General features: G+C 40.9%; 8 protein-coding genes, 2 long non-coding RNA genes and 1 pseudogene across 20 annotated transcripts in view; 6 read left to right on the top strand and 5 right to left on the bottom strand.

Annotated features, from left to right (window-relative positions):
* pnpla7b (patatin-like phospholipase domain containing 7b) overlaps positions 1 to 39779 on the top strand; it is a 46049-nt gene extending 6270 nt beyond the window's left edge. The window contains exons 5-35 of the mRNA XM_086030336.1: positions 792 to 871; positions 2150 to 2241; positions 3234 to 3374; positions 5536 to 5695; positions 5796 to 5876; positions 8785 to 8913; positions 9025 to 9105; positions 11764 to 11884; positions 11967 to 12044; positions 14202 to 14284; positions 15365 to 15514; positions 15929 to 16006; positions 16588 to 16793; positions 16907 to 17038; positions 18821 to 18944; positions 19369 to 19558; positions 20054 to 20200; positions 20905 to 20968; positions 21775 to 21943; positions 23388 to 23570; positions 23780 to 23898; positions 28852 to 29008; positions 29145 to 29261; positions 29431 to 29500; positions 30078 to 30194; positions 31245 to 31393; positions 31589 to 31741; positions 31825 to 31941; positions 33440 to 33524; positions 33617 to 33747; positions 38293 to 39779. Of these exons, the coding sequence (XP_085886462.1) occupies positions 792 to 871; positions 2150 to 2241; positions 3234 to 3374; positions 5536 to 5695; positions 5796 to 5876; positions 8785 to 8913; positions 9025 to 9105; positions 11764 to 11884; positions 11967 to 12044; positions 14202 to 14284; positions 15365 to 15514; positions 15929 to 16006; positions 16588 to 16793; positions 16907 to 17038; positions 18821 to 18944; positions 19369 to 19558; positions 20054 to 20200; positions 20905 to 20968; positions 21775 to 21943; positions 23388 to 23570; positions 23780 to 23898; positions 28852 to 29008; positions 29145 to 29261; positions 29431 to 29500; positions 30078 to 30194; positions 31245 to 31393; positions 31589 to 31741; positions 31825 to 31941; positions 33440 to 33524; positions 33617 to 33747; positions 38293 to 38340 (3752 nt within the window). The 3' untranslated portion in view covers positions 38341 to 39779. The remainder of the gene's footprint in view (positions 1 to 791; positions 872 to 2149; positions 2242 to 3233; positions 3375 to 5535; positions 5696 to 5795; positions 5877 to 8784; positions 8914 to 9024; positions 9106 to 11763; positions 11885 to 11966; positions 12045 to 14201; positions 14285 to 15364; positions 15515 to 15928; positions 16007 to 16587; positions 16794 to 16906; positions 17039 to 18820; positions 18945 to 19368; positions 19559 to 20053; positions 20201 to 20904; positions 20969 to 21774; positions 21944 to 23387; positions 23571 to 23779; positions 23899 to 28851; positions 29009 to 29144; positions 29262 to 29430; positions 29501 to 30077; positions 30195 to 31244; positions 31394 to 31588; positions 31742 to 31824; positions 31942 to 33439; positions 33525 to 33616; positions 33748 to 38292) is intronic.
* On the bottom strand, positions 27821 to 30161 carry LOC147147969 (uncharacterized). The gene is made up of 3 exons (XR_015086770.1): positions 30125 to 30161; positions 28786 to 28955; positions 27821 to 28547 (listed from the first exon to the last, which is right to left on the bottom strand). It is a non-coding gene; the product is annotated as an uncharacterized LOC147147969 (long non-coding RNA).
* Positions 39780 to 45354: 5575 nt separating the features above from the next.
* Positions 45355 to 93209, top strand: sh3glb2a (SH3-domain GRB2-like endophilin B2a). 2 transcript variants are annotated; one of them, XM_086031184.1, is made up of 11 exons: positions 45355 to 45510; positions 45890 to 46031; positions 54960 to 55088; positions 58126 to 58259; positions 59187 to 59279; positions 62341 to 62403; positions 63878 to 63901; positions 71772 to 71861; positions 76141 to 76241; positions 84693 to 84894; positions 90833 to 93209. In XM_086031184.1, exons 1-11 carry the CDS (start codon positions 45448 to 45450, stop codon positions 90938 to 90940), a joined length of 1149 nt encoding a protein of 382 aa, XP_085887310.1. In that variant the 5' UTR covers positions 45355 to 45447; the 3' UTR covers positions 90941 to 93209. The 2 variants fall into 2 exon arrangements, with proteins under 2 accessions (XP_085887310.1, XP_085887311.1); XM_086031185.1 differs by lacking the exon at positions 63878 to 63901.
* On the bottom strand, positions 67998 to 70035 carry LOC147147967 (uncharacterized; annotated as a pseudogene).
* Positions 93210 to 105081: 11872 nt separating the features above from the next.
* LOC147147965 (lymphotoxin-alpha-like) lies at positions 105082 to 110787 on the bottom strand. The gene is made up of 4 exons (XM_086030894.1): positions 110460 to 110787; positions 110011 to 110041; positions 109880 to 109930; positions 105082 to 107155 (listed from the first exon to the last, which is right to left on the bottom strand). Exons 1-4 carry the CDS (start codon positions 110664 to 110666, stop codon positions 106743 to 106745), a joined length of 702 nt encoding a protein of 233 aa, XP_085887020.1. The 5' UTR covers positions 110667 to 110787; the 3' UTR covers positions 105082 to 106742.
* A 6184-nt stretch (positions 110788 to 116971) lies between these two features.
* Positions 116972 to 176195, bottom strand: LOC147147964 (multiple epidermal growth factor-like domains protein 9). Its single transcript, XM_086032194.1, has 6 exons — positions 175569 to 176195; positions 169393 to 169597; positions 145686 to 145825; positions 142757 to 142906; positions 124135 to 124404; positions 116972 to 118916 (listed from the first exon to the last, which is right to left on the bottom strand). Exons 1-6 carry the CDS (start codon positions 176074 to 176076, stop codon positions 118399 to 118401), a joined length of 1791 nt encoding a protein of 596 aa, XP_085888320.1. The 5' UTR covers positions 176077 to 176195; the 3' UTR covers positions 116972 to 118398.
* ppp6c (protein phosphatase 6, catalytic subunit) lies at positions 158109 to 185121 on the top strand. 3 transcript variants are annotated; one of them, XM_086032195.1, is made up of 8 exons: positions 158109 to 158158; positions 169027 to 169201; positions 178301 to 178396; positions 178518 to 178583; positions 178674 to 178815; positions 178932 to 179011; positions 180357 to 180566; positions 184077 to 185121. In XM_086032195.1, the coding sequence occupies exons 1-8, from the start codon at positions 158124 to 158126 to the stop codon at positions 184323 to 184325; spliced, it is 1053 nt and encodes a 350-aa protein (XP_085888321.1). In that variant the 5' UTR covers positions 158109 to 158123; the 3' UTR covers positions 184326 to 185121. The 3 variants fall into 3 exon arrangements, with proteins under 3 accessions (XP_085888321.1, XP_085888322.1, XP_085888323.1); XM_086032196.1 differs by lacking the exon at positions 158109 to 158158 and having other exon boundaries at positions 165528 to 169201; XM_086032197.1 differs by lacking the exons at positions 158109 to 158158; positions 169027 to 169201 and adding an exon at positions 176874 to 177043.
* A 3198-nt stretch (positions 185122 to 188319) lies between these two features.
* Positions 188320 to 234660, top strand: golga1 (golgin A1). 7 transcript variants are annotated; one of them, XM_086030861.1, is made up of 24 exons: positions 188320 to 188484; positions 190727 to 191013; positions 193766 to 193856; positions 205628 to 205702; positions 207898 to 207995; positions 215420 to 215452; positions 215560 to 215688; positions 216405 to 216574; positions 221219 to 221330; positions 221423 to 221506; positions 221664 to 221789; positions 221894 to 221989; positions 223646 to 223741; positions 224080 to 224175; positions 224618 to 224758; positions 226796 to 226870; positions 226977 to 227066; positions 227146 to 227248; positions 228424 to 228584; positions 229064 to 229222; positions 230172 to 230231; positions 232682 to 232906; positions 232993 to 233079; positions 233350 to 234660. In XM_086030861.1, exons 2-24 carry the CDS (start codon positions 190885 to 190887, stop codon positions 233428 to 233430), a joined length of 2517 nt encoding a protein of 838 aa, XP_085886987.1. In that variant the 5' UTR covers positions 188320 to 188484; positions 190727 to 190884; the 3' UTR covers positions 233431 to 234660. The 7 variants fall into 7 exon arrangements, with proteins under 7 accessions (XP_085886987.1, XP_085886986.1, XP_085886988.1 ...); XM_086030860.1 differs by having other exon boundaries at positions 205628 to 205735; XM_086030862.1 differs by lacking the exon at positions 205628 to 205702.
* Positions 234661 to 236646: 1986 nt separating this feature from the next.
* Positions 236647 to 241925, top strand: rpl35 (ribosomal protein L35). Its single transcript, XM_086031827.1, has 4 exons — positions 236647 to 236791; positions 237434 to 237570; positions 240303 to 240384; positions 241738 to 241925. Exons 1-4 carry the CDS (start codon positions 236789 to 236791, stop codon positions 241885 to 241887), a joined length of 372 nt encoding a protein of 123 aa, XP_085887953.1. The 5' UTR covers positions 236647 to 236788; the 3' UTR covers positions 241888 to 241925.
* Positions 241926 to 246383: 4458 nt separating this feature from the next.
* On the bottom strand, positions 246384 to 250744 carry LOC147147960 (uncharacterized). Its single transcript, XR_015086852.1, has 3 exons — positions 250597 to 250744; positions 248218 to 249731; positions 246384 to 246744 (listed from the first exon to the last, which is right to left on the bottom strand). It is a non-coding gene; the product is annotated as an uncharacterized LOC147147960 (long non-coding RNA).
* Positions 246414 to 253881, top strand: LOC147147959 (uncharacterized). 2 transcript variants are annotated; one of them, XM_086031099.1, is made up of 4 exons: positions 246414 to 246733; positions 251694 to 251803; positions 251893 to 252111; positions 253637 to 253881. In XM_086031099.1, exons 1-4 carry the CDS (start codon positions 246414 to 246416, stop codon positions 253804 to 253806), a joined length of 819 nt encoding a protein of 272 aa, XP_085887225.1. In that variant the 3' UTR covers positions 253807 to 253881. The 2 variants fall into 2 exon arrangements, 1 of the variants encoding a protein (XP_085887225.1); XR_015086851.1 differs by lacking the exons at positions 246414 to 246733; positions 253637 to 253881 and adding an exon at positions 248664 to 248828 and having other exon boundaries at positions 251893 to 251930.
* The last annotated feature ends 34477 nt before the right edge of the window (positions 253882 to 288358 follow it).

The raw sequence follows: 288358 nt of genomic DNA, 5'->3' as shown, positions 1-288358 counted from the left end.
CTGCTCTTGATCATCAGGGTAGCGCAAAGCAGGGTGAGCTAATACCAGACAAGACACCCCCCCAAACCCTCTGCAAGCTGTTGCAATAAATAAATAAATGAGGGTGTGTGCTGTGATTCTTCTAGCTTCGATCAGAGCAGCAACAATTCCTGATGTGTGCGTGGCATGTGTTGCAGACCTGTCGCCAACAGCACAATGCGTCGGTCATGTGAATCAATGTGGCAGGGAATATAAAGAAGCCTAAAAAGAAGCCTTTCACCGAGTAGGCTGAGATTAAATTTGGCCGCCTTGCGACTACGTCATACGCATGAGGGCCGATTAGTGGGCCGGACTAAAATCCACTTCCGGCCATGCTTAGTCCAGCCTTTTTTAAAAATTTGTCATCCCCCACCACCCGCCCCAAAAATGGGCATCCGGCCGGGCCGGAGGGTCAGACCGGTCCGGCCCGGGACGGACTGCCCATCTCTGTAAACTTGACTTTTTAATACAGTGGTGTGGGCTTAGCAGAAGTTTATTTGTATTACGCAGGACTGCCCCCTCACAACAACTGCTTTAAATTGTGAAAAAAAAATGCATTATTTCTCATTTAAGTTCTCAGAAGGGGCTGATGTGAGTTTGATTCCTTTTTGAATGTGAGAATACGTGTTGTTGAAGATGGTGATGATTTAATTTTTTGTGATGGAGAGCCTCATGATGTGTTGCATGTCTATAGCACAAATATCAGTACCAGTGGACGTCAGAAAACAAAAGAAAATGTTAAGGTCTTAACAAAGATTGTTGGTGTGTTTCAGAGGAGGAGGCAGGCATACCAAATTATCGCTTTCGAAAAAGAGATAAGGTTATGTTCTACGGCCGAAAGATAATGAGAAAGGTGAGTATATTTATTGATGCCTATTTCTGGACACACCCCTGTTGCTATGGAGTCACTTGTAGTCATCCCAAACTTTTCCCAACCAAATAGTCAGGGAATGTTCAGTTCGTTTTTCTTTTCTTGTTTTTGGACGTGGTAGAGGAATTAACAATAAAACATAGCCTAATTTTTAATCCATCTATATGTAAAAACCAATAATTTCACGACAGTTGTACAGTAAAAAAAATAATGGTTTGACAACTTGTTGCCTCTTGAATGCATCTCTGCAGGCTCTTCACCTTAGCATAGAAAACAATAATACTGCACTTTGCTGCCGTTGTTGTTGCACATTGAAAAGCATTTTAGCCATAACGAGAGCTTCACATTTATATACTTTTTGGCCAGGAAGTATATCACTCACATCTACAGTATGAGACTACTTATGATTGGCCCTATGGCTTCATATCAAATTCAGCTTTGAAAGTAAAAGTATAGTATAAATGTCATTGCATCTATATATTAGTGCTTAAAAATTTTTTGTCGCTTGACAGCATTAGTTTATATATATATATATATATATATATATATATATATATATATATATATATATATATATATATATATATATTAGTGCTGTCAAGCGCTTAGAATTTTTAAACTAATTAATCGCACAATTTTCCATAATTGATCGAGATTAATCGTATTCTTCAACTACAATTTTTTCCGGAACCGATATTCACTTGAGTAAAACGTTGGAATTAATGTGGAAAAAAGTAAAAGTCTATTTTGATTCAAAGACTGTTCTAATAGCTTGCTTTGATCCTTATTTTTTCCGGAACCGATATTCACTTGAGTAAAACGTTGGAATTAATGTGGAAAAAAGTAAAAGTCTATTTTGATTCAAAGACTGTTCTAATAGCTTGCTTTGATCCTTGAATAAAATTTGTTTTCCTTTGAAATACAACCGTTGAACGATACACCAAAGACTCACCACTAATAGGGTATTTGAATTTGGCTTTGCAAAGTGCGCAAATTAATTTGGAACGCTCCAATGAGCCGTCAAGCAACTTTTTCTGTCTTTGCGACAGTAACTCTCCTCTAAGTTTGGCTGCAAAGTGAGCAGAGGTCAGCTGCCACAGGAAGTAAATAAAACGGAGTTGTTGTTTTTCTTAATACGTTATAAAATTTTAATTACACGCTTTACATTTGACAGTCCTAATATATATATATATATATATATATATATATATATATATATATATACATATATATATAATTTTTTTTTTTTTGCTTATAAAGGTCCAAACGTTGTCTTCTCCCACCACATCCTCCAACTCCACTTCCCGGCAGAGGGTGCGGAAAAGGACCAAAGTCCTGTCTATAGCTCGCAAGTGAGTCACATGCTTCTTTTTTTTTTTTTTTTCTTGAAGAAGTCACTTTATCTACAACGCAATAGCCGGGTTTACATGGAGCCATGTATTCCGATTAGAAAGGATCCATGACCAATCGGAATGAAAATGCCCAATATAAACACCCCAATCGGAATAAAACGGCACAATGTGAATGGAATTTCATTCGGATTCACAGGGGCAGTATATTCCTTTTGCCAATCCGAACGAGCGTCATGTAAACGGTTCAATTTGAATGGCCAGGCTGCGTCCGATCTGCCCATGCTCTGTCTTGACGTCAATGCGTAGTGACGTCGCCGTATACGCACTTTAAAATGGCAGCGTCTTACCAGAGCTCGTCTGCCACGCGAGAACTTGTTTTAAAGTACTGCTCACTTGTTTTTATCAAGATGCTTCTTTAATAAAAGTGTTAAAACAAACACGAATACTGTGCTAAACAGATGAATGAACTCCATCTTGATAGATCACGTGATGTTTACTTCGATCTCCGCGTGTCACACGGCTGATCTGATTAACAGGGTGGAGCAAGGAATCGGCCGATCGGAATAGATCACGTCACATGTAAACAGGTGACCAGAGAGCTTGACAAAAAGTCTCCCGGCTAATGAGAACAGACAAAGTGATCCAATCCACATACATACACATGCATGAATGGTGGATTGGATGATTGAATTTGAAGTGTAGAAAATATATTAAAAAGAAGCACTGATACAGATAAACACATGAATTACTTTTTTGTTTATTGATTACTTATGAAAGACACCACTCAAGAGGAATACATTTCTGGAATAATTACTGCCCATCAGGGTTTGGCTGGAGCTTTATTATTTCTGGGCAATGAAATTTAAATTCAAAGTTGTTCAAGCTAAAGTTGTTTTGCATTGCATTTGCATTTGCATAGTTGAGGTGACAGCAGTGTGTGTGTACGCTGCAAGCCTGTCTGTTCATGATGCGCATGTACCTAAATGTTTTAGGATCCTCCGTATCCGAAGGGAGCCCCCCTCCTTGCAGCCTAAAGAGCCCCCTCCCTGTTTGCTGGAGGCAGACTTGACAGAATTTGATGTGCAGAACTCCCATCTACCATCTGAGGTGCTGTACATGCTTAAAAACGTCAGGTAAGTAGAATGTTAACTATTTGTATTGCATATTTCTTAATGAGTTACAAAGTATTGTGCAGTCCACAATAAAACAGCAACAATTTGACAGTAGCGAAACAGTGAAATAATTCAAAAAAAAAAAATGTGTATACCGTTTAAACAGATGTGGTAAAACAAAAGTTAATAAATGTCTGCTTTATTCACTTTTCATGAACATAATACAGTAAAACATACAAAGCCTATTCCACATTTTGTCATGTTATAATCACATTTTATTTTATTGGGATTTAATGTGTTAGAACAACAAAAAGTGACGTGTAAAATATATATACACACACGCACACACAGTGTTGGGCAAGTTACTTCAAAAATGTAATATGTTACTTATTACTGGTTACCTGCATTTGAAAGTAATACGTTTCTTTACAATATTACTGTCTGTATAGAGTAATGCGATACATTACTTTAAAGTTACTTTTTTCCCCAATTAATTGTCATTCCTCATATGGTTGGGCTTGGTGCACAAAGTTAAGTCTAATGAGGTCAATATTGCATCTGCAAATATGGTTACGATGAATAGATGAATTACAATGATATAATTATATAGAATGAATTAAAACAACCGAAACCTTTACACGACATGACACAAACTCTTTTTCTATGCCTCATTTACTCAACTACTGAGTAACAAAGTGCAGCCACACAAAGGCTTAACAAAAAGGCACATCTTATTGAAATTAAACATGTTGATAGCTTATGTTAGTTCAATAATAAAAACACAAGTGCACTTCAAGAATCAGGTATTAAAATGACAAAATATGCCATCTGGTTGCTAAGTATTTTGGAAACTGTGCATACAACCTGCCCAGAAATAATAGAATAAAAAGAGCATGAGGACAGTAGAAGTGCACCGTACAGTTAGATTCTTGTCCTTTTTGGCGAGAAATTGAAAATAGTGCGAATAAATCCACTTCGAAAACGTTGAACGACACACTTTGTCCATCTCCAAACCAAAGTGTCTTATATTATTTTAAAGCGGTCTTCTCCTCGTACATCTGATGCGCTTGCAGTATTTATTCAACATTTACGCCATCGTGACAGCCCGGATTGTAACGTGTTCCTGGACTCAGTAACTGTAATATTATTACAAAAATAGAATGAGTAACGCGTTATATTACCCAATTGCTGACAAAACGTAATATATAATACCGTAACGCGCTACTTTTGCTGATCTGATATCCATCTATCCATCTATCCATCTCTCTCTCTCTCTCTCTCTCTCTCTCTATATATATATATATATTATTTACAGGGAGTCCTCAAATTACGACGTACGTGACCTATGACGTTTCGACTTTACGACGCCCGTGCCTCCTCCTCCATTTTGTCCCCAGCACCATAGTGATTACGTTTACATGCAGTCAATATCCGGGTTAAGGTCAAAATTCCAATTTCTGAAACATTCTCAATATCCCGTTTACAGGATTGAGCGGACAGAGTTGCTCCGGCATTTGAATAACGCACTGTGTACAGCGACACACGGCGTCGTGACTCAAATGGACGTCATTTCCGCTACTTCCGTTACTTTCAACTGTCAATATAACACTAGATATTCATGTCACTCACCACAGGAATGAAGCAGCCGATTTCCTCCTCGCTCCCAAAGTGTGCTTTGGTGCTGCGTCTCTGAGTTTGTTTACCTCTGCTTGTGTATTTGCGATGGGTTTGGCGCCAATCGCCGCACATCCGCATACAAGCACTTCCTGTACTACAAAGCCCAGCATTCCTTGCGGTTGAGTTTTGATGCGCAGAGTCCCTCGATCGTGTCTGCGCGCCGGCAGTATCTTTGCCTTTTTCGCCCTCCACTCCTCCTTCTCCATCCACTTCTCAGCAGTAATGCTAAGTACAGCATCTTATGCTTTTTATTCTAATATATTTTAGTTTTTTTATACAAAGTATTTTGACATAAATTTCGATTTTAACGGTGAAAACCGACATACGCAGAAATTTGTGTTATATCGCCAGTGTAAGAACGGAACTCGTTCGTAAAATGAGGACTCCCTGTGTATACACACACACGCGCACTCCCCCCCCCACACACACTCGCATAGTTGCATAATGTATCTATAACTATTACTATATAATCACTACAATAACAGTTAAAGCACATTTTTTATAGGGTGCTTGGACACTTTGAGAAGCCACTCTTCCTCGAGCTATGCCGTCACATGGTCCTGATCCAGCTGCATCAGGGAGAGGCTCTATTCCGCCCAGGCGACACAGACGACAGTATATATGTTGTTCAAGATGGCCACCTAGAGCTGTGCATCCGCGAGAGTGTAAGACCACAGGAGAGTCGATTGTTTTCTTTGCTTGGCTCAATACAGTTTTTGTGAATCGGTGAGATGTGCTCATATGATATGTGTGCTTTTGCTGCAGGATGGTACAGATGCTGTGGTGAAGGAAGTTTTACAAGGAGACAGTGTCCACAGTTTGCTCAGTATCTTAGATATCATCACTGTAAGTCTCAGTCCATCTAATTCTTATCTATAGTTGCTTTGGTGTATTTTACGTATAGATAATGCAACCTTATTTGTTTTGTATATTATTTTCAAGAGCACTTTCAAAAACTAAACTGATTACCTGTAGAGAAACGCACAGTTTCCATGAAAATGCTGCCAAAATCATTTCAAGTAAGGTTCCCAAGTACCTGCAACATTATTTTTCCCCTGTGAGTAAAACTCACCAGGATCATTTATCAAGCTTCTTCAGAACTTGCTGATGAGCTGATCATTTGAATCAGGTGTGTTGCAGCAGGGACAGATGGAAAACATGCAGGAAAGCGGCCATCGAGGACGGGGGTTTGACACCCCTGATCTACTGTATCGGACACTGTTCTGTTCTAGTGCATTTGTGATTTCTTCTATTGCGTCAATTATTGCCATAGAGTTTGTTCTTTTGGTTCTAAAAACATATTGTCCTTAAAAAGTCGGGAGTTGAAAAGCTATTCCAGAATTTTTGAGAAATGAAGCAGTAGACATCAAATAATGTTTGCACTCATTTTTATATTACTTTTGCAATTTTCATCTTATTAGGAAAACAACTAGATTCAAATAATTGAAGATGGATGGATAAGTTAATGGTTTTACAATATTTGAAATTACATTTTTCAGCAGAAACATCAATATCATGACAGTCGGTGGCTGTTTTACTTTTACACTTCTAGACAATATTGTCATTTCCTTCCTTAGTTGCTGAGAGGAAAAGTGAGAAGGGATTCTTGTTGTATTTTGGTTATTTGCTCCGTGGTGTGGAATACCAGCAGTCAACTCTAGGCCAACATTTCCAAAAAAAATAATGGATGGATGGACGGATGGTTAAAGCTATTCACTGCATCATTCATATCATGGTGTTGGTCATTTTTATCCATTTCTATCCATTCAGTGTAAATTGTTTTTGTGGATTGTTGGTTAATTAAACCATCGAGAACATCCCTAGTTCTTTTTATCCATCCATCCATTATCGATACCGCTTAGCCTCACAAGGGTCGCGGGGCGTGCCGGAGCCTATCCCAGCTGTCTTTGGGCAGTAGGCGGGGGACACCCTGAATTGGTCGCCAGCCAATCGCAGGGCACACAGAGACAAACATCCGCACTCGCAATTACACCTAGGGGCAATTTAGAGAGTCCAATCAACTTACCATGCATGTTTTTGGAATGTGGGAGGAAACCGGAGAACCCGGAGAAAACCCACGCAGGCACGGGGAGAACATGCAATATCCACACAGGGAGGCCGTAGCCGGGATCGAACCCACGACCTCTGAACTGTGAGGTGGACGTGCTAACCAGTCGACCACCGTGAGTTCTTAGTTCTTTTTGTATTGCTTTTATTTTCATTTTGAAACAGAGGGAAAATTGAACCCTTCGGTAGCTGGACTGACAAACTCTATCAACGTTAATTAACTGTGAGACAATGCCGTATGCACAACAAAGCCACATCTGCATCTGGCGTGTTGTCAAATGCATAAGGTAGCCTATTGAAACTAACATTCAACTATTTTTGCTTGTTTTTAACCTCTTTGAGCAATTTGAACAATGATTTCTCGTTTTTAAATGTTTGGAACAATATGTGATATGGGCATAACGACATAAGAGGTCTGGAGCTGCCATTTAGGAAAGAAAAAAAAATGGACATTGTTCATTACAGTGTGCACCAAACCGTGACGACCGTATCGAACGATTTGATACAAATACACGTATCATTGCACCTTTAAAAGAGAGGGATACGCGACACGTTAAAGAGAGAGAATCTCTGCAGACATACTTAATAACATTGATGCCCGGCATCCAGAAAGTTGTGTGGGTTCTTGAATGTAACCATATTAGTCTTACAACATGTAGAAACAAAGCTGGATGTTTGTATATGTGACATTTACAGTATATCTATAATTTTGTCTTTAGTATGTTGGCATAATTGTTGCTTAAAGCGGAAGTCAACCCAAACATATTTTCTTCAAGAATACGTTCCCAGCCGGCCCACAAGTTGAAACATGGTGTAGGCGACTATCAAAAAAGCAATTATTAGTCGCCAAGAGGCTGAGTAGAGGGAGTCTTTACCTTGCCAGAGGCGCCGTTTGTCCATGCGTCCACAGCAATCCTCGTTCCAAAGGTTGCTTGACTTATTTTTAATATGTCCACTATGTTCCATTAGTGGCCTCCACATGCGTTCCAAAGTGATCAGTCATGCATTTAATTATTCGTGCAAACGTGCAGTCAGCAAAAAGTAGGGCCCCCCCGTTCACCCTCTGACAAGTGAACAGATGATTTTTACAGCTGTTCTGACGTACCATACCCACACCACTTGACAAGCACCTCATATACCAATTAATCAGAAACACCTTCAATACAATTATATCCACCTATTTACAATATGTGACACAATGCTGGCACCTACACATGGCATTCTGATTAATTTGGAGTTTGTGGAATATAAGTTAAGCAGCAAAATGCACTCGTTTTCAGCCATCTCTGGGGGCGGCCATTTTGTCTTCTGTCGACTGAAAATGACATCACAACTGCTCACAACGACCAATCACTGCTGACTTGTTTTCTGAATCAAAGCCGTGATTGGTCGTTGTGAGCAGTTGTGATGTCATTTTCAGTCGACAGAAGACAAAATGGCCGCCCCCAGAGATGGCTAAAAACGAGTGGATTAACTCTGATAAAACACAATATTTATCAGAATGCCCTGTTTCAACTAGTGGGCCCGCTGGGAACATATTCTTAAAAAAAATATGTTTGGGTTGACTTCAACTTTAATAAACACATGAGCCCAAAAGCATTACATATTTACAAATGAGTCTGTATAATTGAACTAATATTCAAAGCATCCAATCTTTCCCAACACAATTGTTTCATTGTAATTGAAGGGCTACCCAGCTCCATACAAGACGGTATCTGCGAGGGCTGCTGTCCCCTCCACTGTCCTGCGGCTTCCGGCAGCAGCATTTCAATCAGTCTTTGACAAATATCCTGAAACTCTGGTTCGTGTTATCCAGGTAAAGAGAGCAGTGTTACAAAAAGTATTGAAATCATTCAGCGATTGACAAGCAAGTACATTGACAGACATAGGCAACAGATGTTTCACATGCTCCTCTGTCATGTGTTAGATCATCATGGTGCGTCTCCAGAGAGTGACCTTCCTTGCCTTACACAACTATCTTGGCCTCACCACTGAGCTCTTCAACACGGTACTTTCCCCACTGCTCACCACACTCTTTTCACAATGGCCTTATTTTCACATCCATAAAGTTTGTTTGTTTCTTTATTTGTTTGCAACCTTGTGTTTACATTTTGTTGATGTACAGTGTAATCAAGTCTTTTTTAACTGCTTAATTTAGGTTTGGATAACAAGCCACACAATGATTTGTATTGAATGAATGTTTTCCCTTTTACTGTTCGGCTGTAAATTTTGCATTTAGGGCTGTATATTCGTAGACATCGTAGCTGCGCTTCAGTGGGAATACTCGTGAATCCTGATTTTTGTGCGGACGCAAGCCTCGATGCGCTTGTATGGGAGATTGGTTCATCCCTCTGCGCCATCTCCTTTTTAGGGATCTAACGACTCACTCAAGCCCCGATTCGGTTTTCGATGTTCAGTTCCCGATTTTCGATTCAATGTGATTTTTAGAAAAATTGCTACCATGCTTGTCTCTGTGCGCTGGTGTGGTGCTGCATCCATCCACAAACGCAATACGCAATGATGTTTGGTGCAAGCGTGTCAAGTAGGGCTGCCATAAACTATTATTTTACTGGTCGCCTAATCACCAACAGTAGTCGCGATTAGTCGACTAATCGGATCATATGTAAATCACAGCATAATCGCACCAGGCTCTTACATCACAATTGGTAGCTTACAGCTTCAATTCTGTACAAAAGAGTAAAAAAGACAATTAAGATGAAAGTACATTAACTTGTATTAAACTTTGCAGCTTGTACCAGCATTCCTGACATGTTTAGAAATGATGGAGCACTGTAGTTGAAACTGAAGGCGATACTGTGGCCTTCATTTTTTTAGTGGTAAATGTTTAGTGCATTTTAAAATGGAACCAAAAATGTAACACTATGCTGAGTTGCACTACTATGAAACTACCTATAAATACAAAAAAGTAATACTTGTAAACATATTTCAGTTTTCTTGGGTACCAAGCCTTTTTTGTGTAGCATGTAGAAGAGAGTGAAATCATATGAGTAAAGTGTAGGAGCCAGTTTAATATTAGTCAATTTTTTGTAGTGTGTTACATAATTAAATTATGCAATGTTGACATATTCATACAGTATTTGCATTTTAGATAATTTTGTTAAAAAGGGTTGTTTTGATTGTTTTATGAATATATTAGACTTCATTTGTTTAACATATACAGATTGTGTTAAAACTTTATTATTGTAACCATTTGCTAGAGTGTCACGTGACTGGCGAAAGTGTACAGTACAGTTAAGTGGGAGTGAGCTGGACGCTAGACGGATGAAGTCAGCTCATGATAGAAGGGGCAGTTTTTTGACCAAACAAAGAAACAAGCAAACAGATTTTTTTTGTACAACCTTTTGTTTATTACATAGTAAAGACCAAGTCTTTGAACTGTCATTTGCGTTCAAAACTCCTCGTTACTCTAACCTCAAAGATGTTCCGTTTTGTGGAATAACACCAACACTTTGGGAAAAGCACTGTGCAAAATATAACTAAACTAAACTAAACACTTGTATTGGTTTTAATCGTGATTGTATTTAACCTTAATCCAAAGCGTTTTGTTTTGCTTCTTTAATATGCATAATTTGATCTACACATTGGAAACGTGGTATGCACCCAAAATGGAAAAAAAAGTTTAAAGGTTAGGAGGAGCATAAATTGTAGCCCTCTAAATTAGTATATTCTAACGACCTAGTTAATGTTATTTTTTGGTGTTGCCATTAAGGATTTGTGGAAAATAGGTCATGTTATGTTAACTGAGTGGTGAGGTGTCCGACTTCATAAACGCAACACTCAGTACGTGGTCATAGTGACTGTGAGGCAGCATGTCCTCTCTTGCTGTTTGATGGCAACCGCGGGACCGCGGGTACTGTATTCAAAAACTGTGTTTTGGTTTTTAGTAAACGTCAGTTTGCTGACTAATGCCCCCATAATCCGTAGTAGACGCTACAATGTTAGCGTACCACAGCAGGACAGTGCGTGCTGTGTTCCATCAGACGCACACGAGAGTCTGTGTGTGCTAACTACAGTTACCTTGCAGAAACAACTTTCCCTATGTCATGAATGAAATCGGGCACCAGCCACAACGTGCTTCCTTTTTAGATGCTTGTTTATCACCGCCGTGCTGCTATGAAAGGGAGATTTACATCGTTTTAAGTCATTTTGTGAAATGCGCCCGGACTTTTGGACTCTGTTGTTATCGCTCACTCGGGTAGCCATGACATCATTACCCACAATGCTTCTGTTTACATCACGGATCACCCAGATTACCACTACTACTGCACATGTGCGTTGCAGACAGGCATGACATGAGAGAGCATATATATAATGCATATGTACATATAATATATATATATATATATAATATATATATATATATATATATGTATATATATATATATATATATATATATATATATATATATATGTATATATATATATATATATATATATATATATATATATATATATATGTATATATATATATATATATATATATATATATATATATATATATATATATATATATATATATATATATATATATATATGTATATATATATATATATATATATATATATATATATATATATATATATTTACTGTAGGTGACAAACGTTTACAGGACAGGGCTGTTTTGACTGAATTTGACATGTTTCAGGATAGTCAAGCCATCTCCTTGGTGTCAGTGGCGCATGTTTTAGGAGAGGTTCATCCACATAGAGGTCTCCGCAGGCAGCCTTCCCACTCTGATGAGTTAGGATCTGAAAAAGCAGACCCAGGTCAGGGAACACAACATGCAATTTTGTTTATGATGGGACATTTTATGACCTTATGTTTTTTTTTTATCAAATGTTGAAACAGAAAAGACCAACATTTCTGAAAATTCAAGTTCAAAATACAAGAAATCTCGCTCACTGTCCACCCCAGTCGCTGTTACAGGTAATAGTGTACATCATTCATTCTTTTCTACGGTAGTAACATGCAGTTCAGTCTTTAGTTGGTTCAAATAAATTCATGGAAAACAGATCCACTGGATTCTAGAGTTTTCATTAGGCCTCCAGTACAATGTCATTTAAAGGTTGAAAAGCGTATTTGTGTATGTTTCATCTTTTTATTATTATTTGAAAACAGGAAAACTTTGCCTTAAGCTTCAGAACAAGAAAACTTCTATGTGGAAAAAAATCATCAGTCATTGAACAGAAACATGATGATAGAGATGTGCAGAACTGTGAAAATGTCTTTGGCACCATACAATATTTTTCTTTAGCATTTTTTTAAATAACCTGATACACTTTCCTCCACTGAACACTAGGAACAATTCCTTTATTTCTTTTTTTAATTTAAACTGAAAACTCATGTTTGACATCAGAAGATGTATAATAGAAAGGAAAAACATTTCAAATTTTATTTCCAGTAATCTGAATCTGATACACAACTTTAAGGACATCACCTTTTGTTTGAATGCACTCATTTTCCATGTTCATGTTCCAAATGATTGGAACATGGACTGACAGATGTGTTTTTCTCTTTAGATGTGCCATATTTAGGGCTGTCAAAGTTAAAGCATTAACTTTGGAGATCAATAAAAATGTTATAAAGTGGTAAAAAAAATTAACTCACTTAACTCAGTTTTATTTACTTTTTGTGGCAGCTGACCTCTGCTCACTTTGCAGCCAAACTTAGAGGAGAGTCACTGTCGCAAAGGCAGACTTTACGTCGTTTTACTTTCAAAAGTTCCTCGACGGCTCATTGGAGAAATCCCAAATAATTTATGCACTTTGGTATTTTCGTATACCATATTAGTTATACATCTGGCGTATTGTTCAACAGTTGTATTTTACAGGAAAATAATCATATTCAAAGGTCTTTTTAAGAGAAGATTTTACTCAAGTAAATATCTGTTCCAATCTACATAAAAAATTGTAGTTAAAAAATCCAATTAATCGCGATCATTTGCAATTAACTAGTTTAAAAAAAAAAATCACTTGACAGCACTAACATTGATTAGTCAAACAAGCTATGCTCCCTTTCAGATTTGGATTTTGCCTGATAACAATACAGTAATACTAGTTAGGAGCTGTAACCAGCAGGAAAACCACAGCGCTGTCTTTGGACAGAAAAATAAGCATTTGTACAGCTGAAGGATGATGGAAAATTACTCAGAACCATCGCAAAAACATTGGCGAATACAACCTTTTAGAAAGACAAGGAGATGACAGAAATCACTGGCGCACTAAGTAACAGACGTCCATCGGCTAGATCAAAGAAAACAGCTGCAGTTGAGGGCAGAAACATTTCTAGACATGTACAGCGGGCCCAAACAACAACTATTAGTGAAATTAGCAACAAAGAAGTTTTATTCACATGAATGGGTGTTACGCTATCCGTTTCTTTTGCTCTTGGCAAATAATGTTGTCTTCTAAGATGTGTATCTGATGCAGTTATTAATACCTGGAAATCTGAAAAAAAAAAAACCTCAATAAAAATCTGTAATCTTGATACAGAATGTCCCATTCTCTTGTTAATTTATTATCTTTCAAACTCAAATGTTTTCAGTCTCCAACAAAAATAAAGGAACTGTTCAAGTTATTTTGGAGTGGATAGCTACTGTGTCAGTCAGTTGAGCACCTTTACCAAAGCCAACTGTTTACGAAGGTGAAAGAAATAATAGATATGGATGGCAATGAGATGGGTTGTGCCGTGATTATTTTAGCGGGGGGACTGTTCCATTGGTGCCATAGCAATTCAATTGGTGAAAATAAATGACTCTCTGCACCTTTATCCAGACCCTCACAAAATGTACTTGGTTCTTTCTTGGCCATTGCCTCTTGTTGATAACTTTATCTGTCAATGTCACTCTATGAAAGGTCATTAAAACAAAACTGCCTGTCGTGGCCCAAGGCTTTTCCATGTTACAGTGAATTTTTCCAGGAAAAACAACTAGCAACCAACACAAACAACGGCATGTCTTTTTGTATAATTCTAGACGGCTTTTCACTGTAGAAAATATTTGTCATCATGTGTGCTGGAGAAATGTGAGCAATTGGTTTTCTGATAGAACATGTTTGTACCAATACATTGTCTGTTTGTCTGCAGATGAAATGTCAGTGGATCTCAACAGAGTTTCTGAACGGGCTAGAGTTGCTGCCGAGGAGGCTGTGCCCTCCGGTCCGGTAAAGGTAATGTACTGTGTGCCTTTCTTCTTCTTCTTCCGAACACGTTGCATGCTCTGTTGGCAACAAGTTTAAAGAAGATTGAGGACCGCCATATTTAAAAGAGAATTTGGGGCTTTAGATGTGTGTTACTCATGATGGTTTTCACCATTTACCTTTTTCTTGACTGCTGCAAACTCAAAATCAAGTTTGATGTGATGGAATTGGAAGTGGAAAAAAAAAAGTCCCAGTACACGGAAAATTGACTACGTAGCAATTTTGCATCCTGGCATCCTGGATGCACCCGGTTACTTAATCAACCAAGTTCCTTTCATAAATCAGGCCCAAAGAGTACCTTTATCTTATGAGCTTCTGTGTTGGAGGGTATATGTAAATACACTATCTTCTTCAGATTAATCAATTTAAACAGTAGCAACCTGGTAATCAGTCAAAAAGTTAGCAAATCCAGCCATCCACTGATTTTCAATACAATATCTCCTTAAAAGGCGGCACGGTGGTCGACTGGTTAGCACGTCCGCCTCACAGTTCAGAGGTCGTGGGTTCGATCCCGGCTCCGGCCTCCCTGTGTGGAGTTTGCATGTTCTCCCCGTGCCTGCGTGGGTTTTCTCCGGGCACTCCGGTTTCCTCCCACATTCCAAAAACATGCATGGTAAGTTGATTGGACTCTCTAAATTGCCCCTAGGTGTGATTGTGAGTGCAGATGTTTGTTTGTCTCTGTGTGCCCTGCGATTGGCTGGCAACCAGTTCAGGGTGTCCCCCGCCTACTGCCCAAAGACGGCTGGGATAGGCTCCAGCACGCCCCGCGACCCTTGTGAGGAGAAGCGGTACAAATAATGGATGGATGGATGGATGGATATCTCCTTAAAAGTGTCACAGGTGAGCTGGAGCCTGCCCAATTGACTTTGGGCGAGAGGCAGGTTATGCCAGTCACAGAGCATTTGTATACCAAAAAAAAAAAAACATTCATTCTCTCATTCACACCTATGGGCAAAGTCTTCACTTAACTGAAGAGGAGTGCTTTTGGAATATGGGAATGAAATTAAATGTCATACTTTTTAATTCATTCAGAGTGTCTGTTTTTTGCAGTCTATTTTAAAGAAGACTGTGACAATGCAGCGGAGTCCTTCGGCAGTTTACCATTACAGTGACGCTGGAACAGGAAATGACCACCATAACAAAGTCGGTGCCATTTTTCAAGCTGCCAAAAAGGACCTGCTGCAGGTCATCCAGCTCCAGGTAGCCTACAAAATAACCTTTGTTTTAATTTACTCTCAGGATTGCAAGTGTTTGCGGTTTGCAACTAAAAATGGATTTTGAGAATGATAAAACGTGTTATAATGCGGTTGCCCTCTACTAAGCAAATACCCAAAAAGTGGCTTTCAAATCATATTAATGTAGGATGTGTCAATGTCAGATCACACTTGAACAGACACACGTGTGCGTGTGCACCAGAGCAAAAGTTGTATTCCTTTAAGAGAATTGTTGAAACACCAAGATATATAACTGACTCATTTCCACCCACCGACTACGTAGTTGACCGACACAGGCCTCTCTGCAAGGCATCTTAATGATGGTCATTTGGCATCCCAAAACAATGATACCAATCATACTATCATAGTATTTATTGTAATGTTTCTTCAATGTTCTCAGGATCCTGGTCTGCTGGAGGGTAGGGTGACTTTTCGCCAGGTCAAAGCCAATTCAGTCGTGGCCCACCAAGGAGACCAGGTTTACAGATCAAGGCTGTAGTATAGAAAATAATTCATACCCTTTTTTTTTTAAAGAGGAAGTCAACACAAACACATTTTTTTTCCAGAACATGTTCTATGCAGGCCCACTAGTTGAAATAAGGCATTCTGATTTGATTGATTGATGAATATTGCGGTTGTGGAAAATAAGTTAAGCGGCAAAATGCACCCACTTTTAGCCATCTCAGGGGGCGACCATTTTGTCACTTCTGTCGACTGAAAATGACATCACAACTGCTCAAGGCTCAGATAACCACCAATCACGGCTCACCTGTTTTCTGAGGCTGAGCCATTGGTCGTTATCTTCAGTCGACAGAAGTGACAAAATGGCCGCCCGCTATGCTAGCTAAAGACGGGTGGATTGCTCATATTCCACAAACGCAATATTAATCAGAATGCCGTGCTTAGACTAGTGGACCTGCATAGAACATATTCTAGAAAAAAATATGTTTGGGTTGACTTCCACTTTAAATACTGTTTTATCAATTTTCCAACATACCAAACTGGTCTAATTGTAGACATAATACTTTTTTTATTTGATTTCCTTTCCCTTACTTACAGGATGTGAGTGTGGCATTTGTCATCTCAGGTTTACTCCATGTGTACCAGCGTATGATTGACCGTGAGGAGGAGACGCTGCTTTTTGTGACCCACCCAGGAGAGATGGTGGGACACCTGGCTGTCCTCACAGGGGAGCCTCTTATCTTCACCACACGTGCTCACAAAGACTGCACATTCCTCTCCATATCAAAGGCTCACTTTTACGAGTAAGGCCATGCAAACAACTTTCTTGTCATATTCATATCAAGCGTGTTATTTTCCCTGAAGCTAAGCTGTATGTTGCAAACAAGCTTTTTTTCCTTTTTTCTTTGCTTTACAGGATAATGCGTGAGGAGCCCAGAGTGGTGTTGAATGTAGCTCACACTGTAGTGAGGAGGGTGTCACCCTTTGTCAGGCAGATTGACTTCGCCTTGGACTGGATGGCTTTGGAAGCTGGCCGTGCAGTTTACAGGTGCTCTTTGAGGACAGTGATGGTCGCATTAAGCATTTGGGCCATTTATGTAGCCTTTGGTGTATGATTTATTGCTATATCTTTCGTGTTCACAAGTCTGTGTCTCTGAACACTGGCTGCAACATCTGGCTGCTGTCTGTAAAAATAGATGTAGACAGAGGAGCACTGATTATCTGGAAATGGACAGAACCTGCATGCTTTATGAAATTCCACCCATCACTAGTTTGCTCATGTTGAAGTAAGACTTGCAGCCTTCCGCCATCACAATTTGCAAAAGCTGTCATTCAAACTTGAAGAGCACCTTAAAGTTACGATGGCTGGGAAGTGCAAAACAAAATACCAAGCTGTGAAACACTTTAACATTGCATGAAACAAATGTACATGTCAGAAAACGAATTCAGAAAAGTGGAAACAAATTTACATTGAAGAAAACAAATTTACAAAAGCGGAAACAAATTACAATCACCACAAACCGTAAAGGGAATGTAGAAAGCAGATTGACAGGAAGAGACAGGACGTGATAGTGGAACTGAGCGTGATGATTTCTGTTGTGCAGGTGATGTTTTGTCCGTTTTCTGGTCAAAAATCAAGTGATTTTACGTGGTTTTGTTTGTCATGCAGTCGCTTTTTAGAGTGTTTAAGTGGCAATGAACATCATTATGTATTATTTTGTTCGCTTAACATTCAGTCCTTGCACGCTTGTTCTCTGCCTCACAGCTACATTTGCAACTGTATGATACTTGTAGCATTGTATGACAATTTCAATACAATACAATACAATTTTATTTATACAGCGCATTTCATAACAGCTAGAGCTGTAACAAAGCACTTTACAAACAATACAATAAATAAAAAACAATAAAAGGCTGTGATACACGTATTAATAAATATAGATATATATTTATATATATATATATATATATATATATATTATATATATATATATATATTATAAATAATATGAAATATAAATAAAAAATATACATAAATAAAGCCAATAAATTAACATAAAACACTATATACAATTGACCCCTAAAAGAGCCGAAAATTTCAGGTATGATCAAAAGCCAGAGAAAAATAATGTGTCTTCAACCGGATTTTAAAAATGGACATAGAGGGGGCTTGGCTAACAACCAATGGGAGGTCATTCCAGAGGGAAGGACCAGCAACAGAAAAGGCTCGATCTCCTCTGAGGGTCCGCTTGGTCCTCGGCACCTCGAGCAGCGCCTGGTCCGCAGACCTGAGGCTGCGGGAAGGTGCGGAGGAGCTCGGAGAGGTACGCCGGGGCGAGGCCATTTAACGATTTAAAGACAAATAGGAGAATCTTAAATTGAACCCTGAAATGCACTGGGAGCCAGTGAAGGGAGGCCAGAATTGGTGTTATGTGCTCCATCTTCCGAGCTCCAGTTAGTAGGCGGGCAGCAGCATTTTGGACCAACTGGAGACGTTTGAGGAAGGACTGGCTGACTCCAAATAAAGTACATTAGGGGTGTCAGTTTCGAGTGTTATTATCGCCGTTAACCCAACCCACTTTTGACGCCGTCAATTTTTTTGTGCTTTCGAGCCTCACGATGCTGTCACAAATATAAACGTTTTCTAAAGCCCAATGCTTAAACACATTTAAGAAAATATCAATGAATGGTGATGAATGATATACTGTATGACCAAACTATAGCATTAGTTCCTCACATTATCATATTGATGCTTAAGAATACAAATGCCATTATAATTATGAATATGGCTGGAAGAACTGTAATTGATGTCTTTTGTGATTGAATGTAGACAGGAAGACAAGTCCGACAGCACCTTCATTGTCCTCAGTGGCCGTTTGCGCTCTGTAATTGCAAAGGATAATGGGAAGAAGGAGCTTGCGGGAGAGTATGGCCGCGGGGACCTAATTGGCGTGGTGAGTGTTCAAAAATGTTTCGTCCTAGGATTGTTTAGGGATTGAGGTCCTGAGGGTGCTATTTGGGTCCGGGTTACTGGGGGCCGGGGTTCTCTGTGATGATGGCGCTGTGGGCTGTCATTCCTCTCAGTGTGGATGAGCTCCCCTTGGGTACCCTTTCCTCAAATGGTTTCTCTGTATCTTGCCATATCTTTATAACACAGTTTATCAGGTTGTGTGTTTGTGTGTGTTTTGTGCGTGTGTATGTGAGTGCTGATGCGGATATATGTGTTTGTGTATGTTGGGATCGAGCGGGTCTTCTTTTTATGTTGTATTTTGGATGTTTTTATTGCACAGCACTTTGAGCTGCATTTTCATAAAAGTGCTACATGCGATTGATTGACAATGACAAGTTGCCGTTAATAAAAATAATAAATAAATCTAGGTTGAGGCCCTGACCCACATGAACCGAGCCACTACGGTCCACGCTGTGAGGGACTCTGAGCTGGCTAAGCTGCCTGAAGGAGCTCTCAACTCCATTAAGAGGAGGTATCCTCAGGTCGTCACTCGGCTCATTCATTTGCTGGGACAGAAGATCTTGGGCAATATGCAGCAAGTCAACGGACCCCTGGCTGGTATGTACTGCAAATGTTGTATCACGTTTAAAACGTAACAAAATAAAAAGTATAGATAGTCGGATAAGTAATGTGGCTGTGATAGTGTATGCAATAACTTACAATATCGGGGGGTATGCTAATTTACAGTACTAGAATAATTAATTAGTTGAAAATTAATAGCCCTTATGTAGAGGTCCTTGAAGAGAAATTAAAGTTGCACACTGGTGTAATGAATATGTTCACACAGAGAACCGAAGTACACTCATGCATCGGATTCCATGCACATTAGCTAATCAAGTAATTCCAAAAGAATTGTTGTTTTTTTCAAACAAAAACAACAACAACAGCACCAACAGTTGGTGTTGTGGTGCATTGCTCAAAGATTCTATGTCAGTGCTCAGAAAACAAACCGATTATGTGTGACCTAGATTAAAATACGTCATAGAGTAATATACCGAAGATGTTTTTTTTTTTTTTTGCTTTTGATAAGAGAAATCCTCTTTTGACTTTTAGCGAGTCTCCCCCTCCACAGCCCAAACAGTAAGTGGGATGCTGGGAATCCTGCCTCCAACCTGTCCACTGTGGCCATTCTGCCTGTGTCTGATGAGATTCCTCTCATGGCCTTCACCTTGGAGCTGCAGCATGCACTTAGTGCTATCGGTATGATCATCCATGATAAGTCACTGTTAAACGTCTCTGTGCACACTCTTACACAAACAATGTTAAACAAAATTCAGTGATTATATACACATTTGGCTTTTCCCCATTTTGTAATGAGTATAATAAAAACATCAATACAGTAAATCCAAAATATAAACTAACTTACTGCAGTGGATTTTTAGGTTTTTGTCTCCGATGACATTTTCCCGCTGACAGCACAAAGATAATTAGAGATCCAACAGAGGATGGATCAACAACAATGGTCGTAATGAGGTTTAGAGCCATTGCAATTGTGCTTTTTGCATTGCTAACTCAAATTACACCGTTTTTCCACTCGGGCCACCTCTCTGTAGATAATTTTGACAATTTATTGATACATATCAATGTTTTCCACATCCCCATAGTCTATAAAACCTAGAAAGGTACAGCAATCGTACAAGTCCAAGAATTTGAAAATATATGGTATGAAAACCTAAAAAATAATTTCAACATGTAAGAAAATGAGGCAAAGGAAACAATTTATCTCTATCATATTTCAAGTATAGTTCCGCAACAAAATGTATTTGATTAAAGTTCAATTTTAATGAACAAACAATGAACAAACAAAACAAAATACAGCATATTAACTGATCCTGAAATCTGGGCCTCCCTGCTCAGACTGCCGCAGCTGCCGTTTTATCTATCTATCCTTGTTTTTTCCATAGGGCCTACATTACTCCTGACAAGTGACATTATTAAACAGCGCCTGGGCTCTGCTGCTTTGGACAGGTACAACAGCCAAGTGTAACAATTGACAGAGAAGTAATGGCAGTTGGTGAACATGCATAAGCAGGAAAGGGGATTGTTAAGAGCCTGTGAGGGGGTGAGGGAAGCCTGCCACCAGTTTAGTCCTGTCGCAGCCTAACTAAGGAAGGGCATACGTACACTAGGCAGCACGAACCGTGCCAGACTTGACCAAGATTCCCTCTCCTTCTTCTTTTGGTCCATGCTCACACAACGCTTTATACATTCAAGTTTCAGCCTGCTTAGGTTTAACATCACCCAATTAAGCCATGTCGCTTTCTGTTTATTTCAATTGTGCAAGGTGGCTGTAATGAGAGTTCAATGGCCAGAAAAACGATTGCATTACTACCCGTGACGTACATTGTGCTCGTGCACAACCAAAAGATCTGAGGTTGTTGTTTTCTTTCCCCGGTTTATTTCTCTTGTGCTAGATAGAGGTTATCATGAATTAATAACTGGCTCGAGGAGTGATCTCTTCTCTGGCCAGCTATTCATAATAAAGCAGAATAGAAAAAATTAACAAAGTGCAGAGTTAAAAAAAATATCCAGTCATGTCATGATTATTGTGATCGCTCCTCTGGACAGTTATTTATGATGACGGGAACCTTCCACAGTAGACACTGTATAAAAAATGCAGCATTGTACAGGGTCAGGCAAAATGATCTGAACTAAATGTAGAAATGCAATAAACCTGCGTTTGTGCCAAAAAAACAACTCTAAATCTCATAGAAGACAAGAGATTCCATCACGTTGCAAGCAGTAAACTTGAATTTTGTTCCTTTCCTTTAAAGTGTCCATGAGTACCGTCTGTCCAGTTGGCTCGGGCAGCAGGAAGACATCCACCGCATTGTCCTTTATCAATCTGACCCCGGCCTTACTCCTTGGACGCAGCGCTGCATCCGCCAGGCAGATTGCATCATTATTGTGGGACTGGGTGAACAGGAGCCAACAGTGGGAGAGGTCTGTTATACCGTACATACTGTACCTCAGGCTTGTTGAAACTTTTTGCAAAGAGGGCCTGATGTGCTGAGGTGAAAATGTGCGGGGGCCGACCATTCGGCTTCCACTTGCTTTCATTTTTCACGGTATTCGTTCTCAGTCACCTTGTGGTTTTGCGTCTGGTAGTGCCTCTTGATATCGAATTACTTGAGCTGGCACTGGAAAATCGTTGAACAGCTACAGTCTCTTGGCAAAATAGGCAGTCGGGTTTTTTTTGTATTATTGTCAATTGCATAACTCAGGCTGGCATTAGTTATAAATAACCAGAATTATTTTCATATTTGGGAGGTGGACGGACCTTTCTCGAAGTAAATACCCGCTCTATCCGAGCAGGATGCCCCTTAAACATGCACAAACCTATTATTAATCAGTCAACGGGCACCTAATACATCGACATCGAGCCGGGTAATTGGGGGGCGCGGGCGGCATCAATGCCGCCTCCCAGGTGGATGCCTGCTCAGTTGGCCCCGCCCTCTGTATGAACTCCGCATGATGAATAAAGAAATAGTGCGTGCAACTAGTGTGAAAAAAAATGATTGATCTATTTTATTGAACATGCATGAGCAAGAAAAAGAACCCCACACTTGACATGGAGCTTACGTCTTTGCCATAGAATTAAAAAAAAAAAAAAAAAAGTTGTTAACATCGTATTTTGCATCAAATTCAATGGAACCTCTGGTTCAACTTACTAAAGTCATTCCGGTGGAAATACAATACAGTACAGTAGTAGATCATGAGTGTCACTTTGTGGAAACGAGGTAACAAACCTAAACCATTGTTTTTTCTAGCAACGTATTATCACATTATTGCGAGTGTGGGACTCGATTAAACGGTATTATTGCACTGACCTTCTGCCAGTTTATTGGTAACAGCAGTTTTTGAAGCTAATGCATTTTAAGGGTATAAAGGACCCCCTAATTACATGGATGTTTTGGCATGTCACAAAGAGGAAGTGGCCGCGACAGCTATTTTTCACCACTCAAAAATACATTCACGCACTAACAGCACAAATCTCAGTTAAGTTGTGTATCTTATCCCTGCAGTATGTCTGCAATATTGGAAGCAGTGAAATCTGGTGATTGATTGTAAAGGGAAGAAAATAATGACTCGACGTGGGTTGGGTCAGTCAGTGTTTGACCGTCCTGTTGGACCACACTTTGTGAGAACCACCTATATATACAATATACAGTAGTTATGTGTATATGCGTTTTGTGTATTGTGTACATTTTATTATTTTTAAACCCCAGAAATTCTTGAATAAGCAGGATATACTGTTGTTTTCCATAAAAAAAGCAGAGGCTGCCGCCCCCCCCCCCAAAAAAAAAAAAATCAAAGAAAATATTCCAAAAATGAATGAATTACATACCTACATGAGAATATATTTCCATTGCTTGTCTCGCTGTAGTTGGAGCAAATGTTGGAGAGCAGCGCCGTCAGGGCCCAGAAGCAATTGGTATTGCTGCACAGGGAGGATGGTCCGCCACCCAAAGGGACCGCTGAGTGGCTGAACATGAGGAGCTGGATCTCCAGACACCATCACTTGTCTTGTCCTCGCAGAGTTTTCTCCAGGAGGAGTTTGGCTAAATTGGTACTTCAAGTACACACCAACACTGGCACAAGTCAAGTCACATTTATTTATACAAGGACTTAGATATTAACACTTCTGTTCAATAGATTAGTTGACACTTTTCTAATTGATCTTTTTAGAGAAATGGATTTGCCGCACTTCCAGTGTTTTGTCTTTCTGTGTGTGCGTATGAATTGTTTGAGTCTTGTCTGTTTTCTTTGTGAACATAGAGAGAGCTGTACCAACGTGTGTTTGAAAAGTGTCCGGATCGTCACTCTGACTTCTCCCGCCTGGCCAGGATTCTAACAGGAAACAGCATCGCTGTTGTGCTAGGTGGAGGAGGTGCCAGGTACTGTGGCTTTTAGATAATCCAAATGCAAACACTCCATTATAGCATAGGCATAGTTGGATACCCTCACAAATATATACAGCACAACATTTCATGTGACGGATGATTTGAAATTGATAAGTTGTTTAAGTGAATTTGTTTCTCCTTCTAACCATCCATTGTCGATACAGTTTTTCCCTGCACAGACTCGTGGATGGGCAACCCGGACGGGGGTGGGGATAGATACATGAGGTAGCCACGTATTTAAGTTCAAGTATATAACTAGGAAACCCGCTTACTTTGTGCAAGAGCAGTGACAATGCCCCATGTCATGCACGGATCGCTTTCCCGCACAGCGATGTCTCCATGCGAATCTGTCATTGCGCCTCATTTCAAGGGCCGCTTTCATTGACGGCCAATCAAGCCGTGTGTTCATGCCCACAACGGCGCAAACCGCTCTTTTGTTAAATACGCTGGCTTGCTCGCATCTGCAAAGTTACCAACACTCGGCCAAACCGTCCTCTACAGAGCTTTACTGTATGTCGCTTGCCACCCCGGACTTGCACCAGTCAGGAAAATTAACTGTCCTTAGGTATGAATGTCAGTGTGAATAGTTGTTTGTCTATACCAGGGGTGGACAACCACCCAAAGGCAAAGAGCCACAATTTTGACTGTGTTACCGCAAAGAGCCATTGCATACACATATACAATTGGTACCTAGATTGTCGATTGTAATCCTTCCATCACCACGTTCAAATGAGCCCTCCACACACACCGTATTGCTCACTTTGTGTAAAACAGAACATTTTCTTCACAATCCTGTTGCGGGCCAAAATTACATTTCATCAGACAATCCTGCTGTAACAATATCAAGTAACAATATCAAGTTTTATCACGGTATTGACATCTCAGTATGATATTTCTTGCAATCTTGTGGGAAAGCTCACACACCCTAAAACAGCTGGGTTAAAAATAACACAATTATGGGTCAAAAATGGACCGATCCACTAATTGGATCAATTTGATCCAATTTGATCCAATCCTTCTTGCGTTGTTTTGTACAAAACACCCCAAGTTTTTGGGGTTGTTTTGTACAAAAATCCCAACTTTTCAAGTATGGTCAAATTGACTCAAGTCGTGGATCGGTCCATTTTCGACCCAAAATTGTGTTATTTTTAACCCAACTGTTTTTAGAGTGCCACACTGCAACAAGCCTCACTGTTTTGCTGGAAAGTTCACGGTACACAGTCTAGTCACTAATTTTACAGTCTCATATTTCAGATTTTTTGCATTTGAAATGTGATACTGTCTAGCAGAGCTGGGCATTTTGTCCCAGGTAGGCAACGGTCCGTCTGTCCCGGACGGACGCAGATTTTATGGACGGCCGGATGGAGGATGAGAACTCTTTTAAAAAAGAAGGACTAAGCAAGGACATAGATAGGTTTTCGTCTGTCCCTCTTATCGTCACTAACCGGGTCAAGTCCTGGCTGAAGTGTTGTTGGGGTTGTTTAAAAAGCAAGACTGCCTTGGAACACTGGAGTGCTCTTTCTTATGTGCATTCCCTCCTGCATTATTGTTCTCACAGACATAGTCCGCCCTCTAGTGGATGCCCATTTCACTGCCGAGGGAGGAAAAAAAACATTGAAAGCTATGACCCGGAAGTGGAAGATGTTCGTTCTCCTCCTAAGATAACATTGCCTTATTTTGCGCAAATTTTTTGTTTTTTGCGAAATAACGCAATCAAAGTTGAAAGCGTGCACCAAAACCTATTAGTATTGTGTTATTACACAATCTTGAATATTCTCATGATGTCCCCTGGCTTGCGCCACGTCATCATCATCATCTTCATCATCACATCGGACGGTGGTTGCTGGCAGCTAAAACGCTGTCTTAATTAAACAGTTGTAAGCAATTCAATCCACTCGCGATACTCCCAGCCGCTAAGTGGATGTGCATAGGAAATTAGCCAGCTAATGAGCTTCAAATAATGTCCTGCACGGACGCTTTTTTGGGGGGGGCGGCAGGGGGGCAGAATGTAAGGACGGAAGCGCTTTAAAAGTACGAGGATGGATGGGGTCAGAGGATGATCATTTTTATGTATAAGGACGAGGATGGAAGGATACCCAGGTCGCGGACAGAGGAAAAAAGGGTCAGGTGCCTAGCTCTGCTGTCTACTGACACTGATTTCTTTGCTTATCAAGTCAGAAACGTAGGAACACTGAATAAAGGCAACAGGTAAAGAAAAAGCCAAGTAAAAAAAAATAAAATAACCGCCTTGTTTGTTTCTTTTTCTGTGCTTACATTTGGAAGGCAACTTATGTCTGATGTGTTGTCCAAAGCAAGGGGTGGAAGTCGGCCGAAGTGGAAGTCTTAAACATGGACATTGCACCCCACCAGGAGACAGCACGCCACGTGACATATCTGTTTTTCTTTAATCGGAAGATCATGTACTCTAGCTCCGAGCGTACGCGGCTGGCTCTTATTTACATAGCTCTGCGGGAGAAATGTCACATGTCAGCCAATCCGTGCATTTTTTCAGACGTGTCAAATTATCAATGCGCCCGATTGGCCGTGTAACACCGGAAGTGAGGTGCTGAAAGGCCACACTGGCAAGTAAAATTACGTTTTAAGAAGAACACAGACGAACTATTATTTTGCAGCGAAACAAGACCAGGACTATAGCATATTATTTGCCCTACGATTGGCTGGCAGCCAGTCCAGAATATACCTCGTCTCTCTCACGTGAAGTCAGATGGGGTGGGCTCCAGCACATCTGTAACCCTAATAAGGATAAGCGGTACTAAAAAATGGATGAATGGATGTATGTCTACCGCAATTTCAGACTTGGGCTTTGCCTCTGAAGACGACATTCATACAGAGGTGGGCATTCATCAGACGGTTCATTACTGATGGACGCCCGTTTTGCTGACGATTGACGAATGATGGCACTTCTTTAAAAAATGACGGACTGACGAATGACGGAAGAGCTGGAAGATGTTGTTGGGGAGAGGGAAGTCTGGGCTTCCCTGCTGAAACTGCTGCCTCCGCGACCCGACTTCGGATAAGCGGGAGATAATGGATGGATGGATGGACTGACAAATGACGGAAGGGGGTTGTCATCCATCAGTGTAATCTTCACTAACCGCGTCGCTCACTGACGGACCGCACGTCCGTCACTGGCCGACGCCCATTTTTCTGACGATTTTTAGGGGGACCAACTGACGGACCAACGGACTAACTGCCGAACTGACGATTACAATTCAGTTTGTCACAAAAACTAATGACGGACCACCAATATTACTAAAATGACCACCTCTGCATTTATACTAGTTATAAATATATACTTGTATGTATTTGTGCTAGTTTATAAATGTCGCCAGTGCAAAAAACAAAAAGCTGTGTATGGGTGAAAACCAAGCAGTTGTGAAGCTGAGAGATGAAAAAAATGAATCAGAGCCATTGCACGAATGTTGGACATAGCCAGTGTAGCAATTGGAATGTCCTGAAGAAGAACGAAACCACAGTTGTCGTAAGTAACTAGCATCGAACAGGTACTTGTAATGAGGCATAAATGCCAAATCTTGGATCCTATAGCAGACTCATCAAATGTTGTAATTTGACAAGAGTTTATTAAACCAAGGACGTGAATACACCAAGGAAGACGCAAACTAAAGCAATTGCAAGATTTTGACCCAAAACACACATACAGTACATAGGAGTTCATCAGGGGAAATAAGTGGAAGGTTTTAAACTGGCTAAGTCAGTCTTCAGACTTAAACCCTCTAGAGCAGGGGTGCTCAAGTCCGGTCCTCAAGGGCCAGTATCCAGCCTGTTTTCCATCCCTCCTTGCCTGCAACACACCTGATTCAAATGATCCGCTCATCACCAAGCTTTGCACAAGCCTGATAACGATTGTGATTATTTGTATCAAACGTGTTCAGGTAGGGAGAGATGCAAAACAGGCTGGATACTGGCCAAAACACCCCACACTTTTGATCATGAAAAAGAAAAGTTGTTGATTGATGATATTCAGAATCACATAGATTGATTTTGGTACCACTATGATAATCTTCAGGACTTGGCTTTCATTTCACCAGGTAGTCAATGCATGATGGTTTATATAGCCCAAGAAAACCTTCATATAGTGAAAAAGCTATTATTACATGTTTTATATTTCATTTTGATGCAAATAAATGCTTGTGCGGGTTCAGTTGTTTCTACTCTAACTGATCTATTTCTTTTCTTTACTCCGGCATGCCCTGAAGCTTTAACAAGGTATGGACTGCATACCTCTCAGCACTCACCAGAGACATGCACCATAACATTAAAACCAAAACATCGTGTGTTTAGTTGCCTTTTTATCATTGTTTGAAAGTTGTTTTGTGTGCGGTTTCCAGTACAAGGGATATAAATGTGTCGTTAAGTATTACATTCTATTTGGTACCACCAACCAGAACGTTATTTTTTAACTGCTTGTGTATATCCTCGTCCTCGAGCCGCTCCCTTAGGGTGGGGAGCGTTTCGTATTCTAGTGATCTTAGGAGCTAAGGTGGAGCGGGATCCCGGGCTGGGTGCGGGGCTGGATGATGAGCACCTGGTGGTTGGTCCCGCATCCATGGGGCCAGCCAGGCACAGCCTCAAGAGGCAACATGGATCCTCCTTCCTGTGGGCTTGTGCCGAAACACCGAATAGTAGCTCAGAGTAGCTCACATTTTTGAAGCCCTTGAGGCCTTTGTCCTGTTTGGACAGGTTGTGATTGGGAATAATGTCTCTGTCTAATATCCGTACAGGTTTTAATTAGTTGCATTTTTATTGGCTGTAATTAAATTTTCATGCAGATCTGGAATTTCTTTCAAACTTCTAACTTCTTTTCAGATATCTGGCAAATAGATCGTAGATTAGTTCTACCCTGGTGGGGATCTGTGCCCTCGATGTGAGTGAGTACTCTTGCTTCACTTGTGGTGTCCTTTTCAGGGGTTGCTCCCAGGTTGGTATTATTCGGGCACTGAATGAGGCTGGGATCCCCGTGGACATTGTCGGTGGTACCTCCATCGGGTCCTTCATGGGGGCATTGTATGCTGAGGAGAAAAGCAACAGTCGAATGAGGGTTAGGGCTCGTGAATGGGCCATGGTAGGTTCTCGAACATTCAAACAAATACAGTATCTCAGAATAACTTTTTTGTAGTTGTTGGTCTTGTTGCTCACTAATCTTCTACTAGTCAATGCAAATGTTTTCATTTTTGCTGCATTTTCATTCTTTTTTTCAGGATATGACATCTCTCTTTAAGAAGATTGTGGATCTAACCTACCCTGTGACTTCCATGTTTTCTGGGGCTTCCTTTAACTCTGGCATTAGCTCCGTTTTCAAAGGCAAACAAATAGAGGTATGGTTGCAATGATGCAATACAGCAAAAATATTGCAAACTCTTGAATCTGCACACAAAGCTTTGCATTGAGATCCTGACTCATCAAAACATAGGTTACAACATTTGTAGCCTGCTAAAATATGTAACAATTTAACAAATACTGCTGTTATCACTCCTCACCTTCCAGGACTTGTGGCTACCGTACTTCAACATTACAACAGATATCACAGCTTCCTCAATGAGAGTTCACACTGATGGTAAATCTAAATCTAAAATCCCCCTCAACCCTCGCCCCCACCCCACTTGCTCCGTAAAACAAATATGGTGTGAAGTGACAATATTGATGTGGCATGCACTAAAAATTGAAATTCTTGACTTAAAGCAGAAGTCAACGCAAACATATTTTTTTCAAGAATATGTTCTATGCAAGCCCACTAGTTGAAACAGGTCGTTCTGATAGATATTGCATTTGTGGAATAAGTGTTAATCCACTTGTTTTTAGCCATCTCTGGGGGGGCGGCCATTTTGTCACGTCTGTCGACTGAAAATAACGTCACAACTGCTCACAACGACCAATCACGGCTCAGATTCGGTAAACAGGACAGCCGTGATTGGTCGTTGTTGATGTCATTTTCAGTTGACAGAAGACAAAATGGCCGCCCGCAGAGATGGCTAAAAGCAAGTGCATTTTGCTGCTTAACTTATATTATATTCCACAAACGAAAAATTAATCAGACTGCCGTGTTTCAACTAGTGGGCCTGCTGGGAACATATTCTTGAAACAAATATGTTTGGGTTGACTTCCACTTTAATAAACTCTGCATTTCCTGCCAGGTTCACTGTGGCGTTATGTCCGTGCCAGTATGTCACTGTCTGGTTACCTTCCCCCTCTTTGTGATCCCAAAGATGGACACCTACTGATGGATGGGGGTTACATCAATAATCTGCCTGGTAAGACCAATCATAAATAGGATAACAACATCACACTGTTGAATTGTCTCACACCCAACAACATTTTGGCATTAGTTCATCATATAAGTCTTAACATGCAAAATGACTGAACAAGTTGTCATAATATGTGAGACCAGGGGTCTTCAAACCTATTCCTCGGGGGCCGCTGTCCTGCCTGTTTTCTTATCTCTCCCTGCTACAACACGTCAGATTCAACTGATTAGATATCAGCAAAGTCTACAGAAGCTGGATAACGATCCTGATCATTTGAATCAGGTGTTTGGTGTAGCAGGGAGAGAGAGGAAAACAGGCAAGACGCCGGCCCTCAAGGAGCAGGATTGAAGACCCTTGTGTTAGACCAACCAGTTTTCTTTAATAGCTTGTAGAAAGTGAAGATAATTGGTGTGATGTGGATGAGAATGTGATCCCCAAAGGAATCAGAAAGACTACACTGGAATTCTTACAGTGTTGCCTGTACAATTTTCCTGGAGAAAAAAAGGTCCCATGTTCACATTTCTACTTTTTGTGATTCTTTTTTCGTGTCTTTGTGCTATGCAGTGTTGTGTTTTCCTTTCTGTATTACAATGAGATGGTTTGTCAGCATATTACAGTGTATACAGTAAAACGCCGGCGTCATTCGGAATCCCCGTGCCTCCAAAATCATCACTTTTCAGGAGACCCCGAAAACCTCATGTTTGTTCAACCATTAACCTTGCATCAACAAAGAGAGCAAGTTTTCATCACTTTAGATTGATCATTAATTTGTAAAAATAACACCCACATATATGGACTGACCAATAGTATAGATTTGTGAGAAAAAAAAAAAAGACATTTACCAAATTTTGACATGGAAGGTTGAAAAAATGAAATTTGTATCTTGCCCAGACTCTTGCAATTAATCTTCTCCATACATGAAGGTCTAACTTTCAGTTTAGAATACTGAATTTGTCATCAAAACTTAAAGCGGAAGTCAACCCAAACATTTTTTTTTTCTGTCCATCCACAATCAGTTAAAGTCGAAAAGTATCCTTGTCTTATATTTGTTTCCAGCTGATGTGGCTCGCTCCATGGGTGCCAAAGTTGTGATTGCTGTGGATGTTGGAAGTCGAGATGAAACAAACTTGACCAACTATGGTGATTCTCTGAATGGGTGGTGGCTTCTGTGGAAACGATTCAACCCTCTAGCTGAGAAAGTTAAGGTAGTATATTATTCCAATGCCGTTCATTTTGGTGCTTTGTGTCAAATCCATTGAGGTGGTGTGTAGATGCAAAACATTACCGTGCGACTTCTGTCACATAATGTTTATACTGGCCACTCCATATGCTCTATATTATTAGTTCTCAACCTTTTTTTTATGTATGAGATTTGCTTACCTCTTAACCTCTTCTTCCAGGTCCTGAATATGGCAGAGATCCAAACCCGGCTTGCTTATGTTTGTTGCGTCCGGCAACTGGAGTTGGTTAAGGACAGTGAGTACTGCGAGTACATCCGTCCTCCCATCGACCGCTATGGCACACTGGAGTTTGGCAAGTTTGATGAAATTGCTGTAAGTATTATTGTCCTCCATTGCTCCTGGCTCTTTCATTGATGGACTGAAAAATCACACGCTCATCTTCTATCATGCTACAGGAAGTGGGATACCAGCATGGGAAGACACTGTTTGACGTTTGGCGGCGGAGTAGTGTGGTGGACAGCATGCTTAAAGACAGACATCAGGAGGAGTTCCATAAGACCAAAAGTAGTCATGTGAGCACCGTTTGTATGTGTGTGTGTTTATGCTAAGATACAGTGTACAAGCTACAGTACAATAAGATGGCATACAACAATATAAGCAGGGGTTTACATAACTGGTACGCATGCGCAACAGAAATCACTGATGCGTACCGTCATTTGCGTCACGACGCGCATTTGCGTACCTGTACACGCTTGTGGTGCAGTTGAACGAATCATCTTTGATCCGTGATCGGTCAGGATCAAGCATCGCGGTTCGGGACGGGCACGATCTGCAGAATGGTTGGTGAAAAAAACTGCGCATTCACATTAAAGTGGAAGTCAACCCAAACATTTTTTTCAGGAATATGTTCCCAGCAGGCCCACTAGTTGAACCACGGCATTCTGATTCATTTTGCGTTTGTGGAATATAAGTCAGGCACCAAAATGCCATCATTTTTGGCGTTCTCTGGGGGCGGTCATTCTGTCTTCCGTCGACTGAAAATGACACCACAACTGCTCACACCGACCAATCAAGTCTGACCTGTTTTCTGAATCTGGGCCGTGATTGGTCGTTGTGAGCAGTTGTGATGTCATTTTCAGTCGACAGAAGACAAAATGGCCGCCCCCAGAGATGGCTTAAAACGAGTGGATTCCACAAACGCAATATTTATTAGAATGTTCTGTTTCAACAAGTGGGCTTGCATAGAACATATTCTTTAAGAAAATATGTTTGCGTAGACTTCCCCCTTAAGGCAACAGGATAAGTCCGCATTCAGCAGTGGAAGTTGAAAACCCTCAAGATGACGTAAATCACGTGTACAAGAGCATTTTGCAAACATACTCAACGAACACTCCGCCTCCGGAAAGGCTAACTTGAAGATAAAGTTTACCAAATAATACGTTGAGTCATTGATGCCAATGCAATAGCCTTAGTGGACTTTTACTTTGAAGTTGGCCCACATGGTGGCGTAACGGCTAACTTAACTTCCGTTTTCGACGTTACGGCAGTTTTATTTTTTATTTTAACTGATCCAAAAAAACGATCCGATCTGTGACTTAAAATCCGTGACCTATCCAAACTGTGATTTATGTGGTCCGTTTGACCATTAGTCACATCAATCAATCACATCAATCAATCAATCACATTTTATTTATATAGCACTTTTCATACATAAAAATGCAACTCAAAGTGGTGTAAAACATTCAAAGCAAAACATTAAAAAATATATATATATAATAAAAAATAAATAGATAATTAGAAAAAGAAAAAAAAAAAAAAGAAAAGGAAGACATCAGGAAGAGTCCTTCCAGGAGTGCATGAGGGCATGGCAGAGAATTTTGGAAAAGTGTGTTAGGCTTCACGGGGGTTACTTTGCACATAATAATAAAACTTGTTTGTCAGCTGCAATAGTCTCCGGGTCACCTGCGGCCCAGATGAGCACCAATTGTATAGAAAAGAGATAGGTGGGTGGGTTTCTATTGACAAAGAAATGAAATGAGAACAGAAGCTGATCTAGTTTTTGTCTGCTAGGTGGTCACATGTCCAAATGCCTCCTTCACTGACCTGGCCGAGATTGTGTCACGAATCGAGCCTGTCAAGACTGCATTAATTGAAGGTCTGATTTTTCAATTCTTCTTTTAAATACATTTAGTAATCTTGGAAGACCACAATTTAAATGAACTGTGAAACAAATTTGTTGTCTTTCAGAGGAGCTATCAGAAGATTACCAGACTGACTATGATGAGGAGGCAGTAGAAAGTCCTCTTTCCGACTTTGAGACGTTCATGCCTGGCGGCGAATACACAGAGGGAGAGGAGACAGTCGACACTGCTGAAACGGTATGTCGTACTACACGAGTCAACTCACATTGCCAGTGAAATTCAAATGTCATTTTTGCCGTTTGCATACAGTTAGGATTTTCTTTCTCCTTGGTTACAAGTTTGGCTTTTAAACTGATGTCAAACTTGATTAACTCATGAAATGCCAGCCACTCGTAGCGCAGCTAAGCTCGAGTGTCAGCCATTTTCGAGGATTTTGACCCATCTTTGAAGGCCCACAGAATATTATGTTTTATGGCTATATAGACATGGGACCTACCAAAAGACAGATAAGGCTCCCTTCTTTCACCAGAAAAAAATGTTTATTTCTAGCATTCTTCAGTAATCTGCAGTAGAACATCGGCATGTTTCACTGAAAATCCTGTTTCTGGAAAAAAACAGAAAAAGGAGGGTTTTGTGAAAAGACTTATTTCAAGTAAAACTTCAACTTTGACACCAATATTTTGGGCTTTTATGACACCTCAAATATATAAACAGTACTTTTCTTATTAAAAATGAAATTCTAAAAAAAAAAGCAATTTTGATGGCAAAAAACAATGTATATTCTATTTACTATTTACAAAAAATGTATGAACATTGTGCTATATACAGGCGCATTAATGTCTGTGCGTACCTGTGCGCTTCTGACTGTGCTTTAACTTCGATCCCTAGAAGCATATTTTTTGGGGGGTATGGGAGATTGGAAGCCCACAAAACGATACACACCATATTGTTTAACAGAGAGTAGAACCTCTGGTTTGGCCCAGTCAATCCAAAGGGGGAAATACTCCTCAAAGAATCGCGTAATTCTTTGGATCGACAGTATCGCCCCGCCCCCCACCCCTCATGTGTCAGAGAGCCACAGGAGAAAAGAAGTAGATATAAGCATGCTCTGAGAGTCATTGTTATTTTGATCAGCTGATGGCAAATTCTTTGTAGCTTTTAACTCTGAAAAGAAGTCTTCCATTGTCAGCTGCCTGTATATATCCATTTTTCGATCGGAGGCATTGTTCCTCTGTCCACCCGCCCCCCTTCGCGAAATCCTGGAGGGACTGTAGGGCAGGACTGTTTTGAGGCTAGAAAAAGCCTCAAATCCTGAGGGACTGTGTTGGAACATGTCATCAGGTCACTCACTTGGGATGTAAGCTCAATTGTTAGTTCACAAACCACAACCATTTTCCAACGCGTGTTCGTTTAATCTTTCAAGAAAGCATCCAATGTAAATCAAGACTCACACAAGTTGATTGAATTTGCTCGTCCATTTCTTTCAATCTCTGAAATACAGGAAACAGACAAAGTCAGATCTGGGCTTCTTTTCTTACCTCACGAAAACTCACACCCATGGGGGCGAAGTGAGAAAAGGGCGCTGTCTAAGACGCAACCCCCACATATATAGTGTTTGTGCTTGTCAGATACGTCTAATCAAAAACGTTGGTTCTGATCTTCTCCATCTATGGTTAATCACTTCAAGGACCAGGTCGTCTGGCCTGGAGACATCCTTGGTCACAAGGACTTCTAGCTCCGTCAGATATCTCTCAAAGCCACATTCCATTACATTAGACAAAGCTGTATGCGTGCAGTGATGTGAAGGCCCGTTAGTGTGTGTGTGTGTTATACAAGACACAAATTGTTTTATTTCTTCCCTTTCTATTGATTATGACTGCTTTTAGAGGACATTTAGAGGTTTGTGTGTGATGTGATGGTTTGTGTGTGATGTCGAAAAATGTGTAACGCAATTACCGTCTGATCAATATATGGATAATATTCAGCCATCCATCTAGAGTCAGTAATTACCAGCCTGATGCTAATATTGAACAAATCCTTCAACTGACTGGCTATGATCTGATAAACTTTTTTTATAAACGTCTTTTTTTGTGATTAGATTTACGTCAAATTTCCCCGTCCCCTTTTGGGGCGTGGCTTATGTTATGTTTTCGGTCTCAGTGGTCTACGTCACACGAAGAAGGCATGCGTGGTAATATTGCTCGCTTTGACAGATCTGTTGTCTAAAACGGCGACCGATCGCCACCAAAATGCACATTACAACTCTTGTCCACTTCAACCTGTGAAAGTATAAAAGTGTTCTTCACAATAGTTTGGATTTATTGACATAAAACGTGATCTCATCATGATCACCTCCACAAAATCAAAAATGCTGTGGCGATTGCTCATCCACTTTCACAAGCTGAAGCGGACAAGAGCATGAATGCGCACACGAACCCCGACTGGTTATATTTCGGACATTTAGCTACGCTAAACTCGTGTCAACTGTCAGGAGTGAGACCGAGGCTTGCAGCAGCAGCAGCAAGCAGATTGGAGCTTTACGCCCCCCTCTTCCCTCCCCGGCTAAAGGTAGGATTGGGACGGCTAATAGCAACAACTAGCATCAGTCCATTAAAACAAAAGGCGTTAGCACAGCAACTTTAGCTCCTTACTGTCCGCCCAGCGTGTGGAGGTGAAGGTGAGCCTGTGTCTTCATGTCGCCTCGCAAGCAGTCGCGTGCGGTGTCCCTGCTTGCTTGCTTGCAGCCGCCACCTTTTGCCTAAGTGAAGCGGCTTGAGAGTGACGAAAGCCCTCATCGAACAGCGAACAAAAAGTTCCAGCCAGGCTGACTGCACAGCCGAGTGTGGCCGCATTGGAACGTGCCATTTCGGCTGTTACCTTCCAAATTGGACGGCGCGTTGTAAGTCGAAAAACTGGGCACATTCCTCATCCAAATAAATGTGCACGTTTACTCATTCCCACTTTAGTCTCTGTAAATATCCTAACTGGTGTTCAATGCCTTGCCCGTCCTAGGATCAGCAAAGAAGCAGTTTTTTTTTAAAAGCAAAGAAGCAGTGTTTTTTTTTTTATTTTTTAAGCAAAGAAGCAGTGTGGGCTCGTCCCAGCCTAAATCTATGTAGCTCTGCTGACTTCCACATTTCCTCATTCTCATATACAGTAAATCAGCCACAGAAAGGTTCATCCTTTTGATATGTTGAAGTGGGCATTAGTAGAGATGTCCACATAAATTCTGGTGCTAATTGATCGCCATTTTTGGAAGTTACAAGCAATAAAAGTAGAATGATTTCCAATGAAGAGTTTGGAATCGGTTCCTCACGTGACTCCGGCCGAACAAGGATAGAATGCGTTATTCATGGAGTTACTTATTTCCTAATGTCTCCAAAATGAATGGATAAAATAGAAAATGGCATTTTCATTTTCCTGATCAATAAATATATAAAATGAACTTGTTAGTGAAAACATGGCCATCCCGGCACCACCATCCCTTTAAGCATTAGAGCCTTGAACATCAAATGCACACAAAAAAAAAGCATTTCCAAAGTTAACCCGTGGATGGCACTATACGATTGGATTATAAAAAAAATGAGTTAACACGCATCAAATTAGTTAAAGGGGAGTCATCCCAAAAATGTTCTTCACAATAATATGTTCCATGCACCCCCAATAGTCTAAACACGGCATTCTGATTACAATTGCGTTTGTAGAATATGACTTATGCAGCAAAATCCACCCGTTTTTCTCTATCTCGGGGGTGGCCATTTTGTCACTTGCTATCGACTGAAAATGACATCACAGTTGGTCAGGGCTCAGGTCACGACCAATCATGGCTCACCCGTTTTCTGAAACTAAGTTGTGGGTGCAAGAGTGAGTATTAGGATTGGGCCAGAAACAGTTGGCTTTTGTTGTTTCATTTGTATTCTTCAAACAAAATATCAATCAGAATGCCATGTTTAGAGTAATGGCCGTGCATAGAACATATTCTTGTAAAGAAACTGTTGGGGTTGACTTCCTCTTTCAAACTAATGATTTTATTTGCATGATGACTTGTGATGCCATGGAAATTATGTCAAACTGAGGAGTGTGATATTTTAAAGGATAGGCAAGAATAAATCTTTGGCCTATCCCTTCTTTGCTTGAAGACATGTTTGAATTGTATTTTGTGAAAGGGTTTAGATATGTTTGGGATGTTTTGATATGTTTCTACTGTATTTTCACAGAATTTTAATATTTTGTCATGGTTCATCAAGTCTGACTTATTTAGGACCACGGAACACTCGGGTAGTATCTCAAACCACTGTACTTGCCAGTGTAGGCTATGGTTAATTTTCCAAGTGCAGTATTCAAAAAAGAAATATGATTGTTGTACGTTGCGCCAGATGGAGGCAGGAATCCATTGTTTCACAAAATTTTACTTCACTATTCTGTTAATTCTTCTCTGCTCCTGAAATGCTTAACTGTGTTTCTGCTGTAGGTCTAAGACTGAAATTGATTAAATTGTACCAAAAACGGTAAAGGTATCAATCTGTGAACACATACTGTACATTATTGTGCAAGTCACGCAAACACAAGTTGTTCTTAGAATGTTTAAATACCGAAAGCAGAAGAATTAGAATGTTTGTTTCCTCATTAAATCTCAATAACATTTAGTTTTGACCAATTTTAGCACTGACTGTTAAATCTTTACATATCATGATATCAATTGTCTGCATAAAGGGAAACAGAAGACTTCACAAACGGAGAAGCAGCATTATTCAAATTTGTATTATTTTTTTTAATCCCCAGGATGAAGAAATTCAAGTCAGAATGCGTCACCGGGCGAATCATTCATAAGAAAGTCTTCGGCTGTAATTTCCATCAATCATCAGAAGTGTCTGTCAGGATTCGTGTCCATGATCCACAGTTACATTTAGAGTATTTCTTTGGGGAAATTCACCATACTTTCAATACTGATACACTGATGGTCTTCAAATGACTGTCCTAAGTAACTGTGGAAAAATATATTGACTGAATGGCACATTCGGTGACTTGAAAATCATCATCTGTCCAGTTTTCATTGTGAAGAAAAGAGACTGTTTGCTGCTATATGTTTATTTCTGTGGTAAAATGTCAGTAGGCATCCATGATTTCAATTACCGGTAATGCCGTCCATCTGATATGGCAAGCATTGTCACAATATGATATTATGTATGGACTATTGAGTATGATAGATTAGTGTCACTTTTTGGAACAGTATCATGCATATACCTCTGACTCATGAAGTGCATTTGACAGTGATAGGGAAGAAAACGTGTGTGTGTATATACTGTATGTTGATACCCACAGTACAGTATACTCAGAGCTGGGCATTCCGCCTATGTGACGAATCGGTCCGCCTGTGGCGGACGCCCATTTTGTAGGCGATATACGATAGAAAGGTTAACTTAAATTAAAATACCGGTAGTCGGACTAAGCATAGTCGGAAGCCCAATTTTGTCCATCTATGTAATCGTCTATTTTTGCGGCGAGGCCTTTATTTTTTCTCTATAGACTGAGAACATTTGGGTTTGCGATCAAAAGATGAATATGATGAGACAAAAGATCAAGAATAAATAACTGCATTACGTTTCTTGTCATAGTCTTTTGAGTTTGGTTTTTGACTTAAGTGTCATATTTTTTCTTGTGTTCCTTTGTCTGTATCTCGTTAGGTTATTGAGTCCACCTGTGCTTGTCATCCCAGTCCCCGGTTTTCAGCTCCCTCCTACCCTCTGTGTCTTGTCCAGGTGTTCCTCATTGTCTTGTCAACTTGTCTGTATTTAGTTCCCCACGTTCTTGTTGTGATTTTTTTATGTTGTCAGGTCACTGTCAAGTCCGAGCCCTTTTTCCGAGTGTTTTAGTTTCTTCGATCTTTGTTGTTGTGATGCCATCACAACAATGGGTTGATGGGTTGATGATACCTCATGGAATGTACTGACACAGTACGTACACAAACTGTGTTGACACTGTATTGATACTGTGTTGGTCAGTCAACACTGACCTCTGCTGTACATCAAAAATCATTGCAGGTCACATTATGTAAAAAAGGATAAACTTGCATGCTGACCCAACATTAGTTTGTGAAATAATATTAAATCTTTATTCAATTTCTTGTTTTGTACTTAAAATGTGATCTTTGTATAATGTATTTGCTCCATTTGTTTGCTGAGTTCAAAATCTGCCTGTTTGTGTAAAGGCTCAAATGAGCATGTAATATATAACAAATGTATCTCATAAAATTTAGAGATAACGTGTAATTTATGTATGGGATTTTGTTAACCAAAGTGTTCAATCTCCATCCAACAAACCCACAACATGTCGATACAGTTTGTTTCCTTATAAACACAGTTTGACACTGCACAGCCAAACGACACACTTCCTGTATTGATCACATGATTTTTTGTTAAAGCGATACCCACACCAATACGGGGTTTCACACTTGAGATCTCGGCGTTCACAGGCGCAGAGCATGCTCTGGCTCTGTCACGTGCGCAAAGCGTGCTCTGGCTCTGCGGCTCCTGTTTAGTAGTTAAATAGCAATTACCTTACAGCGCCTTCTCTGTTTTATCCAAATTATTTATTTTATAACAAGTATTCCTTAGTTTAGTATCCACACATCGTTTTAGTATACATTTTTATAAAAATATATATTCATTAAAAAAAAAAGTCAGTGAGAGAAGCCTGCCCCGACCCGACCTGACCCGAACGTAATGATTGACATTTTAGGCTTAAGATCTTACCTCTAATGCAAGCCCACTAGTTGAAACAGGGCATTCTGATAAATCGTGCGTTTGTGGAATAAGTGTTAATCCACTCGTTTTTAGCCATCTCTGGGGGCGGCCATTTTTTCTTCTGTTGACTGCAAATGACATCACAACTACTCACAACGACCAATCACGGGTTAGATTCAGGAAACAGGTCAGCCGTGATTGGTCGTTGTGAGCACTTATGATGTCATTTTCAGTCGACAGAAGACAAAATGGCCAACCCCAGAGATGGCTAAAAACGAGTGCATTTTGCTGCCTGACTTATATGACACAAACGCAAAATTAATCAGAAAGCCGTGGTTCAACTAGTGGGCCTGCTGGGAACATATTTTTGAAAAAAATGTTTGGGTTGACTTCCGCTTTAATATTGCACTTTTTGCCTCCTGCGTTTGGGTCCTCCATGCCTAATACGTACATCTCTGACATTTTATCACCAAACTTTCGCATTCTTTTGTGATGCTTTTCCAGGCTTTCATCACAAGCCTCTGTTATTTGAAGGGGTCACTCCAGTCAGTAGCCATTTCTGCAACTACAATGAAGTCTCAATTCTAAAATTGCCCGATGCTGATTGGCTGTCGCTAGGCGAAATGGCAAAAAGGTTACATTTTTTTTTTTTTTTTTTTCATAATTGCGATGAATGGGTGGATTTTTGGTGCTTCACTCCGCGTCCCACCGCTCCAAACGCATCATTCGCCCCGCACGCAATTGTGCCTGTCCGCGCAAACTACATTGACTCCAATTGAAACGCGCCGCCAGAAACGCTCCCAACGGAGTTGGTATGAATGCAGCATCAGATTTTAAAAAATTCTGGCCAGCACTGATGTACACTTATGCCGATGTCAGACAGTTGTGTCGCAGACAAACGTGTCTTGTAGCCCATTTTGACTGCTGCCAAGGTGGGTTACCGCTTGCCGGTGTAGGTACCTGATGTGATCGGGTGTCCAGATTGTATCGGGTCCTTCGCGCCTGCTGATGAAGTCACGCTTTGATACATTTCTGTAATGTATTTCTTTGCCTCTGTTTGCCACCCCTGTGGCTGTTGTGTTTGTTCTGAGTTACTAAATGAAACAAAAGTACATTACTGCTACATTGCTTTTGTATTGTGGTTCAGCAGGTTCATCTTTCAAAAAATAACTCATGAAACAGGCTTGGACAAAAATGAGGGAGGTTAAAGACTATGGTGACACAAATAAGACTGCATTTTCTTTTAGGCTGGTAACAAGCTACAAAAGCAATGTGGAAAAGCTGCCATTGCAGGCTAAAGATGAGAACAGACTACTCAAAGTAGAGGTAAGATCGGGCCTAAAAAATCCAGCCCAACCCAGGCCCACGGGTATTAAAACCCGACCCAGCCCGAGCCCGACCAATTAACTTGATTTGCAGGCCCGAGCCCGAAGCAAACCCGAAATGTCATATTTTATCTGCAGAGCTGGGCAGCGACATTTCTGTCCCCGGTTTCCGTCCTGCATATTCAATCGACCCAGGTGGTCCCTGCAGTCGGTCGGAGTCAGCCAACCGGCATTGAGAACGGACTTTACCGATACCGCGTCACATGCAGGTGCCACACTCCTGACACGCGGTCGAGTAAGGAAACAATAAAAAATAAAAGGGTGTGGTGTACCTTGTAGTCCCACAGACACAGTGACATGTGCCCCGTTTTTTAAAATTTCACCGATCAGCACGCTGTGCGTGTGTGTGTCAGTTGTTTTTCTTTGATATTTTTTCTTTGTTTGGCAGCGTGTCTGCTAGTGCGGCACCTGCGTGTGACCTAAAGATTATGTAATCGACGCTGAATGGCTGTCGCCGGCGAAGGGCGGGTCGGGACCACTGGGGTCTGTTAAATATGCAGGACGAAAACCGGGGACGGAGGGTCGCTGCCCAGCTCTGTTTATTTGTGAGGAGGAGGGAGGAGGAGGGGTGATTTATGATAACAAAGGGTGATAATGGTTATAAATTATATTATTATTATTACGTAATGATTGACATTTTAGGCCCGTCCCGGCCCGAAATTCGGGTCGGGCTCAGACTCGGGCTTGGGGCTTAAGCTCTTACCTCTAACTCAAAGACACTTGTCTTTCAGGACACCACACACCGAGGTCGCCAGCAGAGATGGGTGGCATTTGCTAACCCAGATGTCAAAGTTGGTCATGTCAATCTAATTCACAAATTGGTATTTTGTGCACCCATTATATGTGACTATTTTATGGTCACACATTAACATTTTCTGTCCATGGTATCTTAATAATGTGGGCACAAATTTAAAGAAAAATCTAATGTAATGTTTGGATCTCCATTGATGTTAGTGGATCTATTGCTGTTTTTATTGCTGTTTTCGGAGCTGTTTTTATTTTATTTTAAATGAAACAATTGAGAAAATCCTGATGTAAGAAGGTGGTCCATCTTACATTCTCCATCCACAGCATAGCATTGCTTCTTAGAGCAAAGTGACATACCTAAGATTGAAGCTTATTCATATGTACAAACATTAAAAAAAAAAGAAAATCTCATCAATGTATTCAGAACACTCCTGATCTCGACTGATCTTACTTAAAGAGATACATGGGTCGGGATGGCCATGATTTCACTAACAAGTTCATTTTATATATTTTCCGATCAGGAAAATGAAAAGAGTTGTCATTTTCTATTTTATCAATTCATTCTGAAGAAATTAGGAAATAAGTGACTCCATGAATAACGCCTCCTTTTAACGAGGAAAATGGCGCCGCCCCTACCGTTCTCTCCATGTTCGGTCGGAGTCACTGGAGGGACCGCTTACAAACTCTCCATTGATGTCCAAAAACGGGGATCAATTGGCACCAAAATTCATGTGGACTACCCTACCTATGACCATTTCAACATATCAAAATGATTAACCTCTTCGTTGCTGATTTATATGAGAATGAGGAAATGTGGAAGTGAGCAGAGCTACATAGATTTATACTGGGACAAGCATACACTGCTTCTTTTCTGATCATGGTTAGGACAGGCGAGGCATTAAACACCAGTCAGGATATTTACAGAGACTGAAGTGTGAATGAGTAGACCTGCACATTTATTTGGATAAGAAATGGGCCCAGTTTTTCGACCTACAACACTCCGTCCAATTTGGAACCTTCAAGCCCGCCTGCTTCTGCCTGCTGCCCGCTGCCAACAGCCATCTGCCTCCTGAGAGTTGACACGAGTTTAGCGTAGCTAAATGTCCGGAATATAACCAGTCGGGGTTCGTGTGCGCATTCATGCTCTTGTCCGCTTCAACATATAAGTGGAGAAGCCATCGCCACGGTATTTTTGATTTTGTGGGGGTAATATTGATGAGGTCACGTTTGATGTTGATAAATCCAAAGTATTATGCAGAACACTTTCACACGTTGAAGTGGACAAGAGTAGTAATGTGCATTTTGGTGGCGATCGTTCGCCGTTTTAGACAACAGAACTGACAAAGCGAGCAATATTACCACACTTGCCTCCCTCCTGTGACGTAGACCGCTGAGACCGAAAAAATAAAAAGCCGAGCTCCAAAAGGGGGCGTGCCAATTTGTTGTAAATCTAATCACAAAAAAAGCCCTTAAATCACTCCAGAGACTTTGCGGGTGAGGGGGGGCATTTTAGTACTGATTTCATTTTTATACACTATTATATAAGTGCCAATGTTAAGCTCATCCAAGTGTCCCTTTTAACCATTCCCTTAAAGGGAAAAAAACATGCATTTAAAGTGCACAACGGCCATGAGGTTTAACAGTGAAGCACAACTCTCAAAATAATGTATTGCAGAATGGGTACAACAACAAAAAAAGTAAAGCATCATTGTTGCCAACAAGCTTTGTGCACACAAAACAGAAAGGGGGGCGGGGGGCTTATAGTGGTTGGCATTTTTATTAAAAAAACAAACAAAAAAAAAACAAGAGTCAAAGTCCTCTGATTTACAGTCAAATGTGAATGAATACATTATGATTTCCATAGTCCTCCATGAAAACATACATAAATACATAAAGTAGGACATACTTATTTATACAAATGTGTTTATTTATTTATTTGAGTAGTGGAGCATACGTGTACGTTGTCACTGTTGGATCCTTCACCAGAGAATGTTGGTCTTCCCCCATCGTTGTTGTGGAGTATGTATGCCTGAAAATGTTGGCCAACTGACCTAAGTTGGAAGACATATGTGATGATAATTCGACAACACATTGGTTGAACATGTCCATATGGTCAAATTATTTTCAGTCTTTCTCTGAGTACCACCATTTTTGTACAGGCCTACCACCCAGCACCAGACGTCTTCCGGACGTTGGATTTTGGGCTAAATCTAAATAAAGCTGTTCGACCATAATGCAAAAGCTATTTCTGATTTTCATTAGTTAGTTTTCATTAAAGTTTAATTTTGTTTTGATTACTTTTCTTATATTGCTATTATTTAACAGGATACCAACAATTTTCTCCAGGTTACAATACAGGTCACGATATCGCCTTCAGGCGCTACGCTGTCGCCATCTCCTGGTCACTATGAGAAAAGTTTTCGGTGACAACTTCCGGGTATCTAAAACCAATACAGTACACCTATATGAGCCGTATTTCGATTTTTGTCTCATTATATATTCTATTTTCGTTTTAGAATTAAAAATTGAACATCAAACTGTTTTTAGACATGTTCTTACTCGTTCCAGACACCAAACAAGAAAATCAAGCTGTATTTCAATTTTGGTATTTTGATATTAAAACGAAAATCAAATAACGAATCGTTTTTCAATTTTTAATATCTTATTTCAAACGTAACATCCAATGATCAAAAGAGATACGGACCCATTTTACTGGTGCCAAAAAAAATAAAGATATATTTTAACTGTTGTTAGCAAGATAATGCATCGAGTACCCCGTTCAGTATCCTTTTCAAAAATTACAATTATTAATATATGCAGGAAATAATTTGCAACGTGTGAACGAAAAACAGTGGTTCTCTTTTGCATCTCTAACCAAGAACATGTTTTGAAATGGGAGTCATAAAAAAAATAGAAATCAAATAAACATGGGTGTTGTTGTCGTGACGTGTGACTTGGCAGAGGTTCAAAACTCTCGAGCGGTGACATCGCCTATCCTCTGGTCCTGTCCGGTGTGGAACACACCCCTCGACTCGAACAACCTCTTGGCGGAGATCCACGCAATGGATTTTAACGTGAAAAAGCTTGCCACGGGTGCTGGATTGCTATTTACACGGGCCGTGCAGGTATGAAATGTCCCCATTAAAAGCTCATGCACTGCACTAGTTTGGTATTCTACCATATGTTTCGAACCTACAGTCGCTGTTTAATGCTGCTCTTGGAGATAGCATGGCTAACGCTACCATAAATTGGCATACTAATACTGAAGATTATACCACAACTGCGTTGGTTCACGTTGGGCTTACAATGTTTTTAATGTTAGCGTTGTTTTTAGCCTGTTTACAGTATGCTGTATTGCAGAAATGTTGATTGTGACAGTCGGACAGAAGAGTGACATATGCTTCCCCAGTGTTTTATTAAACCAAGTTTCTGTTTTGAAGATACAGATCATACAGAGGTTATGGAAAAACCGTGTTGCACTAGTTCAACTGCGTGTTGCTTCAGTTTACAGGAGAGAAGCTGGGCCAGGCGGAGAAAACTGAGTTGGATGCTCACTATGAAAGCCTAATGATCCGCGCAGACTGCACCAAAAACTGGACTGAGAAGATCTACAGACAAACCGTGGTCTTGCTGCAGCCCAACCCAAGTAAGACATCAATATATAATGAAATCTCAAGATATAAAGTGAAATAGTATTATGACTAACCAAGTGTGGACATAGCCAAATAAGAGGAAGTGACAGCTCGTTTTGATATGATTTGAGTGAATTTCACTGTTACACTAAAACGCCACATAATTTAGTGCAAGTTCTTACCATACCACACAAAATTGATAAATATGATTGATTTGGTGATACCTAGATACTCTCGTTTTGTTACAATACATTTATGTTTAGTTCGGCACATACTGTACCTTATGTTGATCAGCTAGCTGTCATTAACTGAACATGTTTTTTTTCTCCCTGTTTTTTTTTTAAAAAATGCTGTATTCAACAAATTGCACATACAACATCAGTAAATAACACAGAAGTCATATCAACATAGTGCAAATTCAGAACAAACAAAAAATGCCAGGGCGATACAACACATTAAAAAAAAAAAATTAAATGATAATAATAATAATAATAACAATAATAGCTTAAAGGAGATAAAACATTACTTTTTTAACCCATACAATTTATATTTCACATATGCAGCCAAAGTCTTCTCTGCCTTCTTGTTCTGACAGGCACTAATTAATTCAAAGTCCTTATAAAATACTGCAAAAAGCATTTAGTGATTTCCAAAGTTACGTTTATGTATGTAAAACTTCGCTTATATAATTAGCAGATTTATCACAAAGACGTTCTGTCATCTTTTTTAGCCTTTACAAAATAAGCAAAAATAACATGCTCATAAAACAGTTCGAAATTTGCAGCAAGTGTACCACGAATAAATCTTGCTACATCCTTCCATAGTTTCATTGTAGGCTCAAAATGCCAGAAAAGATGAGATACAGTTTCAGGAGAAGCTGAGCAAAATGAACAACTGGTCTCAATATCAACTTTAAATGTTATCATAAAATGTTTTACTGGATGCGTTTTATGTAGAATTTTAGGAACTTTAACTCTAACTTTGTTGGTGATCAAAAACCTATGAAGCAACAACCAAACTTTGGACCAGGGTGTATTTTCATGAAGAGTTCCAGTTAAGAACTTATAGTTGAAAAGTCTGAAACAATGTAGGGATGGCTCGATTATCTTTCTTGTGATACAGCGAAAAACACATTTTCCTACAAAGGGTATAACAGAACGAGCAAGAATAGAATATATAACCTGAGTAAATTCTCTGTATGACACGGGGAAGTTAAATTTATGACAAAATTCCTCATGACTGATGAAGTGACTTTCATGAGTAAGTAACTGACCTACTAAATAAATATCTTTATCAAACCGACTCTTAATGAAAACACTCTTATTCTTGGGCAATATATTACAGCTACTGTATTCCATAGATAATACCTTTGGCGTGAAAAGTTATGCTTATAAAACTAGATCCAAGCCAATGATCAAGCTTGAACTTCCACCACCAATAGCACTTCCTTTTTTTCGGCATCATCTTGAGAGTGTACCATCCTTGCTTACGCCAACATCAACCCCACAAGGAGTCTTGCATGCCCGTCTGACCTCAGTGCAATCTTCCATCACGCTGCTATCAGCTATCAGCCGGTGGCTAAGGCTAGCAACTCTTCTGCTTTTATGGAGCCCTAGAAGAAGAACATATTCCCTGTCAAAAGCAAAGCGAGCTCGAGGGAAGCAAATTGTGTTTGTATTTTGTTTCGTGACTTGTGTTGAATGAACACATAGTAGAAAATCTGAAAGGCTTGTTTTCCATTTTTCAGCTTCCTAATTTTAAACGGGGAATGACTCATTCCTATTCAAAGTAGGAAGCAACACTGCCTCCTAGTGGACGGAGGAGTGATGGGCCTTTTGAAATGCCTGATACCTGTGTTAATATCTTGAACCTGTGTGACATTTGTCTCAAAATTAAATGTGCATGTGAACGCACATTTAACAAATCACAAGCAGAATTGAATATTTACAAATGATACAGTAAATTATGATAGTCACACAACATTAAAAAAAAACTTGAAAATTATGGATATATTGGAGATCTGAAAAACATGTGTAAAACGCAGATATATTTGTGTGAATAATTTTGAGACAAATATTTTCCCATAGGTTTCGAGTGATACAGCCACAAATACACACAGTCGCAGCCGCGAGGTTGCGTGGCATCAGCACGGAGTTTGATGTAGAAAAAAAGGAGGACAAATGTCGGGCCATCGTGCTGTTGCGACTGCCTCAAGGGTTCACCGTGGCCAGCCACAATTCCGCTAACAGACTGTTGAATTTCAATGGAATCAACTTTAACCAATCAGAGGAAAGTTGTTTTCCATATCAAATTATGGAGAGCAACATACTAATCACAGCAAAGCTTTTTTTTTTTAAATAAATAAATAAAATTGAATGTTCATGAGAAAATGACCTGTTCAAAATGAAAGGCATTTAAAGTGGAAGTCAACCCAAAAATGTTCTTTACAATAATATGTTCTGTGCAGGCCCACTAGCCGAAATATGGCATTTTGATTAATATTGCGTTTGTGGAATATGAGTTAAGCAGTAAAATCCACCTGAGTCCTGAGCAATTTGGATGTCATTTTCAGTCGGCAGAAGTGACAAAATGGCAGCCACCCGAGAAGGCTAAAACCAGGTGGATTTTGCTGCTTACCTCATATTCCACAAATGTAGCATTAATTAGAATGCCATGTTTAGACTAGTGAAGGTGCATAGGACATATTATTTCAAAGAATCTTGGGCGGTTGACTTCCACTTTAAAGCAAACTTGAAAAAAGGCTTTGTTGGCAAATCCAATCCAAATTATGTCAAACACACGATAAAAGGACATGGAAGATAAAAAAAAAAAAAGATATGGGATCTTTAACTATTGTTTTTAAAGTCTGAATGTTACTGTATAAACTCCCATTTCAATTTTGCAAAATAAAGGAGTTGTACCATAGCATGAATGTAGCTTGACCTCCCATAGCTGTCGTAGTGTTGAAAACTAGAGATACCTGAATTGCTTCGAGACATAATAATGTATGTAACTCGCACAATTCATAGTGATGAATTAATCACGGAATCAAATGTCATGCCCAAATCACGTTTTTGGGCACTCAGAACATTCAAAGAGCTGAATGTAAAACAGCAGTCATACAATATCACAGAATTATTCTGCACAATGTTGAAAATCTGGCATTCGTCAGTGTTTAATTTTTATGTATCACATATGGCACATACTGTATTGTAAAACTGATGATACAATAATGTTTTGTTTTGCGTATAGGAGCACATTGCAGGGGTTACGTGGAAACATCTAATAATTGATTTCCCTGATCAATAACCTGTGGAATAGCCGCACCAAAATCACAACAGCTTCTTAGTTGTCAAATCAAGTGTTTCTTTAACGATCAGATTACTGATACAAATAAAGTTTAAAAAATGCCTGTGTAAAGGTGACTTATCCAAAGCAGCTCCAATTTTTTGTGGTAAATGTTATATAAAACAAAGGCAGGATTATCTTTGTTTTGGTTAATATTTTTTTGATTTTATGTTACTTGTTTGTTTTCAAGGCAACATGTTGAGTTTGAGTTCAAAAGCAGACAATGCCAATGCAAGAATTAATGTTTAAATTAAGGAAACCAAATCCAATGATTTTCATTTAATAATCAGTTGCGTTCTACTTTTGGTGAATCAACACCAAGAGTGAGGGTACTTGTGGTATGACAAAAATGTTCAGGGGTACACTGGCCATAAAAAGGTTGGGAATGCTACATATTTTTCACACACTACCATCAGCGGTTGATGAACAGTATAATGAAAAACTGAAAGAAAATTCACCCTTCAGCCAAAGCATTTTTTGAATTTTAGATTTAAACTGTAATGCAAATCCTAATCATGTTTGGAAAAGTCATAAAATGTTGTATGGGGAATATTGATCGTCAGATTAATACTAATACTTAGTATTAGCAAAACTAGAATATTACAGATATGGTGATTTGCATTTTAAAAAAAGTTATTAGCTGACGTGCATACACTCAAAAATATTGTAGCGTTTTAACTTTTGGTTTGTTTGATTCTCCATGCTACAGTTGACCACACTGGTGAGTATTTTGCCTCTTTACTCTAACCCTGTTGTGGGAACCTTCTTTTCACCTTAGTCAATTGTACAGAGGAGTTTTTTTTTTTTTTTTGTATTAAGCTCAGACTTTGCTAGCTGATAGTGAGTCAGAATAGGTCAATGATCAGCCTTTCCAAAATGAAACCCAGAAGGGTGCAACATAAAGACCTCCTTATTAGTCTTGCACTTTTCCACTTTCCTTATTAACACGATGTACAGGTACAGTATTTTATAGTTTTTAATATCATTATCATTATCATACATTCTATTATGATAGTAGTAAAAGTCAACCTGATCTTAAAGTGATAATTACATCAATTAGAGGAACAATTAATGTTTAATTTGCAGTTAATCCTATATTAGAAAATAAAACAGCCATTAAATTGTTGCTCAGGGATTATTGCGGATATTGGTATTTGAGGAGAAGAACATTCAAAACTTTATTACTGAAGGAAAAATTACACATTGAGCAGGAAAGGCAGTTGGGACAGAAAGCTAGGACAGGTTTTATCTTGCACCTCTGGGAATTTTACTGTATTTACCCACTTCCCACACATCGTTTTTTTTTTTTTTTTCTCATATCATTGGCGGAGCTATGTGGTGGCCTTGTCACCCTCTGGCCACCACAACACCTATGGGAAAATTTTGAATTTTTTTTCTGCCATTTTCACATGAATGCAGTATTCTTAGATCCATTGATACTCTGCCGCAAGTTATTTATATTAACTGCATATTTAAATAATTAATATACAATTGATCTGAATGCAAACTTTAAAAGAATCTGTATGAAGTAAAAAATAATACAATTCTTAGTCAGCGGCAATCAAAAGCATTACTTTCAACCATAGCAAGCATAGGACATGGCTGAGAAGTCATTCTTTATCATACACACATCCATAGCAATGTTTTCATGAAATAAAATGCACACATATACCAATTTGGCACACACACTCATAATACAAGCAGGAACAAACCTGAGTAAAAAGCTATGTTTAGAATTACTAAGAATTAAGAGATTTTTGTGTCATTTTGCTCTTTACTTAGACTTGATCCTGCTCCATTATGTGTTTGCTGGACATTTTTCTGGATAGGTGTTAAATTGTGAATTTTATTTCATGGAACCCTGTGTAGGAGCCCCATGTTTTGCTTTGCATATTTTTGTTATTCCTCCAACCACTAAAGGGTAGGGCTGAACAATTTTAGGAAAAAATTGTATTGCGATTTTTCTGACTGATATTGCGATTTCGATTTAATTTGCGATTTTCTTGAAATCAAGCTTCAGTAACATTTGCAAACATAACACAAAATGCCATTATAACATCAAAAACATTAAATGCTATTACTCTAATAATGCAAGTACACTATATTTGAGGGTGCGTTATGTGAGGGTAGGCAGTCCTTTTTCTAATGTACATGCTCTTTGTACATAAATCAATATGTTCCCATATTTTTGCTACAGACTTAACTGCCTCAAACAGAGACTGAGGGCTAAGCGGTATGACTTGAAATACATATCATGGTATTATTTGAATCTTTTGGTCCTAACAGTAATGGTGAGTGTAAAAATCACAATGAGAATATTTGTGATTGGGTTATTTAAGCCGTTGGCGAGTTCCGGCCAGTGTTAGAGCGTGTGCTAAATTGCTAATATAGCCCTATCACCTTATTTTTTTGGCTAGATGCGTGTTAATTGTAATACAGTACAACATTTCTGTTCATAACTGTTGGCTCTCCACCCTTACGCGGTTCTAGTCAGGCTTCAGTAAAAAGTCTACTGTACACCTAAGCACTTGTTTTGCTATTCTAGACTCACTTTCACTGTAGCAATCAGCACACTTAGCGACCCGATTGCTGGTTCTTAAACAGTGATAGCACATTACAGCGCTCCTAATGGAGACTCTCGGTACTACACATGACAGATCCTAGATCAGTCAAAGAGTCTCAGAACAAGCGGCAATCACTCCACCTGTCATGTAAGAGCTTCTCTCTGGCTGCGCAAAATGACAGAAGACTACTTAAGCCAGTCAAAAGCAGCCAGAAATATCCATGGAAAAAATAAATTTGGTGGGTCACACTCCTCTTTTACATTTCAGATTTCTTACACCTGTTTTTTGATGAAAAGAGCCAAATTGTGGTTTCATATGAGGTTTCATATGAGGTAACATATCGTCGCTGTCCTGTGAAAAACAATTTTTTCTTATTTTTACGTGAATGTGGTTTCAGCATTAACGTGAAAATTAGAAAAAAAATCTAAAATTCATACGTCATGCTCACACCACCGTGCACCTGTCCCTTATTTAGGAGTAAGAAAGTTGGCAACACTAGTGCTGCAACAGGACACGCTAGCGTAGCGCCTAGCATTCAAGCAGCCGCGACTGTGTGGAGTAGGACAGCGCTTTTTTTTTTTTTTTAAGCAGTTCAGCGCTGGACCTGCCCACAGTAGCATGCCATTAATGGTGAGCGTGGGGGATAAGTGCCCTTTAAAGAAACGATCTCGAAATCGCGTTGTCTGAGATCGCGAAACGATAAATCGTTCAGCCCTACTAAGGGTCGATGTTTTTGTTTGACCTGTGCCGAATTGGGGTTGAATTTGGGGTTTCCTGAGGTGACAGGTGTCACTGATTAGGAGGAAGCAAACAATTTTCCAGCAATCATATCTTGTACTTTGGCGGTTTTTGTTGTGTATTTTGGTTTAAACAAGTATGAATCAAGAGATTAAATATCAATTGTTACTTTATTCTGATGAGCATCCCGTTTTTTTGCCATTTTCACTGAGTACAAGAAGTCAAAATTGAACTCAAATCAGTGATCAAAAGTGTTGTGGACGAAGTGGTCGTGGACAAGTCCCTACACCCTGACAGTGGATGGTATGATAAAGAATGACGCATACACGCGTGCATGCATGGCCACCCCTCACTGAGGTTTTATAATGTCACTCTTACCACCCCATTTTTTCTTTCTTTAGAAAGAAAATATATATATACACGACAAACACAACGCTGCATTTTAAGGGCAAGCAAGGAAAGTCTATCTAATCCAAGCAGTCTATGTAACCATATGCTGTATGCGTATATGTTCAGTATGCTGCAGCTGTGTATGCTATAAGCTAAATATTAGCTTGATATGTGCATTTGTGTGTTGAACTTGTTGGCTCAAGACGTACAGTAGTTAGGCGATTCTGACTTTGGGTTATGAGCCTCATCGCGTCAGTTCTATGGCTTTGCCGTCGGCCGAATGAGCCAGCCGGGCCGGCCTGCGAAAGGCGACCGCTGCCACCGCGGAAGGGCCCGGTGCACGCTCAAGAGTCGCTGCCGCCCCGGCCCAATTGGAGGGACTGACATAAAGGAGCACAGCAGCTCGAGTGGGGGCGAGCTACTATGCTATTGGTACGCAACTTCGGCGGGAGGAGGGGCTGTGCGCCGTGTGCTACTTTTTGTGCTTCTTCCGCGCGGCTAACTAGGAATCGAAACTTAGCACCGACCAAAATCTGAACAGTTCCGGGTGAACCGGAATGATGGTGCCGGTTCCACTCGATTCCCGGTTCTCGGTGCCCAACCCTAGTTAGGGGGTGCAGCAATACCACACACGATAACAAAGATGTAAGATGAAACCATTTCACCATAAACAACCTTCCGTCTTGGGCCAGAGTATACTCCGTACATTTTCATAGCAGTAAGTTAAAAATAAAATTTAGAATCCTCTTGCTTTCTCTTTTAATCACATGCGTGCATGCACTCGAGTGGGGTAAAAGGAAATGATCAACGATCACATACACTGTTAAAAAGGAAATAAGTACATTCATTTGTGTAGCTTAAGTGGACGGTTCATAAGCAAACACACAGCACTTACCTTAGTCCGAATGACTGATGGTGTTGTTATTGTTCGCCACCTTCATCATCTGTAGGTCCTGCACCTACCCGTTCGTAAATTGCACGAGAGGCTAAAGATTCATAATGTTTAAATTGCTCCGAAGTGTAGGTACTCACACTACACACAAGGTATGCGAAAACAGCATAATACTAACCATTTATAATGTCTATTTTTGCAAATATTGGTCTCTGGCTTCACTGTCTAATGTATCCTCGTGAAACCCCGCCAATTTCTTGCATTTTAACATGTTTTTGAATCGACAAATACACAGCCTTTAACGTGCCGCTACCACTCCAGTTTGTGAGATCTACTTCCACATACTACTTAATTCATAACGTAGTGCATAGCGCCCTCGCCTGTTGAACTCCTCCACCTGTAGTTACATCCTGTTAATGGCAATTGTATTATTCTAATTCCGGTTAGACCGCTCCTACAGTTGGCAGAAAATCCACATACTAGCCGCACCGGTCTATAAGCCGCATGGTTCAAAACCTAGGAAAAAAATTGCAGTTTATTGTCCGGAAAATACGATATGCACAGATATGTGTACAATATCGGCCAATAGTGTCCAATACACATGTGGACGGCTTTGGAGATTGGTCGCCAATGACATGTTAATCTGCATTATCAGCGTCTGTCCTTTCCTCTCATTATCAGCATGTGTTCATTGGAAATGTATACAGTTGTGTTGAATGAAAGGGAGAAGGGTGTCCTGTTTCTTGCTCCCCGGAGTGAAGCTGGGTGTAGTTGTGCTCACAGACTCCCATGAGCGTGTGGTATTGCCAAGTCCAGTATCTGTATCCTGTGTTTAATTTTATTTTTTTTAATTGGTGGGGGAGGCAACGGAGTTTGCTTGCTGTGTATTGTTGGAGTCTCATCTGTTACGTCATGATAATGTAATATTTGAGGGGGTAACTCCACTGAAGTTTCAAACAGCATCTATAAATGTCTTTATTGCCATAAATTAACCCTTTACCCTTTTGCAGGTGCTAGAATTGAAGAGTTTCTCTACGAAAAGTTGGACAGGAAGGTACCATCCAGAGTTACCAATGGGGAACTTCTAGGTCATTACATGCAGGATGCTGCGAACGAATTTGGTCCTGACACTCCTTATGGTAAGTGTTCAGCAAAAAAGTGTTAAGACACGTTAAATCCATTTGAATAATTAACTTAGTGAGATTTCTGTTTGACTGCCTTTCTGGGTCTGAAAATGTGTCTTAAATGAATTGTTAAGAGGTTCTGACTGAAATTTCTCTATGTACTGTCACATTTGGTCAGAACATAGCAGCAACTGACCAAAAATGGCATAAAGGCATGTTCCATTGGGAACATCCATTCATCCATCCATCCACCCATTTTCTTCCGCTTATTTGGGGTTGGGTTGCGAGTGCAGCAGCTTTATCAGAGAAGGTCAGACTTCCCTCTCCCTAGCCACTTCATACACCTCCTCTCGGGTGATCCCGGGCCAGGCGGGAGACATGGATTCGCAAATCCATTTTTTTTTCCCCCCATCAATATTGAATGACTTTTTCGCCTTAGAGAGCCACCAAGTATGATGCTCTCAAGGCACTTGCATTTGTGACAAATCAGTTTTGAAGTCTGCATTGTCTGCACAAATTCTTGTGCAGAGTGGGCTTCCTTCCTGCGTGGGAATCACTTGTCGCCGTAAATCCATATTTCATGTACCGGTAGGTTTTCTGGTATTGTCTGTGAAATGTACCTTTCTTTAACTTCTTGGGTATAGGCTCTCATGTTGAATTCTCACTAGGCCTTTTCCCCATTGCAAAGAAACTTTCCAAATACATCTGTATATTTTACTCATTTGCTAGCTTGTGAATTTAATATTAGCGTTACGCGATGGAGACAACTTGACATGCGTTAAGGGGCTGTCATGGATGTAACCGAGAGAATCCGGTCACTTTACAAAATAAAATATTGTTCAACCTCGGATAATAAATAAACCGGAAGTACTGTGCGGTTTTTTTTTTCCTTTTCTTCCATCTGTGCGGCCTGCTGCGGCCCGGTGGTTGGGGACCCCTGGTCTATATGATAAGTTGAGTGAGTGATAGAAGAAGTGCAGTCCACGATTACATATTATGTTTCATGAAATGAAGTGACGTGTAGGAAGTGGTAGGGCCACTGGATTATTGTTTATTGGTCAATATAAGACGTTGAGTGATTAAGAAATGCAGTCCACGTTTCCTTACTGTATCATGTTTCATGAAACAAATAATGTATTTTAATGTGCACAAATAAAAAGTGGCAATTTTTTTTCTCCAAAACTTACTTCACGCCGCTGTAATTAAAAACTCCGTAGGAGCTGTCAGTGAAGTCATGTATTTATTTAATTTATTTAAAGCAGCACTGGGCAAGAAATTGACCTTAATAAAACATTTTCACAACTCTTTTGATGAAACATTGACTTACAAGTACAGTAGTTGAACGAGACTTCATGCCCTGATTGGGTCTGTATCGTTTTTACTGTCACAAAGCAACTTTGAGGAGGATAGGATCAACCCTAGCACACATAAAAATACAAATGTCCTGAATTGCTAAACGGCATACTCACTTCCTCCTTTCGCTATAAGGACGGCTCAGGATTTCACGACACTACGCGCCGGCACACATGGGAAATGTGGTTGATTTTTGTCAAAACACTACCGCCTTTGTCCACATGGCGCCGCCATAATCAACAAAAACTGACATATGACACAGTGTTGCTTTAAATTTTTACTTATCCAAGTAAGATATTTGCAATGCTGGCCAAGCTGCAGACAGCAGGGTAAAACATGACAAATTAAAAGCAAATACATATGCTCATATACAAACAATGTGATGTACTCAAAGCTACATATTACGTACATATTCATTTCCGCGACAGGCTACAAATAGTTCAAAAAATATATATAAAATTAAGGCCTCAAAGACTGTTTGCAGTTTGGACGACATTGCAAATGAGAATCTGTTTTCAAATGCCTAATCGAGATAAAGGGTAAATAAAAAGATAAGTCTACATAAGCATTAAGCAACAACAGTTTCTTAGGGCTCTTTCCCTGCCAGAGAGGTGAAAGTCCCCGTCTTTGGCCACCGCCAATCTCACACTCCTCTCGACCCCTTGCACCCTCCCACAGGTGGCTCACGCCCATGAGAAGGGGGACTCACGTTGTCCTTTTGGACTGAGCCCCATGGGTGCAGGCCCGGCGCTTGCCATCGAGCCCACCTCCGGTCTTGGGTCCAGAGGGGGGCCCTGGAGACCCATGGCCGTAAGAGGGAAAACGCTGTCCATATCTTAGTCATCATAGCGGTCTATGAACCGTACTTTGTCTGGTCCCTCACCTAGGACCCGCCTTGGGTGACCTGCCTGTAAATCCAGACTCATTGCCGTACCAGCAAGTCTTGTGTGTCATGGTTGCAGGGTAGGGCACCCAAATGCAGGGATGCAGGAGAAGCAGGGCATACTGAACAAAACTATTTATTAACAACAAACCAGCATTAACCAAGTCCTAAAAAAAATTCAAAACTTAAAGTAACGAAACACCAGGGAACAAAACAACATGACAGTGACAGCGATCTGACAATGACTGACAGAAACCAGGGAACTAAATACAAGGGAACTGATGAGACAACAAGGAACACCTGGAAAAGGCACAAAGGGTTGACCCTGCCAGGGCATAAATTTCAGGGCAACTTGGCTGTTAGGATCAATGGGACACACAAACCCCTCCAGCATGTTAATGGTTCAGCGAGGGGCCATTGGGAACAAATGTTGAAAGTTGAAAAGAACTTTATTATACCCACATCATTTTTGATTCTACATTTCATCAAAATGTAATGCTATTGCTTGGAACACACTTAGGCCAATTTTTTTATTTCAACAAACAAACATTTTTTATTTCAACTAACAAACCAACTTGTGATGATAAGGTGAATGTAAAATAAAAGTCAAAATAAAATAATAATGTTAAAAAAGGTTTACCAGTCCTTCATAAGTCCTTGAATGCTCATCACTGTGTTAATGAGATTCCATTCCCGTCATGTCGGTATACTATTATTCTGTGATAACGGCAAGACAAGAGTGTAAAAGCGCTTTCACTATCTTGAAAGTAACCAAGTGCAACATCTGTAGACATAACTCATTTCTATTTCCTGCAGGAAGCAGTTTAATCAAGGTGGGAGAGTGTGAGAGAAGATTAGGAGCAACTGAGAGAGAGTTCCTTCATACGTCAGCCATCAGTTTTCTGACACCCCTCAGGAACTTTCTGGAAGGAGACTGGAGGACTATTACAGTTAGTGTGCAATACCTCATTGCAGTGCTTATGCAACTATTTACTTTACTTATTGTCTTGGTTCACTATTCCTGTGTAAAGCATTAAGAAGTATGTCTATTTCTAGCAATGAAAGTGAGTAACCATGTTGAACTAGCCACAGGGTATTATTATTCTCCTGATTTGAATTAGTAGGGACCAAATTATGGCATAGGCTTATCATATGACAGTATTTTTACAACAGCTGTCAAACTCTACAGTATCAAGTGTGTTCAGGTAGGGGGAGATGGAAAACAGGCTGGATAGGGGCTCTTGAGCACCCCTGATGTATACACTTTTTGTGATGAAAAAAATACATACAATAACCGTTACAATTATTGCTAACTATATTAAAACTCTTTATAATAAAAAAAAAAATACAGTAACTTTAAAACGCCTTTATGAAATTATATACACTTTTTAGGCATTGAAATCTTTTAATGTTCAACAGCAGATGATAAATGTCACTATTTTAAGTTTGAAGTTTTTGGCTAAAAAGACTGCTTTCTGCCTCGTCGAAGAAACATTCACAGTCGGATGATGCCGTTTTAAGTGCGTTATTATGTTAGACGTGCTACCTGCAACATAGCCACCGATCTCCATGTTGCAATGTCAGCACACAACTTCGGAACTTATCCACGTACCTTTCTCCATTGGCAATTTTAATAATAATGCCATTTATCCCTGCATTTATGATTTATCACGGCTTCTGGCGTACTGGCTCCTCTTCTGTGCCCCCACTCTCCTACGCGTGCAACACTCAATAGTGTGAAGACTCGGCTACTCGCTAGCTAGCGTTAATAATAAAAACTGATCAGAAACGGTATGCAATTGGACCGATCCGAACATGCTGTACCGAAATATATATGGGGACTTTTAATTAAACTCTGACCATGTTGCTATGTGCAGAAAGAGCGACGTCAATTAGAGAATCTTCGTCTTGATTTGGATGCAGCCAAAGCACGTTTGAAGAAAGCCAAAGCGGCGGAGTCAAAGGCTTCTGTGAGTAAACTACAATGTATTCTCTATAATCACTGATGTATAATCATGATTTATAATGAATGTTCATGCTAGCATTCATATTTCACTTGCTGTATCTTCATAAATTGGCAGTGCAAGAGTGTATTTTACACATTCTTAAGAATACAGTGTATTTTTAACAATTTGTCTTTCTGTCCCATTTGCTTCCTTGATATTTTGGTTAATGATCATTAACACAATGTAGTAAGTCAAAGCAAAAGCAAAGATTGCACAAAAAATACTTTTGACCTGAAGTTGAAATCTTGAACATAATGATTTTAAATTTTTACATTTTCGGCTTTTACCTATAGTATTCATGTTTGTTAGTTTTTAAGCCTCAGCTCAAAAACAAATCACTGCTAGTGTGATTGCGTTTATAATTTTTATTTTGTCTTTACAATATTTAAACGTCTCTATCATTTGTAATACTACCGTGCATTATACTATATATGAAATGTAAAAACAAAAGAATTTGTTTGTATTTTCAAATGAATACCAGTACAACTTACAAATCAAAGTTTCATTATCTTGGAAAACTCAATTAATTTCAGTAGTTCAATTCCAAAAGGGTAGCTCATGTCTTCTATAGGTTGAGTGCTGGGTGATATGGAAAAAAGGTTCTATCACGATGTAAACCATTTTATTTCACAAACGATATACCATTATATATTTTCAGTTATTCAAAAAAAAAAAAAAAAATATATATATATATATATATATATATATATATATATATATATATATATATATATATATATAACACACTCTCATTGCTTACCTTTTCTTACTTTATTTGGAAGTGACATCAAACAGACCTGTATCAAATGAGAAATGCATTTTAAATGCATCCAACTGCTCCTATATGAAATTATCAAATGTAAACAGAGGCAAAGTAGCACACATTTTTGCACAAATGTAAATATCAATCTAAATAAGAGGAATATACCTGTTTCTGACAGAAATTGATTTAAAAGAAAATAATAATAAAAAGATGAGCTCAACTATAATTTAACTTTGACAATATTTATTGTGATGTGGGCGCAAAGATGGAAGCTGATTTACTAACCATGCACAGTTGCACACCCGGAATTGCTGTCGACCAAACAGGCAAAATTTCTGCTCAGTTTATTTTGCACGTTGCTACCTATATGTGCAACATACTGGGAGGAATAGACACAAATAGATTATAGATTATTAATAGATGAGTTATGAAACCTGAGACAAATTACAGTGGGTGATATTGCGTTTTTAAGTACTGCGACTGAAAGGCAGGTACAAAACGGCACCGCCATGTGCAACAATAACTGGTTATTGTGCCACTAGGAGTCAGCAGGGAGAGCATACCTGCGCATGTAAACATTTCTGTCATGCCAGAAAAAGAAATTATTGCAAGATACCGTGAGTTCAACAATGCAATTTCAGCACCTCTGAATGATCTTGAGGCACGATGGGCAATTTAAATGAGGGAGGAGGACACAATTTTATGCCAGCGCTACTGTGGGGCCACATAGGACTTGGCACTTCCTTACCTCATAGAAGACAAAAATGTCATTTTAGGCCCCATTCACACGTAAACCGTTTCACTGTATCCGGCCAAGTTATTTACCATTTGGGCATTCCGTCAACACATAGGCGGCGTTTAGGAGCCTGAAAACGATAACTTTTACAACAGGTCCCCAGAGTGGATGGGTCTCTAAACAAGCTCCTTGCCTTTTGGTGTGTATGGCACATATATATATATTTTTTTTTAATTTAATTTAATTTAATTTTCAAACATTTTTATTATTGAACAACACATTACAACATACAAAAATGGCAACAATTAAACTTGTTTTCAACATAAATCAACATAATCGCCAAGGGAGCAGTAGTGAGATGATATAAATATATATGTAAACAAAACAATTCAAAAGACAAAAAACAAGTGCATATGTATAAGTATAAATTATATGTACATCCATCCATCCACCCATTATCTATACCGCTTCTCCTCACAAGGGTCGCGGGTTATATGTACTTAAGTCTTAAATAAACAAAACAAAGATAAAAAGGACATAGTAATAAAAACATTCAACTCAACACAAGGGGGGGGATTCCTTCAAGATGTTGATGTATTATTTGTATCTTTGGTCTTTTAATTAACTTTAATGACTTAATGTAAATACCAAATTTGTTTATGAAATTTAGAAAAACGGTTTGATTTTTGATATTTTTCTTGTGGATGAAGAATTTTGCTATACATAAAATTATATTTGTCGAGATTTCCTCATTCTTGTTTGGAAGAGTGAGGCGAAATGTAATATGATTTCTTGATAATGAGGTTGGAAACGATGGGATTCTAGGAGTGATTCAAAGTTGTACATCCCTCCAGAATTCTTGCAGTATATTGCCATCAATAGGAAAAAAGAATCACCATCATTGACAGCAACAATGGCGGATAACTAAGGGTCAAATAATACCGAAACTTCTAAGCTTGTGTCCAACTTCATGAATCGCGTTGCTTCTAAGTACAGTAGTGCCTCGGAGCTTCTATTGTTCTGCTACTATCACGTGACTGGATTACTTTACGTCATGCGTGACAGCACGCACTGACGGCTCGACTCGTGTCTACATTGATCATGAAAGTGCACGTTTTGTTCGTTCTGGTGACCACTGTGCTACAGCGCCACGTCAGAATTGGCATATATATTACATCTTAACAGCTTCTTCAGTGTCTTCTTGTGGATGCAAGCATTTCTTGACGCGCTTTTGTGTTTGCAGGATTATTTTAGGGAACGAAGTCTGTTGCTGTGTGGCCTTAGATAAGACCAACATATATGTCTGTTCTTTCATTCTATATCACAGTATGCATAAAACTAACCAATGGTGTAAAGCAAACAAAAAATTACCACATACTGTGATTCCTCCCCCCAGTGCAAAAGGCACTTTTGCATAAAAATCCACATTCAAAGATGGCACAAAACTGCTGAACTGCAAACCATCATTATGTGCAAAAACTCATAAAATGAAAATAAAATCAAATCTGTTTGTTTGTCTTCTAAAGGTGGCTCCAGATTTTCAGGAGACCAGACCACGGAACTATGTGCTCTCTGCCAGTGCCTCTGCTGTAAGAAGATTCTCCTTTTCTAAAACTAACTGCACATTCATAACCGTACCATCAACACTCGTGAATTCTGCGACTGCCTCAGTTTACGAAAATAGAAGAATAACATTTTACCTCCTTACAATAAGCTTCTTGCATAAAAGTGCACACCCTAAAACTACTATGTACATAGGATGCTTGGAAGCTGCATCCTTGGAAGTTTTAAATTCTAAACTCTACTGGTATTTGGAACTGCAAAATTCACTCCTCCTTGAGTGAGGTTCTAGTTCCAGCTAAACGCCACTTGACTATGACTCTGTTCCATGGTATGCCATGCAAATGATTTTCTACCCTTCTGATCGATACATTTTAATAATGAGATCCTTTTGAAGCTAAAGAAGCTCTCTTTGGCACTGCACCAGAAAGGGCGCCAACGTGATGGGAAGAAACTTATTTCGAGTAGGTATTTTATGTATTTAACAGCTGTTTGTTCATGTTATCAATAACTGAGGCATGTCACTGATTAGGCACCCCTCTGCTCCGCGGTGTGCGCGCCCCCTCAAGCATGCGCTGGAGTACGTGCATTTGTAACATCTGATGACAGGGAGTTAAAGATGGAGAGGAAAAAGAGAAGGCTCTCAAGGGCACAAAATCGCAAAAGAAAGCTGGTTTGACTTTTGTATTTTTTAAACCTGACCACTACAGAAAATGTTTTGAGCACTGGGTGCTGTTGCATGTTAATATAATTTTTTTTTTTTTGATTAAGCTGATGACCTGCTGTAAGATGTAACTTAAAATAAAAGTTTGTGATAAGTTTGATGTTCCATGAAAATAGGATACATATAAACAAAAAAAAGGGAAGAAAAAAATGTTGAGGTAGGGGGGGTCAGGGTGTCCTGTTATGTGTCTGCATACCCCTCAGAAAGTAGGTAATTGCGCCCCTCATCTCATACTGTCTTGACACATTCAGATTGTGCCACTTGAATGTAAATAATCTCTTTTGTTTCACATGCACATGTGGCGTAAATCCAGCCTATGTAAATGCCAGGACAGTTTTACTGGACAACCTGAACATCAAAAAAACGTTTTAATCTTTTTGGTCAATTTTGTTTCAATGAAATTAGAAGAGGAAGTGGAACTGCCGCCATCACAAAATCTTTTTGCATCCCCATACACTGAAAAAAAAAATCCTTTAGATTTACTTAATTCGAACATGTACATCGGTTGCACATGATTAAAATTTGTTAAACCTGTCATTTTTCCATGTTTTCCTCAAAAAATAACAAATTATATATATTAGTTTAACACATTTAATCATGTGCAACCAAAAATCAAGTACTTTTTTTTTCGTGTACCAACTGGCCAGTCCCCATGTGCCCCGCCCCTCTATAATGTAAACATACATGGAACATTTTTTTTAAATTGACAGATTTCTATCATTTAAATGTAATTATTTCTAAATTCCATTTTTCTTCTGTCATATTCTTGTACCTTTCAGCTTTGGAGTGAGGAAGTTGAAAAAGTAAGTATGACTATTTTATTTTAATTGTGTTCTGCAATGATAGAGCAATACTCCATACTCTACTATATCGTTGCAGAACATAGATAGATAGATAGATGTAAGGGATGGGAAACTGTTGGCTATATATAGGGGTGAGTAATGGCAAGGATGTTGCAATACAATACGTATCACGATACTTGGGTCACGATACGATATTATCATATTGCGATATCATGATATTGTGATGTTCTACCCAGTTAATATCAAAATTACATGTAGAGATGAGAAATGACGTTGCTGTGTACAGTATGTTAATCAGAAGGTATAGATCAGGGGACATATTGCGTCAAAACTATATGTTTCAAAACATCCTATTTATTATTTGTGTTTTTGCACTTTTCCTCTGAAAAAAAAGAAAGAAAATGGAGTGTTACACCGTTGGGAAGGCGATAGGGCTAGTTCGTTTAAGGGGCTAACTGTAAACAAGATGGTGTGCCGGTCAGAGCACAGGCAGAAGAGACAGGACTCCAAGGTGTGATTTAGTATCCTTTACTGGACTGATGTCTTGCGAGCAAAATACATTGATGCACAAAATGGTATAAATTGAGATTGATTCATGGATTGATTATTGATAGATTGAATTGAATTGAATGTTTGATTGAGTCTGCAAAGGGAAAATACGAATTAGCACCAACATTCAATTTTACAAAATAATAATGTTCATAATATTTAAATCGAGATATACTGTCCAAATGCTGCTGTTCCAAATATATATATGAAATGAAGGTAACTTAAACAATCACAGAGAACTGACAGTGTAATGGCGCCATCTAGGGGCCACACAAAATAACTACACTTAGTGACGTACCTATGTGAAAGCGGCAGAGCTGGGCACTTGACCATTTTTTGCCGGTCCGGCCGCAACTCTCCACCCTTGACTTGGGTACCCTTCAGGCAGCGACCCTCCGGGCATATTCATAAAGATTGTCGGCCCCCGCCCCGTTCCGCCCCCCAACCCAAAAAAAAAAAAAAAAGCGTCCGTGTTTGATGTCGCTGCAGGAGAGACGCTAATGGCAGAGGCTTTTCAAAGATCATTAGCTGGCTAATTTACTATTCGAACCCACTGTGGACACACTTCAAATGCGTCAGTAATACTTACATGCGTGTGCTTGCTTTCATTGCTCGCCCCGGGGTTGGATTTGTCATATTGTATAATTATTTGTGTCCAACAGACGGCCAGAAGTCGCTGTCCAGTTATTTCTTTTCCACACTTCCCCTCCTTCCCGGCCTTCATAATAAAAGCATACCGGCAAACCACTATACACGGCAGGGTTTGCTATAGCGTATTTCCGGAAGTAGGGAACGCCAGAAAAAGTGCATGAACTCCACCTTGATGTGCTAGCGTCATGCTGGAGGGCTGCGCGAAGCTTGAATATACCCGTGGACACAAGTTGTTGTTTTGAAACAAGTCGGGGGGCGTCGCTTCAAGTCGCTTCAAAAAGACAGCAACAACAATGCATAGCGTGTCTGCGACAGCCATAAAGAGACCGAGATGACTAGACGATGCATTTAATTTTATTGCAAAAACGATCTGGAAGGTGGCGGCGAAGGGGGAACGTGGGTAGGTAAATTCTTTACACACACAACGCTGCCAAACTAGTTTAGCTTTGCAGCAGCTTTGCACCGAGCTGCGTGCAGCATTCTCTCCTCCGTGTGGGAAACTGTATGTCATCGCAACATAATGGACTGATCAGAGCAGCAACAAATCCTGATGTGTGCGTGGCATGCGTTGCAAACCTGTCACCAACAGCACAATGCGTCAATCATGTGAATCAATGTGCCAGTTGTTTGTGTAAGAAGAGACATGAGACAGCAACGTGCGTTCAAGCGTGTTTGTATTTCCTTATTGTCACATCACGTAACCCGCGCCTCCCACCTGCAACTGGGGCATACCATTACAAGAGGGGCCGGGGGGGCAATACCACAATCCCTATTACAGTAGTAATCGTTCGCGCCGATGCGGGAGTAGAAAGAAGCCTAAAAAGAAGCCTTTCACCAAGTAGGCTGAGATGAAATTTGGCCGCCTCGCGAACACGTCACACGCATGAAGGCCGATTAGTGGGCCGGACTAAAATCAACTTTCGGCCATGCTTAGTCCAGCCGTTTTTAAAAAAATTTGTCACCCCCCACCCCTCCGCCCCAAAAGGAGGGTCCGACCGGTCCCTCCCAGGGACGGACTGCCCAGCTCTGGACAGCGGACACATATTCAATACAAATTCCAACTCCTACGTCAACACAGTAATGAGTTACGATCGTCACAACATTGGAATACACGTCAGCATAAAAGTAAGGCACAAACCATGGCCTTATGGTCACATATTAATGGCTGTGAACGGTGGGGGCCCGATGCTAGGTGGCTAATGTGGCTAACTGGCTCACGAGCATACAGGCAAGCATTAACTAAAAGACACAAGTAAACGAAGACAGACTTACGTTTCTGTCATTAACTCAAGGCTTAAGGAGCATCAATGAAATAAGAAAAAATAAGGACTCATCAGAAACTAGGCTGATCTTCTTTTCCTTTCGGCTTTTCCCTTCAGGGGTCGCCGCAGCGAAACAATTGCCTCCATCTAACCCTGTCCTCTGCATCCTCTTCTCTCACACCAACTACCTTCATGTCCTCTCTCATTACATCCATAAACCTCCTCTTTGGTCTTCCTCTAGGCCTCCTGCCTGGCAATTCGAAAATCAGCATCCTTCTGCCAATATATTCACTATCTCTTCTCTGGACATGTCCAAACCATCTCAGTCTGGCCTCGCTCTCCAAAACCTCTAACATGTGCTGTCCCTCTGATGTACTCATTCCTGATCCTATCCTTCCTGGTCACTCCCAGAGAGAACCTCAGCATCTTCATCTCTGCCACCTCCAGCTCTGCCTCCTGTCTTTTCCTCAGTGACACTGTCTCAAGACCAAACAACATCACAGTTTTGTACACCTTTCCTTTCATTTTAGCTGAAACTCTTCTATCACACATCACACCTGACACTTTTCTCCACCCGTTCCAACCTGCCTGTACACGCTTCTTCACCTCTTTTCCACACTCTCCATTGCTCTGGACTGTTGACCGCAAGTACTTAAAATCCTCTACCTTCTTGATCTCTTCTCCCTGTAACCTCACCCTTCCACTTGGGTCCCTCTCATTCACACACATGTATTCTGTCTTACTGCGGCTAACCTTCATTCCTCTCCTTTCCAGGACAAACCTCCACCTCTCTAGCTTCTCCTCTACCTGTTCCCTGCTCTCACTGCAGATCACAATGTCATCTGCAAACATCATAGTCCATGGAGATTCCTGTCTGACCTCGTCTGTCAGCCTGTCCATCACCATAGCAAACAAGAAGGGGCTCAGAGCTGGCTCATCAGCTTTATTCCTCTGTAGTTGCCACAGCTCTGTACGTATCCCTTGTTGTTAAAAATGGGAACCAGCACACCTCTCCTCCACTCCTCAGGCATCTTCTCACTATCTAATAGGCTTGTCAAAAATATCGATACTTCAGTAATTACTCGATACTAAACATTTTGAACGGATACAATACTAGTTTGCTGTGGTATCGATATTACCGATACCAAACCACTGACTTCGACGCCAAACAGCGCTTTGCCAAGGTCTGCTCCTAATGGTCTGCTGCTCCCGCACACACTGCCAAAGCCTGCCCCGTGCGCCCCTCCCTGCTCTGCCGAGTGCAGACTGCTCGACGACTCCCTAGTTAGCCGCGCGGAAAAGCTATGAACGAAGTACGACCAATTTAAAAAAAAAAAAAAAAAAAAAAGTGTGCGCGCACGGCACGGTGCGCAGCCCCGGGCTCCTGCCGCCGAAGCTGCGTCGCAATAGCACGGAAGCTCGCCCCACTCGAGCTGCCGTGGTCCTCTCGGTCAGCCCATAGCACCCCTCCCCCCACCCGCTCGCTTCGAACCGGCCGGCAAGCGCGGGCCGCGGTGCCGTCGACTCTGGCCGTGCGCCCGGCACTGCCCACGGATCTCCCCAGCAGCTGCCGCGGTGGCAGTGGTCGCTCTTTGCGGGGTCGCTGATCCTCCCCGGGCGGCGGCTTGGCTCGCTCATTTGGCCGGCGGCACGCCATGGAACTGACGCGATTCAGTTTATGACCCAAAAGTCAGAATCGGCTAAGTACGTCTAATGGCAACATTGAGCCAACAAGTTCAACACACTATTGCACCTATCCAGCTAATATTTAGCGTGTAGCATACGCAGCTGCAGCCTTTACATAAACACTGTACATACATATGCATCATATGTTTACATAGACTGAGATTAGATAGCCTTTCCTTGCTTGTCCATAAAATGCAGCGTTGTGTTTGTCATATATATTTTCTTTCTAAAGCAAGACAAGGTTAGCCAATCAATTGGTGTTCAGTAGCATGTTTTCAGTGACAGCTGCATTATTGTATTGTCTTGAACTTCTCAAAAATAAAGCTCTTGTGAAAAACAATATGAGATAATAATGCAAAAAAAATGTATTAAAATAAATACTGGTTAAAAACAGCCCTTTGAGTAATCCATGGTAAAGTTCACAAATAGTAAAAAGTTCATGAAATTGAAGAACAGAGAAGTTCATGTGAATTGTCCAAAAATAACTCCTATTTTTTTTTTTTTTGTTAAGAATCGGGATTGCGAATCGTTAGGAACCAGAATCGAATCAAAACATCGGAACCGGAATCGTCCAAATTCAAACGATGCCCAACCCTACCTGCTACTGTTCTGGATAGCCAATAACTGAAAGTATTTTAAATATTTTTTTCTTTATTTTTTTTTATTATTACTATTGTTATTATTATCTGTGACTTGTTGGCTTGCCTTAATAGATAAACGTGGGTCTAGATACTCAGGCAATTTACAGATTTATGTTACTGTAAGTGGTGGGTGGTATTCTCTTTCACAACAACTTGAAAATGATGTGCCATTGGTGTTGCACAGTATGGTTATTTCTTAGTTTAGACAATTTACAGATTCATAATTATTTTTTTCTTTGTTTTGTTCTTTGCACTACTTCTTTCTTTATTTTGCACTACCCCAGGCTCAGACAACTTAAAATGTGTTCCAGGTATTGACTGTACAGAGGGTTGTCGAAATTAAATACTGAAGTTGTTCTATTTCTTTGCACTACCTCTTAAAAAAACTATTGCATTAATGATCATTCAAGTTTTGGGCGATAAAAAAAAGTTTTACAGTTTAAAAAAAAAAAAAGCCTGTGCTTTAATTTGTTCCGTGTGGTATCGAAATGGTATCGAGTATAGATACTGAACTGTGTATCGGTATCGAAGTTGAAATTCTAGTATCATGACAAGCCTACTATCGAAGATCCTGTTAAATAACCCATTCAGAAACTCTACTGCCACCTCTCCTAGACACTTCCAAACCTCTACAGGTATATCATCAGCACCGACTGCCTTTCCACTCTTCATCCTCTTCAGTACCCTCCTCACTCCATCTTGACTAATCTTTGCTAGTTCCTGGTCCACAGCAGTCACCTCTTCTAGTCTTTATTCTCTCTCATTTTTCACATTCATCAGCTCTTCAAAGTACTCTTTCCATCTTCCCATCACACTACTGGCACCTGTCAATAGACTTCCGTCCCTATCCTTAATCACCCTAACCTGCTGCACGTCCTTCTCATCTTGCCAACCGGTATAGATCAGTCTCCCCTTCCTTACTGTCCAACCTAGCATACAAGTCATCATAAGATCCTTGTTTGGCTTTTGCTACTTCTACCTTCACCTTGCGCTGCATCTCCCTGTACTCCTGTCTACTCTCCTCAGTCCTCTCAGTGTCCCACTTGTTCTTAGTTAACCTCTTTCTCTGTATACACTCCTGTACCTCCTCATTCCACCACCAAGTCTCCTTATCGACTTTCCTTCCAGATGACACACCAAGTACTCTCCTACCTGTCCCCCCGATCACATTAGGTGTAGTTTTCCAGTCATCTGGAATCACCTCCTGGCCACCCAGAGCCTGTTTTAACTCATTTCTAAAAGTCATGCAACACTCTTCCTTTTTCAGCTTCCACCATTTTGTCTTCTCCTCTGCCTTTGCCCTCTTCATCTTCCTCACCACCAGAGTCACCCTACACACCACCATCCTATGCTGTTTGGCTACACTCTCGCCTACCGCTACTTTGCAGTCACTGATCTCCTTCAGGTTACACCGTCCACATAAGATGTAGTCTACCTGTGTGCTCCTACAACCACTCTTATAGGTCACCCTATGTTCCTACCTCTTCTGGAAGAAAGTATTCACTATAGGCAATTCCATCCTTTTTGCAAAGTCAACTACCATCTGTCCTTCTGCGTTCCTCTCCTGGATACCAAACCTGCCCATCACCTCCTCATCCCCTCTGTTTCCTGCACCAACATGCCCATTGAAGTCCGCACCAATGACAACTCTCTCACTTCTAGGTATGCTCTGCATCACTTCATCAAAGTCCAGCCAGAATTTCTCCTTCTCCTCCAGCTCACATCCTACCTGGGGAGCACATCCACGAACAACATTGAACATCACACCTTCGATTTCTAGCTTCAGACTCATCGCTCTATCTGACACTCTTTTTACCTCCAGGACATTCCTAGCAAACTCCTCCTTCAAGATAACTCCTACTCCATTTCTCTTCCCATCTACACCATGATAGAACAACTTGAACCCTGCTCCTAAACTTCTAGCCTTGCTACCTTTCCACCTGGTCTCCTGGACACACAGTATGTCTACCTTCCTCCTCTGCATCATGTCCACCAATTCTCTACCTTTTCCTGTCATAGTTCCAACATTCAATGTCCCTACTCTCAGTCCGATACTCTTAGCGCTCCTCTTCTCTCTCTTCCTACGAACACACTTTCCTCCTCTCCTTCTTCGACCAGCAGTAGTCCAATTTTTAATATTAGAAGCTGAAAAACCGATATTATATTTGGCGGCCGAAAATTGCGATATATTAGCAAATCGATTTTTTTTCCATACCCCTAGATATATTCGGATATTCAGACAAATTATTCTGGAAGTGGATTTTTCTGTTGGTTGCTTTGCTGTGGGATTTTCTCATCCTTTTCACTTTTTAAAAAAAAAAACTTTGTTTACATTTGTGAACCTCAGTGTGTGTTTTTTCTTCTGTCTAAAAATGGGCATTGATGCACAATTTGCAGTGGTTCAGAATCAACTGTTTGCAAACACTCTGTGCTGTTTAAAACTTTATAGAAAAAACCCTTTTGCAATTAAAAAGTCAACATTTGAAAAAGTATCTATACGTGACACTAAAGTATTGAATAGAATCAAACCATTTTGTGTATCGTTGCACCCCTAATCTACAGGTATGTATGAATGTATATGTATGTATGTATGTATGTATATGTATACTGTATACTGTTTGTATATATGTTCAGAGCTGGGCATTTTACTAAAAATTGAGCATCCGTTATTCATCATCTGTCTGCAGCGTGGGTACCCTTCCGTCGTCCATCATTCGCCTTTTTTTCCGGGGGTGAAAAAAGTAGTACCCATCTATAGGTCGGTCCGTCTCTAATTTTAAACGGCCCTACGTCGGCAAGTCCGACTAAACATTCGTTAACACGCAGTAATAGCGTAATAACGCAATACTTTTGTGTTTTAAACGCACAACTTTTGCGTTTTAACTTAAGGCACTAAACGTATTCATCTCACACCACAAATCCACAAATGGCTTCAGCTGTGACTGTGTTGGTGGGTTTAATCTTATCAGAGTTTTACAAGAAAATAAAATGATGTGTAGTCTCATTCTCAACCAGGGTTCTTGGGTGAAGTCTTGACTTGTTTCAAAATTCAGTGCCATCAATGTCCTTTTTTTGTTTCAGGCTGAACATGAGCTCAGAGTTGCCCAAACTGAGTTTGACCGACAGGCAGAGGTTACACGGCTTCTGTTGGAGGGTATCAGCAGTACACATGTATGTGAGCCACAACACTTTTCATTTCATAGATATTACCGACACATACTCAATGATCTATTTTGACTTTACCTTGGGGAAAGTATCTCAGGTTGTTGAAATATGCCAGAAACCATGGTGACAAAGTGCCATTGTGCAAAATATTGGACTTTAGTATTGAGACATGGGTAGCGCACTAACGTCTTGATTTTGTTGATTTTAGCAAGTGATGCAAGGTGTAAAAGATGCAAAATTCAATATATGTATATATATCGATATCGACCAATATGAAACACTTATATATCGTGATGTACTTTTCAGTCATATCGCTCAGCCCTACCGTAAAGTGTCCTTTAACCGCTATGCAGACGACACTCATATAAAACCTTCCTCTGAGACCCTTGCTGTTGTAAATGGAAGCCTCTCTGTCATCAGTAGCTGGATGGGACATTTCCTACAACTTCATACCTCGAAATCTGAACTACATGCAGACATACAATATTCAACTTGAAAAATGCCACCCACATCATTAAATCTAACCTTGGTTCCTTTTCAAACAATGAGGCGGCATGGCTAAGTGGAGGTTGTGGGCTCGATCCTCGGCCCTTGAGACCATGTCGAAGTGTCCTTGAGCAAGATACTGAAGCCACGGATGCTGTGTCATCAGTGGGTGAATGAGAAGTCAGTGGTGCTTTGAGTGCCTCATAGGTGGAAAAGCGCTTTACAAGTGAAATACCATTTACCCTAAAAAGTGACACATAGCCAGAAACTTAAAGGAGTCCATTTCTATTTGGATTTCTCTCTCTTGCTTCCAGCCGGTTCAGAATGCAGCAGCTAGGACTTGTCACTGAATTGAATGCAATACGATGCAAAGAATCTTTATTGATATTGCATTTTCACAACATAGATGGAACCACAACACTCCAATTTTAGCATCAGTTCACTGGCTTCCAATGTGTTTTACAATTGATTTTACGATTTTCCTGATTACTTCTAAAGCATGGATGGTCCTGGCTCCGAGCTACAAAACTTCACTTTAAACCACGTACAGTATGAGCCAGGCCAGGGCCTGAAGTCCTCAGGTGAGGGCCTTCCAGTTGTTTCACAGTCGAAGGTTTAAATCTAAATGTGATAAAAGTTTTCCATCAGAGGGCCTCGTCTTTGGAACGACCTGCCTGAAGAGCTGAGATCTGCACAATCTGTGGCATCGTTTAAATCATTTCTTAAAACACTTTTACAGACTGGCTTTTATGTGACGGCATCTTTTCCTCCCCTTTTTATTTATCAATGTATTTCTTATATTTACGGACTTTATTTTATCTTTTGGAGTTTGTGTTTTTTTTAATGTATTTATCCATAAGTGGGTAGAGTAGCCAAAAACTGTAATCAAGAAAGAGTACTTTTAGTATTCTAGAATAATAGGACTCAGGTGAAAGTAAAAAATAGTCCCTCGGCTCAAATAATACACTTGAGTAGGAATAAATACGTATTCAGTGGAAAGACTACTCAACTCAAATACTGGGTAACTGGTGAGTAACTTTTTATTTGTTTCATCATAGCAAAAAAAAAAACACAAAAAAATCTTCAAGGAGGATCATCCAAGAAGGAGTTCTTACGCTTTATAATGTATGTGATTCTATTAGTCAGTGTACTCCTTCAGCTTGTTGGGGGGATCCTCTGTTGACAGAACAAATATCAGTGTGGCTACAGGGAATTTATTCATCAAAATAGTCATAACCACACCGGGATAGTGGAATATTCTGTGCCCTTGACACTTAAAACAACTACAGCAATACACGCATAGTGACTGAATGAAGTAGCTTCCTATTGACCAAGCTTATTGATAAAAGTATAGGCTTTCAGTGTTTCCCACAGATTTGAAATCTACTTGGGTGGGTGGACGCCGGCGGAGGTGGGGCCAATTTTGTTGTTGTTATTTTACGCTTCATATCGTGCATTCTAGTGAATTCTCAGAGTAACAATTGTTACCACATTACTCAGTGACACCACTGCTGAGTAAAACGATTAGCTGGGGAGTTTGCCTTGTTTTTTCCAATTCACTTCGCATTTAGTATGTCATATGGTACATTAAATAATTCTGTTTTTTAAAATATGGCTAGTTATAATGTCAGCTCAATTTTGCAGTGCTCCTTGCAGAAAAAGACGTTCACGAGATAGCTTCGTGTCTTACAAATCTGCGCCGGTGAAACAACGTGATTGGGTTTCTTCAGTGGTTCTGCTGTGCTGCAGGTGATTGGCTGTCTCAACTTCATTTCACACATGACGTGCTTGTTTGGTTGGAGTCAGTCCTGTTGCTGCGCCTCCTCTTGCCTGGTTTGCGGCACGTAGCCGCCTGAGCTACACAAGGGGCGGGCTTATGATTATTTTGCGAAGGGTTTAAAGCAGCACTGGGCAAGAATTCGGGCATAATACATTTTTTTCTTAATACTCTTTCGACGTAATATTGACTTACAAGTAGTTGAATGGGACTTTTGTCATGCCCTGGGAAGGTCTGTATCGTTTTTACCGGCTTTTGTAACCCAGCTGGTGTAAGCACGCGGACTCAGAATTGCACTTCGTAACGTTAGAGTTTATTCAAAACATCTGCCCTGTCATAATGGGGGCTGCTACAGTCCGCCAATGCAGTAGTATATTAAAAAAAAAACAGGAGGGTGAAGCGTTCCTGCCCAAAACCCGGACCGGGAGGAAAACAAAACAACTGAACAATGGTTCCTACTTCCTAACCTAGTTGTAGGTTCTACAACACCGGCACTAAGCAACTTTGAGGAGGATGGGGGCAACCCTGGAACACACAAAAGAAAAATACAAATGTCCTGAATTGCTTTACGGCATACTCACTTCCTCCTTTCGCTACATAGACGGAGGTCGATTCGAACGTCTACGCGCTATTACTGGTGTCATGGCAGAAGCTCAGAAACAAACAAAAAAAACAAAAGTATTGTTTGAACAAAATTTGATTCATTACCTCCTCGCTATTCATCTTTCACACAGCCACTGGAAATTGAAATGTAATTCAGCCCAACTCAGGATTTCACGACATTACTTGCTGGCGCGCATGGGAAATGGTGAATGACTTTTGTCAAAACACTACCGCTTTTGAGGTCCGCTGATAGTGTAGTGGTACACACGCCTGAGTTGTGTGCGGGCAGCGTGGGATCGATTCCCGCTCAGTGACAGTGTCTATGTGTGCCCTGCGACTGGCTGGCGACCAGTTCGGGTGTTGTCTGCCTTCGCCCATTGACGGCTGGGATAGGCTCCAGCAATTCCCCGCGACCCTGTATAGGATAAGCGGTTTGGAAAATGACATGACATGACTACCGCTTTTGTCCACATGGCGCCGCCATAATCAACAAAAACTGACATCTGACACAGTGTTGCTTTAAAGCCGTGCAGCAGGTGGGGTGATGAGAGGGTGTCTTGTTCAGTTGAATAGCTGAATATTATTTGGCAGCAAACTGTTGTACTCCAAAGCTGCGAATTAAAACTACCGAGGTGTATTTTCATACCAATGTAAAGGTATTCCGTCGATTCCTTGCAAAGACGACAAAACGCACACCGTACGCTGCAGCTTTGGATTTTAGAGAGGTGCGCGGCAAAGCAGCTGCGTAGGTGAGGAGCGCTCTGCGAGAGCGACGAATTGGCCAACTCATTAAGATTACATGCGGTATCTCCAGTTTTGTTTTTTTTGTTGTTTTTTTTGAGGGGATTTTTTTGTTTTTCCCTTGGCCAGCCGTCTGTTTACTTGGGCGGCCATCCAAGTATTAACATAGTGTGGGAAACACTGGATTTTTTATAGCTATGGTTATGGCTCTGCAGCTGTGTGTTGGTGTGTGTGTGGGTGTGTGTGCGTGGGTGCCGTGCGTGTGTGTGCATGTGATTCATCTGTCTCAAACAATGAAAGAGTAGTCAGGAAGCAAGAGTCATCTTTTACACACGTGGATTAGCTTCCACAGTCCTGATCAAAATACAATTCAGAATCTCTGAATGTTCAGGGTCCTTAACACTGGAGAGCGATAAAAGGTGTGGCTTGCATAAACTTAGCAAAAACCAAGCCACGGGAAATGCATGGCATAATCAAAGCTAAATGCAGTTCATTTAAGATTGTGCTCTCTGTGGCTTTTTGGCATGTTGAAATTTTGTTTAAAAAGTATATTTGTGTATGACTAAATTATTACTAACCTAATTTTGTGCTCTAAATAAATTAGTTTGAACGGCAACAACAATGGGGTGAACACATTTTTAAACTGGATCGTGTGTGACTTTTGTAATTTCACTTCAGGTCAATCACCTCCGCTGCCTGCATGAGTTTGTCGAGGCCCAAGCAACTTATTACAAGCAGTGTCACCTCCACATGCAAGAAATACAGAAAGAACTTGGAAGGTGAGAGCCAGCTAGCAAATTGTGTGGATGGATGTGGAATTTATTTAATATTATATTGTACAAGTACAATTAATCACAATGTCAACAGGAAAAAAAACAACAACAAAAAAAAAAACATAATGTATTTTCCGGACTATAAGCGTTTTTTTTCCCGTACTTTGGCCGGGTGTGCGACTAATGTGTTAAAATATTAACACATTATTAGTGTCATGTCTTGTTAGTGCTGACGTGTATTTCTGATGTTTTGCAGACCCTCCGGCCCGGCCGGATGCCCATTTTTGGGGTGGGAGGTGGGCGGCCGACAAATTTTTTAAAAATGGCTGGACTAAGCATGGCCGGAAGTCGATTTTAGTCCGGCCCACTAATCGGCCCTCATGCGTGTGACGTGTTCGCGAGGCGGCGAAATTTCATCTCAGCCTACTCGGTGAAAGGCTTCTTTTTAGGCTTCTTTCTACTCCCGCATCGACGCGAGCGACAATTGATGTTATAGGGATTGTGGTATTGACCCCCAGCCCCCACTTGTAATGGTATGTCCCAGTTGCAGGTGGGAGGCGCGGGTTACGTGATGTGACAATGAGGAAATACACACACGCTTGAACGCATGTTGCTGTCTCACGTCTCTTCTTACACAAACAACTGGCACATTGATTCACATGACTGACGCATTGTGCTGTGACAGGTCTGCAACTCATGCCACACACACGTAAGGATTTGTTGCTGCTCTGATCGGTCCATTATATCACATTTTGCGATGACATACAGTTTCCCACACATAGAGGATGCCCCACGCAGCTCGTTGCTGCTGCAAAGCAACTAGTTCAGTAGCATTGTGTGTGGAAAGAATTTACTCACCCACGTTCCCCCTTCGCCGCCACCTTCCAGATCGTTTTTGCAATAAAATTAAATTCATCGTCTAGTCATCTCGGTCCCTTTATGGTTGTAGCAGGCACGATATCCATTGTGGCCCTCGACTTTTTGAAGCGACGCCCCCTGACTTGTTTCAAAACAACTTGTTTTCCACGAGTACATATATTCTTCTTATTATTATTATTATTTTTATTTTTTACTTTTTTTGGGGGGGGAGTATATTCAAGCTGCGCGCAGCACTGACTCAAGGAAGACGCAGCCACATCAAGGTGGAGTTCATGCACTTCTCTGGCGTCTTCCCTATTTCCGGAAATACACCATAGCAAACCAGCTGTGTATAGTGGTTTGCTAGTATGCTTTTATTTTGAAGGGCGGGACGGAGGGGAAGTGTGGAAAATAAATAAGTAACTTGACTACGACTTCTGGCTGTCTGTTGGACCCAAATAATTATACAATACGACAAATCCAACCCCGGGGCGAGCAATGCAAGTAAGCACGCAGTTGGGTAAGGACTACTGGCGCATTTGAAGCGTGTCCACAGCGGGTTCCAATTGTAAATTAGCCAGATAATGATCTTTAAAAAGACTCTGCCGTTATGGCATTTCTCCCGCGGCAACATCAATGGATGCTTTATTTTTGTTTTGTTTTTTGGTCGGATGGCGGAATGGGGCGGGGGCCGACAATGTTTATGAATATGGCCAGGGATCGCGGCCGGAAGGGTACCCAAGTCAAGGGTGGAGGGTCGCGGCCGGACGGCCAAAAAATGGTCAAGTGCCCAGCTCTGGTCATTACACACAATTAGTTAGTTTCAGACGATGGTTGAACAAGAATGAACCACAAACAGGCAGACATGCTAACGATTAGCGATCGCGGTTAGCATTAGCGATTAGTGTGTTCAGTCAACAACACAGTACAATCATCCACAATTTAGCCCCTATATAAATGTTGCATGCTCATTACACACAATTGTCTAAGTTACTTACAGACGATGGTTGAACAAGAATGAACCACACAGGCACTGGCCTGCCTCTGGTATTGCATCATGCAGCCACACACGTAATAAGCCGAGCACAGAGGAGCTAGACGAAGACATGATTACCACCGAATACATAAATACTTTTGGAGACTTGGAAAAATTCTACATGGTCGGGGATAAATAAAAGACTTAATAAATAATAAATAAGATTGAATCGATCTACAACCGTTTTGGTGAGTTTAAAGTTATCTTACAGTAACTTTCATGTATGCTACATGTGTGAATGTTAGCTAAATGTGACCATCGTCGCTTGGTGGAAATGATGTGTACTAAGCGCACAATTTCCTCCCAAAATGCGACTTATATTCCAGTGCGACTTCTATGTTTTTTTCCTCTTTATAATGCAATTTATGGCTGGTGCGACTTGTACTCCGGTTTGACTTATAGTCCGGAAAATACGGTAGTCATGGACCCAAATCACAGCTATTAAATTACATATATACTGTATACAGTACGTACATATTGTACACGCATACATGTACGAAAAAATAGACAGTGACACAGAAACAACTGTACTGGCATGAAAAATTCTACCATTAAAAAAATACATTATATGTGGATTTTATTGCCATTGTCAGTAAAAGGTACATTCACAAGAAGAATTTATTTTTCCTTCCGATGGTGCAACATGAAACATATAAGGTCATAATAAACACGTATACTGTATTTTCTGGACTATAAGCCGCACCTTTATATAAGTCGCATCCACTCTGTTTTTAAAAATAGTGAAAATACGATATAAAAGCCGCACATATGTTGAAAAATTAGATATTTACTGCATTTACTGAACAATTTTGAACTGTAAATGAACCTGAATAGATTCTTCCACCAAAATACACATAACTACTCTTGTCCTCTTCAACCTATGAAAGTATAAAAGTGTTCTTCACAATAGTGTGGATTTATTGACATAAAACGTGATCTCATCATGATCACCTCCACAAAATCAAAAATACTGTGGTGATTGCTCCTCCACTTTCACAAGCTGAAGCGGACAAGAGCATGAATGCGCACACGAACCCCGACTGGTTATATTTCAGACATTTAGCTACGCTAAACTCGTGTCAACTGTCAGGAGGGAGATTGCGGCTTACAGCAGCAGGCAGATTGGAACTTTACGCCCCTCCTCTTGCCTCTCCGGCTAAAGATAGGATAATAGGACGGCTAACAGCAACAACTAGCTTCAGGTCGTTAAAATAAAAGGTGTTAGCACAACAACATTAGCTCCTTACTCTGCGTCCAGCCTGCGTCAATCTTCAAGTCAAGGGGTTGCCTCCACAGCAGTCGCGTGCGTTGTCCGCCAGAGAGTGAGTTAAACACTAGAACGCCCAAGAGGTTTTAACAACTTTTTTTGCAACAACTGTTGAACGACAAATCTGGCTGTTATTTGACAAACAACTCTGCTGGCTACAAGTAGATGACTTTAATTTGTAAATTGCCAAAATAGCAGGTGATATGGCGATGTGACATCGTCAAATGTAAAGCATAAGTAGTCAAATGACCGCCTTCTGGGCGTTCTAGAGTGTGGCCGCATTGGAACGTACATTTTCGGCTGTTTATGTTCCAAATTGGATGACTTGTTGTCGGTTGAGAAAATGGGGCCATTCCTCATCCAAATAAATGTGCATGTCTCATTCCCACTTCAGTTTCTGTAAATATCCTGACTGGTGTTAAATGCCTAACCGCGATCAGCAAAGAAGCAGTGTTTTTTTTGTTTTTCTTTTCTTTTTTTTAAGCAAAGAAGCAGTGTGCGCTGGTCCCAGCCTATGTAGCTCTGCTCACTTCCACATTTCCTCATTCTCATATACCGTAAATCAGCCACGGAGAGGTTAATCCTTTTGATATGTTGAAGTGGGCATTAGTAGAGATGTCCACATAAATTTTGGTGCCAATTGATCGCCGTTTTTGGACGTTATAAGTAGGCTTGTCAAAAATATCGATACTTCGGTACTTACTCGATACTAAACATTTTGAACAGATACAATACTAGTTTGCTGTGGCATCGATATTACCGATACCAAACCACTGACTTCGATACCAACAGCGCTTTGCCAACGAATGGTCCTAATGGTCTGCTGCTCCCGCACACACTGCCGAAGCCTGCCCCATGCGCCCGCCCCTCCCTCCATGCTCTGCCGAGTGCAGACTGCTCACCTACTCCCTAGTTAGCCGCACGCATGAGCTACAAACGAAGTACTACCAATTGGGAAAAAAAAAGTGTGCGCCCCGGGCTCCTGCAGCCGAAGCTGTGTCGCAATAGCACGGAAGCTTGTCCCGACTCGAGCTGCCGTGGTCCTTTCGGTCAGTGACTCTGAGCGTGCAACCCGGCCTTTCCCACGGATCTCCCCAGCAGCCGCCGCGGTGGCAGCGGTCGCCCTTCGCGGGGATGCTGATCCTGCTCGGGCCGGCCCGGCCCGGCTGGCTCATTCGGCCGACGCCGAGCCATAGAACTGACGCGATTTGGCTCATGACCCAAAGTCAGAATCGGCTAAGTATGTCTAATGACAACATTGAAACAACAAGTTCAAAACTCAAATGCACATATCCAGCTAATATTTAGTTTATAGCATACGCAGCTGCAGCATATACAGAAACACTGTACATACATATGCATCATATGTTTACATAGACTGCTTGGATTAGATAGACTTCCTTGCTTGCCCATAAAATGCAGCGTTGTGTTTGTCATATATATTTTCTTTCTAAAGCAAGACAAGGTTAGCCAAGGGTTCAGTAACATGTTTTCAGTAACAGCTGCATTATTGTATTGTTTTGAACTTCTCAAAAATAAAGCTCTTGTGAAAAGTAATTCTAGACAAAAAAAAATTATTAAAATAAATGCTAGTTTAAAACAGCCCTTTGAGTAATCCATGATAAAGTTCACAAATAGTAAAAAAAATCATGAAATTGAAGAACAGAGAAGTTTGTGATTTGTCCAAAAATAAATCCTTCTATTTTTTTTGTTAAGAATCGGAATTGCGAATCGTTAGGAACCAGAATTGAATCAAAACGAATCGTCCAAATTCAAACGATGCCCAACCCTACCTGCTACTGTCCTGGATGGCCAATAACTGAAAGTATTTTAATGTATTTTATATTTTTATCATTACTATTATTATTATCTGTGACTTGTTGGTTTGCCTTAATAGATAAACATGTGGGTCTAGATCAGGGGTCTTCAATCCTGTTTCCAGAGGGCTGGTGTCCTACCTGTTTTCCATCCGTACCTGCTGCAACACACACCTGGTTCAAATGATCAGGATCGTTTTGCAGCTTCTGCAGACCTTTGGTGAATATCTGTAGCAGGGAGGGATGAAAACAGGCAGGACACCGGCCCTCAAGGAACAGGATTGAAGACTCCTGGTCTAGATACTCAGACAATTTACAGATTTTGTTGTCAATTTATGTTACTGTAAGTGGTGGGTGGTATTCTTTTTCACTACCTCAAACAACTTGAAAATGATGTGCCATTGGTGTTGCACAGTATGGTTATTTCTTTGCACTAGTTCAGACAATTTACAGATGAATGATTGTTTTTTTTCTTTGTTTTGTTCTTTGCACTACTTCTTCCTTTATTTTGCACTACCCCAGGCTCAGACAACTTAAAATGTGTTCCAGGCATTGACTGTACAGAGAGTTGTCGAAATTAAATACTGAAGTTGTACTATTTCTTTGCACTACCTCTTAAAAAACGATTGTATTAATGATCATTTAAGTTTTTGGCGGTAAAAAACTTTTACAGTTAAAAAATAAATAAATGAATAAAAAGCCTGTGCTTTCATTTGTTCCGTGTGGTATTGAAATGGTATCGAGTATCGATACTGAACTGGGTATCGGTATCGAAGTTGAAATTCTAGTATCGTGACAAGCCTAGTTATAAGCAATGAAAGTACAATTATTTCCAATGGAGAGTTTGGAATCAGGTGTCCACTGATAGTGTAGTGGTACACACGCCTGAGTTGTGTGCGGGCAGCGTGGGATCAATTCCCGCTCAGTGACAGTGTCTATGTGTGCCCTGCGACTGGCTGGCGACCAGTTCAGGGTGTAGTCTGCCTTCGCCCATTGACAGCTGGGATAGGCTCCAGCAACTCCCCGCGACCCTGTATAGGATAAGCGGTTTGGAAGATGACATGACATGAGTTTGGAATCAGTTACTCCCGTGACACCGGCCAAACAGGGATAGAACGCAAGGGGGCGCGGCCATTCTCCTGATTTCTTCGAACAGCACAAGGTCAAGATAAACTTTAATTTCCCCGAGGGGCAATTTGCTTTGCAGTCAACTCAAGGACACATCAACAATCCACTCACACACAACCGTATACAAGGAATACAATGTTATGCCATGTTATTTAAAAGAGCAATGGAAAGCGGTATGACTGCGTTCCTAAACCTGTTTGTCCTACACTTGGACATGCGGTATCTGCATTAGGCAACAGTTTCTATTCAGCAGACAGAGGATGACGGCCGTTTGCGATGATGCAATGGGCCTTTGCTGCTACTCTTGCTCGGTAGAGCGAGGAAAGTTCTTGCACAGTCAGGCCTCCGATCTTGCGGCACACCTTAACAATATGTTGCAAACACTTTTTGTTTTTACAAGTCGGATCCAAACCAGCATATAAAAGTAAATGTTAAAACTGACCCAAATGTTAAAACATGTAACAAATACATGTTACAATGAGATTATTGCACAATAAATGAGAGTTGTGCATAATGTAAAAAACAAATAATAGAGTAAAGAATAAAAATGATGGTCGTTTACCTTTTAATCGCTGTCCTCAACGCTTTTTGCCCTCTTTAGTTCATGTTCTCTCTCAGAAGTGTTTTTTGCCTGGCGTTTTGTAAACAACTGATTTAATAACATGGCGACTGTCGATACATTACGGTCATATTCTTTGGTGAGATCAACCAAACACATCCTCTTTTCATACTTTTCTATTATATCTTGCTTTGTTTGTATGGACAAAAAAAACGATTTTCTTCTTTTTTTCTTTTCCTCGTTTCTAATTCACGTAAAACTATCGGAACACCTCATGGCCCGAGGGGCGAATGACGAGGATGCGCCATAGACATATCTATCTATCTATCTATCTACCTGTCTGTCTATCTACACACAGAGACACAGGTCCCTCTTAGCCAATGGGATGCCAGGAAGATGCTAGGTAAGCCAATGGCAGAGCAGCTATAAGTATGTTGCGTTCAGGAAACTCCGGAGCTGCCACTAGCCCATACTTTACCTTTCGTATCTTGATATTTCTTTCGTAACAAGAGGCAATATTTTCCTGTTCTAGCGTTTCGTAACTTGAAAATTTCGTATGACGAGACGTTCGTAAGTAGAGGCACCGCTGTAAATAAAAGAGCAGGCCATTGAAGTAAATAAAAATACAACAACCACAAATTTCCTTCCCCACTACTGTATTTCTCTATAATGCTGTGTAGGAACAAAAGTGTCTACATTTTCCGGATTGAGGCTGCAATGCCTCTCCTCAATCAGTCAGTTCCCCAGCAATTCTGTAAGGCTAATTGACGGATCATTATTCCAAATTCTGCGCTGCAAAGTATTTTTGAAAATATCCAAGCAATCGCTGCTGCCCGATGCCGCCACGTCTGCTTCAAAATCAGCGCAACCGGCCGAAAGGACAACTGCCTTGTGGGTCGTCTAGTTCTTTTGGCTCACGTGAGTGTGTACGCTTATGGAAAGAAAACTACAAATGGCTGCGCATCTGTTTGAGGTTTTTTTTTTCCCCGTTCCTACTGCATAATGCTGATCCCGTTTGCTCCCATCAACAGTTTGTCCAGTACCGTCCCAATCCCATGATAAAAATGAAGTTCCCTGGGACCCACGGGACTCCATCTGGTATGTGGTTAGGGGAGGGACCTCACTTCCGGACTACAACATGATGTCATCAAAAAGGGCAGGGCTTTAACCGGATGTGATGCCACTAAGGGGCGTGGTTAGGGCGGGACATATGGACTGCAAAGTGACGCCACTTCCGGTTTACTTCCGGACTACAAACGTGTCAAAAAAGTTTGACGAAAGCATTATGCTCCAGAGCCGCCCAGCACCCACATTTTGTTGATAGGAAGACATTGACAGAATGTGAGAAACGTAAAGGACTCCATCATAAGGTGAAGCATTATGCTCCAGAGCCGCCCAGCCCCCACATTTTGTTGATAGGAAGACATTGACAGAATGTGAGAAACGTAAAGGACTCCATCATAAGGTGAAGCATTATGCTCCAGAGCCGCCCAGCCCCCACATTTTGTTGATAGGAAGACATTGACAGAATGTGAGAAACGTAAAGGACTCCATCATAAGGTGACTGGCCAAGAGAAAACATCCTGGAAACAATCAACCAATCAATATGTTATTTACAGAGTGCTTTTCATACAGAAATTGTAATTCAAACTGCTTTACAGATTCAAATATCAATCACTGATTTGTTATTCCTGTCTGCATGGAGTATGTTAAATGTATATTTGGCCATGCCCTCTATTTCCTTTTTGAATGTAGTGAACATTTGAGCCATATTTTACCTGCTCTCCCCCAGACTTCCAAATGCTTTTGCACTGAGCTCCACGGGCTTCGTGACTTCTGCAGACTTGACATCAGAAGGCTTCAGCGACACTGTGGAGATGGATACACTGAAGATTGAGGAAGTACAAGCACCTGCTGCAGGGACTCGCAAGGCCAAAGTCCTTTATGATTACGATGCTGTTGACTCCAGTGAGCTTTTCCTCAGAGCAGATGAGGTGAGGTTTGACAAAGGTGTAATATGTAACTTTGGAGCATTGTCAGAAAACATCTTGCTTTACTTTTAAACTTGAAGGAATCACTTTACATGGGTGTCAATCTTGAGGCCTGCGGGCCAAATCTTCTCTCTACATATGTGGCCCCGTGAAAGCTTGCCACCATTTTTTTTTTTTACTTTCGTCCAAAACTAGTTATTCATCATAAAAACGATAATAACTAGGCACACATTCATCATAAAAATGATAATAACTAGGGGCAATTATTTGGCTTCCCAGATAAAACGTATCAGGTAAGGGACAACCAATATAACTAGAGAATGCAATTTCTGGAGAAATTGCGTGTGAAGGTGAAGGAAGCTCAATGGAATCCGTGCAATGCGTTGGAATGAAGTAGAATGAATTTGAATGAAGTTGAATGACCTTGAAAAAAAATCAGAAGGGGAACAAGAAAAGAGGAAGTAAGGAAACAATGAAAGAAGGAAGTCATGGAAAAAAAGAAGGAAAACAAAGAATGATGGACTCAAAGGAAGGGAGGATGCAAGGAACCAAGATAGCAAGGAAAACAAGCAAGAAAGAAAACAAAGTAAGAATACAAAATAGTAGGAAGGAAAGGATGAGGCATAGAAATGAGGAACAAAGGACACTAGTTAGCAAGGAAGGAAGGAAACAAGGAATCTCGGTAAGGAAGCAACATGGGGATGAGAAATCTGGGTGTCCAAATACTTTTGAACAACATGCCCAAGATGGCCCCCACTCTGGGGAGACCTCGGGGTGAGTATCCCCAGTCTACCTAATCTCCCTGCCCAAGATTGCCGCCGCACTGGGGAGACCTCTGGTTGAGTATCCCCAGTCTAGCTATTGTCCCTGAACAAGATGGCCGCCGCACTGGGGATACCTCGGGGTGAGTATCCCCAGTCTAGCTAATGTCCCTTTCCAAGATGGCCGCTGCACTGGAGAGACCTCGCGGTGAGTATCCCCAGTCTAGCTAATGTCCCTGTCCAAGATGGCTGCCGCACTGGGGCAATAACACTCATCCATTGGAAATGAATGGTGAAATTGTGTTGGTTTTTTAAGTGTGAATGAGTTGAATGTGTGGGAAGTAGGAATTTTGGGGGTGTTGAAAAGCTGATTGTGAGTTGAATGACTTGAATTAGTGGAAATTGGAATGGTGTAAATGCTAAACATTAAATCTGCCAATGGAAATGAATGGGGAATAGTTGAATTTTTGTGGTTTTTTAAGTGTGCATAAGTTGAATGTGTGGGAAATAGGAATTTTGGGGTGTTGAAAAGCTGAATGTGGGTTAAATGAGTTGAATGACTTGAATTTGTGGAAATTGGAATGGTGTAAATGCTAAAAGTTAAATCTGCCAATGGAAATGAATGGTGAATAGTTGAATTTTTGTGGGTTTTTTTAAGTGTGCATGAGTTGAATGTGTGGGAAGTAGGAATTTTGGGGTGTTGAAAAGCTGAATGTGAGTTGAATGACTTGAATTTGTGGAAGTTGGGAAGGTGTAAACGTGAAGTGTTGAATGTTCCAATGGAAATGAATGTTTAATAGTTGAATGTTTGTTGGTTTGTTAAGGGTGAATGACTTGAATGTGTGGGAAGTAGGAATTTTGGGGGTGTTGAAAAGTTGAATGTGAGCTGAATGAGTTGAATGACTTGAATTTGTGGAAATTGGAATGGTGTAAATGTGAAAAGTTGAATTTGTGTAAATGAATGGTGAAATTGTGTGGCTTTTTTAAGGGTGAATGAGTTGAATGTGTGGGAAATAGGAATTTGGGGTGTGTTGAAAAGCTTGACCAATATCAGTCGAATGAGATGAATGTTGTGAATTTCAAATTGTAATGATATAAATGTGATTTGTTGAATATGGCAATGGGAATGAATGGAGGAATTTTGTGTTTTTTTTACGGGTGAATAAGTTGAATTTTTGGGAAGTAGGAATTGTGGGTGTTTTGAAAAGCTTTTCCAATGTGAGTTGAATCTTGTGAATTTGAAATTGGAATGGTGGAAATGGGGAAATGTTGAAAGTGCCATTGGAAATCAATGTTTTTTTTGGGGATGAAAAATGGGAAATATTGGGGAAATGGTCAATTTGGGGAACGTAAAAAAATACTACCCCGGAAGGCGTGAATTTTCTGAATGTTTTGAAACTTGAAGTGAATCGGGTGAAAAATGTGGAAGGATTCGCACGCCAAAAAAGTGGAGTGGAATAATAATAATAAACTGTAGGAATAACATATGTTCACACAATTATAATAATAAAGAATACGAATAACATATGTGTGAAGGCCTTTGCCTTCACACAACTACGGATCACTTACCCATGCATGTAATTTGAAAGCAAACATAGTGAAGCTCACTTTGACTTGCGGATGTCATCCATAGTTTGGAAAAAGACACAACTTCCAGTGGCATTTACACAACCTCTCCTGTGTACTTCAGATTGAGCCAAAAACATGCCATTAGTGTTTATTTAGCATAATTATTCACGTGGTTCAACCTGTTACTTTTGCACTTGGTTGCATCCTGTTTCTGAAAAAGAAGACAACTATGTTGCACTTTGTTTACACTTGATAGCAAGTTGACGTGGAAAAGTCATACATATCACATGGATTTCCTCCAAGGCGACTGCGGCACTAATGCAATGCGGACAAATTGTTGGTAAAACGCGGGCAATAAAACCGCACATGATGAAATGGATGTACACAGCCATGTGTGTCATATTCATTTGTCATAATTGATTTTGTTGTTTTTTTAACAGTATCAAGTTCTACGCAGCCTCACTAGTCTGAACACGGCATTCTGATTAATATTGCATTTGCGGAATGATGAACAATCACGGCTTAGCTTCAGAAAACTGGTGAGCCATGATTGGCCGTTGGCTGGATGGTACCACCTCTGCCTCAATCACAGCCAGGAAAAACCGTGTTTAGGCTAGTGGGGCATACATCATATTAGTGGGGGGAAAAAAGAGTTGCGGTTGACTTCCCATATAAGTACATTTTGAGTTGACTCCTGCTTTAAAAAAACAAAAAGAAGACAATTTAGTACTTACTTGTCATTTCAATGGGCAGCAATTATATGCAGATTTTTGCTATTCGTGGGCCGTCCCGTTCCCTACTCCACAGTGGGGATAGTGGAGGACTACAAATTATATTTGTGACTCTGTTTTTGGGTACCTCAGGTGGTTCACTACATATTCCTGTAGACTCACGATCCTGTAGACTCACGATCCTGGTGCTTGTGGGGACATTATTTATCCATCCATTAATTACTGCTTATCCGGGGTCGGGTCGTGGAGGCAGCAGCTTCAGCAGGGAAGCCCAGACTTCCCTCTCCCAGTCACGTCAACCAACTCTTTGGGAGGGATCCCCAGGTGTTACCATGCCAGCTGGAAGACATAGTTTCTCCAGCGTGTCCTGGGTCGTACTCGGGGCCTCCTGCTGGTGAGATATGCCCGGAACAACACCTCACTAGGGAGACATCCAGGAGGCATCCTAATCAGATGGCCGAGCCACTTCATCTGGCTCCTGTCAACATGGAGGAGCAGCGGCTCAACTCTGAGTCCCCCCCAGATGACCGAGCGTCTCACCCTATCTCTAAGGGAGAGCTCGGACACCCTGCGGAGGAAACTCATTGTATCTTGTTCTTTCGGTCACAGCCCACAGCTCGTGACCATAGGGGAGGATAGGAACTCAGAGTTGGAGGTGCTGGTTTTCATCCCAACCGCTTCACACTCGGCTGCGATTCGTTCCAGTGAGAGTTGGAGATTGTGGAGATTGGTTTGAAGAAGCCAACAGTACCACATCGTCTCCAAAAAAGCAGAAATGCAATACTGAGACCACCAAGCAGGACAATGCCTCGGCTGCGCCTAGAAATTTAGTCCATAAAAGTTATGAACAGAATCGTGACAAAGGGCAGCCGTGGCGGATTCCAATGCTCACTGGAAACGAATCCGACTAACTGTGTGTACCAAATTTCTGACAACGGTGGTATAGGGACCGAACCGTATTAGGGGGCTCAGTATCCCGTACTCCCGAAGCACCCCCCACAGAACTCCCTGAGGGACAGAGATAGAGAAGCCCACCTCATAGTCTCTGGACTCTACTTCCTCAGAGGAAGGTGTGTCAGTGGAATTGAGCTCTTCAAAGTATTCTCCCCGCAGACTCACAACACCCACAGTCGAGGTCAGCAGCACCCCACCTCCACTGTACACAAGTGCACATATGGACACCCTTATGTTTTGAATATGTTGTTCAGATCGGGGTGTGTGGTTGGGGTACTCTGAGCTGCTTTTTTGTGCATAGGCACAAACAACAGTCAGGGCCCGTCCCCCCACCCGAAGGCGGTGGCAGGCTACCCTTTCATCCACCGGGGTGAACCCCAATGTACAGGCACCAAGCCGGGAGGCAACTCCAGAGTGGAAAAGTGTCCAACCCCTCTAGTACCAGAGCCCAAGTTGTGTGTGGAGGTGAGCCTGACTATATCTAGTCAGAACTTCTTTGCCTCGCACACCAGCACAGGCTCCTTTTCTGCCAGAGAGGTGACATTCCATGTCCCAAGACATAGTTACTGTTGCCGGGGATCGGACCGCCAAGGTCTCTGCCTTCTGCCGCCGCCCAGTTCCCTTTGGCCCCTCCCACAGGTGGTGAGCCCATGGGAAGGCGGAGTGCTCTCGTTTAAATTCTTATTATAAACACATACTGTAGTATTAGTGCTGTCAAATTTACCACGTTAACGGGCGGTAATTAAATTTTGTAATTGATCGCGTCAAAATATTTGACGCATTTAACGCATACGCAGAATGACCGCCGATGCATAATCCCACTCAGAAGTGCACAGTGAGCAGCAGAGCGGACGCGTGTCGCCCGCGCGAGCATAAAGAAGCATTTCGAAACAACGGGGCAGCTCATTCACAACGCTGCAGCTCAGGTTCTTACCAGAACAAAGAGAGCGGAACATATTACTCTAGCTCCCAATTAACTGTAGAAATGATTTTAAAATTTTGCTACTGGTCTATAAATCACTGAATGGTTTGGGTCCTGAATACATAAATGAAATGCTGATTGAATATGAACCCTGTATGGCTCTGAGATCTGCAGAATTGCGTCAGTTAGTGGGGCTCAGAGTTCAAGGTAAACATGGTGAAGCTGCATTTAGCTGTTACGCTGCACACAAATGGAATAAGCTGCCAACAGAAGTGAAGTCAGCCCCGAGTTGATTTAAATGCTTTTAAATCCAGGTTAAAAACGTTGCTTTTTTCTCATACCTTTTATTGAAGTCCTCTAAACAATTCAAATGTTTTCTTTTATATATTTTAGAAACCCACTTTTATTTCTGTTTAAATGTTGTATTTTTGTTAGCTACTTTTGGTTTTTTTTGCTTTGCTTTTGAATGTTGTCAACTGTTGTATTTTTAAATGCTTGTAGCTGTTGCTTTATTGTGTGAAGCACATTGAGTTGGCTTGTGTATGAAATGTGCTATGTAATTCAAACTGCCTTGCTTCTCCCTGGTCACAAACATTAATTAATCAATTAATTAATTCTATTGCTAACCAGAACAGCAGAAGCACAAAAACAGCGTCCCACATCAATTATAGTGTCTCGGATATTGTTAAGTTCCTTGCGTAGTATTAAAGCTGATCTTATTTCATGTATCAGTTACATATTTTCTAGAAGTTAGTGTTTCAGTTGCCTCTATGCAACGGGGAGCCTTGAACTGAGTTCCGATATATAGATATACCGGTAGAGATAGATAGATAGATTTATATATATATTGATATATATATTGATATATATAGTGATATATATATCTATCTGAGAGAGAGAGAGAGAGAGAGAGAGAGAGAGAGAATGTATATGTGTATATATATATATATATAAATATACTGTATATATGTGTATACACACAGACTATGTGTTTTGTTTTGCAGATAATTACTGTTTACACAGTCCCAAGAATGGACTCTGACTGGCTGGTTGGCGAAAAGGGGGACCAAAAAGGAAAAGTGCCTGTCACATACTTGGAGCTTCTCAGCTGAAGAACACACTGACACTGAAGTTTATGAATGAGTACTACTGAAGCCATGGGCATACTCCAGTAACCTTGATTCTTCCAGTTACTCTAACTCTACTTTCACTGGCATTACACTACAACAGCTGTTTGATCTCATTTACAAGCTTCACATAGTTTTGATGCATGATGTTGAGCCGCAATGTGTTATAAATGCAGTGATACCTGTTTGATCACAATCCGGTCTGTGACGCAATGAATATGAATGACTTTCAAAACTATAGTTCCCATTGAGATACTGTAAATTACTTTTACAATTAAGTGGTACTTCCTGTGTGCACATTTGGAATTATTTATTCCAGCTACCATCATCATAAAACCAAAGTCAATGTTTCCGATAACATATGAACAATATTAATAATTACCATGCAACTATAAGCAGAAGTCAACCAGTAATCACTAATACAACAACAACAGAGCATCAATAAAACACTGTTTAAACACTCTCTTAAACTTGATGAATAATGATAATGATGAATCAGGCTCTAAAGGGACTACGGAAGGTGGTTCATTTTTCACTAACAAACTCACGTCATGTATTTTTTACTCAGGAAAACTAAATTAAATCCATTTTTGTAATATCAATCCGTTTTGGAGCGATCTGTAAATAAGTGCCTCTGGAACGCCCCTTTTCCATCTGCAAAATTGATATGTCATGCCTTGGTTCTTGGTGTGATGTCAGTGAAGGAACTGGCGACAATTAGTACATTCTAAAATGCTTAGCTTATTCGCTTATGTCCCAAAATTGCAATCACTTGTCACCAATATTTACATGGACAACTGTACTTCTGCCCATTTAAACCTCTGAATAAAATCACAATGGGCTATCTGCTGAGGGACAGTCAAAACTGCTTAATATAAAGAAAAAAGTAACAAAAAAAGCTAAAGTCGCTAAATGTCCCAAAAAACGCAATCAATCATCACTAAAATGTCTATGTACACATCTCTACTCATGTCCACTTTAACCTCAACAATATTAAAACTATTGGCCCAATATTTTGGATTTTATGGACGCTAAGCCTTTTCCCTATAGCCGCTCACCAAAGAGAAAAAGCTTAACGTCCGTAGCATCCAAAATATTGGCGGGCTTGTTTTATTTTCAGAGATTGAGGTGGCATGAGTAGTGGTATGCACATGAATTTTGGTCTGAAAATAAAACAATCGCCACAATTGGACATGAAGCCTTTTCGTCATAGGAGCTCACTATAAAGAAAAAGCTTCACAGCCATAAAATCCCAAAAATATTGGGGCAGTCGTTATGATATTGTAAGAGGTTGAAAGTGGGCACGAGTAGAGATGTGCACATGAATTTCCGTGATGATTGGTCTTAGTTTTTTGACAAAGTGACAAACTTGTTTCTGTATAGTCAGTGCCTATGTAGAAGTAAAGTAATGTCCATAAAATCGTAAATATTGCGGTGATCATTCTAATTTCTTTAGCGGTTGAAGAGTCCATAGACCTCGTACCGAAACGACCATCTCCGTGGAAGGAGGTATCCTGAAGCCGAGCCCGAAAAGCTGCTCAGATGTTTAAGGTAGCACCACAACCGAAGCCGTTGCTCCAGAGGGGACCGCCATGGATGCTGGTTAAAGTAATCCATATCATTCCAAACTCTGACCAAAACCCTTCATCTTCCAACTCACAATTATTGAAATGATCGCTACAAAATAGACTCCTGTTTTTCTTAATTCTTCAACTTTCCAGCGAAACTCACAACAGCAACCAAGGAAACAATAAGAAATCAGCTGGCATAGTTCTCATGTTGATATCATCAGGTTCATGCGTACTAAGGTCTGCTAAAAACACCCAAAAATTATCCTAAAATCATTGCTGAGTATTTTGAGGGTTGGTGTGGGTATGTGGGGGGGGTGGGGATTTTTAATGCACATATATTTAAATCCAGAACTATAAAATAAGTGCCAATATTCGCCCCATTACAGTCTCTTTAAGTTCATGTGCCTTATACACCAAGTGTAACACATGATTTAGTTGCCAAATTATATTTTCCTTTTTTTTTTTTTAATTTAAATTTTTGGGATTGCATATGTTATTTTGTATTTATTGTTTCACTAACATGCTACAATGTGTTCTAGTATATGTATCTATTTTTATTTTGCTTGAGTGTTTGTTCCTTTTTGAGTTGCTTTGGCACGGCACATTTTCACGAGCGAAGAAGAAAAGAGAGAGAGGGGGTATTAGAGCGAGACTGTTGAAATAAAGAAAGAGACGTATTGAAACATTGTCCTGTCGTGTCGGTTGTTTTGTCAAGGAAGACACCAGAAGTGCACAAACTCGATTTTATCTTGTAGTTCGCCATACCACGGCCTCCGATAAGGTAGAACAACTTATTAGGGTTACACAAGTATAAAATGAAAGGAAGTGATGTCAAAAACACTCTTGCATACATTTTGATCCCTAGTGACAAACAGTAGCTAACCAGTCAGTAGCCTGTGAGCTAACAGCTAGCGTGAGATGCTAACAGCAGTCTTCAGCTTCACTTGTTGCCCCTTCTTCTCAAACAACAAAAACAGAATGCGCAATAACAAAAACATAAGATCCAAAGGAATGATAATTATTTTCTCCAAACAAAGAGAGTCTTACCAAGAAAGTGGCAATGAACAGCAGCAGCAAAAAGAAACTTAATAAAACAGCTAGAAGCGCTAAACTTTGCTTAACCAAACCAAAACAGCTCCTCAGTCATCCACTTGGCTACAAGTGATCATCTCAAACTATCACTGAAACACTCGTTAACATGGAACAAAAGTACTCAGCCAATTTTCTGCTTCAAGTGTGAGTCCCCCTAACTTATTTATTGTAAATTGCAGTTTCCTACTGTACCATTTTTTTTTAACCACAAAAAGGCAAATGAAAGGCAAAAACACATGCAGAATTTGAGGCTGAAGTCAACTGAGGTGTGCTGACTTCTCGTGTGATAAGCTGACAACATATGAGGACCAAATATTGTTTGAACTTCGGGGCATATCTTTCACCAAAATGTCGCTCTCCACCACCAAATTGTAACACATATGGCCTGGTTGACCTTCAAGCTACCACTTCATATTAAACACCTCACACTGTACGCAGAACATGCATGTTTATTTGCTAATGTATTGTTGCTCTTGTTTAATTTTTTTGTGTTTTTGAAGTTTGATGTCACGTGATGTTTAAATTCCCAAAATGCTAAAAGGCCTGCACTGAACTTAGACGAAAACTAATGTTAATTGTGGGGTTTCTTTTCGAGACTTCAGCCATAATATTAGAGAATACAATCCAGCATTCTGAGTGATGTTGCAGACACATATTAACAAGTTTATATCTGAAGAATTTAAACAAAATATGAAGAACATGATTGTGGTCAGATTTGCTCTAAAAGATGGACAACACTAGATGTCTGATTGTTGATCAGTTGACATGGACTGTATGGTTAAGCCCGGAAGTATTCCTACAATGATATAGTTTGAATAATTTTGCCTCTTTACCACCACTACAGATTTTTAATAAAACACGGTGTGTTTAAGGTGGGCGATATGACGATATTAGATCGTTAAGCGATTCAACTTGTTCACGATGTCATAAAGCCGGAAGATCGTTTGATCGTCTACATGGCACGTTCTATACAGTTTAGCTCGATGGCGGCACAAAGCCGCTGACGCGTATACCCGACCAACCAATTACAGCACGCACACTGCACCATACGTGACACTCCCCGCCTCCCTGTTTGTTTGCATACAGTGGGGACCTATAGCAAAAAGTCACCACGAAGCAGAGTTGGTCCCGAAAAGAAACTCCACATCCACAGTGTCGATTTGGTTTGGCTTTTCCTCGGAGGAGAAAGCTCAAACCAGTTGTTTTCAAAGTTTGCAGGGTTTCGATTTTGACATCAGCGCCGACAGCCAAAGCAAACAGAGATCAGACCATTGGTAGCCGGAGGCAACCCACAGTAACACAGCCATTTAACAAGAGCCCTCCATATGAAAAAAACAAGCAAGCAGTGTAAAGAAGTAACTGAGGCAGTGACTTATTACCTTGCTGAAGACATGATTCCCATTAAAACAGTGGAAAACAAAGACTCTTCAAAGTACTAGACCTGCGTTACGAGCTGTGTTTTTATGTTAACATTATATGACATAACATTTTACGTTTACATTCACTGCACATCTCGATAAAAATTGTCACTATTCAAATTAAAACCTGTTCAGAAAGCTTAGCTGACTTAAAATGTATATATTTTTTTCTTTTAGAGTTTCATACACATTTTAAATGTTTTATTTTGTTTACCTTGAGGAAAATGGTCCGAAATGTGCAAATGAGTATTAAAAAAAACGATGTAAAAAAAGAATCGTGATAAAATCGTGATCGTGATTTTATTTTTAAAAAATCGTGATCTGATATTTTTACCAGATCGCCCACCCCTAATTTAAAGTGTACACTTTCAACTTTGATTTGCTTTAAGAACAATACATGCAATTACCTTTTAGGAATTCCAGAAATGTAATTCCTAAAAATGCAAAAATACATTTTTGGGACTAAATAGTATTTGGACAAGGTGATTCAGTTATAAATATAACCATACTTTTTATTGCTCGAAAAATGCATTCACAGTCAGCGGTAGACTGAATTATGGAGCCCATGGATATCAGTCACCCAATTCCTAACAGTCTGCATTCACTTTATGGGTCTCGCCACCTTCAATTTCCATCAATCCTTCCATTTAATTTGTTTTGTCTTTTGTGGGGAAACAATCTTTATTGGGTTGAGATCAGGCTCTACAGTATGGTTAGAGCCATTATTTGTCTGCACTATAAAGTCCCTTCCTCTCCGTTTTTCAGCATTTGGCCAAATGTGTCCTGGACACTCAGGGCCGTTACTACCTCTTTGGGTGCCTTAAAATGAAAAGTCAGATGATGCCCCCCACCCCAACCCGATACCACAATTTTTTCGTGGCCAGAAAATTTTTCGTTGCATGTTTGGAGGTGCGGCTGACGGGTAAGTGGACCCATACAGTTAACTGTTAAAAATGTAGTTAGTAATGTGTAATCCATGTGCCATAATACTAAAGTAATATAACTTGACTATATTTAATTACGTTTGGATTATTCCAATACCAGATATGTTGAAAAAATTCAATAAAACAAAACAAAAAAACTCAATACAATGTTTATTTTTATATATTTCTCTGGTCTTCACTGCTTTTGGAATGCTGGAGGAAGCCTGAGCACCCACAATTCAAATCCAAAGCACAAAAAATGTGAGAGAGAGACAGACTAACCACTCGTGCACCGTGACAGATGGACAGATGGATAGATAGATCTTCATCTGGTGAGGTAAAGTAGATTTGGTAGTGGAAAAAGACAGAAAAGGGAAGTTCGCTTCAACCCCCGTCTCATGCAAAAATGCACATACGCATGTTCTGTGACTGATGCATGACAGTAACCGCAACAAAACATTTGTATTTTTTTTTTTTTATTCTCTGTGACAAATTCAGCAGAGGATATTGGTAATATGGTGTTTAAATAGGGCGTTATTCAATGTGTTAGTTGTTTATTGATTTCTCCTAAACAAATGAACATAATTGAAAATGCAAAATAATATCATTTTCCTGACACAGTGAAGACAGTCATCAAGAGGGGGAAAAAAACTGACATTACCAAGAACTTCACAGTCCTCCAAAACGAATTAAAAGACAAGTACGATTCTGCATTTAGTTTAGTTTGTTTTGGCCTCTTTACTGCCGCTTCTATTCTTTTCCTGCCCCCTTTTCCCAGGTTTGGGAATTAGGTGATGACGACCGAATTTGAGGTTGCTGTTTCGATCCAACAGCAACTGACTGCTACAAGATTGGAGGCTGACCACATCCTCGGAGGCGCTGTTATGGAGATGTCTACATTGACGACCATTGGGCCCCTGCTCACTTCATCGATGTCATCTTCCTGCAGCACTTCATTTGATTAACTTTCACATCACTTTAACAAACACTGTATAGTACTATAATGTGTGTTCAATGTTGCCCACTCGGCATCCATTGCAGCCTGATCATCCTGGAAGGGGGATTCCCCCATCTGTGGTCCCTTCTCAAGGTTTCTCACTTTTCCCCAGATGGGTTTTTTTGAGTTTTTCCTTGCCCTACTGGGGGTTAAGATCGGGGGTGTCGTGTATATGATCTGGTGCATATGTGAAGCCCTTTGAGACTTTCCTGTGATTAAGGGCTATATAAATAAATTAGACTTTTGACTTGACAAGAAAAGCGTCTGGCAAGAGGCCAACAGCAACATTAACTCATTCTATCCCAATGACATTTATGTCATTTCATAGTGGGTCTGAAAAAGTCTGGTACTGAATGAGTTAAAGGAGCCACGTTTTACTATTTATTTATGTTGTGAACTTGTCCATAATTGTGCTGCTCTATGGTACCTTACTTATTTTCAGGGTTAAAGTTTTCTGTATCAGTTTGACAGACCATTTTGACATTATTCCTCATCCTGCTCAAATTCATTTGCAGTCTACGAGTTTATGGATTTCAACTTGTGAACTGCAAGAAAGAGTCGAATGTAGCCTCACTTCACTACCCCCCATCCCACTCCCACCCCGAGTCTCTGAGCAAAGCCACGCCCCTCAACAATGTGAATGTGCACAAGACGTACACACATACACTGTAAACAAGCCGACATTGGCCACGGTTGCTAGGTTGGTAGCATGACTCTTTCGTGATGGACAGTTAAATGTTAATGTTATGGCTTTCAAGTTTTATTTTTTGAAGTGTACAATTGTTTAATCGTGAAAAAAGAAGTGCAGCTCTAGCTGTTATCAAATGCGTTGTATAAATAAAATTGTATTGTATTTGGGCCGGATCTGGCATGAAGCTGGCACAGGTGGCATTCAGTCGGCACTGGCATATGGCACGTGAACCGAACATGGCCCAGGACTGGCAAAGGAGGCACTGTCTTGATGCTAGCAAACAAGATGTTGGCCAGTTGTTGAGTAATCAACTTACCGGTAAAACTCTGGGCCATTTATGTATAGCGAGTCTTCTCCCACCCTTCAAGTGGAAGTCAACGCAAAGATTTTTTTTTCAAGAATATGTTCTATGCAAGCCCACTTGTTGAAACGGGGCATTTGATAAATATTGCGTTTGGGGAATAAGTGTTAATCCACTCGTTTTTAGCCATATCTGGGGGCGGCCATTTTGTCTTCTGTCGACTGAAAATGACATCAATCACAAATGCTCACAATGACCAATCATGGCTAAGATTTAAAAAACAGGTTGTCGCAGTTGTTGAGACTTTTTTTTTTTAATCTGGGCCAAATATGGCTCATGAATGAAGTGGCTTGGTTAAGATTGAATGAAGGCCGATATCACGAACCAGTTCTGGTCCATTGTAGGGCCAGCTATGGTTATACGATTTGGCTGAGATAAGGGCCTTGTGTGGCCCATGTTATGGATACCATCACTGGCCCACATCAATTTTTCTATCCAGGTATTCTGTGATAATTTCAGCAAAGTTCCTGAAGCCCAAGTATGCAAGACAGAGAGAGGCTGCAGGGCCCGTGAGTGCACGGCAAATGATTGATGCCACTTTGGTCACAGCTTGTGCCTCTGGTTGGTTGGGCGCGGTGGTTAAGTTGAATTAGAGGTACTAACTGCGGACAGATAGAAGGGGGTAAGTTCATATTCAAACTCACATGGCCCGAAAAAGATAATTCAGCATCAAGAATAATGGGATTCATGATCATTTGTTCCACTTTTCTAATGTGAGTCAAGACATGATTTATGAAACAATGATCTTTCAGGTAAACACTCCTTCAAAGACTGTAAGATTGGTCCAGTTTGCCTGTTGGGGACAATATAATCCGGCACCCAGTTACTGTAACTACTGCTCTTGCACCTAATCACCATTTAAACCTGACATTAAAAAAAAAACATCTGCAAAGGCCTTCAGGGGCTTATGATCAGGCTGGCTGGTTCAGCAGCCTCGCCAATCATAAAGAGACTTGACAGACACAGTTGACACCCTCCACAAGGAAGGAAAGCCACAAAACGATATTGCTCAAGAAGGTGGCTGTTCATGAGGACCACCTTTGTTTCAGGAGGTGGAGGGCAGACCTCCACGGAATGCGTGAAGCCGCACATATGGCAAATTCCCCGAACCATTACAGAGCACCTCCCCTGCCAAACATCCAAAAGGTGGTTTGGGTAAATAGCCATGATATGCCTCTGATTGATTGGATTGATTTTTAACTAATTAATCGCAAAATGTTCCATAATTAATCGCGATTACTCATATTTTTCAACTACATTTTTTTACAAAACATGGAACCAATATTTACTTCAGTAAAATCTTGTAATTAATATGGGAAAAAAATAAAAGTATATTTTGATTCAAAGACTGTTCTAATATTTTTCTTTGATCCTTGAATACAATTCTTTTCCAGCTTTTGATTCAACGTGAGACTGACGGTTTTCTGCTGTTTTCCAGTGTCTATTGTATATAGTTTTTTGTGTTTTAATTTATTGCTTTCACTTGTTATATTATTGCTGTTTTGTTGTTGTAATGTAAAGTGCATTGTTACAGCTGTAGCTGTTATGAAATACGCTATAAAATATAGTTGTATTGTATTGTATAAAACACAACACTTGAAGAATACACCAAAGACGTACAACTAATATGGTATTTGAACTTGGTGTGCAAATTATTTTGGATTTCTCCAATGAGCCTTCAAGCAACTTTTTAAAGTCAAACTATGTAAAAGTCCGTCTTTGCGACAGTGACTCTCCTCGAAGTTGGGCTGCACAGCGAGCAGAGGTCAGCTGCTACAGGAAGTAAATAAAACTGAGTTAACAGAGTTAAAAAATTTTTACTGCGTTTTGAAATTTAAATTAATCTCAATAGTTAATGCTTTATCTCCTTGCCACTCCCCTGGTATTTTTACCTGAACGCCTAAAAAGGTGCACCCAAAGTATTTACGCATGGAATATGTTCATTGGCTGTTGTTGAACTCTGACAGGGGAAACATTCATTTATTGGATCAAGTAAGCAGTCAATCAAACTAAGGTCCAGCCTATGTTTTGAAAGCTCGTGTTGCTAAATCCGTCGAAAGTAACTGACTGTTGAGTGATTTGCTTTCATTATGTGTTTGTTAGTTTTTCCACCTATGATTTGTTTGTTGTTATGGCAACCTGGTGACGTGACCTCTTCAATCACGTGACCTAATCAAATGGAATGAATGACACCTGTGGAAATGAAAACCCGTGTACCCGTGAAAGCGGATGTTCACGCAAAGAGAAGCAACTTGTGTTTTGTTATCACGTTGAACGTTGTGCTAAAAGACTCTGCTAACAGTAACTCAATCTACGATGGAAAATATGTACATATGCAATATGTATATGTATCTGATAGCAACCTGTAACGGTTGCAGCTGCTAACAACGTGGCTTTATGGATGTCATGCTTGTTGTGGACTAACTATATTACTGGAATATTTTACTGGACACTTGTCGACGTAATATCAATCAATCCGTCACATTTTTATTTATATAGCACTTTTCATACATAAAAATGCAACTCAAAGTGCTGTAAAACATCCAAAGCAAAACATTTAAAAATCCGTTCACATCCCTCCCTCCCAACAAACGCAAGACAGATATCCACTAGTACATCAGCACTCACTCACACACACCCGCTCAAAGTGCACAACCTGGTGCAATCACAAGGGCCAGGTGCAGTATCACTGGATGCTTGTTTTAGTCCTGCTCACAGCTTGGATGATTGCAAACTCTAATGACTTTAAACTGTCTTGCCGGTAACTTTTACATCTTCTACCCGTCTAACGCCTCTATTAACTGTTAACTGACTGACTAATGCCTCAGACATGCTACATTCAAATCAAATTTATTTATAGAGCACTTTTCATACAAAAAGAATGCAACTCAAAGTGCTGTCCAGTAAAAATGTCCAAAACACAACATAAAAAGGAAGACCTCCCTCCCAACAAACCCAAAGATATATATCCGCCAGTACATCAGCACTCGCACCTACACACGCACCCCACATATACACACAAGCACACGACCGTATAAACGTTGTTAAAAAGACATGACAAGGCACAGAGAAACCATATGAGGAAAGGGTACCCAAGGGGAGCTCATTCCCGAGGGGAATGACAGTCCACGGCCACAGGGGCGCCACCACCACAGAGACCCCCAGCCTATTCTCGACGCCGGTGGACCGGGACCACGTGGTCGATTAAATATGCAGGACGGAACGCGGTGGCGGTTAGGCGATGCCCAGCTTTTTTTACACTATTTGTTGCCCCCCCCCTATTTATTTTTAATGAATGGTCTGTTGCGAGTATTGTGACAAGCTTGTGTGGGTGTGTCGTGTGGGTGTGTTGTGCGCATGCGTAAGGAAGAGGGCTGTAGAGAATGCAGGGGGCGCGTATGCTGGTGAGATGGAGAGAGATGTGAGAGACGGGCGCGGGCGTGCTGGAGCCTATCCCAGCTGTCTTCGGGCAGTAGGCGGGGGACACCCTGAATCGGTTGCCAGCCAATTGCAGGGCACAGAAACAACTAACACAAACAAACATCCGCACTCACAATCACACCTAGGGGCAATTTAGGGTGTCCAATCAACCTACCAAGCATGTTTTTGAAATGTGGAAGGAAACCGGAGTACCTGGAGAAAACCCACGCAGGCACGGGGAGAACATGCAAACTCCACACAAGGAGGCCGGAGCCGGGATCGAACCCCTGAACTGTGAGGCGGACGTGCTAACCAGTCGACCACCGTGCCGCCAGGAGAAAAATGTGTATGCTGATAAAGCGAGGCTGCAGTACAACCCTCGTCTCCCTGTAGCGTGTTGTTGATCTACTGAGCTCCCCCACCCTTTTACCGGCGACGTGCAACAGCCGCGACCGTGAGGCAACTCCGCGGCCTTGGAGAGGGGCTCTCTCCTGCGTCTCCCGACTACGGTCATGCGACCGAAACAGGAACGGACAACAGGTCATTTTTGACCTGTACACAAAAGTGTACAAAAGTTGAATACAACTCATAAAATTGTATGCCGATTTTGGCAATTCATTTATTTTTTGTGTAAAAACACACGCAAGCTCAGCAGCAAATATCTGATCCCACTGAGTTTCCTCAGCTTGTGTGGAAGTCGGCAGACAGGTTGAGTAGGAGATTGTGAGGAGGGAATTCCCCGAAGATGTTGCTGATGTGACACATCCCCACAGTGACGCATGTGCACGTTCAGTGGTACATGCTAGAGACGAATGCTTCCTCCCCCTGATGTCTTGGCAGGATGAAGGATCCTCGGAAAAGCGCCTCTGGTGTGGAATCTGCACAGACTTGTGACTTTTTTTTTTTTTTTTTAAGTAACAAGTATTGCTTATTAAACACTCCCCCCAAAAATCGAAAAAAGTATTAACGTTGTGCCATATCAAGGCAAGGATTCCTGCCCCTCCTCCTCAGTGCTGAGCCAGGCTTCCGCCTCAGCTAGCACAGGTGGAGAGGATTCCAATCAGCCCAGCTACAGCCACCTTCAATCAAGGCGGCTGCCTTCAAAAGCAGCTGAGGGGCGATTTTAGGTTCAGAGCTTTGGGGATGCTGAGCAGCCATAAAAAATAAGAATATACCGCTTTCGTCAAACGTTTTTGACAGGTTTGTAGTCCGGAAGTAAAGGGAAGTGACGCCATTTTGTAGGCCATAAGTCCTGCCCCTCTATTCCATCATTTCCGGTTTAAAGTCCACCCCTTTGACGACTTCATTTTGTAGTCCACGATTTCAACCCTAACCACGCCCTTTGTAGTCCATAAGTCCTGCCTCTAACCACGCCCAATACCTACTCTAACCACGCCCCTTTGTAGTCCAGAAACATTTGATGTTACCATGCGTCGTTTCCTGTCTGCCGTTTTACGTTGCCATGCATCGTTTCCTGTCCTCCATTTTGTTGTCAATCAATCAATCAATCAATCAATCACATTTTATTTTTATAGCACTTTTCAGACATAAAAATGCAACTCAAAGTGCTGTAAAACATCCAAAGCAAAACATAGAAAAATCCGTTCACGCCCTCCCTCCCAACAAACCCAAGACAGATATCCACTAGTACATCAGCACTCACTCACTCACACACACACACACAAAGTGCACAACCTGGTAAAATGTGTTAAAAAGACATGACAAGGCACAGAGAAACCATATGAGGAAAGGGTACCCAAGGGGAGCTCATCCGCGCTGAGGGGAATGACAGTCCACGGCCACAGGGGCGCCACCACCACAGACAGGACCCCACACAAAGTGTAGAGGCCGCCGGCCACCCGGACCCAAGGAGTCCCTGCGATGACAGCCCCCGTGGGAAGGGCAGCCACCCCTCCCTCAAAGCGGAAGCCCCCACATGTGGAAACACTGGAGCTAAACACTGACAACAGCAGAGAGCAACAAAATTGATCATGGATTATGAAATTGTGTCGGACATTTGAGGATGAAATGGTGAGTTGCACATTTTTTGTGTGTTAGCATTGTTTTTACTTAAATGCTCGCCGAGCCTGCAGATATAATTGTATCTTAGAATTTTTGGTATCATTCGAATCTGCAGAAACTCCGTTTTCTAACCATATATCACATGCCCAGGAATACTTTGAATTTGTTTAGTATGTAGTGAATGTCCCGCATGCACGATCCGCTAAACCACATGTGGGTGGTTGGAATGGCAACGGGTTTCACCACGTACAAAACTAAACTTGTACACTCCAAATTATGTAGTTCTTGGGCATTACCAAGAGGAAGGTGATAGACACCTGGTCCAATAATACAGACGAGCTGAATGCAATTTGGGCGTCCTTAGCATCTTAGCAGTGTCACAGGCTGATCACCTCCATGCAACACAGCATCTAACCTAACCAATTATTCAGCTGCATAAGAATAATTGCATGCTATCTTTTAATTTATCTCGGCTGGTTTTAATCAATTTTATTTTGTTGTGATTTGTGTAACGTCTTACCAGAGCTGGGCACTTGACCCTTTTTGGTCCGTCCGGCCGCAACCCTCCACCCTTGACCTGGGTACCCTTCCGGCCGCGACCCCCCTGCCATATTCGTAAATATTGTCGTCCCCGCCCCGTTCCGACCTCCTAATTTCAAGTGTTATCAGTGATTCAACTCGTCTGCCAATGAATGCCGTTTATGCAAAAAAAGAAGCTGAGCTCCGAGACTTCTCCAAGTTATTAAATTGTGAAAGACACAACAACACAGCTGCCTGTACTTACTTCCATTGCGAGCCAAGGGGTTGGTTTTGTCGTATTGTATAATTTATTTGTCCAACAGATGACAAGTCTGCAAGCAACAAGTTACCTACTTTCCACACTCCCCTCCTTCACACTTGACTTGCTTGATGTGCCAGTGTCATACTTGAGTGCTGCACGTAGCTTGATTTTCCTCCCGGACACAATTTGTTTTGAAAGAAGCCTAAAAAGAAGCCTTTCACCGAGTAGGCTGAGATAAAATTTGGACGCCTCGCGAGCACATCACACGCATGAGGGCCGATTAGTGGGCCGGACTAAAATCCACTTCCGGGAATGCTTAGTCCAGCCATTTTTTAAAATTTGTCAACCCCCCACACCCCTCCGCCCCAAAAATGGGCATCCGGCCGGGCCGGAGGTTCCGACCGGTCCGGCCCAGGGACGGACTGCCCATCTCTGTGTCTTACTATATTGTTTCGCTTAATGCTTTACGTAAAGCACTTTGAATTGTCTTTTACATGAAATGTGTACTCCAAATAAACTTGCTTTGCCTTTTTAGAGGTCTTAACTTCCTATGTCAAAATACTTTTTATGGTTAAAGTTGGGGTTTTCATTAGCTGTACAACATTTTAACACTTTCACTCTTCAGGGTGTGAAGCTGCATAACAAGAGCTACGCTTCATGAAACAACTGAATCTAAGCTTTACGCATTGATATTTATTGAGATGCACATGTGTGTCAAAGAAAATCCTTGGAATAGGATTAGGCAACCCTGTTCTAGACATACTCCTAATGTTTCGTTAAGGTGTGGTCATGCAATAGAACACAATACAACATTCTACATATTACAATAAGTATTTATTGTCCACCGCAATGGAAATGTCTTTGTTTCCCTCATGAGGACCACAGCAGTTTAACAAAACAAGAAGCTAGCGAGAAGCTAAGAAGAACACAAGTAGGAAAAGGTCATCAGGTGAAGAAGATTGTCACGTGTAATTAAAACGCTCTTTTTGAAAAGAAAACAAATGACATGGTTTGTGTAATAAATGACATCACTTTGACAGGCAGGAAGGCACATCCCGGAGCCAGCCAGGATCAGAGGAGTTACAAACACTTTTGAAGAGCAGCGCTTCATTCTGTTGTGTTACAGAGTTCAAGACGTGAACATCGGTCGTCCATTTTGGTCTGAGCTCCTCCACATTGCCACTCGAGCTCGCACCCTCACGTCCTCCTCGTCCATCCATCTGACTGCACCCTTTGCTTGTCCGAGCTTTCTCGTCAGCCACCTGACCTCCGTAGCTCTGACTTTCTCCTTACATTCAAATCGAAACTCAAACCACATCAGCTCAGTTCACATACTTATCCTATGGCTTAGTGGCCACATACGTGGACAGCACTTTTGTGCGTGGACAACACGTGGACAGTGTGAAATGTGGAATCGTGGGTGTTTTGGACACATAGGTGGGCACTTACACTGCCATCTTGTGGTATCAAAGAGTATTACATACTACAGTCAAAATACAGTATGCAAAATACAGTACAATGAAAAAAACTAAAAGTCTCCAACACTTTTGTTTAGTGTCGTCATTTGTAATCAAAGTTATGCATGCTAAACGGTTTTATTTTAAAAGAGGACAACTGCTTTTTACATAACACATTACATTCAGGGTGTCAGATTCATTTTTGAGATGGGCCACATCGTAGTTCGGGTTTCCCTTGGAGGCTGTGAACCCGTAGCATAACAAATTGATGGATAATTAGTTTTGAAATCAGAAGCCAGTATATAAAAAAAAAAGAATTTAAAAAAGTAGGCTTGTAACAAAAATGCTTGCAATGTCTCTGTGACTAAAAGTCACAAATATATACACTAACAGCGGATCCAGTTCAAAATCCTTCCCATCACCTTCAAGACCCTTCACAACCTTGCCCCCTCCTACCTCACTGACCTCCTTCACCACCACACCCCACCTGCAATCTAACATCTGCCCATGGTAACTTCCTCACCCCTCCCATCAGACCTCAGCGGACCTGGGGCGATAGAGCGTTCTCCATTGCCGCCCCCTCCCTCTAGAACTCACTCCCTCATCACCTCAGACACATTCACACTCCCCCCCTTTTAAAACGGCACTAAAAACCCACCTTCTTAAATCTGCTTGTAACCTCTAACACACTATCGTCTGTTTATCATAAACTTTTCTACACTATTGCACCCACATATTTCTTTTTTTTTTTTTCTCTTTAATTTTATGATTGTCTTACTCTGTTTTCGTATGTTTCGGCTGTTATTTATTTGTCACTATGTAAAGTGCCTTTGAGTGTTTTTAAAATTACAGTGTTACAAATAAAATGTATTATTATTATATAAAGTAAATATTTTGGGTGTTTTAGCAGCCTGAAGCCGACGCCCATGATTTACCGTGGCGGGCCACGTAAAATGACGTCGCGAGGCGGAATTGGCCCCCGGGCCTTGTGTTTGAGACTTATACGTCACATGCAATATTGTGTACCACAGAACATTTGACATTCTTTACCACGTTACTGAGAAAGAAGTTCAGCCCCAAAGAACACCAGATGTTCTTCCGAAGAAATGAGGGTGGCATATGACGATTTCACTCGCAGTTTGCTGTTGGCTTTCAAGTCAAAGATGCCACATGTATAAAGTGATTTACTCCACTGTTTTGTGCTGTGGCTTACTGTGTCGACGGATGACAAGAGAGTGACATCGCTGCGATAAGAATCCAGGAAAACGACTACCGCGTTGGAGAGTTTCAGATCAGATTTAGATTCAGTGTTACTCTCGTACGTGATCTGCAGAAAAACTCTGTACTGGCCTGCAGTGGGAATCAGCAGGCTTCCATTGGAGTAGAGCAAGCCTCCATTACAGTGGGCATTACCATTCACACTCTCCCATAGAAGGTATTCTCCACTTGTCTTCTCACCACTAGGAGCTAAAAGGACGACAGTGGAAAAGCAATATTTAGCCTCTCAAATGAGCAAGCATTCATACATGAAGCTACTGTACACTCCCCTTCAAAAGTATTGGAACCTTTGAGGCCAATTCCGCAAAGAATGTAAAATTTTGCATTTCTTACCTCTGAACTCCTGCATGGTGGAGGATCTCCAAATCGCTTTGGCTGCTTTTTCTTTAAATTGACAAATATTTCTGTCGACTTCTGACCTAATTTTGTGATATAGTCTATGAATTTGAATGTGAGGTAGAAGTCGTACAAGCTCGCCATGTATTTTTATTAGGGGTGTAACGGTACACTAAATCACATTTCGGTTCGGTTCGGTTTTTTGGAAAATTCGTTTCGGTATATTTTCGGTACAAAAAAACAGATTTTTAAAAATATATATGTTTATTTTGAAAAGATAACAAGTAAATGGTACATTTTTTAGAAAAATAAATAAAAGCGAACCATTCGGGTGATATTCTAAGACATTACACCAGAATAAAAAATACACTAACAATAAAGATCTCTTAATTTTGTAAATTATTAAGACATTGAAATCTTTAAACACTCAGCAGCAATAGTCTATGACACACCTAAGTATTCAAGTTAAAGACAAGTTGTCATTACAGTACATATACACTTTTTGTGATGGAAAAAAATACATACAGTTACAATGATTGCTAACTATATTTAAACTATTTTTATAATGAAAAATCTTTATGAAATTGTATACACTTTTTAGGCGTTGAAATCTTTGAATGTTCAACAGCATATTGTAACGAATTGGGTTATCTGTGTTGTGGTCGGACTTGTGTGTTGCTGAGTTGTGATGCTTCCGAGGTTCATGAGTGCATCGTACGGCAAGCGAGTGGGGCAGCGGAGAAAGAAGAGCGCGAGCAGTTGTACTTGGATTAAATAAAACGTGATAATTAAACTACCGGCGGCACGGTGGTTGACTGGTTAGCACGTCCGCCTCACAGTTCAGAGGTCGTGGGTTCGATCCCGGCTCCGGCCTCCCTGTGTGGAGTTTGCATGTTCTCCCCGTGCCTGCGTGGGTTTTCTCCGGGTACTCCGGTTTCCTCCCACATTCCAAAAACATGCATGGTAAGTTGATTGGACTATCTAAATTGCCCCTAGGTGTGATTGTGAGTGCGGATGTTTGTCTCTGCGTGCCCTGCGATTGGCTGGCAACCAATTCAGGGTGTCCCCTGCCTCCTGCCCAAAGACAGCTGGGATAGGCTCCAGCACGCCCCGCAACCCTTGTGAGGATAAGCGGTACAGATAATGGATGGATGGAATTAAACTACGTTTGACGGCGTGTTTATGGAAGACGCTACAATATGATAAATCTCGCTATTTAAGTTTGACGTTTTGGGCTAAAAAGACTGCTTGCTTCCTCGTCTAAGAAACATTCACTGTCGGATGATGCCGTGCATGTTAGACGTGCTAGCCGCTAGCCGCAACATAGCCGCCGATTTCATGTCGTAATGTCGGCACACAACTTTCGGCCTAATCGACGCACCTTTCCCCATCGGCGATGGGGGGCAGGAAAGCCAGAATGTTCCCAAACAGGAGACCGCAGTGTACGCGGGCACCTTCGAGTTCTGGCTCTCTCTTTTGTGCCACCACTCTCGTCTCCCGCATGCAAACAGTAGCGTCCGTGCGTAAGCTAATAAGTGGACCGAACCGAACATGCCATACCGAAACGTATCAATACACCCGAGTGTACCGTTACACCCCTAATTTTTATGTACCTTTGGGATCATGAGGACACCTTTCTTTCTCCTACCCTTTAGAAGTTGTTTGTGGATGTCACAAACTTTTACATTTGTCAAAATATACTAATTATGGTCAATATTTGTGTAACACATGATTTAGTTGCTGAATTATATTTTAATTTTTCGGATTGCATATATTATTTGGTATTTTTAGTTTTTCTAACATGCTACAGTGTTGTGTTTTAGTATATGTATCTATTTTTATTTTGCTTGAGTGTTTGTTCCTTTTTGGGTCGCATTGGCACGTCACATTTTCACGACCGAAGAAGAAAAGAGAGAGAGGGGGTATTAGAGCGAGACTGTTGAAATAAAGAAAGAGACGTATTGAAACATTGTCCTGTCGTGTCGGTTGTTTTGTCAAGGAAGACACCAGAAGTGCACAAACTCGATTTTATCTTGTAGTTCGCCATACCACGGCCTCCGATAAGGTAGAACAACTTATTAGGGTTACACAAGTATAAAATGAAAGGAAGTGGTGTCAAAAACACCTTTGCATAGAGAGAGAGAGAGTGTGCCATCATGTGCCGGACCCAAATCCCCTCGCTGCACAAATGTCCAAAAATGTAATTAATTTTAACTGTTGTGTCCGAGCAGTTTGCAGGCGGTGCACGGAGTATCAAACGACACGGTTTTAAATTGATTAAATAAAATATATAATTTCACAGATAGCCACGAGAGGGCACTCTAAACTTACGCACTAATATTTCTTACTCCATTTAAAAAGTAAACATTGGCTTACAAAGATAACTGAGAACGACTGAACACAAACGTCCCCAAAAGAAAATCAAATTCTGCAGACTACAAGCTGCAAGCAGTGAAATGTTTTTTTTAATATGAAATGTTATTAACATCAAATGAACATCATTCAACTATTATGATAAGATGAGCGTGTTGGAAGGGGTGGGGGGATGCAATGGTTAATTCATTTGAGGGACATTACCTGTTAGCATAGCACTTTTGACTCTATCCTTGTGTTGATGGTTTCTGAGGGCTGCATGAGAAATACACACAGTGATATTTTACATCAGAAATGTGCAGTTTACGAGACTAAAAGACAAGACACAACATTACCTGATGAAAGGCTGTCTCCATATGCCACAGACTGAAAAGAAAACCACCATTTTTATTATTTTATTTTATTTTCATTCATTTAGTATTGAGGACATGTCATGGGATGTTAACTCTTTTTTAGGCATACAGCAGCACAGTCAATTGAATTAAAGCAACAACCAAAAAAAGTGGCTTTTTTAAAAAAAAATTTACATTCTTGTTGTCATTACGGTGTGTTTTTATAAGTTATTTTAGACTGTAATAGAATTCTAATTTGGGGAGTCTAGAACGGATGAATAGCAGCCGCATTTGATTTCCACTCATTTCAATGAAAAACAAAAGAGACGCAAACGTGGTCGCTTCACGAATTCAACTCGTAGCGGGATGTTTTATTTCTTAATTCCAGAGTACTTCCGAGGACTTAACCATGTCGGCCAGTAGCTAAGAGCATTATGAAGCGGACCTCTTACCTGAGAGTCATGTGATTGGGGACAACCTCCTCGAAGCACAACCAACACTAACAAAAGCACCACAATGCTCAACAGACATAACGCCAGATGCACGGCGCAATCGGTCCGCAGTGGTCCGAGTAGAGAGGTTCTCCTCATGTTTCGATGAGACAATTGCTCCATGAAAACTGTCCTTGTGTATCTGATCTGCGCCCTTCCGTCCCCCATCTCAAATAATGAGGCCAGAACGCTCAAATTGGCCCCACCTTCTACCCTGAAAGACAGCAATTGTTGCGCCTGTAGATGGCAGTTTTGCACGGGTAAAGGTAAAGACGCTGGTTTCCTTCGTGCCACTGATTGAACTTTCTCTCATTGCCACAAAATTCAAATGGGGTGGAGTTTCTCACATGTGTCACACTCTCTATACTAGCCCAGATTTCAAATGACATACATTATGAAAATCCGGTTGGCAAAAAATTGAATCATTTGGGTTTAAAATGTCCAACACTGTCACTTTTGTTGCCATGATTCAGTGGCGGAGCCAGAACGTGGCTAATGGATACGGGCCTGGAAAAATCAGGGCGGGCCTGAATATTTTTCTCACTGAGCACAATCCTCCTGTCCTGACACATCGTATATTCAAATAAAACGACAAACTGAATAATATGAAGTTCAAATCCTTAGACAACCACAATTATTCAATTCTTAATATTCAATAAAATAAAGGACACAACAAAACGCAAATTACAAAATAAATGTATAATGACTTTTTCTTTTTTTTATTTCATGAACATCACTGGGTGGGCAGTCTGTCAATCTGGGTGGGCCTGCGCACATCCAGGCCCACCCATGGCTGCACCCCTGCCATGACTGCCTTCACTTAAGAGGAGGAAATGATTGATTTTGACGGGCTCCTATTGCTACAAAAGCAAAACAGCACAAAGTTTTACTTCACTTTTTGGTGTAGTTCACATTCGTACACCACGTCTTTCAAATGTGACCCTTTATGAATAATCCAATTGGCAAAAAATGAAATGAATTAAGTTGAAAGTGCATGGCCAACACTGGCATTTTAATTGCCACGTCTACCTTCACTTGGGATATACATTGCTTTTTATAAAAGCAATGATTTTGATGGGCACCTAATGCCACAAAAACTAGAAAGCCTGTTTCACACTCTAACCCAAGAGTGCTCAGGTCTGGGGGCACAACGGCAGGAATAGCAACCCTGTGTGTCGACCAGAGCTGAGCATCGCCTATTTCCCGTCTGCATATTTAATCGACCCACGTGGTCCCAGTCGGCCCAAGTCAGCCAAACGACGTCGAGAACGGACTTAACCTGTACTGCGTCACACGCAGGTGCCGCACTCCTGACACGCGGCCGAGTAAGAAAAAAATAAAACAGTGATGTGTACCTTGGGATTCCACAGACGCAAAGACATGTGCCCCGTATTGTTTTTATTACAACAATCACTAACTTGTGCGTGTGTGTCTGTTGTTTTTGTTTGATATTTTTTCTTTGTTTGGCGGCGTGTCTGCTCGTGCGGCGCCTGCTTGTGACGTGAAAATTACATTCTCGACGCCGGTGGACCGGGACCACGTGGTCGATTAAATATGCAGGACGGAACGCGGTGGCGATGAGGCGTCTCCCTGTAGCGTGTTGTTGATCTACTGAGCTCCTCCACCCTTTTACCTGCGACGGCCGCGACCGTGAGGCAACTCCGCGGCCTTGGAGAGGGGCTCTCCCCTGCGTCTCCCGACTACGGTCATGCGACCGAAACAGGAACGGACAACAGGTCATTTTTGACCTATACACAAAAGTGTACAAAAGTTGAATACAACTCATAAAATTGTATGCCGATTTTGGCAATTCATTTATTTTTTGTGTAAAAACACACGCAAGCTCAGCAGCAAATATCTGATCCCACTGAGTTTCCTCAGCTTGTGTGGAAGTCGGCAGACAGGTTGAGTAGGAGATTGTGAGGAGGGAATTCTCCGAAGATGTTGCTGATGTGACACATCCCCACAGTGACGCATGTGCACGTTCAGTGGTACATGCTAGAGACGAATGCTTCCTCCCCCTGATGTCTTGGCAGGATGAAGGATCCTCGGAAAAGCGCCTCTGGTGTGGAATCTGCACAGACTTGTGACTTTTTTTTTTTTTTTTAAGTAACAAGTATTTCTTATTAAACACTCCCCCCAAAAATCGAAAAAAGTATTAACGTTGTGCCATATCAAGGCAAGGATTCCTGCCCCTCCTCCTCAGTGCTGAGCCAGGCTTCCGCCTCAGCTAGCACAGGTGGAGAGGATTCCAATCAGCCCAGCTACAGCCACCTTCAATCAAGGCGGCTGCCTTCAAAAGCAGCTGAGGGGCGATTTTAGGTTCAAAGCTTTGGGGATGCTGAGCAGCCATAAAAAATAAGAATATACCGCTTTCGTCAAACGTTTTTGACGGGTTTGTAGTCCGGAAGTAAAGGGAAGTGACGCCATTTTGTAGGCCATAAGTCCCGCCCCCCCATGGCACCCCTTTGACGACGTCATTTTGTAGTCCACGATTTCAGCCCTAACCACGCCCCTTTGTAGTCCATAAATCCCTCCCCTAACCACGCCCTTTGTAGTCCATAAGTCCTGCCCCTAACCACGCCCAATACCTACTCTAACCACGCCCCTTTGTAGTCCAGAAACATTTGATGTTGCCATGCGTCGTTCCCTGTCTGCCATTTTACGTTGCCATGCATCGTTTCCTGTCCTCCATTTTGTTGTCAATCAATCACATTTTATTTATATAGCACTTTTCAGACATAAAAATGCAACTCAAAGTGCTGTAAAACATCCAAAGCAAAACATTAAAAAATCCGTTCACGCCCTCCCTCCCAACAAACCCAAGACAGATATCCACTAGTACATCAGCACTCACTCACACACACCCACACAAAGTGCACAACCTGATAAAATGTGTTGAAAAGACATGACAAGGCACAGAGAAACCATATGAGGAAAGGGTACCCAAGGGGAACTCATTCCCGAGGGGAATGACAGTCCACGGCCACAGGGGCGCCACCACCACAGAGACCCCCAGCCCGGATTAGACAGGCGGACCCCACACAAAGTGTAGAGGCAACCGGCCACCCGAACCCAAGGAGTCCCTGCGATGACAGCCCCCGTGGGAAGGGCAGCCACCCCTCCCCCAACGCGGAGGCCCCCCCATGAGGAAACACTGGAGCTAAAAGCTGACAACAGCAGAGAGCAACAGAACTAAAAGACAGAACAGTAGTATAGTCCAAGAACTAAAATCAGTAAAATAAGATTAAAATAATCTTCAATCAAAAGAAAAGATAAATTGTTTAAAAGTTGTTAAAAGCCAAACTAAAAAGGTGTGTCTTGAGCTTCCTCTTGTGGCCTCACTTCTTAGTCCCCGCCCCTTTAATACGTCATTTATGATTAACGCCCCCTTCTGGTATGACCAAATATGGGTATGCATGAGATCATGCTTCTGCCTCAGCGGAGTTCACGAAGAACATGCCAGGCAAAACATGCATGTTTTGAACGGTGATGCCACCCTGGGGAAGTACAGACATGTTTTTAGGCAAGTCCTGACTGCCGCCATCTTTTCCGGTATGACCAAATATGGGTATAGATGAGATCATGCTTTCGCCTCGTCTTACAAAGAGGTTCTTTGTTCATCAGTGGCTATGCTTTCGCATCCAGGTTGGTAATTACGAAGTTAGCCTTGAAAAAATGTGGGGGCATAGATCAAGTGATAATAAATCAATAAAAACATGCACAGAGGTATGAACGATATGAACGAAGTGGCACTAGAAGATTTTGAGCAGAAGAATCGCGGTTGAGCACCATCTCAAAGAACTCAGAGACAAACAGACCACAAAAAAATGGACAATAGGTACATACTTTAAAATACTTCTGTTCTATCCCTACCTAGCTTAATGAATAACACGAGTTTATGTCATCAACACGTTTCTCTTGACTTAACGTGCATGAATAACACTAGTATATGTTGTCATTATCTATTGTTTTAGGATTTTAGCTATCCATGCATTCCTGAATAACAATCTATGAAATCAATATATCTGTTTCAGATGTAACTACGGTATGTCTTCATGAATAACACTAAATTATGCCATCTATATATCTATATTTTTTTATATATAATACTTTGTGATGATGTGTGTTGTTATGATGTTTTTAATAAATATCCAAGTTCTCCAAGTTAGATCATCTGCACATAGCACGTTTTGTAACTAGATGATGTGTAAATGTTTGACCAAGGTTCTTCAATGGGAGTGATTTCAATCCATGTAGAGTTCAACAAGCAAATACGGTACAGCTCAACCTCTGGCTAACAGCACAGCTAACAATAAGCTTTTGAGGGCATGTGTGTGTGTGTGTGGGTATGTTATATGTGGGGGGTATATCTTCCCCCACCATCGGAGCCAACTCACCACCAGATGGTGATCAGTTGACAGCTACGCCCCTCTCTTCACACGAGTGTCCAAAACATGCGGCCGCAAGTCCGATGATACGACTACAAAGTCGATCATCGAACTGCGGCCTAGGGTATCCTGGTGCCAAGTGCACATATGGACACCCTTATGTCTGAACATGGTGTTCGTTATGGACAATCCGTGATAGGCCTCACACACCAGCTCGGGCTCCTTCCCTGCCAGAGAGGTGACATTCCATGTCCCAAGAGCTAGTTTTTGTTGCCGGGGATCGGACTGCCAAGGTCCCTGTCTTTTGCCACCGCCCAGCTCACACGGCACCCGACCCCTTTGGCCCCTCCCACCAGTGGTGAGCCCATGGGAAGGGGGACCCACGTGTCCTTTTCGGGCTGAGCCCGGCCGGGCCCCATGGGTGCAGGCCCGGCCACCAGGCGCTCGCCATTGAGCCCCACCTCCAGGACTGGCTCCAGAAGGGGGCCCCGGTGACCCGCGCATACATGATATTCTGCTGCAAAAAAGAATTAAATGGATTTTCAATACCCTAGCTGCATCACACCATGGAGGAGCTTGGGAAAGGTTGATACGCTCAGTTCGCAAAGTATTGAACTCAGTTTTGACGACTCAATCTTTGGATGACGAAGGCTTGGTGACTGTGCTTTTGCACACAATAATTAGGGGCCGGATTGTTGGAGCCATTAGTTCTCATGGGTGTTTTTTCCTCATTGGGATGATGGTGCTCACCAGTAGGAAGGGAGGTATTGGTGAGCCGAATCACTTTCCCTTCCTCCTCCCAAACACGTGTACCGGGAATGATTCACAATGCTCATTGCCGGTCCAGGTGCTGATCGACTCAGGGGCCCATGACAATTTGATAGACATTGACTATGTTCAAAATAACAACCTCTCACTGACACCGCTATCTTCGCCAAGAAGGTGGTTGCAGATGGGAGCCTCCTAAAAGAGGTAACACGCCGTACCACGCCCCTTAACCTGTTTCTCTCCAGTAACCACCATGAAATAGTTGAATTTTATGTAATAACTTCCCCACTCACGGATATCCTGGTTAAAGTTACACAATCCTCACATAGACTGGTCCACAGGTACTGGTTGGAACTGGAGCAACCATTGCCACTTGCTGTCTATAGTCAGCAGTAAAAACGCCCCGTTTTGTTTTTAGATTTGCGCTCCAAAATCGTAAACAGAAAGAACGGAAGGTACATGGACCCCTGAATAATGTAGATTTGAATTTGAATAGCTAAACTTGAATAATTGAATTGAAAAACTGAATCTGAATGACATAAATTGAATATGCATTGTTTGATTTAAATCTTTCATTTAAAAAATGGAATCTGAATGATACAATTTGACTTCCTCACTAAAAATTCAATTCTGTATATTTTTTGACATTCAGATTTACAATTACAGTACAAATTCAAATCTTTTCCACACTGATTCCGTTCGCTTGACTTTTCATTCAGTTTCACAAGTAAAAATTTCAGTTCGTGTGAGGCGGGCATTTGAGGATGAGCAATGGATTGCAGAACTCAGATCTCCTCTTTGTCCAATCAGCATCTTCGTTTTAAGCACATGACACAAGCTCTCCGGAAAATGTGTTATCTCCTAATAGCTCCTAACATTTATAACACCTTTCTTTAATCTTTGTGGTAAAAGCCATTGGGTCACGCAGGGATGAAAAGGTGCTTCTTTTCAAATTTAGGAACGGATAGTGTACATTCAGCAACGTATCAAAACGAAGCCCCATAGTCAGTACGTGTCAGTTTCCCTTTTTGGCCCTCGGCAATGGCAACCCACTCCTGACATACAGTGTCCAAAGTGCTTTACAAAACCTCATATTCACTTATTTGAAAATGCATCAACAGTGTAAACTGGTACTGCAAGTTGACAGCAGCCGTGACAACCTACGGAAAAGTTTTCCTTCTTAGTTTAGAATCATTTTGTGCATCATTTCTGCATGCAGTCACAATTAAATGCTGCGCAAAAGCTACATGAACACGGTGGGCCAAATAATTGAATAAACAAAACTATTTGAAGAACCTAAGACAAAAACACAAAGACCGTTAAATCCTTTTTATTTACAAGTTGGAGCTCTGACTTTGTGGTATTATTCACATTCCGTCTTTTATTACGAGTTGGCGGTGCATTTGAGACCTCCATCTGCATATATGACAGTGACAATAAGAAAAAGAAACTATATAAAAAGCTGTGGGCTGACTTGCAACATGGCGCCCTCGTGAGTAAGAGGTTGGGAGCCCGCTGAGTGGGTGCACACGCAATATTCTACCTGTACAACTATTCACATTCATTCACTGTACACATTTACAGAGATCACGTTAGGGAAAGAGCCAGTACCTGAGGAATTAAGTCTCACAATTAGCATTACTCATTCTCTGTGGTAAAAATTTGCACAGCCAAACAACGGATGCCGTAGCAACGCAGACCAAGATGACTATTTCACACCGGTGCAAATTTAATGGGTCGGTGCTTAGTGATCCCGGGCAGGTTCAGAAAAGTTTACTACATGCAAGCTGGTCTCACATCATAACCAAAATTAGATTGGAATATTACTTTTGTACAGATAACAATTACCTGAGGCTTTGTCATCAAGCCCCACCTCCACATTGAACTGAACCCTTTTTTTCTAATGGGTGCTGCCAGTGCCAACCTCAGCAAAAGAGCAGATAAGATTGTGTAGGGTGGCATTTTCCACTGTCACTGGCCTGCAGTTGTCATAGTGTGTCTTCATAAATGGTTGATGCCTCTGAAAAAAAAAAACACGCCTCTAGGATACATCAGGTGTACTGGCATGCTTTCAGGGGGAAAAAAAAGAAGCTATAAACAACTGATGCATATGCCAGCAGCCTTCATTGTCCCCTCTGTGGAAAACAAAAACTATACGTGAAAAAACAAATTGGCCAATTAAACCTACCATTCACCAACACACAAGATAAAACACCATGAACAAACACGTCATACATGTGCATCATTTCGCTCAAGAATGAAATGTCAACCAAATAAATAATACATAAGAGAATAAAAATGAATTAAATAACAATCATTGTCTCCGTTTCAGATCACAGTAAAGCGTGATCAACTCAAAACAGTCAAAAGTCCATTTTACAAATATGTGAAAATGCTTGGCTCATTTCAGTCCTCTAACCGGTGCGCAGCAGATCGTTAGTGTATTTCAGCAAGCTCCAATTAGCAAACAACTCAGCACACTGTGCTCTGAAAACACGACATCAATAAAAGCCTTTTCTTTGGACACCGCTCACTCAATCCCCGTATGAATCATATCAAAAAAGGGGACGCGTATTCTGTCACTTGTGGCTTGATGTCGCTGTCAGTTTGAGGAGCTGTGAAGTGGCGCAGACAGCAGTCAGTCATACAGTACATGAGGGGGCTTTGGATTTGGTACTTTGCAGCAGCTTTGTGTGATCTGTAAATGGAAGGAGTCCAGTCCTGGGATGGGTGGAGGGGCGCTAAGCCTTGTAGCAGTTGCCCTGTGTGGTGAGTGCTAGCTGACCATTGGGTGCCACCTCGTTGGCCTCATCCTCCAGGAGCCCTGACACGTCGGCGTTGGGAATGCTGTCGTGGTAGCTGCTGAAGCTGATGTTGTCCTCTTTCAGTTCGATGGTCCAGAAAGGCGCGTTGAGTTTCCGGTTCTGGTATTCTCTGTACGTGTACACGCCTCCGACGAAGCCCAAGAGCACGACCACCACCAGGATGATGACGGCCAGAATGATGATGTTGAACTGCGTCCAGGAGACGTCGGTCAGAGCGGCCGTGGTGTTGTCAGTGGGGCTGCTCAGACTAGTCACCAGGGCCTGAGTGGTGGCGGCGGTGCTCAGTGTCGTGCTCCAGTTGCCGCTGGATGTGGAGGCGGCGGGGATGCCTCTTGATCTGCTGGAGGTCAGACTGCTGCTGGAGGACGAAGCCGTACTGGAAGTGGGGGCCTCTGTTGTGGGCCCACCTACTGGTGTGGGAATGTGATGAGGCGCTGAGGAGAGAAAAGTGAACTGACTCAATAAAACAAGTATCAAACATTTTCATGAAAACAGAATCGGCATTAAAACCTCTCAGCTTCCTATAAACAGCAACATGATCAAGGTCATCATCGTTTAAAAGTGACACAATTACAGAATTGTCTGCAAATTTGATGATGACTTTGATGACTCTGGCACTCATTTGTATATAAAACAAATAAAAGCGATGAAAGAACACATCCTTGTCGGGATCCAGTAGACGATAAAAGAACATCTGATAAAACACCATTAACTCTCACTTTCTGAGGTCTATCTGTTAAAAAGTCCATCAACCAGCAAATTAGCCTGTGGTCAACATTGTGGGTGCTGGTCAGACGGTCAGCTAAAATGTGTGGCTGTATGCAATTAAAAGCTGAGGAAAAATCAATAAAAAGTCATCGTGCAAAATTCCTCACCCCGTCCAGATGAGCCTTGCACAGTGTTCAAGAGGGTGCACACAGCATGCTCAACACCCCTACTAGTCCTATCGGCAAATTGGAAAGGATCCAATTTGTCCTGTATCAAATCCATAATCTCATTTTTGATGATTTTTTCAAAGACCTGTAATCGTGAAGAGATTTGGGTCGTAGAGTCTTTGGCACCGGAACAATGATTGAGTCCTTTCAGAGGACCTTTGTGAAGATGAAGAGACTTCTGAAAAATGGAGGAAAAGATTCCGGCCAGTTTTTCAAAAGACGACCACTAATGTTGTCCGGACCAGGACTTTTCCTTTTCCACGTCTGCAGTGTGGGTACCTTTCCGTTGTCCGTCATTCGCCATTTTTCTGGATGGGGGGGAGGAGATGGGTGTATTGTACCCGTTTGTAGGCCGGCCCGCCTCTATTTTTAAACAGGCGTCCGTCGGCGAGTCCGACTAAACTTCCACTCGCACCACTGATTCAACAATTCCAACTTCATTCAACAGTAATGGCCTGTTTCAAGAAACTGTCCGGACAGGTTTCTCATAATGAAGCATGCCACTGCCCTGTCTACAGTCCATGTGGTGTATGCCTGGTAAAAGCTGACACCTTGTGGTTAAAAGGCCTAACTACCAAACTAAATACTGTATGGCCACAGAGATGAGAAATGCGCTTTGCCAATATTATATAAAACGCTTCATTTCAGTTGTTGCTGCAGAAGGTGGCCCAACCGATTGTTAGGTTTAGGGGGCAATTACTGTATTGGCCCGAATACAAGACGGTGTTTTTTGCATTGAAATAAGACTGAAAAATTGGGGGGCGTGACACTATACCCATTCACGACGCTTGATGGCGCCAGATATCATTGAAGCGAATGCTGAACTTGACTCCGCAGGCCAAAGCAACCCCTGTCACGTGAGGATGACGTGCTACGGGAGGAGCCAGAGGAAGGGATTAAGGACAGCGACACTGAGCACAGCGAGGCAGATGATTGTTTGTGAGGAGTAATGTTCTGTCATGATAGATCTCAGCTACTCTCAAGTTAAACCAGTTTGCATTATTTTATTGCAATGTTTTTCCTTATTCAGATTTGTTTCAAGACTACAGTTACAGTTAGACTTCACTTTGATGGTTAATGCAGTTATTGCAATTTTGTTCTTTGATCACAATAGATTGGTTTATTTACATTTCAAAAACCAGAAGCCATTCATTTACGAATGTGATTGCACTTTAGTTTAGTTTACATATTTAAATGTTCAGATATTAAAATTTGAATGTATGTATATATATATATAAATGTATGTATATATATATAAATATATATATCTATATCTATATATATGTATATATATATATATATATGTGTGTATATATATATATATATGTATGTGTATATATATATATGTATATGTATATATATATGTATATGTATATGTATATATATATATATATATATGTATATATATATATATATATATATATATATATATATATATATATATATATATATATATATATATATATATATATATATATATATATATATATATATATATATGTGTATACAGCCACTGGATGTAGGAGTGGGACGCCCCATATCCCTGAAAACTGGACAAATAATCAGATATCGTGACGAAGACACTGGTGTTTCTCATACAGCTAAAGTGATGGGGCGAGCTGGAACGTCCACTGGACAATACAGGGACTGGTACAACCTGCAATCCACAGAACTTGATAACATAGCAGGGACCACGTTGTCAGATGATCTAAGTCTGGTAGAGAATCCTCATGTTGAACCTCCTCTGTACAGTAATGAAGTATGTTCTGATATGCATGATAATGATGTGTTAGTCACAGAAGATGTTTCATTTGACAGTGCTAAACAAGCTGAAATTCATAACTGGAATAGAAATGGGGTGTTTGAGGAGGTAGAAGATGTTGGTCAAAAAAAGGTATCCACCAGATGGGTGTGTACACTAAAGGTAACACCTGATGGCATTGTACCAAAAGCACGTGTAGTAGCGAGGGGTTTTGAAGAGTATAACAATTCAGATCTTCCTAAGGACTCCCCTACATGCTCATCAGAGTCATTAAAGTTACTGGTGTCAGTGATATGTCAGAGACATTGGACGCTACACACCGTGGACATTAAATCAGCTTTTCTTCAGGGAGCAGAGCTGTCTCGGGACATTCACTTTCGCCCTCCTCCTGAATTCAAATGTGAAGGCAAAATATGGAAGCTAAATAAATGTGTCTATTGACTAGCTGATGCTTCCCTCTACTGGTACAATAAGGTAAAAGCCACACTGCTGGAAACAGGAGCCACAATGTCACAAGTAGATCTAGCTGTTTTCTACTGGTTGGATTGAACACGGCTGTGTAATTGGCGTCCTCGCTTGTCATGTGGATGACTTCATGTGGGCTGGTTCCCCCATTTCTTCCACAACGATCATTCCCCACCTTAAGACTGCTTTTCAAGTAGGACGGGAGGAACATAATTGCTTTCGTTTTGTGGGGATGGACTTTACTACTGTGAAAGGAGGAGTGGAAATGCACACACAGGTTGTTTACATACAGAATCTTGAGCCTATTGTCATGGACTCATCAAGAGCTATGGAGCGTAATTCTCCTATCACACACTGTGAGACTGACAACCTGAGTTCAAAGATAGGTCAGCTGCTCTGGGTGGCCAGACAAAGCAGGCCAGATATCATGTTCGATACATCCATCCTTGCATCCACGCGGCACCGTGCAAACCTTGCATGAAGCTAATAAAGTGATAAAGAAACTTAAATCAGAACGTGTCACCCTAAAATATCCGAATTTAAGAGATGATGATTCCCTGAAGCTTGTTGTTTTCAGCGATGCGTCAATGGGAACTCTACCTGATGGTGGAACTCAAGGAACTCAATTCTCACCTGTCTGCTGGCAATCAAAGAGGATCAGGAGAGTGGTTCGAGGCACAGTTATATCTGTCTTCCCTCTACTCTGAACTAACTACAGGAAAAGTCACACATGGCATCTTACCCGTGATATGTGTCCCAGACAACCAATCGCTTGTGGATGCCATTGAGTCGACAAAATCCGTAACGGAAAAACGACTGAGACTAGAAATAAGTGGCATCAAGGAACGACTCCAAAGCAAAAAGATGTACCTTAAAGAATCATCTGGGCGGGATGGTCCATTTGTCACTAACAAGCTCAATTTATGCGTTTTTATGAATCAGGAAAATATTAGCTTGCATGTTAATTTGTTTTGGAGAAATCAATAAAAAGAAACGTGCTGAATAACACCCTTTGTTAATGAGCAATATGGCCACGCCGTTCCCTCCATGTCTTGGTGGGAGTCACGCGAAGGACCGGAGACTAACTGTCTACATGTCCATTCAAATCACTGTTGCTAATATTGTCAAAATAACGGAGATCAATCAGCCCCAAAATGTCTACGGACAGCTCTACTTAGGCCCACTGCAAACTCTGAAAGCATCACAAAATGATTAGCCTTTCCATGGCTGACTTATAAGAGCAAGAGATGAGCAGCCGTCATGCAGTTTAGTGACAGTTTCCGTCACGTCTGTCGTTTTCTTTCCTAAGCCACCAAGAGCAAATAATGCGTTCTGATAGGCGCAATATTTTTGATTTTGTGGAGGTGATTTCCTCATTTCCTTTTCCTCATTGGAACTCACATTTAATGTCAATAAATCCAAAATATTGTGCAGACCGATTTTATATTTTCACAGGTTGAAGTGGACCACTGTAGGAATGTTCATATTAATTTTGGTGGCTGCTGGGCACCATTTCAAACACTAGATGACAACAGAAGGTGACAAACCAAGACAGGAAACAATACGTATTACAATGCTTGCCTCCCTACTATGACGTGGACAGGCTGAGATGGAAAAAAAAAAACAAAGAACAAGCCAAGCTCCAAAAGGGGGCGGACCAATTTCTGGTGAATTTCATCCCCAAAATGCCCTTAAATCACTCCAGATTCTTTTAGGGGGGTGAATTTTAATGCTGACATCACTTTTACATGCAGACTATTACATAAGTGTCAATATTCAGCCCACCCAAATGTCCCTTTAAACAATTCCTGGTGTCCGACCAACCTACTAGAGCGTTTCGCTCCCAAAACAAAAATTCACTTGTAGTCCTCAGAATTTACAAACATAGACTAGGAGGTAGTACTTGCTCTTATCAGAAGCTAGTCCTCTAGAACCAGCTCCCTGATTTGGTCCACAAGTCTGACACTCAGTTGGGGTTGAAGTGCAAACTTAAATCATTCCTCTTTTATCAAGCATATGGTCAAAGATGATCCATAGTTCTATTCATTTTGTGCTTGAAAAAGCATTTTATTTTTCTGCCTGTCACTATATGTCGCTGGCGTAGATGATCAAAAATACATATCTGAAATATTATTTAAATAGTAATAATAAAACAATTACAAGGAAAGTAATAATAATAAAAATAATGAACTTACTTCCTGTGTTTCTGGACTATTAAAAAGCAGATGAAGGAATACTACAAATCTAATGGTGGCTTAAAACCTTTACAGTGTTGTATCTTTGTTAAACCCAGAAAACAGGTGAACACGTTTGCAACCTGAGCCCTGAGGTACTGTGACGTCATTTTCAGTCGACAGCAAATGGCAGTACAAGGCAAAATGGCAGACGCCTGAGACGGATAAGAACAGGTGGATTTTTCTGCTTAACTCGTACGCCACAATCACAATACTAATCAGAATACCACATTTTAAATTGATGTTTGACACTTACTTTGACGGCTACAGTTATGAGCTCGGGCGTCCCCCGCAAATCCAGGAGCGCAGAGCTGGCACTGGGGCCCAATGGTGTTGTTAACACAGCTGAGGCAGTGGCCGGTGTCGGGGTGACAAAGCTCGGCGGGACCCTGAGGATCTGCATTGCCACTACAGTCACATGGCACGCAAGCCTCGGAAGATTTGTAGAAGCCAGCGCTGCACTGGTCACACAGCGGGCCAGAGTACGGGTGAAGGCACTGGTCACACACTGGGGAGCCACTGGGATCTGAACAAAACACACAGTAGTACCTATCAGGAGACTGATGATCCAGCAAAGGAAAAAAAAAAAACATCACAAGACCAGCTGGCACATATGCAATACTGAAATGCATCTTCATTGGGGATGCATAACCAATGGAGAAACAAACAAATGTCATCAGACAAACAGTTTTGCCTCGTTAGTTCATTTTTTGATCATGAATGAAAGCGATGCTCCAGGCAAGCTTTTTATTAGATGACTTGGGTGAACCAACAGGTGACAACAAAGTATACGGTACATACAGCAGTGATGGATGACAGCGCAGAGCAATGTACAACTCAAGGGTTTCTAAACAGTCAATGCAGAATCATTTAAGGATGTAAAATAAAAAAATGTATCTCCAAATTTGGAGTTGTGTTTGTCCTTTGTATCTGTTCATAAAACCTATTTGTATAATTATTACATTGAACATGTGAAACAAGCAAAGTCATAGATGACACAGTGTACAGCTATAACTGATAGAAAATCAGATCAAATGCAACTTCTCTCTCATCCCTGATTTTTAAAAAATAGATTCATGAGGATAAGTGGTATAGAGATGGATGCATGAATAGTGTCTGCCTTTTATTTTGCGAGGTGCACTTCAATCATGCTTTTCTTCGGACATCCGGTTCATTCGGACTTTTATTTTGCTAGGTGCACTTCAGTCACGCTTCTATTTTGATATCCAGTATGACAGCAATGATTTGACTGTAGGTGCTTTGCAGTGGCGGCTTGTCAACAGAGGGCGCTAGGGGCCGCCCTACCAGCACAATGGTCACCATATGACTTTCCTTGAAGACATGAACATATTAATGGAAAAATAAATCTATTTGCAAATATATGTAAAATGTATCTCTTTTTAGATGAGCAGGATAAATGGTACACAGTAAATGAGTAAATTTGCTTCATTCATCTCTGTTGTCTGTTTTAGTGATGTTACATCCGCTCTGGGGCGCAGATTTGTTCCACCATTGACTGTTATTAAAAGTTCCAAAATGCGCAATAGGCTGCAGTGCAACGCAAGACATTGGACACACAATTTTACAGTCATAAAACAATCCACTTCTTTTTAAACATGTTGTTACAATCATTTTCGAGCTACTGTTGAATGCATCGGTCACATACTGCGGCGCACACACGAGTGTCACACCAATGGCAGAGCTCATACCTGTCAACTTGTACGTTTTCCCCCAATTGTATACGTTTTTTGATCATTTCAAATTGTGTACGCCGTATAACAATTTTTGTACAGGAAAAAAAAAATTGTTTTCTGTTAGACTGGTCTCGTCTTGCACATTTCGGCTCTAATCAGAACGATTCCGACTGCAAACCTCGGCCGACTTTCACAAGCGAAACTTTCACCCCACAGACCCCCCTCCCCACTGTGTGAGATTCTATATAGAAATGTCCGTTCCGTTTCCATCACCTCTCCCGTTGAGCGATAAATAGTGTGTAAGATTATATATAGATACTGTGTAAGATTATATACAGAAATGTACAGGCAAATTTCAACTTTTGTAAGATTCAGCACAGCCCGGGGTTGACAGGTAAGAGAGCTCATCACATATTTAACAAACAAGCCGTGTAAATTGAGTAAGATGGTTACATGATTCAAATATAGACAATTTATGATGAGTTAAACATTTAGGGTTAATGTGGTGTGAGTTTGTCTTAATACAATACAGTACAATACATTTTTATTTATACTGTATAGCGCATTTCATAACTATAGCTGCAACAAAGCACGTTACGTACAAACAACAAAATAGACATAATACAGCAAAATGGAATCAATAACTTAACATAAAACACTATATACAATAGACACCGGAAAAGAGCCGAAAATTTCAGGTCGGATCAAAAGCCAGAGAATAGAAATGTGTCTTCAACCGGTTTTTAAAAGTGGACAGAGAGGGGGCTTGCCTAACATCCAATGGGAGGTCATTCAAAAGGCTCGAATCTGCAAAGTTGTTAATGAGTAACACTATTGACTTTATATTTGACTTTAATTTAATCCCACTTGAAACATGAAGCATAAAGTGGACATTTATGGTCATAGTAATTCAGCCGCAGTAGAGGTAAGATCTTAAACCCAAGCCCGTGTCCGAACCCGACCCGGCCCGAAATAAAATATCAATCATTACGTTCGGGGCGGGCCGGGCTTCTCTCTCGCTGACTTTTAAAAAAATATATATATATATGTTTATCACCATTTGTTATCATAAATCACCCCTCCTCCTCCCGAGTGCTCACACATAAACAGAGCTGGGCAGCGAACGTCCGTCCCCGGTTTACGTCCTGCATATTTAACAGACCCACGTGGCCCCAACCCGTCCTTGGCCGGCAACAGCCAATCGGCGTCGATTACATAATCTTTACGTCACACGTAGGTGCCGCACGAGCAGACACAACGCCAAACAAAGGAAAAATATCAAACAAAAACAACTGACACACACACGCACAGCGTGGTGATCGGTGAAATTAAAAAAAAACAAAAAAAACGGGGCACACGTCATTGTGTCTGTGGGACTGCAAGGTACACCACACCCTTTTATTTTTTATTGTTTCCTTACTCGATCGCGTGTCAGGAGTGCGGCACCTGCATGTGACGCGGGACCGGCAAAGTCCGTTCTCGATGCCGGTTGGCTGACTCCGACCGACTGGGACCACCTGGGTCGATTGAATATGCAAGACGGAAACAGGGGATGGAGGGTCGCTGCCCAGCTATGCAGATAAAATATGACGTTTCGGGTTTGCTTCGGGCTCAGGCCTGCAAATCAAGTTAATTTGTCGGGCTCGGGCTGGATCGGGCTTTAATACCCGCGGGCCTGGGTTGGGCTGGATTTTTTTAGGCCCGATCTTACCACAGCCACAGTTCAGATCGATTCATTTTTTACGCACAGTTATGGCGTCACCGTTAGTGATGTCTCCATGAAGTTAGATATTAAAGCCTCACCTCGCAATTTCCCCCAAATACTGTATTTATTTCTACCTCCTACATAATCGCTTCACTGTATAAATGCCCTGACATCCTGGATCACATTTACTTCCGCAAACACAACGTCGGGAGTGATGTCGTCTCTTCTTCTGTGCATGCGGGTCTCTTTGGCGACGCATGTGTTCATACAGCAGACAAGACAGAGGTCGCATTTATAATGTGATATAAACGCTTACACAAAAAAATGTGATTTTTACAAAAAATCCAAATTGAGCATTAAGACCTGCAGTGTGAACCTAGCCATAAAGTAAAATCGCAGCTCTGATGATAAGACTGACATTGTTAGCTGCAGTATGTACGCTTCCTTGATAACTATTGTAATGCAATAACAGAAATTTACTTCCAAAACAATTGGTCTGAAATAACTTATTTTTAAAATCATGACAAAAACATTAGCGTGCGACAGTTATTGCAGTATATTACTGTATGTACTCGGATACATCCGATACATCCTTTTTGTTGAGATCTGATTGGCCCAAGCTCAAAGTCAATTTCATTTCACTTTTGAGCAATTTGCTAGTATACTGTCGCAAGGTGGAAAGGTGAGAATATCATAACAAAAAGAATGCAGGTGAGAATAAAAAGATGAGGAAAAATTAAAAATGTTAGTGCTCTGCTGAGATCTTTTCAGTGGGTGGTGGGGGTCTGTCTAAGATGCTGCTGAAGCAGGATCTAGCAGTGCGACATGGAAAAATTGCAAAATATTAGACCTAGCAGGTCATGCATTTCTTATGCAATGTTTTTTTTAAGACTTTTCTATTAATGATAACATTGTCAAGTAATTTAATTCTTATCTATTGCATAATATATTGCACTTGTTGCTCACCATCAGAAAAGGATCAGGTCTCTGTGACCTGACTTTAATTGTGATTAGGTAACATTTCATTTTCAGCAGTAAAGGGATATTTACATTTAGTTGATACTGCATGTCAAACTCATGTTTATCTCTGAACTAAAGTATGCGGGGATGAGCAGCTCTTGCATTGATGAAGTAGGTAGGTAGTAGCTGCGAGAACTCATTTGAAATGCACGATACATTGACCATCGACACTTGATAAGTATGTTGCGTAATAATATGCTTCAATTTGGAGCCCGCAAGCCCAAATATGTGGCCCACGGCAATGAGTTTGACACCCCTGCTGTACAGGATAAATGGTGTTGAAGATGACGAAAGTAGCTGCAATGCAACCCCCCCCCCCCCCAAAAAAAAAAAAAAAAAAAATATATATATATATATATACACATATATATATATACACACACATATATATATACACACACATATATATATATACATATATATATATATATATATATATATACATACATAAAATCACATGACTATGTTGTATTGCAGAACATGCTGCTCATGATCAATTTCTGGAGGTTCAAAGGCAGGTGACCTGCTGGCTTTTATAACCTGAAGGAAACACAAGCAGCATGCACTGGGCTAGAGGAATTGACCTGCTTCTTCCTCCTTTTTTCCGTGTTAAGTGAGGAGATCACAAGTGACTTAAGTAGGCACCGTCAGACACACTATTTAGAAAAACTCAAGTACAGGAAACATTAAAAATGAAGGCCAGTCTACAAGCACTAGGTGCACATACAATCATACATGAGTGATTTAATGTGTGACCCAGATCCTGATCTGGAACAGTGCTCCACTTCACCTCTCAGGGAGTCACAATAAAGATTTTCGTTTACAACAACCAAATTCTTCCACATATTTCAAAATCATTTATCCTACAAAATGAAGCTATGATACTGCTTGTTCTGAGGTGTCATTGCCAAGACAAGCCAAGTTTTGGGCCTGCTTTCTCTTCTCGCTCTGGTGGTCAGTATGAAATCATCCACAGCCACAGCACTGTTAACATGGTCTCAGGACACAAAACAATGCATTTTCTCTGATCATTTCCTTCTTCCTACAGTGATGCTGTCTGAAAGCATAATGCGGCCCATCCCCCCCGAGTCTGTCACTGCCTGAGTGGCGCTGAAATGGCCCAACTGTGCTCATGCTGTCCCAGCTCAGCTCAACCTTGTTCATGTCCCTTCCCCTCCCTGACACATTGCAGCACCTCTAGTGTGGTCCCCAGTAGGCGGACACATAACATAACAGCCGGCACGTATCTTACTGCATGGCAACAGCCATGCAGGAGGAAGCTTGCAGGACATGGTTGGTTGGAGAAGATTGGCCTAAGAAGGAGAAAATGTGATAATACTGAGGCAAAGTTAGAACATACAAAAAGTAAGCACCATATTTTCCGCACAGTAAGACGCATCTTTATACTGTATAAGCCGCACCCATTCCATAATAAATAAAAATATAAATAAATATATATATATATATATATATAAAGTCCGCTGATAGTGTAGTGGTACACACGCCTGAGTTGTGTGCGGGCAGCGTGGGATCGATTCCCGCTCAGTGACAGTGTCTATGTGTGCCCTGCGACTGGCTGGCGACCAGTTCGGGGTGTAGTCTGCCTTCGCCCATTGACGGCTGGGATAGGCTCCAGCAACTCCCCGCGACCCTATATAGGATAAGCGGTTTGGAAGATGACATGACATGACATGACATATATATATATATATTGTGCCCTGCGACTGGCTGGCGACCAGTCCGGGGTGTAGTCTGCCTTCGCCCATTGACGGCTGGGATAGGCTCCAGCAACTCCCCGCGACCCTGTATAGGATAAGCGGTTTGGAAAATGACATGACATCACATATATATATATATATATATACACACCTCTGGCCGTGAAATTGTGCTTTATTTGAGTATTTGCACCACTTTAAATTGGCTAGAATTGCACAGAAGTTACAGACGAAGTAGGGATGGACCATTAGAATCAATTTGTGATAAAAAAAATTTTTTTAGCATATTTGGACTTCCGAGATTTTCCGTGGACAGTGACAATATAATTTTATTTTAATATTTCGAGGTCAAAATAATCTTACAATTTACAACTACAATTAAACAAATGAACAAACACAAATAAAATATTTTTTCAGATATTGTGCAGTTTTGGTGTCGCTGGGCTTTCCGAGCACACCGGCTGCCTTTTAACACGTCACGACAGTGCTGTCAAACATCTCTGAAGAAGGCGAATGCTGATCAGCGACATTGTACAAGGTCTGAAGAAAGAAGTTAAAAACTTTGACTTACTAAGAAGACATGATGCATGTTTTTGAGACAAATAACATATGCTTCAATCGGACAATTTATTTTCCCAAGCCGCACAGAGCTGCAGCATAAGGATGAAAGAGCCACATGCGTCTCCGGAGCCAACCCTTGATCGAGATCAAATAAAACAATATATCACACATAATTCAAAACAATTTGAACCTACATTTTCATACATGAAAAAGCCTAAATGGAGTCCCAAGCTAAAAAAGTTTGGAACCACTGCTCTAGGAGTTTGCATTAGAGATAGGCCGATATCTTATTTTCAAGGCCGATACCGATTATTAGTAGTCAAGAAGGCCGATAGCCGATATTAGGGGCCGATATTCATTTTCACTAATAAGGAAAATATTGGTGTCAAAATAAAAATAAAAAAAACTATATCTTTCTTTGTTTAATAGTCTTTGACCATATGTTTATTGAACAATTTTTCAGATTTGCATAACGTCGATTTAAAAAAAAAAGTCATTATTATAAATGTTTGTCAATGTGGCCAACTTTGTTGTAAAAGTCTAACAAAAACAGATATTGTATTGTATTGACTTCAAATAAAAACAAAAGGTGCATAGTTTACCCAGGGTCAGTAGAATCTCTATAAAGTTCACAGAATATTGAAATTAATACTTCCTTGAAGTTAACACTGTTTTAAATTGATTTATTATCGGCCATCAGATTAAAAAAATAAGGCAGATACTGATATTCGTCAAAATACTGAATGAATATCGGTGCCGATAATCTGCCTGGCCGATAATCGGTCTATCCCTAGGTTGCATCCCAATGTATTGATTTGGTGACATAAAATGCTAGTCTTCACAGAACCATCACAAGGATATTTGATTTGAATTGGCATCAATATTAATATAGAGAAGTGCAAGCATAAAAAATACCTGCAATTGTTTCGACATAAAACGGTTATGTCTTTAGTGTCAGTTTGATATGGATTGTACAATGTAGTTTTTACAGGTACAGATAAATTGTTGACAGTTTTTTGCTGATGAAAACTAGGTGAATAAAATTATGTTTTCTTGGACTAAAACAAAGACTAAAATTCTTTACTTATAGTCAACTAAACCTCTACCAAATAAAAACGAGATGAGGTTAACTAAATGTGATAAAAACTAACAAGCGCAATTGAAACTGGACTAAAACTGAGGCTAAATTTAAAAACGGCTGGTAAAATTAGCACAAACCAGAACTTTGATCACCCTCATCACATGAGAACTTTGGCCTAAAAAACGCGGTCTTGTGTAGACGCACTGTGACTCAATTAAAACCACAGTGTTATTACCAAATAACTTGTAGTTGTCTTCAGCCAAAGCCAAACAACACTTGAGTAGAGCTGCTGTGTTGTGCGGAAGGGTTTTCACACCAAGACACTAGAACCTTAAAGACAGTGGAGAGTGGAGTGGGTTTTCCCAACAAAGACTTATTAATTAGACCACAAACATACTGCCTACCACGCTGTCAACTATTTTCGCGACGACGACCGGTGTGAATGACATTAATTGGTATCGCTTATCAGGACATGACAGTAACAGTCAATCAACCCAAATGCTGCTTAGAAACAATACACATAGGTGCAGTGTAAAACTGGGGCAGACAATGCCTGGAGCAGAAAGGTCACTCAATCCCAATTTATGCAACTTTGCTCATTGACAAATGAAAGCATTATGTCAAGAAGCACAAATCTGATGCAATATTCTCAACTCCACAAACAACGATGAATGTTTCAGTAAGATGCATGAAAAGCATGTAAAGTTGAGTTAAGATGAGTTGAGATGTAACCACAAAGGCAGATGCACCTACAGTGTGTTTGCGGACCATCGATTTGGAGCCCTTAGTTAAATCCCACTTTAAAAGAATGGAAGTTTGCAGTGGCAATATGGGGCTGTGCTCTGCAAGCGTGTCCTGGTTACAATTAGATCCAGACTCAGCCGAGTGCTAAACAATTGGAGATTGAAATGATCAAAGTTATATTGCTGCTGTGGCAAAAAAAAAACATCTACGTACTCTTGGTGGGAGACTTACTCTTCAATTATCTTATCTTATCAAAATCTTCCCAATAAAAACATAAATCCCATCTCTACAGTACGGTCCTTCCATCTATGTGCACATTTACAATGAGGTGTATGGAATGTCAGTGGTGCACATAACTGGTACGCAGGTACGCATGCGCAACAGAAATCACTGATGCGTACCGTCATTTGCGTCATGACGCGCATTTGCGTAACTGTCCACACTAGTGGTGCAGTGTAACAAATCATCTTTGATTGATAAGGATCAAGCATCAGTTCAGGATGGGCACGATCCGCAGAATGGTTGATGAAAAAAACTGCACGTTCACAATAAGGCAACATATTTAGTCTGCATTCAGCAGAGGAAGTTGAATACCCTCAAAATCACATAAGTTGCATGTACGAGAGCGTTTTGCAAACATACTCAACGAACACACCGCCTCCACAAAGGATAACTTCAAAATAAAGCTTACCAAATAATACATTGAGTCATTAATGCCAATGCAATAGCCTTTGTAAACTTTTACTTGGAAATTGGCCCGCGTGGAGGCGTAACTGCTAACTTGACTTCTGTTTTCGAGTATTGGCAGTTTTAATGCTTGCTACCAACACCAACACCAACACAACGCTGTCTCGAAATCACATTCAGTCGCTAATTTAGGACACGAACAAACCGCTGGTTACTTACGCTGTCATTGTATGATACGGCACAAGTCTCCTGCGTTAGTGGCTAGCAGCTGTTATCATTAACTAGTAGTTCAACAGCTGCTCCTTGGCTTACTTTTGTTTTTTTAAACTTCTTTTTCTATATTGTGGACTTAGATTACTTTGCAATGTGCAGTCCATGTTTTAAGAAAGGTGCCCTAAATTGCACTTTAAGTCTTTTTCATTATGAAAAAAAATAAAATAAAAATAAAACTTTGTCTTCATTTAATTTATACACGTTTTCCTAATACCGTACTGGCCCGAATATAAGACGGTGTTTTTTACATTGAAATAAGACTGAAAAAGTGGGGGCCGTCTTATATTCGGGGTCTAGACATTATACCCATTCACGACGCTTGATGGCGCCAGATATCATTGAAGCGAATGCTGAACTTGACTCCGCAGGCCAAAGCAACCCCTGTCACGTGAGGATGACGTGCTACGGGAGGAGCCAGAGGATGGGATTAAGGACAGCGACACTGAGCACAGCGAGGCACATAATTGTTTGTGAGGAGTAATGTTCTGCCATTTACGAATGTGATTGCACTTTAATTTACATTTTTAAATGTTCAGATATTAAGATTTGAATGAGGAAAAATAACATGTCTTTTCTCTCAAATATATTGTTATAATCATTTGTTTCAGATGTACTGTAATTATTTTCTGTATAAAAATTAATTTGGTGTACAAAAAAACTTTTTCAAACTTGAGTCTTGAAATAGAGGGGGTCATCTTGTAATCAGGGCGGTCTTATATTCGGGCCAATACGGTAATTGTAATAAAACATTCAGCTCAAAATGTCTGGCAGGATACCTTGAAATGTATACACTGTACCACTTAATTGTGTTAAATCGTGTTCTTAAATCCTAAATGGCAATATTAGACATTAGGAGTTGATTTTTTTTTTTTATGGGCAAAAGTGTTTTATAAAATAAATGAAGACAAAGTTCTATTTATTTCTTTATTTATTTTTGCCCATACAAAAAATGATCCGATCCGTGACTCAAAATCCATCACCGATCCGAACCGTGACTTATGTGATCTGTTGGAGCACTAGTGAGTGCCAAAGACAATCTCCTGAGTACCGTGTGAAAAAAATTATGTGCACCCCTATGGAATGTGTTTTTCAGCTATGAATGGGGACAAATACATTTGCTGGTCAAAATGGCAAAGGTTCACTGCAGAGCTCTAATCATGCAGTGCAGTAGCTGTGTACTTGTCCACCAATCCTCCAGTGAAGCTTAAATGCAGATGTATGTGTGTTTGTGTGTGTGCACGTGTGTGTGAACGCGTGCGTGCTTGCATGCGTGCGTGAGGGAGAAAGCTGTTCTTGTCTGTACTATGATGTGCTTGTATATTAAAAAAAAAATCTGCAGCTGGAGCGGAAACAGTGCATGTCAGTATCAGAACAAAGCTAGACCTTAATCGACTATGTAAACTTTTTTTTCCGACATTAAAATAATTCCTGTGTTGAATCACTGTTTAAATAATTAAATTCAACATCCTTGACAACTTTTAACTAACAAAATCCAACACAAACCGTAGAAAAAAATTCTGCCTTATACAGATAACAGTGTTCAGTTCACTTGACGCTGTCAGGAAGGATGGGTGGATCATTGGGATAATGGGTACATTTATATCATATTATTTATTATTACACTTCACACAAAAGAATTGTTCGTATCCATCCATTAAAGCGGAAGTCAACCCAAACATTTTTTTAAAGAATATGTCTATGCATGCAGGTCCACTAGTTGAAACACGGCATTCTGATGAATATTGCGTTTGTGTGATATGAGGGTAAGCAGCAAAATCCACCCGTTTTTAGCCATCTCAGCGGGTGGCCCTTTTTTTTCGTCACCTCTGTCTACTAAAAATGACACCACACACCATCAGGGCTCAGATAACGACCAATCATGGCTCAGCTTCAGAAAACAGGTGAGCTGTCAAAGTAATTTTGATAAGTAATTTCCATTTTCATTTTTCCCAATTTTGGGGGGGAAAATGGAAAGATATTGACGTTTTCAAAAAACATTTTAATGTATCATTTGTTTCTTCTTATTTTATTTAAAGGGACACTTGGGTGAGCTTAACATTGGCACTTATATAATAAGTTTGCATGTAAAAATGACATCAGTACTAAGTGCCTCCCAAAGACTGTAGTGATTTAAGGTCTTTTTTGTGATTAGATTTATGACAAATTCCCCTCCCCCTTTGTGGGGCGTGGCTTATGTTATGTTTTCAGTCTCAGCTGTCACGTCACGGGAGGGAGCCAAGCGTGGTAATATTGCTCGCTTTGTCAGTTCTGTTGTCTAAAACTGTTACAGATCGCCACCAAAATGCAAATGCACATTGCTACTCTTGTCCACTTCAACCTGTGAAAGTATAAAAGTGTTCTGCACAATAGCTTGGATTTATTGACATAAAACGTGATCTCATCATGATAAAAAATAAAATAAAAAATAAATAAAATAAAAAATACCGTGGCGATTGCTCCTCCACTTTCACAAGCTGAAGCGGACAAGAGCATGAATGCGCACACGAACCCCGCCTGGGTATATTTCGGACATTAAGCGACGCTAAACTCGTGTCAACTCTCGGGAGGCAGACGGTGGCTTGCAGCAGCAGCAGGCAGATTGGAGCTTTACGCACCCCCCTCTTGACTCCCCGGCTAAAGGTGGGATCATAGGACGGCTAATGGCAACAACTAGCCTCAGGTCGTTAAAACAAAAGGTGTTAGCACAACAACATTAGCTCCTTACTCTGCATCCAGCCTGCGTCGATCTTCAAGTCGCGCGGTTGCCTCCCAAGCAGTCATGTGCGTTGTCCGACAGAGATGAGGTAAGCCCTCATCGAACAAGCGGCAATGTTCAGCGAACAAAAAGGTCCAGCGAGGATGACTCCACAACTGAGTGTGGCCGCATTGGAACGTACATTTTCGGCTGTATATGTTCCTGTTGGGTCTCCGGGCTCTGTGCCTAGAGATCCTCCCTGTGTGTGTGTGTGTGTGTGTGTGTGTGTGCGTGTATATGGGCGTGTCTCATGTCAGGAGCAAGGAGACGAATGGTGCTGGGGCCAGGTGAAACCAATCTCCATCAGTGTGGTATTTAAGCTGATCCCTGACTCCACCTCGTCGCCAGATCAACTCACTCATTCACGAGTTTGTGCATCCAGCCGTTTTTCTAGTTGCTACCAAGTGTTTTTTGCAAATCCTGACTCTGCCTTGTTCCCTGCTTGCTCCAGATTGATTGTTGCCCTGCTCCTTGCCTGCCAGACCTGTGCCCTGTCAACTACTGGATTCCATTCCATTCCCTAACCAGAGCCTGCCAACCTTTGGACCACTGCTCCCTGCTACACCTTTTATTCAATAAAACTATTGCCTTTTCTGCCAGCCTGTCTCCCTTTCTCCCTCCACACACCCAGCGCCCTAACACCTTGATCTGGCCATTATGGACCCAGCAGAGACCGACCCTGTTCATGAGACACTTGCTGGACAAGGAGCGCTCTTGGACCAGCATAACCAAGCACTCAACATGATGATGGGTAAAGTACGTGAATTTTCCCAAGCCCTTACTACTCTCCAAAAAGAACTTTCCGCCTTAAAAATCCGTGGGCACACTGTGCCCACGCCGACACCCCCCACATTCTCTGCCCATGCTTCTAGGGAGCCATTTGTGCCAGACCCAGCCCCCTATGATGGCGACCCAGGTGCTTGCCGTGCCTTTTTGGTACAGTGCTCGCTGGTTTTTGGCCAGCAGCCCCTGTCTTACTCCACTGAGGTAGCTAAGATCTCTTATCTCATTGGCTGTCTCTGGGGCTCTGCTTTGTCTTGGGCCACAGCTGAATGGGAGAGGCAGTCTCCTGTTTGTACGTCATATTCGGCATTCACAGAGGAGATGAGGAAAGTTTTTGATCACCCTGTCCATGGTAGGGAGGCTGCCAAGCGGCTAATGTCATTACGGCAGGGTCCTCGCAGTGTGGCTGAATTTTCAATTTGCTTCAGAACACTCGCAGCTGAGAGCAATTTTAATGACGCGGCCCTCCAGGAAATCTTTCGGAGGGCGTTAAACGAGACTCTAAAAGATGAGCTAGCTTCCAGAGATGAGCCACCTAGCATTGACCAACTTATTAGTCTTGCCATCAAGCTCGATTGTCGCGCCCGCGAGCGCCAGAGGGAACGTTCCAGGCTACGGTCACCGGCAACTACGTCTTCACGTCAGTGTGCTTCTGCCTTCCCTGAACCACAGATCTTGTCTACAGCACCGCCCTCCAGCGGTGTCTGTGAGCCCATGCAGCTGGGACGTGCCCGGCTCACAGAATGAGAGGACTCGCAGACGCAGTGCCAATTCATGCCTGTGGAGGAAAAGGGCACTTTATTGCTGATTGTCCTCTGCGGCCCGGAAGAAGGGTAGGTTCGTCTATTGGTAAGGAGAAATTGATTAATCTAACCTCCAACGCCGCCAGCTCAGTGCATTTCAAGCTCTCTGCTACTCTCGTTTGGAAGGACCTGTCAGTGCAGATGACAACCTCATAGACAGCAGCCTGGTGCAGCAGATGGGCATTGATCTATGACTGCTGTTGACCCCGATTAGAGCCCGAGCTCTCAATGGACGTCTTCTTTACAACATAACTCAGGAGACTGTGCCAGTTTCCTTTAGACTGTCAGGGAACCATCAGGAGGTAATACGTTTCTACCTGTTTGACAACTTACAAGTCCCATTAGTTCTTGGTTTATCATGGTTGAAGATCCACCCACAACTCTCACATAGATTGGACAGGGGGCAAGATTACCTCCTGGAGCAACTTCTGTCACGAAACATGTTTGAGGTCAGCTGTGGGGTCTGCCAGTACACCTCAACTGCCCGAACAACCAGATCTATCTCTCATTCCTGCCTGTTATCATGACCTTGCTCCCGTTTTTAGTAAACATCGTGCCATGTCCTTACCTCTGCACAGACCATATGATTGCGCCATTGACCTCAAACCGGGTGCCCCCTCCCTAGTGGTCGGCTGTATAACATCTCGCAACGAGAACGAGAAGTAATGGAGGACTACATTACTGAGTCGCTTGCTGCTGGAATCATCCAACCCTCCTCTTCCCCTGTGGGGGCAGGATTCTTTTTTGTGGACAAGAAAGACAAGACCCTGCGTCAGTGTGTAGACTACAGAGGACTTAACAGCATTGCTGTAAGGAACGGGTACCCATTGCCACTCATAGACTCTGCTTTCACCCCACTCCATGGTGCCACCATTTTTACTAAACTAGACCTTCGTCAGGCTTACCACCTGGTCCGCATTAAAGCAGGGGACGAATGGAAGACAGCTTTCAATACTCAGAGGGGCCACTTCAAGTACCTTGTCATGCCATTCGGTCTCACCAATGCTCCTGCAGTCTTCCAGGCTTTGGTCAATGACGTTTTACGAGACATGATTGGGGTGTTTGCCTTTGTGTATCTGGATGACATCCTGATATTTTCCAGTTCCCAGTCACAACATGAGTACCATGTGCGCCAAGTTCTTCAAAGGCTTCTTGAGAACCAGCTCTACATAAAGCCAGAGAAGTGTGAGTTCCATGTCACCAAAACCACTTTTCTAGGATACTTCATTGCCGAGGGGGAGATCCAAATGGACCCAGCGAAGGTGAGCGCTGTAGCTAATTGGCCTAAACCCTGCTCCGGGAAGCAATTGCAGCGCTTTCTTGGGTTCGCAAATTTTTACCGGAGATTCATTAGGAATTACAGCCGCGTTGCAGCCCCTCTAACCGCCCACACATCATCATTGAAGTCCTTCCGGTGGTCCCACAAAGCGGACCTGGCCTTCAACGACCCGAAGAAGCGTTTTGTTTCTGCTCCAGTTCTCATTCATCCTGACTCAACTCAACAATTTATCGTCGAAGTTGATGCTTCAGATGTGGGCATGGGCGCCTTGTTGTTGCAACGGTCCACGGATGGGAAGGTGCATCCTTGTGCTTTCTTTTCGTGCAGACTTTCCACAACTGAACGCAACTACAGCATCGGGGACAAGGAACCTTTGGCGATGAAACTGGCCCTGGAGGAGTGGCGACACTTGTTGGAGGGAGCGAGCCATCCATTCATCGTTTCGACAGACCATCGCAATTTGGAGTACATCCGCTCAGCCAAGTGTCTTAACTTCAGGCAGGCAAGGTGGGCATTGTTCTTTGACTGTTTTGTGTTTTCCTTATCGTATCGCCCAGGGTCCCAGAACATTAAACCTGATGCTCTGTCTCGTCAATTCACCCCTGTGTGCGATGAGTCTGAACCTGAACCCATCTTGTCTCCGACCTGTTTTCTGGCATCCCTTACTTGGGAGATTAAGTCTGTCGTAAAAAGGGCCCAGCAAGGGCAGCCTGACCCTGGTGGAGGTCCCAGGGATTGCTTGTTTGTCCCTCCCTCCGTCCATTCCCAGGTGCTCGAATGGGGACATTCCTCGCCTTTGACGTGTCATCCTGGAATCCGCCGGACATTGGCATTTCTCCGTCGACACTTCTGGTGGCCATCCATGGAGGAGGACACAAGAGCATTCGTCTCTGCTTGTACAGTATGTGCACGGAGTAAGAACTCGAACAAACCCAGCTCTGGCCTGCTACGACCGCTCCCAGTATCTGGACGCCCCTGGTCACACATAGCAGTGGATTTCGTCGCCGGCCTCCCTCCTTCGAGTGGCAACACAGTTATCCTTACCATTGTAGATAGATTTTTGAAAGCTGCCCACTTTGTGGCATTGCCAAAACTTCCGTTGGCCAAGGAGACTGCTGAGTTGTTCAAGAATGTTTTTCGTTTCCATGGTATTCCCTCTGATATTGTGTCTGACAGTGGCCCCCAGTTCACTTCACAAGTCTGGAGATCCTTCTGTGCTTGGCTGGTCATCGGAGTCAGCCTGTCCTTGGGTTACCACCCACAAACTAACGGGCAAGCGGAGCGCGTCAACCAGCAAATGGAGTCTGCTCTACGCTGTATGACCCACTCGAACCCGACTTCTTGGAGCTCCCAACTGGCCTGGGTTTGAATATGCTCACAATACGTTGCCAAGTGCCTCCCTGGGTATGTCTCCATTCCAATGTTCCTTGGGCTATCAACCCCCTCTGTTTCCATCATAGGAGGATGACTGCACTGTCCCTTCGGTCAAGAGCCACCTGCTTAAGTGTGCCAAGGTCTGGAAGGTCGTTCTGCCCTGCTCCGTGCCACGTCAGGGTGCAGGCCAATCGCCGGCACACCCTTGCCCCTAACTACAGCGTTGGTCAAATGGTTTAGCTAAGTTCACGTCACCTTCCCCTTAAGGTCGAGTCCAGGAAACTGGCACCCCGGTTCATTGGTCCCTACATGATCATCGCCTTGGTGAACCAGTGTGCCGTTCGCCTTGAACTCCTTGCTTCTCTTCGGGTCCATCCTACTTTCCACGTCTCTCCTGTCATCCGGGACTTCCGCTGTCTGCATCCTGGGCGCCTGCATCATGCGCCATTTGGCGCCCGTGGGAGGAGCGTACTGTTGGGTCTACGGGCTCTGTGCCTTGAGCTCCTCCCTGTATGGGCGTGTCTCTTGTCAGGAGCAAGGAGACGAGTGGTGCTGGGGCCAGGTGAAACCAATCTCCATCAATGTGGTATTTAAGCTGGTCCCTGACTCCACTTCGTCGCCAGATCAACTCACTCATTCACGAGTTTGTGCATCCAGCCGTTTTTCTAGTTGCTACCAAGTGTTTTTTGCAAGTCCATACTCTGCCTTGTTCCCTGCTTGCTCCAGATTGATTTTTGCCCTGCTCCGTGCCTGCCAGACCTGTGCCCTGCCAACTACTGGACTCAATTCTATTCCCTGACCTGAGCCTGCCGACTTTTGGACCACTGCTCCGTGCTACACCTTTATTCAATAAAACTATCGCCTTTTCTGCCAACCTGTCTACCTCTCTGCAATTGGGCCCTCCACACACCCAGCACCCTAACAGTTCCAAATTGGACTGCGTGTTGTCAGTCGAAAAACTGCGGCCATTCCTCATCCAAATAAATGTACACGTCTCATTTCCACTTCAGTCTCTGTAAATATCCTGACTGGTGTTTAATGCCTCGCCCGTCCTAACTGTGATCAGCAAAGAAGCAGTTTTTTTGTTTTGTTTTTTAAGCAAAGAAGCAGTGTGCGCTGGTCCCAGCCTAAATCTATGTAGCTCTGCTCACTTCCACATTTCCTCATTCTCATAAATCAGCCACGGAGAGGTTAATCCTTTTCATATGTTGAAGCGGGCATTAGTAGAGATGTCCACATAAATTTTGGTGCCAATTGGTCGCCGTTTTTGAACGTTATAAGCAATGAAAGTACAATGATTTCCAATGGAGAGTTTGGAATCGGTTACTCCCATGACTCCGGCCGAACAAGGATAGAACGGTAGGGGGCGCGGCCATTCTCCTTATCAACAAGGGGCGTTATTCATGGAGTCACTTATTTCCTAATTCCTCGAAAATTTATTGATAAAATAGAAAATGACAACTCTTCATTTTCCTGATCAAAAAAATAGATAAAATGAACTTGTTAGTGAAAACATGGCCATCCCCACCATCCCTTTAATTCAAAAATCTAAAATATTTGAATAGCTAATTCTTTAAACAAAGTTGCAGGCCCTCAGGTAGCATTTTCAGCAGGTTTAACAAGATTTTATGGATTCTGCATATTCTTGATGAGTCATGCACTGTACTTCTGAATTCATGCTATTCGAGGTAAATGATGCTGTTTCAAAATGACATCTAAATTTTGAATGAAATGCATTAACATCTGCATTTCATGTCTGAAACTTACATCAAATTGTTCCTAGGTATGGGCTGAGCTTCTGAGCAAACTTTGGTGGTTGACTGGCTACTCTAACATGTTGGTTGCTAAGGACAAGTGAAGGGTTGTTGTGAAAATGTTAGTGTCGTTTTCCGAGTCCATTCTCTCCTAATTTTGAAAATCCAAGATGCCGAAGCCACCCAACTTCAAACGGTGCTATCTCGGAGATGAAAGGCCATAGCGCAAAGACTGATATATCATTGGAATGCTGAGATCTTTCTCTTTTTGATGCCAAAACCTCATATTTTAAATTTGGGTCACTGTGACATTTTGCTATGGCAGGTCACATAATGTATTACTTTGACCGACTGATTCACTCTTCATAAAGCAGTCATTTACATACTTGGAGATTATTATTGTTGCTGGTTTTTATTGAATGACAAGCTTTCGAGTTAAGGGTGTTACATCCATTACAATTTAATGACCAAATATGGTACCTTGCACTATGGACATTTATGTGACTTTACTCACATACAACTGAGGTAGGATGCACAACACCTGTGAAGTCCAGCTTGCTTTGTAAATGTGACAAGGACGATCCAAATGTGTGTGTGTGTGTGTGTGTGTGCGTGTGTGTGTGTGTGTGTGTGTGAGGTCAGGAACTCACCGGTGTGACAGGTGCCAGTGGAGGAAGAGTTGGAACAGGGGCACGGGACACAGGCTTCAGTCAGGGCAGTGCTACGGCTGCGGTAATGATCTGGTTTGCACCCCTCGCAATTAGACCCTTGGGTGTTGCCCTCACAGTTCAGACACACACCTGAAGAAAAAATATATATTTTTGAACATCTCTGCTTCGCCCTTGGTCTATTTTTTTTAACAGGGGGAAGTGAAACAAGAAGCAATTGTACTTACAGAGATGTCTTAGCCCAACAAAAAATATATACATTATAAACCAACAACAATTAATGTACTGTATATTGTGGTCAGAAGTGTACAATATACATACATTCATCACGCTCATGCAGGTCATATTCATTTGGGATTTTAATGAATTATTTGAATTGTTCTTTTTCCATAGTGGAATAATTACACAACATACATTTTTTCCTCAATTTTGGGTGCATAAGTGTTCACGTTTTTTTTTACTTGAGCTCATCTAGAAATATATAAAATATATACCTAAAGGCTGAAATATACACATAATAAGTAATAAGAGTAATAAGTGGTGTTGAGGATTTTAGAATGTCTTTTCACATGTCATCTGTTCCAGCATGACTGTACTGCATCCCAGTGCACAAAACAAGGTTAGACGAGTTTGTTGCAACGCAAATTGACTAGCCAAAAAAGCGCCCTAAGCTCAGGTCATTAAACACCGGTGCCTGGGATAAACTAGAACTCAGTCTGTTTACAACGGAGTGCAATAGAACAAACAACAGGTAAACCCCCCCACATATCAGTGTTTATTTAAAGAATTATGGATAAATCATCATCGGATTGGTGCATATGGCTCAGAAAGAAAACAACAGGATGACAAACAGCTTGCCCCAATCCTTTTATTGAAATGACCCAGTTTTTTGTGAGTGTTCTGCCGTGTTTGGATACAGAGAAATGTGAATTTGCGTATTGTGTTCTTGTTTGAGTGTACTGTTTCCCCGAAGAAAGGCCAGGATCAGCCCTGAGAGAGAACTGTAGTTAATCCACAGCACTGTGAACACTGAGCTCAAGTGAGACCTTAGTAGTCCATCTGTTCATGCATAATAGCAGCAAGACATATGGCTTCTAAAACTCCCCCTCACCACCATACTATCACAGCCATCACTATGAACCCCTTCACCTTCCGTCCTTCAAGTGACACAGGCGACTAAAAGCCTGGCTGCTAGGGGGTGAGACGAGATCCTCCTCTTAACTCTCTAGTCTCCAGTCCACTTTGTGCTTCTTGGTCAGACCACCCTTGAAAATGAGACCAAGGTCTCCATGGGTTTTTATTTTCTGGTTAAATAAATTTCCAGTCTCACACAAAGCAAACTGATGGTTTCACGACCTGTGAGATTTCTTAGACAAGAGTGCTCTGTTTAATCCGCTTCCTGCTTGCTATGTGAATGTTGCAATTTTGTAGAGGCTCCACAGTTACTTCGGTGGAAAAAGGAAAGTCCTTCTTCCATGCGTTGTGTGTAGAGCAGTCACGACACAAACACAGCCGATACACATCTTTCTATGGAACTAAGGTGTCAAGGCAAAAAGCCAAAACGTGCACAGCACTAATTCTATTGCTCAGACTCTAGGGCTGGATGATTATGGAAAAGAGAATAATCATGATTATTTTGGTTGATTATTCATTGATAGCAAACTTTTCAGGTCTACCGCGCCTGCTGCCCGTAGACAGCTGGGATAGGTTCCAGCGTGCCCGCGCCCCTCGGGAAGATAAAGTGGTTTGGATAATGGCTGGATGGATGGGTTTATTCAACTACTAAAACTCACCTACCCAAAACCATCATCATTAACTTGTGCCCATTCATCCCTGCACGTTAAACACTATTCTTGAACACTCTATTCTTTTTGTCAAAATGAAAATGTGAAAATGTACAAAATGACCTTTTAACTATATGGTGGAATTCAAGCCTCTTGCAATTTCATTCTGCTACATCCACCTTTAATTTATTTTTATCTTATGTTATTTTCACACATATAGGGACTTACTGGGCTAACCTGGGATCTCAGGGATTGTATTTCGTGCCATGTCTGGGGGAGGTTTCTAAGTTAATGAAAATATCTGGCTTTAATTGTTTTTCACGGGACCAATCAGCATGTTTAATTTGACTGGCATTTTGCGTGACATGAGATGTGGAGTGTTTTTGTTATTTGTTTTACGAGAGGCTGAGTGCAAGTGTGACATAGAGACTAGTGGGGGGATAACCACAGAGAAGACAGCGGCAGTTAGGACCAGTGTGTGAAGTAGGTGAGCTCAGTATCAAGAGTGAGTGTCTTAGAAAACTCTTTGCTGCAGACACTGGGTGGAATAAAGCCTCAGTTCAATAAGCAAGCAATATGACATCCCGTTCATTTGTTTGTGTTTCACCGCTGTGGATGAAGTCACTGGACCGAGAGGTCCGTTACGATTACGGTTCGGAGCCGAGTACAGTGACGACACATGTAAAAGTTTAAAGTGTGCAAAGCTCGCACGTACAGTACATCTTTCAATGTCTAATAAAGGGGGCGGTTGGAGATCTCAAAGCTCATATGGAGACAGAAAAACAAAAAAAAACTATGCAGTATCTGCAAAGTTGACTGAGTTCCTACTCTTTTATTATTTACAGTATTACATTGAAAATATAGTATGAAATATTTAGTTAAAGCTTGATTTTCTACATAAGAGGTATTACTTAGAACAGTAAATAATATAATATGAGAATTATGTCTATCTCAATAATTTAATTGCTGTATGTATATATATTAGACCAGGAATGGGCAACTCAAATGCTTTTTCATCAGTGCTACTCAGGGGGCACAGAGGACCATGCACTTTTGGGTCCCGGCCAACCAGTTGAGAATCACCGTTCAAAATGACAAATTGCAATGTGTGTTATCAGCAGACTCACCTGACTGTGGGTGGCAGTAGTTAGTGTGATTGTGACACTGGCAGGGCTGGCATCCAGTGCTGCTGAAGTGGAAGAAGCCAGGGTGGCACTCGTCACACTTGGGACCATACACTCCTGCCTTGCACACACATATCCCTGAGCTGGAAGGGCAGCACAGAAGAAAAAGTTTTTCTTAACACAGTGCAAGTTTTGATAAGGAAAGTAAGATATACAGTACAAAAACAGTATAACAGTATATACAATAATAGAATACCATGAAAAGTTCTGTGAGAACCCTTCATCCGGCCCTTTATCTTTAATGCTCATTATATCATACTAACACTAACTAACAGAAGACTGCGCATTCTCGGTTAAGTTCTTTCATGGATACCAGGAAGATCGAGAGACAGCTGTGGAGCTTTATTGTGCCCATTTCGGAAAAAGGTCTAATTGGTCCAAAATGGTTCCTATTCTTCATACTCCCTTGAGCCACCCCCTCACAGGAGGGCAGCTCTGCCTAGCCCATGTAACAATGTGTGACTTCCACGGTCTTAATGGGTTCCAACTAGATATGTGTGCCAGAGTCCAGATAGATAGGAAGATGCGGAGCCTGGTGAAAAGGTCAAGGAGAATGGTTCTCTTAAGTCAAAAATTCAAAAGTTTAAGGACCCTGTAGAATTTAAAACAAATAAATTTCTGTTCAAAATACACTAAAATTTGCTTCCAGTAAATATCCCAAAAATGTTCAGCAGAAGAGAAGGAATCTACAATCTGAGGGAATAAATGAATTAAAAAAAAAACATATTCCCGAACCGCTCTAAAAAATTATGTGTGTTACATGTGGTGTAAATTTATGGAATTGTCTTTATGGAGAAATCAAAGCCGCCAAAAACTTGGTGCAATTTAAAAAGGTTGGAAAAAATCACTTTCAGTGTAAATACGCATAAGTAAAAAAAATAATAATTGAAAAAACAACAGCTTGTAGCAACCTGATTTTCACTTTGTCTTATTTCATCATCAATATTATTTGTATGACCATAAATGAAAAAAAAAGAAAAAGAGATGTTGCATAAGCTTTTATTTTGTTTAATCATTAATAATTGTACGACCATAAATGACAGATGTATGTAGCAAGCTGCTTCTCAGTTTTATTCAGGAAATGTATGAACAAGATGGAAAATCAACATGACGGACGTAAACACTGATTGTGTTATTATTCTTGTAAACCACTTTTGGTATACATGCAACACAGCATAGTCCTTAATTTGGTGAACGAGGGGTAGGATATTCATAAATTCTTTAAACTTCAACCTACCCCTTTTGAGATAAATTAGACCCCATGGAGAGGGTAATTTTGAAATGATACCAACAAAAAAGGGATTGTTATTTAAGCGTGGACACGACATCTAAAGTATACAGAGAGTCCACTTTAAGTATTTTTCTTGTCGTAAGCAAGTCCGCCATATTTGATGTGGCAGGGCCCCTGTAAACGAATGCACGTCAACTTCAATGAACGTCACAAAGTGACAACCTACAAAGTGCAAATGCATCTCATTCACCTATTTACACACACTTATAAATTTGGGAAACAGATTGTCACCAAAAACAGCATACTGTATGTGTTTTTTAAATCTTATGGTTGTACATGTTACTCTCACATTCATTATAATTATTATTTTATATTAAATTTCAATATTTAAGATCACAGTAACAGTGTGGCACTCAAACATCCATCCATAAATCCATCCATCCATTAACCACTCCACTTATCCTCACAAGGGTCGCGGGAGTGCCTATCCCAGCTGTCTTTGGGCAGTAGGTGGGGTACACCCTGAACTGGTTGCCAGTAGGGCACACAGAGACAAATAGGGCTGTCCCAAACGATTATTTTTCTCCCGATTAATCTATCGACTATTTTTATGATCGGTCGATTAGTCTAACAATTAATTTTTTTGGCTTATCTAGCAATTATTTTTGACTTGACGATTATTAATTCCAAAAAATACTTCTGAAAGCTTATTTAAATTCTTTGTTTATTAAAGTAAAAAAAAAAAAAAAGAAAGTGAAATTGAATGAACAGTGACATCTCTTTAAGGAAGGCATCATGATGTGTGAACATGAATGAGGTATTTATCTATACATAACGATAAAACAATGTGTGCGTGCATGTGTGAACAGCCCAAGTAAAAGAACAAAAATAAATTACTAAGAAATAAATAACATCAGTTACCTTTAATCTGAAACAGATAAAGCAGTGCATACTTAAGTATTATAACAATGAAAAAGCACACATTATATATTAGTACAGTCACGGACTATGGTTAGCAGGCCAGTGTTTCCTCTAGGTTTTTTTTTGCAGCGAGAGCAGGACATCATCCTAAATATACGATCTGCATGCAGTGCTGCTCCCAGTGCACAGAGAGCTTTTACCTAACTTTCCGGAGCAGATAACTGATGTCGCGTGTTACTGTTTATAGGTACATAGAGCAAGTGGAACCAATATAACATTATTTACAAGCACCAACACAATTTGACTGGAGTGAAATAGCTCCACGAACGTTAGCTACATAATGCACAAAGTTGAAACACAACACGGTGGAACTTTGACTGCCACCCGCTGCTTCGAGAAATCAAACTTAACGATGCACGTTAATACGTCGGACACAACAGCAATGTCAGTAAAACCGGGGGATATTAGTTAGTTAGCTGGACTTAGGATGCTCCAGCTTTCTACTTTCTCTCGTCTTCCAGTAGTACTCCTGAGTGACGTCGCTTAATGTTCGTTCATGGCTGATGTGCTGCTGTGGTACGCCAACTCAGCTTTACAGAGGGTGCAGACGACCAACTCGCTCGACCTTTCTTTGAAGTATGTCCATACTTTGGACGTTTTTGTCCGCTTTTTTAGCGGTATCCGGCGCTTCCGCCATTTCTACTTCCACACAGGAAGGCTGGAGCTGAATTCGAACCCACGACCTCTGCACCGTGAGGCGGACGTGCTAAGCAGTGGACCTCGTGGCGCCGGCACTCAAACAAAAACTAACAGGCCTTGATAGTCGAGGAAGCCAGCTTATTCAAACAGCTAAACATTCACAAATTCACAAAACTCCACTGACTCCAGGTGTGCAGCGAAGTTGCCTGTTTATATTGTGAAACTGCACAAGAAACAGAAAATACTATCAATCTATGCATTACATACACATGCGTTTATATAGACATGAACAAGATGAACCTATGCTAACGATTAGCAATCGCGATTAGCATTAGCGATAGCGATTAGTATGTTGAGTCAACAACCTACAATCATCCACAACTCAGATCGTATATAAATGTCATTACACACAATTGTCTAAGTTAGTTTCAGACTATGGTTGAACAAGAATAAACCACAAACAGGCAGACATGCTAACGATTAGCAATCGCGATTAGCATTAGCGATAGCAATTGTATGTTCAGTCAACAACATAAAGATCCATGCTTGCCTGATTGCTTGCCCGCTGCCAGTCGCTGTCTGCCTCCTGAGAGTTGACACGAGTTTAGCATCGCTAAATGTCCAAAATATAACCAGTTGGGTTTGTGCGCGCAGACCACTACAGAAGTAAAATCAATAACATAAGATCCAGTTTTTTAGCCCGTCAAACCATAAGTTTCAGTAAACCTGGACAATCACATTTACCTGAGGAAACACTGGAAAGTTTTGCCCTGGTTGACGGAAGGACACTTGGTCAAGTTTTCTCCCAGGTAAATCCAACAACCTGCCTTTTGGATCCAATTCCCACATTTCATTTTAAGACATTTTATAGATTCTTTGAGGAACAAATTTTAAACATAGTCAATTGCTCTGTCCAGACGGGTGTCTTCCCCGCCGGGTGTCTTCCCCGCCGCCATTTTTAAGGTGAAGCCCCTTCTGAAGAAGAGGAACTCTGAACCCAGCGTTTTTAATAATTACAGACCTGTATCCAACTTACCATTTTTAAGTAAGATTTTAGAAAAACTGGTGTTTCTCCAGTTAAATCACTTTTTAAACACAAATAATATTTTAGAGAAATATCAATCTGGTTTTAGGATGAACCACAGTACTGAGACTGCTCTTTTAAGGATTTTAAATGATATTAGGTATACTGCAAACGTAAGAAAACTCACAGTCTTGGTGCTACTGGATCTAAGCGCTGCTTTTGATACAGTAGTAGTTCCTCGAGAACCCATGAAATTAAATGTGGGGTTCCCCAAGGTTCAATTTTAGGACCAATACTTTTTAATCTTTATATGCTTCCCCTTGGGGGTGTCATCACGAGACACGGCGTCAGCTCCCAAAGCTATGCTGATGACACACAGCTGTATATTGCCGTGTCTCCTGATGAAACAGGACCCATTGATACCCTTTTAAATTGCATTTTAAATATTAAGTCATGGATGGCAGAGGTTTTAGTTATCGGCCCTGAAGGTCAGAGAGAGATACTTTTACCCAAACTACAAGATTTTAAACCCTCAGTATGTGTGAAGAATCTGGGCGTCATCTTTGACTCTGAGCTCAGTTTTATTGCTCATATTAGAAATGTAACCAAGATAGGTTTCTATCACCTTAAGAACATCGCCAGAGTCCGCCCGTTTCTCTCTCAGGCTAACACGGAAGTGCTGATGCAGGCTTTTATTTCCTGTCGTTTAGATTATTGTAACGCCCTGCTCTCTGGCCTCCCCAAAAAGAGCATCTTTTCTTTACAACTACTCCAGAATTCAGCAGCTCGGGTGCTGACGAGAACCAGAGGGCGGGAGCACATTACACCAGTTTTAAAATCGCTGCATTGGCTACCCGTGTGTTTCAGGATCGATTTTAAGGTACTTTTATTAGTTTATAAATGTCGTAATGGTCTTGGGCCATCTTATTTATCTGATTTGCTTTTATCATACCAGCCCTCGCGGATCCTGAAGTCCTCTGGCGCCGGTCTTTTAATTATTCAAAGGGTGAGGACCAAAACGCATGGCGAGGCAGCATTCAGCCATTTTGGTCCTCAACTTTGGAATAGCCTGCCAGAGGACGTCAGGTCCGCAGAGACTGTTGATGTCTTTAAGAGGAAGCTCAAGACACACCTTTTTAGTTTGGCTTTTACCTAATTTTAAGTAATTTATCTTTTCTTTTGACTCAGGATTCTTCTTCTCTTAGTTTACTGATTTTAGTTCTTCAATTATATTACTGTTGTTGTTAACTTTTAGCTCCAGTGTTTCCTCATGGGGGGCCCTCCGCGTTGGGGGGGGGGGGGTGGCTGCCCTTCCCGCAGGGGCAGTCATCGCAGGGGCTCCTTGGGTCCGGGTGGCCGGGGGCCTCTACACTTTGTGTGGGGTCCACCCGGCTGATCCGGGCCGGGGGTCTCTGTGATGGCGGCACTCCCTGTGGCCCGTGGACTGTCATTCCCCCCTGCGTGAACGAGCCCCCCTTGGGTACCCTTTCCCATATGGTTCCTCTATGACTTGTCATGTCTTTTTTAACAAAGTTTATACGGTTGTCTGCTTTGTGTGTATATGTGGGGTGTGTGTGTGTGTGTGTAGGTGCGAGTGCTGATGTACTGGCGGATATATATCTTTGGGTTTGTTGGGAGGGAGGGCGGGAGCGGGTCTTCCTTTTTATGTTGTGTTTTGGACATTTTTACTGGACAGCACTTTGAGTTGTCTTTTTGTATGAAAAGTGCTATATAAATAAATTTGATTTGATTTGAATGTAGTATGTCTGAGGCATTAGTCAGTCAGTTAACAGTTAACAGAGGCATTAGACGGGTAGAAGATGTATAAGTTACCGGCAAGACAGTTTAAAGTCATTAGAGTTCACAATCATCCAAGCTGTGAGCAGGACTAAAACAAGCATCCAGTGATACTGCACATGGCGGCCCTGGTGACTGTTCAAAAGAGAATTGGAATTGGATCAGAAAAAAAACACTGCACACTTTCCTGTATAAATAAACAGCCATATGCTAAGAAGTGATACCCGGAATTCTAGCTGCTACTGTTGCCCATTTTTTCATTGTGACAGCTCCACTTTCACATTATTATCCAGGCTATATCATTGCTTTTCAGAGAAATTGGCATATTACACTGTGTGAGCTGCATGATAAACTATTTATGACGTATTTACCACTTCCCTTTTTACAAACCTTGTAGTTGAAACACAATGTATCACTGGCAGTGTCAAAAAGCTTAAAAGCTTGTTTTTTTAAGAATATATTCCATGCAGTTCCCACTAGTTGAAACACAGCATTCTGATTAATATTGTGTTTGTGGAATATGAGTTAAGCAGCAAAATGTAATGCAAAATGACATCACAACTGCTCAGGGCTCAGGTAACGACCAATCACGGCTCAGCTTCAGAAAACATGTCAGCCGTGATTGGTAGTTATCTGAGCCCTGACGGTCTGTGATATCATTTTCAGTCGACAGAAGTGACTAAATGGCCGCCTGCTGAGATGGCTAAAAGCGGGTATATTTTGCTGCTTAACTAATTTCATATTAATCATATTGCCTTGTTTCAACTAGTTTAAAGTGGAAGTCAACTCAAGCATATTTTTTTCAGGAATATGTTCCCAGCAGGCCCACTAGTCGAAAGATGGCATTCTGATTAATATTGCGTTTGTGGAATATGAGTTAAGCAGCAAAATGCACCCACTCAAAAATAAATGGTAATTTGAATAATTGTCATTTCAATTATGATCCAAGTAATCATGATTAATATTTCTTTCATAATCGAGCAGCCCTATCACACGCTATTCCTTTTGTTTTCCTGATCTAAAACAACATAGCCTCTGCCATAATTCTTCGGACCTGTCTTTAATTATATGGAACCTGCAGGCTATTTCATTTCCTTGACAGGCTGAATAGTATTCATCCATCAACCTACCATTATTTATACCAACATCACCATGGCTACAATGTGAGATTCCTGTCTGCAGCTTGCCGCCCAGGTTACACTGAGATAGCGTACGTTTGGGCATAATAGTGAAAAGTCTGTGCAAGACCGAGCACGCCGTGGACTGTGTCACTTCTTATGGTTGTTAGTCAGTATTGGATCAGTGTCCTGTTGCAAACATCCCGTTTCCATGGTGAGGAAACGTAATGTTTCCTGGGGATGGCCCAAAATGAACAGAAAATACTGTACACTGAGCAGGTTTAGTTGCATCACTGGGTGTCAAGTCAAATCTGAACGAGCACATTAAGCACGAGAGCAGTGAGATATGAGCAGGATTACCTCCACTAGTGTATTTTGCATTTGATTTGGGTTTTTCTATATGATGCTGCCATTGAATTGTATCCGCAATGGCAAAGACAAGGAGAAATATGTTTAAGAAGAGGCTTCACACTAGGGCTGCCACAAACTATTATTTTGGTAGTCGACTAATCATCAACAGTAGTCGCCATTAGTCGACTAATCGGATCATATGTAAATTGTGGCGTGTCGCACCAGCAAGCATCTGCTCTTATATGAACATACCGTATTTTCCGGATAATAAGCCGCGACTTTTTTCCTAGATTTTGAGCCCTGCGACTTATAGTCCGGTGCGGCTATTCTGTGGATTTTTCTTCCACCGCTCGGGGTGCTCTAACCGGAATGACAGTACAATTCAATACAATAAATTTCCCATTGACTGGATGTGACTGCAGGTGGAGGAGTTTAACAGGAGAGGGCGCCATGCACTAGGTTATTGCATAAGGTGCTGTAATGCTTTGATTTTATGTTTTCCTAGAAGTCAGTGAAGTGCACATGAATGCGATTGGCTGATGTTACGTCTGTTCTGTTGTTTCCATGTGTAATGCTATTGTTGATTTAGCACGTCGTGTGTTAGATTGGCTGACTTTATTAACATAAAACAAGAAAGGTGCAAATGTAGAATGTAGTAGAACAATAGATGGTGGAGTCTGGTGGACATTAGCTGATAAACTGGAAGGGCAGTCGGCAGTGAAATGAAGATAAGTATTGTTTATTTTCTCTTGGTTCTCTTCTGTTTTAATCAGCAACGTTGCTGCAGTGTTAAAAGGCACTGTTAGGAAAGAATCTGTTCAGGTACATACATGGACATTTACAGTTCATAATCGTTCTGTAAATGCAGTAAATATAAAGGTTTTCAACATATACAGGTCCGGCTTATATAAAAGTGCGGCTTATTCAAGGTTTTTTCCAAAATGTCCTAAAAATAGAGTGGGTGCGGCTTATATAACGGTGCGGCTTGTAGCCCAGAAAATACTGTCTTTATGTATGTGCAAATTAATGAGATGATACTGCCATTCAACTTGGATTAAACTTTGCAGGTTTTACCAGCAGTTCTGAGATGTTCATAAATGATGGTGCAGCTTAAATTGAAGTCAATATTGTCACCTTAAAGGTTTTGGCTGCAATTGTTTAGTGCATTTTAAAATGAAACCAAAACTATACACTATGGAGGGTTGCACTAATCCTATGAAACTATCTATAAATACAAAAGAAATACAAATGTCACTCTTCGTTGGCACCAAGCATTTTTTTATGTAGAAGGTAGTGAAATCAGAAGACTAAATTAGGAAAAAGCTCTGTGCTAAAGAAATCTAAAACAAACACTTGTATTGGTTTTAAATTTTGTTTTCATTTAACCTTTATCCCAAACGTTTTGTTTTTCTTCACTAATATGGGTAATTTAATAGTAGTAAATTGGTCTGCACAATCAATGCAACAGGGAAAAAATCTTTAACTATTAGGAGGAACATATTTATTTAACTTTTTTGTTAGTACTATAGCATAGTCTATTGCAACAAACTTAATTATGCGTTTTATTGTTTTGTGATGCCAATGAGAGCTGGTGGCAAATATGTGATGTTTTGTTACTTTGAGTACTGGAATTTCCCAGATCACTCCGTTCGCGAGAGATCTTTCTGCTTCGATGTCAAACACGGCATACACACACTGTTTTGGTTGTTAAAAACGCGAGTTCACTGACTAATGCCTCCTTAATCCATGTTAGACGTTACAATATGTTAGCATAGCAAAAAGGACACCGTGTCCGTGTACATAAAACACACACCGTAACCAGTGTGGGTGTGTGCTTGCGTGTGTGTGGGTGTGTGCGTGCAGCTAGCTTTCAGACATGACTGAACGTGTCAGAAATGAAAAAAGGCATCAGCCACAACGTGCTTTCTTTCACAATTATCGAGAATCCCCGTCATGCTGCCATGAAAGGGAGGTTTGCATCGTAAGTATTTGTGGGTGAAATGTGCCGTAACTTTAGGTCTCTGTTGCTAACACCTGGTAGCCATGACACCCCGTGTCACTACCCACAATGCTTCTGTAGATCACAAGACCCGGATGACCGCGACTGCGCATGTGCGCCCTAGGCAGGCAACCAGCCAGCGGGGAAAAGCACGAGACCAGGCTGTTTCAAGAGAAAAGCAATGCGCAAAATAAATAAATATATAAATAAACGACTCGTCGACGACTTAAATTAATTGTCGACGATTTCGATCGGCAACATCATCGTGATTAGTCGACTAATCTTGGCAGCCCTACTTCACACCATCAGGATTTTGTGGGGGTGGGATCAGCGAGTTTGGACAAAAAAGAAAAGAAAAAGAAAACGATACTCCATTCGATCAGAAGATGGGAGCACTATATCCATTTAAACAACTTGCATATTTACTCTATGGACGACCCCCCTCCATTCAAGGCCGACGATGACCGGCCCGGCCCACGAAGAGCGAAAATCCACATATGATTGACGCTCGTTGAAATGCATTGGGTAAAAATTATAATTTATCCCCCCCATCCCAAATTCTTCAAGAAACACTGATAAATATTAAATATTACATGTAATGTTTACAACATCTCCTTCTCTGGCATGAATGGAAAAAAACACATAAACATCGCCAGTCATTCAGGTGGTTTTTGCTCCTACTATCTTGGTTCAACAGCTGTAACCAAGACCAAACACTTAGGCTACGTTCACACTGCAGCTCAATTCCGATTTTTTTTTTGCCCATAAACGACACGTACCTGATTTTCTTCATGCAGTGTGAACAGTACAATTCAGATTTTTTTTCAAATCCGACCTGGATCTCGTGGATATAAATCAGATATGTATGCCATGTGTCTGCAGTATGAACGCTCATCCGCACATGTTTGACTTAGCGCTGGCGTTGGGCCAAAGCCTTGTACCTCCAAAATAGTTACTTTTCAGGAGACTCCAAAAATGTCACGTCCGTTCCATCATTAGCATAGCCTCTTGAAAAAGAGAAAGCGATTTTCAACGTTTTACATTGGTCAAAAAGTAACACCCACGCATGTGGATTGACCAATAGTATAGTAGATTTTTAGTAGTAGTATATAGATTTCTGAAAAAATATGAAAATCACCAAAAAGTGACTTAGGAGGTTTTGGCCCGACGTCGGCGATATTAGTCATCAAAAGCCCAATATTTCCTTTATAAGACATCTCCATTAAATGAGGTTGAAGAGCGTCATCTCAGATCCCCAAAATATTTCTACCTCCTCCCTCCTCGATACTCTGGCGATATGAGATATGAGCCACTACACGCGGGACCACATTTACTTCCGCCACATTTACTGCACCACGTGACGTCATTTTTTGGAGGGGCACGCCACTTGATGTTGTGCTTTTTGCACATGCGTGTCACATCACGGATGTATTGCGTTCACATTAGAAGTCACATTTGCTTTTGTGAGGTGAACGAGCACATTAAAAAACAATCGGATTGAACAAAAAAATCTGCCTGCTGGTTGCATCTGTGATTGGCTGAATGTGCGTGGACTGAGGTTACGGTAACAAACCCCTAGTATTGAAAGCTACTTTGAGTTAAAGGGAGCGAAAAAATTGATAAATAACACACATATTGTAGCAACTTGTTCTTTTTTTTTGGGCTCACATTGCAGTACAGAACATCCTCGAAGTGGACGAGCTTGTATTTGCTGTAATGTCTTATTTCGCGAACCCAATCAATGATGTCATCTATGCATCGGGCAAATTATGACATCACGATCACAGAGTCCATCGCTGATTTTGCACCAAAAGGAAAATATCGGCCGTTCTCAATCCAGTCGATCAAATCGGTGTAAAGTCTATTGACCTAAGACCATGAGCCTCTTTAGACGTGTCCGTCCTGGCTAGTCAGTACAAAATTGCTGATGATAAAAGGATGGCATGAATGTACACTGGAAAGTCAGCTGCTTTTCATCTTACGGCAACCTTATGAATTTTAAATAACCCGAATCTTGCCATCCGACCTGCAGATAACCAAGACAAGGGGTACGTCAGCTTGGTTTCTTGTGCAAATTAGCTTGGTCAGTTGTTTGGTACATGCATCTCGGTTCATGCACCTCAACAAAATATGGCTGATATAAACAAAAGAGAATGGAATGTATGCAATGCGGCCATCATCGTACTGTATATCGTTTTCAAGAGCAAGAAACACCCATCCATCCATCCATTATCCAATCCGCTTATCCTGACCAGGGTCTCGGGCGTGCAGGAGCCTATCTTAGCCATCTTCAGGCAGCAGGCGGGGCACACCGTGAACTGGTTGCCAGCCAATCGCGGGGCCCACAGAGACAAACAAGCATTCGCACTCACACTCACACCTAAGGGCAATTTAGAGTGTCCAATTAACCTACCATGCACGTTTTTGGAATGTGGGAATGAACCGGAGTACCTGGAGAAAACTGAGCAAGAAACATAAAAAAAACCAAATAAAGAATAAAAAAGGCTCACCATGCTAACAAGTCGCAGTCTTGAAGAGGTAACAGAATACACAAATATGTAGGCATTAGGTAAGAACAAACATATACATTTAAAACTCATATCGATACATGCATAAAGAGGATATTTATACCAATACAAAAGCAATTTCCCTATGCCATGTTGGAAACAGCTAGACAAAACAGTCTTTTTCCTCAGCAGAACTGCCAACCTACAATTTGTCCAAATTTACACAATTACATTTTGTCAGGAACATTACCGCGGGACACTTACTGCTGTATATTATATATTAGGATAAAAAGAATTATGCATACTGTTCAGCTGAACAACATAATAATCACCCTATAACCGTAATCGTAGATTAATTATGGCGTCAATGTTGGTTACTGACTGACTATAATATATTTATCACATCAACCTCGTAATGGTAGACACTAGGGATCTAACTATTCACTCGAGCCCCTATTCGAATCGACTTTCAGTTCCCGATTTCTGATTCAATTCGATTTTTAAAAAAAATTGCTACCATGCTTCTCTCTGTGCGCTAGTGTGGTGCTGCAGCCATACACAAACGAAGTTACGCAATGATGTTTGGTGCAAGCGCATCTACACATTCAAAGTGTGGTATGCATCTGGAATGAAAAAAATGTAAAGACATTTTTTAGTACTCTAAATTAGTATATTCTAATGACCTAGGTATGTTATGTCTTTTTTTAGGTGTTGCTGCATCGGGCTTGAGAGTGATGAGATGTCCAAGTTCGATCGAATCGATTATTTGGTTTGAATCCATTTTTAAATCGATTACCAATTAATCGTTACATCCCTAGTACACACAGCTGCAGCCTGAATCAAAATATTTGAGATTTCAACATGCCATTATTGTCAACTAGAAGTGACTGTATCTATGGATATATAAAGGTTATCATATATCATATGATCAATATTTCTTATATTAATATACTTTTAAGCTCATAGGCCCATCCTCTCGGTTTATGTACTGTATGTTCCTCACCAGACACTTAACACTTATTCGTTTGCCTGTTATTTTGTTGTTCAAGATTGGTTACTCTCCACTATAATGCGGTTCCAAACAGGCCTGTACCATGTACCGTATCACCCAGTTTCTTATTTCGGTGTTTCACATCTACATGTCTGTCATGATAGCTTAGCAATTAGCATGGCTTCTCCGTCTTTCTCCCCATCCTTATTTCGTGATAAGGATACTAGTCTGAAATGTAGCTTATTCACGGCCACGGAGGCTATGATTAGGGACTTGTGCTGTGTTGGCACCGGACGCAAAGTGACCTTGCGGCTGCGCATCGTGTTTAGCCACGTCAGCTAGCCAGCCCTAGCTGGCAGGGAGCTTGGGCAGCGTAAAATAGCATGCACCAATCATTTCCCGATACGAACAGAGCAAAGAGGGAGGATGGGCAATGTGGATGATTTATTTTTATTATTTTTTTTCAAATGTAGTTAATTAGGGTACTTAATTTCATGACATTCATTTATGAAATGTGTACTGGCTAGCATCTTGGTGGCCTGTGCTGGTACAACAAAATACGGACAGTCAGTAACATTTGGCAGCTTTGCATGCCTCTTTCTTCACACTAAAACAACTGGACTTGTTTTTTTATGGTTGGTTTTTTTTTTTATTTCACTGCACTTAGATTCATTACTGGTGACAGCTACTTTATGTCATTAGGTGGGATGGGCACCTTTACCTGTATGACGAGGGATGCACTGGCTCATTTTCATTTTTTAAAGTCTTGAAAGGCAAGCATAAATCCTCACTTTATTAAACAGGTCTCATAACCACACGACAAATTGAAGTTATTGCTCAAAATTCCCCAGATTACAGTGAGACTGAAATAGGTAAAGATACTTTCAGTGTATATTTAGAAAAAATACATACTAGGCCTAACGATTATTTTAATAATCGATAAATCTGTCGATAATGTTTTAATTTCCATCCCTTCATTAAAAATAGTGCATTGTTTCAAAATGACAGTGTAGACCATGCACAAAATAAATGACGACGCAGTTACTGGTTTGGTTTGTTGTCAGACAATAGGCAAAAATGTTGAGGATTTTTTAACAAATTAAAAAAAAAAGTGATTTGTTTTGATCAACATAAAGATGATCAGTCTGCTTTGATGGAGGACTACAGAAATTAGAGAATATTGACAGTTGAGAATCTGAAATTTTTAGGATTTGCACATTTTTAAATGAAAAATGGTATCAAACCAATTAAGCGATAATCAAAAATAATTATCAACTAATTTGATAATTGATTAGTTGTCCATTAAATGATTAATCGTTTCACCTCTAATACATACAGTAGACAGATCAGGATAGATGGCTTGCGAGGCTCTAACCATGCAGCCCAATGCTGCTCATTCCCAATTTTAAGGTGTTTGGAATTAGCCTCCTGTACGTTTGTTCCCATCCTTTTAGACAGACACTTATTTAATAGAACATTCTAATAAAGCCAAATCCTACTAAAACACGTTCTCAGTACATAACCTGATATCAAACAAGTATTCCCAGCGTTTCATTTCACCCACAGGGCACAAAGATGCTTCGATGCACCGATTACGATGATGCATACACTCTCTGACAAAATGCAGAGGCAGAAACATCTGCATCCCCAATCAATATTTCATTCCAAACTGGCAGTCTGTAGGCAGGATTGTCAAAAAAAAAGCCTCCCAGTCAATACCCACAGGAGCTGACCCAAATAAAGCACTGATGCAAATGTTATGACAGACAGAAGTGGTTTGGTCCAGTATTGTATGACCTAACCCACAGAGTGGCTAACGGTGTGTGAATCCATCTTCTGTCACTTGAAATTGCGTACAAGTGGCAAAGCGAACGCCACATTACCACCTGACACGAAGAGAAAATCTCATTAGGTTCAGGCCTCGGTTAAGTACACCCACCTAGTATCCAATTACAGATGTCACCTGACTTTGAAAAGCTTGTAATCTCACTGAGGATGAATTTACTTTGATGACAGACAACTGGTTTCACAACTTTTGTGTGGCTATTCAAACAATGACATATTTCAAACACAAGGGGGTTGCACCTTGGTGTTTGGAGGAATCATTTCTCTAAAATTGCCATTAAACTATTAATATTTGCTTACAGAGGAGCAAATACTAAGACGACTACAGGCATAACAAACACAATGAATGAGTGAGAAAACCTATTCAACATTTTAGGCTTAACAGTATCAGCATTGTTAGCATTGCATCTATTGAGCCAAATCCAGCCTCACAGTGCCAAAGGCATGTCGGCTTTTCTGGCTTTCAAAACACATGAAAACAAAACTCTAACAATAATGTTTTTCTAAATTTGTGGTATCTCCAAACAACATCACAATGACTTTTATTTGGAAGACTTCACATTGGAATACCTGAAGCAAGTGGTGTTTGTTCTACCAAAAAGATACACGGTATTTGTTTGGTGAGCAAGTACTACTTGCTCAAGCAACTTGTTTTACCTAAAACATGTTTACATCAAAACACTGCAACAAGAAAATAAGCAGCTCACTTTGATCTCAGTCTTAAGGAATGTACTGGAGCTCAGAACATCTTAGTAACAGTAAACTTGACTACTGTATATTTCCCGGCAGAGCAAGTTCACAATGCACTGACAACTTCTAAGTGCAGGATCCCTTTGTTATCAATTTACTGTGTGATTTTGTGTACGAAATACTTATTGCCATAAAATTCATTTCTAACACTGTTATGAGTTTCGGTTTACATGTGTCCCATCAGTTCCTCATAGTCACGCGCAACTCTTTTTCTCATTTATTAATGAGCCGCAGCAGTGTATAGTAGCGCTAATAATAGCCAAGTAGCATTAATGCTAGCCGCGCATCGGCTAACATCTATCTATACGGTGCTCTTTTTGCACTATTTCATGGCTTGTTTTTATGCACCATCTTTTCTGCGAACGTTTGCTACGTCCACCAGGAACTTAAAAAGAGTTTGCCGACCCACCGGCACCAGATATCCATTTTGAGTACCAGAATTGACAGTGAGACCAGCGCAGCTGTCTCTCTCCAATGCTGGTGCAATTGAGGGAGCTTACCGTTCGCTTGAAATCGCTATGCGTTTCAACAAATACGTGCATCATATAAGATGGATTTATTTTGCTTTTCATTTAGGTGAGTATTGATTAGATCAGTTGGAAAACATCCTTTGTACCCAGTTTTCATTACAAAAATCTCATGGGTAACCAGCAAACAAAAATATAAATGTTGGATACTGTACTGAATGATATTATCTTGTCTCCTCTCAATTTAGTCACAAATTTACAGTACTTGCTCATTGTGAAATCTGGGCTTGTTTATTGAACACTAAGCTGATATATTTGCAGCGTGAAGGAGATGATAATGAGAAAGATCTCATTTTACTCTGCCACGACACATAGTACACCAGTATGTTTGTATGGCCTGTGTTAATATTTGTTGAATTGCAGCCCGAGTCATTTTTATTTATAATTTTGATCGAAGATATTTCAATGTGAATGTTCAATATCTTTAAAGCGGAAGTTAACGCAAACATTTTTTTTCAAGAATATGTTCTATGCTGGGCGTGCGGCACGGTGGTCGACTGGTTAGCACGTCCGCTTCACAGTTCAGAGGTTGTGGGTGCGATCCCGGCTCCGGCCTCCCTGTGTGGGGTTTGCGTGTTCTCCCCGTGCCTGCGTGGGTTTTCTCCGGGTACTCCGGTTTCCTCCCACATTCCAAAAACATGCATGGTAGATTGATTGGACACTCTAAATTGCCCCTAGGTGTGATTGTGTGTGCGGTTGTTTGTTTGTCTCTGTGTGCCCTGTGATTGGCTGGCAACCAATTCGGGATGTCCCCCGCCTACTGCCCGAAGACAGCTGGGATAGGCTCCAGGACGCCCCGCGACCCTTGTGTGGATAAGCGATGTAGGTAATGGATGGGATGGATGTTCTACGCAAGCCCACTAGATGAAACAGGGCATTCTGATAAATATTGCGTTCGTGGAATAAGTGTTCATCCACTAATTTTTAGCCACCTCTGGGGGCGGCCATTTTGTCTTCTGTCGACTGAAAATGACATCACAACTGCTCACAACGACCAATCACGGCTCAGATTCAGAAAACAGGTCAGCCGTGATTGTTTTTTGTGAGCAGTTGTGTTGTCATTTTCAGTTGACAGAAGACAAAATGGCTGACCCCAGAGATGGCTAAAAAAAGAGTGTATTTTGCTGCTTAACTTATATTCCACAAACGCAAAATTAATCAGAATACTGTGTTTCAACTAGTGGGCCTGCGGGGAACATATTCTTGAAAAAAAAAGTTTGGGTTGACTTCCGTATTGAAAGGCAAGTTCACTTAAAAAGGATGAGCTTTAATTATTTTTGCTGTAACCTCATCACTCTATCAGCGACATTGAAAACAACAATAAGTATTTTTGCACACAAAATCGCCACAGTAAAACAACTATACGATCGTTTATCGTGATAGTTTCTAGGAAAATGCATCGTCGGGAAAAAAATGTTATCATGACAGGCCAAATTGTCGGTTATATCTCGTGCATCCACCCATCCGTCAGTTTGCAATAGCGCTTGTCCTTCGTACTGTATAAAAAACAACAACCTTTCACATGCCATGTTTTTGTGTTTGTGTGTAAGTTTTTTATATGTGGGGGAAAACTGAAGTAGCCATTGAAAACCCACACAAGCGCAGCGAGAAATTGCAAACTCCACACAGGAGGGCTTGTGCTGCCTAAATCTCTTCGATTGGGTTTTAATTTAAGAAAATGGAAGTAGAGTAAATGTTTCTGTAGTTTATTTTAATAATGGAAATATGGGTCATTACAAATACCGTTAACAGGTCGTCACACATTAAGAAAAATGGAAAGTGAAGTGCAAAAAAATGCATCGATATAAGAAGCACCAAGATAAATTGACTTAGGGCTGAATGATGAATTGCATTTGCAATATAAGGCGTGTAAATGCAAAGCCTGCGATTTGACAGGTCAATGGGAGTGGAGCGAAGGGGTGCAGAGCAGGCGCTTAAAGCTATCAGCTGTCACATATTAAGAGGATAAATTAGCTTGTATGTGGCCAGATGTTGCGTGGTCCAATTTTCAGATGAAATGATGTTACTCCTCATTGAATTGACGAGGCGTCGCCGTCGTGTTAATCACTGCAGCCGCTAATATTGCCTGCTGGCACTTATCCATTTATGCTATCAGACCATGTTGGTCCGATAACCAATTTTTCCTACACTTTAGTACGTGTGATAATGATTTATTTATAGACGGTCATGATAAGTTCAGTGTTTGAGAAGTGCAGTCTTAGTTTCATCAAACATAAAAAGTTGAATATGTTGAAGTGGTAAAGCCACAGATTTGTTTGCATTGTAATCTGCACTTGATATGATATATTACTGATTTACAGAATAGACATATGTTTACTTCCCACATTTACTACCCCTTGTGTGGTAGATTTTTGTTGTCATGGTAAACAGAAGACTGCACATCAAAGTATTTAGTAAGTTTACAACCTGTAATTGCAGTAGACAAACTTTGATATTAATGAACACTTCATTTGCCTTGATCTTAGTATACCAAAATGTAGATTAGATTTAACATGATTGTAAAAAGGATTCATTCATTGCTTGTGTTTATTGAAATATACATTACAAAAGGACCTTGGAAAAAATAATCACATATTAAATTGCAATCACAATGTTGAGGGGGGGAATCAAATTACAATTTGGCCTCTTTTTATTGAATGTTAGCTCTCGTCACTGTAACTGAATCAAATCGTGAGCTGGCAAGAGATTCCCACCCCGAGTTTGAATGAGCATATTTTCATAATATTCTAAAATGAAAACGTGTCTGTGCATTTTCTTGATCGTTTTGGAGGAAATGAACGAATGATCAATTAATTGGTTGTGTCCTTTTTTCAAGTCATAACACTCAAATTGCCTAGTGGGTGTCAATATTATTTCTATATTCATTTTAGAATGCACAAAATACTATCCAGTAGGGCTGCACGTTATTGGAAAAACAAGCGATATGCGATGTGGATGTTGACGGTAGCGGTATTGATATTATTGCGATATTTAACATGTACCAAAATAAATGACATTTTTATGATCTAATGAAAGAAGTAATATTTGTTTTCATGTGGCAAAATAAGCAAGCTCAATGTGTTCTTAGCTAATTCATTGTAATTCCCCTAGATAATGTCAACTATTGGATGGCAGGGCACATTTAAGTTAGCATCCGACTGGTCAAATTCAGATAAAAGAAGAAAATTCCACAAGACAATTATTGCATGTTTTTGCAATATGCATATTGCATTGGCCATTACCGCGATATCGCTATTTATTTATTTTTCGATATATTGTGCAGAATTACTATCCAGCCGCCCATTTTCTATACTGCTTGTCCTCATTAGGGTTTGCGGGTCAGCTGGAGACTATCTCAGCTGAGTGAGAGGTGGGGTAAACCCTGGCAAGCCAATCGACAGAAAATATTAAGGAAGTGATTTTTTTAATTCAATAACAGATCTAAAAAGACACACACAACATTACTAAACTAAACTAGCACACTGAAGTGGGTGCAGTCTTGATCCAATGATATAATAATCTCGACCTTGATTTGTCACAAAATGCCACAAAAGAGGTTGAGAAAACATAGCCGAATCCGATAATTAGCTGATTGTTACACAATTCTCGCACGTGTGAACTCCCTCCGATAGCTCGCCGCGAGATGCACATGATTGTTTGCTTGCGGCATCCAAAAAATGGAACTCATCAGTTTTCCTGCCATGCTGCACTCAAGACATATGAAAGTTGAGTTATGTCTGTGTCAATGACTGCTTCTTACATAAGAAATGTGAACAATGATGTGAATTTATAAAGCATAAACAGTATTCCTGCCTCATTGACTCGTTTGAACAGGGGCTCTTTCTAAAGGATGTACTATATAGTACAATCATAGTTCGGAACCAAGACTTGTGTACTCTGTGGTAAAATGTCTTGAGATACAACTCGTAGTTAATTCATCAGAAAGGAAAATCTGCAAATGCTGAACAATAATGCAAGTCTGTGGAAAATGTGTCACTTCGCTCCCGTAGGTAGTGGTTATTTACATTACAGACTGGTTTTGGACAGCCAAACAACGGCAGGAGAAGAATTTTAAGTTCTAATTGTGGCAAATTGTGTGTGAGAAGCCACTAATATGCAATCACACAAATGACAAATCAATGATAGTATGATTTTTGCAGTTTTATATGATGAAATCTAGGGATGCACTGATTATCGGCCGGGCCGATTATTGGCTCCCATATTCAGTGTTTTGACAATCTTATTTTTTTTTAAATCTAATGACAGATCAATGGCAATCAATTTGAAATTGTGTTAACTTCAAGGAACTATTTATTTCAATTTTCAATGAACTTGATAAGAGATTCTACTGACCCTGGGAACACTCTACTCTTTTTATTTTTGTTTGAAATCAACACAAAGATAAGTGAAATTTGAACATTTCTGTCATTTTGAAAATTTGGAGGACTTTATTTATTGTAGAAAACTACATAGAGCTATTGTTTAAGTTTTCATTTAACTTTTGAAGACATACCGATGACCTTGGGAGCTCCCTTTTTGTTAGAATTTTACTACAAAGATATATATTGGCAAAAATTTACAATAAAAAAATAAAAAATATATAAATCAACATTATGCAAATCTGAAAAAATTGTTCAATAAACTTATGCTTAAAGACGTTTCAACAAAGTTAACCGTTTTAATTTGTTTTAGATTTTGAAGCCGATATTTTTCTTTTTGCTGTAAATGAATATCGGCTCCAAATATCGGTTATCGGCCTCCTTGACTACCAATAATCGGTATCGTATCGGCCCGGAAAAGAAAACATATCAGTCTATCTCTAATGAAAACCCCGCGCTGCATGACTTCATCTGCTGAACGGACATACGTCCTGATAAGAGGTGTGCTTTTGAAGAATTTGAGAGAATTTTGCATCCACTGCTCATTGGGAGGCCCGTGAAGGTGCAGCATAGAAGGTTACACGTGCGTTCTTTCTGCTAATAACACATTGAATACAGTCTGTCTGAGACTGTCTGAGCCTGGCCACTGCCATCCCCAAAAGCCTAGCGGGGACCCCTCTTGGAGCTAATCACTGTGAGTACACAGATTAGCCGGCCGGCTTTCCAAACCCCTTGCCTGCTGTTGCTTTCAACATTTCTCTCATTAGGTGATGTGAGGCTTTTTAGGCTGCTCAAAGCTCAGGCACCAATGCAATATGCTGGCAGTGAAAATTTACTGCAGACTTAGTGATCTGAACTTATGCACAGAGATTTTACCCAAGAACATTGAGGAGTAGGCATGGGAATTTCGACTAATTTGCCCGCCGACTAGTCTCAAATTCTATTTGCGACTAGTTGACTAGTCTATAAGCAAGAAAACTTGAAATTTAATACATTGAATTCAAAGTTTCAAATGCAAATGTTTTGTGTAGTTACAGTAGGGGCTATTTTAGCCCAAACATTCAGGACGGTTTGTTGATTTAAATTCTATTGATGTAATAACAACTGACTGAATAAAAGTGAATTGAAAGAGAAATACATTTCTGATACATTTGCCAATGCAATGCATGGCATTTATTATGAATAATGTAATGAGTAATGGTACCGACTCCCAGTCCAGCAGGGTATCATTCGCCATATGTTAGCTGCATTATCATGCACACAGGCGACGGCTTTATTTTCTAGTGCCCACGTACCCATCACACTCCGCAGGAGAGCAGCCAAGTTTTCAGCTGTGTGTGTCTTTCCTCCAAGGCGCATGTCTGAAGAACACAGATGTCCTTCGTCCACATACGTTGTACACGTTATAGTCATGTAAGATTCGGTGGCTATGGACGTCCATTCGTCTGTAGTTAAGGTATTGGCCACATAGCTGACCCGCTCAAACGCTCGTAGTATCTACTCCTTCATTTGGTTTAGGGCTACTCTCCAGTTGGGGCGTTATTGTTTTGGCACCATGTGTACCTACTCAGGCTCGATATACAGCATTAATTTTTTCGAACCGTTTGCGCTCAACAAAAGAAAGCGGCAGCATATCGCATCATTTTACAAATTAGTTGCACTTTGCTGTGCGGTGAGCATCGCAGCGCCTGGCTGGAAAAAACACTCTCATGCTCGTCTGACTGGCCCCGCCGCCATCGACCTGCAGGTTCACATCGAGATTTACTTTGGATTAGGCTTGTCAAAAATATCGATACTTCTGTACTTACTCGATACTAAACATTTTGAACGGATACAATACTAGCTTGCTGTGGCATCGATATTACCGATACCAAACCACTGACTTCGATACCAACAGCGCTTTGTCAACGTATGCTCCTAATGGTCTGCTGCTCCCGCACACACTGCCGAATCCTGCCCCGTGCGCCCGCCCCTCCCTCCCTGCTCTGCCGAGTGCAGGCTGCTCGTCGACTCCCTAGTTAGCTGCGCGGAAAAGCTACGAACGAAGTACGACCAATTAAAAAAAACAAAACAAAAAAAAAGTGTCCGCGCACGGCACAGCGCGCAGCCCCGGGCTCCTGCCGCCGAAGCTGCGTCGCAATAGCATGGAAGCTCGCCCCCACTCGAGCTGCCGTGGTCCTCTCTTGATTACTATTACCGTATTTTCCGGACTATAAGTCACCCTACACTCTGGAGCAACTTATGTGTGAAATTATTAACACATTATTACTTTCATGGCTTGTTTGTGCTGACTTGTACTGTATTTATTAGGGGTGTTACGGTACGCTAAATCACATTTTGGTCCGGTTTGTTTTTTTGGAAACTTTGGTTCGGTATATTTTCGGTACAAAAAACAGATTTTTTACATTTTTTATTTTGAAAAGATGACAAGTAAGTGGTAAAGTTTTTTGAAAAAATAAATAAAAGCGAACCATTCGGGTGATATTCTAAGGAATTGCACCAGAATAAAAAATACACTAACAATAAAGATCTCTTAATTTTGTAAATTATTAAGACACTGAAATCTTTAAACATTCAGCAGCAACAGCCTATGACACATCTATGTATTCAAGTTAAAGACAAGTTGTCATTACAGTACATATATACACTTTTTGTAATGAAAAAAAAAAAAACATACAATAACAGTTACAACTAGAGCTGAAAGCAGCTATAAAGGTCCCTCGCTGCCCTGGCAACGTTGGGGGTACTGGCACGTTGGGATGCTCGCACATCAGAATTGAATTATCGAAATTATTACATGGATAGAGTTGCAGCAGCTTTTGTAGTCAAAGTGAGTTCAAACTTTAAAGTAAATTCAAAATGGCGGACTTCCTCTTAGGTTTATTATATGGCACCAAGAGGCTTTTTTTTGTAGGTCTATTTCTGTTTTATATACTCGCAAAGTTTCGCAAATGTTGGTGAAGCGTGCAACCGGGGCATTTTTTAGACATTTTCTAGGGGGCGGTAGCGAGCCATCTTTGACAGATTGCACATTTGAATAATTAACTATTGATTAATTTACCAGGCCTTCCATGTGTGCAAGGTTTCATGAGTTTTCGTGCATGTTTAAGCACACGTTGATTGTGAACACTTTGTATGCATTTAGCGTCCCCGGGCCCCCCTGTGTAAGCTCGGCTTCGCAATCAATCTTTGGGCGTGACGGCACACATCACTGCAACGTGCCGTCTTCTGGCGGGGAGCGGTGCCCATTGTGGAGACCTCCACTTTGCTCGACTTCAACCCCTTGCCTCGGACAACACATCGGGGACACCCCTCCAAACGTAAGCATCTCAGTAAGCCCAGAAAAAGAAAATAACGTGATTATTTTATTTTTTTGTTGCTTGGCTTTTTCTATAACTGTTACCTTTATTCACAGTGTTCCTGTATTTCTGACTTGATAAGCAAGGCAATCAGTGTCAGTAGGCAGTATAATGTGTATTGAATAAAGCACTGAAACAGTTGAGTACAGTACCTGTCACACAGGTGGGTCACTGCACCGAATGAGTCACAGGTGCAGGGTAGGCAGCCGCTGGTGCCGTTGGTAAAGTACCCCTCCTCACAGTCATCACACTGTAGGCCACTGTAGCCATCCACACATGAGCACTGACCAGTGCTCTCGTTACACTCATCTGGATACAAAATCCCCTCTCCTCCAGTGCTGCAGTTACAGAAGCCATCTGGGTGGACAAACGGGCATGACAATTGTGAGACAAAAGGCTGAAAAAAAATGTGTACATCACTGAATGACATTTAATTATTTGGTGATTGGTAGGGATGTAACGATTCACTTGGGCCCTGATTCGATTTTCAGTTCCCGATTTTCAATTCAAATTTTTTTTTCGCTACCATGCTTGTCTTTGTGCGCTAGTGTGGTGCTGCGGCCATTCGCAAACGCAATATGCGATGATGTTTGGCGCAAGCGTGTCGAGTAAGGCTGCCGCAAACTATTATTTTGCTAGTCGACTAATCACTAACCGTAGTGCTCAGTTGCACTAAAACTATAATTCCCCCCAAAAATACTTGTAAACATTGAAGTTTTTTGGGCACCAATCCTATTTTTTTTTAATGTAGAGGAGAGTGAAATAAAAGGAGTAAAATTAGAGAAAAGCACTGGGCTAAATAAAACTAAACTAAACACTTTAATTGGTTTTTATTTAAACTTAATCCAAAACGTTTTGTTTTGCTTCTCTAATATGCACAATTTAATGTACACATTCAACATGTGGTATGCACCTGGAATGGAAAAAAAATTTAGCAATCTAAATTAGTACATTCTAACGAGTCAATGTTATGTCTTTTATTGTTAGGTTACCATTAATGGTTTGTGGAAAATAGGTCCATACATCCATCCATCCATTATCTAATCCGTTTATCCTCGCATGGTCATGTTGTGTTAACTTGGAGTGCTGGGATTTCCGATAAATGCAAAACTCGGTGCGTTGTCACAGCGATTGTGAGGCAGCACGTCCTATTTCTGCTTTATGTTCGCTGACTAATGCCTCCATAAGCCGTAGAAGATGCTACCATATGTTAGCGTACCACAACAGGACATGCACAGTAGCCTATGTGTGCTAACTAAAGCTAGCTTTCAGAAACAACTGTCCCAATGTGAGAAATGAGAATTGCTAACGTTACTGCTAACTCAGGAGCCATGACGCCGTTACCTACGGATTACCACTACTGCGCATGTGCGATGCTGAGAAGCATGCCGGCCGTGGGATACGAGGCTTTTCGGGAGGATGACACAACGGCAAATAATTAGATATATAAATAAACGACGCGTCCACTATTAAAATTAACTGTCGACGATTTTGATCGTTTAAGTTGCCGTGTTAGTGATCTAATCTTGGCAGTTCTTGTGTCGAGTAATTTACCCAATGTGTGTATGCAGTTTGTTTACAGCAGAGATGTGAGCGAGCGGTTATGGTTAACATGGCGTTGCGAATCGATTCTATTTATTTACATCGATGCATATTTTGGCATTTATATTGATATAAAAATCAATTTTCGATAAATTGTTACATCACTAGTGATTGGTAGTACTGAAAAAAGCAAAAAATACTCTGTGTATACATATATATATATATTATATATTTGTGCTGTCAAGCGCTTAAAATATTTAATCATAGTTAATCGCATTTTCATAGTTAACTAGTAGTTAATCGCATATTATATTTATTGTAAAAAAAATCCCTTGATTTTTCTGTCCCATTATTTTCTTGAATTTTAATACCCTTACCATGAATAAGAGGATTGATTTTCTTAGGCAAATCTTTTATTAAAGGGAAGTCAACCGAAACATATTTTTTATTTTTTTCAAGTATATGATCTATGCTGGCCCATTAGTTGAAACAAGGCATTCTAATAATTATTGTGTTTGTGGAATAAGAGTTAATTGACCTGTTTTTAGCCATCACTGGGGGCGGCCATTTTGTCACGTCTGCCAACTGAAAATAACATCACAGTTGCTCATAGCTCAGGTAACAACCAGTCACAGCTCACCTGTTTTCTTAAACTGAGCTTGGCCGTTATTTGAGCCCTCAGGGCATCTGTGATGTCATTTTCCGTTGACAGAAGTGATAAAATGGCCGAGCCCTGAAATGGCTAGATTTTGCTGCTTGACTCATATTCCACAAACACAATATTAATCAGAATGCATTGTTTCTACTAGGGGGCCTGCATGGAACATATTCTTGAAAAAAAATGTTTGGGTTGACTTCCCTCTTCAATTGAAAAAACAAGCATTGGATTCAACTCACACAAACAGCTCACCCACCTCAGCCTTTTCAAACACACACGCACGCACGCACCCCCACGCGTCCGCGCATGCACACACCCACACACACAATCATTTACATTAGTATTGTTCTGACAGATATGTTTATTTCGTCTTGAGAGCGACTTCCTGCTCAAGCGGCTCTTGGATTTAGAACTATACGAGAGCAGTCATTTTTACGCACGTCACTTTGATTGCACTCTGGCAATGACTTCATCGACTAAGATTATTACTCGCTGCTCGAGTGTTTTATAAGGGTATTTTGTTTATTAAAATTCTGTAGTGGGTACCGGTTTGTACGGCTGACCTGTTTTCTGAATCTGAGCCGTGATTGGTGGTTGTGAGCAGTTGTGATGTCATTTTCAGTCGACAGAAGACAAAATGGCTGCCCCCAGAGATGGCTAAAAATTAGTGGATTAACACTTATTCCACAAACGCAATATTTATCAGAATGCCCTGTTTCAACTAGTGGGCTTGCATAGAGCATATTCTTGAAAAAAATATGTTTGCGTTGACTTCACTTTAAGAAAGGTGTAGTTGCGGGGCTGTGGAAAATGCATATGAGGTTTACTGGTGTCCTTTATTAAAGTAATTTTGGGGGCTAAAATGACAATAAATCATTCTAATGCATTTCAATGGGTGGCAATTATACATGGATTTTCGCCGGACATATTTTGTACAGTTCAAGATGGTGTTCTTGACAAAGAATCCAGGATATGTTGACACACAGATGACCTTGACAAGCACTCAGTAGTTATCTATTATTTATCTGATCTCAGATTCAGTGCAGCGACTGGCGACTACAGACCTCATTAAACACAATCTCACACGTGTACTTGGTTCAGTACACTGTACAGCAGCTGAGGTATTTGTGTGTTCTAAAAAAATGAAAGAAAACAAAGGACATACCTAGCAGTTAGATGAAATGAAATGTACAATCACATTCAAATATATTCCTGCTCTAGAATCCGATTCAGACGTTGTTGCTCTTCTCGTGTTATTAGCACTTTTATGTAACTAAAAAAAAGGCCTGCGGTTACGCAAGCCTGTAGTGCCTACACTCCCGGGCTCTTTGCTACAGTTACAGGCACAGAAGAACTGTCAGCTCCGATGACGCCAAAGAATGTGTGAAATCCATTTCATACATATCCCACCTCAAACGCATGCACACACACACACATGCAAATGCTGTTTTTCATTCTTAAAAACTGGGCTTTCACTAGGTGTGGTGTTAAGCTATTACAATCGCACACAGACACTGTGTCTGACGTCCATTGGACTGGACCTGTGTGCAGGGGAAAGAGCGAAGGGGGCGGGGCTCACCTCTCCCCTGTCTAGTTTATCTGTTTGACCGTTGTGACGTGTTGTGACAGCATGGCTGTTATTCAAACAGGGGCAGGCTGTTCAGAACAAGTCTCAAAATTCCTCTCGAGCCCCGCTCAGTACTTGCTTGTCTGCTGCCACCGTGAAAACCAATTTTCCTTTTCTTTTTTTTCCTCCGGGCATCAAACTGCAAACATGTTGGAGGGGAAGAAAAGGCCTATATAGTTATCTGTGAGGCCCTGCCATGTGATAGTGGGTGACGCCTTTGTTGTTGTGATATTATCATGAGAGTTACCTTTACAATGGACCAGTGAGAGGAGCTCGAGAAAGCACCAAGCTCAAGCTTTAATGGGTCATTTCACATTAAAGTGCAAATTTCATTGTCACCACTGCGGTCAAACAGATGGAAAAAAAAAAAAAAGCATCATAAGGCATATAAACATTTTTCCAAACCTAAAGCCTAACTGAGCACAAAGGCTCGGAAATATGACTTTTTCAAATACTTTACTTTTTTGTTTTCAAATAGTTGCTGTATCACCATATCAAAACATTACACGACAGAAAAAACAACCCAGAACAACCAGGAAAAATAAGTCTTAGTGTTTGTCCTTTTATGCGCATGGTATAAAATTTAAAAGAAATATTAACAGTTTGCCAAACCCAACTGACGTTCGAAAAACACACGGTTCATCTGCAGATCCTTAACAAGCTGCTTTTTTTGTTTTTAAATGAACACATAGGCACAATACCAGACCCACAATTAAACAGGCACGAAAAGAATGAAGAGAGACAAATAATGATAATAACAATGAAAATAAATACCTAATATATGATGATAATATTAGCAATAGTAATAATAACAAGTGGTTCAGAGAATGGATAGATGAATGGATGTTTTGTGGGATCAGCTCTGGATAAATTGCAAGAATGGCTAGCAGGTGTGCTGTTGTCTTTTATGGAAGATATGAGTTTCTCCAAATGTGAATGTTCCACTATCAGGTTATACCATTGTTTTAGAGATCATTTTGTATTGTCTTTCCACTTCAGTAAAATGATTTTTCTTTTGGCCACTGGTACAGAGAAGAGAATGAATGTTTGAAGATGTTTGGGGACGGATAGGGAGGAGAGGTCCCCAAGCAGGGTTATACTGGGGGGAAGTGGGGAGCTGAAGCTGAGGATCTTGATTTGATGTGTTTTTTTTTCTCCTTTTCCAGTAGAATGTGTTTACTGCTGAGTTCAGAGAGGAGAACCAGCCCAGGGAAGGATTAATGGGTGTCGCTGCAAATAGACAGATTTTAGGGAGACTGTTAATTTTGCAATATGGCCACTAAGTGAAAGTGGAAGTTTATTCTATCCATTTAGAACTCTTTAGCATGCTTTTAACAAACGTGGATCTGACTGATGCTGCAATACTGCCGATGTCCCGAGCCCCACTCAACTCTAGTCTGAAAAATTGCAGGGCTATTCAATTTATGTTTGTTCCAGGAACAAATGCGTTTTGTTCCATTTTGAAAGCTACCTTTAGCACAATAACAGCGAAGTAGGGATTGGTCAGTGTAAAAACACAACTGAACTGGAGCCCTGATGTGAGGAGCCAAAATCAGTCAGAACATGATATGAAATACATTTCTGGAGTTGTTGTTCACTTCAGAAGGCGGTAACTAGAACATTAGTTGTGCTTTTTTTCTGTGAACACACAGAATATATCATAAAATATTAATAATATACAATTCTTTGCTTAAAATTGCTTTGGCAAAATCATCTTGGTGAACTAGCATAAGGAATTCGGGTGGGAAAAAATAACAAAATCATCTGCCGCACACAGCCATTAAAAGATTTATTGTCACGACTGTGCTTCTGGCTGGGACTTAATCAAAACTTACACATTGATGCTTGGATGGGTGCCATTGTCATTGCTCATTCGTGGCTTTGGCTTCCTGGCCATTTTGTTTGGGTATCCTTGGGTTCTACAGACAGTATAACACACCCATAACAAGTGACATACACAGGATAAATTGAATGTAATTTCCCTTAAACATAAATCCTGCTTGGCCTAATACAAAACAACCATGGGTCTGTGTGGATGCTGTGTGGCCTGGCAGACCAGATACCCTCATTGAACAATAACAGGATCAACCTTACACCCCCTCATGCCCTCCCTCATCCAATACGCTGTAATATGTGGCACACTCATCTTTTATTAAGAGGCCCCATGTAGGCCACGTTAATGTTCATTCCACACGGACGCCGTTTTTAACAGGAATACATTACACTTCACGATACATTAAGATGATTTGATAGGGGTGCAGCATCCATAAACTGAAGGGGTCTGCCATTGTTGCAATGTGCTTTATTTGGTCTCTCCCTGCGTCAAAAGCACAGTGCAATCCTTTCCTCTGCTAGCAGATACGGTACATGGCAGTGACTCGTTTTCGGCAGTGACTCCTTTTCAACACGCCTCTTTTATTTACGTTTTCAATCAAGTGAAACCAAAACATTTTAAGACCAAATGACCCACTTTCACTATTATTACATTCGACGCCACTCACCTTGATTATTCTCCACTGAGGTAACAGATGTGTCGATCCTATCTGCCGACCACGCATCGTTGTCTGTCCGCTGAGAAACCATGGACATCATTGTCTGTAGCGTTTTCTCTGGTGCAAAGAGTGATGTGTGTGCATCAGTGGATCTTTTGCGAGGGGGGCTTAACCTCGAAATCAGCGCCGCGATGTCTTCCTTAGCGCTCGAAATGACCCCGATGTCGGAATCGGCGGCAGTCGGCTCAGTTGGTGAAGAAACAATGGTGTTTTGGGGGATATGGCTAGCTATGCCCATAACAGACGGCTGTGCCAAAGCGAACGTGTTCTCGGGTAAACGGCGAGGCATATTTGTATGAAGGGTCTTCCAGGTGTCGGAGGCTGTGTCTGGCTTCCTGGAGATAGGCGACGCATCGTATAGACTGATGCGAGGTGCAGCTTCCGAAAAAACGATATGTACATACAAAATAAATACCACAACCGACGATATGTACATCATTAAGGACGTTAATCTCATATTCAGTCTCAGCTCTCCATGTAAGCCCAAGTAACGGTCTCTCTCAGACCTTTCCCTGAATGGATGCGTACTCCACCATTGATGTCTCCCGGCGGCGTACGGCGCTGCTTGTCTTGTCGCCTCATGAACCACAAGTCATTGCTCTGCAACCTAACATGTCACAACTGTCCATGCTCGTAGTACATGAGCCAATAGGAACCCGAGCATACCAATAAAACAACACCTCCTGGTAGCTGATTGGATGGGCTTCATAACAATCATTTCGAGAGGACAAAGATTTGCACTGGAGAAAAAAATGCTTATTTTTTTAAGATTAAAAATATTCCCATTTCCTACTCCAGAGTTAACAATGGTCATTTCAGTTAACCTGGAACATTATTTTTCTGTATATATTTATATATATTTGATGTCTAAACCTAAAATCAAAACGAACAATGGACGAAATTCCCATCTTTTCAACCCCATCATATTTTTTAATTCGTCCAAATACCAAAGTAAGTTTGAAACGAGAATAATACGTAAAACACGGCAAGTAGTCCGTGAAAATAATAGAATATAAAACCTAGACACTCGGACTGTTATTACGTTATATTTGTCACAAAATTGTACATTTGATTGCACAAACTCACATATTTTCCTTGACGCTAAAACTAGGTAGATTGTGTTTATTTTTTATTGGATTATAGAAGCAGTATTTTAGAATTTTAGTACAAAACCAAGCTTTCAATTTACAAAAAAAGTACAAAGACAAGCTTTCCACTACGGCAAAATGATCTTAATAGCCGCATTGTAGTATACAGACGGGAGATGGCAGTAGAGTGTTTCAAAAAACACAGATGGTCCGACCTCCAAACCTTTGCAGGAAGTTGCGCAAGACAAATAGCTTGTTACAATGGCGCCTCTAGATCTGGATAAATATGCGGAGATCGCAAAACAGTGCAAATACCTTCCAGAAAATGACCTAAAGGTAAACCAGGCATCATATGAACACATTTAGTAAGAAGATGTAGTGTGCTTGTGATACTTTGCGTAAGTTGTAGTGAAAATGTGTAATTTACTGAGGTTAGCTTAAGATAGCTAGTAGCGTTAAGCACACTCGCTTCGTCTGTGCGGCCAGGAAGTTAACAGAATTGAACGGAGCGAGCGAGGCGATGTCATTTATTAAACAGTTGGCATGATCACCTCTGTCTGCCATACATTTGTCAAGATAAAATGACTAGACCTCTGTGTATTGACTTGATGGCGGTGACTGCCATTTTGAGGTAGATGGCTGTACGTTAATCGTTACAATTGCTGTGTGGACTGCACTGCTGATGTGTTTATGCTTAACACAAGTAATTTTCAGTGACTGAGAGACATGTGATGTCAGTGGCAAGTCAAATGACTAAATTTGCACCATAATCTGCTTCCATTCCGAACGCGTCGCTATGTAATTAGGGAATAGCGTTGGAGCCGATGCAAAGAAAAACCAGGGTTGTTAATACTATGTACATTATGCGCCCAAAATAATACTGTATTCTGAATTTTAGATTCCTCTAATTGACCTCCTTATTAAAATGTTTATAGGCTGTTATGCCCAGTCTCGTTGAATCAAAAATACTGAAACATCATGCAGTGTACAGATGTTCAAGTATGCTTTCTTTTTCTTTATACTATTTATTTATTTGTGAAGCTTGTGCCAGTATTACGTGTTACCGGTGACTTCTTCTGGGTTAATGTCACCTGCGTTGTGTGATTTGGATAAAAAACACTGGCTAATGGAAAAGGGCTCTCACCATGATTAAGACATTTCACTAGCATTTAAAACTATTTCAATCTCAGGGACATATTTTTATGTCTTTTAAGAATCCGGACAGTCAATTCCAGGTACATATTTTTGTGTCTTTCACATTTTTACGTGTGGGTAAAGGAGGTTCTGAAAATGGCTGGCATTGAATGAGTTTTAAAATATGTTTTTACTTTAACCCATCAATGTATACAAAAGTACCAATCCAATCTATACAACGTATCCTCCCATTTCACGAAATGTACTTGATAATAACTTTATTGTTCTGCTTCTCAGTTTATGTACCCTGAAAATGTCTATGCATATGCAATATGTTTCACTGTTGAAGGATGCCCCATCGGTTATCGAACATTTTGGTAGTTGCTTAATGTCAACATGAAGTCTGTATGAACCCGCACCACATGTACGGTACTTCTATTTTTTTCTCCTATTACACAGCGATTATGTGACTACGTGTGTGATCTTCTGTTGGAGGAGTCTAACGTTCAGCCTGTTTCTACTCCAGTAACAGTATGTGGGGACATACACGGACAGGTGAAATTTCAGACAATAAAAGCTAGTGCATTTAAATGCAATGTTATTATTTTTTTAGGAGCTTGACAGTATATATGGTCTATGTTTTTTCTAATATTATTTTTTCTCTCTCTTGTGCTAGTTTTATGATCTTTGTGAACTATTTCGAACTGGTGGCCAAGTTCCAGATACAAATTACATATTTATGGTTTGTATATGTTAATGTAATTTAAGAGCACATTTTCTTAAAGGTGTCACGCTTGACTTTATGTTGATAATAAACCTCTTTGATCTTTAGGGAGACTTTGTTGACCGAGGATACTACAGTTTGGAGACTTTTACCTACTTGCTGGTGCTGAAAGCTAAATGGCCAGACCGCATCACTCTTCTACGTGGAAATCATGAGAGCAGACAGATTACTCAAGTTTACGGCTTTTATGGTGAGATGAGAGTAAAAGAATGATCAGTTTTCAACCCAATGTAATAAATAATGTATTACATTTTTGTGTCTTCTGAACAGTAATAGCTATGTTTATTATTTTTATTTGTTCCACAGATGAGTGTCAGACCAAATATGGAAACGCAAATGCCTGGCGTTATTGCACCAAAGTGTTTGATATGTTAACAGTGGCAGCTGTAAGTATTAGATTAATATTATATGCAGAGGAACCTTGATTCAAAGGAACCTGATTTAACGGATTTTGAATTTAACAGACAGAAAATAGGGTCCAGTCCACTCGAAACGCCCCTTTTCACGGTAATTGTCAAAGTCTGTTAGTTCCAGAATTGGCCACTGTTGTTTACTGGCGCTGTGCAATGAACAGACAAAGATTGGTGCACAGATTTGTGGGTTGTGCCGCTGTATAGACTAGATCTGGCTGACAAATGTGGCTATGGGCTACCCACGTTGACAGGAGCGATGTTCCCATTGAAGGCAATGGAAAGTATGGACATGAGTGTAGCGTCGCTATAGACACAAAGAACAAAATGGGCATGCTGTAACTACCTTTTCATATCAATGGCTGTTATTTACTCAGCGCTGTCGTGTACACGTCTCTCGGGCATTCTATCCTGTACTGATTTTGGTACAGTATACTTTTTTTTTTTTTTTGTGAAGCCCTTCGCTGCTGTATCCAATCGTAATAGAGTTGAGAAAAGGAAGTGTGCTAACCTCGCAGCTCTTGAAAGCGACCAGCTGCACACCATTATCACCTCCCCCAGCACCAGCAAGATAAGTTTGGATAAAATCTAAAGCTTTAACGGACAAGCCCTCCCTGCTATTAGTCCCTAAAATCAAGGTTCCGATATACAGTTGACCCCCGCATACTCACGGTTCGACACCTGCGGTTCCGGATCCATATATATATAATTTTTTTTTAATTCATTTTTTTCCCCCCTGTAATGTTTTTTAATATTAAAATGTATTTGAGGGTAGGGTAGGTTTATCAATGTTTGTTGAAGAATTTTGTGAGGTTATTTTTTCTCCTCAATGCATTTCAATTGATCATTTATATATTTTGCTATTCGCACACCGGCCCAGTCCCTATCCCCCTGCAAATAACAGGGGTCAACTGTATTTATTTTTGAAATGATTCGGGTCCACTGTATTTGTTTTGAATTGATTCGGACATCATTATGATGGGTTAGGCTTCTTCCTGCCCAATGAATAGAACTGTGGGTTCAGTTTCAAAATTCAGTGCTGAAAGCAGGAAGGTCTCAAACAGTTTGGCATGGCTCCTGCAATAGTAACAGTTTTATCAGAACTAGACAATATTTTTTTCATAAAGACATGAGCAAAAACAGTACTGTAGGCTTCTTTTTCATTAAAATTACATTTTCATAACTTTCCAGACTGAAAAGAGAGCCTGGCTACTTGTCAAGCTAAAGCACTTTGTTGCTTACACCCCCTTACTAACAGTTACAGTAGTTTTTTTAAACTATTGCTGCATTAAATGGTTTTCACTTTTCTTGTTTTTGCTAGCTGATGGATGAACAGATCCTGTGTGTCCACGGTGGCCTCTCTCCTGACATTAAAACCTTAGATCAAATTCGGACCATTGAGCGGAACCAGGAAATCCCTCACAAAGGAGCCTTTTGCGATTTGGTTTGGTCCGACCCAGAAGACGTTGACACTTGGGCCATCAGCCCTAGAGGAGCAGGTTGGCTCTTTGGTGCTAAAGTCACAAATGAGGTGGGTTGCATCAGACGTTGACTGATATTTCTTGTGAAGTTACCTATTTATTACAGAGTGGATATATTGGGTATGAAGGGGACAATTCTACACACTAAAATGGGTTATTCGTAATCCGTCTATCCAATATTTATTTTTTGCAAATTCAAAACTTGAAATATAATAATGCAACCTATAACCTTTATGATTCAATTAAAAAAGAGGAAATATGATGGGTAATGCAAAAATCGCTAAATGTAACAAAAGCTTGCATGTGTTCATACCCTAAAACTACAAGCCCCAATTTCCCTAAAAGTTGAGACATTAAAACGTAAATAAAAACAGAATATAAAGATTTGCTCATTCTTAGCCACCTCTATCCAATTGAATACAATACAAAGACAAGATATTTAATGTCCTAACTCTGTTGTTGTTATTTATTTATTTAATTTGCAAATATTCACTCATTTTGAATTTGATGCCTGCAACACGTTCTAAAAAAGATGTTTTAATACCAATGCTCAATAAGCGTTTGAGAACTGAAGACACTAATTGTTGAGGATTTGTAGGTGCAATTCTTTCTCATTTCTCCTTGATAAACAACTAAAGTTGCTCAACAGTCCAGGGTCTCCATTGTCATATTTTACGCTTCATGATGTCTAACTTACTTTCAATGGGAGACAGGTCTGGACTGTTGGCAGGTCATTCTTGTACTCGCATGATTTAACTACAATGCCATGCTGTTTTAACACATGCAGAATGTGGTTTGGCATTGTTTTGTCGAAATAAGCAGGGACATCCCTGAAAAAGATGTTGCTTGCCGGCATATGTTGTTCCAAAACTTGGATGTACTTTTCAGCGTTATTGGTGACTTCAAGTTGCCCATGTCAGGGGCACTAACACCATACCAACACCCATACCAATAACAGATACAAGCTTTTGAACAACCCGGGTGGTTATTTCCATCTTTGTCCTGGAGGACACTGTGTCCATGATTTCCAAAAACAATTTGGAGTGTGTACTCTTCAGACCACAGAACAATTTTTCACTTTGCGACAGCCCATCTCAGATGAGCTTGGGCCCAGAAAAGTGTTTTTTCATATATGGCTTTTGCTTTCCATGGTAGAGCTTTAACTTGCATTTGTAGATGTAGCACTGTAGGGCTGAAATGGCCTTCAAGTAACAATTTCATTACATCGGTTGAAAAAAAAAAAAAAAGTTTGAGGGATGTTTTTGTGCCTCAAGTACCCGCTCATTTACATGTACACTATCAGTCAAGCTAACTGCATCAACATCTGTTTATGCCATGCATGACAGTGACACGCCACCAACGCGGGAAGAAGGCCAACTTCAAAATAAACTTTACCTTACCAAAACATATATTGACATCAACGCCTTGTTACGCTTTTATCTTGAAGTTGTTCCCGGCAGCGTGTCACGACGTAACGGCTGACTTCACTTGTCTTCAAAAACTCTGTTTGGGTCCGTTTGCCATCACAAACTGTTGCTACTGACAACACCAATGCAACGTTGTCCTGCGATTGAAACAATGTTCAATCGCTACTTAAAGGGAAAGCAACCCAAACTTTTTTTTTTTCAAGAATATGTTCTATGTTCTATGCAAGCCCACTAGTTGAAACAAGGCATTCTGTTAAATATTGCATTTGTGGAATAAGAATTAATACACTCGTTTTTAGCCATCTCTGTGGGCGGCCATTTTGTCACTTCTGTCGATTGAAAATTACATCACAATTACCCAGGGCTCAGTTAATGACCAATCACGGCTTAGCTTTAGAAAACAGGTGAGCTGTGATTGGTCGTTCCCTGAGCCCTGCGTAGTTGTGATGTCATTTTCAGTCGACAGAAATGACAAAATGGCCCCCTGAGATGGCTAAAAACGGGTGGATTTTGCTGCTTAACTCATATTGCACAAATGCACTATTAATCAGAATGCTGTGTTTCAACTAGTGGGCCTGCTGGGAACATATTCTTGAAAAAAAATATGGTCATTATGCTGACACTGTATTGTACGGTGCCTGTTACCAGTGTTTAGCGCTAGTCGCGTTAGCAGCGCTCAAGTTAATGGACCTAAATGACTGCACACTTTATGCTAACAGCCTGACAGTTGCCGCTCCTACTGATCACTTTTTAATAAACCAGGCTTACTCAGGTGTGTTGTTTTAGCCTAAAAAAAAATCACTACTGTGGTTCTGACGTCACTTAGTCTCATAGACCAAAATCTAAGGGAGAGATTTATCTAAATTGTCACTGTTTCTGGAGAAAAAAAAATGGTGCTGCTATGCCCAGTTTAAATTTAAATAAAAAAGGTAAAAATCTAAAAATGAAAACAGTTGGTTGTTCATTATTAAGTGGAAATGTTTTTTTTGTCTTCTGTATCTTTAACCAAGCAAAAACATATATTTTTTTTCATTTTCATCCGAATACCGATTATTCAATAGAATTTTCAGTGGGACATCCGAATACCAAAATATTTGATTACTGCAGCCCAAGTTAACTAACAATGGTTTTATGAAGTGTTCCGAGGCCATGTGGCCAAAGCCTTTACTCATTGATGTCAGGTTTTTAATGCAGTTTCGCCTGAGGGATTGGAGGTCATGGGTAGTGATAGACCGATATGCATTTTCAGGGCCGATACCGATTAGTAGTCGTCAAGGAGGCCGATAACCGATATTTGAAGCCGATATTCATTTGTAGAACAAAGGGGTAAAACGGTGTCAAAATTTTGAAAAATAAAAACTCCAGCACTTGACTTAGTTTAAATGCCTTTAAGCACATGTTTATTAAATAACTTTAGTGATTTACAGCATGTTAAAGCTTTTTTCGATCTTCGAAAATAGACAAATTTGTTTTAAAAGCCTAACAAAAAGTGCAGGGAGCTCCCAGGCTCAGCTGCATGTCTTGCAGTTCAATGAAAACAATAATCTCCTTAAAGTTTACTACAGTAGGTAGTTTTCTAAAAATTCACTATAACTGAAATGTTTATCTTTCACACATCTTTGTTTTGGCACATACGGCAATATTTTCCCACTATTCTTTGCAAAGGTGCTCCAATTCTTTTCTCTTTAGATGAAGGAATGGCTTCGCCAGAAGAAAAGTGAGAGTTTTGTAAAGGACCAACCAGAGCTAAGACATGTATCCCACTGACAATCGAGCTACCTGAGATACATGAGATATTATGCTGTTACACATGTACATTTTTGGAGTGTGGGAGGAAGCTGGGCTACCTGGTGAAAACTCACCCAAGCATGGGGAGAACATGCTAATACCACAGAGATTCGCACCCATTATCGCTCAACTTTGAGTCCGACATGCTTTCCCGCTATTCCACTGCCTCCCTATTATGGTTACGTATATGAAGAATTTCAAGTTGTACTGGAATTTCCTCATCTTTACATTATGTTAATAGCAGCTTTGGGATTTTAGCTAAAGAGAGGCGTTCTCACCTGATGTGTTGTTTTGTTTTTGCCCTTCTAATATTTCAAAATTTCTGTGTCTTACCAAAACCTGCAGTTTGTCCACATCAACAATCTAAAGCTGATTTGCCGGGCACATCAACTGGTCCACGAGGGCTACAAGTTTATGTTTGATGAGAAGCTGGTCACTGTGTGGTCGGCCCCCAACTACTGCTATCGCTGTGGCAACATCGCCTCCATTATGGTCTTCAAAGATGCTAATACAAGAGAGCCAAAGCTCTTCAGAGCAGTGCCTGATTCGGAAAGGGTCATCCCACCTCGGACAACGACACCTTATTTCTTGTAAAATGATGGAGTCCAAAACATTTAGTTGTTGTTGTTTTTCTTTTTCCCAGTGCAAAGACACAAAGGAGAGTGGCGACAGCACTTGTGAGTCTGTTTGACTTTTGTAGTGTAAATTTAAAGTATTTACAGTGCCAACTCTTGTTTATTCCCCCTCTGTACATTTAAAGCCATGTATCTGCATCTTGAATCTGAAACCCCTCACCTCAACCTGGAAGTTTGCGAGAAGCTACATGCTATCAGTATAGCTTTATTCTGCAAATTTAGCATAATCCATTGCATTAAAGTAGAGTAGAGTGATGGATGGAAACTAGACATCAATCAAACGTTATCTCTTTGTTAATGTTTATTGTTGTCCTTGTGTAACCTAATTCTCAATGTCTTTATCCCCCCCCCCCTTGCTCTCTTTCCCTTTCTCCATCTGAATTGACAAGTACCACGTGAGCTCTGATTGCTCAAACAGCAGTTTGGACTTTTGATATTTCAGAGATGAAAAAAACCACAGCCAATTTTAGAATACTGTACATTCACATACATGGTAGGTTAATATTGCTACGTGAGCTGCTGTTTTAGTATAATTGTTTTTATTTTATTTTATTTTTCACTGAAGCAGTGCGCTAAACTGCCTCACAGACTTGTAACTCATCACAGACGCTCCGTTCTCACTTGGGACTTAAATCATAAAGATATTTCACAGCTAAGTAAGCTGGAATCTTTTTGCTGAGGTCAACTGACCGTTGTAAAGTGTTCATATGTGCAGATCTCTGTTTTACTTTACAATAAAGATTTACTCGTCTGAAGTCATTGCTGTTCTAGTGATTTGGACATGACAATTTTATAATGGCTATATTTGCATAAGAGAGTGACAAAGCAACACAGATTATCTACATACAGTTGTATGTTGTGGCACGTTCAAATGTGGAGTATGATCTATATTGTGTCATTATGGAAGCGGATATAGTGGAACTGCTCAAACTGAGTTGGTCTGTACAGTACAGTATGTACATTTAGTGTTGTTAATACTGATACCACAAAACTCCTGCATTTATCATTTTTGTCACATTACTGGTTTTTTTTTAAACTAAAAGTCCTGTAGTTTCTGTAAGTTTAAGGCCAATACATGTGTGAGGGACAATTTTTTTTTTTAGACCATGCATGATGTAGATTGCAGTGGCAGCAGCGCAAAATAGTGTTAGGTTATCTTTTATAGTTGCACCTTTAGGAAATGTGACCAGTAAAGTACAAACATAAAATTCTTCAACAGAGTATTGTGGAGTGCAATTAAAATCAGACAGACAGAACATTTTTATTTACAAACTTAGGTACTGTACCACCACATTGTGAATATGTCCTCACAACACAAATAATAAATAAAAATCTTGCGATGGACACATGATGAATACAAAAGAGGAGAAAGAAGTTTTGGGGAGAACGCTCGAAAGAATAACCCTCTCGAAGTAAACCCCCAATGAACTGCAGGCCATTCTGCGGTCTACAGATACAGTAGGCTACACTATGGTGCTAGATTTGTGTCACAATTACAAGCACGTCTAGGACATTTGGAGCACAAAAGCGTGTTTTGAGTGGAGAAGAAGCCGCCGAACCAGGGAAGACACGCACAAAGTCTCAATAGCTAAATTTTAATCATTTTTTAAATCAGGGGTGATGACAGTAAAATATGAATATTTCAGGGGACTTTTATTTTGAAATGCAACATCAGATTTGCATGGGACCGATTTTGGTGGGCATCTGGGATGGTCTAGTGTCCTCCAGAACTGGCCTGGTGTCACGATAGCTAAAGGATAATTTTTAATCATTTCTTTTTTAAATCATGGGTGATGACAGTAAAATATGTATATTTCAGGGGACTTTTATTTTGACAGGCAACATCAGATTTGGATGAACATCTGCGGTGATCTAGTGTCCCTTGATCAGGACTGGTCTGGTGTTGCAATACCAATTGTATCCATCCATTATCTATCCCGCTTATCCTCACAAGGGTCGCGGGGCGTGCTGGAGCCTATCCCAGCTGTCTTCGAGCAGTAGGCGGGGGACACCCTGAATTGGTTGCCAGCCAATCGCAGGGCACACAGAGACAAACATCCGCACTCACAATCACACCTAGGGGCAATTTAGAGTGTCCAATCAACTTACCATGTTTTTGGATTGTGGGAGGAAACCGGAGGACCCGGAGAAAACCCACGCAGGCACGTGGAGAACATGCAAACTCCACACAGGGAGGCCGGAGCCGGGATCGAACCCACGGCCTCTGAACTGTGAGGCGGACGTGCTAACCAGTCGACCACCGTGCCGCCCCAATACCAATTGTATTAGTTTTAATTATTATTATTTTAAAAAGTATACCTGCAGACATATATCCATATTTCAAATACACTGTATTTTTTAATGCATCTCAAGATTCATATTAACCATTCTACATTCTCTCAAAAGTGGACTGACTTCGTTATAACAGAGAGTTCATTTAATATAATCATTTCTAACCCGAAGCATTGACGTCCAGTTCAGCGCTTTTATTCTGAAGGGTCTTTCTGTTACCGTACTCCCTGTGTGAAGGAAATTAGGGGCGGCTGGTTTGACTTGGATTTTTCCAGGGAAACTGAGATGGCTTGACCGCAGTCATGAAACTGGGTGTGCGGTGCGATGCCAATGTTGCGCACTGAAACGAATGTGGCTTGTTTGAAATAAATGCGAAGTCTCCACAATGCCACACTTGGATAGAGATTATACTGTGCAAATGAATATAATTACCCCCCTGGGTGGACACAAAACACAATCATCCAGAGAATTAAAAACGTCCATAATACGTAGCAAAACAAATTTTAACGGAATGTATGCTGTTGATATGCAGAGTAATATATGTGCAATCCGATGTTCACTTACCGGTGCCATAAATGCGTATCGGATGCTACCCCAAAGGTACCGCTGATAAAATGACGTTTATTCGTTGTTTCGAACAACTTTTTCTTACATTTTTTTCTAAAACAAACCCACAAACTAATACTCCCTTGGAGCGCATAACTTGTTAAAGGGCTCATTACTCCCATAGGACATTTTATTGTTTTACTGACCTGATTGGGACTTATAAGTGTGATGCTGTGGGTCTTTTTTTTTTCTTTTTTTTTTTGCCAGCTGGCCGGTTTAACACACACACAAAAGAAACAACGCTAGGGTAAAAATAAATCAACGTACGAGAAAAAAACTGTTACAGCTTTCTATACAGAGCATATAGAACTATTAAATATATTCAAAATTATTTATATAAAACATTAGATTCAACACAAGCAGAAATAGTTGTACTTGCTTTTTGTTTCAGAGAGTACCTAATTGTAAAGATATAATGTTTGAATTCGTTAATGAAAACAGTGAAGCTAGGAATCCTTCCCATTAACTTACATTTATGAGTATGACATTTTGCCATTATTAAAACTAAATTAATCAAATACACTTTTGATTTGTTTCGGCAAAACCAAAAAGCACATTCTTCCAAAATAACACAAAAACGTTTTTCAATATAACTTGTTATAAAAAATACTTAGGATACGCCATAAAGATTCTACAGATGAACATTGCCAAAACAAATGAAGCACAGTTTCAGGAAAGTCAAAACAGAAGTTACAATTTACATCAACGTATGTGTGATGGAGTGTGATGCTGAGGGTCGGAGCTGCGAACACCAGAGCTTTCACGTCATAGAGAGGGAACTTTATCTTTAATCCATTTAATAATTTCTCTTATTTTGAATAGGGAAAAATAGATTACTATCGACTGGTATTAAGTACTTAAATCATGAAACATATTTTTTCAGCCATATCGCCCCTACTTCTAAGTACTTAATTGTTTGGTATGGATAATTGGAAGCTGAAATATTACGGCAGCGAGTGCTGCCCGGAACTTTCTTTCACCGATAGGGGGCGCATCCTCCGTGATCTTTTCCGCGCCCCTCTCCAATGAATAGGAGGCACAGTCGTGATGTCATCGGTCATCTGTGCTGGGCGATTACGTGTAGCTCACCGACCCGGGTTGGCTAGCTTGACAGACGAAAAAGCAAGCACTTGGCGACTATCGCAACGACACTTTTCTTGGAGCAGACAAGGCAAAGCCAGTAGGCACGAGAAAACCTCAACAACTGAATAGTTGTTATGGTAAGAGAAAGTCCACTCCAAAGAGCAAATAAGCTAACAATTGCTAACCTTACCCGGTGGTTGTAATGTTAACTTTCATTGTTATGACTAGCGTATGACCGCTTTTACGCGAGGTGGCTAGCTTTTTGCCAAACAACTTACCCACATTCTACACATCCATCTTATTCGTTTATAAAGAATGAGTAACAAAATCCCGACAACGAAGCTAAAGCTGTCACCCGACATTTACCAGAATAGAAATTGCATTGGTGTTATAGTAAGATGTGATCACTGAAACTGAATCAACTCTTTAGACCCGTTCATAAAGATGTTGCAGAAGTCCTTGTTACAGTTAATCTGAACTCTGATATCTGGTTCCTTTCATTGTGCAGTGTGTAAAATAGGCAGTGGTTATTTTGCCGTGACCGGTAACTCTCCTGTTCGCGTTATTTCTTCGTGAACGGATGTGATTGGTCAATGGTTGGAGCTAGGAATTCTGGGCCTGCCGTGAATCGGCTATTTGACCGTGATTACAGAGACTTGGCCGTGAATTGGGTATTTTAGCATGATGATAATGGATGGATGGATGGATGTTGGCTGCCTTGTTACGTTTTAACTGGCTTCCACATGGCTGCTGATTCCAGCTGATTCCAGCCAGGGCAATGTCAGTCCAGTAATTTTGTGTATCCTAATCATAACCCGACCTTAACTGTGTGTATTTTTTTTTTTTTTTTAGAATAGCTAAAACTCTTGACCTTTTCTTAATTCTAACCCCAACCTCATTTTTTTAAGATTAAAGTGGAATAAATCCAAACATATTTTTTTTCAAGAAAATCATCTATGCAGTCCCACTCATTGAAACACGGCATTCTGATTAATATTGCATTTGTGGAATATAGCTAAATTCACCTATTTTTAGCCATCTCAGGTGGCGGCCATTTTGTCACTTCTCCCGACTAAAAATGACATCACATCTGCTCAGGGCTCATGTAACGACCAATCACAGCTCACTTGTTTTCTGAAGCTGAGCCGTGATTGGTCGTCAGCAGAGCCCTGAGCAACTGTGATGTCATTTTCAGTCGACAGAAGTGACAAAATGGCCACCCCCATGGCTAAAAACGGGTGGATTTCGCTATATTCCATCACACAATATTAATTAGAATGCCCCGTTTCAACTAGCGGCCCTGCATAAAATATTCATTCATTCATTCATTCATTCTCCATACCGCTTCTCCTCACAAGGGTCGCGGGGCGTGCTGGAGCCTATCCCAGCTGTCTTTGGGCAGTAGGCAGGGGACACCCTGAATTGGTTGCCAGCCAATCGCAGGGCACACAGAGACAAACATCCGCACTCACAATCACACCTAGGGGCAATTTAGAGTGTCCAATCAACTTACCATGTTTTTGGATTGTGGGAGGAAACCGGAGGACCCGGAGAAAACCCACGCAGGCACGGGGAGAACATGCAAACTCCACACAGGGAGGCCGGAGCCGGGATCGAACCCACGGCCTCTGAACTGTGAGGCGGACGTGCTAACCAGTCGACCACCGTGCCGCCCTGCATAAAATATATTCTTGAAAAAATATGTTTGGATTGACCTCTTTAAATTGACCTCTTTTTATTAACCTCCTACGTACCTTACTCTGGCCACAGCCATTTATTTTTGTGCGACCCTAATCATTTTACCAATTATTTTTGTTTCACAAGCTACATGGAAATTGTTCACCTGCATAACTGTTCAATTCTTCAATAAATACGCGAAACAAAACAGCTCGTTTACAACTCCAGACTGCAAGAAATTGTAAACATATTAAAAAAAAACATACAATCAAATCAAATAAAAAGGTACAAAGTGGGATTCAAATCCGAGGGGACAAAGTAGCACCTTTGGGGGAGACCACTCTACTGACGATTACGGCAAAATAACGCTAGGTGGCGAGTTGCCGGTTATGGTAAAATATGTGTAAAATATGATTCATTTGTCAGCTCTACTTTAACTGTTGTACTTAAAATAAAATGGGCATGGTTCACAAATCTCATTGCCCAAAATTTAATTTCCCATGTTTTCAATGTGTCATGGAATTGCTAAATAAATTATTTAATATTAAAATATAAATATTTAAAATATTCTAACTTATTGCAATCGGATGTGTTGACCTTGCTGTTATACTCTGCAAAAGTGTCGTTTACAGCATTTGTGCTTTTTGGAAACTGTTAGATTTGACTTCTGAAAGAAACATCTGTTTCTCTTTTGCTCCCCAGATTGAGCAGAATGGCAATACGACGAAAGTGTTCTTCATTTGAGGGCTACTGCAGAAGGACCCGTGCATGTTACATAAAGAAGCAATGAATTTCCTGCACTGTGTGGTGTTCTATAATCTCTAGGTGCTTCTGTTAGGGAAGCCTTTGCTCCTATAGACATGTTTGCCAAGCTGAAGAAAAAGATTGCAGACGAGGCAGCCACGGCCCCACGGAGCGGCGTTCGATTACCCCGTACCACCAGCAAGGAATCCATCACTTCTGTGGGGGCAGACTCAGGAGATGACTTTGTAAGTTTTCTTTAAGATTGTCATCTTTTTATGGTTCATTGCCCTGTAACGTCTTTAAAGCGGAAGTCAAGTAAAAAAAGATCTTGACAATAATGTGTTCCACGTGCCCCCACTAGTCTAAACACTTTATTCTGATTAACATTGCATTTGTGGAATCAGAATTCAGCGGCAAAATCCACCCCTTTTTTACATCTCTGGGGATGGCCATTTTCCACTTGCTGTTGACTGAAAATGACACATTGCCTAAGGGCTCAGCTTGCCAGCATCACATGACCAAACTCAAAAAACAGGTGAGCCGTGACGGATGTTACCTGAGCCCTTTGGCGCTGTGATGTCGTTTACAGTTGACGCCCAGTGGTAAATTGACAACACCTGAGCCGGATAGAAATGGAAGGATTTTTCAGTTTAATTCATATTCCACACTTTGAGCCAAAAAATTGAACATTTTCAAAATATCTTTGCGACAAGTAAAAACTGTCTGCAAACATCTTTGCAACTTTTTATGAACCCTGACGAAATGTCCAAATTCGCTTCGTTCGCAAGCAGCCACCGCTCAGTGTGATACCAGCTTTACCTTACTCTGTCTTGATTCTCATTGACAGCAGACGTATATGATGATTTCTAAGAGACCTTTGTTTTAATTTCACAAAAGCTAGAGTATAATGCACAATGCTACACACCTTCACATTGCCGTCATAGTTACATAGTGTTAGTTGTAAGTGCCGGGGCAAGGCAAACAATTTATAATAGCCCATTGCAGAGTTTGCATTATAGTGCTTTGCAAATACTGGCTATTTTGGCACTTGAGGGCAGGCATGGCCAATTGGCGAATTAGTTGCATCCCCCACCCTCAGTAGTCCATGGATTCCTTGCAAATCTTGTCCAACTTGTAATAGTGTAATTAAAATAAGCTGCAAGGGGAAATCGAAAAGCTCATCAATCTTAGCACCTGCTGCCATACCTGTCAACTTGTACGTCTGCCCTGTGTTTTATATGTTTTTTGATCATTTCAAATTGTGTACACCGTATAACAATTTTTGTACGGAAAAAAAAAATTTAAAACTCGTTTTTTGTTAGACCGATCTCGTCTTGCCCATTTCGGCTCTAATCCGGAGCATCCGTTAGCGATTCCGAAAGCAAACTTCGGCCGACTTTCACGTGCAAAGTCCCCCGCCCGACCGCCCCCTCCCGCCCACGTTGAGCGATAAAGAATGTGTAAAATTCTATATAGAAATATCCGTTCCGTTTCCCCCACCTCTCGCGCTGAGCGATATATACTGTGTAAGATTAAAAATAGATACTGTGTAAGATCATATACAGAAATGTACGGGCAAATTACAACTTCATTCAGCACAGCCCGGGGTTGACAGGTATGCATCACAGCGGGTGAGCAAATTTGAAGTCGTCTGGTCTGTGTGTCAGCCATGTGAGGAAGTCCGTTGGTTGGACAGGTCAGTGTTGCGAGGTGTCGGCTCAGACAGGTGCCCAGCCATTCTGGTGGATCTCCCCAGATATGGGACGAACACGTAACAGCGCTCCAGAGATTCACAATGAGGGTCCCAGTATGCTGAGAGTCCGATGTGTGCTGGCTCAGGGCACTTTTCAAATCTCTTAAGAAAATTTGACCAAAGTATAACTTTTCGTCAATTCACCAGGAATGGTAAGGGTGTTGAAACACACCTCTGGCATAAAGCGTGCATTATTAACAGTCTCACCCTTGGGGTGATGTGGATAAATGATTTGCTGCCCTTGCAATCATCATCCCCTGATTTAGGCTCACCGTACTTTCCCTTTGTGTCGGGCAATGGATGTAGCACACTGCATGTAATATAGCAGACATCACATTTGTTGGTTGCATTATATATCAAATTGTGTATTAACACACACGAACAGTTGTGTAAATGTTACTCTGAGAGGCGCAAATGTGAAATTATTGTGCTTTCTTATAGTCTGGTGGACTCCAGTCCAGTCGTAATGTGAAAGTGGCTGTCATGGTTCTGTTTTCGCCCTTAGTATGCTACTGTTCAAACTCCTGCTTCTCCTCTTCCTGAAAACTAGCCTCACTGTTGTGTCACAGTCTGGAAAAATTCCACGGCGTGTTGCTCACATCCACATTTTCACAAAACCTCGTAAAGATGTACTTATTAGTGTAATTTTACTGTTGAGTTCGAGTGTAACGATACATTTTTGACCAATACGGTACATCTTGATATAAGGCGTAACGATTTCACACAAAGCGATACCGCTTTTTGGGGACGGTACAATTTGATAAAGGCAATTTCTATACGATATTCGATGCAGCGATAAACCAGCATACATTTCTTGCCATGCATCAGGATATTGTGTTACCTCTGAGTCCAGAAATATAACACAAAGCTCTTGATTTCATCATGTTAGTTTGAAACACTGGTTAAAAGACATTTCTCCATGATAACGCTACTTTCCTTGAGTTATCGTAGATATCGTTTTTCCCTGCAGTTAAAGCCATATTCCCGAGGCTGTAGTACAGGCTCAACTGATCATGCATAAATTATTTAGAGTTGTCCAAGCGATGATGCCAAGTGATACACAACGCTATGTTTATTGAACCATGCAAGTATTCATAATACATTTATATTAAAGGTATATGTTTTTTTCATTTTAGAATAATATAAGTAGAACAATTAGGAATTTGGAGTGGATTTTGAGTTGTTTAAAACTACTTCTCATGCTCACTTTCAAATATAATACTGTACTGTCTTTCTGTCCCCAGGCATCTGATGGGAGCAGCTCCAGGGATGACCTGCCTGCCCAACTGCTCAGGAGGAATTATCAGATCCGTAAACTAGAGGCAAAGCTATCAGGTGGGACATTCACTCTATCGTTACATCAGGGGGCAGGTCTTGAAATGTAGGTTACAATCGAAGCCTGTGAGTATGACAGTACTCTAAATCAGAGGAATTCAACTACAACTTAAAGAAGTACAGTTCAAGAAAAAATGTTGAAGCAAGGACCATAAGAGCAAAATGTGTAACTATTTATTGTGATATCAATTTAATTAGTGTAGTTCAGTGTTCCCCAACCAGGGATACGCATAACCCTAGAGGTATGTGGAGACATTTAACTCGTTCACTGCCACACATTTTCAGACCCTCTTTTACCCTACCGTCTAAAACAAATATAAATAAGTTCCTTGAATTGAATGGCTGGACTGTGAAAAGACAAATACATTTGTAAAATGGCAGTGAATGAGTTAATCATTTCTTTCCCCTATTAATAACCTGTGGCACAGCTGGACCAAAATCACAACAGCCGCATCAACTCTAGTGTCTCGTTAAAGCTCAGATGTCTGATGAAAGGAAAGTAAAACTGCCAAAGTGTGTCTGAATATTATTATTTTTTTGCGTGTTTTGTTCCTGATATTTAAATTCCTGTTTAAAAAGGACTTATTCAAACAAGCGCCATTTTTTGTGGTAAATATTCTAAGAGTTATAGATACAAATGCATGTTCATTCTTTATTTCGATTCATATTTAAAAAACAAAAAAATCTGTATTTATTTTCAAGGCAGCCTATTTTTGTTTGATTTAAGTTAAAAAGAAGACAATACCTAAGAATTTAAATTTAATTAAATTAAAATTGCCAGTTTTTTTTGGAACTGACAAACATCACTTTAGAGTAATTTAACATTTTATTAACACATTTTTTTCATTCATTTCAAACATTTTTATTCAAGAGTGCAACAAATGTAGAACAATGTAAAATAACTGTGAAGTACTAAAAATGGATCCCTCAGGCATAATAAATCCTCCTCCTAGCGCTCCAGCGAGGGTCAGGTTATCCCGTCCCGGTGCGTTGAGCCGACCAGATGAACCAGGTTTTTCCAGTGCTGGCGATCTTGTTTCAGCTGCTCTGCATCCTCCACAGTGACTCCATGTTGTTGGAGGTCGCCCGCAGCAACGTCAAGCCATCGGGTACGGGGCTTCCCTTGTGGTCGTCTCCAGCCTGCGTCCTTTCGGTCAAACTGGAGAATGGCTCGTGTCGGATGTTCTTAGGGCAGACGAAAGACATGGCAGAGCCAGCAAGTGCGGCGTTGAGCAACCAAGTAAGATGCTCGGGGCTGGCCTGTACGGGCTCCAAGCACTTCATTGGAGACTCGTTGGGGCCACGTGATGTTCTCGATGGTTCTAAGAGCCCTGCTATCAAAGCCATCGATTCTTGCAGCCAGAATGTCATTCATGGGCCATGTTTCTGAGCCATAAAGCATGATGGAGAGTACAGCTGAGTTGTAAATCCGCAGCGTTGTCTTGTTTGAGATGGTTTGGTGCCGCCAGAGTGGTTTCCAGAGAGACTGCAGAGCAGATGCTTCCAGGGCTTGTCTGTATTCAATCTCTGGTTTTAGGTTCCCATTGCCTGTCACCATAGACCCCAGGTACACAAAGTTCTTGACAGGCTCCACAGTGTTGTGACCAATTTGAATGGGAGGAGGCTCTGGTCCATCTCCGACGTACATGAACTTGGTTTTAGTCCAGGTCACTTGGAGACCAAGCTATGCTGTCTCCTCGCTGTAAATGCCCAGAGCGCATCTCCGCTGACTGTAGGTTATGCTGAGCAGGATGGTGTCGTCACCGTACTCAATATCAGTCAGGTGGTAGTTGCCAAGGGACACTCCGGGGATGCGCTCACAGACCCTAGACATCAGATGGTCAATGATGCAGTTAAAAAGGTCAGGAGCAGCCACGCAACCCTGACGAACTCGACTGTAGATGGTAATCCAGTTGGACTCTGTGTTGTTAATACGGACACAGCTCTCTGTGTTGCTGTAGAGCAGCTTGAACAGGGCGGTGGTCTTGGGTGGTGCTCCGAGGGTCTGGAGTATGTTCCACAGTGAGGAGTGGCCGACGGTGTCAAAAACGGCCTTCAGATCAATGAGTACGATATACAGCTGGCGGTCTTTATGGAATTCACGGGTCTTCTCTATCAGCAGGCGTGCGGTAGAGATGTGGTCAATTGTGGAGCGATTGGGCATAAAGCCCAGCCTGCTGGGGATGGCGTCGGCTTCTGATCGCTGGAAGGGCACGGTTAAGCAAGATCCTGATGAAGACCTTGCCAGGGATGGAGAGCAGGGTAATGCCTCTGTGGTTTCCACAGACAAACCTGTCACCCTTGCGTTTCCAGAAGGGCATAATGACCCCTCTGGTCCAGTCGGTGGCCAGCTGCTCCGTCTCCCACACCTGGTTGAATAGGTGGGCCACCATCAGACGATGGTCTGTGTTGCCAAGTTGTGCTCCTCTGTACACCCAGGAGTTGGTGACAAGCGACTTTCAGTGTTGAGAATGAGGATGTGGTCCAGCGCCTTCCTGGGTCTGCCATCTGGGCTTTACCACGTGCAATGGTGGATTTGTTTCTGGGGAAACCAGGTGTGAGCAACACAGAGGTTATTATGGTGGCAGAGGAGGCGGAAGCGGTTGTCATTCTCGTTTGTTGTTCTGTCGCTGAAGGTGGTGCTGACAGGTGAGCTGGGGGGCCGGTCGCTGCTGGATCGAGTGGCGTTGGCATCAGTGAGAATGATGGTGACGTCGTGAGGTGGAGCTTGGCTGACTGCCTGTTGGAACTGGTCGAAGAACACGTCCTTCGCATCCTCATCAGCGACATCCGTGGGAGCATAGGCGACAATCACTGTCATCTTGCCGGGGTGGTGGAGGAAGCGGGCAGACAGTAGTAGTCTGTCGCCTAGGGGTGTCCAGCTGATGAGGGACCTCCGTAGGGCCTTTGGGATGGCAAGAGCCACACCATAAAGCCCGCTCCAGATGTAGCAATGGTCACCTGCTGTTGTTTCGCCATTGCCTTGCCATCGAATCTCACAGAGCCCTGCCAGGGAGATGTTGTAACGGCAAAGCTCTCGGGACAGCAGCGTGGCAGCTCCGGGACGAAAGAGTGTCTGGACATTTCACGTGGCAACACGGATCCTACGACAAAGGTCGATCCGTACTCGTTGGTCGGGGGCAGGCTGGGGTCCGTTACCGTGTGGATCAGTCCGGTTTCTTTCTCTTGTCAGTTTCATAACAAAAGGGGGTTTCTCCTGGGTAGGTTGTTAGCCCTCTGCAGGATAGCCGGTTGGTGGGGCTGCCACCTTACAGCGTACCGGTACGCTGGGTCTGAGTCATTCTTTGTCTCGTCCCTCATCTCGGACCAGTTTGCCATGGGTGACCCTACCAGGGGCGCGAGGCCCCAGACAACATAGCTCCTCGGCTCATTGGGAGACACAAACCCCACCACCACGATAAGGCGATGACTCATCGGTGGGGCATAATAAATATGCCTTACGATTTAAGCATAATAATTTTTAAGTATTATAATCACCCAACCCTACTTGTATCGCTGACACCTGCGGTGTGAACCTAGCCTTACTTTCGAGGCACGGAGGACACCATCAACGGGTCAGCGTTAGCTTCCCAAAATACAAAATGCCTGCTGCTGAACTGCGCACCTTTCAAATCCTGCTGACTCATGCTCTGGAATACACAAAAAAAATAATGTGTACAACTAGCGTGAAAAAAATGTATCCATCTATTTTATTGTGTGATGATTGATTCTCGAAACCATGTTTCCTGAAAACTACCGAGAAGCACCTGTCAGGTTTGGAATCATAAACCTTTTTTGGCTGTTGGTCTGGTTCTGTATCAGACAGTTCTGGGTCGGGACTGCAGTCCACCCGTGAATGACCTCTGCCCTAATTGCTTGGTATAATTTTCAACAGTTACATTTAAAAGAAACCCCAATCTCCATTGTAAAAAACTAACATCCAGTCATGTACAGTATTTAAAAAAAAAACTTAATTGTATAGTAGGGCTGTGCGATATGGCCAAAATTTCATATCGTGATAGTTTTGCGTAGGGGTGGGCGATGGGCAAAAAAAATAAAAAATAAAAATTATTTTTTTCAAAAATATCGATAACGATAATTTGACGATATTCTCCAAAAAATATTTTAAATCTGCACTTGCTTTACAGACCAATTGTAGATGGACAGCGTTTGTGAACATCTCTTTTAAATTACTAAATATAGCTTCTGCAAAACTAATGATATTCTACAACAATATTTAACAAAAAAGAACAAAAAATGATATTTATTTTATATGTTATTATTATTATGTATAGATTTTATGTATATTTTTAGGATTATTTATGTCACTTAACTGTCTGTGCTGTTATTCCATAATGCTGTGACATTTTGAGCTGCAGTAAGTACTGGTGTACCACTGCCAACTACGAGAGCAATCAGAATGAGAAAACGGTGTTAACTACAGCAACCAGAATGAGAAAAATGTATTTGATGTGACGTGTGACAAAGTGTCACCCAGCGAGGGGAAAAAAAAAAGTCGTCATTACACCCATTCTCATACATTGCCCAACGTATTCAGAATAAAGTTGAATAACAAAACTGCAATTTCCCGAAAAGTGTATTTTCCCACTCATTAATCGCTGTGATATGTAGACTTGTGACTTTATTCATGTTTGGGTGTATGCTGGCGTCACACTAATAAACTGTCGTTGTTTGTGCAACATGCCTCGGGAATACAGGCTAGTTATGAATGATACGGACTAAAAGCATGTAAACTGAATGTTAACCGATCATCCAGGATGTCACGTTTGACTTGCTCGCTAAAGTACTGAGTGTGTGTGTGCTTGAGTGCGTGTGTGCGTTTATATTTTTTGGTTCAACTCTTTTGGTTCTGCGCGTGTTTTTAAGCTTTTGTTTAGCGTGCTAGCGCGGTTGCTAAGTTTTCCTCGTAATCCATATGGCTCGTGGTGCAACAGAATTGCTCTTCAGGTGACCATTTTGGCACAACTAACAATGTTATTCCTACCGATGTCAGTCTTGTCAACCCCAAACCATTTACAGACTGTACGGACGACGTGGACTCGCGACTTGCTATTATTACCCGCTGGATACTCCTCCATACTTGAAACTCGGTTGCAGTGCGGACAGAGTCACGTGACCGGGTCCTGCCCGCAGATTCGGCGAATGATTATCACTTCCTCCTCCTCTGATGTCAATGGGCACTGATTTTTTTTCAGCATTTCCTCATACTTTGCGGCCGTCGACTGACTCGAATCAGAGGCAGTATTAATACTCAATGTAAAATTACACATCGTGAAAGCAAGATTGACGATGATATCGATAATGATATATATCGCCCACCTAGTTTTGCCAGATATCTCTCATGATAACGATTTTTAAAGAAAAAGCAAAATATCACTCCAAAAGGATGTGGACAGTGTAGTTTATTTTATTAGAACTTACTGACAGACATCAAAGAAACCTGGAAAAAGACAAAAACAACCAGGCAGGCTGCTATAATTGTAGTAATGAGCCCCCCACTGTCTATCGATACGTGCTGTGTGCTGATTCTACCCCTAGGTGTCAGCAATGCTTAAGACATGGGGTTCAATACTGGCGTCATCGTTTGAAAAAAACAACAACCCGGAAATCGTACTGACTATGGGGCTTCGTTTTGATGCGTTGCTGAATGTACACTGTCCTTGCCTAAATTTGAAAGGAAGCACCTTTTCAACCCTCCGTGACCCGATGGCTTGTACCACAAAGGTTAAAAAAAGTGCTATAAATGTTAACTCATTCACTGCCAGGCATTTTCAGACCCTCTTTTTACCATAACGTTTGAAAAAAATTTGAAAAAATATATAAATGAATTCCTGGGATTGAAGAGCTGGACTGTGGAAAAAACAAGTAAATCCGTCAATGGCAGTGAATGAGTTAAAGGGACAATGTGTAGAATGTTTAGATTTTTCAATGATCATTCATTTTAAAAACCCACTATTCATTTCAACAATGTATAAAAAAAAATGCTCTATCACACCGGTGCTCAAGTCCGGTCCTCAAGAGCCCCTATCTCTCCTAGCATCATTTGAATCAGGTGTGTTGCAGGCAGGGAGAATTGGACAACAGCCTGGATAGGAGCTCTTGAGGACCGGACTTGAGAACCTGCACTATCACATCAATGTAATTATTTTTACATAATCGCAGGTGAAGTAATCTCAAATGATATTACATAGGGCGTGCCTCCCCGACAGGAGGCTGCCATGTTTCGCTGCCATCTGTGCTACGGATACTCGAAGGAGACAAACTTAACGAACGTAGTTCCTAAGCATCATGACTACTGCATGTGTAACAAATGGAATCCACTTACATAATGACTTGAGGTAATAGTAGAAGTCGTTTGAGATTACATTTTTCTTACACCTCTGCTGAAGAAACTGTTGGTAGGCTTGCGACGCGTGGTCTCTCGGAGGTACTGTAGGTCATTGCATTCTATTAGTTGACCACGAGATGGTACTGAATTCTACACATTGTCCATTTAAGAGCCCCGTAGGAGATAACACTTTCCGGAGAGCTTGTGTCACCTGCTCAAAACGAAGCTGCCGATTGGACAAAGAGGAGATCTGAGTTCCTGCAACCGATTGCTAATCCTCAAGTAGCCAGATGGTTCATCACTGAAACTGAATTTTTACCTGTTGAATTAATTTTTTACTTGTGAAACTGAATGAAAAGTCAAGCGAACGGAATCTGTGTGGCAAAGATTTTAATTTCTATTTGTACAACTCAATGTGAAAAAATTACAGAATTGAATTTTTAGTGAGGAATTCAAATTCAAATTGTATCATTCAGATTCATTTTTTCAAAGTAAAGATTCAAATAAACAATAAAAATTCAATTTATGTCATTCAAATTCAGTTTTTCAATTCAATTCTTCAAGTTTCGGTATTCAAATTCAAATCTACATTAATCAGATTCAGTATCTAATGGGACAAATTTCAACCCATACGCTAACACTGAAGTGGATTTCTCGCGTGTATGCTGTCGAGGCAGCAGCGGCTGCGTGTCTCTCGCTCCCTCTCTTAAACCAAGACATGGGGCCAGGGGGTATCGAGTTTGCTGGTTAAAAAGGGGTGTTCCAGGTGCACTTAATTATTTGCAGATTGCTCCAAAATGGATTGGTATTGAACATGAATGCCAAATTCATTTTCCTGAGCAAAACAGGTATAAAGTGAGTTTGTTAGTGAAAAATGGACTATCTTGACAACAGAGTCGCTTTAATAATCCCAGCCGGGTTGACTGCATCAGACTGGGATCGGCTAGAGAAAGGCAGTATAACTGGGCTGCATCATCAAAGTCATCCCTTTCTCTTTTTCAGTGAAATGTTGGTCAAGTCAGTAATTTGATGCTTGGATTGATTAAAAGAGGACGAAAACCAAGCTCGCAACATCTGAGTATTTCAAAGTCCACGCTAATGTGAAGCACCCATCGTGCCCCCAGCCTTTGAAACGTCACACCAGCAGACACACCTACCCAAAACAATGCAATACAACACATCTTCATTTTGGCTACAATGCCTTCACAAGACGCCTTCTTTCTGGTTTAAAGCCACGAGTGATGCAGTAAATAAAACAATGATCCAACTAACCACGTCTAAAGTGCATATTAAAATGAAATGGAGACTTACTTCACGACACACGTGAGGGGGGTCTTTTTGCAACAAAGCATCTCATCGATCCATATTAAACAAACAAGCCAATGTAATCCAGCGAACCTTACTATTTTCACTTCTTATTGCCTAAAAAAACAAACAAACAAAAAAACCCGCATTCAGCAGGCGGAGGACACGTCATTGTGTTGCACATCCCTCAGATGAAATCGTGCTTTATTTGGGTATTTGCTATTCTCACCGCTTGAGAATTGACGGGCCATTAGAATCGATTTGTGTTAAAAATGAATTTGACCATATTTTGACTTCCAAGATTTTCTGCCGACAGTCACTATATAGTTTTATTTTGATAATTATTTAAATATTTCGGCGGCGGTGTATACGCAGCAACAATTTCTGACGTGTGCGCGGCATGCGTTGCAGACCTGTCGGCAACATTTCTCACGGCGCAATCCGTCGGTCACGTAATGCAATGTGGCAGTTGTCGCCCGCGCCGATGCGGGAGTATAAAGAAGCCTTTCGCCGAGTAGGTTGAGATGAACTTTGGCCACCTCGCAACCACAACACGCATGAAGGCCAATTAGTGGGCCGGACTAAAATCCACCTCCGCCCAGATGGCATAAACCATCATGTTCCTCTCAGCAGAAGAGCAGCCAGACACTCCACCGAAGGGTAACTCTGCTTTCCTCACCTTTGAAATCAAAGTGCAGGAAAGCAGAGCCTAAATGGAGAAAAACGAAACTCCAAATTCACTTGATCTTTACAGACAATGTCTTTGTAATTTTAACAAAGAGTTAGTAAAAGCTAGACAACACTTTTGTGAAATCATTAATAAGAACCTAAATAATACACACACTCTATTTGCTATGGTCAACAAACTCACAAATCCCCCAAATCAAATAGTGCCAGAACTCCTCTTAGATAAATGCAATGCATTTGCCTACTTCTTTTTTGGAAAAAGTAAAATCCATCAGGACAAATGTCATCACAAACCAGCAAGATTCCAAAACGATGCAGCACTTAAAATCACCTAGGAATAACTTGATTACCATCACAGAATTTGATACAGTGCATCAAAAAACTGTAACGGATTTGGTTCAGCAGTTGAAACCATCAACTAGGTGCCTTGACCCATTACCGTCTGACTTTTTCAAAACTATTGTGAAATCTGTTCTAACTGGATTGTGGCGAATAATCAACTTCTCACTTCAGTCAGGCAAGTTTCCTAAACCCCCTGCTGTCAAGCACCTCTAAAAAAGAGAACGCTGGATGACTCTGTTAGTAAATTATAGACCTATGTCAAACCTTCCCTTCTTATCAAAGATTGTTGAGAAAGTGGTTTTTAATCAACTCGGCAAATTCTTGATCTCAAACTGACCTGAATTCCTATCAGGATTCCGACCTTAGTAGAGTATAGAAACAGTTCTCATCAAAGTACTAAATGACATAAGATTGAACACCTGACACAGGGAAGGTGTCGGTGCTAGTCTTATTGGCTCTGAGTGCAGTATTTGATACAAATGATCATGACATACTGTTGAACAGGTTGGAAACTTGGGTGGGATGGAAATGGAACAGTCCTAAAATGTTTTAGGTCTTACTTAGAGGAAAGGAGTTTTTTTGTGGGCGGCACGGTGGTCGACTGGTTAGCACGTCCGCCTCACAGTTCAGAGGTCGTGGGTTCGATCCCGGCCCCGGCCTCCCTGTGTGGAGTTTGCATGTTCTCCCCTTGCCTGCGTGGGTTTTCTCCGGGTACTCCGGTTTCCTCCCACATTCCAAAAACATGCATGGTAAGTTGATTGGACTCTCTAAAATTGCCCCTAGGTGTGATTGTGAGTGCGGATGTTTGTCTTTGTGTGCCCTGCGATTGGCTGGCAACCAATTCAGGGTGTCTACTGCCCAAAGACAGCTGGTATAGGCTCCAGCACGCCCCGCGACCCTTGTGAGGATAAGCGGTATAGATAATGGATGGATGGATGGAGTTTTTTGTGACCATTGGAAGTTTTGAATCAGATCGGATGGCCATGACATGTGGGGTTCCTCAAGGGTCAGTCCTTGGGCCCCTTGTGTTCAGTCTGTATATGTTACCTTTGGGTCAAATGCTTCAGAACACCAATGTTGGCTATCACAGTTATGCAGATGACACACAGCTATAGATATCAATGTCCCCAAATGACACCAGTTCAATCAGCGTATTGTGTCACTGTCTAGAGCAAATTAACAACTGGATGAACCAAAATTTCCTTCAGCTAAACCAAAACAAAACAGAGGTAACTGTTTTCAGCAATAAAGAAAAGTGGATTGCTGTTAGAAAACACCTGAAGTAACTGTCTTTAGAAACCAAAGACTAAGTCCGAAATCTTGGGGTGCTGATAGACTCAGACCTGACTTTCAGTAATCATATCAAAACAATCACTAAAACAGCATTTTACCAGCTGAAAAACATATCCAGACTGAAGGGTTTCATGCTCCAATCAGACCAGGAGAAACGTATCCATGCTTTCATCTCCAGTTGACTTGATTATTGTAACGGCCTTCTTACTGGTCTCCCTCAAAAGACCATCAAACAACTGCAGCTCATTCAGAACGCTGCAGCTCAGGTTCCTGCCAGAACAAAGAGATATATTACTGGAGACGTATTACTCCAGTCCTGAAGGCTTTACACTGGCTCCCAATTAACTGTCGAAATTATTTTCAAATTTTGCTACTGGTCTATAAATCACAGAATGGTTTGGGTCCTGACTACATGAATGAAATGCTGATTGAATATAAACCCTGTAGGGCTCTGAGATCTGCAGACTTGGGTCAATTAGTGGAGCTCAGAGTTCAAGGTAAATATGGTGAAGCTGCATTTAGCTGTTACGCTGCACACAAATGGAATAAGCTGCCAACAGAAGTGAAGTCAGCCCCAAGTGTAAATGCTTTTAAATCCAGATGAAAAACTTTGCTTCTTTCTCATACCTTTGATTAAAGTCCTCTGAACAATTTAAATGTTTTCTTTTATATATTTTAGAAACCCACTTTTATTTCTTTATTTTTAAATGTTTTTAAAGTTTTCTGCTAATGTTTAAATGTTGTATTTTTGTTAGCTACTTTTGATTTTTTTGCTTTGCTTTTGAATGTTGTTAACTGTTGTGTTTGTAAATGCTTGTAGCTGTTGCCTTTGCATGTGTGAAGCACATTGAATTGCTTGTGTATGAAATGTACTGTGTAAATAAAACTGCCTTGCCTTGCCTTTGCATTCATGTGGTTGTCAACATCTGAAGGTCAAACGGAAGAACAAAAGCAAATCATATGAGGAAACCAGTTTGAACGCATTCAAGAATTTAATCAGGTCTCAGTCATTCTTTCAAACATAGTCAGTTTGAAAGACCTGCAGCAGGCAAGGCACATAAGAATGAAATGTTGTTATGGTGGGATACAGTCATGTGGTAGCATCTCACCCAGTTGAAACGTGCCACGTGGCGTGGGTGCTGCAATTTTTATTTTGTTGTATTGTAATTGTGGGGCGGCACGGTGGTCGACTGGTTCGCACGTCGGTAGGGTTCGATCCCGGCTCCGGCCTCCCTGTGTGGAGTTTGCATGTTATCCTGCGTGGGTTTTCTCCGGGTACTCCGTTTTTTTCCCACATTCCAAAAACATGCATGGTAAGTTGATTGGACTGTCTAAATTGCCCCTAGGTGTGATTTTGATTGCGGATGTTTGTCTCTGTGTGCCCTGCGATTGGCTGGCAACCAATCCAGGGTGTCCCCCGCCTACTGCCCGAAGACAGCTGGGATAGGCTCCAGCATGCCATGCGACCCTTGTGAGGCTAAGCGGTATCGATAATGGATGGATGGATGTAATCATTGTAATTATTATACTATAAAAATCATGTGTACTCAAATAGAATAGACCATTGAGATTTTGAAAAATGCTACTTTTTTTTCAATAATGATTTTCTCACATTCGAAAATCATTGGTAGGTTTATTTTTCATTGTCAATCACATTTTCCCTTTTGTTTTCTCCTTTTTGTTCTTTTGTCCTCTCTATCATGCTGTTCCTTTTCCCTCGTATGTGTTGTGTGTGTGCCTGTCTGCGTGTGCCATTGATATTCCATTTCATCTCCCTGTGTTCCAACAACACTAGACTACGCTGAGCAGCTGCGAATAATGCAGAAGACCAAGGAGAAGCTTGAAATTGCATTAGAAAACCATCAGGATTGTACGTACCCCTCCTCTCGCTCCCCTCCTACCAGTGAGCTACTTTTCTCTTCTCTGTCAATCAGCTGTATTAACCAACTCACTGCTTCATTCCTTTGCCTAAAGTTAGTTCTTACATTTCATGCGATACAATCAAATGCTTTGTAAATTTTTTCTGTGGTCCCGTTAAAAGATCTGGAAAATCAAGATCTTTTTATTCTGACAGTTTTTTCCAGTGATAGGTAATTCTCTGGGGTAAAATGGCTATGGTCAAGCGGTGCGCTGCATGCTTTGATGTACTGATTACTTTCTTTTTGTACAGGTGTTTTAAGATTTAAATGTGAGCACTGAGAAGCCTTCTGAGTGCTACATTGATGTGTGATCATGAGCAAGTGTGTAAGCATGCAGTGCTTTGTTTTCTTCTGCTTCTCCCTTAATTCACATGCTTTGTTGGCTGTCCTTATCTTGTTAAAAAAAATCAGCTTGCTTGTATGTGTCTGTCCAGACGTACCTTACAACACAAATACAGTATATTTCTCTAAGTGGGACGTCTCCAAATAGTGTGATTTAATTTTTTTTTTTTTTTTTGCTGGATTCGGTATCAGCATCAAAATACGTCACTGTCCTGTGCAAAACCTTTATGTCCAATTTTGTATTTATTTTTTAAAATGTTCACATTAATGCAATGTCTGTAATGTGGAAACACCATTCACGTAAAAATAAAAAAAACATAAAAAAATTGGATACACATGTTTTTCACAGAACAGCGACGGATAGACAAAATAAGATGGCCCTTATTATTGTTGTAGAGCACAATGAAATTTGAGTTCTAAGTGCTGCTTCAAAATGAACAAAGAAATGGGAGTGAGACAAAAAAATAGGAAAGTAAGCAATTTATCGCAAACAACGCACTGAAATAGGCTGTTTTTCCGCTGATCAACACAGCGCAAAAGTTATGGCGCTTTTCACCAAAAATACTTAATACTATGCAATCCTAGCTAGCCGTAGTTATCACACGCATGTTATGTTATGTGATTGATGTAACGTTGTAACACAATTTCCTGTTTGGCATGGTAACATATCGTAGCGTCTAATACAAATTGCAGAGGTATTAGTGAACTCAGGTTTATTAAAAACCAAAACAGTTTTTGTATGCCCGTCGTTCACATTGAAGCACGAAGTGTTCACTTACTCGCTTTCTCTTGATGCATTCATGAATTGAGAAATAGCAGCTCTCAAAGTAACATGTGCCACAAGCCCTGTATGGCATCACATAACAATAAAACATAACTTAGTTTGTCAAAATACACTACATTTACAAACATTCCTCCTAATATTTAACCCTTTGAATCGAAATATACTTTTTTTTCACATTAACTCCAAGATCTTATTCAAGTAAATAGCGGTTCCAAACTTCGTAAAAAATTGTAGTTGAAAAATACAATTAATCGTGATCAATTATGGGAAATTTTGCGATTAATTAGTTAAATCATTTCAATCGCTTGAGAGCACTAAAATATATGTATGTATATATGTATGTACCGGTATGTATGTATGTATAATATACATATAGGGACATATTCTAAAAAACTTATTCTATTCACGTGTTAACCGTGCATATCAGATATCCTGTTATATTTCATTTGCAAAAATAGAATCATTTTGCCTCAGATATTTCACATTGCTGTAATCGTTACATCGTCTATAATCACTAGTGTATGAAAGAAACTCTGTTCAAGGAGTTTCTGCATTATTGGGATCGATCTAACATCAGTATTTTCTTTTCACACAATCAAAATAATTACCCCAACTTTTCAGTGGGACCACAGCTTTTCTCATTGTGCTTTCCCCCCACCATATGATACTGACTTAACTCTATTCACCACATAAAGTACCAGTACCTGGTTGTTTCAGGTGACTGTCATGAGTGTCCAAATCATTACACCTCATGATTGTACAACATATTGCCAGTCTACTGTCAACAATAAAACAGGCCAGGATCAAGTGTGGAGAAAGCATGTATGGCATTTGTCAGCCTTTGCTTTGGATTGTGTCACAGCCTAATACTTTCACTTTGCAAATAAAGGAACAGTTTTTGTTTTTGGCAGTTGCCGCTTTAGATTGACTTCCTAATTGCAGTCAACTATGTGTTTGTTTCTTTCTTTCTATTTATTTGTGCCCTTTGTTTTTTTTTTTTATCTCACCTTTTCTGCCTAGCTTCCATAAAAAAACTTCAAGAGCAGAATGAATTTCACCAGGCTAACAGAGCCAAAATGGCAGAGGGGATGACTCTAGCACTGGACAAAAAGGACCAGGTAAATGTTAATCTGACCTGTACTTACAAACATACACTGCGGTGGAATAGTATTTGCAATCCCTGATTTCAGATATGTCTAATATATGTTTTTTGTTGCATATTTATTACTTAAATGTTTAAGATCACCAAACTAATGAAAATCTCACAAAGACAACACAATTCAACATGAAAATAAAAATGTAATTCCTAAATGATTGTTTATTTGTTAAGGGAAAACGAGACCAAACCAAACAAGTGAAATCAAGTGTTTGCGATAACTGGTGATGAGTCTTTAGCAAGGAATTTTGGCCAATACCAAGGCCAGGTGCACACGCAAAGACAATCAGATTGTTTTTGTTTTTGCCCATTCACGACCAAGGATGTCAAATTCATGCCAATCTAATGTTTTATAAGATTGTCCTATAAAATCATCTTTTATTCTGAGGTACAGAGAACAGAACAGAGTCTTTATGTGTGTGGTGTTCTGTGTTGAGATTATTGGAGCAGACCATAGACAATACAATTTTTTAATCTGTCACATTCATGAATGCAATTTTTTAATCTGTCACAGATTAAAAACTCCTTTAGGATATGAAAAAAAATCTTATTTTTGTACCAGGCCTAAGTAATATTGGAGGATTTTGGATTGATTACCCATTTAAGGTCATTCCACAGCATCTCATCCAGATACCCAGATAGTCAAAGTCTGAACTTTGACTTTTGCCACTCCAAAACCTTCGTTGCAGGACACTGAAAAAAGATCCTTTGGTTCCATTGGATTTACTTATTTCAGACATGTACATTGGTTGCGCATGATTAAAATGTGTTAAACTAACATCATTTTAATATTTTTGAGGAAAAGAGTAGACAATTAAGTCAATTGACCACATTTGCAGCTGAAGGTTAAAGAGTAAGTCAACCCAAACATATTTTTTCCCAGAATATGTTCTATGCAGACCCACTAGTTGAAATACGGCATTCTGATTAATATTGCATGTGTGGAATATAAATTAAGTAGCAAAATGCACCCACTTTTAGCCAGCTCAGGGGGAGGCCATTTTGTCACTTCTGTCGACTGAAGATGACGTCAAAGTTGCTCAGGGCTCAGATAACAACCAATCACGGCTCGCCTGTTTTCTGAAGCTGAGCCATGATTGGTCCTTATGTGAGCCCTGAACAACTTCAATGTCATCTTCAGTCAACAGAAGTAACAAAATGGCCTCTCCCTGAGCTAGCTAAAAACAGGTGGATTCCTCATGTTCACAAACGCAATATTAATCAGAATGACTCGTTTAGAGTAGTGGGCCTGCATTGAACATATTCTGGTAAAAATATGTTTGGGTTGACTTAACCTTTAAGTTCTTTTTTTTTTTCAGCGTATGCCTTTTTTTCCACCATTTAATGGTGGAGTTGCTGGTATGTTGCAGATTGTTGTCTTGCTACATAACCCAAGAGCGCTCAAGCTTGAGGGCAGAAACTGATGGCTGTACTTTTGCCTTGAGCATTTTCTGACAGCAGAATAAATGTTTCTATTAATCACAGTGTTCCTAGTCCTGAAGAAGCAAAGCATGCCCAGACCATCAGACTGCCACCACCATGTTTGACTGCTGGCATTATTTAATATTTTAATGTATTATTTTTATTTTAGGTCAGGAGTGCACATAAATGGTGCGTCAGCACGCAAGACCACAGAAAGCCAGAGATGGGCGTTCCGTCTATCTGACGGACCGGTCCGTTTATCCGTCAATGACGGACGCCCGTTTTGCTGACGGTTGACGTACGACGGGAAAAATCTAAAATAAACGGGTAAAGCATAGACGGAAACCCCTTCTTTTAGTCCGCCATCCATCTTCAGTCCGTCATTAATCTATTTTTCACGGAAGGCTTCGATGGCCATGCCGACCGCGGGGAGGAAAATAATGAGTTGTTGTTGCTTGCGGGACAGATTTGAATGAGGGACCAGGAGCAGGGTTGTGAGCAAGCCTGCATATCACAGTGAGTCACTATTTCTGTTCAAATATCGGCCAGTGAGGGATTTGTTTTCTTTTGATTGGTTGATTGATTGCTAATGTGATTGGCAGCTAATGCGGGATGGGTGGGACATTGGGGGCGCAAAAAAGGAGGACCACGCTGGCTACAGTGACTCCCGCAATTACATCGCCTTGACAGATGCAGACTTCGCATCCGACATTATCAAGCTTCAAAAGAGAGATTGCCGCGCTTTCAAGTCTCCCACGTAAAGTTGAAACACTCTCAAGTTTAACAGTGTTGTGCCACGAGTCACTCTTGCTCTTGATGTGGCTGATCGAGGTAAGACAAGTACGCCGTTCTCTCCCAATAGCCGCGCTAATTAACGTAATAAAACTCAATATTCAGACAGATGGGTCGTGCAATGGTGCTGAATACTTTTATTTAAGATAACCTAGGTGATTTGAGGCGTGGGTTGTGTTGTGTTGTGTTGTGTTGTGTTGTAATCACTGGGTGACATTTGGGGACGTTGTAGTGAAAGTTTGGATGGAGGGCCGTTTAAAAGTAGAGGCCTATAGACGGGTACTATTTTTTTCCCCACGGAAAAAAAAGGCAAATGCCGGACGCCGGTAGGGTACCCACGCTGCAGACGGATGACGAATAATGGACGCTCAATTTTTAGTAAAATTGCTCTGCTGAAAACATTTATGTGCACACCAGATTCAACTATGTCAGAGTGCTTTTGCGTATTGAACACCTCAATTAGATCGACTTAGCTCCGGTCAAAGTCAAGTTAGTCACCACGATTGCTTCTGAGGGAAAACTTAAAAATAAAAGACGTTTAAGGCATTGCTTTCCATGTATAGTAATACTTGTTCAGAGTTCATTGTGAGATTCTGCCCCAAGTGGAGGAGTTTAAGTATTATGGTGTCTGGTTGGTGTCTTTGTTCTCAAGTGAGGGAAGGATGGATGGAGCGAAATATTGACATGCCGATTGGTGCAGTGCCGACAGTGATGGAGACTCTGCATAAGTCAGTCGTCTTCAAGAAATAGCTGAGCCCAGAGGGCAAAATTGAGGGAAAGTTATCAATTTAAGTCAATCTAAACTCCCACCCTCACCTGTAAATCGTGACCAAAAGACTGAGATCACAAATACAAGTACCGGTAGATGAAATTAGCTTTCTCCACAGGGTGTCTGGGGTCATCCGTGAAAGGGTGAGAAACTCTGTTATCGAGTAGGGGTTCAGAGTAGAGCCGTTATTCCTCAGCATCGAGAGGAGGCAGTTGAGGTGGCTAGAGAATCTGATAAGGATGTCTTCCTAGATGCCTTCTGTGAGGTGACCTCACTGAGAGGTGGCCTCTGGAAAAGACGCGACAAATGCTGGAGAGACCGGCTACCGGCTGGCTTGTGAATGTGTCAGGATCTCCTGGAAAAGATGGACAAAGATTTGTTTCCAGCTCGGGAGAAGGAAGTTTGGGCTGATTAACCCATTAAGGCCTAAAGCGCCTCGCTCAACATCTACCCAAAACCCAAGGGCGACTATAGAATCATCCTCTTAAATGTGAGGTTCTCCCAGAAATTCAGCACCTTAAATGTGAGGTTCTCCCAGAAATTCAACACCCACAAAATATTTGATATCTCAGCCCCTGTAGCAGAAACAGAATTCCAAAAGAATTGGAGCATTTATTTAGACATGTGGCTTTCACAAAGGCCCGAGTTTATTATTATTTACTGTTTCAATCGAAGATGTCAAAATAAAGTGTTAGTGCACTGAGAAGAGAAGCACTGTGGTAATTGTCGTAGTATTGGATGTCGCTTGAATCCCGACGCCCAATACTGCGACATGGTGTCAGAAGCGGAGTGGCGGTGGGAATTAATCACCGGGGAGTGAATGTAAGCCCTCTGGTAGTGAAAAATGGGGTTTTGGGACTGAAAAATGTTGCAGTTGGAAGCAAGAGCTAGCTCACAGGCTACGCAGCCTCCTGTGCAAACGCCCCAGGAACTTAAGAAGAGACTGCCTTGTCGTGGGACTGAGGGACACTAACTTGGCTGAAAGACTGCAGATGGACAAGGATTTGACGCTGGAAAAAGCAGTCAATCAATCCCAGCAGTAAGAAGTCATCAAAAGGCAACAAAGTGACATCAGAGGCGAAAATAAAATGGAAATAGATGCTTTGACAGCGAAATACAAGAAACACGCATCCAATGTACAAGCCCTCGAGTTAACCAAAACCTTCAATAAAGACCAGAACAACATTCGAGATACCTTGCTACAGATGTGATAAAACTCCTGCACATGGCAAAGGACAATGCCCAACAAAAGACGTGATTTGCCCTACATGTGGTCAACGGGGACATTACAGTAAAGTATGTAAATCTGTTAAAGCTGTGCATGTGACAGAAACAGAGAAGTGTAATGACACACCCAGGTTCCTTAGTTCTGTAGATGCAGGTTCAGATCATTGGTATGCAGACGTTACTTTCAGAAACCACAAGGTCAAATTTAAAATAGACACTGGCATTGATGTGTCGGTAATCCCTGCCCAGATGTACTTCTGTGCAAACCAAATGTGTCAGAGTTGTGTAAACCATTGTTTGGACCAGGGGTACTCCGTTCAATGTATTGGGCACTTGCAAAGAAACATTGGGTAAAGGTGAACGCGAAATAATAGAAAATGTGTATGTTATCAAAGATTTGCACATCACTTTGTTAAATAGACCAGCAAGCGTAAAGCTAAACCTTGGGTCTCGGGCTGATAGTATAGACATGAAAGTTTTGTCATTTTTGACATGAAAGAATGAGAAATACCCAAAGTTGTGTCGAGGTTTGGGTTTAATGCAGCAACCTTATGTAATTAAGTAGAGGCCAGACGCTAAACCTTTTTCCCTGGCCACACCTAGACGGGTCCCTATTCCTTTACTGGGAAAAGTGAAACATGAATTGGAAAGAATGGAGTCTATGGGAGTGATCAGCAAAGTTGAAGAGCCAACAGAATGGTGCGCAGGTATGGTCTCAGTACCAACCAAAAATAAGTCAAGTGCGTATTTGTGTGGACCTCACTCACCTACCTCAACGAAGTGGTGTGCAGAGAAAAGTACACTTTGCCGTCAGTTGAACAGACACTTGAATCCCTAGCTGGAGCAAAACTGTTCAGTAAGTTGGAGGCAAACAGAGGCTTTTGGCAGGTTCCATCGTCAACCCAGTCGGCACACTACACAACGTTCAATTCCCCCTTTTGTAAGTTGACAATTCAATAGACTTCCCTTTGGAATTGCCTCAGCCTCATAACACTTTCAACAGAAAATGTCACTGATCCTCAATGGGCTGCCAGCTGCTGTTTGTCACATGAACGACATTTATATTTGGGGTCAGGAGCACAATACCAGACTTCACACAGTGCTTACCAAACTACAAGAGGCAGTTGTTATACGAAACAAGAAGAAATGTGAACTGAGCAAGTGCGAGGTAAAGTTACTTGGACACATTTTGTCTGCAGATGGAGTCCAACTAGACCCTAACAGAATCCAGACATGGTATTCCAGAACTTTTCTACAGTGATAATGGACCTCAGTTCTGGAGCCAACAGTTCAAAGACCTTGCTGCAGCATATGTTTTCAAACATGTAACCACATCACAAAGCAATGGTGAGGCTGAGCGTCATGTCCAGACAGTTGAAATAATCCTGAGGAAAGCAAAAGACCCATATCTTGCACTTTTAGCTTATCATGCGACCCCATTGGATAGCAGATTGTTGATGGGACGCATCAACATCATTTACTTGTTCCCAGCCTGCCAGACAAGGCCACGGTGGAGTCTAGAGAGCGAGAGGGAGAGGAGATTTAAAGGACAGTCTTATGTACAACAGGAGACATCGTGTGAGAGATCTTCCTCAACTTTCACCAGGACAACCGATGTGGATCAAGGATACCAAAAGTGAAGGGAGAATCATCTCATCCACACCCCACTCAAATGTAGTGGAGAGTCCTTCAGGAGCCATCGGGAAGAACAGGCATTATCTACTGCCACTGCCTGAAATCCCTACACTCAATACTACAACAGTCAGAGCTGGGCAGAACGCTCCCTCCCTCCATCCCGGACCGACGCCCATTTTTGGGGCGGAGGACGGGGGGGACACGTTTGAAGAAAAAGGGGCGGACTAAGTGCGTGTGATATGGTCGCGAGGCGGCCAAAGTTCATCTCAACCTACTCGTCGAAAGGCTTCTTTCGGCTTCTTTATACTCCTGCGCCGCGCACACGTCACGAATTTTTGCTGCATATCCAACGCCGTGTGCATTCTCTCTCGTGATTGGTCCGTTATGTCACATGTTGTGATGATATACAGTCTACCCCGGCTCGGCCCGGCAATTTATTTGTTGCCATGGAGGAGAGGATCCACCACGCACCTTGTTGCTGCTGCGAAGCAAACTAGTTTGACAGCGGCGTGGGTGTTACGTCACGTATGTATGTGTGTAAAGAAGCTACACACTCATGTAACACCTTCGCCGCCACCTTCCATATCAATTTCGTAATACAATTAAATTCATCGTCTAGTCATCTAGGTCCCTTTGTTGTTGCAGGCACAAGAACCATTGTTGTCGCTGTCTTTTTGCCCGTTGCTCGACAGTAAAAACGCCGACCGGACCGATAATTTTTATGAATAAGGGCGGAGGGACGAGGCCGGAAGGGTAGGTCACTGACGGAGGATGGACCGGCAAAAAAGGTTTAAGTGCCCAGCTCTGACGACAGTAGTTACTATCCTCTATTCTGTTACAAAGCCGTCGATATCATCGTCTTCAAACATATATCCTAACCATATATCACGTTTTTGACTAGTTCCACTGGTTCAAAGTCCACAAGCGCGTCTTCTATATCACTGCCATGACTTATTTCAGAGTTCCTGCGATCGTCTACGCGTCCACCATTACTGCTTGAAAAAAATTCTGTGACATACTACGAGGAGTCACATTACTGTCATGTGTTTATTCTGATGAATTTCATTGGCTAAGAAACCAAGAATTGGATTAAAAAAAGAAAATTACGTAAACACTCTCCCGGCTTTAAGGGTAGAAAGACGCAACAGCGCTCCCGGCTTTAGTGGTAGAAGCGCGGTTATGCGCTGCCAGCCTTAATGGGTTAAAGGTCAGATCAGTTATGAATTTTTTGAGACTTTGGGATGGACATGCGCGGTCACAGTTCAAAGGTTCTGTCTGGGTGAGGCCACTGAAATGGAACATTGCGTTCCAAAAACTCAATTTTTAAGTTTGAAGAAGGGGAATTTAAAATCTTTGTGATGTATTCAAATTGGCTTGATGATCTGAAACACTGAAGTAGGATAAAAATGCAAAAAAAAAAATTCTAATAATTATACCAGGAAAGGTGTGGATACTTTTTCACGGCACTTTAATTACATACATAGCTATAGTCACATTATTGTGGTCTGACTTGATCATTGTTGTCTGTACTTTACCCACAGGAATGGATTCAGAAGTTGGCTGTTGTGGAAAAGGTAAGCACTGTGTTGTGATCATCATGTATCATCATTTTTTGAATATTTCATAGTTCACTTCATCATTTGCAAGATTAGAAAATTCAACCTGCATGTGTTCGTTTTAGGAGAAGACTGCCTTATCAGCAAAACTGGATGAGATGATGGAGCAAAGTTTGACACTCTTCCAGAAGAGGGATGATATGGATGAAATGGAGGGCTTCCAGCAACAGGAACTTGCTAAGGTCAAACACATGGTATGTACTCAGGGCTCTACACTAACTTTTGCACCGGTAGCACTGGTGCGACCAACTTCTGATTTATTTTGCATTTGTGGAAGATAGGTTAAACAGCAAAATGCACGAGTTTTTAGCTATCTCTGGGGGCGGCCATTTTGTCTGTAGTCGACTGAAAATGACATCACAACTGCTCACATCAACCAATCACGGCTTACCTGTTTTCTGAATCTGAGCCGTGATTGGTCGTGATTGGACGCCATCTGGAGGCATAATATGCTCATTCTTTGAAATTGTCTAAGCTTGGGTTTTTGTAGTAGGTACCATATATTCTATTGCTCTGAGCTGGTGCTTTTCAAGGTGGAAATGTCCTCCGAAATTGTGACTTTTTAAAGATGAAGGAATCCCTACTTCAGCCAAGTATGTGGTGTGCCGACCATTATTTTCAGGAACAAGAAAAGCCTAGTGGTGCGCCAGGCCTATAAAGCACTAGGGAAACCCTTTATACGTATATATTTATGGATATATGTATTTATAACATTGTCCCATGCACATTCCAACTGTAATGTTGCTGACAATTTTAAAAATGAAAACATTTTGATAAATTGTTATTGAAGTGAATTTCTATATGTTGGCATATAATGACAATTTTGTTTTTGTAATTGCAAGTGCCGACTTTACTGGTATAGGCTTGAACCTAATATTGCTAGTTTGTGATAGTCTACTGTGTCTACCAGTTGCTGAGAAAGGAAGAACAGCTTGGCCAGCGTGAGCGTGACCTCCAGCAGCAGGAGGCTGAACTTCATTCTGCGAAGCAAAGGCTTTCCGAAACTCAGGGGAAACTTCAAGCTTTACAAAAGCAACATGAGGAGAGCTCCAGATTCACAGCTGAGCTGGAAATAGAACGGTAAATAGGCCATTTTTTTATTTTGCCAATCACTTTTTTGTTTTAAGTCATGAATTCACCATAGGAGGAGTGTAGTAGTTCACGTGGCTGCTTTTCACTCATCCAGCATAGGATCACTCAGTGGTTGTAGATGTGGTTTAGAGTCTTAGTGTTTCTGTCTCTATTATGTTTGGCTGGAGACCAACTCAGGTTCTTGTCTGTAATATATATGAGTAAAGTTAAGGGTCACCTACCGTTTTAAAACTGAGAGCTTCTTCTTGTATACTAATTAACACACTGATGAGATTACAATTTTGCTCAAATTACCTTTAATATTATGATTAAATGTTATTATTAATAATTAGTGATACTCTTATGTGAAGAAATTTATCATGTTAATGATTTCTCACGGTAATTAGAAAACCGATAAATATCAGTATGCAAGAATTTATTTCCTTAAATCTCTGCCAGTGTTTACATTTTCAAATGATCACTTCAACCACATTCCTAGAAAATCACAATGTCCCATCACTGGTGATCTATTTTTAAAACAGGCTCGCGGGCTCCTAATGTCGTCCTTGGGGGCTACCACGTTGCTGACCCTTGAGCTATGTCCATCTTCAAATATAGAGCTGAAGCATAATTAAATCATTTAGTCGAAAATCAGAATCATCATTGAAATACAGACTCTTAAAATTGTAAATGGATGAATCAAAAGTCTAAACATTTGGCATCAAACACACTATTTGTAAATCTTACCAAAAATCCCAAAATTTATGTGCATTAGTGAAGCTAGTGAAGTGAAGTGAAGAGAAAACCCACGCAGGCACAGGGAGAACATGCAAACGCCACACAGGAAGGCCTGAGTCCGGATTCGAACCCTGGACCTCTGTACTGTGAGGCCGATGTGAGAACCAGTCACCCACCGTGCTGCCCAATTCAATAATCATAAAAAATGTATATGCCACATTTCAGAATCTGTAATTTATTGTTTTTATTGATTGGTAAATAAATGACTGTTTAATGATTGGTAAATAAATTACAGATTCTGAAATTTCCAAAAAAAAAAATCTGATTAGATTATTTGAATCATAAACATTGGTTTGGATATGTATGTTGCAGGGGTGTGCATCGCTGCAATAAAAGACGATTGGAGATACGAGACAATAAATTCAAAGAGGGTTAGGTGTTAAAGTGGAACTAATCAATTCAGTTTTATTCAGTGGGATTAGGATTTGAGTTGATATATTATGGTTCAGTACGAGGGTATATGATAGATGAGTTTATTATTGTCATTTTACCTTCAGTACATATGAATGAACTTGTTAGTGCTGTAAATATGGCAATTTTCTCCAATAAAAGACGATTCGAATCGTTGGGCAGTTCCTTTGACCTCATGATTCTCATTTACTCTGACGTGCACTGTGAGCTGTACGGTCTTATATAGACAGGCGTGTTCCTTATCTAATCAAGTCCAATCAGTTTAAGATAAGAATGCCTTTAATGATCCCCCAGTGGGGAAATTTTCAATTTTTAATTACCAATAAACACAGCTGGACTACAATAAAGGAGCAGAACCATCTCAAGGAGGATCAGAAGAAATGGCCAGCATGTGAGTTAGATATGAAGGTTGCTGCAAACGGTCTCAATAATTATGACCATATGATATTTCAGTTTTCTTTACTAATAAATTTGCAAACTTGTTAAATTTTTGGCAAATGGCTGCAATGGCACGGAAAATCAAAAATTTCAAGGGGTCTGAATACTTTCCATACCCACTGTATAAAAGCTCACGATATTGTAAAAAAACATGAGCTGATATTAAAATCCTAATTATACTTTGGCAAAAAAATTGATATTTTAAAGTCGCCATAAACAACGCAAACAAAATGGCTCTGTAGTGCCACCAAGAGTAGGAAAACAAAATAGAATTCCAGCCCGTTTGACCTAGGCCTGCGAAAATTGGCTGGCACGTGTAGCACCCCGTGATGTACAAAAATGTCCATTGCAGCCATAGTCTAAAGTGTACAGGAAGTGAGCTATGAATTTTTGAATGTCCAATTTTGGACCATTTTTGCATGTTTACAGGGTGCATACTTTTGCGCCCATGTCCCGGAGAATTATTCCAATTGACTTCAAACTTCGGCTATATCCTCTTAAGACCTGGGGCAACAACTGGGAATTTTTTTTTGAGTTTTTTCGATAAACTATATGACGGGGGCGGGGCATAAAATTTGGGGTAAATTTTTTCCTTTGCCATACAGGAGAAAAACCTTAATAACTCCCCTGCACATGCTCCAAAAAAATCCCAAACTTCACCTGTACGTAAAGAGTCGCAACCTGAAGACATCTATATGATAATATTCCATTATACCTATAGCGCCACCTAGTGGCGACAAAAATTGTCATTTTTCACATTTCTATTTACTGCACAGAGCCCGTTGAACGAATCCGACTGAAAATTTGTCAGAAAAGCCTCAAGACATTGATCTTGCTCTACGCCAAATATTGTGACTTTTCGGCGAAGGGCGTGGCCTTGACGGTGCCGCAAAATTCTGATTTTTAACTTGACTCAGATCATCCAAACTTCTCGAATTTTTTCATATTTGATGATAGCCAAGAGCTGAAGACATCTACAAACTTATTTTTCATCATAGTGGTAGCCCCACCTAGTGGCTGAAGGAAATGTATGTTTATTTCTTTGATATTTTCCTCCTCGCAGGTTAACCAGGTCAACCTCAGAATTGCTCGGAAGACTCTGTAGACCTTCCGGATGTTAAAATATGATAGCTGGGATTTATCTCGAAGCCATATGCTAAACCAAACAGGAAGTCGGCCATTTTGAATTAAGTTTAAAGTATGAATTTGCTCTGATTACAATAACTTCTGTAACTTGACCCACATGATAATTTCTTCTGAAACCCTACTAACATTTGATAAAAGTCAAAGCCTGAAGACATCTCCGAACTTATTTTTCATCGTAGTGATAGCGCCACTTACTGGCTAAAGGAAGTACATGTTTTATTCTTTGATTTTTTCCTCCTCGCAGGTTAACCAGGTCAACCTCAGAATTGCTCGCAAGACTCTGTAGACCTTCCGGATGTTAAAATATGATAGTTGGGATTTTTCATAAAAAGCCATGGCAAACGGGCAGTTTGCAAATAAAACTACGCAGATTTTGACGGTCTAAACATGCATGAAATCTCACGAAACTTTGCACACACATCAGGCCTGGTGAAATCATCTTTTTTTTTTGTTTTAAGTAGCAATTGTTTAAAAAATGGCTCGCTAGCGCCCCCTAGAATTTTTTTTTAAATGAGCCCCGGTTGTACGTTTCACCTATATCTATGAAAATTTGGTGGTATATCTAACAGGTCAAGACCTACAAAAAAGTCTCTTGGAGCTATGTGCTAAACCTAACAGGAAGTCCGCCATTTTGAATTTACTTTACAATTCGGCGACTTTAAACTTTAAAAGCAGCTGTAATGTGATCCACATGATAATATCGTGTCCAAATTTCACACATTTGATGAGAGTCTACACCTGAACACATCTACGAATGTTTCATCATAATGGGAGCGCCACCTACTGGCTAAATTAAGTACATGTTTTATTCTTTCATGTTTCTCTCCTGGCAGGTTAGCCAGATCTCCCTCATATTTGCTCGGAAGAGTGTTTAGGCCTTCATGATGTTATCACACGTTTGAGATTTTTCGCAAAAAGGTGCCATGGTAACGCAGTTTGCCATTAACACAATGGTGATTTTGAGAATGTAAATATGCACGAAAACTCATGAAACTTTGCACACATAGAAGGCCTGATAAATTAATCAATAATTAATTATTCAATTGTGCAATCTTTCAAAGATGGCTCGCTACCGCCCCCTAGAAAATGTTTAAAAAGTGGCTGCGGTTGCACGCTTCACCAACATGTTCGAAAATTTGCGAGTATATAAAACAGAAAACCTACAAAAATGTCTCTTAGTGCCATATATTAAACCGAAGAGGAAGTCCGCCATTTTGAATTTACTTTGAAGTTTGGACTCACCTTGACTACAAAAGCTGCTGTAATTTTATCCACTTGATAATTTAGATAATTCAATTCCGATGTGCGAGCATCCCGACGTGCCGGTACCCCGACGTTGCCAGGGCTGGTAGGGCCCTTTATAGCTGCTTGCAGCTCTAGTTATATATTAGTTCATAATATAATTATATTATAGTTCCAGCAGTACAGTTATCATTAACCTTGATGTATATAAATGACCTTCAATGACCAAACACCTAATAATGAGGCACTTGCTTGCTAATGCACACACACATTGATTCGGGTCAATTTGTGGAGGAACAAATGTGTTATGTTCCTCTTCATCTGGTGATTACTGTCGGTCTTAAACATCTATCCATCCATTATTGGTGGCAAAATTGCATGAAATTAAACTGCACATTTTAACTAACCATCAGAGGGTGCTGGAACTGCACAAATGGAAAACAACTTGGGCTTTTAAACAGATTTGATGCTTTTAATATTGTGGCAATTTTAATATCGCAATATCACGATATTGCCGAGATTGTGACATCCCTAGTATCGATATATTTTAAGTTTAGCGATTCAGTTTGGTTCGATGTTACACCCCTAGTATCTTATAACAAAACTGGATTTGTGCAGAGAGGAACTGCTGCTGCTCAGAGAAGAGGCAGATAAGAAAATTGATGATTTGGAGGGACAAAACCAAAAGCTACAGTTGGTAATCCAGCAGGTTTCAGCTGACTTGCAGAAGGTCAGTCTAAATGTGTGAAGTCTTTTTGAGTTTTAACGGTTATTTATTATGGAATAGCTCACTTACAACACAAAACTCTGTTTTTCTTTCAGTCACAGAGTATGGTGTCCTCTTCTGAGTGCTCCCTCCAGGATCTTCAGACTGAACATAATGCTCTGAAGTTAAAACAACAAAAGGTCAAAGAACAAACGAATATGCTTATTAAAACAACTTCAGGTCATTGCTGAAGTGATTGTGTTACTTAGCTCTTGATGCAACAGCTTTTAATTGAATAGGTTGACTGTAATAATATACTCTATTGTAAGTTTGAAAATTATTTTTTAAATTCATTAGGCTGCTGTGACAGAGGAGGACAAGGAGCGCATGTTTGGGGAACTTCAGAAGAAAGTGAACTTCTTAGAGAGGCAATTGCAAGGAAACCTGAGCCAGGACGACCATCTACTTGAGCTTCTCCAGGAGGTGAATTAATGAAGGCAATTTACGTAATTTCCCTTACAGCATCAATGAAGTCTAGCGATCTGTCTGGGGAAGCCCATTGATTATTTGTGGTTTTGATTATGCAGAGGACCAGTCTTGAGCAAAGACTGGAAGAGGCCAGAACAGAACTACTAGAATTCCGGACAAAGCATGCTGAGACAGTCAACTCCTTGGAGGCACAGGTGCTCACCAAATTCTATGGTTCACACGCCTCTCTTCTTCACTTTAGTACTATGCAAATATATTGCTGTAAGTATACTCGGTCCATTGTAGGTACAGTACACACAGAAAAATCCTAAATTGATAAGGACTTCTCAAAATAGTTTACAAGGAATTGAGGAAGTCTACTCCAGAATTGAGGGTCCATGACGCCACTGCACCACTTTACTGAAAAAACAGTGAATTTATTGTTGTAGCAATGCAACCTCAACCGCCCCCCCACCCCACCCCCAACCATCAAATCATTTTTATTTTCTTGATGTGCCCAAATGCATTTGAGATAATAATATCTGTGATAAAATATCAATAAACGTTCTTGTCACAGCCCATACCAAAAGGCAAATAATCTTGTGACACAAAATTATTCAATCAAATTTCCAATTGTGGTAATTTGACCTCATTCCAAAAAGACTTTTAAAAGAAGTGTGTGGCCGTGCCAAAACTTTAAACGCGATACACTGGCAGATTTTGCAAGTGACCGTCTACCAGTCTACTTTTTTGGGGTAAAATATTTCCATACATTTGTAGCGTAGCTGCACTGTGACAGGTGTTAAAGAAGGAAGTCAACCCAAACATATTTTTCCTGGATATGTTCTATGCAGGCCCACTAGTTGAAACAAGGCATTCTGATTAATATTATGTTTGTGGAATATGAGAAATTCACCGCTTTTTAGCTATCTCAGGGGGCGGCCATTTTGTACTGTCGACCGAAAATGACATCACAGTTGCTCATTCATGGCTCAGCTTCAGAAAACAAGTGATCTGTGATTGGTCGTTACCTGAGCCCTGAGCAACTTTGATGCCATTTTCAGTCGACAGAAGTGACAAAATGGCTGCCCCCTGAGATGGCTAAAAGCGGGTACATTTTGCTGCTTAATTTATTTTCCACAAATGGAATATTAAACAGAATGCCTTGTTTCAACTAGTGGGCCTGCATAGAACATATTATGGAAAAAAATATGTTTGGCTTGACTTACTCTTTAAAACACAATGCCATAAAGAGACATAACTGCCTGTGTTATCCTACAACTTTTATTCTGAACACATTTGTTGCTAGTACACTGCTGTTGTCCATGCATTTTGGACAAAACATTTTAGCAACAAAGATGGAGCTTCACTTTGTGGTGCTGCCCTCATTCCTCCCTGCCAGTCCCGTGGTTCCTGTGGTATGAATGTAAAGACTAGCGGCAATCGTAATAGCAGAAGCTAGCACGGCTTACCACTAGTCGCATCCAAAACCATCTTATTTTTGTGCTCTCTCACCCATGCAGTCATATGAAGACTGTGTTGCTTTGTTTTCAGGATATTCTCTGCTCTATAGAGTGTTGTATTCCTGTATTTCACCAGTGATATCAGAGTTGAAAGTCCTCTCTAAATTGACCAATTTGAAGACGAGATTCCAAAACACATGATGTGCAATGAGTTCACTTCAAGCTTACAACAATGATGCTGATGCAGAGTAGTCAAGTTGACTCGTTGACTAATCAGTTCAATCCCTGCCAGAAGCAACTCCGGGCTTAAGACTGTCAGTGGATGGGTTTTGGGGGCACTGGGCGGAAATCTGACCCACACTGTCTACCTGAAAGCTCACTAAATGTTTTTTGTCTGTCTGATTTCAGGTGTCCAAAATGACGTGCTGCATTACAGAGCTGCAAACACTTCTCCGACATAAAGATGAATCCTCAAGGTCCTACCGAGAGAGAACAGATGCACAAGTGAGCAAGGCCATCCACAAAAAATACCCAACACACTTTAGGTTTTATCACTTTCGTTGAATTGTGTGCTGTCAGTATAAAGCTTCCATCTGTAATTACTGGATGATTTCCATATGTTGTAAAAAAGTGTTGCACATTTTAGTTTTAAAATGCTATTGAAATCTGGGATTTACAGTAAAGTGCATAATCATGAGTCATCAACCTGCTTTCAAAAAAATAAGGCAAAAAAACCTTCAGCTCCACCAGATCCCCTATATGTATACATTCTGTTGAACTGCATCATATAGTTTGTTAAAATGTTGCATTCAATGGTATGATTCTGCTGCTTTCTTTTTCAGATAGCAACCTTGGAGCAGCAAGTCCAAGCAGGTTGTGATCGACTTAGGAGTGCACAGCAGCAGATTGAAGTGAAAGAGCAGCAGACAGAAAAAATGGTTAGTTCCCATTCTAGAAAGTAAAGAATGTCATATACATACTGATCTTAATTTTGTAAATTTGTGAAATGAATTAAGTACTAATACATACATGATTTTTCAGCATCCAGATGGTTTGACTTGGCTCACAAGCTGGAATCAAACTCTACTAATAAATATATTATGACAATATGAAAAATGTTGAAGAAATTGAGATGGGAAAGCTTATCATGTGTGTGTGTATACATGACAAAGATGCTTCTACTTCTAAAATAAGAATTTCAGAAGGAGGCAAATACTATTTCATGGCACTGTGGTCTTGACTCTTTGTGTTTGTTTGTTTTTATCATATCTTTGGCAAGGGACTTTCCTATGAGGGATCCTAAGTAAATATTATAAAAGAGACATTTACCTCTTTAGTTGTAGTCATTTTACAAATCAAGTGATGCATTTTGTTTTTCAGCAAGGAGAATGGAGTGCAGAGAAGGCCTTTTTGGATCAGCAGTTGTGTTTGTTGCAGCAGCAGAGTCTAGAGAAGGAAAACAGCCTGGTGGAGACAATCACTGCTTTACAAACAGATAAACGTACAATGCAAGACACAATGGTAGGCTCTTGAAAGTTCTCAAAAGGGTTCGGTTGTCAATGAGCTCTTTGCACATAATCCTCCTGCCTTGCTGAAATACGGCTCGATTTTTTTTGGTTGGGAAAATGTAAACGCTCTCCAAAGCACCAAGTAGCAAATAAGAGATGCTTTAATGTGGTTGTCCCCAACCTTTTATCCGTCACGGAACCAGTTCATGGTTTTCGCGAACCAGCATCCGTTTGCCGACTGCAGGGACTGGAATGGGGGATTTTTATCGTACGATCTCGTCGATTTTTACCACAATTTTTCTTTACGTTGTTTTTAAATTGCCAGTTTTGTAGCATCTTTACTGAAAGGAAAAACAACCTTATAATGTATACATTCTGTTCCATTTTAGTTCTTTATATTTTTTTCTAATCTAATAATGATCAATGATTTAATTATGAAAGTGGTTGAATTTGTATTTCCTCTTCAAATGTGTGGGCAAGAATTGGCGAGGCATTGAGCATAGTTGGTGCATGCACTCGCACAAGAGATGTTGCTGTTTGTCTTTCTATAGCCAATAAACGTGTTATATCCAGAGGTGGGTAGAGTAGCCAAAAATTGTACTCAAGTAAAAGTACTGTTACTTCAGAATAATATGACTCAAGTAGAAGTAAAAAGTAGTCATCCAAATAATTACTTGAGTAAAAGTTAAAAAGTACTTGGTGACGAAAATACAAAATCATCTTCAGGCAAATTAAGTCCATCCAATCAATAAAATGAACAACTTAAAAGAACTTAAAATAATCTTAAAGTAAATTCAAGTAGTACTTTAAACAAGGGCGGCATGGCGGTTGACTGGTTAGCACGTCCGCCTCACAGTTCAGAGGTCGTGGGTTCGATCCCGGCTCCGGCCTCCCTGTGTGGAGTTTGCATGTTCTCCCCGTGCCTGCGTGGGTTTTCTCCGGGTACCGCCCGATAACACGAGAAGTTTGACAGCACTAATATATATATATGTATATATGTATATGTATATATGTATATATATATATATATATATGCATATATAGAGATCAAACAAACGCATCCGCCTTTCATGCTTTTCTATTATCTCTTGCTTTGTTTGTATGGACAAAAAAAAAGATTTTCTCGTTTTCTTCTTTTCCTCATTTCTAATTCACGTAAAACTATCGGAAGACGTCATGGCCCGAGGGGCGAATGACGAGGACGCTGCATCTATCTATCTATCTATTTACCTATATATCCACACACATAGAGACATACGGAAGAGGTCCCTCTTAGCCAAGGGGATGCCAGGAAGATGCTAGGCTAGCCAATGGCAGAGCAGCTATGAGTATGTTGCGTTCAGGAAACTCCGGAGCTGCGAGTAGCAGCCCATATTGCGAGTATCACCCCATACTTTTACATTTCGTATCCTCAAATTTGTTTCGTAACTAGCGTTTCGTAACTTGAAAATTTCGTATGAACCACGTTCGTAAATAGAGGTACCACTGTATAATTTAGATTTAGGGTTTATGTTGTCGAAACTTGCACGATAAAGTGTGAATTGAAAACATTGTAGTTTCCACAGGTTTTTCTCGGTTATACAGTGCAAATGGAGCGAAAGGTCTTTACTTTGAAGGTTAATTTATTGCCTACACCCCTACATTTTCTTCCAACACCCCTAAAATTTTACTTTGTACATATAGAGATTAGAGATATGTTGTACTTTATTAATCTCTGGAGCGAAATAGAATCTTAAAAAATTGCCCTTGTTCTCAAAAACATCTGTATCGCATCAGTGGGCAGATTCATAGTCCGTTTTCCTTGTTTGTTGCTGAAGATTTGTTTTTATTTGGGAGTGGGATTAGTCATTTTTTTGACCAGCCACAATAGTATCAGATTGAATGGGGGCAAAAGGGATTTATGAGATTACAAAACTGAGTTCTCATGGTCCATCTGTCGGTCAAGGTTTTGTTCCGATGCAGATTCTTGGAGCTGTGATCTTTTTATGTATCATATGAGAACCACGATAAGCAGGAAGCTAAATCCTTCCCATCACTTTTCTTGCTCTAGGCTGACCTAGAGAGGCAACGAAACCAGGCAAATGTCACACTGAGACAGCAGATGGAAGAGTTGGAACAGTGCAAGGTCATAGATACTAATGCTCGGAACTCCTATTGTCTAGTGCTTATTTATTTATTTGTAAAATGCACTTTATAATTGAATATAAAAAAATGCTCCCACTCCATTGCAGGTGGAATTGGACGGCAGGCAGACAGTTAGCACAGAAATCGCCAAAGCTCTCGAAGAAAGCAGGCGACTGAGAGAGGAACTACAAACACAGGTCTGTTAGCATCATGTTCCCGTGTGTAGCGTGTGTTTGTTGTATGAAATGTGGAGCATTATTCTGTGCTTGAGTTTAGGTTGAAGTGTTAAACACAACGCTTGAGAGATCACAACAGGAATTGTCAACTGCCAGTGAGAAGCTAATGTTGAGAGAAAAAGACACCCAAAGGTTACGTGAAGGTACATACACACACTTTCAGTCCATTAAAGCAAACCATCACATTTCCATGTTTAATTACTTCAATTTAGTGAACCTTAATTAGTCGGGATACACGATAATTATCGACCCAATAATTATCGGGCAGATAATCGGAGTTATGACATCATACCAATAGATCTGCTAATGTTAAAAATAGCTCACATTAAAAAAAAATTTTTTTTAAATCCAAGAATAAAGGCGAAAATTCAACTTTGCTGTCGGTGCGCTCCTTAGCCTTTGAATATTTCTTTCCTCCAGGTGTGCACGTGTGTGGTAGCTCTAAATTTAAATAATGAATACATTATCAGTTATCATTGTTTCAAATTGCACCACCTACCTACACTCTTCCTTTAAGGACGGGAGCGTATATCGGCGTTTCTACCCCTACAGCCGGGAGCCCTGTTGCGTCTTTCTACCCTTAAAGCCGGGAGAGCCTATACGTCATTTTCTATTTATTATTTAATTCTCGGTCTCTTAACCAATGAAATGCAACAGAATATACACGTGACGGTGTCATAAGCCGGTGGAGGATGTACCGGAAACCTTTTGAGTTATAATGGCGGACGACGCGGTCACAGGAGCTCTGAAATTAATAACGACAGTGATATAGACGACGCGCTTGTGGACTTTGAACCAGTAGAACCAGTCGAAGGTGATATATGGTTACGATATATGTTTGTAGACAATGACAATATCGACGTCTTTGTAACAGAAAAGAGGATGGTAACTACCACTCAATTTTTTTTAATTAAAAGTAGTGCTTTAATTGAAACAGTAAAGATGAATAAACTCGGGCCTGTGTGAATGCCACGTCTAAGGTCTCAAATTTTTTTGGAATGATGTTTCTATCTGCTACAGGGGCTAAGATATCAATTGTTTTGTAGGATTTTAATTTCTGGGAAAACTTCAGGTTTTCAAGGGTAATTCCAAAGACGGCCTTAGGTTTTGGGGTGCTGTTGAAAAACTGCAACTCTTAAGGTCATTATCATCCCAGTAAAGGCTGGCATGCTGTTGTTCTGCCCATTTCTTCATTGTTTTTTTCTTGAATTCATCTACCACGAATGGATGGTAATGGCAATTGATTTTTTTCAGTTCACCATGTTCACCGGTGCAATGATACATTTTGTCTCATACACTGTTTAAAAACCTGTTACAGAAGTGCAGAGTAGGCAGGCATCACTGGTCCAGCTGCAGGACGAATTTGAGCTGCTGCAGGTCCAACGGGAGCAGATTGAACTGGACAAAGACTCCCAGCTAGCTCACCTGAGAGAAGAGCTACTCAGCCAGACCCAACAGCAAGACTCTTGCCAGGCTCGGGTTAGTCCCACGCATTAAATTCATTGTACTTAATTCACATTCCTGCATATCGCCTGAGACTCCCAACCAGGTGCGGAGCACATCCAGGCTCACCCAGATTGACAGACTGCCCACTCAGTGAGATTCATCAAAAAAGATACTTTTACATTTTTTGTAAATTGTTATTCAATTATTTTTGAATTTGTGTTTTGTTGTGTTTTTTATTTTTCTTGAATATTAAGAATGGCATAATTGTGCTTGTCTAAGGAAGATCTGAACTTCATATTATTCAGTTTGTCATTTTATTTGAATATACGATGTGTCGGGACAGGAGGATTGTGCTCAGTGAGAGAAATATTCAGGCCAACCGTGATTTTTCCTGGCCCACCCATTAGCCACGTTCTGGCTCCGCCCCTGCTCCCAACAAGTAAAAATGAAACATTTAGTTGCTTACAGTTTCCCGGATGCCCATATTTGTGTGCATGTTGATTTGTTTCCAGATCTCATATTTAGAAGTGGAGGTAGAGACCCTGACAGAGCAGCTTCACAGGCCTGCAGTACGCAAGGAGGACCACAACGGCAGCGTGACAGTTGATGATCTAGATCACATTCAGATGGTTAACAAAGAGCTCGAGCAGCAGCTCACTGACAAGAACAGGGTAGGATATTTTTCTTTGTAGTGCAATCGCTACTTATTAAAGTTTCAAAAGGAAATACAAGCTTAGTTGGGGCTTGGCGATAATTCAATATAAATATACATCGCAATAGATATATTACCAATATCAAACGTCTCTGAAGAAGGCGAATGCTGATCCCCGAAATTGCACAAGGTCTGAAGAAAGAAGTTAAAAGCTTTGACTTACTAAGAAGACATGATGCACGTTTTTGAGATAAACAACATACTGTAACGAATTGGATTATCTGTATTATGGTGATTTGTGTTGTGTCCGAGGTTCGGACTTACGACTCGCTGGATGGGAGGGGTGTGCGAGTGAGGAATGAGCGGACGGTGAGAAGGACGAAGAGATCCGTGTGTGCTTTTGACGGAACTGTTGTTGCACCGTAGTTGGAATAATAAAAAGGGAGATAACTAAGCTACTGTACGCCTGACGTCATGTCTTTGGAAGACGTTACAATACACTTCAATGGTACACTTATAATGTATTTTCCCAAGCCACACAAGCACGCAACATAAGGATGAAAGAGCCGCATGTGGCTCCGGAGCCCTTTTAATAGACAAGTTCATTGGACTTTTTATAGTTGTGTTGAGACTTTGTATGAAAGGTTAAATATTGTACTTTAAAATAAAATTACCTAAATTCAGCCTTTTTTCCTCCAGGTCCCTTTTTGAAGAGTAAAAATAATAATGTTCAATATATATAAGTATCAACTGATATGAAATACTTAGGTCGTGATACAATCTTCAACCATATCGCCCAGCCTTATGCTCAGTAGATCTTATTATAATTGTTGACTTGTTAATCTCTTGTCAAGTGTATCCTTGTGAAAACAGGTATGATGAAAATAACATGCCGAATTTTGTAAAAAAAAAAAATTAAAAAAAAATTTGCAACCACCATGTTAAGAAAGTTTGTGGTTGTCTTTCAGACTATCAAACAACTGCAGCAGCGAATGGCAGAACTAAAAAGAACGTTGCAAAAAGAACTGGTAAGATAAAGTCGACAGTCTTCATGCTTGTTTATTTTTTCCAGACAGAAACCCACATTAAGAGCCCAGTGCTTAACTAGTATATCGCCGCTGTCGTGTGAAAAATACTTATCTCCAATTTTGGAAACTTTTTAAATTTTCACTTTAATGTGATGTCTGTAACACGGAAACATGATTCATACAAAAATAAGAAAATTAAAAAAAATGGAGATAAGTGTTTTTCACATGACAGCGACGATATGCTACAATTGCTTTGGTTGAAAATTCGCTTCATCTTAGAAGTTGCACCTTTTGTTTGAAATCACCTGATTTCATGTAAGAAAAAGTTTTTGAATGGTTGACGGACCATTGATCATGACCATTTTTTGTCCAGGTACAGTATGTCCTATTGTCATAATTTCTAACATGTGCCACCGTCGTCAAAATCGTCCTTCCACTTCTGCGTTAACGGTTTGACGAACCGCTTGCCAGCGCATGTTGTATGTGTGTAAGGAGACAAAGTGAGTGAGTCGAGAGTTGCAATGTAACTCCTTTATTTAACAGTGATCATTGTTGATGTCAGTGCAGTGGATGTGAGAGAGGTCAGTCTGAATGGATGGGTGGTGACGCCCGGTCCAGGGAGCGCTTCCATTGGTCAGCCCTTCGGGTTTCTGATTAGCTGGTTACCCCTCCAGCAGTTTCTCTGCTGCTACATGTGTTCATAACAATTCTGTTGAGGACGTTTCTGGCGGGGCGATTCAGTTGAACTCAATGTCGTTAGCGCGGGCGGGCGCGGTTCCTTCCGGGGCGGGCGGCGCGGATGAGGCCTTTGGAGCGGTGGGACGCGGAGCGAAGCACCGATAATCCACCCATTTGTCCATTTGGCGCGGCTAAAACAAATGAACTTTTTTCCCTCTTCGCCTCATGGCAGCCAGTCAGCATCGGGGAGTACTACATCACACACAGCGTCCTGTACACTTGGCGGGTCTTTTGTTGAGAGCGCAAAATGAAGGAAAACATTATCGTTGTGGTTTGTGGACATCCACAGCTATATGACACGGCCAGCTACCAGTACCGGGACAAGAAAAAAAGGCTTGGAGAACCGTGAGCGAGAGGAGCTTGTTATACCTGGTATGTTTTAACTTTCTTTAGTTGTTTTTTTTTTTTTTACAGCTGTTGAACTTTACCAAGATGGCAATATTTGTTTGCATTAGCTTTAGCACAACTAAAGCTACGTACTCCTCCAGCTGCGGACAGTCATGCGACTTGCTAGCGTAACTCGCCGGTGTGCTGGCTCTGACATTGCTCGCGCTACTGGGTCTCATCTTTTGTCATACTAGTAGAACTCGCGCTGTATCTCCAGTTTAAAAATCTCCCGCGCAGTTGGGTAACTAGTGGCACGTTTGAAGTGTTCAGAGGCAATTTTTGTCCTTTGCCCATTTCGTCAAGTTTGTTGAGATTAACTTTGGCCGCCTCAAGACCACGTCACGTGCGTGAGGCACGATTAGTGGGCCGGACTAAAATCTGTCAATCTAAAACCTACTGTCCGTCCCTTTTTTAAAACTTGTCGCCCCCCGTCCTCCGTGACAAAAATGGGCATCCGTTCAGGACGGAAAGACGGACCGATCCGCACCCAGGACGGACTGCCCAGCTCTGCTTGTTCCGCCACTGACCGATTTTAGGACAAATCCACTCTTAAATATTACCATTATCTTTTGCTGTATTTGTCACCGGGAATAAAAAAGAAATCCAAATGTTATGTATCAGTCTCAGAACATGCGTATGTGCGTGTTTGTATGAGACGGGTGGTGGTGAAGCGAACTTCTGTTTTCCACAAGTTAACAAACTGGTCATGTTGAAAGGTTTGAACAACTTCATGAAGGTACCTCATCCACTTTACCTCACCAAATGAAGTTATCCATCTATCCATCTATCAATCTATCCATCTTTCTATTCAGCATGGTGCACAAGTGGTTAGTCTCACATTTCTTGTGCTTTGGATTTGAATTGTGGCTGCTCAGCTTCCTCGAGCATTCCAAAACAATGCATATTAAACAGCCATAAAACAGAAAAGACCAGAGAAATATATTTAAAAAAAACATTGTATTCGGTTTCTTTTTTTTTTTTTTTTCAACATATCTGGTATTGGAGTAATCCAAATGTAATTAAACATAGTCAAGTTATATTACTTTAGTTTTATGGCACTTGGAATACATTACTAACTGCATTTTTAACAGGTAACTAGCAACTGTATGTATCAACTTGCCCATTAGCCACACCCCTACAGTGGCCCCCACATACGCACACAAAAATGTTCAGACCACGAAAATTTGTTATATCGGGTTGGGGTGGGGGTTACCATGTGACTTTTCAGCTTAGGGCACCTAAAGGTGCAGCAAGGGCCCTGTACTTGACTGTATTCTGTTGACAGTTTCAGATCTTTTTCTGTTTTCTTTCTTTGCCTACTATAGAAGCTGAAACCTGAGCCAGAAGAGGAAGCAAAGGAAAAGATACCAGAAAGCGTAGTTGTAAAACAAGAAATGGTTAGTGCAGAACTGCCACCAGCATCTAGTCCAAGCCGTTCCAGTGCAAACACCACAGTGACCAACACCTCAGACCTTAACGACTCAAGAGAAATCAACTTTGAATACCTGAAGCATGTTGTTCTCAAATTCATGTCATCCAGAGAGGCTGAGGTAAGTCACCAGTCCTTGTTCTAAATAGTTTGTCAAATTTACAGATTTAGAAACTATGAAAAGTACGATATCTGTTTTATTTTTAGGCATATCAGCTAATACGAGCTGTGTCTGTGTTGCTGAACTTCACTCGCGAAGAAGAGGACATGTTAAAGCAAACCCTGGAGTATAAAGTCAGTGTTGAATAAATTAAAAAAATCCACTTTTTATCATTAGGAAACAAATGTACTGTAGTTATTGTAATTGTTCATCAAAGATGTGATTAATATCAACTACTATAGCTGTATTATTATTTGTCCTATTTTCACCTGATCCCTTTTTTCACTGAACAATTCCTGAACAAGACTAGTAGAAAAGTAAATGCTAGATACAATTCCCTTTGTTTTGTATGCACTTGGCTTCATTGAACTTAAATTTCAATTACTTGCACATTCACTTTCTAGATGTCCTGGTTTGGCTCCAAACCCTCTCCAAAGGGAATTATCCGGCCTTCAGTCTCAGGCTCTTCAACCCACTGGAGCTGATGGACTACTAGCAAGACACTAATCGAGAGACAGAAGTCGGAGGACCACCATCAGGAGTAAATCAGTCCCGCTTCAAACATTTAGTTGGAAGCTTGCTCCAAAACTTGAAGCAGTATTCTGCTGACACACATATCCCTGGATCTGTGGGACAAAGGACTGTTGTTGTTGTTTTTAATGTTTTCAGGAGAAGGGCTGCATGGATTTTTTTTTTGATTTTTTTTTTTTTTTTTTTTTTTTTTGTAATTCGCTGTTGATTTTAAAAATGACACTATGAAGGTGGAAGTCCAGTGTCACCGTTAAAGACACATTTACACTGGGAGTGTAGTTGTCCTATTTGTTTTCACTTACACGACACCAACTGGACCTACTTGCCGTTAAGGGAACTGCCTCAGTTTTTCTCAGATGCAGCCGACCAAGTCTCATTTTCCTAATTGAAACTTTAAGCTCTTTTTAAAGAGACAGTGTGTAGGATGTTTTGATTTTTCAAAGTTCATTCATTTTAAAAATACACTTTATTTCAATAATACGCAAAAAAAACTTGTTCTATCACAACGTAAATTCTCTTATGTAATTGTAGGTGAAGTAATCGCTTATTATATTACATAGGGCGCACCTCCCCTGCAGGAGGCTGCCATGTTTTGCCGCCATGTTTCTGTTACGGATACTCAAAGGAGACAAACTTAGCAAACGTAGTTACTCAACATCATGACTGCACCATGTGTAAAAAATGCAATGCACTTATTTCGTCACTTCAGGGAATATTAGAAGTCGTTTATAATGAAATTTTGCTTGCAGCTCTGCTGAAGAAATTGGTGGTAGTTTTGCAGCGTGGTCCCTCTGAGGTACTGTAATGCGGGTGCTTCAAAATTCACACGCTTCAAGCTTTGGTGGTTGCATTCCATTAGATCACCACTGGATAGCACTAAATTCTACATACTGGACCTTTAAAAATTCTAAATGAACCTACCCAAATTTTGTGAACAATCAAGAGTCAAAACAGATTCCACCCTAAAATATCAATTTGAAATCATTCAACATTGCACCAGGTTATTTTGTTGTTTTATAGACTTTGTGCAAGAGGAAGGTTTGACCCTGGCTTGATCGCCAGACAATCGATGAAAACCCATGATCTAACTTATGCCATTTAAAGAAAAAAAAAGCGTTTTTTGCAAGATCTTTAATTAAATTGAATTTCATGACGATTAAAAGACATACTTTACTGTAAATGCCCATACATATTCCATGCTGGTGTGTTATAGATATATACACACACCATTTGCAAGCAGGCCTGCCCTGTTTCTGGCCACACTCAACATATTAGGGAAGTGTTAAACATGCAACCATTCTGTGGCTTGACAATATCAGAACGTGTGCGTGCGTGCGCGTGTGTGTGTGCGTGTGTGGGCGCGGGTGGGCGCGTGTGTGCGGCCAAAGTATACAATATGTGCATCTACTGTATAAGTACTTGTGTGTGTAAGCTTAAAGTTGAAGTCAACCCAATTTTTTTCTTTTCAACAATATGTTCTATGCAGCCCCACTAGTCAAACATGGCATTCTGATTAATATTGCATCTGTGGAATATGAGTTAAGCAGGAAAATACACCCATTTTGTCCATCTCAGGGGCGGCCATTTTGCCACCTGTTGAAAATAACATCACAGTTGCTCGGGGCTCAGCTAACGACCAATCATGGCTCAGCTTCAGAAAACAAGTAAGCCGTGATTGGTCGTTACCTGAGCCCTGGTCAACTGTGATGTCATTTTCAGTCGACCGAAAGTGACAAAATGTCTGCCCCCTGAGATGGCTAAAAGTGCAGAGATTTTGCTGCTTTTAACTCATATTCCACAAACACAATATTAATCGGAATGCCATGTTTAGATTAATACAGGGAGTGCAGAATTATTAGGCAAGTTGTATTCTTGAGGATTAATTTTATTATTGAACAACAACCATGTTCTTAATGAACCTAAAAGATTCATTAATATCAAAGCTGAATAACTTTGGGAGTTGGACTGGGGCTTTTTTTAGTTTTAGCTATTTGAGGAGGATATCCATGTGTGCAGGGGACTATTACTGTGCATAATTATTAGGCATCCTAACAAAAACAAAAATGTACCCATTTCAATTATTTATTTTCACCAGGGAAACCAATATAACAGCTCAACATTCACAAATATACATTTCTGACATTCAAAAACAAATCAGTGACCAATATAGACACCTGTCTTTGCAAGGACACTCAAAAGCTTGCCATCCACGGATTCTGTCAGTGTTCAGATCTGTTTTGCTCAACATTACGTGCAGCAGCAACAACCACAGCCTCCCAGACACTAAACAGAGAGGTGTACTGTTTTCCCTCCTTGTAAATCTCACATTTGATGAGGGACCACGGGTTCTCTATGGGGTTCAGATCAGCCGAAGTAGGAGGCCATGTAGTTTTTCTTCTTTTAGGCCCTTTTTTGCCAGCCATGCTGTGGAGTACTTGGATGCGTGTGATGGAGCATTGTATTGCATGAAAATCATGTTTTTCTAGAAGGATGCTGACTTCTTCCTGTACTCCTTACTGCCTGAAGAAGGTGTCTTCCAGAAACTGGCAGTAGGACTGGGAGTTCAGCTTGACTCCATCCTCAACCCGAAAAGTCCCCACAAGCTCATCTTTGATGATACCAACCCATATCAGTACCCCACCTCCACCTTGTTGGCGTCAGCATCAAAGATCTTTGATGTGTATCCACAAACGCAATATTAATTAGAATGCCGTGTTTCAACTATAGTGGGACTGCATAGAACATATTCTTAAAAAAAATGTTTGAGTTGACTTCCTTTTAACACATTGATGTGCATATTGAATATTTCAGGAAAATACATAAGACAGCCTGATATGGCACCACATATTTTTCTGACAGTAAGGGTCTACTTAAACCATATAATTCCCTAAACACTATAAAATTAAGACTTTTATTTATTATCAATTAATGGCTCTTACAATCATTTCCCTGATTTAATGATAGAAATATGATAAGTTATGCCCACTGCCTCCAAATTCTACAAGGTCGTTGCAAAGTACATTTTTATTTGTGTAAATACTCCAACCTCTGCTACATATAAAATACAGTCTAAATCTCAAATTAAAATTAAAATTTTCCACCATCCTTCTATACTTTGTAACTACACTAACTAATAATGTTATTAAATATAAACAATATTTACACGTTGTTATTAATGTCACACCGTGGCGCTGTTGGTGGTATGACGTTGACGTAGAACCCGGAGAAGCGACGAAGAAGATATTCTCCGGAAGCTCCTTTTTGTGAGCACGCGGTACGTCCGGCCTTTCTAGCAGCGTAGCGAGAGGCAACATGGTGGGTAACATTCTGCTCTCTGGTAATTCGTACATATTAGTGTTTATAGCATTTGTCCTCCATAACAGATGTCACATATAAGCGCGTAAGCAACTTAGAGTGCTCTATGGTTGTGTCTAGATAAGTAGGCCACACTGGACTCTGAGTAAAATGCTAGTTTCAAAACTGTACTAGCACTGACTTGCGCCGCTTAGCTAAGTTGCTAATGTAAATGACGGCCTTGCTAGCGTGAAAGTTAATTTGCTGATGTGATAAACGATTTGAAACTCGCGAATAGACAGTAATTAAATTGATGAATTCTGAGTGTTTTTAAATATACGCCTGCATAGTTTGATTAATGACTCAATATTATGAAGTGTGATCTTGTCGCCGAATAGCTCGCGTGAAGCGAGGCAAAGTATCGGCAGGCTTCACTTGGCTCTCTCGTCTGAGATGATATTTGTTGAGCTGATGTACTGCTGATGCATTCACAACTGCTTACCAAAAGACTGAGACTTGAGATGTCAATTTGGTGCATTGAGCTATCCTCCTGCATCCATTTTTTTCGATGAGCCTGTGTAACTCGGGGCTGACAAGATTTTCAACCAACTCCCAATCATAACCTGTTGTGTTTGCCGTCCTGTTCAATCTTATTTCATACAGGCTAAGATCAAGGCAAGAGATTTACGTGGTAAGAAGAAGGAGGAGCTGCTCAAGCAGCTGGATGACCTGAAAAATGAACTGTCACAGCTCCGTGTGGCCAAAGTAACCGGCGGGGCTGCGTCTAAGTTGTCGAAGATGTGAGTAATCTGTGAAATGAATGTTGCTTGGATGTCTTCATGCGGTTCTGGTTTGCATGACTAATGCTATCAATTCATTATGAGCCGGTTTTGGTGGAAGATAAGGCAACAATGACCACATTTGTCATGTAGTGTGGTGAATTAAGACACTGTCACATTTTGAGTTAATATACATTTAGGGCTGCAACAAACAATTATTTTGCGAGTCAATTAATCACCAACAGTAGACGCAACCAGGTGGCAGACTGAACAACAACAACAGAGAGACGTGAATCATATTACATGGTCATCATTCCAGACTTGTAGTGCAATGGTAAATCTTAACAGTTCATGAAAATTAATAAATAACAAGGTGGCTGATTCCAAACAACGAATTGTACCATGTTAAAGAATGAACTAACAACAACAAACCCATAATTATGAACTACTTACAAAAAAAAACGGCAAGGCTGCTGGGTACTACTTCAAATTATACAAGGCTCAAAATAAACTGTTTTGCATGGCGGTTAATGAGTACAAAATTGCATTTTGTGCTTCATCAAAACAGTCGAAAAAATAGCATAGCTGAGAATTACAAATTTTTATTTCCTGTAATTAACATTTTTATTTCCCATAATTGAATGTGCGTGTCTTCTACTCTGCAAGTCGAGGCGAGCTTAGTGCTACTTGACCGCAGCTCGCTAGCAATGACCTTCAGCTGACTATTACCACTCGTAAACACGTTGCGATTTTGCTCCTACGTCAAAGCTGTAGTTGTTTGTTACGGCGAACAAGCTATTCTTCATGCAAGTACCATTCCCAAGGATTACGAGGAGTAATTACCAGAGGGAAAGACAAAGAAGCGATGCTACTTGCCAACCTAACGTCATGTTATTGATAGCGAATCATCAGCTGAGAGGAGTGTCTTAGAAGATTAAAATTATAATATTGACGATACGCGATTCAGAAAATTTGTGTATTTGCTTTCACTGTACAGCCCAGACTTTTGAGTTTGACTTTCGAGATCTGCACAGTAAATGTTATCAAAATTACTTAAAAGAACAGCTCATCTTTTTGTTTTTAACAAATTTCTGTCAGAAGTATTATTTGTATGCCTCTTATTTAGATTGATATCTACTAGGGATGGGACGAAATCTCGTGCTACGAGATCTTGCGTGATTAGAACGCCACGAGATTTCTCGTCCCTGCACAGCACGAGTTTGTTTAGACGTGTCAAGCGTATAGTTTCTTTTTTTTCACCGATGCTTAACAGCAGCAGCACTTTTGGCGTCTAAAGACAGCTCGCGCTGCCCGTGCACAAACTAATTATGGACGTAATCACGCGCTAGAACAACTCTTTGGACATGATGGCTCGCGATCTAGAGCAGCGGGGTGCCGTATCTGCAGCTCTGAGGAGACCAGAACTACGACGAGTTGCAGAATTCTTCGCACAGACGCAGTGACATTCCTCTTGTTGAAGATCGACTGAGAAACAAGTTGAACTCTACAATACAATTCAATTTTATTTATATAGCGCATTTCATAACAGTTAGAGCTGTAACAAAGCACTTTAAAAACAATACAATAAATAAAAAAAACAATAAGAGGCAGTGATACATCTATTAATAAATATATCAGTAAATATTAACAAATATATAAAATATAAATAAATAAACATAAAACGCTATATACAATTGAGTTACTGCCCCACGAGCACAGTTGGATTTTGTCAATGTATTCAGTAAGAGGAAAGATCTGAGCTTTAACTTATTGCAGCAATATTTAAGAGCATGTAACAAAAGTGACTCCTGTTTGCATTTGCACTTAAGAGCTAGATGATTAATTTTCTTGCAGTCTGTTCGATAAACATTTTGAAAACTGAAAAAATTACATGAGGTATTTTTTATATTCGAAATTTGGCAAATCTCGGCTCGTTCTCGCGCACTCAATCTCGTGAGACATCTCGGCTTGTGGGATTTTTGTCTCGTCCCATTGCTAATATCTACATTTGTGCAAAAATATGCAGGCTACTTTGTTTACTTTTGCTAATTTTATATAGCAGCACTACCGGGTGCATTTCTCATAATATAGGTCTGTTTAATGTCACTTCAAAATTTGTGAGAAAAGGTGAGCATTCATAATATGTTGTATATTTTTTTTAATAGAATAACTGAAAATATATCGTCACGCTCTGTTTAAATCACAGGTGATCCGGATTTCCACTACTCCTTGTGCGTCGCAGACGAGGCAGTTTTGGAAGAAAAACAAATCGTTAATTAGTACAAGTCTCATTGAAGATTTTGATCGTTGATGTAGTAGTGACAAGTCGACTAATCTTAGCAGCCTTATACATAGTAAACATTTAAAACAGCCGGTGGTTGCAGAATTATTTAATTTTAGCAGCAACTTCCTGGTCTCTAAATTTCTTCACACCAACCCTTTTCAAATAGTGGAGTGCGCCAACAACCAGGAGGTGCACATGTGGCCCCAGGGAACATGTTTTTTTTTTTTTGTGTGTGTGTGTGCCATACGAGAATAAAGTATAGTGGTAGTTGCGCTCTCATTGTAAGTGTGTGCGCAAGGAGTATAAACGATGTTAATAGTTATTATTTTTTTGTTTTTCTTTAATGTTAATGCACTATGTATGTTTACATACAACATACAATGTTATGAAGGTGGCGGCGAGTTGGGGTTGTGGGGTGTAGATAACAAAGTGGAAAAACACTGGTTTACACTGTACTTATCTTTTGCAGCCGCGTTGTCCGCAAATCTATCGCCAGAGTCCTGACGGTCATCAACCAAACTCAAAAGGAGAATCTGAGGAAATTCTACAAGGTGAACTAAGAATGAGCATTTGTACCAACAGCCTACATGGGACTCGAGGTTTTGCGTTGACGCTCTCGTTGAATATTTGTTGAGCATGCATTCACAACTGCTTCCCAAAAGTCTGAGGCTTGATGGCAATCTTTTTCACAAGCCTCTATTGCCTAAAAACACTGCAGTCTTAATGATTCCAATAAGGTTGTTTGCCTTTGTTATTCATTTTTCTTGCTTAGATTAGTTGGGATTTTTTTTAATTCCTCAGTGCATCTCTCGTATTTTTTCTTTATTGGTTGATTACGATTTTAGTAGTAGTGTAATAAAGACATTGGTCGATTGGGGGTTTACAGTGGTTAGAAAGTCAGTGTTTCAAAAACTGCTAATACTGGCCGTCACCTATGAGGGTGTGGGGGTATCAAAGCAGGGCACAATTTGATTGGCTGCTTGCAGAGTTGAGTAAAGGAGCTGCCTCCAATTACATTTTTTTCCCCTCATTATTGTACAGAGGAGGGAAGGGAGCAAGTTTGTTCCGTTGATTATTGTGCATTGTCTGATTTATTTTTTGGATTGTGCACACCATGACTAGCCCACGGGTTTGTTGTGAAAATAACTGCAGTGATGGGACACTGACTTACTAAGTAGAATTGGAACAGGAGAATGTTTCTTCTGTACCAAATATTCAATAGTTTGTTCAAAAATAAAATGGATTGGGTTTGATGCAAAAAAAAAAAAAGTTTTTTTTTTTTACAAAAAATGGCTGTAATTTCAATATAGTGATACTGCAATATTTTTGCACGTTTATCATTCCGTCCGAATTTATCAGCTCATGCTTTAAGTGCATGGGACCTGAGTTTTTCAAATTGTAATATGTTGTATTATATAAAATTTCCATGTCACAATAAACGGTTTCTCGAATTGATACACATTAACCGAGTATTTCCTTGCTTTAGCATTACGCTGTGACGCGTGTTTGTCATGGTTTTCTTCTAATTCATTTAATTACTCCTTTAATTGAACAACAAAAACGAGCGACCAATACTTACCGACAGCTTGTCATTGCCATTTTCAGAGTCTGAAGACGATATGGCTGGGCCAGTGATGTCACGCATGCACTGGGCCGGCCAGTGGGCGAACCCAGCTCACAAAAAAATATCCAGTTTTCTGCATCTTTGTTGATGCCTTTCCATTGCGTTTTTACCAAAGGAATCATCGGAATTTCATTATTTGTACTTATACTCCTTCAAAAAAGTTTTTGGGGTAACTTTTTTGTGTCCCATACACTTTGTGTCTGTGGCAATATTGCTGTTGTGATGTTAAGATCTTGTTTTTCAGTTCCTAATGTTTTGGGTCTTATTTGATTGATTTTAGGGCAAGAAATACAAGCCCCTGGATCTGAGGCCCAAGAAGACCAGAGCTCTGCGTCGCCGCCTCAACAAACATGAAGAGAGTCTGCGCACAAAGAAACAGCAGAGAAAAGATCTGCTTTACTCAATCCGCAAATTTGCTGTCAAAGCTTGAAGCGTTTTCTGTCCACTAAATAAAACCTGTTAAGGATGGGCCTTTTGTCCTCTTGTCTCTGTTAACTTGGTTAGCCATGTTTGCTCCAATTAAGTATATTAATAGAATGTAAATTACTATCATAAAACTCCTTGTTGTAATATATTGACTGCAAAGGCAGTAAATTGAAATGACAAGAAAAAAAAAGAAGTATATGTGCTTGAGAAAAGCAAATTAATGGGTGTGAGTTGTAAGCAGTTAATGCACATTACGTGAAAAGGTGATATTCCACACAAATACAAGCATTGCACATCTACACTTTTGCACAGCTCAGCAGTTATTGCACATTTGGTTGAGGATTAAGAAAGACAGTTCTTGCTTCTTGGATCATTTCTCATGGGTTTTGATTTTGTTTATTGTAGTGATAGCTGTTTGTCCAAACTCTGTGACCTGTAGCGATAGCCCAAGCGCAGCATTTGATGAGGGGCAGCGAGAGCTGACCATGTCCTCCAGATTGAGCAGAGCGCAACCAGTGATGTTCAGGGCTGTGTTGATCACTGCCGTTCTCTCCTTCCCCCCTGGAGCACACCACGCTGGGATACAGTACGCCAGGATCCTCGCGATGGTGGCCTAGCAGGAGGTCATCAGCTGCTTCTCCTCCAGTTTGTTCCTTCCGAGTTATATCTGCAAGTGGTATTGCTGTTGGTTTTTCTCAACCACCACAGTGGAGATCTGCACGCCCAGGAATCGAATGGAGTGCACCCTTTTCACACAGCTGTTTGGCAAGCAGGACAGTGATTGGGAAGTGTGAAACGGAACAACATAAATTATAATTTCTTTTCCTTTTGTGTATTACAGCTATCGAAAACATAAATTATAATTTCTTTTCCTTTTGTGTATTACAGCTATCGAAAACTTTATAACCGAAAACATTTTTTCTGTAAGTAAATAATTGGTGGTGCCAATGTTTCAGAATGATTTGACTATGAACAGATTTATCACAAAACAAAATCAAGGTGTTTTTATTTAACAAAACATGGAAACATAATATTCATTCATTAAGTAACGCCGCTATAAGGAGATGTGGTCTAATGTGTAGAATTTTGTGCCATCTAGTGGTAAAGTAATAGAATGCAACGACAATCTCGAAGTTCGTGCATTTTGAAGCACGCGCACTAGGTGCCTCAGAGAGAACACACGTCGCAAGGCTACCACCACTTATCTGCAGAGGGTCAAGCAATTGTCATTACAAACGACTTCTAGTATCCCCTCAAGTGATACGTGATATAGTGTACCTAATTTGTTACACATGCTGCAGTCATCGGTGGTCGACTGGTTAGCACGTCCGCCTCACAGTGCAGAGGTCGTGGGTTTGAATCCGGCCCCGGACTTCCTGTGTGGAGTTTGCATGTTCTCTCCGTGCCTGCTTGGGTTTTCTCCGGTGACCTCCCACATAGCAGAAAGATGGCGAAACATGGCAGCCTCCTGTAGGGGAAGCGCACCCTATCTAATATAGAGTTTACTTCACCTACGAAAAATGTACTATGGTGTGATAGAGCATATATATTTTTTTGCATATTACTTAAATAGTGGGTTTTCAAAAATGAACTTTGAAACAATCAAACATTCTACACAGTTACTTTAAAAAAAAAGGGGGGGGTAGGATGAATTCATATATAAATATATGAACTGAACTGTGTGTGCGTACGTGTGCAAATTTTATTTAATATAAAAGTGGATGTTGATTGTTGAAAACGTGTTTCCAAGTTGCTATTCTGTGGACCCCCGAGATAGCCTTGGCCACCTCAAGGATGAAAAGCTTCTCCACTAGATGGTCAGTTCCAGTTTACTTCAAATGACGTCATAAGTCAAGATGGCGGTCAAGTCGGTGAAGACAATCTCTCTGCTCATTGAAAAGCATTGCACTTTGGTTCGTTGTCATTTGATTTATGAGGATTATTTCCAAAGTGTGATGAAATGTCATCTGACTACAATAACAATCTGCCCGCAGAGGCAAAAATTGTGATTACTATCACACTCGAGAACAAGTCTTATCACTTAAGAGCTGCCACAAAGCAAGCACTGCGGTCTTGCTTATATTTGAACCGTCCAGTACCACTCTCTTCACTCCTTTTACGCACTTTCTCCGACATTCACGGTCCACACAGTAATTGTGGTGTAACCTGTTTTAAGTACATCATGTGTTATTGCGAAAGGCACATGTGCCATGTGGTAGCTTGTGAGAAATGAAGCGAAGCAAATAAAGACGTTCGAGTTGCTTCTAAGGGTTAAAACGCTCTAAGGGTTTAAAAGGTGTTGCTTGAATCCCAATTGGGCAATACTACGACAGTAATATGGAATAACTTAGTGTCCATCATGTTATGGTTGGAATATCCAACCGCACAACAGCTTCTAGGCATGATTTTCTGCGAGCTTTATAGCCTATGCTGTCACAGGCAAAAGCAAAACCATACGGTGCGTTGTTTTCACCGACTAAGGCGTATTACATCGTGGGTTTTAACAGAAAGACCCGGATATTCGGAATTGCCCATTGCACTGCTGAAAACGTGATTTGACTGGTTTCCCGGTGTTTCCTAAACACACACGCATGCACGCACTGAAGTCAATTCAATTAAATCATCAGCAACAGCCAAACCGTTTTATACCTGGTGTGATACGATTCAAGGTAGGTACATTTTAAAATGAACCGATTTGATTCAGTTCGGTTAAATCAAAAGCAATTTTCCTATTCAAATCGGTTTTCATTACAGTCCTATTCATTTGCTTAGGCCGGCCACTTCTGGGAAGTTTCACCACTGTTCCATGTTTTCTCCATTTACGGTAAATGGCTCTCACCATGTTTCGCTGTTGTTCTAAAGCTTTAGGAATGGCTTTGTAACTCTTTTCAGACTGCTAGGTGTCAATTACTTGATTCCTCATCTGTTCTTGAATTTCTTTGGATCGTGGCCTTTTGTTGCAGCTTTCTGTGATCTTTCGGCTGACTTTACAGTATTTGTCGGATGTTATGTTCCTGGCCTAGGGGCACCTGACACATAACCACATTAGAATCTCCCCGCGATCCTCCCTCTCCCAAGCAGGCCAGTGTGCACGGGAACTATATTTATGTGGTTTATTATTTTTTTTTTTTTTACGTCGGAGGGAGAAATATGCCAACACAACAAACAAAATCAATCTAAGGACCCTATATTCTGTCTACAAATTGAAACAAGCCAAAGACAAACTCTTAACCTACCTCCTACTAATAAACATGAGAAAACAGGCAAAAATAAAAAAGGCTTCTCCCTCCTACCAGGCTATAAAGTGCTCACAACACAATTGCAGGTACACGGTGCACAGGACAGCATCTGACCGGGTTGGAAGATGGAGGGCTTAGAGTGAGAATGACTGCCAGCACTTGGTGGTTTAAAAAAGCTTGCGTCCCTCCTCTGACCAATCCCATGGTAGCAATCATCTGAATCGGCCAATCAGCAGGTCACACTTGTTTGCAATCTAGACACACATTCTGTCATGCCCACAAACACACTGGAAAGCACATAATTTCCAACAAAACATTTAGGAAAATTACACAAATGAACAGGTACATAACACCTTCCCACCTAAAATCAAAACATTATACCCCAATAAATGTTTGATTCAGTGAGAACGAGACAGCGCATCAACCATGACATTATCTAGCCCCTTCCTGTACCGGATCTTGATGTTAAAATCCTGAACCAGTATTGACCAATGCATCAAATATTGATTATTGTTTTGCATTGGACTCAAAAGCACAAGCGGGTTGTGGTCGGATAAAACAATAGTAGGCACGGGGCTAGAACTGAAGTACACCTCAAAATGATGCAATGCCAATAGAAGAGCCAAAGCTTCCTTTTCGACAGTGCTATTGTGCAAGTTATGTTTCTTAAATTTCTTAATTTAAAAATAACAAAATTATAAAATAACAAATCGGGTGATTAACTCCATGTTCATCCTCCTGCCAAAGCACTGCCCCCCACCCAATGTGCTGGCATCCACTTCCATCTTAAAGGGAACTTTGGGACTTGGCAAACTCGTCAGCGGAGCTACCACTTGAAAATTTTTTGTACAGAATGCTCTGAGTATATATATACTCAGCCATACCCAAAAATTGGCAGAGCTCGCGTTGAGTTTGGGGAGCCGGAAAATCGACAACGGCGATTTTTGCACTCACAGGACAAACACTATGTCCAATTTTGGATTTTTTTTTTTAATTTTTACGTTAATACGATTTCTGTAGTACGGAAACACCATTCATGTAAAAATAAGAAAATTGAAAACGGACACAAGTGTTTTTCACAGGACTGCGACGTTGTCCTGTCAGTGAAGTAACGCCATGACCAAAACGCTGCTCTTTGAAAGATGCTGTTGTGAGCAAAGTAGACCCGAGGAATGTCTGGAATGACAGCCACCTTTATTCTAATTACTTTCCTAGTAACACTGTCCCGTCAGCTGCCCATCACTTAAACGACAACACAGCGTTTGTCAGTGTCCACCAGCACACAACCACCATGAGCTTTCTCCTCAGACTGTCTGTCTGTTTTAGCGTATTCCCTTTATTTGTGCGGCCACATCTGGTCTCCAGCAAGAAAACGGGCTGCTTCCGCGTCAACAACTGCAAATGCATCATGAAGGATGGCAGTGGGGTGATAAACCTGCAAGCTATGGGAGATGCAGACGGTTTCCTGGGGCGGATGAAGCCTCTCCATGCAGACGACGGGCCGGTCGACGCCGAGTTGCTGCTGACCTTCAGCCCTTGCCAGCCTTTCTCACAGCCGGAGGACCTGACAGGAAGTGACTGTACCACTGTTGCCGCATGCCTCATTGTCAGGTATACTTCCACTAACCCAACAAGAGAATCATCATATAAAACATATTTACAATCATTTTACAGTCTTTGTAGCTTAAAGGTGCTCAATGAAGTTGCCATTGGGTGATGATGTCATTTTGTATTTACGTACTTAGAACATGGAAATTCTCAAATTGACCACAATGATTTCAAAAGTTGTAGTTTTGTTTCACCATATATTTCTTATTTGTGAATGCTAAACACCGCCCTATATAGGAAGTTTGTTTTATTCATATTTATCAAATGCTGTATATTTGTTTCTACTTTCATATAATTTTAACTATGGTTGTTTAACCATTTAAAAGTGTCAAGTAAATTTGGCAAGTCACAATGCACTTTTGCACCTAGGCAAACAATCCGCTAGCCAATAAGACTGAGTTGCACAGTACTTGTTAAGAGTAGTTAGTGACTAGTGACTACTTGCAGTTTACTACTTTCAAGAGCTCAGGAATGTTGCGTACTGTATTTTCTTTTCTGCTCGAGACCATGCAGCTGTTAAATCGCAGGTGACCACCAGGGGGCCCCCTAAACACATGCATTGTGCTCCATACTGTTCATTGACTATTGAGACTCCTGTATAGTGGACAGCAGGGATGGGCAACTTCAATGCTGGAGGGGGCCACAATTTTTCATCAGTGCTACTGGGGGGCCACATAGTACCTAACTGGATGTATGACATAAATGCTATGTCCATAATGTACTAAATACGTGCGAAATACATGCCCTTAATGTATTTCATCCATTTCAGTACTCGGATTAAAAAACAAAAAAACAAAAACGCAGGCACGGAGGGAGCATGCAAACACCACAAAGGAAGACTGGAGCCTGGAGTCAAACCCGGACCTCTGTACTGTGATGCAGATGTGCTAATCAGTCCTCCACCATGCCACCCTAATACCAACCCCTCAAGCAATAATGTTGTAATGGGGACAACTGTGTAACATTGGTTTTCTTTAATCTTGAAAATAGACAAAAAAAGCAGAGGGCATACTGAAATATGATCACAATGATTTTGAAAAGGCAGACATTATATATTAGTGCAGTCACGGACTATGCTAAGCAGGCCAGTGTTTCCTCTAGGTTTTTTTTTTTTTTTTTTAAAGCAGCGGGAGCAGGACATCATCCTGAATACGATGGGCATTCTGTGCTGCACAAAGACGGCGAGACCGAGAGCTTTCCGGGGCAGCAGCGGTTTAGATATATAAACAGATGTCGCGTGTTACCGTTTGTGGGTATATAAAGCAGCAGAACCATGAGTTACTTTACCTGCAAGCACCAACACAATTTGACTGGTGTGAAATAGCTAACTTTAGCTCCATAATGCACAAAGCGGAAACGCAACATGTTATTTTGACTGCAACCCGCTGCTTCGAGAAATGAAACTTAACGATGCACATTAATACGTCGCGCATAACAGTAACTTCAGTAAAACCGGGTCATATTAGTTAGTAGTTAGATGAACTTACAATCCTCTAGCTTTTTGCCTTAATTCTGTTGTCTTCCAGCAGCACCTGGGTGACGTCGCTTCAGGTGTTCGTTAATCACACGGCTTTACAAAGGATACAGACGACCAACTCGTTTGACTTTTCGTTGAAATATGTCCATACTTTGGACTTTCTTGTTGAAATATGTCCATACTTTGGACTTTCTTGTCCCCTTTTCAGCTACTTCGTGGTACCGCTGTCCTCTTCGACGCACGAACCGGCACCACCGCCATTTCGGCTGTCCTCCTTTCTTTTCTGCTGTGCGCACTTGTTTACAACTGATGATATGCACGTGTTTACATATTTACATAATAGACACTCGACGGTATGTGCGTGCCGACGTATTAAACGTCATCGGTATGTTGTGCGGGGCGACGTATTTACGTCATCGGTGATATCGACTATGTCGACGAGCCGGGACAGTCTACATCAGGGGTGTCAAACTAATTTTTGTCGCGGGCCACATCGTAGTTATGGTGTGCCATGGAGGGCCGTGATAACCGTGAACCCATATAAATGTATGATCGCCTTATATTATCACATGTACACAACAAATTGATGGATAACTTGTTTTGAAATCAGAAGCCAGTACGGTCAGTAGTTTGTTCAACTATTTTACAATGTATTTTGAAGGAGGGATTGGTAACAAATGCTTGCAATGTCTCATATATTTATTAACAGTGAAGGCAATTTCAAAGAAACCTGTCAAGTCAACACACATGATTTGCCTTCGCAGGCCACACGAAAAGGTGGTCTACATTATAGCTTTTTGTTTAAAGTGTTAGTGCAAATGTTTCATGATGTTTCAGAAGTTAGTAAGTGTTAATAATGTAACAATAACACTTTCTTGGACAATATATTGTCCCACAAATTATGACTGATAAATGACATTACGATATTATTGTCAACATTTTTTAAAGACCAAATTAACCACTAATGTAATGATTTTACTTTATATTAATGCAAGTACTTTCAAATTCTTTCAATTTCTTAACCCGTCGCATACTACACCTTCTGTGAGCGTCCAACCTTTTGCACTGTTCCCTTTATCTGTTCCATTATTCATTTACTTTTTTGACCAAGTGCTCCAGTGAGTGTTTAATGTCGGGACACAAACTGTATCACGAAGTCTATTTTCCCCCGCAGCTGGGAAAACTTGAGTTTGTTGGTTATGTAAGAGGGCATGCAAATTGATTGTGTTGCGGCATTGTGTTTAGCTCACTTGGTAGAGCACACTTGACATGGGTTGAGGCTGTCATGAGCCGAGCTGAAAGAGCCGGTTCTCTCAAAAGAGCCGGAATTCCCATCACTGTCATCCTCATAGCGGGCGATGCTGGTTCAAATCCTGTGCCGAGTGGTTCTTTACTGCAGATTGGTCCTCAAGAGGCTCACTTGCTGCCCGTGTCTGTGTGCGCGTGTGTGTATGTTGCCCGGTCTGCTTCGGTAGCTAGAGGGGCAACTGGATATTTCTTGACGCCTCAACGTGTGGTGAAATGCTGTGGCAAAATAGGAGAGACACACGTTGAGCTGCTGTTGTCATCACAGAAGGAATATTTATTATTTCTCTTCAGGGCATACTTCAGGTTTCAATAACAGAATAAAAATCAAAATTCCAGTCTTGTTTTACAAAGCATTGCTGTAACCTGAGTCCTAAAAACATTAAGTCTAATAAAATTTAATTCAATAAAACAAAGCCTCTCTGTTAAGTTTCTTCATAACTATTTCCACATGAAATAACGTCAAGCAAACATTTTTGCTATTTCACATTTGAAAGTTCAACAAATGAATTATATTTTTAATCCGTTACAAACCCACAGAAATGTATTTTTTTTAATACAGCTGATTATGTTTTACATCCTGTTGTTCTATCATCAGTACAAAATAATTGCATTTATTAAAGAAATACATTTATTTGTACCCTTTCTCCAACAACAGTCTCACAAGAAAAAAAGTGCAATACTCCTTAACCGACGCTTTCCCCTCGCTGAAGCTTTCTACAAAGCGTCCATAGCTCAATGTACAAAATTACTACATGAAAATATAACTAGTCGTGGCATTAAACCTTATGCTTCTATCTGCTATAAAAACGGACCAGGAAATAAACATGCATGAGAAAATATTCCCGAAGTATAAGTGAATTAACTTCAACCGACAGTTCAGTAGTTTCTTCATTTCTCTCTCACTACTCCACGGGCCGAGGCCACTAGCTTTAGCATGGTTAGCATCATCTTATGCTCACATTTACACACTTACGCCTAAAAACGATCTTTATCACCACTCGTACAACCGTAAAGTGCTCAATACTAACGTTTTAACACTGTTGAAGACTGATTTCTATGACTTTATAGTGTATTTACTAACCTGTGGCAAGAATAGGAGAGACACACGTTGAGCTGCTGCTGTCATCGCAGAAGGAACATTTATTATTCCTCTGTGCTCAACCGCTACTCTATGCCACTAGTGCCGCTGCACCTCCTAGTGGATGGCTGTGGATTAGCTACCTAGAAATGAGTGAGAAACTATAGAATCTAAACTAGGGAAAATAAACTAAAATAACAAAATAAATTGTGGCGGCACGGTGGACGACTGGTTAGCACGTCCGCCTCACAGTTCAGAGGTCGTGGGTTCGATCCCGGCTCCGGCCTCCCTGTGTGGAGTTTGCATGTTCTCCCAGTGCCTGCGTGGGTTTTCTCCGGGCACTCCGGTTTCCTCCCACATTCCAAAAACATGCATGGCAGGTTAATTGATCACTCTAAATTGCCCCTAGGTGTGATTGTGAGTGCAGATGTTTGTCTCGGTGTGTCCTGCGATTGGCTGGCAACCAATTCAGGGTGTCCCCCGCCCACTGCCCAAAGACAGCTGGGATAGGCTCCAGCACGCCCCGCGACCCTTGTGAGGATAAGCGGTATCAATAATGAATGAAAATAAATTGTAGGGGTCTCTGTTTTTTAAACATCTGATTTCAACTCTCTACATGTACATGCCAAATCCATCCATCCATCCATTATCTGTACCGCTTCTCCTCACAAGGGTCGCGGGGCGTGCTGGAGCCTATCCCAGCTGTCTTTGGGCAGTAGGCGGGGGACACCCTGAACTGGTTGCCAGCCAATCGCAGGGCACACAGAGACAAACATCCGCACTCACAATCACACCTAGGGGCAATTTAGAGTATCCAATCAACTTACCATGCATGTTTTTGGAATGTGGGAGGAAACCGGAGTGCCCGGAGAAAACCCACGCAGGCACGGGGAGAACATGCAAACTCCACACAGGGAGGCCGGAGCCGGGATCGAACCCACGACCTCTGAACTGTGAGGCGGACGTGCTAACCAGTCGACCACCGTGCCGCTACATGCCAAATCCTTCAAATAAAATTTTGTAAATACTGTATAACTGCAAAATGCCACCCATAACTCAAGATATAAACTACTGTATTAGTATTTTGTCTGTGAGAACAGGTATCAAAGGTTCAACAGATACATTCACCGCTACATCAGCTTTGGGGGACATAACGGCAATGAATTCCATTACAATGACACCCTGAGGACTCTTTCTGTCTCCTACTTTGGTGAGCTTTTGGACACACTTTTGGGTTCATTTTTCAAGTCTCACGCCACTCACTTGACAGCGCCACCACTCTTGTCCTTTTGTCCCTAGGGCCCAATGAACTTCCACTTACAATTGTACATTATCACTGTAATCCAAATGAGTCTTCATCCTTTATTCGGGACCAGAGACTGAAAGTAGAGGAGCCCCTGCAAATCTGGGTGGAGAGTCCCTGTGCCTGTCCAAATGCCTGTGACATAGGAGATCTGGGTCTTGGCTCCATCTTCCTTATCATCCTGTCTCTCAGCGCTGCTGCTTACCTCATACTTGGTAATTATGTTTTATATTTAACTTCGGTGGGATTTAAATTAAAAAAAAAAACTGTCAAGGTGAAGGAGATTGGATTAAATTGTGCCACATAAACTACGGTGCTTGTGCATGGGGAAGAATCGATTTCAACACAACTCTGAGTACTGCTAGACTTGGGTCAAGGTATAACTTGGACGGCCACATAAATAATATTATTAATATATTGATCAGACTAAACATTTTCGGGGTGATATTCTGTTTGGTATGAGATCAATAGCTTTGCTATCAAGCCCATAGTGGATTTCTTGCTTAACAATGGGCGGATATGTAGCAGGGTGAAAAATAATCTTCCTAAATACTGAATGTCTTCATGTCAGAGTACTGAAGTGGAACCAACCAATTAGCAATTTGTTTTCAGGTGGTTCCAAGAAATAGCCTACTCATTTTACTATGTCAAATGTTTTTTGTTCAATTATTTTCCTTGTGCGCCTCTTGAGATTATTTTATATATTGTGGCTATTAATCTGATTTGTCTGGATTGTGAGTTTGTCTTTTATTTAAAAATTCAACTTTCAAGATTTTGAAATGTTATTCAAGACACACACTTGTCGATTACGGTACGTATTTCTTATATGTATCAGAGATTCGGGATGAAAAATTCGGACTTGACCAACAGTGCAGAAAGAGTACAAGATGAGGAATAATTAATTGTTCGTTAATTTTAGCATCAGAATGTGATGTCTTGCATTGCTAGATATGGAGGACACTCATTTGAAAAAAAAATCAATATAAATAATAGGGCTGTCAAAATTAAAGCATTAACTACAGAGATTAATTTAAATTAACTAACTAAACTAAAAAACTCAGTTAACTCAATTTTATTTACTTCATGTAGCAGCTGACCTCTGCTCACTGTGCAGCCAAACTTAGAGGAGAGTCACCGCCGCAAAGATGGACTTTTACGTAGTTTTACTTTAAAAAATTGCTTGACGGCTCATTGGAGAAATCCAAAATAATTTGCACACTTTGCGCAGCCAAATTCGAATACCATATTAGTTTTACATCTTTGGTGTATCGTTCAACTGTTGTATTATCCTGGAAAAGAATCATATTCATGGATCAAAGAAAGCTATTAGAACAGTCTTGGAATAGAAATATACTTTAATTTTTTCCCACATTTCCACAAGATATTACTCAAGTAAATAACGGCACCAAGCTTGGTAAAAAAATTGGAGTTGAAAAATACGATTAATTGTGATTAATTATGGAAAATGTTGCGATTAATTAGTTTAAAATTTTTAATCGTTTGACAGCACTAATAAATAAATAAAGGGCAGTCTAAGCATAAAAAAACACTTATGCGGTTTGGTGTGGATGCGTTTTTTAAAACTAACTAGGCAGTGTTGATGTAAAGTTTTTCCCACACGAACAGGGGGAAATATTTTTTTTTTACGGACAGCGGTTCTTATTATTGTTTGACTTTCGGCAAACTGCTACACTTTCAATAGAATGTGACTTTCTGTACTGTACTGTATTGTGTTGACAGGTTCCTGTGCACTAAGACCTTTTCGAAGCAGCAGTGGAGTTCAAATATCTCCCGAACACAGTGTGTGGTGTATGATCTGCTACCTCTTCACTGAGAAAAGGCCAGCAAGAAGACAATATACAGGCATGACACATTCTGAAGCAATGCTGAAAGACCAGATGGTGTCTTAGGTTTAAGTGTGAATAATTTAAGATGAATTATGTAACTTTTGGTGTTTTGCGTAAACTCATAAACTGTTAATATAAGTGATGCTTGTTTGTTTATATTCATGAAACAAATACAGCATACATGGTATGTATCTAATGTGTTCAGAGCATAAACCAAAAATGGAAGTCTCTTTACCTACTCACCCGCTCACATTCGGTTCACCTGCACAACCAAATGAGATCCCATACATGATATTGCCTTTCTAAGACAATAAAGTAGAAGCTCATAATGTAATTCAATTCCACTCAACTCAGCTCTAGTTGTAGAGCACTTTAAAAGCAAACCACGGCTGCACGCATATAAAGTGGTGTGCATAAAATAAAAATCAGATATCTGTTCAGGGACAATGGTTGACTTCCAATTTGTTTCAGATTAAAAAAAAATGTCGGTTTCAAAAAAAAGTTCCCATACTGAACAATAAAAATAATGAATTAATGTTGAAATCCTAAAATCATTAATTAGTACAAGCAATGTTTTTAGTAACATTCTACCATTCTTATACAAGTATTGTGATACAAGTATGTTAAACATTGCTACTAATTGGGCACTGATCAAATTTATTGTCACAGTAAACATTGTCAATATTCATGAGTGAAATGCACTATAGCAGCTCTCTCAAACTATTACTTTAGCAGCTCTTCGACCTGTGGTAAAGTGTGACTTAATAGGGTTGCGCACATACGGAGGATCGGACCTAATTAGAGCATTTGTCTTATCTTCATAAGGGTCGCGGGTGAGCTGGATTGGACTGGCCGCTAGCCAATTGCAGGCTAACATTTCGTCGTTCTTCTGTGGAAAAAAACATATATAATAATATATATATATATATTTTTTACGTTATTGGGGTTTCCGCATTACGGACATCCCATTAACGTGAACATTTTAGAAAAGGACAAAATTGGACATACATATTTTTCACAGGACAGTGGCGATTTGTCTTGTCCTCTTTGTCAATGTCAGCAAATGCCCAATAGACAGACATTTTTTAAAGTGTATCCTGAGTAATTGTCCTATGCTCTGGGGCATATTAAGAGTCATTTTTGCTCATAAAATGTTAATGGTCGACCACCGTAAATTTAAAACCTGTTCAATATTTATGATTCTGTTCTGATTCTGAAGGGTGTGGGCAACAGTGAGTTTGGCTGAGCCAAATTCTCTGCAATTGTGAAGTGAAACAAAGTAACAACAAAATAGCTCATCAGTTTGGCGTGCCCAAAACACTTTATGTGGGAGATGTCCAAACGGGATGCCTGAGTCACCTCATGTGATACCCCTTAATGGGGAGGAGCACCAGCTCTATTGGGAGCCCCACCCGGATGACTGAGCTTCTTACAAAATGGAGAGCCTGGATACAATTTCCAGTTCCATCTCATGTCTCTATTTGCAATTACTGGTCCCCTTCAGGCTTGGCCAAAATTCCTGGTAGGCCGGTGTGGGTACCAGATGTGATCGGGTTGTAAGATTGTATCGGGGTCTGCGGGCCTGCTGATGACATCACGCTTATAATATATTTCTGTAACATATTTCTTTGCCTCTTTGTTTGGCACTCCCCTTGGCTGTTGTGTTTGTATGTTCTCAATAAATAGTAGTAAATAGTAAATAGTAATAAATAGTTACTCAATAAATAGTAAAATAAAGTACATTACTGCTACTTTTGGGTGCAAAAGGCTTGATTTATGGCTTGCTAGGGGCTGCTGTGCCGGCCCACAAAACCAATTATTATGGCCCGTGAGTTTGTTGTGAAATCAGCAAAGAAAGAGCCTTTAGTGCAGATGGACCTCTCGGTGCTGGTGCCAGGCAGTAGCAGGCGATGTGCCCGGGTTCTTCACACCAATAGCTGAAAGGGAGGACACCGCCGGCCGGGGTACACCTCCCTCTCAGCCCTCGTGTGGGGAGCTGGGGCATACCCATCGCCAGCACTGAGAAATCAATCCACCCCGCCGAATCAGATTATCCTTGGATAATCTATGATAATAATACATATACTGTATTTGTGTGGCTTGTTGGCGGGCGGGTCTTGCTCTCTTGCATCCCGGGAATGTATTTTCAGGGTGTGTGAAACCAGAGGTGGGCATTTTACTAAAGTTTGCCGGTCCTCGTTCGTCATCTGGCAATCCGTCTATTTTTCAAACTGAACCAAACTGTAATCATCTGCGGGTCAGTCCGTCATGTTATTTTAACCGCACTTCCATCAGTAAACATCAAATGTCCGCCAGTCCGTCAATTGTCAATCTGAAAAAAAAATGTCCAACAGATGAAAAATCCATTTATCCATCCATTGTCTGAACCGATTTGATTAAAATCGTAAATGGAGTGCGCTACGTAGATCATAATTTGTCATTGTCAGCTGCTCAAACAGCTGTACACTCACATAGCGTACTTTTGACATTTGAATACAAACTTGCCAATCTGTTGAACTGTTACGTGGGAGCCTGCTACTGCTTTAACTTTTGAAAGTTTTACTTACCTTAAAGTGGAAATCAACCCAAACATATTTTTTTCAAAAATATGTTCCCAGCAGGCCCACTAGTTGAAACACGCCATTCTGATTAATATTGCATTTGTAGAATACGAGTTAAGCAGGCCGTTTTGTCATTTCTGTCGACTGAAAATGACATCACAACTACCCAGGGCTCAGGTAACGACCAATCACAGCTCGCCTGTTTTCTAAAGCTGACCCGTGACCCGCATTTGTGATGTCATTTTCAGTCGACAGAAGTGACAAAATGGCCACCCCCAGAGATGGCTACAAACAAGTGGATTAACTCTTATTCCACAAACGCAATATTTATCATAATGCCTTGTTTCAACTAGTGGGCTTGCATAGAACATCCATCCATTATCTATACCGCTATGTGACAAGGGTCGCGGGGCGTGCTGGAGCCTATCCCAGCTGTCTTTGGGCAGTAGGCGGGGGACACCCTGAACTGGTTGCCAGCCAATCGCAGGGCACACAGAGACAAACATCCGCACTCACAATCACACCTAGGGGCAATTTAGAGTGTCCAATCAATTTACCATGCATGTTTTTGGAATGTGGGAGGAAACCGGAGTACCCGGGGAAAACCCACGCAGGCACTGGGAGAACATGCAAACTCCACACAGGGAAGCCGGAGCCGGGATCGAACCCACGACCTCTGAACTGTGAGGCGGACGTGCTAACCAGTCGACCACCGTGCCGCCTGCATAGAACATATTCTTGAAAAAAACATGTTTGGGTTGACTTTCGCTTTAACCAGAATCTTGTGCCACATTGTTGCAAAGTCCTGGTGGATTCAAATGCTTCCTCGTCCTTTTGGAAGTTGATATAATGTACCCATTACATTAAAATAATGTTTTTTTTCTTCTTAGTCTTCTTTTTCTACTTCTTGGTCGTCTCGTTCTTATCCTTCTGTGTTTTAAAGGCTGGCAAGCAACTCTTGGTGCATTGCTGCCACCTTCTGAAATGGCGTGTGGGCCTGCAAAATACCATTTCACATCCTCCTTAACCCCAGTCTTTCCAAAAATAAAAGTAGAAATGTAAAACTTAACTCGCAAGAACTTCTTTGTAAAACCGTCTCTGTATTCAAACCTACTTTATTACTTCCTACCTCATTTATCATTCAGCCTGACTAACGGCTACCTTTGTGCATACCGCCCCCTGCTGTACATATGCAGTCAATGCAGTCCGGCTCGCGTTTCTGTCAGCAAAACAGGCGTCTGTCAATGATGGACTGTGAGGTCCGTTCGGACTTGGCCAGGTTAGTGATGATTACATAGACGGAGGAAAAGCCACTTCCGCCTGTGCTTAATCCATCATTTTTTCAAGTTTCCTGTCTAACGTCTAACGTCAGCAAGACGGGCGTCTGTCAGTGGTGGACAGACGGAATGCCCACCACTGTGTGAAACATGGAATTATATATGAATGGACTAACAATTGGCCCCTCGTGGTTGAAGTCCGAGGCCAGCCATCTCACGCTGCCACTGTGACTGACAACTTTTTTTTTTTTCACTGAAAACACTGTTATCAATGCGTGTTTTATGCTAGGATCCTCGTATGGTGTAATGAGAAAGTCTCAATGAACAAACTTCACTGTTTGCATCAATATTCAGGGTATATTATCTCAATCTTGTGAATTGTGAGGTTAGGTTTACATTTTGCAGAGATTTTTTTCCTGACAGCCTTTTGCTTCGATTTCATTGTTGATGGTTCTGACAACAGTGATAGCATTCAGTGATATACCTTAAAGGAGAACATTTATAATCGCATTCATACAGATAAAACGTGCATGCAAGGCTTCTCCCAAACGTATTGGGACAACTGTTCGCCACGCACTGTGGCATTTTTGCCGTAGACACAGAAAGTAATGTCAAAACACTCTAGAGAAATACCAGAAAAATCCCAAAATAAAAATACAGACTTTGGTACCAAGCCCTATGTAAAAGTCTTTCATATTGAGGAGCCACTGTTGTCAAATTAGAAAGGTCCTCTCGAAACAAAGCAGGCTTGCTTTATCACCTATAGTCTGCTTACAAACATGTCCTGACATAGTCGTCCCAAAAATTGTCTCATTCCACGGGAACAAGCTGTTTGCCACTAGGCAAGGTAACTAAACAGCTCTCAGTAGAAGTGCAACAAAAGAAAATCTCGGAAGGTGAATGCGCTGTCCTGCCTCATGTTGATCTGCTCTTCACTGGTATGTCATTTTTTTTGTTTAGTTTTGTGTGAATTCCTCTAACTGCTGGACGTCTGCATGCAATAATGTGGTGGTATAGTCCTCAAAACATTCTAATTTTGTAGGGGTTTGGTTTTGGTTTCCTGCCACTTGGTCTTGCTTACTTAACCAAGACTAAACATATTGGTCCTGTATCTTCTCACACTGGACACGCAGCGATGCATCAGACATCCCAAAACAAGGATTTATGTGCACACTTGTGCATATAATTTTGCCACTGGAAGTGTTTACTGATACTGATAAAATCCTATGCAATGCCATTAAGAATTCCACATATATCTAAAGTAAACATTTCTTACAAACCTATGTACTACGTAAATTACTAACTGGTGTACAGATTTTAAGTAAACTGTAGTATTATCTGGTTTTATCTTGTATCCTAATGTTACACTGTCCTTAAAAGACAATTTAAAATGTGGACATTTTTGTTGCCAAATTTCCCAGGAGTAGTGGTAGCAGTAGTATTAGTAGTAGTAATATCAGGATGGTAATCTCTGATCTGCCCCGACTCCGCTGTGGGGTGTGTAGTTTTCTCACTTCGCCTTCCACGGGCGTAAGTGTTCGCGAGGTAAGAAAAGCAGCCCAGATCTAACCTCGTCTGATTCCTGTATTTCAGAGATTGAAAGAAATAGACAAGCAAATTCAATCAACTTGTGTGAGTCTTGATTTACATTGGATGCCTTCTTGAAAGATTAAACGAACACGCATCAGAAAATAGTAGATTTAATAATTGAGCTTACATCCCAAATGAGTGACCAGCTGAAATTTCCAACAGACACACTTGGTAAACAGTTCAAGTTTTAATTGTATGTACTTACATTTGGATTTAATACACATCTTAGAAACTTTATAATGTAACTCCCACTGACTTTAGATCAGGTTACCAAGGTTACCAACAGCTGGTCACATACAAACGCATCATTTCAGACAAGTATACAAGAGCCAGGCCATTCAGAGATTTGAACACAATATCATTTAGAGTGTATATTAAATCCTAAAGAAGAGGGTGAGCCAAGGAAGTGATTGCAGTGCAGGAGTAATGTGATGAAGGCGCCTTTTCCCTGTCAGGAGTTGAGCAGCCACATTCTGAATCAGCTGCACTACAAATGGATAAAGCATTTAGGTCATAATACAAGGAATTGCAATCATCCAGATGTGCGGCAGTAAATGTATGAATTCGTTTTTTCAGCTGGTCAGAACGAACGCAAGTGAGATTTCGCTTTAGCGATCAGTGGCAGCTGAAAGAAGCTTGTTTTTCCCACTGTGCAGATTCGCTTATCTAGTTTAAACGAACTGTCAATCATGACGGCAAAGTTCTTTACACGGGGACTGTGAGGAAAAACAAAAGTCAAATGTGTGGTTCAAAGGTTCACCAAAACACAATTACCTCAGTTCTATTCTCATTTAGGTTCAGAAAATTGAATTTCATCCAATCTTTCACATCCTTCACACAGTTTTGAAAAGAATGGATTACAGTGCCTTGAAAAAGTATTCACCCCCTTGACATTTTTTGTGTTTTGTTGCCTCACAGGCTGGAATTAAAATGGATCGTTGAGGGTTTGCATCATTTAATTTACAGAACATGCCAGCAACTTTGAAGACGCGGTATATTTTTTATTGTGAAGCAAACAACAAATAGGACAAAATAACAGAAAACGTCATTGTGCATAAGTATTCACCCCCCCGAATGTCAGTACTTTGTAGAGCCACCTTTTGCAGCAATCACAGCTGCAAGTCGTTTTCGAGAAGTCTCTGAGTTTACCGCATCTTGCCACTGGGATTTTTGCCCATTCTTCAAAGGAAAACTTGCTCCAGCTCCTTCAGGTTTGATGATTTTCACTGGTGAACAGCATTCTTTAAGTCTGACCACAGATTCTCAATTGGATTGAGGTCTGCACATTGACTAGGGCAGTCCAAAACATTTATATGTTTCCCCTTAAGTCACTCAAGTGTTACTTTAGCAGTATGCTTGGGAACATTGTCCTGCTGGAAGGTGAACCTCCGCCCTAGTCTCAAAACAGTGACAGACTGATACAGGTTTTGCTCAAGAATATCCCTGTATTTAGCACCATCCATCTTTCCCTTGACTCGGTCCACTTTCCCAGTCCCTGCTGCTGAAAAACAACCCCACAGCATGATGCTGCCACCACCATGTTTCACTGTGGGGACGGTGTCCTTGAGGTGATGAGATGTGTTGGGTGTGCGCCAGACATAGTATTTTCCTTAATGGCCAAAAAGTTCCATTTTAGTCTCATCTGACCACAGCACCTTCCTCCATACATTTTGAGAGTCTCCCATGCGCCTTTGTGCAAAGTCAAAACGTGCCTTCTTATTTTCAGATGAAAGTAAAGGCTTTCTTTTGGCCACCCTTCCATCAAGCCCAGGTCTGTGGAGGGTATGGCTGATTGTGGCCCTATAGACAGATACTCCAGCCTGTGCTGTGGAACTCTGCAGCTCCTCCGGGGTTACCTTTGGTCTCTGGGCTGCCTCTCCGATTAATGCCCTCCTCGCCTGGTCTGTGAGTTTTGGTGGGCGGCCCTCTTTTGGCGGGTTTGTTATGGTGCCATGTTGTTTGCATTTGATGATGACGGCTTTGATGGTGCCCCTGGGGATCATCAAAGATTTGGATTTGTTATAGCCCAACCCAGACTTGTACGTCTCAACAACTTTGTCTCTGACTTGTTTGGGGAGTTCTTTGGTCTTCATAGTGGCGTTTGGTTATCGGGGCCTCTTCATTGGGTGTTTCAGCCTCTGGGGCCTTTCAGAAGAGGTGTATATATGCTGACAGATCATGTGACACTTAAGATTGCACACGAGTGGACTTTGTTTCACTATTTACGTCACTTCTGAAGGTAATTGATTGAACCAGAGCATTTCAGGGGCTTCATAAGAAAGGGGGTCAATACATATGCACATGGCAATTTTCAGTTGTTCATTTTTAAAATTTCTTTTTTTATATATATATATTTCTCATTTCGCTTCAAAACGTATACAATTTTGTGCAGATCCATCAAATAAAATTCTGATTTCAATATCAGTTAAATTAGAGGTTGTAATGTAACATATTAGGTAAAAGGGGGTGAATACTTTTTCAAGGCACTGTAAGCCTCCTGGGGGTGCGAGTGGCAGCGGGGCGTGCTGGAGCCTATCCCAGCTGTCTTCGGGCAGCAGGCGGGGGACACCCTGAATTGGTTGCCAGCCAATCGCAGGGCACACAGAGACAAACATCCGCACTCACAATCACACTTGGGGGCAATTTAGAGTGTCCAATCAACTTTCCATGCATGTTTTTGGAATGTGGGAGGAAGCCGGAGTACCCGGAGAAAACCCACGCCGGCACGGGGAGAACATGCAAACTCCACACAGGGAGGCCGGAGCCGGGATCGAACCCGCGACCTCTGAACTGTGAGGCCGGCTAGCACCGGAGTGATGCAACACATTTTTCTACATGGCAGCCACAACTGGAAGTCCTCATAATCATCTTTTGATGTTCAACGCAAAATGTTTTCAGTCCTCGGTTTCAATACTTTGTAAGGGGAATGTATGAATTGCTGATCTGGAGTGTAGTCTTAACATAAGATGCCACTGCCTTTCTTGCTGGTTGTTCACCGTCATGTTGTTCAATAGTCATGTCATGTCACCCTTCACACCGCTTATCCTGTATAGCAGGGGTGCCCATTACATCGATCGTGATCGACAAGTCGATCGCAAAAGGCATTGTGGGTAGAACGCCAACCTATCATCCGTCCTCACTACTGTATGGCTATGTTCACACCAACTGCGTTGGGAGCGTTTTTGGTGGCGCGTTTCAATTGGAGTCATTGTAGTTCGCGCGGGCAGTTGGAGCGATGGGACGTGGAGCGAAGCACCGAAAATCCGCCCATTCGCTCCATTCGGCGCGTATAAAACAAGTAAACGTTTTTGTCTTGACTTGTTTCATATGCGCCGAATGGAGCAAATGGGCGGATTGTTGTTGCTGCAAATCTGCTTGAGGCTGGCTATCTGCAGTTACTGTCCGTACTATGCGTCCCTGGCTGATTCCATTCAGTGCAAGTCATCAGTATGGAAGCCCATTCCCGCCAGTAAATTTTTTTTTAAAAATAAATAAATAAATAACATTTTTCTTTGGAAGGAGAATTCCCGCCAGAAAAAAAAAAAAAATTCTTTGGAAGAAGCCCATTCCCGCCAGTAAAAAAAAATAAATAAATAAATAAAAATTCCATGGCGGAAAAAATAAAATAAAATTACCGGCGGGACTGGGCTTCTTCCAAGGGTAAAAAATATATATTTATTTAGTGGCGGAATTTTTTTTTTTTTACTGGCGGGAATGGGCTCCCATTTTGTTGTATTGTGCTGTATAGGTTGATGCAGTCATGCAAGGTACACAGCATATACGGTACATATAAACAACAATTCTCAATTACATTATATTTAAAAATAATGTGTTTTGCATTTTTAGTAGGTGGTAGATCATTTTGACTCGGTCATGTCATAAGTAACTCTCAGGCTGAAAAAGTATGGGCACCCCTGCTGTACAGGGTCGTGGGAAGGTGCTGGAGCCTATCCCAGCTGACTATGGGCGAAATGCAGACTACACCCTGAACTGGTTGCCCGCCAGTCTCAGACACAGTCACTGACTGGGAACAGATCCCACGCTGCCCACACACAACTCAGGCGAGTGTACCACCACACCATCAGAGACCAGCCAAGGACTATAGTATTGTTTTGAATTATATTTCATGAAATATGTATCCTTCTTTGTATGTTTTAAATAACGCTGCTGACTATTCTTGCTGTTGTTCATCATCACTAGTATCCATTTATTTATTGTATTGTTTTGTAGTGTTTTGTATTGTGTTGTTTCATTGTAACCAGAATCCTATAGCATGGTGCAAAAGACAGCAATTTCTTAATCATCATGAGATCAGGGATACATACACATACCTGTCAAGTTGTACTCTTTCGGCGTAATTTCTATAGGTGGAAACACCTACATCGCCTACATCGCGAATCTGTACAGCCAAAGTTAATTTGATCAATGTTTACTTTTTAAAAAAAAAATTTTATGCCACCATATTTTTTATGGAGTTGTACTTAGTTGCTACCGCCATTTGCAATCTGTCACCTGTTCGCTCTTGCAAGATTCTCATTCTCGTGCCTCGTGATATTCTCGTGTGACCTTGATTCCGTCTGCTAAAGCTGATTTCCGATCACAGCAGCTATTCGAAAATAACGATCGTGAGAAAGATTGTAGTTTTAAGCAACAATGGCGGAACCAGAAGTTCTGTATGCCATGTTTTGTTTTTCTTTTAATCTTGCGCATGCACTACAAATTCTGTGTAAGATTATATACAGATATGTACGGGCAAATTCAGAAGATTCAGTACACCCCGGGGTTGACTGGGATGCGTACGTATAATACAAAATAAATAAATAAAATGGTAGGTATGTGTTCTAATTGCCATTTCTAACTCAATTTCTTTCCCATCTTGAAGCTATAAAAAAAAAATCACAAAGTTTGGCCAGGTTAAGAGTAATACTGGTTTCAACTGAATGTCCTCAGAACTTGGAGGAAAAAAAAGTAAGCAGCTGTGTAGTGATGTTTCACAGAGCACATTCCCTGAAAATCTGTAACTTCATCCTCTTGGTGCTTTTGGTAACATGGAACAATTTCATGGCTTGAGCAGATTCCAAATAGGCTGCAGACATGCATGTGCTACATTTCCTTGGGAACAGGATGACATCACCTCTAAGATCTACTTTTTCTTATGGATGGTGAAACTATCGAAGTGGCGTAGAAGACATCAGAGGAACGATTCATTGCAGTGATATGCAGATAGCCGTTCGCTTGATTTGCATCAAGTCAAAGCCTCACACAAGTCACAATTTGGTAAATTTAATGTGACTGTGAGTATGAATGGTTGTTTGTCTTTGTGTGCCTTGTGATTCCCTGGCAAAGCGCCATCTAACTGGTCGCTTGGGTGGAGCTTTTTTTCTTTTGGCATTTTTCTAGACTGTGCACTGGTACAATTAGGCATAACGGGGCGTTTGCGCCTATATGTGCGCCATTGTGGGATGGAAGTACAGGTAGCCTTTTCCCGGCCAATCCAAGCGGCATCCCTCATTTGAATTAAAATCAGGATGGTCGGAGGCACAGTACACCAATCACGGCTCAGATTCAGAAAACAGGTCAGCCGTGATTGGTCGTTGTGAACGGTTGTGATGTCATTTTCAGTCGACAGAAGACAAAATGGCTGCCCCATAAAATGGCTAAAAACGAGTGGATTAACATTTATTACACGCAATGTTTATCAGGATGCCCTGTTTCAACTAGTGGGCCTGCTGGGAACATATTCTTGAAAAAATATTTGGGTTGACTTCCGCTTTAAAGGTCAGGCTGCAAACGTTTTTCAGAGTCTGTCAAAATTCATATTCTCATCGGTAATAGGTTTTATAATACATACAAGTCACTTCTTGCAAGTTGTCAGCCACAGATCGATTAGAAAATAGGTTTTGCTTACTCATTCCGAGTGTTCCATGCGCTCCAAACACAGCACATTCAATAGCGAGCGAAGTTTTGGAATGAGAGGATTTTGAAACACACGAGCTGACAGAAGGGGGCGTTATTAGACCGTTCATGATTAGTAGTCACTGAATCTTACGGCTACTGTGACGTCACATCTCCAAAAAAGCCGAAGATGAGGGGCGCGAGATTCAAACGGCAGACGACACATTCTGAATTGTATTTAGTGATTAAACTGCTGTCTACCAACGACCTAATCACATTTTAATGACAGTTATGCAAGGGGGTTCTAGAGGGCTACAGAAAAGTTTTCAATGTTTGCACCCTGACCTTTAAGCTCGATCCTTGTGTTGTTCATAGCAAAGAACTTAATTTGTTTCACACTAGTTTGTAAGATTCATTTATTGTTTGCATTATTTCTTCTTTATTAATAGCAATGTTTTACACCCTTATTTTTACTCCATCCTCTGGCCCATTTGGTTTGAATTATTGATGTGTTTTGTTATTAGTCACATTTTATATAGTGAAAAATAATCGTTGAGTTGAAATTTTTGGGAGATGTTATTGTAAAATAAAGGAATATTTATTACCACAAATAACAGAAAAAAGGACGGAAAGTTTTGAGATAATTGAGGAACTTTTGAGCATGGAGAGGAGAGGACTTGTATGAACAGGTGTGTAAACGCCGCTTCTTGCATAGTCATTGACACCAACGTACTACCTGCATGAGAGCTCTTTTGCCCTCAGTGCAAAGTGGTTGTCAATCGGCTTGTTCGTTTATTTGCGTGTGTTATCTGGCCCAAACACTCGATGCAAATGTTCCTCTGTCAAATTTTATATCCCAATGTGGCCCGCAAGTCCAAATGTTTGCCCACTCCTGGACTATCCCCACCCCCACCCCAAAAAATGTCAGTAAAGCGGGCGTCGGTCGAATTGATACGTCAGTCTGATGGAATACCCACCTCTGGTAATTTCCCTCATGGAATGAATGAAGTACCTACCTAACTACCTACCTAGTAATAATTTGAAATCTTTGCAAACTACCAAAATACAATGTCAACATAGATATTTGATTTTTTTTTCAAGGTAATATTTTAACTCTTGGCTAGCATTATGTTGTTCAATGATGTCTTGGCTGGTCGCTGTACACACTATATATTATAGAACAACCCAGATAGCAAAATATGCGTGAATCAATGTTGAAATATGATTCGGCATGAGTGTTGAATCTACGTTGAAACCTAAAGTAGAAATTATACAGAAAGCGCAAGATTGATAAAATGTTGGGTCAACGTTTGCTTTTCAACCATATATCACACAACATCAATGTTGATTCAACCATCATCTAAATGGGAATTCAAATACTGTAAATGGGCTATTACTTATATAGCACTTTTCTACCTTGGGCACTCAAAGTGCTTTACACCTCATCTACCTACTGATGACGCAGCATTAGGAGCACCTGGGGGATCAGTATCTTGCTCAAGGATACTTTGACATGGTCACCATGGCCAGGGATGAACCCACAACCTCCGGGTTGGGAAACGACCACTCTACCACTGAGCCATGCTCAGTGCCATGCCACTGCAACAAAAACATTGGCTTAGTCCACTACAAAATGTTAGCTTTTCCCTTACCCAAATGTATGAAAAACCTATGACAGAAAACATGTTTAATATTCAAAAATGTATCAGAAGAGATCAAAATACTGCGCGCAAATGGCTAAGAAATGAAAACGCTTCATGAAACAGGATCAACACCAGTGTGCTCAGGGCAACAAAAAAAATCTGTCAGAAAAAGTGGTTAAAAATGAAATTTATATATGGAGAGCGAGAGCGAATGAGAGTGAGAGAGAGATACAGTACACACACTTTTTGCGGTTGAAAACGGCCTGTCCCCCTCAGAATATGCCCCTTCCCACCTCCCTCCGCTGAAGTAGAAGAATAGAGAAGGGCAAACGTAGATAACAGAGATTCGACATTAATTAAACATTGACCTTTCAAATGTTTTAATTCAACCAAAATACAATGTAGATTCAACAGCATTTTTGAATCACAAACTTCAATGCTGACAAAATTTTGTTGAACCAACATTGATTAAACATCAGTCTTCAACTAAAACCAAAAATCAACCTTCTTAACCCTAATTCAACATTGATTTAACATCTGTTGCTATCTGGGAAGGGTGCCCAACCACCGGGCTGTGGACCGCTACTGGGACGTGGGCCGCTTTGGACAACCCCCCGGGCTGACGGCAAAGTCAAATTGTCTCCGTCGCATAACGCAAATATTAAATGCACTGTAATATTCTTTGAGTTTATGTTTTCCGAGTGCTCTCTGAAGTGCCCACGAATGTGATTGGCTCATACCGGTGAGTGATATGATATAGAGAAGTTTAATAAAGCAGTACAGTTGGCAGCACGTCGTGTGTTAGATTGGCCGATTTTATTAACATAAAACAAGACAAGCTAGCATCTCCGTTGTGTAACGCTAAAATCGCTAATATCGCTAGTAAATGAGTAAAACAAACAGACGTATTGCCACCCTCGCAAACCCTCACCATTGATACTTCATTCAACATACTTCTAGAAAAAAGGTAAAGAAAAAGCACTGGTGCAGGCTGGTTTGCAGAGGAACGCAAAGCAGCACGTTAATCATATTTGTGGACATACTAAGACTGTGACAGTTTATACATAACATGTGCTTGCTTCTTTACGTATATGCAATTAATTTGGCTCTTTGCATCTTCAAAGTGAAACCAGGATTCAAACGAGGTTCACTCTGTTAAGCAGCGCAGTATGTCAACCACATGGCCTAGCCTGCCTGGTCCATAAGGTCCAAAAGCAAACCACAAGACTTTTTCAATATTTAATATTTCCAACTTTTCAAATTCAAAGGGACATTTTCACAAAGCCATGTGTAAGCTGTTTCTTTTGTCAGCATTATTTTCCTCCTCGCTTGCAAAATGGAATCAAACTTCCCTAAGGTAGGCAAAACTCTCACATGATGGTATTTGATGAAAAAAAATAATTGCCTCATAACTTGGTTTCCACTTTCATATTGTTTAAAACAGATTGGCTAATAGTTGAATTTTGTGTGATGTCACATGGGCTATGAGCCCAATTGGTTTCATTAACACGGTATTTAACATATTTTGGTTGAAGCACGTGTAGGAAACTAGAGTGACGAGCTGCATGAAACTTTTTTGGGACTAGTGAGTGTTATATGTCAGATGCATGACAAACAATTTGCCCGGTCCCCAAAATGTAACATGTAAATAAAATGACATGAAAAGCTAAGTGCTCTTGAAGGAATTTGTTTACATTGAAGTATTGCTGTGAAAAGTTAATGTCCGCATTTTCAATGTCCGTGGAATTGTTACACCCTTCCCCCACCTGGAAGTACAGGCCTCGCCAATTTATGTGAGTACTGAGTTGGACAAAAAACTCTAGAGGTTTATCATTTGGCCATGTAGGTCTACAAGAAATGGACTAGAGTATGCAATGTTAATTGTTTTGTGTCCATATTCTTCAGTCTGTTTTTCTGTCATGTGATTTTGAAGGTGGCCCAAAGACTCTGCAAGACCACTCGACATCTGAACAGCCATCAGGTGATGAATGCATGTCCATGATGAAACGTCTGGCCTACCAGCCAGTTGTCCGAGTGTCAAAATGAAGACTATGTTCACACACAGAGAAATGCTACATTATCCAGACCAGTTGTATGGGTCTTGTCAAATATGAAATGTCTTGTGTTGCCACTACCTCCTGGGATGGAACTGAATGCCAGAATGTTATGTGTGGGTACTGAAAATGGATTCCCTTCTTTCAGGAAGATTATTAACATCTTCATGACGAGAAGGCATTTCTTTGGACCACAAAAGATTTTATTACTATGGGTTTTGATGATGACGTGAATGCATTTAGAATTGAGAAGGATTTGTTCACTGTTATTGGTGTGTCTGACCTGATTTTATTATTGGCATGATGGGCAGTTTTGCCTTGAAAATGATGAAAGAACATACATTGTAATTGTGCCCTACTGCTGTTTTATATGAGCTGTCTTGAAAGGTAATTTAACTCATGAAATGCCAGCCATTCGCAGCACAGCTAAACCCCTGAGTGCCAGCCATTTTGACCCATCTTTGAAGGCCCACAGAATGTTGTGTTTTACGACTATATAGACTTGGGACCTACCAAAAGAAAGATCTTCGGAAAAAAAGTTTATTTCTAGCATTTGTCATTCTTGAGTAATCTGCAATAGAACATCGGCAAGTTTCACTGAAAATCCTGTTTCTTGAAAAAACAAAACAAAAAAAAAAACGGAGAAATGGAGGATTTTGCGAAAAGACTTATTTCAAGTAAAACTTTGACACCAATATGTTTTGCTTTTATGACACTTCAGCTATATAAACAGTAATTTTCTTATAAAAAAAAAAAACCCCAAACAATTCTAAAAAAGCAATTTTGATAGCAAAAAAACAATGTATGTTCAAGTATCTTTTTACAATTTGCAACAAATGTATGAACATTATGCTACCTCCAGGCGCATTCATGTGTCTGTGTTTGCGTGTGTGCGCGTGTGCGTGCGTGACTGACTTCGATCTTTCTAAGCATGTTTTTTGGAGGATATGGGAGGTTGGAAGCCCACGAAAGAATACACACCATATTGTTCAATACCCCAATACATGGTGAGAGTTGTTTTTGCACAAACCAAGTGATAAAAGTCACTGCCAAAAAGCCCTTACCTCTGGTTTGGCGCAGTCAATCCAAAGGGGGAAACATTCCTCAAAGCATGGTCTAATCCTTTGGATTGACGGTACCATGTGTTGTAATTTATAGCTGTGACATTTTAGAAAAAAAAAAATCCACCTTTTGCGGAGCCAAACTCTTAAGTCATAAATTTTACTGAATATATTACTACATTAATTATAATGTTTATAGTTTATTCTTATTGCTATCATGAAAAGCTGATGTGATAGAGAAATAACGAGGGCGGATTCGGAATTGGCGCAAACAATTCCTCTACAGAAGTTTACTTGCATCTCTGATTAGAAAAAAAAGTAACAATTAGTTTACAAGTGCAATCATCATCATTCACAGACTCCACAGCGGCTGCAGATGTTTGAGGAGAGTGTTGCCGTTTGTGTTTATCCTCATGTCCGTGTGTTCTACTTGGCGCTGACCGAGGACAGAAGATGTCTGGGTCATGAACCCAAATTCCGTCTGCGTTGTGTAATAATTCACAAGGTGAGCAACTGCGGCAAGAGGGATTACATCAGTTTAGAATAATCCTTTGTGGATTTAGGCCTGCTCAGTAATATCGTCCCATTGTGAGGTTAAAACTTGAATGGATGACAGATGAGGATCAGAACGTAATCAATTTGTTCTACACTGTGCCAGTCTTCCCTCTTGTGTGGCAGTGCAGTCCAGGAATGTTTGAAGCCTGACGGATGACTGACTGATGTAATATCAGCTATATAGAACTCACTGAGAATGGCCAAAGCACTGACTCAAGCCAATAGATGTCATACGTAGATTTTTGGTTTTCCCAAATTTCTCCTGCACAATGAAAATAGTCAAAGTTTTCACAAGAGGTTTACCTAGTCGTTGATGTTTACAATAAATTAAGAAAATAATGCGAACATTAACAATAATTGACCAGCAAATAAGCCCCATTCCTACCAGCTGTGTGGTTTCATTCCATTCACTACGCTACCAGCTACCAGGGTCATTTGGGATTTTCATTATTTATTTGGTTTCTTTAATTTGTATTTTTTTTTTTAATTCATTAGTTTTAATTAGTTTTTTATAACCATAGTTTGTTAGTGGCGGCACGGTGGACGACTGGTTAGCACGTCCGCCTCACAGTTCAGAGGTCGTGGGTTCGATCCCAGCCCCGGCCTCCCTGTGTGGGGTTTGCATGTTCTCCCCCCCGTGCCTGCGTGGGTTTTCTCCGGGTACTCCGGTTTCCTCCCACATTCCCAAAACATGCATGGTAAGTTGATTGGACTCTCTAAATTGACCCTAGGTGTGAGTGCGGATGTTTGTCTCTGTGTGCCCTGCGATTGGCTGGCAACCAATTCAGGGTGTCCCCTGCCTACTGCCCAAAGACAGCTGGGATAGGCTCCAGCACGCCCCGCGACCCTTGTGAGGAGAAGCGGTATCGATAATGGATGGATGGATAGTTTGTTAGTCTTTATTAGTTGTTTATTTTTTCAAAAATATTTTGTTTTAGTTTAATTTTTATTATTTTTAATATTAGTTTTTGTTTTGATTGAGTGCAATATTTAAAAAAAAAAAAAAGGTCACTAAGCATTGTGTAATAAAGTAGTGGTAATCTACAATACTCAAACAACTGTTTGACCTTCCGTCTTCAATCTTCTTCGTTTTCCTTTTATTTCGTTAACATTTTTTTTTTAGTTTTAGTTTTAGTTTATTTCGTTTGTTTTCATTAACTATAATAACCTTGTATGGTCCATATTTAAAAAATAGTTACTTTGTAGAAGTCCAAAATATCCTACACCATCCCCTGTTAAATAATAGCCCTCAAAAGTAATGTTTGCTTTTTACAAGCAGCTAGACATGCTGCTGTCCACTTTTTGATTGACACAGAAATGTCTTAAGAATGTATAAAATATATTGGTTATGATGACTGAGAAAAGAATTCATGATATTTTGGTCTGGTATATGTGCATCAATCAGTACGCATAATATGGTCATGCGGATATGATGTCACACAACAATTGTTAAGTAGTTAACCCAGCAACCACCATCTTGCAATATAAGATGAGATATATTGATCCTGTTGTTGGCAAACCTAAGGATGAAGTCAACCCCAAAATTTTCCTCACAATAATATGTTGTACGTGCCTCTACTAATCTAATACGTTCTGATTAATATTGCTTTTGTGGAATACGAGTTAAGCAGCAAAATCTACCGATTTTTATCCATCTCTGGGGGCGGCCATTTTGTCACTTCTGTCATGTGAAAATGACATCACAATTGCTCAGGGCTCAGGTAACAACAAATCACGGCTCATCTGTTTTCTGAAGCTGAGCCATGATTGGTTGACCAGTTGACAGAAAGTGGCAAAATGGCTGCCCCCTCAGATGGACAAAAACTGGTGGATTTTACTGCTTAACTCAAATTCCACAAACGTAATATTAATCCGAATGCCGTGTTTAGACTAGTGGGGCTACATAGACCATAATATTGTAAAGAAAATGTTGGAGTTGACTTCCACTTTAACGGAACTGTACTTTATCACTATACTTCCAAGGAATTTAATTGGCTTTTGCAATAAAAGTAATGAACTACATACTGTATAATATGAAAATCACAATGTGAAATTGTGTTTTTTTTTTTTTTTTTTAATCCATGTCATGTCATCTTCCAAACCGCTTATCCTATATAGGGTCGCGGGGAGTTGCTGGAGCCTATCCCAGCCGTCAATGGGCGAAGGCAGACTACACCCCGAACTGGTCGCCAGCCAGTCGCAGGGCACACTGAGCGGGAATCGATCCCACGCTGCCCGCACACAACTCAGGCTTTTTTAATCCAGAGCAATTTAATTTGTTTGCTGGGTTTCGGTGGCGAGTATCTAGGGTGGTTCTAGTGTTGTTCTAGTGTTCTAGAAAGCGGCCTGGCTTTCTGGGCCAAGTTGGGCCGTGTTGCAAAGTCCCATAAATTTGGTCTCCCTCCCGGAGGTCTTGGTGCTTCACGCTCTTGCTACATCTGTTCGGGGTTTGGTCTCTGATTGAGCTGTGGGCTTGCTATCTCCAGTCCCCTTTGGGGTCCTTAATGGAATGGAGGCCATTGTGGCCTCCTACTCTCCCCCTTCCAGGGCGTGGTGGATCATTACAGTCAGCTTTCGGCTGACCGGCTGGGGGTGTTCTGTGGGTTGAGATTCTGGCCTCTCTGCCGCTGGAACGCTGGAGCCGTGCGGGCTTGGCCTTCAGTGTAACCTTATGAGAATATAAAACTCTTCCATTGCACAGCAATTCTGTTCAGGCATCCCCACCTCTCCCATGACTATGGCCGAACAGTACAAGTTGGAAAAAATAACAGCTGTATGACTGGTAAGAATAAACACCATCTGTCCAGCTTTGTGTCCTGAAATAATTACTTTTACACGCGTTGTTTTTCGGGCACACACCTTTTTGAACTGGCTGCAAAGCAATGTTTTGATTTAGCACTTTAGCGACTCATAGCCTCATCCACATGCTTGTAATGAGAAGCATGTGTGTGTGCTTTTTTTCCTCATGCCACTGGGGACAATGTTTCACATGACCTTTAACTGCTGCTTCTGCCAAAGTCAGACAGCTCAGCAATGTTTCTTACCTGCTGTTAGCAAAGTCAGGCAGTTGGGACAGTCCAAGAGTAAAATGCTTAAGAAAAGACAGCAGCAACTCAGATTTATAATCAAGGGCTGGGATCGGACCTTATTTGTAGAATACACATTGTGAGAGTGACCCTGTGAAATCTCGGTGGGGACATTTCCTCAACAATATACAATCAGAACTACTCATTTCATCCATTTTCCTATTCCTTCAATATTCCATTGAATTCCCGCATTAAGTTGTTCTCATCAGCCACAAACTTTGTACTCAAAATCCAAAACTATAGAGAAACCAGACATGCTGACCAGCTGCCAGCTGGAGCCTTTCGCTACTGGTTTGGTTTTGATCTGAATTCAAATAGAGTGGTGGACAGTAGTTGAGATTTATTTTGTTCCTTTTTTTTTCATTACAATTCAAATTTAGGAGATGCTTCTCACACATCTGAACACTAAGCGCTTAATCTCATGCCTTGTACAGGATCACATGTGCTGATTTGTGACAAAAGGCACGGTTTGGAAAATTCCATTTTAAACAATTGTTCCACCCACTACTTATTTTATTTGACTTTTTATTTAACTCTCTTACACAAATGTCCTCCTCCTATGTGAAACTTTAAGTTAGAGCAATAACCAGATTTAGATCAAACGAAATATGAATCACACTTGGTAACATACATGCAGAGATCATGTGTTCAATGGAAGCCTGTAACCATGGATGGCCACTGCTTCTCATTTTTCGCAATGATCATGAAGCCCCTTTGTTTGGAACAAAAGTGCAAACAAAAGTGAACTTCAGGCAGGTTTATCAAACATTCACATGAAATTACTTGCCACACTCAATTATCTGCTTATGAGACTATCACTAAAAGTCCTGCATGCTTAAGCGTCTGTATGCCAGCACATTGCATACAGTGACATACTGTATTGTCCAGTAAAAAGAAGAGGAGGGGATAATTCCCTAAAGTTGACTTGGAGTAAAACATTTTGCTTTGAACCTTTGTTTTTAAAATCATTGAACAACAATACTTTAGTATCATACAACTGTAAATTGTCATGTTCCCATATGAGACATTGATTCTTTTTGAGATTTGTTTATGGACCGATGTTTTTCTGAAAAGAGCAAAGCCTCTTCCATAACAGTTGTCAGCTGGCTGATATGAAACGAAAGGATGGAGTTTAGGGCCTACTCAGGGAGCCAAGTAGGATATAGACTGTGGTTGTAAGTATAGCACTCTGACATATTTTTTCCTCAATGTTTATAGAGATCTTCTGGGAACATGATAATTTATATGCGCTCTTCATGAAAATCATTTTTTTTTGTGCTGCTGTTATTTAAGTAAACGTTCAACAAAATGTTTTATTTTTTACTTTTAATTCTTTCTTACTTTTTTTACTCGACTGAAATGATACAGTACTGGCTTTTCCTGCACGAAATGAAACGTATCATAATTTGGTGGGATGAACCGTGGAGTCTTACTCCAAAGTAAATCAGAAAGGATTGACTGCAAAGGCTCACCGAAGTAAGGTTTCCCCCCCATGGGATAAGAATCCAAGTGAACATGGAACTATTACAACACACTGCTGCCCTTGTTGAAAGGATCTTGATGTCATTGTGGTTTTGGGGGTTTTCCTGGTTAGATGACATCATCGTGGCTCTCTCAGACACAGCTGTGGGTGTCCAAATTGCTCTCTGTGGGTGGGAGGCACTGAGGCACCTGCCCTTTTCTCGTGCATCTACAGAGCATTGCCTACGTTTTACATTACACTTAAGCAAGCCTGTGTGAATTCAAAATAGAGAGATATCATTTTGATATGATGTATGTCACACTCACAACTGTTTTATGGTTCAGTTATAAAGAAGCAGTATGCAACACTTTGGAGTTATTGGTGTCAGGAGTAGATTTAGTGCTGTTGAATGATACACACAGAACTGTAAACAGGAGCAGGAAATGTGGCCTCCAGTTAAAAGAAAAAAAAAAGGAAAAGAATTCTTACACAAATCTTATCTTGTACAGCACCAAACACATTACTTATGTTATTGCCAGAACATTTTAAAATACTTCAAGATTTCCAAAACTCAAAGCCTGTAATTATCACAATAAAGTAACCAGTTCAGATTTCCCTCAAGTGTTACTCGTGGAACATTGTAAACATTACCATAACTCTTCCCCATTCACTATGGAAGGAAAATAGCAGTAGGGGGGTTGGGGGACAGTGAGCAGAGCAGTGTCTATTTTTCATGAGGATGACCCGCTGACTTTTGTGAGTCTTAAAAAAACAATCATAAAGTATACTGTACTGTATTCTTTGATCCTTGGTTTTTAAACTCATCAACGCCAGACATTTTCAGACCCTCTTTTACCCTAACCTTTGAAAAAAAAATAGAAACAAATATAAATACATTTCTGGGATTGAATGGCTGGACTGTGAAAAGACATAAAAACGTTTTTGGCAGTGAATGAGTTTTAAAGAAAAGAAAGCATGTTGCCCTGTCTACTGCCCATAGACAGCTGGGAGTGGCCTCACGTACAAAGTGTACAAAAATGTGGCGTAGGCACCTTTCAACGCTCACGTTCTGAGTGAATGAGGCAAGTCGTCAAGGTGATCAGGATCACAATCATCGTTATTGGCCAAGTATGTAAAACATACAAGGATTTTGTCCCCGGTAGTATGAGCTACACCACTGTTGTCAAACTCAAGTCCCGCGGGCCAGACCCGGCCGGCGACATCTTTTTATGTGGCCCGCAAAGGCAAATCATGTGTATTGACTTGATGTGTTTCTTTGGAATTGTCTTCACTGTTAACACAACATATGAGATATTGCAAGCATTTCTTACAAATACCTCCTTTAAAATCCATTGAAAAACAGTTGAACCAACTATTTACTGGCTTCTGATTTCAAAAGTAGTTATCCATCAATTTGTTGGGTATATGTAATAATATAAGGTGATTATACATTTGTATGGATTTACAGTCGTAACGGCCCTCCGAGGGACACCACAACTATGATGTGGCCCGTGACAAAAATGAGCTTGACACCCCTGAGCTACACTATTGCAGTAACAAGCAGCTACGACAAAAAACAGATACAACACATAAGCAGAGGTGGGCATTTTACAAAAATTTGCCAGTCCGTTAATCGCCACCCATCTGCAGCCTGGGTGCCCTTCCGCCGTCCGTCTATCTGCCTTTTTATCAAGCCGGATCAACTAGTAACCGCCTCTCAGCTGGTCCGTCTATAATTTTAAACGTGCTTCCGTTTGCACTTCTGTCGAACAACTGCTCCCTCCACCCCCTGCTGGGTGAAATGTGAAACCGCGGCCGATGTCAAATGGACGCCTCACCGCCACCGAATTAAATAGGTCCCCTTTTAGGACCCTGTAGCTGACAAAAAGACTCTCCACGGCCAGAGCTGGGCACTTGACTCTTTTTTGCCAGTCCGGCCGCGACCCTCCACCCGTGACCTGAGTACCCTTCCGGCCGCGACCCCACCGCCCTTATTCATTATTCATCCGACCCCCGGCCCAAAAAAAAAAAAAAGTGTCCGTGATTGCCGCGAGAGCTGCTAACGGCAGAGGCTTTTTGAAGATCATTAGCTGGCTAATTTACTATTCGAACCCGCTGTGGACACGCTTCAAAATGCGCCACTAGTACTTTACTACTTACCCAACTGCGTGTGCTTACTTCCATTGCGAGCCCCGGGGTTGGTTTTGTTGTATTGTATAATTATTTGGGTCCAACAGACGGCCAGAAGTCGCATTCAACAACTTACTTATTTATTTTCCACACTTTCCTTCGTTCACGGCCTTCAACATAAAAGCATACCAGCAAACCACTATACACAGCAGGTTTGCTATGGCGTATTTCCAGAAGTTGAAAAGACGCCAGAAGAAGTGCATGAACTCCACATTGATGTGCCAGCGTCAGCATAATATGGACACAAGTTGTTTTGAAACAGTTGAGTTCCAAGTCGGGGGGCGTGGCTTCAAAAAGACAGCAACAACAATGCATATCGTGCCTGCTACAACCATAAAGGGACCGAGATGACTAGACTATGCATTTAATTTTATTGCCAAACTAGTTTGCTTTTGCAGCAGCAGCGAGCTGCGTGGTGGATCCTCTCTCTCCTCCTCTCCGTGTGGGAAACTGTATGTCATCGCAACATGACATAATGGATCGAACAGAGCAGCAACAATTCCTTATGGGTGCGTGGCATGTGTTGCAGTCCTGTCGCCAACAGCACAATGCGTCGGTCACGTGAATCAATGCGGCAGTTGTCACTCGCGCCGACGCGGGAGTAGAAAGAAGCCTAAAAAGAAGCCTTTCACCGAGTAGGCTCAGATGAAATTTGGCCGCCTCGCGACCACGTCAAATGCATGAGGGGAGGGCCAATTAGTGGGCTGGACTAAAATCCACTTCTGGCCACGCGTAGTCCAGCCATTTAATAAATTTGTCAGCCACTAACCCCCGCCCCCAAAATGGGCATTTTAGTCCGACGGAGGGTCCGACCGGTCCGGCCCAGGGACGGACTGCCCAGCTCTGTCCGCGGCCAATGTGTAATTGAAGCCTCACTGCGGCCGGACTAAATCCGTCCCATACAGTAGATGGACCAAAATGGGCACTTCCGCCTATGCTTAGTCCACCTTTTTTTCCCGTTCTCCATCTATCGTTTATCGCCTACAAAAAGGGCGGCCGTCATTGGCGGATAGACGGACCGGTTAGATGGAATGCCCAGCTCAGCACATAAGTATAGAAAGTCTTTCCGTAATGTAAGGCTACCATTGTGCAGTAGTAGCACCCAATTATAGCTGTGCAACAATTTCACGAAATAATGTACAAACCCTCCCTCCAAAAAACGCTTTACAGTGTATGACTATGCGTATCTGTCAACGTATACGTTTCCCCCGTATTTTATACGTTTTTTGATCATTTTAAATTGTGTAGCCTACGCGGTATAACAATTTTTGTACGGGGGAAAAAAAAATATTAAAAACTCGTTTTTTGTTATGTTACGTCATGGTCTGACATCATGCAACATTGTAAATCAAGGTTTGATGTACAAAGAGCTCAACCAATCAGAAACTAAACAGAGCTGAACCAATGAGAGGAGGGGAGAAACTGTGTCACCAGGCAGCAGACAAGGCGTCCAGGAGGCGAATATACAATCTGATTGGCTAAGAGAAGATCAACGATTTCAATGGTGTGTGTGCAGTCGACGTCTGCACTTGAGATTGTGAAGGCGTTGGACAAAATAATATGTGCAAGGCAACAAATCGACACTGAAATCTGACTGGCTCAAAAAAAAAAAAAAAAAAAAAAACAAGAACAAAAACCCACAAATGACTGGAAGTCACTTGGCCAAGACGTTATGAAATGAAGACAAAAGACTGTTGGAAATAAATAATTACCATTTCATGTAAGTTGTAAGTAATGTACATAGGCTTGTTCTTCTGGTAGTATTTGGGCGTGCAGAGAAGGCTTTGAGGGGCACGCCACTGCAAGAACTTGATTTCCATGTGATAGGGTGGAAAAAGTGGAATGCCTCCTTGGTGTATTGAATGCTCTGGGAACTTAACCTTTTACATGGTACAGTTCACATTCCAAATCCAGTTTCATCAGCGTGATTTATTTCTCACCCTGAGGTCAGTTCTGCAGGGAGAGTAGGGGCCACAATTTCTGTTGAAGAGTCAAGTGAGAGGTGGTGATTGCCCACAGGAAGGAATGTTTTTTGTTTGACTTTGGAATCCAAAATTAATTATGTCCTCTTGAATTCAGATGGCAATAAATGCATGTGTGAAATGAATGCATTTCATTAGATAGATTTATGAATTTGATTTCATGAATGTAGTTCACACTAACACAAAGGAGAATCAAGTGTGCCATAAGTCAAACGCATGATTTTGGGTCAGAGGGATGACACACAACAACAACTTTCAAAGTGAAAGTCAACTCAAGCATATTTTTTTCAAGAATATATTTGATGCAAGCCCAACTAGTTGAAACAAAGCATTCTGATCAATATTTTGTTTGTGGAATAAGAGTTAAGCAGCAAAATCCATCTCTTTTTACCCATCTCACGGGCCGGCCATTTTTCTCACTTCTGTCGACTGAAAATGACAGCACAGTTCCTCAAGGCTCTGCTAACGACCAATCATGGCTCAGCTTCGGAAATTAGCAGAGCTGAAGTTGAATGGGCGAAGTTGATTTAGTTCTTGAGGAAAAACTTCGATTAAAACACGCAAACTCGTCTCCTAGGAGTGACGTCATCCGTTGGTTCTTTTTAATTGGCTGCTGCTTGAGAACGTCGCTTTTATGCGACACCCATTAAGAGGACTACAACTCCCAGACGACTGTTCGGCCATCTATTCTTCCGGCTACTGACCGTGCAGTAAAATAAAAATGAATACATCTAAAATTAACCCAGAAGGCTCATGTATTAAATTAATTGCCAAAGAGGAAAACAAAGGGCATTTTCGCTATAATTATAGTTCGTTTTAGTTGGTTTTATAAACGTAAAATATAGTTTCAGTTAGTTTTCGTCTTTTTATAAGCATTTTCGTTTTCATTTTATTTCGTTAACGACAATGTTTTTTCAATTTTAGTTTTAGTTTCGTTAGTTTTCGTTAACTACAACGTAAACGTTCAGTCAAAAAAGTCGCCTGTTTTCAAACATTATCTCCTCCGAGGGTGTTTGTCATATCGGCTTCAAACAAGCACACCGGAGAGAATGAACCCTTCTGATTAAAAGTTGATGAAAAAAAAATCCTAACTGTCCCGGATTGGATTCTATGAGGCAGACAGCGCTTGTTTACCTGCTGTGGCCGTCCTGCTGCTCGGATCCGTGTCGTCCCTGGCGTGGCTGTTCCCACCATGACAGAAGAGATCCGTCATCTTTGTGTATTTGGCCGCATCCTCAATTAACTTTTTTTTCTCTTTGTTGCCTTCCGTTTACCTGCACCACACATGTCTTTTTCCGGTGATTTGTCTTTTAAGCATCTTTGCAATTGCAAATATACCTTGCTTTATTCCCACCAAAATCACATTCAATAGACGCATGGATCAGTTCAAATTGGGGGGACGATGCTTCGAGGGTCAACCGCGGCAACATAACATAAAAAAAAAAACGTTTGGCCACAAGAGGGCCCATGGGTTTAGAAAACCTACCAAGCCTAAGTAATCTATGCCAGTGGTGGTGGGCCTATTGTTTGTTCACCTTTACCATTTCAGAGCAAAAAACATGTCAGCTAACTCCAGGGTTGTGGAGGCCATCAGCCATTTGGGAAGTTTCCCGCAAGCCTGGTCCACCTCCCCCGTCGAAAAAGAGGATATGGCACATGTCGGGCACCATCTGAGCCCCCATCAACGAATAGGAATCAACAGAGGTGTGCGTCAGTAAATTTTGCAGGTCCGTCATTCATCATTTGCCAGCAACCGGGCCACCCGTCCATCATCGTCAGTCCGTCATTATTTCAAGATGAACCAAAACTGTAATCGTCAGTCCGTCACTCTGTCATTGTTATTTTAACCGCGCTTCTGTGGTTGCTACATTAAAGTTCCTCGCCGCTATTTTAGGACTGTCAGTACATTTCACCAATCCGCCAGTCCTTCATTGTCACTCCGTCCTCATTATTTTAATCACGCTGCTGTCTCTCCAGCTCCTGTCTCTGCTAAATCTATCCATGATCTATAATTGTGTGGTCAGACCAAACACGAGATTTCTCTTCAATGCTAGACAGCTGTTGTGCACCAGGGTGCCACAACAACGGGGGACAAAAGAAGGGGCCAGCATTCCACAAAAGGCTCCTGTCAGCTTCGCACCAAGTGAGACATTAGTAAACAATGCACACAATGAGGAAAGAAGACACTCGACACAATATTGTCTTTTTCTTGCAAGGAGAGTGCAGGGAAGTGTACCATTACAGTTCCTAAAACCCTCTACCCTCTTGAGCTTTTTATTTTCTTAGAGGCCTTGATTACAAAGGTGTTCCAGCTCTAAGGGAAAGGGGAGCGAAAGCAGCTGGAACACTCTGAAATTGTTTTGTCTACGTGCGTGTGTGTGTGTGTGTGTGTGTGTGTGTGTGTGAGCCATTAACATACATATGTGGAAGAAAAGCACATCAAGCAAGTTGGGCCTAGTTATGGAAAAAGCTCAAACTAATAAGCTAAAATAATAAAGCTAACAAGCCTAATAATAATAATCCAACACATGAATCATAATATACATTATTATTCTTACAGCTCTAAAAAGAAGAACCAAGGAGCGCCAGCGTTACGATTCAACTGACTTCGGAGATTAAGGCTCTGAAGATTCCAGCTGTGGCCGCTACAACAATGTCAGTCCAGTAATTTTGTTTCCTGTCTGCTGAGTCGTCACAAGAGACATTGAAATTGTTCAACTACATAAGTGTTTAATTCTTCAATCGGCAACGTGAAATAAAACAGCAATTTTTTGTAGCCAGTCGGGAGTTGTTTTAAATCTGCAGACAGGAAACACAAAATAGCCACGGCATCAGGCATCAAATTGCCCTTCCATCTCGATCCAACTCACGGGCCGCTCATTGCAGCAAGCACAATTTTTCTTACTTGAACTGTACATTGCATTAAAGTATTATCTTCTCTCTCACAAAGACCCTTGTGAGGATAAGCGGTATCGGTAATGGATGGATGGATGGAATAGAGTGCCAAAAAAAAAATCCAAACTTTACAACTTGTAGTGGACACTCAAAGCATGGTGAGTTTACATTTTACGGAATAGGTTGGACTAATTAATTCCTCTTTATTCCGTATACATTTGTATATCTATGTCTTATGCATCAGATTTCTTGGAAATTCTCAGTCGTTACTGTACTGCAAAATTTCCTCAAAACTGGAAAACGTGTGGCCTGCGAAGATCAACACATGACCAGGAAGGAGAATATGGGCAACCTTCTTGCCAACATAGATTTGTTCTCAGCAGTTATACAATGACGCATGTCCCTTAAACTGGTTGTAAACATTGCTCTGTATCAGGCCATCATCCGTGGGACTGCTCCTGAAGCTGTGTTTTTATTGTGTGTGTTTTTATTGTGTGTGTGTGGTGGGGAAGGGGTGATTAACTCTCGCCATTCTAGTATGTAACACACAAAAAGAGCCGTTTTCAAGTTCTGAAGGTGTCGCATCGCGGTGCATTTGAGGCTGGTAGATCTTTTTTTCTTATTAAAATCATAAATAACTTGAAAAAATAACTATGAAATACATTGTTATACTTACATTAACTGTAGGACTTTAATGGAAAAATAGCACATGTACAAGCGCACAGTGTGGAACAAACCGTCGCACCGTGAGCTTTCACATCTATTAAAAAAAAAAAATCGGACATATCAGATCTACAAGCTTACAATGTGTCATGTAAACTAGTAGATCATCCATTTCAGTTTTTTTCCCCCATGTATACAATTTACTAAATGGAAACATTTATGATGATGCAATTGTGACTGGTCTACCTGATGGATCAACTTGTAATCATTTTGTTCTTTTTCTTTCCCATTTGCTTCTTCAGCCTGGAACAAACCTGGTTCAGTACCTGAGCACAGCAACAACGCAGTACTCATTTGTTCTTATGCTTGAGGAGGAGCATAGGTACTCACAAGCATGATGTGATAAGAAATGGGGCAGCCTTGGCGCACCCATCACTTTTGGGTGAAGTTGATGGGTGCTTCAAAAACATTTTATGTATTTGATATATATTACCCCAAACCATGCTGCAGAGGATAGGGAATTGATTCAGAATGTGAAATCTTTCACAAGGACAGCAATCAAATGGGAAATAAAGTCAATCCAAACATATTTTTTTCAAGAATATGATCTATGCAGGCCCGCTAGTTGAAACACACCATTCTGATTAATTTTGCGTTTGTGGAATAAGAGATATTTGTAGCCATCTCTGGGGGTGGCCATTTTGTCACTTCTGTCAACTGAAAATGACCTCACAGATGCCCAGGGCTCAGATAATGACCAATCATGGCTCAACTTCAGAAAACAGGTGCGCTGTGATTGGTCGTTACCTGAGCCCTGAGCAACATTTTGCTGTTTTACTCATATTCCACAAGCGCAATTATTAATCAGAATGCCTTGTTTCAACTAGTGGGCCTGCGTAGAACATGTTCTGGAAAAAAATGTGTGGGTAGACTTCCACTTTAATTATTAAATGTTTAGATATTGTTTAAGATTACATTTAAAATAGAAAAGTTGTAATTGCAATTGTAATTAATTATATTTCAGACCACATTTGGGGTCACATTACATTCACCCTACAGCAAAGTTGCTTTTGCCCAAACAGCAAAGTCCAATTTGACCCAGCAGAGAAAGTCAGAGTTGACCCATTTTGGGATAAACTATCTTAACCCAACGCACCTGGTCACGCCCTTGACCCAGTCCAACTGATCCAAAATAACCACTGACTGGGTCGGACTACACCACTACTCAACCATGCTACGGACTGTAGCATGATTACAAATAAAAATACAGTATAAACTTTCAACTGCTGGTATTTTCGATTTCATTTACAATTGTTTTTTATGGTCATTCATGGTTTTCATGAGTGGGTCAAAGTGGTTACAGGGACAGTTTTATAAGACTTTCCTTCTCAAGCAGGTGATTAATCCAGATAGGACAGTCAATAGTGTCGTTACACACTCCACCACAGTGGTCCCAACTCCCGAAGGCCATTGAGTATTTCCTCTTCAGTCGTTTTTGTGATCCTCCTGTCTACAAGAGTTTCCTTCCCTTTTCATCTGCGAGTAGTAACAGGAGACTGTGTATCCACCTCTGACCCAGAGTTGAGAACACAGGAAATTATTTGATTTACTGTATATAATTTCTTCACAAAAGAGAAAAAAAAATAGCAACCATTCAATTTCCTTTCTGACATCCAGTAAATCTTGATGTTATTAAATGTAGTCATTTATTTTACTACACATACGCTTGTATGTATAGGATGCTTCTAAGTGAATTCCTGTTCAAATTTCTTCTCATTTTGTTTGACAGCATGTTTTTAAAAGGTCAAAATTTGCTGTTTTTAATCTTTACAAATATCAAGATGCCCTTCATTGGAAGATAAAAAGCGTTTTGTGTTTTGGAGTATGCTCGATCACAGTGGAACAAAACTATGCAGCGTAGATTTGTGAGGGACTGGTGAGCACCAAAGAGCTGTAATCCGCCAATGAACCAAGGAGTAGAAGAAGAAGACGATGAAGAAGAAGAAAAAGCAGACGACGACGAGCATTTATAGATAGGCGTAGGAGTGTGAGCTACTTGGATTGGATTTGACCCTTGGCCACAATGTAGACCAGGATTCTGGTTAAGGTACCTTATGTTCACGACCATAAGGCGCACTTAAATATATAATGGCCGCGCCGTATGTGTGTATCGAGGTCCAAAATCTGTAAATCTTGTTGTGTGACTTTGATGAGCACCCCGCTTGACTAACTGGGAACACTTCCTGCCGACACGCTGCTTATACAGAGAAAAGGTGGACGTGACTGACGACAGCATGCGGTCGTTAAAGGGGGATGGGTGGGGGTGAAAGAGGACGCTAAAGGCACGACCCCAGTAGGTATATAGTATACAATTATTGTGCAAAACAACATCGAAAATGGCACCCACAAAGAGACACGCTTATGAAACACAGTTTAAACAGCCGGGAGAAGCGTCTCCACAGTCACCATTCGACTGAGGGCGAGAGCGCTTGCAGAAGAAATGAAAATCGAATATTCTCAAGGATGTCCGTCTTGGCGCCATCTATCCATCCGGGTAAGGACTACCGTGTTGCAGCAACTTCCGGCGGATTACAAGGACAAGCTGGCCATCTTCCGCTCCTATGACAGTAAAAAGATTGTCGAGCTTTCGCATAATTTCTGAGGGAGCATCATGGCAACCAGACTGACTCTGACAATGACGTGAGGGAACGTGGCGTTCACGGAGAACTTGCCCAGCTGTTCATTTTGGATACAGAAGATGAGGACTTTGATGGATTTGTGGATGAGGATTGATAAAAAACAACGTGATTACATTGTTAAATACTTCAATAAAGTACGACCAAAGTCTTTAAAAACATACGTTGGCGTGCATGCTAGCATATGTTTTACCGTGCGTGCATGCTACCATATGTTTTAAACTAGCGTGTGTTTTACCATGTCTGCACCCAATAATACGGTGTATGTAAGGTGTATGTATGTGTTAAATACAGAAATAGCACCCGTAACTGAGACTGCGCCTTTTAATAAGGTGCGCCGTATGGTCACGAAAATACGCTATGCCATTTTAAACTTTAACATTTTTGCGGCGCTTTAGTAGTTGAAAGAGCTGCAGGCAGCCACCGGCATGCAACCGCAGTACTTAACAGTTCCATCGATAGAACTGGCAAATAAGTGTATTTGAAATGTATGTGAGTTATGAGTATGTTTGGGCAGCCACCGCATCATGTAGATACACTGATAGATAGTGCACTCCATTTACCGTGGATTTTCCATCTGTTGGACCATGGTGTGTTCTTTTTGGGGGGAAAGATGGGGTGGACTGATGGACAGACGGACTGGTGAAATTTACTGATGGAAGCGCAGCTAAAATAACATGACGGACTGACCGACTTACGATTACAGTTTGATTCGGCTTGAAAAAATGGTGCCCAGGCCGCTGACACATGACCAAATGACGAACCTGCAAAATTTTGTTAATTGGCCACCTGTGCCAAGGGCTAAGCTCAGGCTCAGAGGGGATCGAGCCTTTTCGTTAACCTTCATCCTAACCTTCCGTTAAATGGTAGGCAAGAACTCACTTGACACCTTTTTATTATCTGGCTTTTGACTGAGTATGAGACTCGGCATTCTTCTTGTGTTTTATGCTGTCTACTGTATTTGTGTTAAAGTTATTTAATTGGTTAATTGAGTGATTGCTTAATTGGTTAACAATTATTAATTGATAATAATTATTAACATGTGATATTAATTTATTGTTTTCACTGTCTTTGTTATTGTATGACTGATTTTTACTCCATGTCCAGCTGTTATAAAGTGCTTTAGAAATAAAGTTGAGTTGAATTGAGAATTTACAAAAACAGGAATAATCCAAGGTGGAGCATGTGGATATCAACATGAATGTTAGGTCGATTAAAGACTCTAAAATGCAGAGGGGTGTGCGTGTGAGCTTAAACGGTTGTTTGTCTTTACATGTCCTCTCTCTTACCCATATTCAATCGAGATTCTTGTGGGAGGGGTTGCTCCCCAGTTCGGCACTTAGTTTGCTAATTTCTTCCTGTTCAATGTTATGTTCCAGTACTTAGTTTAATATACCCATTTATGCAATGCAAGGTGCTGTCTGGTTCACTCTTCCGACTCATATGACACACACATTCCGAGTGAAAAGCAGCAAATGCAATCCTGCATTCAGGATCTGACTCAATAGTCTCTTTTACACAGGGATTGTGTGACATTGTTGTAATATTAAGCCCACTATAATGTTGCCTTGCTGGCTCACACAGAACTTATCATTGGTCGCAAAATGCTGCACCAGTGGCATGACATTCCGTAATGGAGCCGTAATGGAGTTTGTGTCAGCACTTTCACAGCTTTGAATGAGCTGCTCTGTCTCAATTACATAGGCACCCGTAAAGATTGTGTGCAGTTTACACAGAAAGTGGAACGACCGCTTACAGTTGGCATTGTTAAACGATTGTGTAAAAGTGAAAAAAATACCAAAATAAACTTTTGGGTGCATCAAGGGCCAAAGCTGCCACTCTTTTGGTTGTAGTCTCTTGTTGCAACTATAATTTAGATCTTCACTCGCAGTTGCAACAATACTTCCGGTCCTGTGACACAAGCTATGCAAATTTGTAATGAATGCAATTAAATGAACAAACTATACACAATAACAAGTTACCTTTAGAGTGTGCTTTTACAAGTGTACTGTCGACAGACACTTGGATGTCCAGAGCTGCTGCCAAGAACACTAATGTTACAAGAGCTGGGCATGTGACGGACCGGTCCGTTGCAGTGTGTCTTCAGTGACCGCTCCGCTTGAATCTACTGGGAATGTAAACTCTTTGTGCCTGTTCAAGCAACTTGTCTGATTGGGAACGCTGATGACAACAGCTGCCTATATAGAGAACTGCCCTGTGCCAGCTCTTCTTACTAAAAATTCCCAGTGCGTTTATTACCTTCCGCCTACAGCCAAGGGTACCCTTCCGCCGTCTATTAATCCGGCATTTTGTCCAGCCGGGAAAAATAGCACCCGCCCATGGGCCAGTCTGCCTATGATTTTAAATGGGCTTCCGTTAGTGTTTCCGACTACAAACTGCGATCAACTACCGCAAAATTTTGATCCGTCTAGCCATCTATCCGTGTAATCCCCCACCGCAAAATAAACCCCAAAAAACATCATATTCAAACAGATAGTGCACTATTATGCAGTTATTTTGTGTCTTTACATCATTCTGTCCAAACAGCTTTAAAAAGCCTCACATGCACATTCCAAAAAACACAAAAACAAAGAGCAAGGGATCGGCCGGATTGTCATCCGTAACACGATATGGCGCCCAACAAAATGTTTACTACAAATGAAGGTAAAAGGCTTCACCTTTCTGGCGTTAAACTGGTCTTTTGGACGTCCGCACAAGTTGACCCATCATTCACATTTATCCCTCTGAGTTTTTGGCTTCGGGAAACGAATAAAGAATACATCCTTCATATGTGACGGTCATAATATCTGGAGTTGTTTCTGCAAGTTCCTAGCAGCAGTGTTTACTCTGCATGTTTCTTTCTGAGAAAAACGGGCAGCACAAACAGGAGTCATTTGCGAGCGCGCATCTATTATTGTCAAACGATCGTTCACCACCAATTCTAATGGTATCAAACAGTATTTCTTGTTGCAAAGAAATTTTTAACAAAACTGTTTACAACCATT

The sequence above is a fragment of the Filicampus tigris genome, chromosome 5 (assembly GCF_054856515.1).
Source record: "Filicampus tigris isolate MCC_2025a chromosome 5, RoL_Ftig_1.0, whole genome shotgun sequence".
NCBI classification, from domain to species: domain Eukaryota; kingdom Metazoa; phylum Chordata; class Actinopteri; order Syngnathiformes; family Syngnathidae; genus Filicampus; species Filicampus tigris.
This window is presented reverse-complemented; position numbering and strand designations above follow the sequence as displayed.

What these genes read in the sequence shown, in the direction of transcription:
- sh3glb2a (XM_086031184.1), top strand. Translation starts at nt 45,448, where the DNA reads ATGGATTTTAACGTGAAAAAGCTTGCCACGGGTGCTGGATTGCTATTT. An exon ending in TCTCTGCCAGTGCCTCTGCT is followed by an intron (nt 62,404 to 63,877) that starts GTAAGAAGATTC and finishes TGTACCTTTCAG; the next exon opens with CTTTGGAGTGAGGAAGTTGA. An exon ending in ATACAGAAAGAACTTGGAAG is followed by an intron (nt 76,242 to 84,692) that starts GTGAGAGCCAGC and finishes GCTCTCCCCCAG; the next exon opens with ACTTCCAAATGCTTTTGCAC.
- LOC147147965 (XM_086030894.1), bottom strand. Translation starts at nt 110,666, where the DNA reads ATGGGGGACGGAAGGGCGCAGATCAGATACACAAGGACAGTTTTCATG. An exon ending in TGGAGACAGCCTTTCATCAG is followed by an intron (nt 109,931 to 110,010) that starts GTAATGTTGTGT and finishes TTTCTCATGCAG; the next exon opens with CCCTCAGAAACCATCAACAC. An exon ending in CAAAAGTGCTATGCTAACAG is followed by an intron (nt 107,156 to 109,879) that starts GTAATGTCCCTC and finishes TCGTCCTTTTAG; the next exon opens with CTCCTAGTGGTGAGAAGACA.
- ppp6c (XM_086032196.1), top strand. Translation starts at nt 168,953, where the DNA reads ATGTGTGCAAGGTTTCATGAGTTTTCGTGCATGTTTAAGCACACGTTG. An exon ending in TCGGGGACACCCCTCCAAAC is followed by an intron (nt 169,202 to 178,300) that starts GTAAGCATCTCA and finishes CCTATTACACAG; the next exon opens with CGATTATGTGACTACGTGTG. An exon ending in ATACAAATTACATATTTATG is followed by an intron (nt 178,584 to 178,673) that starts GTTTGTATATGT and finishes TTTGATCTTTAG; the next exon opens with GGAGACTTTGTTGACCGAGG.
- LOC147147964 (XM_086032194.1), bottom strand. Translation starts at nt 176,076, where the DNA reads ATGAGATTAACGTCCTTAATGATGTACATATCGTCGGTTGTGGTATTT. An exon ending in CTCAGTGGAGAATAATCAAG is followed by an intron (nt 169,598 to 175,568) that starts GTGAGTGGCGTC and finishes TTGTCCACCCAG; the next exon opens with ATGGCTTCTGTAACTGCAGC. An exon ending in CACTGGCACCTGTCACACCG is followed by an intron (nt 124,405 to 142,756) that starts GTGAGTTCCTGA and finishes TGTTTTGTTCAG; the next exon opens with ATCCCAGTGGCTCCCCAGTG.
- golga1 (XM_086030860.1), top strand. Translation starts at nt 190,885, where the DNA reads ATGTTTGCCAAGCTGAAGAAAAAGATTGCAGACGAGGCAGCCACGGCC. An exon ending in CACCCAAAGGTTACGTGAAG is followed by an intron (nt 227,249 to 228,423) that starts GTACATACACAC and finishes AACCTGTTACAG; the next exon opens with AAGTGCAGAGTAGGCAGGCA. An exon ending in AAGACTCTTGCCAGGCTCGG is followed by an intron (nt 228,585 to 229,063) that starts GTTAGTCCCACG and finishes ATTTGTTTCCAG; the next exon opens with ATCTCATATTTAGAAGTGGA.
- rpl35 (XM_086031827.1), top strand. An exon ending in GCGTCTAAGTTGTCGAAGAT is followed by an intron (nt 237,571 to 240,302) that starts GTGAGTAATCTG and finishes TATCTTTTGCAG; the next exon opens with CCGCGTTGTCCGCAAATCTA. An exon ending in ATCTGAGGAAATTCTACAAG is followed by an intron (nt 240,385 to 241,737) that starts GTGAACTAAGAA and finishes GATTGATTTTAG; the next exon opens with GGCAAGAAATACAAGCCCCT.
- LOC147147959 (XM_086031099.1), top strand. Translation starts at nt 246,414, where the DNA reads ATGAGCTTTCTCCTCAGACTGTCTGTCTGTTTTAGCGTATTCCCTTTA. An exon ending in TCTTTCTGTCTCCTACTTTG is followed by an intron (nt 251,804 to 251,892) that starts GTGAGCTTTTGG and finishes TTTTGTCCCTAG; the next exon opens with GGCCCAATGAACTTCCACTT. An exon ending in TGCTGCTTACCTCATACTTG is followed by an intron (nt 252,112 to 253,636) that starts GTAATTATGTTT and finishes TTGTGTTGACAG; the next exon opens with GTTCCTGTGCACTAAGACCT.